Here is a 256,118-nt window from a genome sequence, read left to right as displayed (position 1 = left end):
TGCACAAAGCAGGATACTTCACCACAACAAATGATTATCTCATGCTGATGTTCAACTTGTAGTTATTAAATTACCGTACACTATGATTATTATATAAATGTACGTAGGTATTTTAAACAATAACAAAATACATTTGTCCTATAGAGGTTATAGGGGCTAATATATCTTATGTCACAGAAAGAAAAGCAGCTCCGATGACACAAGCTGTCTCAGGTGTCGCTAGGATAGCTTTCAGGGTGGGGTCCTCTCCTTCCTCTGAGAAACACTGAAATACTGACCTGGAAAATTAAAGAGTAGGTTCATTATGACCACTGTACTGTACAATGAATGACACAGTGGGACTGCTGGCTATTCATATGCATGTGCAGCATATTTGATCCAAACCTATACCATGAGGATGGATGATGCATGTATTTTACAGGCTTATTTACAATATATTATACCTCAAAACTTGGCAGTGTAGTTTGGTATGGTCTAGTTTGGCATACAGTGCATGACCTGGTTCAGTGTATTTATTGGAAACTATTCATTGTATATTCACCGTATAACACTTAACACACTTGCACAATCTTAGTGCAATAAATTGCAACACCTTGCAGTAATTACAGAAGACAATTCTATAATATGAACACCAGCCTATGAGATAACATATTTAGCTTTGTGCAAGACATCTGCATGTTCTGTTTCAAGGTTAAACAGGAACAACTGAGCCTTCAGACTATTTTACACTGTTCTTGGCTTATCACTAGTCACTACTAGCAGATTAATAGCCATAGCATACCCTGGTGATCACACTAGTCACCTGAAAACCCCACTAGGCCTTCTTTGACCCCAGGACCGACCTTTGGTGCCACGCTCGGTGAAATATTAACAAAATGTAAAAACTGATCACATCATGATTGTGCAGAAGTGAGGGTCTGTCCTCACAGTGGTGAAAAGAGCCACTCCTGTCACACGCGCTTAGTGTCACGCCCCAGCATTCAGCGTCTGTCATTAGAGTGGTTTTCTAAGAGATAACACTGCTGGAGCTTCTGTCCGTCTTGTGCGAGGTAGCAGAGAGGCAGGTGTGGGTGAGAGGCACTTTTCACCCCCGGTCTCTTTTAGCCTCTTTAACTGTGGCCCAGGGAGAGAGAGAAACAGAGAGAGAAACTGCCCCCAGCACATCTCCACTGACCTACATTTCATCTGTCGCTTTTTTCCACTCTTCCTCTTTTTTTCCCCGTCTCTTATTTCTCCTGTACCAACAGCTCCATAATTGTGATGTAATGACCAAAGCAAGCGTGATAAAATCCCAGACTGGTCAGGATGAAATGCTCTTGAAGACAGGCAGACAGAAGAAAGAGATGAAGAAAAGAAGAGACAGTGAAAGACAGACAGGGAGGGGGCTGAAATGAAAGAGGGGGGTAGTTAGCTCTTCAAAGTACAATGAAGGTTTCATCCCGTTTTGTCAGAGTAATAAAATGTGTCTTTATATGATTTGTGTGCTGCTTGGACTTCAATCCATCTGAGGGCTGGGGACTCCATTAAGAAGGATTACCCCTCATTGCCAACTATTCACTGTTCTCCCAAAGCCACAGAGATAGCAGAGTAGTGACTTTAAACATGACCAAATATGTACATTGTCTGTGGAGCGAGGATGGGGGGGGGGGAAGACCATAGAGGTTGTGTTTGATGAGATATACTGGAGTGTAGGCTGCTCTGTCCATATGGTGGTAAGAGGGAGGAAGGGAGCGAGAGAAGCAGACCGGGCCTTGCCTAAGGGCTGAACTTGGAGAAGGAGAAAGCAGCACTCTGCGCCATGATTGGATCTTCGGTCCTTCTGCCTTTATATTTCTTTGTCTGTTTCTATTGGCTGCCTGATCACCTGCTACGTCTCTGTCTGTCTACCTGTCTGACTGACAGTCCTCCTGCCAAGTTATACAAACAGATTGTCAGTGAATCTGTGTCCATCATTTTTTACTGTTTATTTCAGTTTGTCTCTACCTTCCTTCCCTTCTTCCCTTCCTTTTTCAGCCACGCTAGTGGCATGGCTCTAGGGATGGCATAGTTGATCTGTCGGTCTGTCGACCGCTTTGGTCCAGTCACAGAGCCATTAGCCATGGCTGTGGATTCACACAGGCTGTGTAGCAAAACAGTTCAAGGCATTTGCAGATACTGAGTCTGTTCCGAAAAGTGATACTTATAATTACATAAATGTTGATTAAATATGTATCTTGACACATTAAAATAACAGCTGTAGACTGCACAATCTGACACGTTGCTTGATCCAATGCTGGAGATCCTGGTTCAAAAATATTTAGTTAATGAGCTTATAATTGTTAATATTGTATGAATGAAAGATTAACTGGGAAAATGCCCCTCCTGAAACTGATGTGAATCAGAGACGTAATTAGAATGATGCTTCTTTTATGTCATAAACGATCTTTGTACAGACCCCAGTTTGCAAAGGGCACTTTGACCAGACAACAGCCAAGTTTTATTTTGGCCATCAAGTTACTCACGGAATATTAAATAACGACAGCTGATATGACCTGCTGCCGTCATTTTATCCGGGGAGAGCGATGGCCTGCACTGGCTAAACATGACAAGCTGCCACCTAAATGTTTTGTATACTGCTCTTTCCAGATGATAATTACCGTTGAAACTTATCGAACCTGTGCATTTTGCCAAACTCAGTCACTCACTGATGCGTCCAAATAATTTTTCACGTTCACACAGGGTAGGTTCCAATACACATAATACGGTACTATTTAGTATACCAGAAAAATATTTAATATGTCCCAATACATAGTATGCCAAAACTATGAGGATGTCCTACTGCATCCGGTCGCATTTTGCATTATGCAAGCCAGCATGCTTTTCTGGCATGAGTATGAGCCAGAGGGTCAAAGTTCAAGGTGCGAAGTTATGAAGTTATTCACCCAGCACCCAGGACTCAGCACAATTTATGCATACTGCATGCAACAGTACAGCTGCAGTATTTACTAAAAAGAAAACGTATGTGATTTGGAACTAATTTTCCACATATGCAGCAAAATGCTCGCAGTTTATCCCGACTGTATCCTTTAGCATCAAGTTCACATTTCTAGAGTCAAATCTTATTAAACATTGCAATGTCTCGCTGTCATTAATGTATGATTTTAACACTACCTGCTACACAGAGATGTTTTGGAGGAGGAGCAGACAGGAAACCATATTCATCGATATGCGCAAATTTAATGTTGCCAGACAGAACACTGCAAATATGTGTTTTACCCCCTATAGGGTAGACGATCTGATTGGAGTTTAAAGCACCTTGCTGAATTAATCATACAAGAAAAAATGTCAGGACATACAGTACAAACTTTTGCTCTTTTTAAGACATGATGAGGATTGAGTTTGAGTATATGTATGCAAGCAAGCAAGATAATTTGGATTTGTTTATCTTTGAGTTTGGATGTAATGCAATGTAAACACAATGTGAGTGCAGCTCAACCACAGTACACCCTCACACACATGCACAAACATGCACATCACTCACATGGCCACAGTATTTAACAAAACAACATTATGGACAACCCACCACTGTGTGTGAGCAGTACATCAGTGGAGAGATATGGTTGTGTGTCTAAAGACAAGAGAAAACAACTCGCCTGAGGAGAGCAGGATGTGATAGCCTTGTTTCTTTCAAGGCTGTTCATTCGTACCAGTCAGCGCTGCCCTTGAATCGACCACTAGGAAGTTAACTTATATATAATTAGATAAGTTTCCTCTTGAAAATAAGAAATTAGGCCACAGGTCTCTGAGGAATCTCCCTCTCCGATCTGATGACATGTTCCACGCTGCCTCTTATTTTCCCCTGAAACAAGCAGGTGATTTTTCACTGAAACTATATGTGTGTGTTTGGGGGTATGAGCACATGTTGTCTGACTTTGAGTGTATTTGTGTATCTGTGCACATGTCTTTATATGCATTTATATATACATATATATATATGTGTGTGTGTGTGTGTGTGTGTGTGTGTGAGCATGACCGTATACCTCAAAGACAGGCTGTTTTGCTCGTGCGTAATAAAGAGGTTGCTCACTTTTTCTATCATGCGACAAATTGTTTCATGTATATTGCCGCCGCGTAATATGACATTGACACATTGACATGTCAAGTGAGAGCTCAGAGAAAGAGAAAGAAAACCAAATAGGGAGAGATGAGAGATGGAGAGAAGAGGACAGAGACAGAGAGAGAGAGAGAGAGAGAGAAAGAGAGAGGGGAAGAGATTGAAAATACACTTGAGAAATTTGCAGAGAGATACCACAAGTGACATAGGCAATTTCTGTAGAAAAATTACTTCATCATAATTTCAATCCCAAAAAGAATTGAAAGGAAAGCCCTGAAGGAGGAAGGCCAAGTCACCTTGAGAGGCATTAGGGAAAACGCTTACCACACCACACACACACACACACACACACGCTCTCTGAATATGGCTCAGTACAATTTTATGTGTTCATGCGAATAAAAAATTGTATCCTCATGCCTTCCTGTAATGAGTTACTCCATTATTTGTATTCAGCCACTTTGTCAGGTCCCTTTTTGATGCTACAGTGTTAACATCTGTGTTAAGTGCTTAGAGCCTGTGGTATATCAGTATCAGAGTTAAAAATATACAACCTATTAGTCTGGCTGGTACTATTACTAGCATCATCTAATCAAAGCTTTATATAGAGCCAGTGGTTCAGACAAACAGTTTCATGTCTCTACCTCACAGTGCCAATCATCAGATTTTAATTGGATTTCTCTATTATCTGTTTTTTTCTCACACAAAGCCATTAAGATATTAAATCTAGTTTTACTTTGAGTCAGTCATTTTCCCCTTCTCTCCTCTCTTCTTGTTCCTTAATATATATATATATATATATATATATATATATATATATATATGTAGGCATATCGAATATGCCTCTGTAGCCTGAGGCTCTCTCTCAAAATAATTTAGTCGTCGTTGATTTCTTTGGGAGAGCTTAATAAATGTTGGCATTGAAATGGGGAGGAAATTGCAGACTGGGACTGTGTGAGGCTTTCATGTTCAGGGCTACTTGATAGTTATGTTGATTTTCTGAAGTGGTTCATAATGATATAAACCAATGGAGGATACGGCAACAGCTTTGCAAATCAGCGTCTTCATTTAATATTCACTGATGGTTCGTGAAAGACGGGTCGGCCTGAGGAAAGACACTTCCTGACATTAGTCTTTATTGAAGAGGACCACTGAAACTGTTTGTTTGATTCTTAGCATTTCAAGAATAATTAGAAATCATTTTATGTCACACCTTGGACTGTTGTTTGGTGCAATGTGTAGAGAGTCAGATTTTCTCTCCATTTTCATGCTTTTTGTCATTTTTAAGCTTTTTCTCCCTCCTTATTCTCTTGAGGCATCACTGGCTGATTTGCAGTAATCCCTCTCATCAAAACAAACAGATGTATATTTTATAACCATCTCATCTCATACCCTTCCTTCCCCCAACCCTTGACCTCTGGCCCCCACCCTATCTGTAGGTGTCCAATTCTGGGGGGGCTTTTCTAGAAGACCAATAACGGAGCCCTGGGGGACGCCACCCAGAGATCCTCTTACTGTCTGTCGCACAGGGGCAGCACTAAGCACTATAATCTGAAGGGAGGGGGAGTGATCGTGTGTGTGTGTGTATGTGTGATGTGTGATGATGGGGTGGGGGTGGGTCTGTGCGGCATGTTTTTAACCCCTCCCTCGCCCACATCCCCATCCCCTCTTGTTAATCTGGAGTCTAGCATGTGGATTAGTGGACACTCTGCAGCACCACTGTTTGACAGAACGCTGCGCTTACTGCAGAGCATATAAGATTACTTCTTTAAGCAGGTTACACTCACAGTTCTGTGAGAATATTGGAGTTAGCAGACTAGCTAATGACATCCTATGCAATCAGAGTGCTGGTGAACACTTGCATGCTAAAGGTCTGATGTATATGAATGTAAGATGACATTGTTCAGTTGTGGAGTGTGTATCTTTGAGCAAGATTGTGTATGTCTTTCCCAACAGGTGTTGTTAATTTCAATGTTTTCCTTTTTTTCCCCTTCATGCAGTGGGTGCCAGATAACTCCCCACCAACACACTCTAGCCCCTACAAACATGTTCACACACACGAACCCATACAGCTTCAGCATGTTAATACGATCATCACCTTTAGCGTTCGGTGAATGATTTGACATCCTTCTTTGTTTGGGCTGAGGTAAAATGAGTCTGTTAGTCTGTTAATCCACCAGGATTAAGAAACAACAACAATCCCCCATGGAGTGTTTCAGTGTGTGTGTGTGTGTGTGTGTGTGTGTGTGAGTGTGTGTGTGTGTGAGTTTGAGAGAGAGAGTGCAGTACAGTATATGTGTGATTGCATGTCTGAATTTTGATTTTCCTTAAAATTATGTCAGATTTAGAAATCTAGTCAATAGTCAAAAAAAAAGGGTTTAATGTAACAACATGGTGGTGGGATGATGATGCTGCTGATGATGATGATGATGGTGGTGATGATGAGTAGGAGGAGAAGAAGAATGGATGTTGAGGGAGGTGTATAGGGTAGAAGAGTGTAGGGATTAGTTGATATTTCCCTGGCATTACGTACGCTTTGGCGAACATCTACTTAAGTCCTGCCTTATGCGCTGCTGTCTGGAACACACATACAAAAAGCCCTCTGTCCCATTCACACACACAAAGACTATTAGTACAGTCCAGCTCATCCTCTCAATACGCAGAAGAAAAGAGAGAAAAACATGTTAAGTCTTTGTCCTCTTCTGTCTGGGCCTATTCATTCTCCCATACATGGGAGGAAGAGTAATGTGGAAAAGAGAAAGAAAAAATTGGAAAGACATAGATGATGATTTGTCCATTGAGGTTTATGGTTGAGATGGTAAAGTTACTTCAGTGTCTGGCTCTGTACAAGCTTTAACAAAAGGATTTCTGTTGTGCCTAAAATAATGGGATCATGTATTTACAATAACACTCATCATGCATTCACAATAACATAGTGCTACTGGAGACACTGAAACTTAAAGAATGTGGTCAGAAACCTCACTGATTTCAGCATGTTTTTGGCATAATAACACATCGCAGAAGTGAGCAAACAATGTCAACAGGCAGAAATTGAGAAAATGTACAGTAGCATTAACATGTATGATATGAAGTTTTATGTTCTATTTTGTATTAATGTATCAACTTTAATGTTACAACTGTGTTTTCCTGACAAAACCCAAGGCAAGAAAATCACTGTAAGTGCATCACATGTCAACACTGGAGTTTTGGACACATATAGTGTCTGATTCATAGTCAACCTGTTAATGGTTATGAGTGGTTCTGCAGCTTCCCAAATGCTAATCAACAACAGATGACTCTTGCACAATTCAATGACTGCTAAACAATAGTATAGTAGGTTATACACTGACACTGCTGAGTTTAAAAGTTCATAAATGGTTAATTAATAACTGCCTGTCTTCCTAGCAAGTGAAACCAACTGAGAATTGTATCTCAAATTCCAAACAAAATTGTTATTTACACAAAAAAAGAAACATCTTGCAATACTGGCGATCATATTAAAGACGGTAGGATGATAATCCTGACGCAAATTTTGATGCAAATTCTCAGTGCTATTCTATGATAGTAAAGTGATAATTTAATGTGTCTGTCGTCCTCCTGGGATTTTTTCAGTGCTCTCTTCTCTGTTTCTTTTGCTTTACATACTGTACTTAGCCATCGCTCTCTTTGCTCTAGTGGCTGCCACTTCCCATCGCTCCTCTCCTCCAATCCCTTCCCCCTTTTAACTCATTCTGAATTATCCATAGCCGCATCGCTCCCTTACTTTCTCTCTTTTCCCCTCTCCATCCCCCTCTTTCCTGTCTGCATTTGCGCTCACTCTCTGTCTCTCGTTCCCGTCTCTTCCCCCTTCTCTCAATTTGCTGTCTTACTTTATGGCAGCCTTTCACTTTCTGCATCCTCTCTTTGTGCCCCCCCCCCCCCCCCTCCCCATCCTTCTCTCTATTCCCTTGCTCTTCCCCTCTCTCTCTGTTTCTCTATGTCTCTCACTTAGTGTAACTGTAGGATATAGGTCAGCAGGGCGGCTTGGCTGACTCGTGTCTAGACTCAGCCTCAGTCTTGGGGGCATGCAGTCACACAGCGGAGCACATTGACCAGCACAATCAGCGCACCACACATGGAGCTCTATTGACTGCCTGACTGTGTTTATGTGTGTGTATGTGTGTGTGTGTGTCTGTGCAAAACACACTCAAGCACACACACGGAGGCAAAAAGCTGAGGGGCGAAGTTCTTATAAGGAGGCCTCGCAGCACGCTGAGCATTACCAAAAACATTAACGCCATCTGTGAAGAAAAACAGAGTGGTAGAAATGTCAGTGTAAATGCCATTAGTTGGGAGTTGATATTTACAACGGGGCAAACATGACCACAGGGCACTCCTTTAAATTGATCTGAAAGCGTGCATAAATGCAAATTCAGTGCTGAATGTTAATGTGGCATTCTATAAAGCTTCCTTTGTTGAGTTGGATGGATGTTATAACTCAAAAATATGAAATGGAAATGAAATTGGATTCAGCACGTGTGTGGTTGTCTGAGCTTCTATGTGAGTTGAATGCACTGTAACTACGTCTGTGTTGGAGTGGTTTAAAAGGGGGGTCGGCAGCTGTATGGCAGTGGGTGCTGCAGGGTGCAACATGCTGTGGGGAAGGGTAGATGGGGTGACAGTGTGTGTGTATGTGTGTTAGCGCAATGATTCATTCAACTGAGTCTATGTTCCACCCCTCCTCCTCCTCATCATCCTCCTGCTCTTCCTCTCTCGCTCAGTCTGTGGTCCAGATGTGATCCCCCCTCTTTCTCCCTGGATACTGTTTTAGTCCCTCCACCCAGCCTGCCAGCCCCTCTGTCTCTGCAGCCAGACCAATGAGGTGATTGGTGCAGGAGGGGAATAATAATAATAATCTAATAATCACGAGCCTCTAAATATTGCAACACTAGCACTGGCCTGCGTTTAGTGTACATGGTGTTTCAGAGGACTCAAAGCTCTCTCTGTAAGACTATCTATCTATCTATCTATCTATCTATCTATCTATCTATCATTTTTTTGACTCCTCAGTCTTTTTAAGTGGGCGTTGTGTAATTTGTTGATGAGGATGATTATTATTTGTAATCATTTCTTAGTCTGCCTGGTGACAGTTGTGCTCCCTCTCTTACACACTAAAATATTGATAGATGAATGGGATTATAGGTGTGTGTGTGTTGTCAGCATGTATGAGTGTGTGTGAGATGTAGAGAGGGAGAAAAGTGAGTCTTCTTGTGGCTTTTGAAGACAAATCCTACCTTGATGTAGCTTCACGTTACGTTACTCCCAGCCCTTAAATTATGTCTGCTGTCTGCCCTGTACACCTCCTTCTGCCTCGATCTCAATCGTTTAGTTTCTTATTTCCTCTGCTTTCACCACAGTTTTATTTTTTTTCCTCATTTAAAAACATATTATGTCAGTTAGTAAATCAAAAAGTGTCTTTCTTTATATCCCCCCTCCCAGCCCCTATCTGTCATCCTGTCTTTCTCCCTTTATCTTTAGTCTCATGGGTTAAAAGCATGAAAGAGCTTTCTATTTTCGCTAATGAGAAAACCTGCTGGCAACTTTAACTCTCACCTAAGATGACAAACACACATGTCCACACACTAAAAAAGGGTCATGTACGACAAAATCACAAACACATTGGTTTCTATCCTGACTGTCATAATGATAGTGATTCATTGTATTAGCTAATTACAGGTCTGTAGATCAAGTAGACTAACATCCTCTCTCAAACAATTAGAAATCATTCAACTATGGATTTACACACATTTGGTCACATAATGTAAACTCATGCAAGCCTGCGCAGGCATACACACATGCATCGATGGGCGCATTTACTCTCCATGCATATGCAAATATTAAACATGGTTTTGCAAACACAAACATTTTCTCAGTGCACACCTCACACAGACCTCGTTATATCATCCCACAATGATCCTCCATCACCTTGATGTGAAAAAACATCTCAGAAAATGTTTTTAGAACAACAGTCGGGCATCTTTGCTTTCTCTTTTTCAGTACCTCTTGGTGCCAGAACCAATTTCAGCCTCTTTCAGTGTGAGAGGCTGCAGACAGGCTGAAATCAATGGGTGTGTGGCTGGAAATCTCATTATAGGGCATTATGAGTCTGAGATGTTGTTATGATTACTCTGCAATGTTACCTTTGCCAGCACATGTAATAATGGTGGGGCTGAAGGACACCATGTTAGATCCTTCTCAGCACGATGTAATAATTCACACGGATCCTCTTGATACTAGAACAAACAACTTGACTTTCACAGGATAATATAGGACGGTTGTTGCTTTTGTTTGTGCTGGAGTGTTAATGTGTGTGTAATGAGAGACAAGGTCGTAAGGTCTGTGATTTCTGACTTATGTGTGCTGTAAGTACATCTTGGTCTCCTCACTGTGACCTTGTTTTGTAAGTATTGAGTATTTTACATAAACAGATACAACAAAATATTTGAAAATAATTGAATTGTTTTACTTGTTTATTAGGCAAATATTTGCTGACGCTAGTTTTTCATATGTGAGGATTTTCAGCTTTTTATGATTTTCATTTTAAATTCAATATCTTTAGATTTTGGCCTGTTGTTTTCATACAGTATTAAATTGAACTGAAACTGCAGGCTGACAATTTAAAGGACTAATTTGTAGAAATTGGCTTATTTTCTTTCTTGCCAAGAGATAGATGAGAACACTCTTGTGTCTGATGGGTAAATATGTGGTTGGAGGCAGCTGCTGGTTATTTTAGCTTCACACAAACACTGGAAACGGGGAATCAGCTAGCCTGGCTCTGTCCGACATTCACAAAATTAACACTGTTTACTGTTGTATGTTGATTTATATGTGTTATATGTGTGTGCATTGCTATATAGACTGATGTAACAGTACAGATCACCCCATCCTCTGCTTACCATCCCCTTTTCTATCTCTGTCTCCTCTCTTTCACCCCTGTTGCCCCGGGCACCACTGTCACTTCCCATCATGCTTTGCTCTAGCAGTAAAAGTGACTGTGAAGTGTGTTTCTACGTACGTTTTTCCTGCCTGGACAACACTGCAAAATTGCTCATAATAACAGTTTAGCAGAATTCTGTATTGTATTTTAATTGTGAAGTGAAGCGCAGAGTGCATTATTATGACTTTACTATACAAAAACAAACACACAAACACACACACTTGTTTTTTTTCCAGTGATCTGCATCATGTAGGAAGCAAACTGCTGTTGCATGTGAACTGATCTGTATGTAATACACATTACAGTATACAGGGGCGGCTTTATGTTTTACCATTTACCAAAGCGCATTGATCCCTTCATGTAGTTGCCTCATGGGAAAACCACAGCTGCAGACAATCAATTATGGTCAATTTACAAGCCAACCATACATCCCAGCTATGCATCCACACAGTGGAGTAGATATACTGTGAATAGCATTAAAATAACTCATAAGCAGTCTGAGTGCAAGCATGCACTCAAATACAATTTCACCTTTCATGCAGTGCCATCATCAAAAGCGTGTCCAGTGGAGTATTTGCCTTTTTTTAGTAAATTTTTAAAGTTCTGTATAAATTTCAATAAGAATGAAGAAACAATCCCTTCACTTTTACTTTCTGGAAAATTTGTTATATTTTTTTTCTGACAGGACAGGACAACAGAGAGAATGACAATGGTTATGGTAAGGGTTAAGGTTGTGGTTGTTACTGAGCTAGACCAAATTAGTTGTGGATAAAGTAAGGCTGCTTGAATAAGGGATGTAATCATGCCAAGCAGTGTTAGGTCATTATATGTCATTGTATGTGTTATGTGATCTCCTGTTTTAATAAAACATACATCAAATTATGGTGGTTAAAATACTGTTTCATGAGTCCTTTTACTTTGACCCGTGGACACCAGAATTTCCCATGAAGGCTTCAAGCAAGTTTGTTTAGGAATTTTTGTGCAATTTAGCGCCCCTACCATTTCAGAGTGTAATTCACTGCTGTCGTAAATAAGGACAGCTGTGCATGTGCATTTGTTATGATTACATTACGATCAAAAACTAGCAAGTCAACAACTTTGCTAATACAGCCAAACATCACACAAGTGCGATAACACAAGACATTTGTTCACAGAAAGAATGCCTGCTCGGCATCTGCCTTGCAGCCTTTAATTTCACAAACTCTCGCCGCCACTGGGTTTTTCTCTTCTTTGCTTCCTCTGTCAACGTCCTCTTTGGTCTCTTCGCCTCTGCCATTAGATCAAAAGAAGAAGTTTCCGCATGTTAATACAATATTCAAGGTGGATCCACATCGTGTCCTGGGAACAATATTTGTGTTTCTGCTATTCTGTTTCTGGCGTTCAACAGTCCTTAAACCTTTTAAGGTCTCCAACAAAAAAAGTCACAGACCAGTTTTGTTTTGCTACTGCCATATTTCTGTCCCACCCTGAAACCTGTTCACGTCACTCGATGTTACCCCCCATGTGCGGCAAACATGCTCAGGAATAATATATTTATACCAACCAGAGAGGAATGATCAGATTACAGGCTTACATAGTTATTTTGCACTAATATTTTCCTATTCCTTTCCATGTAAATGCAGCTAATGTTTGCACATGGTCCTTATAAAAACCATTTCAATATTTTTTGGCTGCTGCTGAGCAGATGAATCGTCACACACAAGATGTCCATACCAGCAATACATTTTGTGTTTTTTGTCCTCCTTTATACCTGACACATACTGCTAATTTGTTAACTTTTTAATATGATTTCGTTCTGATTTTTTCAAATCTGTCTTAAACCTGGAGTTTTAGCTGCAACGTTTGGCAGTGAAAGTAATTACACAAACATTGTCTACGTGTGCTTATGATGTTTGCCTACAGTTGAGCTCGCCCCAGGCTCGTGTTCAGAACTAGTTACAGAAATAGAGAGAAATTTCCACAGTTCCAGGAGACAATAATCCATTAATTAAGTAGAGTAGATGTAATTGCATTGTTTGTCCTCGCTGTCTATCACTTTACATTTTCTGACTGTAATCCTTCCTCTGAAGTTCTAAGTTCTGAAGTTCTTGGACGCTTCTTAGATTTTTCCACCATTGGAGCTGCCATACTGCTAATTGTTGTAGCTACTTCGTTGCTACAGTTGAGCAGTGTGGATTTTGACCCCCCTTTCTTAGTGTAGTCGATCTACGAAAGCATTGCGTCATGACTAACATGGAGAGGAGGAAAGATTACAGTGACCACTTTCAAGACGTTAGATAGTCTTGAAAAATCCTAACCTATTATTTAACTTGAATTCTTTGTCATGCATTGTTTCTATTATTTTGTCTACAAAATTGACAATAAACATCTATGCTAACCATCTGTTCATCCTATACACGCACCACAAGGTACAAGGTATATTTATTCATCATTTTACAACACTAGGTTGTTTCATGAGATTAAGTTGTAGTTGCTTTTATGCTAGTCACAAAAAGCAAACATTCTATATAACAATTATATACACTAGATGGGTGAATAAATAACAAGTCATGTAAATAAAACAATTTTACATAGTGGAGGGCTGAGGATGAATTGAGGAGTCTTACAGTCTGAGGGAGGAAGCTGCTCTTAAGGCTGTTGGAGGAAGCTGCTGGCCGCCACATCTGCATACGCCACCATTGCCATGACCATATACACTATGTATATATTCAACTAGATACACATATAGTAAACAGACACAATGCTAAAATAAAAACGACATAATGTTCCACCTTCTGCAACCTGTTTCCATCCATCCGTCCATCCATTAATCCATTAATCCATCCATCCATCCATCCATCCATCGGTCCAGTGTGAGTGTGTGGCCGAGGCCATGTTTCCTAGCCTTCCTGCTCCCACAATCATGGTCATATGAAACATTAAAGCCAAGCTCAGACCATCTATATTTCATACATCATTTTGCAAACAACAGATGAATAAATTATACCACGAAAGTGGGCATAACCTCTGCATCAGCATATCACCATGGCCTATTTCTCTGCTTTTCTGAATGGTGAGTGCCTGATGTGTGTGTGAACCCTGGCATATATGTGTATGCGAGTATATTCGTGTCCTGCATGTGTGTGTGTGTGTTACTTTGCCCCTTGTGTCCAGCTGTTCACATGTGTGTTCAGCTGGGTTAGGTGTGTACTCTTCAAGGATTAATGAAAGCTCCACCATGCCCCTTCTCTGAAAAAGAGCAACACAGATACACTTGCCAGCTCACCATTTCCTCTGTCCCCAACCATTATCACTCCCATAAAGACTCTCTTATATAATATGTCTAACCATTAATGGAAAATAACACTCGTTTCCAACAAAGGACAGAAATGTAATTACCGGTCTGAATAGCACTGCTGCTCCTTATTCTTACTCAGAGAGACGAGGGAGAGAGACAGACAGAGTGAGAGGGACAGAAAAGTACGTGACAAGGAGGGTCAGGGTAACAAGAACAAAGGCGGGAGGAAAGGTTAGAGTGGTCAGAGGGTCATTATTAGTTCATTTATTGTCCCTTTCTCCATGCAGGTTTCTTTGTATTTGATCTGCTTTCAATCTGCAATCACCACAGTTACAGTTTGGTTACCTTCAGGAAAATACAAATACTTTTGACAAATAAAATCTGTGCTCAAGGTCCACTTATTGCCATTTTCTAGAGCTTTCAACCACATCACCTGGGTCTTCCATATATGACCGCCTGTTTTCATGGTCAATAATGAAGTTTAGGGGACAATCGTGGTCCTGATTGAAAGAAACCAACCCTGGCTGGAAAATTGGATGCAAAAAGCAATTGTGGTCATTTTGGGTTGTTGCATTTTCCTGTTTTACTTTGAAAGTGTTCTTCCTTGTGTGCCAGTTTTTCCCTGATTCCCTGATTGTGTCCACCTGTGCTTCGTTTTGTCATCTACGTCTTGGCTACCTTCAGATTGCAGGCCAATGTGACCCAAATCCAACCCAAATTTTTATGCTCATATGTGACTCAGATCAGATTTTTTCATGACAGTGTGAACAGGTCAAGTCACCTGGAATCTGATATTTTCCAGTTTGGATTTGGGCTACTTTCATATGTGGTCCAAATACAGATCGGATCTTTTTAAATGTGACCTGAGTCTGGACACTCAGGTCGGTGTTGATGTGATTTTGATGTCACTCTAGAGCAGCTGTTGTCACACATCTGCGGAAGACAGAGCCATGGTGAACGAAAAAGCTCCACAAAAAGCCATAATTAAACATGTGGATCTGTTTTTTCTCTCCCTTGCTATCATCTGCCCACAAATTCCCTTTCTTACACCTGAAATCCAGCGGACCACGAGCTGTCTTCTGAGTTATGTACATCCTACTTGTCTGAGCGGATGCAGTAGAGCGAGAGAGAGATAGAGAGAGGGGGGAGTGAATTGTGGGGCAGATGCCTTGTACAGCACGAGAAACCGTAATGAAAAGAACAGAAAGTTGTGAACACTTGTAATAATTCGGGAGAAATGTGACCCTAAAAAACGTGAGTCTCCCGTGACAGTTGTGAGTGTTGGCAAGTAAGAGGGAACCGGAGCTAACCTCTGTGACTCTGTTTACTTCTGTACGACAGCGTGTGACTTCGTGTTATTCTTCTGCGCATACGGGTCACTTTCAGACCACGGACAGTAGGCTACACACTGGAGTCTGAGGGCCACATTTAAGCAATAATGTGAACTGTCAAAAAAATAAATCAATTAAGTATTAGGGCCTGCAGTCTGAACATAGCCCTTGTGTTCAAAGCCGTGCAGAAACCTTTGGAAGGGCAGGTGCTCCAAGAAAAAAAGGGCACATGGAAAATTTAAATAGGGCTGTTCTCAAAATTTCAATACACAAATATATTGGTATGTATTCCTTGTTCATATGCATATACAGATGCTTCTGTATTGATACATCAGCAAATACTGTGAAAAGAAACACAGGGAATACTGCTAGCTTTAAAACACTGACTAACGTACAGGGAACAGAATGCTGCTGAGGGGTTGCTGGGGATGTTGCTGCCCCTGCTGTTGTTGTTGCTGCTGATACTACTGGAGGTGATCTGTGACTAGATATATTAAAACAAACATAGGATATTTATTAGCTGATCCTACAATTATGTGACCATGAAAAGATGCAAAGACTGTTGAGTGTTTGGGAATCACAGAGATTGACCTGCTGTAGTGCTGCAGCTGCTGCAAAGGCCATCCTGCTACAATAAAATAAGAGGGAGATGCTCACAGAGACTGCTGCACACCAAGAGCTACAGGTAGAGGAAATAAGATGCCAGATTTAAAAAAGTGTGGGAAATAATCTGAGAAGGAAACATTAATGGGGGATGGATGAGGGTGGCCATGGCAGGGGTAAGAGTGAGACAGACAGATCAGCAAGCCCGTTTTACCAATGTTGTTATAATTATTTTAAGGCACAAGGCTTTTATTAAGTTACTGTAATAATCCTAGTTCATGTGAAAAGTTTTTAGTCAAATTACATAAAAAGACCACACCTCTCGATGCCCGTGAAACTTTTCCCCCTCAAACAGCACAAAGATTTGTTTATCTGTGTGTAGAAGTAACGTTAGCTGTCGGCATAGTCCAACAACCCACAACAAGCACATTGCGGTAAACCCCACTTACCGGATGAATCGAAGGTGTCCTGTAGGCAGAGCTGCTGAATCACAAAGGGTTTTAAGGGGAGGGCTCGTCAGGGGTCATCAGGTGAAAGGTCATCATGTGGGTCATTTTATTTACTGCGAAATTATTATTCATTCATTTTACTAAAAGTTTGATTGGGCAGGCCTTCACAAAAGGGCCTTTACTTTTTTAATATACAGTCTATGGCCTTTCCAAATGTATAAATAAATTAATTAAGGACATTTTGCATTGATAAAAGGGCACTTCAAAGGGCAAAGCGCACCCCCCTATACACGTGTCTGCTTATGTTCTTAAGTCTCTGTCTTTACTTCATTGTTTCCGGTTCATTGATTTACCCATGTCTCAAGTATCCCTGTCTGTTTCCATTAATTATTCTAGCTTGTCTTGGATAACTTTTTGGATTTCATGTTTTTGGATTTTTGTTTTTTCTTGTTCCATGGATTTGCTTATTCTGAGGACTGCCTGCTTCATCACTTCTGGAAGTTACTCTCACTTTGTAAGTCAACAATGAAACTGAACCTGCTCAGCTTTTGATGTCTGTATTCTGGGTCTGAGGCCTCTTTACCTGTGTCTACACTTGGCAACCATCACAGCGATAGGTTTGGGTTCTAGTAGCTGGTTCCATTTTGGATTCGGTTCCTGGTTGGCAGTGCAAATACATCTACTGATGCTGCTGGACACATCTTCAGTGATGTTACTGTAATCATTGGGTGTTTCGGATCTTTCAACATCATACACCCTCATCCAGGCAACCCAGCTGCGGCTGATCAGACCCCAGCTTGTGTCCCGTTGCCGAATCTAGCTACTTTGCTCCCATGGATCTCCTCTCTTGTGCCATAGCCATCTTGAGGCTTTCTCTACCGTTTTGGTGGTATCGTGGATGGCTCTTCTCCTCCTCACTCCATCGATGCCTAACAGACTGAAGGCTCTGACCAAGGATCGGGTTGCAAAGCCCCTGCATCCGACCTCTATTGGGAGACACCTTGCTCTCCATCCAGCTTGTCGATACTCGCTGACCAGTACTTGGCGAGTTTCCTTTCAAAGGCCTCTTCCAGGCGGTCTTCCCAAGGGACTGTTAGCTCCAACAGACGAGAGAATAACATCTGGTCTTAAGGTGGTGGTCACAATGTGGTTGAGGAACTTGAGTTGCTGCTCCAGGTCCACAAACAGCTGCTAGTCCCTCACAGTGGCCAGGATGCCTGCAGATGTTTTTGCAGCTGGTCTTGGCTGCTCTCCAGCTTTGATGAAGGTGATGGCTTGTTTGGAGGGGCGGGAGCGCTTGGCCCACTCGACTCCTGCTGCAATGGCTTCAGCGATGGCCTTCAGCACCTGTTCATGTCTCCACCTGTACCTTCTCCCAGCTCAGAATGTGCTCTAGGGTTCCACACTTGGAGCACAGTGGACATGCTGGTGACTCCACTTTTCCCCATATGTGAAGGTTTGATGGGCTGGGAAGCACATTATATATCGCCTGGATGAGAAACTTGATATGCTGTGGCTCTGCCTTCCACAGCTCCGCCCATGTCACCTTCCTCTCAATCTCATTCTCCCATCATATCCAGGCACCCTGATGCCTCATTCCCACTGTTCTGCAGGTTCTCTCCTCCTCAACCACTGCTCTCACCTCCTCCTGGACTAGGCGGCACCTTTCCTTCCCTTTGGTGGTGTCAATGTGGGGAGTTGAAAAGGAACCCAGTCCAGCCCTGCCTGTTGTTACCACTCCCACCAACCTGTTGTGATGTAATCTTGCCTCTGCTTATCGAACAGACCCCTCAGCCTTGCACTTCCGACCAGTCCTCACTTCAGTCCCAGCCTTTGCCACCTTTGGATTGATTGAGTCTCTATATTGCAACACTTCCCTGGCTCTTGTTACTTTGAACTCCTCTTCCAAGGACTTGAGTGGCAGTTACAGTTTGTTGGGTGTCCATAGAGTGTGATGCTACTTAGACTTTTTGGAAGCCCCAGCCATTTTCTGAGGTGGCTGCTGACCTTCCTCTCTAAGGTTTTCACAGTAGAGATTGGCACTTCATAGATGAGGAGTGGCCACAGGATCCTGGGAACAATGCTATGGTGGTATAGCCAAGCTTTGAACTTCCCTGTCAATCTAGACCGGTCCACGGATTTTAGCCATCTGTCCAGCTCAGTGCAGGTTGATTGGATGGATGCTGCATCCCTCAGGGTGCTGTCAAACACCTTGCCTAAGCTCTTGACAGGCTTTTCATTGACAGTCGGGATTGTTGCCCCTGCGACGCTGAACCTGGACTTGTCATCCACCTTTCCTCCTCTCAGCACCATTGATCTTGACTTGGCTGGTTTAAAATGCATCCGTGCCCACTCCATTAGCTTTAGAATCCACTGGCAGCCTGTGACTGACTCTGTGGTGACTGTGAGGTCATCCATAAATGCTCTTACCGGTGGCTGGCGTTTAGCTGATTTCGTCTGGTTCAGCAGACTTTGTGAGCATATTCATGGGCAGGGAGAACAGAATTACGGGGAAGGATACAGCCCGTGATGATTCCGATCTCGATCTTGTGCCAGCCCGATGTCACTGCTCCTGAAAAGGTTTTCATCCTGAAGTTGCTGTAATAGTCAGCGATGAGGTCTCTGACTCTGCTGGGGACATGATGTTTTGTCGGAGTGAGCTGCACGAGCTACATATTGAGCCATATGCATTTGCCAGATAGAGCCACAGCACTGACAGATTGCCCTTGTTCTCTCTGGCCACTCTGATGAGCTGCGTCACCACACCTGTGTGCTCCAAGCATCCATGCATTGCTACAATTCCCCCCTTCTGAACTGATGTGTCAATAAACCTGTTCTTTGAGAGGAAGGTGCACAGCCGGCTGGAGACAGCACTGAAGAAGATCTAGATTCGACACACAACAGGGAGATGATGTGGAACTGGTCTATCTTCTTGAAGTTCTCCTCCTTTGGAATCCAGACCCCCTTAGCAACTCTCCACTGTTCAGGAATCTTGCCCCTCCTCCAGATAACAGGCAGGATCTTCCACAGGCGCAGCAGGAGTTTAGGACAGTTCTTAGACACTTTGTACGAAGTGCCGCTTGGTCCTGGAGCAGAGCTTGCTCGCGCTTTCCTGACAACTTCCCGAACCTCCTTCAGCTGCAGCTCTGCCATGTTGAACTGCACACTTGGCCCAGGAGGGTCTATCAGCATGCTGCACTCCCCCAACTCTGACATGTATAGCAATTGTAAGTTGCTTTGGATAAAAGTGTCAGATAAATGTAACTTTGTTTTACATAACAACAAACTAGACAACGCTAAGGTCAGTTACGGTGTGGCACAAGTATCTATGCTTGGTTCTTTCCTTTGCTCTATTTATATGTTGCCCCTTGGTACATTAATCAGTTGTTACAAACTCGGTTTCCACTGCTATGCAGGTGATACTCAGATATTCAGAAATCAAACAATGGATGTCATCTAACTGTTTTAAATACTGAGAAAACTGAAATGCTAGTTCTTGGTCAAAAATTGTTCATATACAAATTCAGTGATCTCATTCTGAACTTAGCTGGTTCTACAATTTCACAAACCCTAATATTAGAAATCTTTGTGTCCTATTTAATTTAGATCTCTCTTTCTATCAATGATATTACAATGACTGTCTTTCCATTTACAAATATTGCCAAGGTCTTTCCCATTCTTTCCATGGCTAATGATGAAACACTTTTTTAACAAAAAAAAACTAGGATATTAACTTTTTAGCTAGAATTTTAAAGGGGCATTATGGAGTTTGCAGTGGCCACTAGCTGTGCGGTTCTAAGATTGCAACCACGTGTGTGCTCATACGTGTGCTCGCTTGAACTCATGAGCGAGCATAATCCGAATGTATCGGATGCTAATGAAACGGTTAGTGACCTGAAATGAATATTATAACGAGATTGTGTCACACTTTATAACAATTAGACCGCTGCAACTTTACTGTAACTAGTGATAGTGGATGGCTCTTCCTCTGTGTTGTTGCGACTGTTTTGTTGCAGTGTTTTATGTTACATGGGTCACATTAGCTACAGCAACTGAGAGGTGGAGAAGCTGTGTATCTGAACGTTACGAAGCAAACAGCGGCAGGTCCGAGCTACTGTAGCATTAGCTGGCTGCCCTGGCTGCATCACTATAGGATAACATTAGTAAACAAATCGCTCCACATTTGCTTTTTACCGTTACATCCTTTCTTACAGGCTAAATCAACAGTGGTACACAGGATAGTAACATGGGTCGTGTTAGCTGGTGACCTGGAGACCTCACATTAAAAGTAGAATAGTGGCTGATGTAAGCAACAGATAAAACAGGCGTGTGCTTCATTTCTAAGTGAGTTTTGAGCCCACTGACAATAAGGCAATGAAAATTTGATTAATTTCATTGAAAAACTTACATATAGCCCCTTTAACTAAGACTAGCAAATTTTCAGTTTGTGGCTAAAAGTTGTGTTTTTAGAAATATTAATTTGAATTTGCATTCGATAAAATGCTATCAAAACCCCACCCTATAGTCTCCAGCCTCAAAGTCAGACACTTCATTGACAGTTGGTAGAAAACGTGTGTCAAAATTAGACTATTTGTATGCCCACCCATCCACCCTGACCACCTCCTTAAGACGTTTTAATGGGTGCTGTAACCTTGTCACTCTGTTTTCCTTTACTAATTTGAAAGGAAAATGAGAGATGTAATTAAAAGACATAATTTCAGACATATGAGCTTTTGTTTATCTTTTAGTGAGTCTACAAAACAGACATACTTATTGTACGTAATATTTCACTTATTATTCAGGATAAATCTATTTGTTTTAGATAAATTTATGTCATCCAACAGCTATCCTTCTTGTGCTTGTGACAGACACACAAGGACTGCAAATGTGCGTCCGGGAGCAACATTTCTGCGCACATTTGTGTCTGAGCATTTTATTGTGTAAGTAAACATGCCTGTGGCAAAAACAAAGGCATTAAAAAACACACAGTTAACATCTGGAAGAAAGATGGACTGACAGAACATTTTCGCTGCGACTCCCTGCGAGGGGGTAGATGTGTTTTTGTATGTGTGTGTGTATTTGCCTTTGTATATTTATATTTCCATGTGTATAGAAATGGACATATGTGTTTGCATATGTGTGTCTTATTGGTACTATCTGCCTGCCTGTATTTATTTATTTTTAACCATGCATCTGAATGCTTATTATGTTGAACAGCAATTTGGATGGCTGCATGATGACTCATCTGTGTGTTACAAATCACCTCCTGAACACGTCTAACCTTCATGGTTCAACTTCTGGGTGAGTTCACGTATTAGTCAACACTCGGATGTGGGTTACTGACTCGGACCGACCCCCACGTGTGTTTGTATAAGGGGGAGATCTTTTGCAATAGCCTGTGTACTAAATGTACATTTATGGAGTAAAATGAGTTGCTGCAACATTTGCTCTACTGTATCTTTATGTTTACAGTACTGTGATGATTTTCTGCAACATCAGTAGACGCTTCGGAGAGTGAGAGAGAGACGGAAGAGGGGCCAAAATGTGGAGAAATAAGTGAAGCTGTCGAGATTCATTAGCTATAGAGACAGAAAAAATTACAGCAAATTTTATGGACACACTGCTCTGTGCACATTACATTAAAATTACAATTACATTCAATTAATGTCAACAAAATATTTTCATTTCCCTCTTCGGACCCATTGTCCTCCTATTTCCTCATTACTTATTGGAAAGATGAAACATTGATGATTAAAAATGTAAGCCCCTTCTCTTGAATAATTTATCAGTTAGTGGCATATGTTAAATACGTGTTGAAAGCATACATTAGATTTGTTTTGTATACAAATCAGCTCCAGGCATGCACCCTTCGGGGAGAGATTGTGGCCTGGGAGATTTGGCGTATACTGATGGTTGTATTATTTAGATGTGCATAGATTTCAATCCTTATTCTTGCTGTTGCGTTTGTGAAGTACGTCTGATCATACCACACATTATTTCACGGAGGGAAAAGATTATTATGGGAGGGGTGAAGCTTATTGAGATGGACACTCATGTTGATAAAACATATTTATTTGTTATGTATTAGTGTTTTTTATTTGTTATATATTATGTGTTTGGTGAGAGCACATTTTCGTACAGCATAAAATATAGTTTTACTTGAGCTATCATTTATTACTTTCAGTAATTTTAAGAACTCATGTATTTGGATTTTCTTTTTTATAGTATACATTCAAATTTATTGACAGGCACATCACAGAACAAGGCACATATGCTGCATGCCAGGTGTCAGGGTCATGTAAGTATTCATCTCTTCCTTAGGGCAGTCATTGTGTTTAAACTGAATATAGGGTGACTGAATATAGGCCGCAGCTCATGAACTGAATGTCAGAGGTCAGAGAGCTCAATCACATAGAGAACTGAACTACAGTATCAATGTTCTTTTTTCCTTTTTATTATGAGAAGGACAGAGGTCTAATGTTAAGTGTTCACATTTTCCCAGATGTATGAGGGGAGAGGTCAGCCGAGGCCAGGGAGACGACTACAAACAACATGATAAAAATGTTTTTTAATGGGAAATGTATGATTAGATTAGTAGATTGGTTGTCTTATGGGTTAAAAAAAAGAGCTAAACATATGTTTATATTGCCAGCTTTGACAAATGCAACCACAACACCTTTTCATATTATCTCTGGCCACATATTCCCAGTGTTATCAGGTTTGGTAGGAGTGATGTACTGCAGTAAGATATTATAGTCAATCAAGACATTTCGTGATTTCTCTTGAATAATGTGAGTGAAAGTGGAGGCAAGGGGGGGTGACAGAAACAAGAGTTGTGTGTGTGTGTGTGTGGGGGGGGGGGGGGGGGTGCGGGGGGCTGAAGCATCTCACGCTAACACAGATCATGATCATCATGTTGGCAGGATCTGAAAGATTAGACACATCAATAGTTTATGAATCTCCACAGAGTTGCGCTCAATTCCCTCTTCTATAAATTACTAAATAAGGGCATTTACATCACAGCACCACTGCAAACTTTTTCCTTTTCTCAACTGTTTCCTTTCATCTTTTTCTAGTTGAAACTTGGACACAGTCCATTTGACCCTTGTGAACTGAGAAATAAGAAAGAGGAACAGAGGGGAAAATACTGCAAAGGATGTCTTTATTACTGTTGTGATTCAGTACAGAAGATGAAGAGAGAGAAAGAGAGAGTGAGGGAGAATAAAAGGAAAAGAAGACGTTGTAAAGATGCGAGCACCTAAAAGACTGACATAATTAATAGATGTGGCCCGCCGATACACATGAATTATGCAACTTTTATATTCAAGAAAATTACAAACACAACCCATTGGGAGAGAATGGAGAGGAGTCATTATCTGCAGCCTTGAACCTTTGTAAAATGCACCAAATTTTTAATAATTAATCCACATAAACAAATAACACATGAATAAAGAACACTTAAAAAGCCACCCAAGCCACAGGAGTTGTGCGAACTTCCTCTGTAACTTTCCTTGTGTATAGAGAGGAAGATAGCAGGGAGGGGAAGTAGAGAGGAGAATTAGAAGGAAAGAGACGGAAATAATATTGAATATAATAATGAAAAAGTATCATTTTCAGATTGACAAATTAATTCAGATTTTTTCCCCCTAATTCAGATTGCTCATCTTATTTGTATAAACCAACTCTTGTTCAAATGGTATAAAGTTGAAATTGTTATGGGTCATGCGTGTGTGTGTGTGTGTGTGTGTGTGTGTGTTAGGAGTTTGCAACCTTGAAGCCTGTCCTGACAGCTGAGATGGTCATTGATTAACCATATTAGAAGAACAATCTCGTTCTCTCTTCTCTCTCTTTGCAAAGACATACGGAAAAATTAAAAAGAGTTGCAAATTAGCATGATGGTCATATCACATTCAGGATGGTGCTGGTTCATCTGCTGTGTTACCAATAAACTGCAGGTGCTAACTTTTCCCTTAACAGATATTTTCAGCTTTGCCACTTATTCAAAATAAACCTGTAGCCACTAAATACTGTATGTACAGTAAACGTTGCTACCTAAAGATAATTTTGTGGGGGCCTGCGGCTGATTGTTTGGGCCATAAAATGTCATAAAATGGTGGAAAACACTCATCCCACCCATTTAACAAATTCCTCAGGATGCTTGTTTTGTGTGACCAACAGTAAAAAATCAATATATATTGAGTTTACTATCAAATACAAAAGAAAGCAACAAATCTGCACATTCGAGAAGCTGGAATCAGACAACGTTTGACATTTCAGCTTGGAAAATGACTTACTCGTTTAATGATTATCAAAACAGTTGCAGATTAATTTTCTGACGATTAACTCAAAGTTGCAGCTATTCTCAGAAGCTTGTTCGCACCATAGACTGTATGAACAAACACAAACTTCTGTTAGAGACACACAGTTCACTGCCTTTAATCAAGTAATTACAGACCTACATTTGATGGATCCCCAGTGCATCTAATTTGGCATTTTTTAAAATAAAATATGGCTCATACAGACCCATACAGTACAAAGGTACAAAGGTACAAAAGGTACAAAGTTGTTTATAAGTCATTCTACAGCACAAGGCTGAATAACGAAACAAAATTTGTAGTTCCTTCGTGCTACACATATAGCATGCCTATATTAAAATATGGCAACATATAAAATGAAATAAAACAATACAGTTATTTATTTAAGCAATAACTCACGACAGGCTGTGGTATACGCTTATTATATCACAGTTAAGGGCCGTTACAGACACGTAAACACGCCGAACATTACACAGTGCATTTATTGAATATGCATCTGGGGTGAATGTAAACAGCAGCAACCAGATGATAATATGAAAGTTTCATCTTCACAATAAACAGTCTGACATTTGGGATACAGTCCATCCTGACTGTGTTTGAGCACCAAACATCATCGATGTAAAACACAGTCCACTTCCTCTTGCCAGAGTCTCGCACTGACAGCTCGGAACATGGGCCGCCTGTCGAATGCTTGATCCGGGATGTTGACGGGGCAGGTCTCTGTAACGATGTGGCCACAACAGTCTCTGAATTCTGTTGCTTGGTCGACATGAGCCCCACGACCCTGTACGCAGGAGAGGCGGTTGACGATGGATGGATGGATGATGGATGGTCAACATGAGTCCCATTTTCTCCAGACCAGATCTTTAGGAGCAGATTTAAATCCAAGCTGGGCCTGCATGGCTCCTGTCCTGGCTCTCTTTCCTCTTCTCTTCTCTGATCACTGCAACCGCCGTGGTCCTGGTCCTGGTGCACTTGTTTTGGCAATAAAGCTGGAAGAAAACAGATGAAAAACAAAAGTGTAGCAAAGTTAACTACCGGCTGCTGCTTCTACAAGTGCTGCTGGTTGCCATAGCACACACACACACACACACACACACACACACACACACACACACACACACACACACACAGTCACATATATCCATGAGAGCGGTGAATATGTCAGATTGGGTTAGGATGGTGTGGCTGAAGAAAGGGGAGGACAGAAGGACACCCTGCAGTGGCCACACAGTGATGCCCTACGGGTGCTCTGACTGGAAATGAGCAAGAGCTGTGACACACACACACACACACACACACACACACACACACACACACACACACACACATACACGTGCGTGTAGGCCATAGTCACCTTCAACACAACAGACTACAGCATATGTTTCACACTGAAAATAGAAAAGCTAGAAAAGTCAGAAAAGCTCACACCAGCCGCTGTTCAACTACAGTGGCTAAAATCTCAAGTGTGTTTCATTGACTCCTCACTCCTCTGAAGCCGCTGTACTCCTCTTTCCACTTACTCTCTTCTCTTTTAATCTGTATTTGCAATTCAGCTTAATTTTCTTTCTAAATGTCTGAAATGTGGTCATCCTGACCGCTCTAAAGGTACAGTTTTTATTATTTAAAAATATAAAAGAGTCACATAACTATCATATCATAAAATCCACATATCTGTCCTGTAAATCTCCACAATCCACACCTGACTTTATGTATTTATAAAATCACCACGTGGAAACAATGCGTCGAACGATGCACTGAAACAAGGGAAAGTGTGGGAAAGTTTAAATGATTCATTACTTTTGGAATATGAAGTTATGCCCCTTCCATTTTTCCATGTGACCACTCACAGCATTATGTAGACTAGCATTTTAGCATCAGAATTATTTTTTCTCTGAGACTTTTCATTTGGTAATTTTGTGTCCTCCGTGGCAAGTATGGCATTCATAAATGTGGGAGGACACTTGTGACACGAGAGTGCCATGTTTCCAACAATTCTCACTCTTGTCTTCATCCAATAACACCGGCTAACCAGAGGCTGCAGTTGTGTGAGTCTTTGCCTTGCTATTTCAACCTGCCTGGCAAAAGTAACATGTTTGATTCTTACAGTTTTTCTCAGTCTCACTGGTATATGTTTCAAATGCTCCTTAACATTACAAAACAGTAAGTACATTTCTCGAAACAGGTTGTACAAACAGCACAAGCCTGTAACTTGTGTATTTCTCAAAAGTAAATATTTAGATCAGTGGACATGCCACTGCCATCAGAATGACAAGTCCTTGTGTCAATATTTACGAACAAGATAGTCAAAATGTTTAGCCATGTTGTCGATACAACAGTGTACTCTGTAAGTATTTTCTGATGTACACTTTGGCTAAGATTTTGATGACAATGATTGAAAATGCTCGAGGCCACACAAAATTATACATGGCAAGAGATTGGACAGGATTCACAGTTGAGCTGATACTGTTCCTACTGTAACAGTTGGAACAGAACATGTTGACAGACCATGTCATTGTGATACAGAAAGGAAAAAGACAACTATTTTACATTAGTGCATAGCACAACTGTAAAAATTAGGAAATTAGAAATGCAAGCATGGGAAACACCCATGCACATCTATGTACATATATATACATCTACTGGCGAAATGCACTATTTACTGTTTACTGTGTATAGTTACTGTTTACTGTGTGTGGTATTGTGTGTATGAGGTGAATAGTCTGAGGGCTGTGTTGCAATTGTAGTGTGTTGTGACTTATTGTTGTCTATACTCTGTTCAGCTTATTTAACTTTTTGATTTTGACAACGTGAAAAACTATTTTGCATGTAGTGACTTATGCAATGAACTTATGCCTAGATGTTTTTGGGGGTAAGAATATGCAACACAGACCTGGTATAATACATTGTGATCAGCAAGACATAACCAATTGATAATGTAGGAAACAGCAGACAATTGTACATAGTCATTTACATCAGTGTGTCAAAGCGTTTGCAATTTCTTCCAAATAATGAGAAATTGACTTAATGATGTGCACAAGTGAATAGATGATGTGGAGGTTGAACAATTAGTTTTGAGAATTTCAATTGATGTTGAACTCCTTGATTTAATAAACTTTTATGATCAAGAACAGTGTCAAGCGGGTTTCCTCTCAACACATCATCGCACACCACATATACAATTTGGACTGTAATTGAGACAGACAAACGGTTTTGGTGAAATTTCATAATGTTTGGGCAGAAAAGACAGTGTGCTTGATATCTGGTGATTGTAAGGTTACAATAATTAGGTTTTTCAGACAATAGGTAAAAATTATCACACAATCAGGTAAAGGAAGCAGTTAGCAGTAATTTTAAAAGCCAGTGTCTTTCCACACCCAAGTAACTGAGCTCTTGTCTCCAGAGTTGAAAATGCCAGAATCGCAGTTTAGTATGGAAAACAGTATGTTTAGAAGAAACTGATGTAAGCCTGCTCAGGTGCTGTGTGGCAGTAAAGTCCAGATGCCAACTTTCTGTTGCCTCTGACTTAATATGTTGTCAGTGTGTGTCACTAAAACCAATTGCACAATACAGACGTTGTCATTAACCCAATCCTGTCTCTTAGTAATTATTGTTTTTCCAACTATTGTTTTCACATATCTTCTTCAGCGTTGTTGTCCTTGTTTTTAGCTGCTACATGTCTAGTTTTATCTTTCTTTCTTTCTGAGCAACAAAAACCGAAGGACACGGTCTACCAGGGACACGCGATTTTATTTTTGTTTTCAGAATCCCCACCATTTATCATCCAAGTAGGCCAACAGGACCAACCCAATGCAAAGTATTTCTTCCAACCCTGTGTTAGCAGGGATTCTCCTTGTGTTCTTGCCATTGGTTTCTAGCTACAAAACATGAGAAAGTGTATATTTATTGTCTCTGTCTCCATCCTCATTCCTCTACATTTCCCGTCACCAGAAGCCAGCCAGGGTTCAGTCGGCATGGCAGAGCAGGAGCGGCGTCTCCAGCTTTTGTCTCTGTGGAAAGCAGGGGTTGTGTGGTTCCTAATTGCTGTGTGCCAAAGAGACCCGAGAAGCCAATCAAAAAAGTCAATCTCCAAAGACGATCCAAAACTAATTTGTTAGCAATATAACATCGTACACCTCACTCTCACTCTCTCTCTCTTGCTCAGTCTCCTGGTGGCAGTCAAGGGTTCATTTCTGTGCCACTGTGGTCACGACCTCTCCCTCTCTCTCTCTCTCTCTCTTACTCCGTGGCTTCACCGGGAGTTCATCTCTGATGCCTCTCTGGTCGTGACCTGGCTCTAGATGGTACGATGATGAGAGCGTTGTTGAGGCTGGCAGAGGAAATCAAATCCTCTCCCTGTGTTTATTAAATTCTGTGTGTTTCTGTATCTTCAGTCACTATCTTGTCCCTGTAGTGTGTGTTTGAATATGTGTGTGTGAGTGAGGGACACACCTCAGGGAGCGTGAGAGCGGAGCAGCTGTGGTCAGAGAGAGAACACACACGTTAGCTTTGGGTTTCATCCTTGGCTTGTTCAGCAGGGAATCTGGCAGCCTGCTGAGAGACCGAGAGTGTGTGTGTGTGTGTATCAGTGATCACATGTCCGTGTGTGTGTGTGTGTTTGAGTGTCCTGTCCTGCTACACACCTCATACCTTTTGCTTTGTCACTATCACCAAGCTCTCTCTTTCTCTCTCACATTGCTGTTCTCTCTCTGAGGATCAACAACTTCAAAAGGCAACTTTAAAAAGTGTGTATTTCACACAGTCAACAAAAGCATCGCTGAGAAAACACACGCACACACATAGGGACACAGCTTTCTCTGAGAACACACCTAGCACTCTATCTCTGCAGGACACAAAGCCTTCAGAGAATAAAAAAAAAACAATCACTCTTTTATATTGCAGTGATACTGGCGATTATGTCTGCCAAAGCACTGAGCAGCTTCCTTGAGGCGAAGTGGAGAGGAGGAAGTAAGGGGAAAAAAATAACTTATTTTCTTTACAAGCCCCCCATCATGTGTTTGGTGTCTGTACATGGAGAGACAGATAAGATTGAAGGCGCACTCGATTGTTTTATTTAATTCACACATGAGCGAGCTGCAGAACGACCATGTTTCTCTGGCTGCGTCTTTGATAGTTGCATTAGCTCGAAGTGAGGAAGCAACGCAAACACAGTTGCAGGTCTGAGTGATGCAACCTTGAAGCAACTCTTCTCCAGACTCCTTGTAAGCAGGTCACAGTCACACGTAGATAGCAACTAACAAAGGTGATCTGTGGCATGAAACCTCTCCTGATCATGGTGTTTTAAGGTGCTGGACTTACTGTCTGGAGCAGAAGGAGTTTTTAATAAACAACCCTCCCAAAATACTTACTCAGAAGTCTACAATAATTAATATCACAGATTATCCGTGAGCATTTTTTTCATCAGTGATTTTATCACATGAAGTTCTCTAAATAATAAAACACATAACACAACATAGAGAGAACACAAGATTTACTGCTCCTCATGTATTAAAAAATATTTTTTTAACCAATTTTAAGATAAGTCTGTTTTCCCTGCTTAAATTGTACAACGTGAACCAACATGTAAAAATTCTATCATCAGTTTTATTGGTGTGTATTTATGTTACTTTCCAATATTTTATATTATCATACAAAATAACACGTTTTATTTAATCATCAGGCATTTTGTTTAGAGAATGGAGGCCTTTTTATCCAATTTTACCTGACAAAATAATAAAAGGAATGACAGTGGAAACTTCCCTTTTCCGGCAGCTAATGTAAAACAGAATATTGAGTCTCAGTCAAGTTGCAAGTATTTGTGGGCAAGTATTTGTGATCTTCAATTGCAAAGTCTTAAAAAGTGGAGCTGCTAATAAAAGTGACAATGACCCACTGATTAACACAAACTGATGTGATAATGCATTGCTTGAATGGTCGTTCTTGGCAACACTACTGATTGCAGATGCTACATTAAATCCACATAATAAAAAATAAAAAAAGTTTATACAGCACTTTTATAAAACAAAGTTACGAAGTGTTTTACTTTACTGGTTGAACCATTTCAAGACTGCAATGATGCAAATAGAAAAAAAATACAAAATAAAATAGAATAAAATACCAAAAAGTATTATAAGATAAGAAGAACAACAAAATAATAATAAAGCAGGTAAGACAATTGGGAATAAAACTGTGTGCAGTAATAAAAAGATTTAATAGATTTCACTGGTCCTGCAAAGGCCTTGGTTTTGTTGGTAGAGATTTTGTGCCTTTTGGAGTTTTTAGAAATTTCCGAAGTTTAGATTTAATTTTGCCAAAAATACTGAAACAGTTATCAAAATAGGAAGTAGATAACTGGGACTCGTTATTGATGGTGGTGATAGTGATTAACATGCTTGACTTGACAGCAATGGAGTAATGAGAAAAAAAAGTAAGATGAAGCATCTTTTAAAGGATCAGTTAAAATTGCCAATCTATTTTAATCTATTGTCACCTTGGGAGACTAATGTTCCTTTTTTTGTGGACTAATTGGATTTTAAAATGTATATTGAAAAAAGTCTAATTAGATATTCATCACATGGGGAAGTGCAATGTGATCACATGCTAAAGAGCACTTTCTTTAAAGCAGGTGCCATTCCTTCACACTCCTATCTGCACCTCTCTTTTCTCCATTTCCTCGTTTCACATCACCTCCAAAAACAACAAAAACAGAGTGGAGATGTTTGAAAACACACTGGATTAATTCTACCATTTTGTCATGTTCAAATAACCTCAGCGGTTTGAAAAATGTACAACCATCACTAGGGATGGGTATCGTTACTCGATACCTTCAAGGTATCGACCGAAATAGCCCAGTATCGAGGAGTATCGAAATGTCCCCAGTCAAACCAATACTTCATTTGATGCTTTTTGTAACCAGATCGTGGCAAAAAATTACCTTTTGTAATGGTTTTAGTGTTGCTTGCAGCCAAACACGCAAGCAACACAAGCAACATTACAAGCGCATGTACCAGCTTGTAAGTCCATGTGTGATTGTAACAGTCCCTCACCTTCGGCGGCGGTCTCAGGCATGTTCCTCGCTGCAAGTTTATCACCACAAGCTTAGCTTTCGTATGGTATCATTTAGCACTACTCTAAACATTTTTATTTGCTATTCACATCACTTGTCACTGATCGATCACTGATCACTGTGTTCCATCATATCAATTAATCTTTTGTGGCACAGCAGCGATCAGCTGAGTTTCTCATGGAGCCTTGGGCTGCAGCTGCAGCTGCTTCAGATGTAGATGTCTTTTCCTCTGTTTGCTTCTTTTGACTCTTAAGTGTAGTTTAGTGACTTATTTAGCCGACTCCTTACTCATTTTCTACTTCTTACTGTCGTCTACCACTAAAGGAAAAAGCACTCGCGGAGATCTTTCAATTTCATTGAGTCATTGGGAGTTCAATGATCGAAAGTTAACAAAATAATTCTCAGTTGTTACTTTCAACAAATGTATCAAAAATGTAACTTAAATTTGTTTCCCACAAAAATGTATTTGGTCACTAAACTATTTCACTCCTTCTCTCTCATTCAAATTCAAAAAAAACTCCCAAGCTGTAATCTTTCCCCTTATGATACTACCCATGAGGATGACCTATAGGATGAGGAGAATCCAATGTTTTATTTTTATTATTTTAAAGACTACCAATCAACTACTATGGCTTCAACAGGTGGCATTTTATGCAAGGTATTGAATGAAGTACTCACTTTGTATTGGTTTCACTTTAAGGGTACTGGTTTTGGTACTGGTATTGTAAAATTTACCCAAGATACCCAACACTAATGGCAGCAGAAAAAAAGGGCTCCACTCTAAGTGTTTTACTCCTCGTCACTGTCACTTGTTCTCTTCTTTCTGATCTCTGAGGGAGGCGCTCCATTGTTTGAACTCTCAGTGGTCAAGGGTCCTCGCAGGGGTCACCACAGGTCAAGACTGACATCATTGACCTTTTGTCAGGTCAGCTCCTGTGGAGATCACCCGAGGGGACAAATAAGTGGGGTTTAACGCACATGCCTATCTATCTATCTATCTATCTATCGATCTATCTATCTATCTATCTATCTATCTATCTATCTATCTATCTATCTATCTATCTATCTATCTATCTATCTATCTATCTATCTATCTATCTATCTATCTATCTATCTATCTATCTATCTATCGATCTATCTATCTATCGATCTATCTATCTATCTTGTTGAGTAATGTGGAGTACGTATCCGCTGCCCGTCACCCTCTCTGCCCTGCAGAATGGCTGTTTAAATTAGATTAGTCTTGACAAGTGAACTTCAGCTGGTAATAAAAACCCCTTTTTATCTGCAACTCAAACCCGACTGAATACCCAACTCTTGAATTACCATAAGAATAGCTCAGCTGAGTACACTCATAATGCTTAAACTAACAGTGCAGAACACACACACACATGCGCGCACACACATACATGCACACCAGCCACGCTAATGAGAAGTTTCGCTGTTTGAGATTGCTGCCCTGTTAGGGGTGGCGGCCGCTGTGGCAGCGTCGCCGTGACGATGAGCAGGAGGAATGTCGAGAAGCAGACAATATTGTTCTGCAGCGTCCATCCAACACTCCCACCACCCTTAACCCCCAAAATGTTTTCACTCACAGTGTAAGATTCTGGCAAGACCTCCTCAATCAGGGACAATTGGACGTCTGTGGCTCAGATTCTAGTTATCTTGACAGGATCTGATCGAGCTCTCAACTGCATCTTGTCTCTTTAATCACTACACTGAACTTTTCTGCTCACCTTTTTACAGATCCTCCTAATGTTCCATCTGACAAAACCCACAGACTCCCCCTCCCAGTTACCCTGCAAACTTCCCTCTTATGCCACCCACTCCCATGGGTCTCGTACCTCCAGACCCCTAGGCCCACGGGGGACCCCTGAACCATCCAATGCCAGAAACCCTTTGTCTCCCTAATAGTCCCCCCCTCAAACTCACAGGACCATGGTCCTGGGTTGACCAGAGCTGCGGCAGGGTGCAGAAAGCAGGCCGTTGGTTCCCAGGACCGCAGTGCACTTGTCATGTAAATGAAGAAGTCACAACCAATTAGAGTAATTGCAGCACATCGGCCCGTCTTCGCCACAACTACTGAGCTGAGGAGGGGCATGGTAGAGTGAGAGAGGGAGGGAGGGAGGGAGGGAGGGAAGGAGGGAGGGATGGGATGCAGAAAAATCGAAATGTGGGAAGGATGAGGAGCAGAGCAGTGAGGAAGAAATGGAGTAAGAGAAGGTGGAATGAAGAAGGAGGGAGGAAAGGCGAAGGAAAGAATGACAAAGGAGGGGGAGATGTAGTTTATAATAATATAATTTGTTATAGAAAGATGAGGATGAGTAAAAAATAATCGTCACGTCTTTTTCTTTATACAGTTCTGAGATATTCATACTGATATTGTTATTGATACAAAGCATTCAATAAGATCACATACAGTGTTAGAATTCAAACTAACAGTATGTGCAGTAGTGAGACCAGCTACAATATTAAAATATAACTTGCAGGTTAATGCATCAATGATTTAAAACTGAAAGGAACCTTCAGAGAAAGCTCATTTGATACATTTTACTGCTAATGCTTTTATAGTTTTACTTTTATAACATTATTAAAAGCTGCACTTTTACCCTGATGTTGTTTTAATTTTTTTCTTGTGCTGCATAAATAATTGGTGTACTTTTTTAAGCACCGCTGTTACACGTACAATAATTGTTGTTTGTTTGTTTGTAATTGAACAAACAGACACAGAGACCAAGTACGGCAAATGCACAGCCATTTTTTTTGTTGTTGTTTGTTTTATGAACATAAAAAAGAGAGTAATAGTGAGTCTGGAAGGGCAGTATGTTTCTGCACAAGTGCTTGTGAGTGAGGGTTTGTGTGTGTGTGTGTGTGTGTGTGTGTGTGTGTGTGTGTGTGTGCGTGTAGGGAGAGAGGATGAGTGGGTGTATCACAGCAGGTGGTAGGGGCTAATGGAACCCCCTCTGGCCTATCAAGAGTAGGGGGTGATGGTGCGAGGGAGAATGTGTGTTATCATGGTAGCGATGTATCTTTGCAGACCGAGCAGCAGAACAGAACAGAAAAGTAGTGAGGAATTGTTGGCAAAGGAAACGAAAAAGAGAAAACTCTGGTTGGTTTTCTGCTCAGACAAATCAAAGACCGTAGGAATTCAAATGAGTGTTAGTGAAGGAGTGAAAGTGGCTCATCAGATTGAAAAGAAAAGGAAACTGTGTGGAAAGGAGGGAGAAAATGGATAGAGAGACAGAGAGAAAGAGAAAAAGAGAGATGGACAAAGAGAGAGACAGCCGTGGGCCTGAGGCTTCGGTCTCCACCTCTGTGGTCAGTCGGCATGTAATGTAATGCCTCCCATCCATCCATCCATCCATCCATCCATCCATCCACCCATCCATCCATCCATCTATCCATCCATCCATCCATCCATCTGGGCTTCAGCATAAAGCCTCAGTGCCCGCGGCAACCTATACAGCTAACACAAACACAGCATGGGTAATAAAGTCAGGGAGTGAGTGTGTGTCTGTCTGAATAAAAGCCTCTTGTAATGTTCATTGAGATCCCAAGAGGACTAGACAGCTCCGCTATGAATCTATACTTTACTTTAAGATACACACTTACTGTCAGTACTTGTGCAAAACACATTTACACAAAGCAGATAACCTAGGCTTTACTAGATGCAGACCGAACCAAGGATGTAGCTGCTGCTTCTGGAAGCGTTGCCCCCAGATCCATGACCAGATTCCAGATAATGTAACAATACTATAGATTTTTGCTGTGACCACCAGTTTTAATTATGATCATTTTATGTTTGTCATGTTTTGTCCAGCATTTTGCCAATGTTGTTTTTGCCAGTCAGAGTTGCCAATAAGAACGGTAGTGAATTTGAAAAACACTTCATTGTTGAATTTGTGAACAAAAAACTGTGGCAAAGTTGCTGACCATCACCCAACAGTATCAATAAGTGAACTGTTCTAAGCGGCAGAATGTGTTTCTCAACACCATCATCTTTAGCTTTGGGGCGCACATTTTAAGTGATCCAGTGTTTCTTACCAAGATACAACATGGGAGTCGTAGTTAACTCCTCACTTTGAGATTTTATGTGCAGAGGATTGTACCTTAAAGTTTTTATCAAAGAATCACCAAGTTTTCTAACGCTGTTGTTCATCTGGGGAGCACTGATCCAAGCTAGCAGAAGCTCTGAGTCATGTAATATTGGAGAAAATGAACATAACTTAACACCTCTACGAAAGCGTGTCAGTAGAGATATAAGTACAAAACAGGCTTATCTTTCATTACAACAAGGCAATTAAAAAAAGATTCTTATGCCTTAAGAAGTCATAGTTGGTTTTATTTTGAAATACGTAAAGCTACACAAACACACATACACACACACACACACACACACACACACACACACACAACCAAGGTTAGGAAGTGCTGTGTGGGAATATTCACACAGCATTAAAAAATAATGGATTGAGAAATACCAAATATGGCATGTGTGCACGTGTGTGTGTGTGTAGCGCCAGAGGCCTCTCCCAAGGAGAAGTGAAGATTCAATATGTCTGCCTCCATTTAAGCACTGAAACATTCATGCCAGCCAGCACAGATGGGGACACACACACACACGCGCGCGCGCACACACACACCTGTGAGCTTTGATTGGTAGAAAGCTGCTCTAATTTTTGAGTCTGTATTACAAAAATCTTAAAAGCTGCACACTAACCACTTTGAGGACAGTTTTTCATTGCAGAGATTTACACATTTTTGCAGAATAATATTGATGAATTTCTTTTAAAACTTAGGTTCTAGTTTACTTTTGAATCTGAAAGATGTCTTGCTGATGCTACCTCAATTAGGACTCTATCTTAGCGTCTTCTGTTAGCCCAGCAAGCCACAGCAATGACTGGAGTGTATATGTTTCTCCTCTTATGAATTATGAACACAGTTAGCTCTTTTGTTTATGAATTATTACTGATCTGCCTCCACAGGATAGTTGCTGGAACAACTGCATTTACACTGTAACCAATCACATTACTGCCTTTTTATTTTCATAAATATTTGTTTTATCGGGAGCAAGTTATTTAGGGTCGAGCCTGAAACAAAACAACTCATTTCAGAAACATGCTTTTCATTAGGAGGAAACAAATGTTTATTTTTCCAGCACTTTGTGAGGAGTCATGAATAAATATGGTGTTTGTCTCTGAGGTAAATAAAACAACAATGTAGAAGCAGAACAGAAAAGATGGAGATGCAACGGAGATGTGGTTTAGTTCTCTGTGGACTCACGGTCACGGCTGAGGAGGAGAGCGCAGGCATAAAACTACGGATCTGTTTTATTCTGCAACAATGGTCTCCAGTATCGAAAATCAGATTCACAGAAAATGAGACGGAGATAGTAACTATTCTATAATTACAGTCTAAAATGTGTGTGATGGGGGGTGACTCCAGACGGGTGAAAAAATAAAAAAGCAAAACAAAAACACAGAGGTCATGAATATGGAATGTGTGTTCCTTGTGATTTAAATATTCATGGCATGACGATTAGTATGTCATAACGGCATTATCAGCTTCAGCAGCCAAAAGACGAGAAAACTCTGGCTTGATTGATCTCATCAGGACATCATCAATAATGGATAACTCCAATCATAGTACCGGGAGCGCACACTTGCACACTCACACACTCCGACATGCACAAACAATTATGACACCATCTGTAATTTAAACCTGCAGTTAAATCAGCCTTTCTCCCAATGCAAACACATCATCACACCATGATTCACCTCCTTTGGTTGCTAAGTGAGAAAATATTTATAAAAGAAATAATTCTTTTTAAATGTATTAATTGAGCTCAATTGTAAATTCTCAAATAAAGGCCAGTGCTCAGATAATGGCTTATGTAATACTTAATTAGTTATTATCCACAAAATACAGACTGGTCTCTATAGGCCAGGTAGGAAAGATTTTAAAGAGGGCTGGTATTATTTACACAGAGATATACCTGGCAGTGATAGGCCTAATCAGCACTGTGTGATTACATTTATATGTAAAAGGCTTTAAGTAAATGCAGCATAATGTACATTTCCATCAGTAATGTCATGTAATACTCACCAATCTGCTGTTCTGAGTTTCTCTTTTAAACAGAGATCCTGTTCTCATTCATTTATTAAACTATTAATTAACTGCAATATCTTCTACACTCCCCCGCGACCCTGTACACAGGATAAGCGGTTGACGATGGATGGATGGATGGATCTACTACACTGACTTTATCAAATACACCTTTCTAATCCTGCATAGAACCCCCATTTTCACCCTGAACAGCCTGAAGAAGGTGCTTGAGCCATTCCTCAATGATTGTGGTCCGTGTTGACTTGACAGCATCACGCAGTTGCCAGTTGTTACAAGACAGAAATGATTCATGTTGTTTTTACACCAGATTCTTACACTTTCACTTGCATGTCGCAGCAGAAATCAAGATTCGTCCAACCGAGGCATCAGCAGTTTCTGATTTGTTCTTGAGTCAAAAAAACTAATTTCTTCCCTACGATTATTAGGACGCACCGTGCGATCAGAGCTGATAGGGATATTATTTTGACCCATCCCAACATGGGATGGCAATTATTCCCTTTCAGCCACAAATATGCTTTTCATGTTAAACACTAGAGCAGGAAGTGTTGGGTTTCATTAACAGCAGCTTTACGCCAAAAAAAAAGAAACCCAGCAAAGTAGAACCAATAAGTGAGAACATATTCATACCACCTCAGTGGTGAGTATGGCATGACTCAAGACAACTGGTACACATAGGACAAGGGTTCAGTTTGTATTAAGAGCAACCACCAACCAGAAAATTAAAATGGAAGCAGATCAGAAAACAGGGAGATCCATCGTCAACCGCTTATCCTGCGTACAGGGCCGCGGCGGGCTGGAGCCAATCCCAGCTGACATCAGGCAAAAGGCAGAGTACACCCTGGACAATTCGCCACACATAGACAAACAACCACTCACATTCACACCCAAGGACAATTGCATGTCTTTAGATGGTAGGAGGAAGCCGGAGCACCTGGAGGGAACCCACACAGTCAGAACATGCAAACTTCACACAGAAAGGACTGGAACAAGCAAGGTTAGAACCCACAACCTTCTTGCCGTGCCGCCCAAAAACAGGGAGATGTCTTACTAAAATATGATAAATTCTGTTTGATAAAACATGGTGGGAAATAATGCCCTGTCTCTATTATAAAGGCCAGTTTCACTCTGCAGTTGAGATGAATAATGGGCCACTTTTGAGAATCAACTGTATTGTAGTTAATCCTCTTTGCTGTGATCTGATTTTTATATACTTGGTATCTTGCTTCATGCTGAAGCTGAAAAGCCACCAAGAAGTAAAGGAATGTTTGCTGCTGCTGTTCTCCTCTCCCTTCCCTCCCTTCCCCCCATTGCCCAAGGAGACAATCTAAAACACACAGATCATCCTGATGAAGATGTGTGTTTTGTTAAGAGAAATGTGTGTGTGTGTGTGTGTGTGTGTGTGTGTGTGTGTGTGGATGGAGGGGAGTTTCAGAAGATGAGACTCGTGGGTGGGTCTTTCCTGTAAAGTGCTCCATTTGTGCACAGAGATGTCCTGAGTGTCTAGACAAACCTACATGTAAAGCTCATTCATATACTCTTATGTGAACTTTCTCTCCCTGACGGTCTGAGTTGCTCTCCCACTCCCCCTCCATTTCTCTCCATCTCTCTCAGCTCTCAAACGGTAGGTCCTACTGTACTTAGGCGTCATAAAATTTAAATGAAGCTTCTTTTCAAACCACAGCAAGTATCGCTGCATGGTGTTGAAAGTTAAGGGAAAATACGATAAAATTTAAGTGAACTGAGCTTGCTCATTTGAAAAGTGTAAAATACAAAAAATTTAAGATGGTTTCTCTTCCTCCTTCTTTCCTTACCTCCTGCTTTAGTCTGCTCATTTTAGACTTCGCACTGTAGCCTCAGGGCTGAAGGCAGCGATCACAGTGTCTAGCCTCAGTACAGATGGGCTTCTCTGCCAGACAGACCGCTCACACTCAGAAACTGCTGGATTCAAACATGAAGTATACATTTGAATCAAACTCTAAAAACTATTCCACTCTTGGCTGAGTTGTTCTTGTGGTTGATTTACTCATCTACAGTAAAACCACCTTTCTGGGAAAAGATTACAAAGGAGTAGTTTTCCATCCAAATGGACAAACATAAAAAGTACCTTTTCTTGTATACTTCCACAGGTTCCACAGGCAGGTTTTTCATTTTTTTTAGAAGTTGTGGAAACTAGAAGTGATTTTGCTCCCTTACACCTCAGCCACAAAAGGGCAGGTGTCTTGTTTTAGATTACAGTGAGATTATCTTTGGACCTGCTGCTGCTGCTGCCAAATATTGAGAAAAATGGTGTCCATATACACGCAACCACACTGGCATAGCTGTTACACACACTGTATTCACAAGGACAAAAACAAGGAAAAAGTGGTGTTTGTCATCTCTCTTCACTAATGCTGCTTTTGTTCGTGTTTAGGAAGCAACATCAGACCTGTGCTCATATTTCCTATTCAGACACATTCTATGATCCCACTGTTCAGCCCATGGCTCCTAAAAACTTATATTTATGTACAAAAGTCATGCAGAAAACATAATGCCTCCCATTAACATTTTTATCAAGCTATCAAGGAAATGTTTATATTGAACATATCTACCAACACTGCCAATGCAAAATGTTCATAACAAATGTAACTACAGTGTTCACTGTCAAGGATGTCATTTGTTTTAACAAATTCCTGGCTACTGAAGCATGATTAAAGGAATAGTTTGACATTTGGGAAATATGTTTTTTTGTTTTCCTGCCAAGACTTAGATGAAGAGATACTGCCCACTAAATACGAAGCGACAGCCAGGAGACAGCTTAGCTTAGAAGAAAGACTGGAAACAGTTAGCCTGACTAGCTTGTTGTGGTATTTATGTGCCTTGCAGACTATTTTGGGTACAGAGACTTCCTGTCCTTACTATCTCCAACCCCATAATAATGTTTCGTTTTAGGGTTGGGGTTAGGCCTTTGGCATGCCACGTTATTGTATTTTTTATGCACAAAAGTTCACAAAATGTTTGCATTTTGTCAAATTCCTAGTTTAAAATAATATCAAATATAAAGTTATGCCAAATTATTGATAATATTTTGAAATATATCACAGCCTTAGCATAGCCTGTACAGCTCACAGTGTTAGATAAATGACAGCGGTTATTATTACTGTTATTATTTTAAAGAAAAACAGTTATATGGAAAGTAATTAATGCTTTCAGAGTATATATATGTGTGTAGGTGTGTGAAGAGGCAAGTGCACGTGTGTGCAGTTGTGTGTATCTTCAGGGTGTTAAGTCAAGCTATGAATTATTTGATGGACTATAAGATGCAGTTGCTTTGGTGATATGTGATTGGGCCCCTGTCTGCTCCGCCCTGTGAAGCCACGTGGTGCCTCCCATTGTCATCTGTTCATGACTCGTCTTCTGTAATCTTTACAGGCTGATACAGGTTAAAACAACTGACTGTTGATTATATTATAGCAGTAAGTCATGTTGTGTATGTATGGATATATGTATGTATTACAGTAGGAAATGAGGCTGAAACCACTAGGTCTATTATTTGTTATTGTTACCTGTTTGTGTGTCCAACATATCCACCTTTGTAAGTTGTTTATAATGCTGTGCATCTTATAATGTGCATGTGTGTTATTGTGCATATGCCACACTGTTGTTTTTGTTTGTGTTGTCCGGTGTGATCATGTCTCGCAGGCAGTGCCTCACTGACTCAGTTGTGTGTGTGTGTGTGTGTGTGTGTGTGTGTGTGTGCTGGCAGTCTATTTGTTGTATTTCCATGTGTCACATTGACTCATCAGTGCACTTGTCATTGCCATAGCGACTATGCGCTGACATATGCCCGCTTCTTGGCTCCCTGACTGACAGCACCGTTACTGTGGTGAAATCCGAAGGATGTTAGAACAAATCACACCTCGTCCTCTTCCTTCCTCTGAGTGACAGTCGGCCTGTCGCTCATCTTCCCTTGTTCTGTTTATGTACTACAAGCTTTTGTAAAATATAAAAAGGGCGTTTCCTACATAAGACAAAACCAAACGATCCCCAAAATGATTTTTTGTTCAAACTGACCAAGAAAAGAGGATAAAAATTGTTCAAATGAGATCATTTTCTATGATTTCCATGATTAGTTTCCCTTGTTACTACTACGAGTGGCTGTTTGTCTGTACTGTGTGTTCTCACTGTGCCTGTAAGCTGCAGAGCAGTCTCCATACATCCCGAGACTTGTTCACAATTGATTTCACACTGAGTCAATTTCTTCATTTCAAAACACACCTCCTGTAGAACAAAACAACAAACTTGTTTCTGCTCATGAGACAACATGATCGTGTGGACAGAGCTGAACTCTGGGAAATATAAAGACGTGTATGTGTGAGGTTTTGTTGATAATAGAGGACCATTCCTGCTTCTCTAGATCTGATGTTAACTCTGAGCGCCGATGCAGATATGAGCTGTAACCTTGAAGATGAGGGCATCCTTTCATCTAACTGAGCTGAGATGGACATGTCCCTGCTTGGTATCTTTCACAACTTTACAGATACAGTATGTTTCAAGTCTGTATTCTACCAGGAAACATGCTACATTCATTGGCTGAGTGTGGAATTGAAAAAGGAAGGAAACTGCTGTTGTATTAGTGTTGTCTAAGTGTATTAGCGAAGCTTCACTACAGGTGTCGAAGGCACTGGGGTCCTGTATTAAAAAGTTTGGTCAAGACAGTCTGTGAACAAGAGCGTGGAGTGAAATCAGGCAGAAACAAAGGAAAGAATATCCTTTGGGGGAGTTAAATGTTTGTTTGGCCTTTAATTTTCACTGCACTCATGTTCTTTTATCTGCACACAGAGCTCACACGTGTTTCTACACTGGCCATGTGCACATGCACGCTTCAGCTGATAAAGGCGAGATATTTTAGAACCGGTGTTTTAAAAGCTTGTGGGTTGCTAGCTATGACATTATGAACGCCAGCAATACCGTTTGATGAGAAACTAATATTTAAGTGTTACATTACATGGTTTATCCAGTATGCTACTATAGTGTAGCACTTATAGTTACTTCATTCTTTGAGCAAACCTCCTGTGCTAGTGGTGTAAAACACCAACAGCTCCCAGTCCGGCTACAGTCAGCTAATTGGACAGTTAGCAGTAGTGCCATGGATGTATAGTAATACATCTCTATTCTTAATACATTTTTATACATCCATGAATGCACACGAGCAGTGTGTATCGGTAAGTAACTTCAGCATTACAAGAGGACATGTTGCAACAATACCTTTGTTTACCTTTGGAGCAGCTCCTGAATGGAGTTTGAGGTTGTTGGTTTATTTTCTGCGACCAATGAACATTTGGTCGACTGACGATGTACTCACACTTGGCAATCCGTACCGTGCATGTTTAACCCCCAAAGTCCGGTTCGTTTGACCAGTGTGATCGCCCGGGCATGGTACGCTCAAAGAGCCACTTTTAAAGGTGGGCCGAACATGGTTAAACTGGACTCCTGCACGATATGCATCCAGTGTGATTGCTAACCGTGCTCGAACACTGAACCCCGACACAAACTCTACTGTGCCGTGCGAGAGAGCACTTTTTTTCACAGAATGACAGTCGATATTGACTTCCAGTAATGTACAGTGTGCTTAGCTCAACAACCCGGCTGTGATCTAACGTTAACATAGCTCTCCTTATTATCTAGTCTCCTTACATGCTTGCTAATAACTTTTTTGAGGTGAGTCTCAGACCTTGACAGTTGTGTTGGACAGATTTGTGCTGCAGTGTTCATGAGAGAGAGGGAGAGAGAGAGAGAGACAAGGTGCTGCGCGAGTAGCATGCGCAGCACTCTGCAATCAACTACGATATCAATATATGCCGGTTGGCAGTGATAGGCTACTGCGGTGGGCCGCCACAAACAAATCAATATATGGGAAACACTGACTGAGTGATGACGTAAACGTGCTCGGCTCGGATCGTTAGGCGCAGTGTGAGCACAGGCCAGCGGGGGAGTGGGGAGGGGGGACAATCGTGCTCGAGCAAGGTACAAGCCAAACGGGCCTAGTTTACAGTTTAGTTGAGGAAGCCCTAGTAATTACAGTATATGCAACTATCCTATTATAAGTTAGAACATATACCAATAAAGGTGACAAACTCCCCTAAACACATGGAAAAAAGTTATTTAACATTGTCATATAAACCACACAGTATGAAAGTCAAAAATGTGACACAATAAATATTAATTACTACTACTACTAAATACTAATAGATTCTCTCATAGGCCGCTATTGTTCATTTGGAGGTTACTAAATGCTTCTTTGTTTGGTGTAAAAATTCTTCTTGTTTGAATTAGTTTGGATTGTTAGTTACATGTTAAAGCCTAATAGCTTCATGAAATATTTTTATTATTAGAGAAATGTGCTATTAACTGGGGACAAAAACTATTAGAGAGAGGCGCCTGCACACAGAACTAATGCTCAGAAAAAGAAGCACAGCGTGCCGATATTACATCTTTATTAGTATTAGTATACTCAACATCTGACCAAGACGGTCAAGAGAAAGATTTCATCTGTTCCAAGAAAGACACATCTGACCTTAATTCATTCAACCAACCATGTCCATCCATCGTCAACCACTTTTCCTGCATACAGAGTCGCGGGGGGCTGGAGCCAATCCATCGCAAGGCCACACACAGACAAACAACCAGTCACACTAACACCTAAGGACAATTTAGAGTCACCAATTAACTTAAGGCTGCATGTCTTTGGATGGTGGGATTAAGAGAGAACCCACGCAGACACGGGGAGAACATGCAAACTCCACACAGAAAGGCAAGGCAACCAGGGTTTGAACCCGCGACTTTCTTGCTGTGAGGCCACAGCGCAATCCACCGGAACACCGTGCCGCCCATATTTATCATGTACAAATTTTAAAATCAATTTATACAATCAATTTATCTTGCTCAGGATAAAATACAAATTGATTATGACACATAGTTCAAATTTAATACAATACACGAGTATCCAAATGTACTTAAACTGCCATCTACTGCAAGTAATACATTCAAACAGCCCCGCTTCGAAAACCAAACTATCCTTTTAATGATAAGCAACCAATAATGTAAAAAGCTAAACAAACTAAATGAGAGATATTGATGTTTCAAGCCCAAAAGATTACACTGAGGTAGATAAATGCAAAAAACCCCAAAAACAAATATTTTATAAAAAAAAACTAACAAATATTAAGTAAGGTAAATATTTCACCTTTGCCCTTATGGATTTAAACATGGAGACACATTGGCTACATCATGTATATCCAGATTATTTTACGTAACAAGGGGCTTTATTCATTAGCTGCCGCATTCATGTGAATCAATGTCATGGAATGTGTTAGTATCTATAATTTACATTTTTGTGTTTGCATCCCATTGTCTTTTGAGAACCACAATCGAGTGCGTCCTCACCGACACAAAGACTGTCTCTGCAACTCTGTAATAGGAGAACAAGCTGTGTGAAAAGACAAAATGTCACCAGGCGGTCCCCACTCAGCCACCTCCCCACTCAGGGCATACTTAGCATTTAAAGCCCCCCCACCCCATCCTGAAAAAGGCGTGCTAACATTTAGCGGCAGGGGAAAAAGATGCACAGACGGGCTTCAGCCAGGGAGGCAGGCAGATTCCTCCAGCCCTGTAGTGGAGCCGTGGGGAAGTTTTTAATTCCTCCATCCTTATGGTTCATTTGTCCTCCAGATCCTGTGTGAAGCTCCGCGATGACCACTCATGTGTGCACTGCTGTTGAATTATTAACAAGGGAGATAAGGGAAGGAGGAGCCGATGGGAAGATAGAGAGGAGGGGAAGGGGAGAGGGAAGTGAAAGGAGGAGGAGGAGGTGGAGGTGGGTGGCAGAGGAGACGTGTGAGGGGAGATCGGAGTGTGTCATTGAGGAGGAGAGGTGTGGAGATGTAGTGGATAGGTGAGAGGTGAGGTGAGGAAGAAGGCAGGGGGATCGGAAAAATAAGGTGAGAAGAGCGAGGAGAGGTGGGAGAAGATGGAGGAAGGGTGAGAGAAGGCAGATGATGAAGAGTGGACAGTGAAAATGTTTTACAATAGTTGTATAGCTGTATTAATACAAACTGTGGTGGATTCACTGTTGTTTTGTCATGGTTGGTAGCTCAGAAACTAGAAAAACATCACTTCTACTACACCAGAGGACACTGTTTTTTAATAGAAATAACAATCCAATTGGTGAGCTCAAATTCTGTTACACAGTTGGCAAATCAAAGAAACAAAAACATATTTTTTGTTCATGTTTTTGATCATGTCATGTGCATGCCTTTCAGTATGATAATGTACAACACAATATTCAGCCACATCATTTTAGCCGTCACTTGTGTAACACCACCAATTCAGCAGTTATGAGCAATACTTGAAATAAAATGAATGAAATGTTTATAACACACTATAATGCAACTGTAAGCTTAGTAAGTTTTTTGTGTCCATTAATATATTTGTCAACAACTATAATATCTCCCATGTAGCATCCATAACTGGTGTCTAAACATCATGATTAAATCAATGTAACATAAATTATTTAATTACACACAATCAAATTTTAACATTCAAAGGCAGCATAAAACTGTTGATAAATGAGTTCAAAAGTCCTGAAGACAGGTTGAGCTTGAAAATTCTTGACCTTGGATATAGTAGTTTGACTAAAACAAAATCTATAAATAAAAACAACAATTACCTCAAGGTCCTCTTGCAGGATTTCTGTCTGCTGTCATGGCCATCATCAGTGATTGTACTTGCTCAGATGCCATGGAGACTGGAACAGTATTTAGAAATGAATACATATATATAATGAATATATATATATATATATATATAGTTAATATCAAAATCATATTTTTGTAATCATGATGAATGCAATTATGTTATCATCAACATTCATTACTGTTTATGCACCTGCTTGAGATGTTCAGTAATAAGAGCTGTTAAAACATATATTGTAATAAACACTTGTGAAAATGTCTTTTGATATGCTTACTACAGCAATACAGTTGTTTCAACTGCTTGTAAAAGCTAAATTGGAGGTGTTTATATACTTATATTGTGGTTTAAAATAGCAATTATCTTTGTGATGTTTGGTAAAAAGAGACATTTAGTTAAAACCAGCAGCAGTTTATCTCAGTCCCCAGAGCCACAGGAAGACATTATACAGCTGTTTTCACAGCTTGGATAATAGGCCTACTCCTCATGACGAGTAAACTGACCTTCATGTGTAAAATCACTGTAGTGCTCTTTTAAAAGCAATTTTAAAAATCTGTGATGTACGCTCACTTAAAAGGTTAGATTTTTCAGTGTTTGAAAATTCCAGGTGTTTAGAAAATTATTAGCATGAATTGTCAAATATGTTGTAGTTAGTTTGTGTACATGCGTGTCAGTGTTTAGCTCTTTTCCACATTGCGGTACAGTGGTGGCGTAGATGATGTTGAAAGGTGATGCTCTTCAGTGGCCCACTGCTTTTCACTGTACAGTCTCAGAGTGATCACATCTCTGTTGTTACTGTGGGAGACTGGCAGGACTCGGTGCCACGTTACATACTAACCACAATGTTACTCTCTCCTGGCATGCTGCGGTAAGGACATAATTGGGTTAGCGTGACGTAACACACGCTGCCAGTGTCTGCGACATCATCATACAGTGACAGTTACCTGAGTATGTACAGCGCAGACACACACATACACCCTGATACTTGCCCAATTGATATAAAGCAATGGTGTATGAGTATGTACAAAACCATACTGTAAATGCACATCAGAATCAGAATCAGGTTTATTGCCAAATACATTTTGACAAATACAAGGAATTTGCCTTGATATAAACTGGTGCTTACAGTACACATGAACATAAACAGAAATATAAATTTATAAAAAGTAAGGAGATCAAATTACTTCTACTTTTTACAAAAAAAATACACAACATACACTCACATACACTGCATATAGATAAATACAAGACAGAGTAAGACCGAAGGGAATGCGCTGATTAGTCTGGAAAAGTGTGTGTGTGTGTGTATGTGTGTGTGTGTGTGTGTGTCCTCCTAAGGGAGAAGCCAACTCAACCCCCCCCCTTCTTACCACCACACACACGCATACACGCACAGTGTCTGGGGGTTACAGTAAACCCCGGCGGATTTGTAGAAAGGCCTGGATTGTTCATTAATAAAGAAAGGATGAAAACAGGGGAGAGAGGTGGAGGGGTGTGTGTGGGTGGGGGTGGGGTGCAAGGAGAGTGGGAGAGAAAGAGAAGGGAAAGAGAGAGGGAGGGGAGGGGAGGAGGGGGTGCACGGTATTAGACAGTAATTAAATAATCATCTGTGTTGCTCTCGTTTACTCCCTCCCCTCTTCCTCCTCCGCCTTCTCCTACAGCACTAGCGGCCACAACACCTGTCACAACTCATCACCCTCACACACGCACACACTAACACAGCGAGAGAGAGAGAGAGAAAGGCTACAGAATAAATCACATCAAAGCCACACACATTATGGACGCGTACAGAGGCTTGTAAAATATATGCACTCATACATAACAGAGACACTCATACATTCTCATTCATGGTATGTTGATAAAACACATAGGGGAGAGGGTATGAGTGTGAGTACGGGGCTCTAGGCAGAGTGGTTGTCAAATTAATTTCCACAACCCAGTCATCTTCCTTGGCTCCTCTCTCACCTCTTTAGCCACTGTCCTTCCTGTCATGTGAGGTAGCTGCTGTCCAGCCCAGGTAAACCCTGGATGACATGGACTGTCAGCAGTAATTATAAAAACGGTCTGAGATGGAGCTGATTACTGCTGTCAGGGAAATCAATCCACAAGCTGTCTCGTGACAATCGACAAGAATCAAGGATAATTACAGTTTTTTAATAACTGTTCTTGTAGTTTTGGGCATCACTACTATAACATTGTGCACACCAAAGTAAAATGTGAGATTTGTCCAGTGGAACATAACCTGTCAGATATTCATATGGGTTTTATCAAAGCTCTAGGTTAGCCAAATTTATTACCCAAACTGCCAACTGTAAACATCCGTCACAGTTTACAGACTGATTTTCTGGTTCAACTTTGACCTACTAAATTGTAGTTACTCATACATTTCCTGCGCAATGGAGACTGACATTTCGAGTTTACCTTCAAATAAAGTGGTTTAAATAATCTGGCTAATCTGTTGTCTTGTATGATTGTTTCTTTCCCCATTAGACTTTGTTGAACAAATGTCATTCCTCAGTCTCAGGAATTACTTTGGTGAGTATCGAACAATAATAATTGATAGAAATAATGGTCGACACTACAAAAATAAGACCCAAGTTTTTACATACATGGGTTTTACACACACACACACACACACACGCACACACACACACACACAAAAAGATTAGTAAAACTGTGATGGGGAAAATTTTCAAGTTGAGTTTTACTCCAGATTCTCATTTCACAAAAGCAACATGCTTACACACCAGATCGCAAATAGTGGCAGCTTCCTGTTTCACAAATGATAGTCACTTGAAATTGTAGATAAATTTGTGATTGAGTATGGGGTTTGTTGGAATTAGTGAAACTTGTTCAAATTAATGTGAGAAGAAAGGATCTTATGTTGCAAATCACCGGTTGCATGTTGTAAATTTGGTAAAACTCACCAATGGGCAAACAAAACACACAGTCTGGCTTTCAGCTGAGGGTTAATGAGCATCTTTTCAATTGTTTGTAAACAAGTAAAACTGACACTAAAGGTGAACTTGGAAAAAAAGATCTATTTGTTACTTTTTGAAATAAAAAATCCTTCAGTTTTATTGTCCTTCAATGTGATTTTCTGAGCACAATCTCAAAGAGCTGTTACATTATGTTCAGACAACTGACAAAAAAAGAAATGGATTGCCTTGAGATTTGTACTGAAGTGGGTTATACAAAACTTCTTTAATATAATACATTTAATAATACACATTCTGTTTCCTAACTAGTTTAACAAAGCAGTATGTAACTAATGATTTTACAATGAAATGTCTCAAACACATACACACAGCACACAGATGAAAGATAGCAGCGGTTTTAGGATGTTTGTGACAGCAGTTAAAGCAAAGATACATCTGCAACTTTAATACTTAACTATAAACTAAAAAATATTTTAATATATACATGGCATCAAAAGCAAATATACCAGCACACAGCTGACTTCATATACTGTGCTGTAATTCTGTTAACACTATAATGTTCATCTGTCTATAAATTAACCACAGGCATGATACTGTACATGCATGCTCACACATACACGTATACACATAGAGGGAAAACATATGAACAGACACACTGATAGTTTCAGACACACACCGAACGGGCACACACTCTTATACAGTCTCCAAACGAACCCTAACCTGACAGAGACGTACATTATGTATAATTATAGTCAGCCATATGGCCATGGGGACTGTTGCCCAGGCCGACAGGGTTCAGCTCTCAAGAGAACACACACACACTGCAGAATAAACATTCAATGGTGTTGCTGTGGATTCATTCTCTCATTCATTGATTCATATTCCTGTGTGCAGCCACAGGGCCTCACAGTGAACTCGGGCGTACAGGCCAGTATGGCTGGATAATATGGCCTTTGTTAATGACGTTCAGAAAACTGTGCCTCAGCCTATACAGCAGGAGGTAAACAGGATTTGGATTAACATCTGCCGGGAATTACTCATTGATTTTGTCTCCTGTTTTTGTTGTGATTTTAATGTCGCTGGAAACAATCAATCCATCCTGCACTGATGTAAAAAGTCAGACAGATTTGTGGACCTGGTATCCCACTGAAAACTGTAGAGTATGGGATTTGGTGAGATACAAGGGTACACGTTATTCTAAGGAAATTAACTTAAAGGAACACGCAAGTGTTTTTGCATGTTTAGTTGCTCAACTACAAGTCACATACTTCATATGCCTGCTGACCATTTTCTGAAGCATGCTGTCGAATTTCAGACTTTTCTTACTTTTCACGAAGCTGTTTACGTGCCGTATATTGTACAACTCTGCTCGTGGATTCGTGCTTTAGTTGGGTTTGAGCAAATTATGTAAATTTGCTTATTTACAAATAAAGTAACCTGAGCTAAATGCTAACTATATACGTACCATTATATGTGAATGGGAATGTGGGATGGGAATATTAAGTATTAAAGTCATAAACCAAAGTACTGGACAAATAAAATTTTGACCTGATGATGAATGATTGTACAAAACTGTATGTCAGTCCCTGTAGTGTAATGGTGCGTTCCATTTACCTCAGAAGTCAGAGGTTGGAGCTAAGAATGACGTCACACTCAAGTTGATGCTGTTCCAGTTAAGTCAGTAAACCTCGCTCCCCCAGCTGTTGTTTACAACTAGTCAGGTTAGCTATTGTTACGTCGGTTGATTAAAAAAACGTATTGTGCGTTACTCATACTAAACACTGTAGCAACACATCCACAACAGGAGTTGGACAACACTTTGATTAAAAAAATTTAAATGAGACACAAGTAGACAGAAGTGCTAATAAACAGTATAAACTACAGCTTTCACTAACTTTTGATACTCAGAGCAGCCGTCTTGGATCACAAAGTTGGGGCAGTGCAGTTCTCAGAAGTCATAAATCCAATTTATGGGGTCGTTACCTTTAAAATTTCTGACTTTGAACTCAGAAATTCCGACTTCCTATGTCAAATGAAACGCACCATAAATATTTCTGCTGTTTACTGAGTTAATTTGTTTAACCCCCCCCCCCCCTCTTTAGACATGAGACTTTTCGGTTCCCTCGAACTCTGCCACAATCTTGCAGAAGCTAATTTTACTGTTACACACATCCAACATCACCCTACATTAAATCACAAAAGCAAGATGTCTGTGAGACCATCACACCGCAGGTCGATGACACTTCAGAAGTTGCATTTGTTTTGGGTTGGAATGTTTAAACAAATGGAGGAAACAAGAAGCTGTCGTGCTGTATGGACACACGTAAACTCTTAGAAGTTCATCAGCAGAAAACAAACATTAACAGCTACAGTATCTGCAGAAACAGAAAAGCCAGGATGTGATTATTGGAAAGAATGAGATTCTACATCTATGTAACATAATGAAAAGGAAATATTCATATTAGGCAAAAACAAACTATTGAAAAGCTGCTCATTAAACCTCATAAATAAATGCAAATCATCTTAATTAGTTCGAGGACCTTGGGTGCCTCTGAGCTTCTTCTGCTCCTCTCTCTTTTCTCTCACTTGTTTTTTTCCCTGTTGTTTGTTTTCGTGCTGTTATTGTTGTTGTTTTTGAAGTCCTTTTCCATTTCCCCCCTTTCTCCTCCTCCTCTCCATTGCTGCCATTCGTCTCTCTCCTCTCTCCTCCCCTCTGGTCTGGTTGTTGGACTCCGGGTTCTTTCATCGCCGCGTCGACGACCCGGCCTAACCCTCTGCGGATGCCCGATACAGAGGAGGGTGACTGGGAGGTTTGGGCGGAGCTGATGGGTGGGGGTGGGAGATCTGTGGTTCTGGTGCCACTTTTTGGCATCTCAGATAGGATTGAGCCGGAGCCAAGCTCTCTCAGTGATGTCAGGAGTGCTCAAGAATAAACAAAAATCACTCACAGCGGGCTCTGGGAATGCGATGGATTTGATGTGCTGCATCTGAATTACACTACAAAGTATAGCGTCATCACCAAGACGAAATTTCATCTAGATATTTTTAGACAAAATTCTGAGAAAACATTAGTAACCTTTTCATATTTTAAATACTTCTAAAGAATTCTTCGATTGCTATTAAATGTGCAGAAACTTTCCACTGTATCAGTCAGGGTGTCTGTAGAGACGATTTGTTGTCTACAGTTTTGTTAAGTGCAACAGTGCAGACTGGGCCTAGGGGCTTTGTTAGGCACAGCTTACTACTGTGACACATGCTGCTGTGAGATGTAGATTGGACGGCTGTGTTTTCACTAGGTCTACCTGCTGTTATTAGTTCAGGGACACCTAATTGGTCTCTGGTCTATCTGTGATATCTTTATGGACCTCTAATGGGGTCTTTTGCTTAGAGAGGAGGATGAGGGTAACAGATAATTGGTCCTGAGGTGCTACACAGGCTCAGGCCCGCTGCTATGCTCGATTTGCAATTTACCAGTAGATCTCACACCTATTCACTTTAACAAGGTGCTGTAAATCACAGTACTCTGTGCTCCAGAGGGAGAACACTGGTCATAGTAATAGATGCAAAACATAGTAGACTTGTTGTTTTCATTCACTGTTAAATGACAATGTGTTGTGGTAACAAACACCAGCTCGTCATGCCATTTATCTTGCTGGAATTGGAAACATAATAGACTGTAGTGTTGCCACCAATGGCTTCCTCAAGTTGTGAGTGCGGAGCTTCACACCTGAGAATGAACAACAGCACCTGAGTGTGAAAATAAGCAGCCCAGTATCCCAAGGAATTACATCTTTGTTGAACAGTTTCGTACCACATGACTTACGGCAAATACCAACTTTTAGTGCCAAAGCAGAGAGTAGAGGTAGATTATGAATGACTTTTTTTCCATGCTATTCAATAGTATCTCCATTCAACTGCACTTCAATATGTACTGTACAACAGTAACTGAATGCATCACCGCACTTGACACATTTTTGTCTGACTGTCTTTCAGAAACAAGTTCAGTCTGTTGCTGCTGCTCAAATAGCTCACAGCTTACAAAATTATGACTTCCTGATCTTCCCTGTATCTTTTTGCTGTCTTTTAATAAGCCTTTGACCAGACAGCTGCATACTGTGATCACAGCTGAGCTGACAGTGCTTTCAATCACCAGTGAGTGGAGCTCCACAGCTAAAACACACTAATTTGATACGTGACAATGGTGATTCCATATAGTCAGTTCAGCTTGAAGGTTCGTATGTACATTTACTGAACACCTCAAGTAGAAAATACTGTGGCCTTCACAGTACGTAGTGAGAAGGTCGAGAAAGTGTACAGGTGTTTAGTATGTCCTTAACGCTGGAGATCTTGTCCCGGCACAAAACTGCAACTAATGTTGCCGTTCTATGAACCAGAACCATAACCAAGTGTTTTAGTTGGCTAATCTTTACCATACATTTACACACCACAACCATAAACTCATCTGCCATTACCCCAATCTTATGCTAACTTCAACCACACTGTAGTTGCCTTTTGCAGGTAGAGAGTGTCATTTCAGCAATTGCACCAACACATTGTGTTAACGTTAAGCAGGGTTGTAAACTAATTTTGGGGTGAAAACCAAAAGGCAGGTCGAATTTTTTCAAAAATTTTCTGAGCAATGACGTCATTACGTAGAATAGGCTACATAATCTGCTCTCTTGGCAACATTTATTATTTGAAATTTCTTAGGGCTGTCCCCGACTAGGGATTTACATAGTCGAATCAGAATCGTCAAGTCCTGCCTATAGTCGACTGATTTTTGAACAGTGCGATTCCGAGCCGAAACTAAACTGAGGCTTTTCTCTCTCTCTATCTCTCTGTCTCTCTCTCGCCTGCCATTCACCGGTCTTGTGAGAGACTGAGAGTTTTTGCCGTGCTGCCGACAACTGCATGCATGTCGCAGTTCCTCACGAGTCTAATTCAAGAAGCCGGCTATTTAAAAACAATAAAATATTCTTTGGGTGGTTCATCAACGGTGGTAAATTATCCGAAAGTCCCGCGAGGTGCGGACTAGGGGCCAGCCCTAACTTTTTTGTTTATTATCACATACTATTATTCATAAAAGCAAAATTAACACTTTTTATTATCAGATATTTTTACAAAGAACACATCCCACAAATGAACAATTGTCGCTGTCTGTTTTATGTGCTTGCTAGCTAGCTATATAACACAGTGCTGCCTGTGGCTGGTGATTGAGCTGAGCCCTCGCTACTGCTGACGTGTCACTCACAATGCACTTTTGCAGCGAGGCAGACAGGCTGTAAATATGTGCGTGTCTTTTAGCATTTGAGTCACTTTTCAAAAGTTGTTAAAAGTTACCAAATACATTTTAAAAGTAGCTAAATCTGTTGCTATAAAAAGAAAGCAAAACTTTTAAAAACTCCTCCATTGGATGCAAAAAATGTCACTGAACATAAACCAGGGTTTTGCTGAATCAATGTACGACATGACATCTCCTCAAAAGTAACAGCTGACTTCGCGATTGTCTGCTGGATGTATGGGTGGGACCTCCACACTGCTCTTCCAACCCTGATCACTATGCTGCGCAGGCTAAAAATGACGTCACCATCAGTCCAAGATGGCAACGCCCGCATCTGGTATATTTTACCTTAATTTTTGTACAGTGGGAGGAAGTGGAGATGTGTCTGCCATTTTTTAATACAGTTTATGGGCAGAAATATCAACATTTTTAAAGGAATCCCAGACATAGCAGGTGGACTGATAGGGCGGAGAGAAGAGTGCTGGGATCTGTGGAAGTCAGAGACATATAATGACTTACAGTGTGTTACATTTCAGGCAATATAGCAACACATATATAAAATAAAGTTAATATTCTGAAATCACAGATCAAAAATGAATTGTTGATCACCTCGTAAATTAGTGCAGTTGCTGGTCACAGATCAGCTGCATCAGTTCTCTTCAAGCAGTTATGATTATTTCAATGTTACAAAACACCCAATGGAGGTCTAATTACATTAAATGACCAATAAGTCACACTTATTAGGAGCGCCACACTCCTCATAGACAGACCTCTTTCCCTCCATTGGCACCAAGTGCCTGTGATTTCTCATGTTGTTATTCCCGCTACTATAAATTATTCAATATTTGTTTGAATAAATGAAGTTGAAAAATAATCTCCAATGGTTACAGAAGGCAATAGTTAATTGGAATTAAAGAAAAAAGTTTGAGTCTTCTTTTTAGTTGTTGTTGTGCTTCTTTCTTTTGCACTCTTGCCTTTTATACTTTCTTGCATTGTACCATTGGACTTTTTTCTTCTTTCATGTCAGTTCATTACATTTAATTTATTAATGTCCAATATTTAATGTGCCAAAAATGTCAGATTCAAACAGATGAAAATGGGGCATTTTCTCCTGGTACGAGGGATGCACAAGCTGTTTGCTGCTTCTTGTTGTGACTCTGGGGGCCGAACGAGGGGTGGGAGGGGAAGAAACAGAGAGAGAGACAGAGGGAGGGGAAGAGAGCGAGGAAGACTGAACTCTTCAGTCAGACCTGAAGTTTATCTTTAACCAAGCTTCGAGCTCCCAAACCACAATGCTGCTTGGTGCCAAAAGGCACAACTTTACAGAAACTAACCTCAAAACGGGGCTGGAGTCTGCGGGAGGAAGACAGCTTTACAGAAACAAACAAACAAACCTCGCAACCTTACTGTAACTCCAAAAAACAGCAACTTTCTATGGACTAAACTTAGTGCTGCTCAGAAGTACAAATAAACTCGACTTCAACTTCTGTATTGCAGAGAAATCTATATTTGATAGATAAAGTGATGTCTTATGCAGCTTCGGTTTAAATATGAAATGTTTTCTTCCAAAGCAGGGAAGCAATACAAGCTTTAGACACACCAGCACACACGCACACAGAGTGCAGCCATGCAGCTATTGATCTACAAGCAGTTTGTCCTTGATGTCTGTCCCACTGTCACTGTGATCGATGTCTCATTGACTCACAGGGAGGAGAGTCAGCTGACAGACACGCAAACACACACATACACACCAACAAACTGTCAGATGTGTGAGGCCATGAGTGTGACTGTTATCACCTTTCTCTGTGATCACTTTTACCTCAGAGAGGAAACAGACATGAGCTCACCGCACCAACCCTTTTTCCTTTTGGTGTTGGATTTAATGTTGTTTTGAATGTTGTAGATAAATTAGTGTACTGAGAGTCTTTATAAACATAGCTATCTGCCTAATCTCAAACAGGGATCACAAAGTGAAATGATCTTGCCCTGTTGCATATTTGGATGACTGAGTGAGTGAGTGAGTGAGTGAAGGATGACACAGCTAGAGAAAAACCGGAACAGAAAACCCCAGAATTAATCTGTTTAAAAGACGTGTAAGCGTGTGACAATCACGCAACTGATAATCATTTATGACTTTTAATATGGACATCGGACACACACACACACACACACACACAAATATAGACACAAATTTAGAGTTGCTATAGCAACCAAAGGCTAGCACACAATGTTCAAGAGGCGGTTTCTCAAACCATTTGCCAATTTGGTTAATTATGTCTTTGTGCCGGTGAATAGGCCTTGACTCCCCCTCTCTCTTCCCCACTGCCCCCCATGCCTCTCCTGGCTCAGGCCTGAGTGCAGCCAGCTGACACACACACACACACACACACACACACACACACACTCACACACACACATATTGTTTTGGGAGGCTGAGTCCAGGAAACTGGGAGCGAGTGGATAGAGGTAGGAACATAGAACAGCAGCTCTAATGAGCCACTGGCTGTCAGGAACAGTTAGGCTGCTGCGCATGGAGAGGCGGGGCCAGTAGAGGGGCGGGGGTCTTCAAGCACACACACACACACACACACACAGTGATAAAGAGCGAGTTGGTCAACCACGAGTCTCCAACTCTCATAATGGCTTGTCTGTTCAGTTCCGCTCATGGTTTTTATGTTTTACACAGTTCTGTCCTCAAATCTGCCTCCTTCTGTTGCCTTTAGACATTTACTCGTCTTTTCCTGATGCCATCTTCAATCCCCGTCTCTGACGCTGAACCTCCCTCACTGTCTGTTTGCTCCTATCCTGTGCTGAAATGATGAAAATTGATTAAAAAAAATTTAAAATGCATTTCACAACATGCAGGAATCAGAGAACACTGACATGCTGCTAATATATTATCGAGCATGCATGTCATTGATGCAGTCAAAGTGTGTTTGCCGTGTGCACCTTTACTTCCAGTCAGTGAGTCCTGCTGTCCACTACATATGTTTACTGTGTTTCTCTGCTTCCATTACATGAATGTGCAAACCAGCTCTCATACAATGACAACCATCTGTCAATACACACACACATGCACAACACGAAACGCTGCGAGCTCCGCCTCCTAATAATATTCCAAGCTGTCTATAAAGTCAGCAGAAAAATCAATGGAGTTCTGACAGAGACAAAAGGCCGGGGAGGAGGAACAGCTGAACTTTTTTCTGTTTGTTTCCACACTTTCCTCTCAGGCAGATGTCACAGAAAAAGTTGATGAGCTTCTCGCCCTGCACGTCTGTCGAGATGAGATACCTGGAGCGCTGGCTGAGGTTAAAGCGATGTGAAACCACACCTGAGACTTGAGGACTGCACTGTCGATTTCATTCAGATGCTTCTTCTCCTTGCCGTGCTGTGCGATATAGCACTTTGATTTGGGAGTCTTGACAGTTCAAAAGCCCAGGCAGAAAACGACTGGGTAGTGACTTTCGCTGAGTCCTCATAGAAAACACAGTACGGTGGTATACTCCATTGTACTGTAGCGAGTGTGTCTTAAATAAGTACTGCAGACAGTGGAGGATGTTTGCCCACAGCAGGACAGACCTCAGAGCAGACTTGCCCCACAGTGAAATAAAAACACAGATGTTATCAATTATCAAGGGCCTTGGAGTCATTTGCTGTACTCATCACGTCTTCCCTTTGTATAATTACAATCCTGCCCAGTCTGCAGTCGCTCTGTCTTGTTAAAGGAATGGTTCAACATTTTCGGAAATGCAATGCCACTGTCATTGGTACCACAGTACAGTACCGGTGTGTAAGATATGACGGTACTGCCAGTAGATGGTTAGCTTAGCTTAGCATAAAGACTGGAAACAAGGGGCAACAACTAGCCACTGTCCAAAGGTAAAAAATCCTACCTACCAGCACCTCAAAAGCTAACTGATTAATACATTATATCTTGTTTGTTTAATATGTACAAAGTAAAAATGACAGGTTGCAGTGTTTCGAAGGGTTATGTGTGGGACTATTTCTTGGCCAGATGCAGTAACTTCCTGAAGAGATTAAGTAGTCATTCTAGTTCTCTTTTTGTGCCTGTCTGGAGATTTCATGGTGCAAATTTTGTTACCTTTAGAGAGAGCCAAGCTAGCTGTTTCCCCTTGTTTCAAGTCTATATGCTAAGTTAAGCTAACCAGCCAACCATCTCTGGGCAAGTAAATGAATACATGTATTTCTGAAAACTATTCCTTGAACAACTGGTATATATACCTGGCTATATCTCCTCGCCTTACATTGTCATTTTCTTGTGCCCCTCAGCATCTTCCTCTGTTTCTCTTTTTCTGCCTGTCTCTGCTAGTTCCAGTGACATGAGCAACATGATTCAGTGATGGATGTGTCAAGGTTTATTCTGTCTGTCTGTTCCCTTCTTTTTCAATTGTCAGTTATGTAAAAAGATCAACATTTCGCTGGATATTCAAGCCATTGCTCAAGTGTCCTTGAGCTAGACAACGAACCCCTGTTCAGCCCTGGGCGGCACAGCTGTATTGGAGTTCTGTAGCTGACCCTGACCTTTGACCTTTGCTGTAAAAAATCATTTCTCTACAGAAATCAAAGCATTTTTTGCTAAAGTGTGTGTAGGAGGAAGAGGAACAGAAGCAGTATTAGAGACAATGTCCAATGACATAATAGAAATAAGATATTAATAATGAGGGACTGATGGCGCCAGCTGATAATGACATCCCTGGAAGACATCGAAACAGCGTCACTTCAGCGTGATTTTCAAATTCTCTCTGTCATTGGGTTTGGGTTTTGCCAATGTGACGCACATCTAGACTGACACACTGAATAATGGAGAGAGAAGACAGAAAGGAAGAGGAGACTGAATGACAGTGGTACAGGATGAGATGGATAAACACGGATGCAGACAAAGATGGATGAAAGGGCAGAAGGATGCAGGGATGGAGGAAGTTGATGAGGAGAGGGCTGTCACTGAGACTGTGTTAATGATGTACAGATGGCCTGTGAGTAACCCCTCCCCACACCAGTAATCTAATGAGGAGACGTGGATTACCGTTAACTCAGATTAATTTTTAACATGGTGGAGGAGACGGTGATGACAGGCATGATTATTATCATTACCATAATCATTCCCACTTTGTCTGCCACTCTATGTGTATGTGTGTGTGTGTGTGTGTGTGTGTGTGTGTTGTCACGTGGCTTTGAAAATACTGTATGCATGCTTGCGAGAGGTTTTTATGAACCTTGTTAATTTGCATGGAGTCTAGACATGACATCACGTCATCATCCTTTTGTTTTTCATAAACAATATGTATTGACCCTCAGTCATGTCAGGGCAACATCTCTACATGTAAGACCAGCAGATAAAAACAACAACAAAACATAGAAGGCCTTTTGTCTTAGGATGAGCGAACGTGGAGCGGACGCAGGAATCAGAAAACTGAATGGGTGTGATGTGAGTTTCATGAAGTTAAGAATGCATGGATAATGGGAGGAGAGAAAGGGAGGGAGGAAACCGGAAGGAATTTAAGAGTTAAATGTGGGGACATAAATTAAAAAGTGTTTTTCCTTTTTCTTTTTTAATTTCAGTAATGTTGGTAATCTTTCAGGTTTCAGAAGGTTGTGCATTCAGGTGATGCATTGAATATGCAAAAACAATGCAGACGCATCATAATCATATTATGGTGTGATTAATTCTGTATCTGATACCTGTTGGCAGGTCAGACAGAAGCAGGTCAGACAAAAGATTTATTCATATTACAGCAACAAATTACAGGGGGAAAATATATATGAGGGGAAAGTTTGCTTGTGTTCTGTGAATGTGTGTGTGTGTGTGTGTGTGTGTGTGTGTGCGTGTGTGCGTGTGTGCGTGTGTGCGTGTGTGCGTGTGTGTGTGTGTGTGCGTGTGTGCGTGTGTGCGTGTGCGTGTGCGTGTGCGTGTGTGAGTGTGTGTGTGTGTGTGTGTGCAGTTGGGGGTTAGGCAGTCAGACAGTGTCTAATCCTCACATCCCTCTCTGTTACAACAACAATAACTCAGGATGAGACAAGATAAAACAATCTCAGTCATTGTTGCCACAGACAATGAATTAACTGTTTGTTGTTCTTAACGAGCTTGGATCACATGGAACATGCTCAGTGAGCATTTTTTAAGTAATACTACACTGTAATAAATGAAAGTAATATAATAAGATTATAAAATGCCTTACTTAGTTATTTACCGTAACATGTTTTATAACTTTTACAGAGGTTAACGGGTAGGTTACATATGATCATATGGTCTGTTTCTGAAAGAATATCTGATGTTAACTAGAGATGCATGGTAAAATGTTTTTATTCTTATTTATTCATTTTCAAATGTCCAAATTTGTAAAAAATATCCAGAGCTCAGCGTTTCTCACCACCACCACCACACCTTTTACACCGTTTTTATCTCGAGGCAAAGGCACTGTATCACTGAGACATTTAGGTATTGTTATACATTGTTAGTGTTACTGAGATGTGATTGCTATACACACTCATGGGCACACACATTCATCATTGTACTGCATCCCTGCCTCCTGATTTGGGGTCTTTGACACAGGGATGTGGGTGAAGGCATTGATTGGCGAGAAGCAGAGCTGTCACTTTGCCTGTCTGTCTATTGGTGGTGAGGCGAGGATGTTTGAGGGGTTTCTCTTAATAAGCAGGTCCCTAAAAGCGCGCCGATTACCCCAATTAAACAGTGTTCCCATCACAGTCTTTGGGTCCTGGGGCCCCGAGAGCCTGTTAGCCTGTCTGAAAGAGTCGACAATAGGCCAGCCTGACACACCCAGTCAACTACACGCCACACACACGCACACACACACACCCACAGAGCCATAAAAGCATAGTATGTATGCATGCCCTGGAGAAGATCTTCAACTTCTTACACTGGAAACATAGAAAGTGAATATATACCACTCTCTATATTCACTTTTTATGTCTTAGCTTATTTGTACAGTTTTACACAGTTATGTATTCTAAAATTACAAAATTATGTGGTAAGATGCATATTAACAGATGCATAAAAAATGGTAAAATGACATTTCAAGCATGCAGCTGAGTCTCTTGTGTGACATATCAATGTTCTGTAAAATATATGTATGTGAAAGGAGAATGCATGTATGTGAGAGTGCTTGTACAGCCCCTCATACTTTAACCACATAAACAAAAACAGTATCACACCCAAACAGCCTCACTTAAAACAAAGCAGCCACCTCCAGGGCTGAAAAATGAAGTGCCAAAAGCTGCAGTTCCTTGAAAGGCCACTTGAGGCTGGCTCTAAAATGAGTCAATCTCCATGTTAAATTGCCCAACTTTACAGCAGAAATAATGTTTACAGCCTGGTTTAAAATTCACCCTTCATGAGAACTCTGTGGGGGGGATTTTTATAAAACACACCCATTTCAATTATATTACAGCTTAAAATTCTGCATAGTCAAGGGCATGGAGTGACAGGTGAGTGCCGTCACAGGTAGCTAGCTGCAGTGACCAGACTTCCTTTGGCCCACCTTGGCTCCACCAATACTTCAACTCTGCCCATTTTTGGATTAGCCGGGAGATAGGAGAGTGAGGCCTGGATAGCAACAGCTACATCCATGTTTTATCCATGTCTATAAAGCACCCCCAAAACAATCTCATTACCTGCATTGATTATGCTCATGAAACAAATCAATAAGTGTGTTTCCATCCACCTGTTTTTAAGTGCATTTTCAATTTGTGCATAAAAAAGCCTGAGTGAATATGCAGAAAACAATGGCACCGGTCTGGAGAGTTAGCGCCACTATCTCAATGCTCTCAACTCCTAATATTCACAAAATGGTAGTGGATGAAAACAAGCTGTCATTTGCATTTTCTTTGCAGATTTTCTGGAATTTCAGTGAAAATATGCGTTCCATTTGGATGGAAACAAGACTGTTGTGTCCGAGTTACATCACAGCTGTCACCTGAATGTAGTCCGTCCACAACAAAATGCATCACAACTAGAGTTTGGCAGTAGATGGAAATCTGACACGAAAACTACAAACTTTATCTGACACTTCTGTCGGCAAGACTTGCAGACATTTTGACTGCCTGTCTTATTGTTACATTCTCTCCCTCTTCCTCTTCACACAGATGCATGCACTATTGCTCTCTTTCACACACACAGACAGCAGTGGTGTCATCTCTGAGTGCTGGTCCCATGCTGTCGTCTGGCTGTCACAACCCCAGTGTTAGGCCTGTTGTTTGGGAGAAAAGTCTGCATAGGGCAGATCCTATTTGGACAGATTAAAAAATCCATGTCCAGCTGTCCACATCAACACACCACTTCTACTGTATCTCTTCCTCTATCTTTTTCTCTATCCCATATCCGTCCCTTTTTATCTAGATGCATTGCCCTCTCTGTCTCCACTCTGCTCAATCTCCCTCTCATCTTTATTTTTGTTACCGTTTCTCCATAAGACCATGATTTAGTGCTTGAAGCAAACGAGCTGCTGTCACTGGGGTTTTAGCAGTTGAATTAGATTAAGCAGAGCACAACAAATGCTGGTGGGGATGAGTTGGCTTTTCTCGGCAGCGTGGCGCTGTAAGCCTTTTTTCCCTCAAAGACTGCAGAGATGCACAAGTGGTGTGGCTTTCAAGGTATAGTGTGAGATAAAGGGGCTAGACTGTTCCCCTTTTGTCTCACAGATGACACAAACACTTACATGAACGATAATCCAAGATTAGTTTACCCGTGAAGCAACAGGAAAATAGAATGTATAGGACCATGTTGTACATATTATTGAGGCAATTTCAATGAAACAAAACAATATGTACAGTACAGCTTTGCACCTAAATTAAGATGGAAACATTCTGAGGTACCAAAAGGAAGCATAGATTCAGCAATTTTTTATTTTAAACTCTGCATGGAAACCTTATTGGATTGGACATGGCGGCTCAGCTGTGTGTGCATCTGTGTGCATAGTTGTGCATGTGTATTCACATGTGTCTGCTTGTATAGCTCTAAGCACTGAAGCGTGCATAAATTCCTATCTGTACATGTAGTGTGCATTTTGAATGTGATTGTTGTGTGTGAGAGATAGGGGAAGAGAGAGAGAGGCAGGCAGAGAGACCCCCATTAGTCGCTCTGGCCCTAGGCTGAATCCCTGATGATGTCAAACAGTGTAGTAATGGTCCTGTATCTCCCCCTCTGTCCTTTGGTCCTTCCATCCTCTCCCCCCTTCCTCCACAGCTCTCCACCCTTCCTCTTCTCTTCGCTCCATCACCTCGTCGCTTCATGTTTTCTCCACGTCAACACACCCTTCATATATACGCTCATTTTTGGAAAGTGCCAGGAAGTCGTGATATTGTCAAAAATATTCCCACACAAACCAAGCCTGCGCTCTTATTTTATCACTAAAAACTGAAAATAGTTGAACGCTCTACCTGCCTTTTGTGACCACGCAGGTTTTAATGTCTTGTATGGTTATAGCTAAAAGGGCATTTTGAAAGAAAGTAAATCAACCTCCCCTCCTTGTTTTAAAAAGTGGTTCAATGATATGGTTTCTTGTGCTAATTTAAGGGAGATTAGGGCCTGAATCCTATTTAAATTTTTTGGGTTACTAATTATATCAGAAAGTAAATGGACTCAACTGCTATTTAGTGGAGTGTGTTCATTTTTGTGTCCCTCTGGACCGTTTTATGTGAATTGCTTGAGTTACCTATTCAAGTCATTGGACATCAAAGCATCACATCTTTGCATGGATATTTTAATCTTGTATGCATGTTTACATTATTGTAGCTTAGGATCTCAGCATGTGTGTACATGCTTTTTCAAAAACTTAATACTAAACTGTGGGTGCGTCCCGATCACCTAGTAGGTCCCTGCGAAGTGGACGGCACAGGGTATTCATTCATGTTAAGATTCCAAACTGTAGGGAACAAAACATGCTCAGTTCAAAGGGAACTGTGAACTGGCACATCAGTTCGCCAGACGTTGACAAGCAAGATCATCAGTCATTGTGCCTCCAGGAGAGCTAAAAATAAACAAATCAGCTCACAAAGGGGTTTACAAATGTCTACATTGTTGTTGTAACTGACGTTATCGTTATTGATGATACCATTTAAGTTACCTAAAAACAACAATGCTCAAATAATCTATAAATCAAATACTCCAATATGTCTATGGAAACAAGCTGTTGTTGACCTTAGAACTACTACCAAGCTAAACTTACATTGGTTTGGCTGGCATAGCCCCGTTACTTCAATATCACAACAAAGGTTCAGTGCTGATGTTAACCTTACAACAGTTGACTACAGCACTAAATATGCATACTGCAGCCGGCGTTGTGCTTTGGAGACATTGCTGTTTGATTGGTGGACAAGAACTGGCATTCATTTTGTTCACCATTCACAATTATCAAGGATATATATGTATATGATTATGTGTTCTGGAAATAATCTACATATAATATATCATAATAATCTAATCTAATTTGCATAATATTAATCTCTTTAGGAATGACCCGTGCGTTTTGTAAATTAATCATATCACAAGTTACATACATTTTATTAGAATAGGATTTGTAATGGTGTCAGTTTTTCTGTCAATATATATTCAGTATTTTATTTCAGTAGCGTAAAATTTTCACTGGAGCAGCAACAGGTATCTGAGGTGTTTACGTTACCTGAGGAAGTGATGTCTGCTTTACATGGAGGAATGGAGGAATTTTGTTTCCTTAACCAACATTCCCTGAACAGGGAGTACTATTTATGTGCACTGTAGAAGGGAATGAAGCTAATGTTTAATTGGTACACTCACAATCAAAGAATTCCAGAGAATTGCTGATGTAAATGTGTGAGTCTTTTTGGCAGTGCTGAACAAGCATACAATTTAACAGATCTGGAGAATGTGGTTCCCATTAATGAATGTTTGGGTTCAAATGAAATAGTTCTTCCAAAATCCTAAATTCTACTCTAACTAAAATAGTTTTAGAACTTTGTTTAAATGCTCTGTAAAGATAGTATCAAAAGTTTTATTCGGGACACTTTGTTGGAAATGATAAGAAAATAACCCATAGCATAAAACAAAAGTTAATGCTCTTCTACAACACCTGGTAACACCTACGTGTCTGTGTTCGTTGTAGCATGATATGACCAACCTTTGTAAGTGATATCAGCTTGACAAATTTGACATTTCCCTTTTATTCATATCCTCAATTTCATACCACAGATATTCTGATATCGGATTAGGAGAAATCTGAGTCTTTCTTGTGTGACTGCACTCTAAAAAACAATAGTTTGTTCTCAGCAAAAGAATGATTTCCCTGAGAGATACTGAATATAATATAGGCCTGGAATATGATAGGATTGAGTCTGCCAACAACAACTCCTCAATGAGCAGTTAAGAGTTTTTTCACTTGAATGAGCAACGAGACAGACGATCAGCAAAATATAGATAGAGAGAGAGAGATGGATAGATGGATGGATGGATGGTTAAAATGACCTACAAAGGCTCCATCACCAGGAGGCAGTTAGACAGACTGCCATATAGAGCTGGGACACTTTAAACACCATAGCAATGCACTGTTAACTCCCCCGTCAACAACTAGTCCCGACGGGTTGTCCGCATGTGAGGGCAGCGAGATGGAGGAATGAAGGGAAGGCGTCAGAAAATACGTGACAGAAAATGAAAGAGAGGAAGTGGGGTGTGTGCACAAGAACGAGGCTTCTCCTGTCTTGGCCCTAATGGTCCAAATGAGGCTGGGGGTGTGTGCGGTGGGACTGAGACAGAGGGTGGGGATGCAGGAGGGTTGGGCTGAAGGGGTCTGAGCCCGAAGACTGAGGCAGACCAGAGCTAAGTGACTCAGGCTCAACACCATATGAGCTGGCAGCTTGTCACATCCCAGGCCATCACTGAGGGACCGGATAGGAGAGCCTGTTCCACCACAGAGCAGCTCCCATCACTTCAAATGCACACACATTTGGATTAGATAAATTCATTGTTTCTTTATAAATGTGTATAAAAGCATGTACACAGCAGCTTTTCAAACTTTTATGTTCAGTTAAACTTTGGGGAAGTTCGACATGTGAATTTGCACCATTTACCAATAGCAAGTCACCTTGACAGTGCTGATCTGGAGGGAATGGAGAGCCGGAGAGTCAAAAATGGAAGAAACCATACAGGCTTATTAGCTGTTTCACACCATCCACTTTTATTTAACCCTCCACTGCAAGTGTATGGACTGCTGCTGGAAAAAAAGATTTGTTTTTTAGACAGTTATGAGAGCCAAGTTGATGGTATAGGCTACATCTTCTGAATAAATTGTGAAATTATTTTCCTGTAAGCAAACAAGCTAATGAGCTGACAATTGGCAAGCAAGCTAGCTCAGACAACCTTTTTCTCTTCAATAACTTTTTATTAAAGCGAAATGATACAACCCTGAGAACAAAATGCAAGGGGGGTAGCCTACAGAGAAAACAGAAGGAACATCAGAAAGCTAGCATGTTCCCAACTTGCCAGCCATTAGATGCGACCTCACCAGCTACAGTATTTCACCATCTAGCTCTGTGAGTAGTCACGTACGTCCCCAAGCCTGTGGCGGCACGGTCACAAAGAAGCACAGATTAATTTAGCTTAATTAATTCATGTTATAGCCTATTGGATTTTCTTTTAGTACACAAATCCAACTAGGAAAGCTATACACAACCTGTGAGCTGTAATTAGAAATAGAATATATGGCTGTAAACAGGCTGTAAACATGGATTTCTCTGATCTCAGCAGTGGACGGTATGAAAAAATGAATTCACACAGTCAAATATACTCAAACAAAATAAAATAAAAATATCTGTTAGATGTGGATGTGTTAGATGTTAGATGGTGGATTTTAAATGTTAACATACATACAAAGCTGCAATTATTACCCATAATAAACAAAAGACAAGAAAACACATCCCAGGTTTATGAGTTGACGTAACCCTAAAATAATTAAAAATGTAAGTTGTAATCTTAAAATAACTGTGCAGATGTCAGCACCAGGATAATTACCTCATGTTTCTATCTTTCCACTGAAAGAAACCAAAAAAGTGATAATTTCTATACACAACACACACAGGTACATTATGTCTCTCTCTCTCTAAGAGAACCACACACTGTTTACGCTGCCATCTTCAACACACGCTTCTTTGTCTCTCATTAGAATATTCATGCCAATTAAAAGCCTGTACCTAAAAATAGATACCTATGATTGTGTTGGCAGGGTGCAGAGATCCTGTATAAAAATTAGTTGTGTATTATTAATGAAATGAGTACAGAACATACAATTTATTCTTACGTTAAGTTATTCAGTGGGGCTGGGCTTGCAGTTATTGCTCTGGGGCTGTTAAGGTGAACTCATGGTGTTTCAGTGGAAACTAATTGAAAATTCTACTCAGGCTCTCATCAAAATGGAAAATGGTTGTTTCTAAATTAAGTGCAGAGGATTATGTGTGTGATTTTTCTTTTTCTCAAATTAACTGTATTCAAATACTGGTAATTCGCAAAAAGGAAATTCTCAAAAAACAAGAATATCAGACACCCTGAAATAACAGAACAGGATAAATGGTCATGTGTTGCATTCATTTTGCAGATTGTGTGTGTGTGTGTCTGTGCCACACAAACCAGGAAAATACTACCTCAATGACTGAATGTGTAATTCTGCCTTTAATAACTTTAATGAATTCAGCTCAGTTGGCTGCCCAACAACTTTACCCCCATGAGATCTTCCTCTGCTGTCCGTCCTCCCTTTAGATCCTTACTTCTCCATAAATGTTGACTGAGTATGCTACATCGCACTGCCGGTTCCCACAGAGGCCATCAGGTCATGTGATCTACACACAGGTGTGTGCTGTCACCAAGTAAAGATATCTGCCTGTCTGCAATGGAAGAAAATACACCAGCACTCGTCTCTCCTCAGGCTAGAGTTACGACTCAGTCGTTGTGTCTTAGCTAACAGCAAACTGAACCCTCACTGCTCCTCTGTCTGTCATGCATTAAGGCTGCCTCTCTCCTATAGTTCCTGCATAGATCCTGCTCAGCCACGTCTCCGGTTCTCTTTTCTTTCGTTGTTTTCTTTTCCTCTTCCTCTTTGAGCCCTCACTGCTGTAGTGGTGTGTAAAATATTAGGTGGCTTAAATTTTAAGTTTGGAGTTTGTCGCGATGAGGGAACACAAACACACGTCGCTCAGATCATGAATTAGCACACAAATATGATTGTTACCATTCTTCACAGTTTCTGTGGCCCATCTGTGCCAGCAGCTGCACATTTGAAGGCACAGTAGAAGACATGATGTGTGTGCAACAACAAAACAGAACAGCTCAGTTCTTTTGACAGATTAAAGGCAAAGATAAGCGGTGATCATTTGTCATTTCATAGTAAAAGTATGTACTGTATGCGTTTAACATAATACTGAGATCTTTCCAACATTATCAGAGACAATCCATTTCAATTGCTCTCTCTCTCTCTGTCCATTCTATTTTTGGCCTTTTGCTTTTCACCTGTCTGTTTAACTGTGAATAATATTACTATGGTTAGACCATTGTAATGGACTTATATAATTATAAGGCCAGTAATCTTGTCTGTATTTTCTCATTATATTTTATGAAACAGTTTGAACAGAGATGTTTTGTGTGAATAAGTTGTTCTTTAAAGGTGTATCCCAGAGTTTTCCTACAGCTGAATAGAAGATTCATCAATCCAGGTTTCCATAAAGAGTTTTAGTGCTGTATCACTATATTTTCCGCAAAGAACAGATATTTTATTCTTAACATCTTAAACAGTAACAGCCATCAGGGGGCCATATCATTGTCACTCTACTCTTTATCTCCCATTTGCTGACAAAGACTGTAAGATGCAATTTTAAGATCTGGAAAAATCTAGTGGAGTGTTTATTGAGCATTCATTTTAAAGCTGCTGGGATGTTTTTGGTGACACTGACTGTAGCATTTAGATGATTAATACTCATAAAATATAAAGGTGACAGAATAAACCACAGTCTGGAAGAGTGTAAACCTTTTCCAGAATCTTGCAACTGAAATAAAAGCTTGATATAAATTTGTATTTAAATTGCAGGTTTAACAGATTAATCAAAATTAACTCAAATATGGATTGTATAGATTGTTATTTACTGCCCATAGCTTTTTTTAATCTCATCAGATTACAGGAATGTTATGTTATTACACCCATAGACAAATGACAATGAAGTCTCAAATCTTTGTGTTTTTAAGATAACAAAAAGTGTTCAAGAGCATATATGAAACAAAAACAAACTTGTGAAGCTGATGATGTTAGAAAGCAAAGGAGGAAGACAAAGACAAAGGACAAAGTGGTGGGAAGAACGAGAGGAGACGAGCTTGGGAGAGAGGCGATTCTCTTTCTGCAAAATGAATAAAAAGTAAACACCAGTGGAGGAAATACCGTGACAATTGACGCTGTAGATCACTCCTCCACCTGCCCACTCAGGTTTCCCAGAAGGCCATCCTGCCGGCCACAGGACAAAGGGAGCGCAAAAAGCCAACACCTCTCTCCCCCTGGGGCGCTCAGAGACAATAAAGGGGGAAAAAGCGATACAACACCTTTGTTTGCTGAGATTAAAACATGTTGCATTCTCTGCCTATCTCCCTCTCTCCCCAGAGGAAACTCTACCGGGCGAGAGATGTAACTGTCAGTGAACTCTCTCTCCATTCTTGGTGGCTCATAAAGTCTGCCTTATTATTTCTGTTTCCTATTGTTTGGGTGTCATTGTGGTGCGTCTTGTGACGCCGTGATTAGCGGATCAGCCATAGCACAGAGTGAATGAGCCTCCTGTGTGATACGGGTATAAAGTTGGTGGTGTGACCAGACTTGTGCCCCAGCCTGATTGTTAATGACTGAAACTGAATCGCTGTTGACATAAAAGAATACCCAGTCTCACCCTCCGATATAGGGAATCTGACTCTGTTGATAACAGTTTAGGGAATTACACATGAACAAACACGTGCACGGCTATTTCAAAGTAAAGTATTCACAGAATAATTGTCTGATCTGTGTGCAGTGATAACAACAACAGATTTTAGGAGTAAGGTACACTTTGTTGAAAGCGCATGCCTGGCAAATTGAGCCAGCTTCTCACACACACAAATCTCATGAAATTCTCACAACAGTCATTATTGCACAAAGTCAACAGACAACATGTAAGGCAACACAAATCCACATCAAATTCACCAATCGATCACTACAATGGTAACCGTGGCGGCGAGGGTGGCCCCGGGACATGCACTCTCTCCACAGGGGGTTTCTGTCAATCTGGCAACCGCAGTGGGAGGTCTCACTCTCATCAGCGCTGTAGGATCCAGACCACTTGTCTACCTTCCCTCGCTCTCGTCTGCACACAGGCTTTAAAATGGAGCTGGCAAATGATGTGCCTGCAGGTAACACATTTCTCCTTTTATTTTGCTGTGTTTTATTCTAACTTTCCCCAGAAGAAATAGTCCCAGTGAAAACGGTTTACAGTGAACTCTGTGGATGATCCAGAGTAATCAGGAGATTGTTTATGCAGAGATGCGCTGCAGTTTTTCCAGATGTCATTTTTCAGCACAAATTTTAAAAAATGATCTCCATTGTATTTTGAGTGGCAGCAGACGTTTCAAAGGTAGAGATCTCAAAACCACAGGTAAAAAAAAGAAACTGCATTGTTATTGCTTGCTCTCTCTCTCTCTATTTATACATATATTTATAATCCAATTCAGGTAAACTGGCACTTTTCTTTTTAACCATTTAAATTAATTTCCTAAACACAGTGGGAATGAAATCCAACACTAGATTATTGAGAATGAAAGTTCATATTTGCCCTTTGAAACAGTAGTCGACAAACAATCTCACCATAAGGCACCTTTACTATAGCTGTTCTGGAGCTTTTGACTGTATCACATGATCTTCACTGGCACAGTTGAGAGATTAATTTAAACCTTCAGTCTCAGCTTTTAAGCTAACATGGGCAAGAAGTCCTAAAAATGATCCAAAAAATAAATAAATCTATAATTCCACAATCAAAAACTTTTCCCTTTTTCTTTAGCTTACTCCTAACAAACTGTTTTAGTCTCCAGCATTTCAAAGCATGAATGCAAACACCATTTTCAAACTCAAGATGGCATCTGCGTGAATAAAACCCAAAGTAATAGAAGCACTCCTTCCTTATTTACACTATACATCTAAACCAGTTTGGATGACACAACAAGCAGCGGGCTTGTGTTGGACACCTAACTTAAGAGGCCTATCTCTCTCGATGCTCGCTCTTTTTGGGGAATGGCGAGAAGATAAAACATAGGCTTCTCTCCTCAAACCCTCCCTGTCTCTCCCCGCTACACAAACAATGTGCCCAGATAATGAGGCCGGGTGAAAAAGTGTGAAGTGGAGGTGTGCTGAGGGACTGTGTAAACTGGCCTAATCCTCCTTCACAGCATTGTGTCATTAGAGCCGTATAGGTTGTGGATCCTGTAACACGGGCCCTATTCACTCCCGTAGCCCTCAGCCAGAACACTTCAGAGAGCCAGTGTTGTGTTTGAAGCAGCTATAAGCCACAGTGGATTTTCAAAAGTGAGAGCGTCCTCAAGACCACACAGGACCTCACCCCTGGGGATATAAAATGTGGTGTAATCTGGTGACAGGAGGTAAATACCAAAGGTCACACACAAAAACAACCAGCAAGATTCACTCAGCAGCTTTATTTTTTGTGCAAATCTCTGGCTACGTGGATGAACCAGTAATGATGTGGTATGGCATCCCTTTATTTATTATGTGGGTGAAAGCAGCTGTTTTTAAAAAAAAAATTATTTTGGGTTAATTTGCTTAGACCGCTGCCTTCTGACTTATCTGTCTCCCTTATCAATTTAAGACTTAATTTCTAGCAATACATTTTCCCACATAGCAGCTGTTTCGTTTATATTTTGAGCCTAGAGAAAATTAGTATACAGTACCACAGAGAGTTACAGCATATTTTGTTGACATTTTTCAAACATAAAACACAAAAGTAAAAGAAACAACTTTATCAAAAACTGCAATTTGCCATTGGTATTGGTCTAAGTCGTCTAGTCTGATTCTTGATTGAAAAACTGAGACAGTGTGTAAGGCTGGGGTTTCCTACAAGAAGTAAGCTGTCAAGGTTCTTTTCCAAAGGGAAAGGGATTTTACTCTGAAAATCTGTGGTTAATTAAACTGAATAAATGCTCCTCATTCAACAGCTGAACTGCATGTTTATTCACCTTTCTAAAAAGAAACAGTCGCAGTAACTACAAACCTACTTTGGTTAACTGTTGTTGCTCAGGTAACATAGCGTATAAGTTGCAACTATTTATTGTGAATGAGTGACTCTACTTGGTGCAGCTCCTGTACATTCACCTCCTGTGTATCATACCATACAGTGCTGATACGAGGTAGTAGAGATTAATTCATTTATAAGTGTAAACAATCCAACTCAAGAGACCGACGAACATGTACAGCACAATGTGATCAAACAAGCATCACAAAGTAGTGATATTGCTTTTGGCTACAGCTCTTATTGCTGGCTTATTATCACATTAAAATGGCTCAGATGATTTAAAAAACAGCTTTGATTATTTTTCCAGAAGTACTTCTCAACTCTTAATACAGTCTGACTGTACATCACTGCCTGACAAGCTAAACCACATCAATTCATCACACTGACTGGATGCACCAGTCCCATCCGGTCCAAAAAACTCAACACAGCAAACTCAAATTGCTCGTCCTTACTTACACACTATCTGCAAGTTTCATCACGTTACTGTAAATATTAAGACTTTCCGGATATTTCAAATGCAAAATAAATCAAATGTAAGGCCAGTTTTGCCAGTGAAATGACAAAAAACACTCTGGAACAGAGTACTTAACCGCATGGCTGATTTCTCCTTAAAAAAATGGCGGAAGAAGAGGAAAGTCAACTTATTCAAGATCTCCTATACTGAAATGATGTGTTGAAGTCATGAGTGTAGTATATTTAATTCAAAGACTTTTGAGGTGTCTGAATACTGGTGGTCAAACTCAAGTTATTCCAACACATTTTCAGCACCAGCAGATGCCCCAAATCAGGACTTGTCACCCTCATCCTGATCTCACTTGGGCTGTTCTTTGAGCTGGTGTTCCCTGAGAGCACCAGTGAAGGTAGCCGTCCACACATGCAATGCTGTCCCGGCGGAGAGGGTGAGGAAGAAGAGGAAGGCCACTTGGAAACCAAACCAATCCACCATGCCTCCGGCCAGAGCGCTGAACATCAGCTTCCCCAGCACCTCCAGAGTTGCCAGGAAACTGTAGTGGGTCGCCTAAAGGAGAGAGGAAGAATGGAGAGGTAGGGTGAGGGGAAATGAAGGGAGGAATGATGAGAAAAGGGAATAAGAGGAGGAAGTAAAGGAGAAGGAAGTGAGAGGCGAAAAAGGACATGGGGGAAGGAGAGGGTTTGGAAAATAAAGGAACATTGTAAGTAAAAGGAGGGAGTGGTAGATGGGAAAGTAGAGAGGGTAACATGGGTAGAAAAGGTGACACTTCATCCTTTCCTGTAGCACAATTCATCAGTTTATTTTTTAAACCCTGAATTACAAAATAATTTGCAACAACAGACTAGAGAAATGGTGTGATTTTCGGGGAAAAGCCCCAAAGCGCAAGAGGAAACGACAGAAAAGAAAGACTGGAAGCCTGAAAGAGAAAGCGTGAGATCATGGCCTGAGACGATGGATGGAGGCCAAACGAAGAAGAGTATCTGATCCCAGCCTTAAGGCTTTCAAGATGGAGGGAGACAACGAGAGAAAGAGAGGAACAGACATGACCTAATCTCCCCAAACCTCCTCCCTCTACAGCATTCAGGTGAGGCAGGCACAGAAGGACTCTAGTGACACCTCGACCATTGACTGAACAAATGAATTCATTAGGTTTAGGATTATTTTCTTCATTATAATAAATGTCTTTTATCCCTCCGTCAAATAATCATAGATTTAATTCGTGAGAAGTTTGCATTGACGAATTCTTCTGCATTTCACAATAATACAGTTACAAATCAGGCTCGTCCTGATTATGTGCACACACACGCACCGTGCCTTCAACTGGCTCAAGCCGACACTTTTACTAGCAACGTATTTTAAGAGCTCTGATTAATATATGATTGAAGAAAATTATCACGTTAAAGCATGTTTTGTTAAAAAAATTAAAGGTGCCCTGTTAAACATTATATCAAATATAACATACTGAAGATGCTAAAGTGTTAACATAGTTAACAAACAGCAAGTTGCTTAAAATCAAATCAAATATAACATCAGCTCTTGATTTCATTTGTAGTTGACAGCGGTTTTTCTCGCAGTGTAGTTTTTGTGAAAATTTTAATCTGCAATTCTCTGTAGTGGTCCCACTAATATTTATTCTTAGTGAAGCATGTCGCATGACATGTTAAGTTCTGTTTGATACTGAGAACATGACGACACATATATACTGAATATTTTGAAAAACCATTTGATTCTGCTGGCAAAATATTATTTACACAAAGGTAGATCTCCTGTTTTTGAAGCATTAAAGTAAAATGATTATATTTTAAGTAATCCCCTAGTGTTGTAGTACTCAAGACCAGTCTTGGTCTTAAGACCGGTCTTAAGACCACTTTTTGATGGTCTTGGTCTCGTCTTGGACTCAACCGCCTTTGTACTCGATCTCAATCCCGAGTCCTCAATCTCGGTCTTGGAGATTGAGGACTCGGGATTTTATTTCAAGACCATACCTTTGGGAATAGCAATAATAGGTCTTATTGTTTGTATTCGGGTGTTTTAATGGGAAAGTGTATCTTTCAGATCACTTTGAGAAGCACCTATGGAGGGAACTGGTCTTGGTCTTGACTCGGTCTCGCCCTCCCTCGGTCTTGGTCTCGACTGCTCTTAGCCCCTAAAAGTCTTGGTCTTGACTACAACAATATAATCCCCTCTCACACGCTTCCTAATTTAAATAATTTGCTTTTATTAGGATATGTGGCATTCATGTTTTGTAATGAACTAATACAATATGTTCTACAGAACTTTTTCATTTAATAGAGTAGGGAAAAAAGTGGTTTAAAAAGATTTTAAAACTACTTTATTTCCTTACATTTCACTAGTGTAAACAAACGCACACTGGCTTTGTAGTCACTGTACAGGACTGTCTTCAATCACACTTGCAGAGGCGCAGAGAGCAGTTACAGCCTGCTGGTAAATAGAACTATATTAAAACATCAACAGCATGGGAAAAACAGCTCTGTTGTCTCTAGTGATTATTTCTGCTGTGACGTTACCAGCGTCTTAGGAAATAAAAGTCCTGTAAACAGTTCCTCTATGTACACAACCAGGGTTGGGAGGGTAACTTTAAAGATGTAATCCAGTACAATTACTAATTACTTGTTAAAAAATTTAATCAGTAGTTTAATTCCAGTACCACAAAATAAAAGTATTGTAATCTGATTTCTTTTAGTTACTTTTGGATTACTTCAATACCAAATATGCTAATTGTTATGGACCTCAGTGGGTTTTTCAGTGCTTTGTGACCCCTAGTGATTGTTGGGTGAACTGTCTCTTTAACTGTGGAAACAGGAAGTGCTTCACTTCCTCTCCAGACCTTGCCGGCTACAATCTAATGCCATCCTCACCTTCACAGTTTATTCATGGCATCATCTGTAACTTACATTGTATATTAGTATAAAAGAGACGCGACGACTTCATTGTTTGTTAAAAATATATTGTGTTTAGAGAGTCATGTGTTTTCTAAGTTAGTTAACATGGTTGACTTTATTCTTTATCATTATTAGTAGTAGTAGTAAAATCAGATGTGTTTGTTATGCTGGCATATGGCAAGTGGTTTTGCTTTATTACACTGACTTTGTACTACATAACTAAATAACTAATAATGTGACTTATTGGTCCTCTATTATATATGGTGGTCATGTAGCTCTTAAGCTAGGCTTTGTGTGATTTCATTTGTGTATCCTTTTTGCTCTTTTCTACAGTTTAACACTAAAACCTGATTAAACTGCCAAAACCAACATATCGGCCTGTTCCCTGGAGTTTGTGATTAGGAGAGTGTTTAGCTGTCTGTGTAGCTGAGTATACGTTTATGGGGACAACACTTAGCGAGAACAGAACACTAATAAAGATGCGTTGTCTGCTCAGTGTATGTTTAGAGAAACATACAATTATAAATATATAATTACAAATATCACATTCCCATGAAATCAAAATTGTTTTGTTTTTTTACATGATAGGCCTTGCACTAGGTCTATACGTCATATGTTAATAAATCATCATGAAGTTGTGGGCCTGTATTAATTTAGTGTCCAATGAGAAGATTTCTTAATTTTTATGATTATGATTATCTAATTAGCTCAGTTAGCCTGCAGCTACTGGTCAAATTAGCTCACTCTGCCCGTACTGGGAGTTCGAAGCACCGGAGTGCATGTATAAGCACTGGAGGTTTTCAGGCAAGTGGCGAGGGGACCTGGCAGGAAATGATGGCGGGGAGCAGCGCCAGGTGAGCGGCAACGAAACAGCGCTCAGCAGCCTCCCAGTGAACCCGACATGAACAGGACTGAACACAGTCTCATTAGTTAACTCAGCCCTGGGATGTCAAGAGCCAAACCGGCAAGAAAACCACCTTGGTACTGTATTCCTAGCCTATAAGGGGAAAGACTACTGCTTGGGAAATATTTTATATTTAAATGAGAGAGGAGGAGTGAAATAGTTTAGTGACCAAATAAGTTGTGGGAAACGAAGTTAAGGTATTTTTTCCGATGCGTGTGTTGAAAGTAAACAACGGAAGATTATTTTATTAACTTTCGATCAATAAACTGAAGATTTTAAAGATCTACTCAAGTGGAGAGTCGTAAACCTCTGAAAAGACGACAGTCACAAGTAGAAAACGAGAAAGGAGTCTGTTTAAACAAGTCAGTAAACTACACTAAAGACTCACAAACAGAGGAAAAGAGAGGCTGCACGTTCAGCCGATCATACGAGCAACACCTGAAGCAACCGCAGCTTCACCCAGAGGCTCCGTCAGTAAGATCAGCTGATTGTTGCTGCGCCACAAAAGTGTTTAATTGATGTGATGGAACGCAGCGATCGATAAGTGACAGGTGATGTGAATAGCAAATAAAAATGTACAGAGTAGTGTTAAATGATACCAGAAGATGAAACCAACGGAAAGCCAAGCTTGTGGTGATAAACCTGCAACAGTGACGAACGTGCCTGAGACGCAGCCGAAGGTGAGCGGCTGTTAAAATCACGCTTGGACTCCGCGTGTGCAGCCATTTTATTACAAAAACCATACAATTTATGGTGCAGGCACATCAGGGGAAAAAAAGGCATACTCTTTCTTTCTTTCGGTGTGTTGCTTGAGTGTTTGGCTGCCAGCAAAACCATACAAATGGTCATTTTTTGCCGCAATCTGGTTACAAAAAGTAGGCCTAGGTATCGATTGAAGTAGCCTACTGGTTTGACTGGAGACGATTTGGTTCTACTCGATACCGGGCTATTTTGGTCAATACCATAAAGGTACCAAGTAGCGATACCCATCCCTAGCTGGAACTAGTTCGCACAGAGTGTTTGACGGGGTGGGGGCGTAACCACATTCAACTACTGGCTACATGCCATTCAATATCTGGGACAAATGCTTCCCTAGCTTTGTGTTTTTACCAAACAGCAAATAGCACTCTGCTTTCCGTTTCATGGAAAATTTGCACTTAATTCCCAGTAATCCCTATGTGTAGCCTAATCCTTATTTGTACAAAATGTACCTGTAGTCTGATTAGGTCTTTACTTTCTGTACTGTAACAGATTACAGTTACTCTTTTTTTGTATCCTGATGTAATCCGTTACTCCCCAACCCTGTACACAATAAACCCCTCTCCCCAAGTCTGACTCGCGCTTCCACCGGAGTCTTGCTGCAACAACTCGCCTCTCACGAGATTTCAGATCAAGAATTGTCCTTGAGCAAGACTTCTTTTCTTTTCTGGTTAAAACAAAGGGTGTTACTCATATGGATCATTTACATGCTGTCAGAAACCTGGTGTAACAACCTGAGCCTGTCGGTGGCAAAACGAAGGAGGACATAATTTTGACAGGCGCAGTTGCCCCAAAGGAATATGTTGCAGCTAACGGCTGAAGCCATCTACTGCACGGATTCCAAAGCTTGTGGTTTAAAAATACTGAAATTATCCTTTAAGGAACTGGTGGTGAGTTTAGACTATCTGACAGGAGTGGGAAGTAAAGTAACGCAAATGAGAATAGTTTTTTATTTATTTTTTTTTTTTAGGAACTAATTTTTCACATTCCTTTTTAAAACTGCACCTCTACTAGTATTTTAGGGGGTAAATAATCTACTTTTTAATTCGCTACATTTGCCATTTATACTTTTGTTACAACTAGTATGTTATCTACAAAGCATTTTGCCACATAAACAAAAACTAAGCTGTCATCCGAGCTGTGCACAAGGTTACACAGGAGAGCTCCGGTCTCCCTTGAGGTACAAAGAGACGTGCGCTTGTGCCAGATATTAATGAACCAGGCAGATGTAAAAATTTTGAATATCAGGCTAAAACTTTTTAAACGTAAGGCTTTGTTGGTCTGTTGATTTAACACAAATCCAGTAACTGCACACTATGCTACTGGTGGCCGTGTTGGAAAGCGGCCTGCATCGCTCTTTTACAAGCCGGCACTTTTGATTAATGGTGCATTAAAAGCTTATTTAGTCTATGCATTGGTTGCTGGTTGTTTTACATTATATATATATATATGTTATATATTAGATGTTATATACGCCCTATGGTGAGTTAATTAAATAGAATGTCGGTGAACCTTGGCTTTAACTCAGTTATTTATTCAGGAAACAATAACTTTTGAGAAGTAGGGAGAAAGCACATTTGGGTGGATAAAACTGTCCTGTTGGGCTTTACACATGATGTACAGGTCTCCCTCTATATATAGGCTTACCCTCCTTTATTCGACAATGGGCTGCTTTTTATGGGAGCAACTGTACTTTTACTAGAGTAAAGCTTTTCAGTACCCACCACTGCTATATGAGCTGTAACTATGGTCTGTACACTGAGGTAGAGAGCTCTGAGAGCCTGTGTGACCACAGCTAAGTGGAGTGCCTTTATTCTGCGCAACTTGTTTAACAGATTCGGTTTCTTTCTCCTGGGGATCGTTAACAAGCACTCACCCTATCAACTTTCTGTCACTGGATAGCACCACCTTCAATAACACACACATGCACACAACGAGCACAGACGAGCTAATGCTTTCCCCTCCTGTGTGCGTGTGCACACACACACATTGATTCACACACCGACACAGTGAAAAGCAAACAGTTTATGTGTCATGAGAACCTCTCAAATTAACCATGGTTCTCGTCATCACACGTTGTGACTGATTCTCTTTTGTTATTTATTTTATTAGTAACCAGATCCTGATATCTGTGCTACAGTCCGTGATTTGTTTCCACTTGACTTGAGAGTGACAGCAATTTAAATGTAATTTGTCTGACTGGGTCTGACATCTTCCAGGTGGAAAACAGCTGATGAGAACAGGTGACAGGTGTAGGTGATAATAGGTGTGGTACTGTATGCTGTAGATGTTCCTCCTCTCCCCCCTTTGACGACTAAAGGAAATGACCTAAAATTACATAATAGCACAATTAAACAATGACAGATGAGAGGAAAGAAGGGACGGAAGGAAGGAGAAAAGAAAAGAAAGATTGTGTTGTCCGTTAAGCCACAGGAGATGACCTAACACCTAAGAATGAGACAATTAATACCAAAACCACAGTAGCGGGGGGGGGGAGATTGTTGGCAGGTATGAGAAAAATCTGTTTTACCTGAATGCTTTCCTCGGCCCTCTGAGTGCAATACATCATGGTAGTGAAGGTGAGCGTGGTGATGAGACCGCCCAGGAAGTGCTGAACACTCATGCTCAGGACGGCCATGCCTGAGGGAGCAAACACACGCGAAATCAAGCAAAAAACAGGCACAACACATCTTAGAGCAACGACACTACAAGTTTTTCTCAAAAAGGCGGAAAACTATCAATTTTACACTCTTGTCTGCTCTGCTGCACTTCTCACTATACTATTCTATGTGGAAGTCAAAGTAGGGAGACAAAGCAGTGAGAAACGGTAAGCTGCTGAAGTGTCTCCTCTCCTTTTTCCCACCACCACAACCCCCCCACCCCCACCCCCCTCGTCCCCAAAACACATGTAGTGTATCCTCTGAGGGGAAGTGGCAGAGCAGTGTTAGTGGGGAAACAGAGGAACCACAGAGCCTATCTGTCTCTGCTCCCGCTAACACTGAATTATTCACTCAAGCCGCCAGAGTTTTTCCTGAATAAGATTCTTCAGTCAGCGACACAAGACTGTTGGAGTCACACAGATACACCGACTGATCAGACCGGGAGAGAGGGAAGCGGAGGGTTATCATGTAATATTGAAAAATCTGAAACTGAATGTTTTTCAGTTTGTTTTTTTTTTCCGATTTTGGTTCAGTTTTCCTGAAATCTTTGTTCTGGGTTTAAAGCAAAGGGGGGGAGAGGCCTCAACTTTCCGTCTGAGAGGCTTGATAGGGGAACAGACAATTCCAACAGAGATGAAATGCACAGATCTGAATCCCAAAAGCCTTTGACTGGCTGTGTAACAGAATCAGATGTTTCATTCAGACATTAATAACTGAAGGGGGCTCTCTGGAGAGAGAGACAGAGAGAGAGAGAAAGAGCAAATGTCTATCACTGTCCTCTGCATCATCCACTGTGCTGTATTAATACTGAACACCTGGCTCAAAGGCTTGTTCTGTAGACCATTGGTTCCCAAACTATTTTTGCACTGTGTCCGACAATGCCTGTAACTCTCTGAAACCAACAATACAACATCCACTTCATGTAGCGATTGGCCAGGTGTGCGCAGGTGAGAAAGTAAGCAGAGTTTGAACTTCTCTCTCTCTAGCTCTTTTTTCATTGTTTGCACATATATTTGTCACTTTTTGTTTGTGCAAATGAGTACAAAAGTATGAACTAGGAAAGACTGTCTTAAAGTGTCACCGTTACCCCCACAGCTAAACAATTATTGTGTCTTTTACCTTCTGACATGGTTGAACTTTGTACAAACTAGTTAATTCCCCCCCCAAAAAACGCCGCCTTTAAGATGATGCAATCCGTACTTGCGTCCTCTCATCAAAGTTGACAATGCCTATTTACTGTGAGTTCAACCAAAGAGAGATTTCTGCTTTTAAAATTGTTGAATTTGACATATTTTAGAGGCATGAAGAGGTCAAACTTTTTAAAAGGAAAAAAAATGGCCTAATTGTGACCCACCAAGGGACTGCAGATGAAAATTTGCTTTCTGTTTACTCTGGTACAATACATCAAATAGTAACATTTATGTTTAATATTGTTTGTGGCCCCTTTTTCAAATAAAATAAATAAATAATTTTGTCTAGTAGAAATATGTTCTTTTATTCTTTTTGCTATCCCATTACTACGGAAGCCCTGAGAGATAAGTCTGATCTGAACCTTGCCAGTCAGTTTGACTGAAGGTGTTCACCCCCATAAACTCAGTGTACATTCGTGATCTTAAGCTGTGCAATTACATGTACCCGCGTGTTAATCACTGTGGGTTTGGTGTGTTATTCAAGAAAGTAGCAGGTAAAATGAGGACGGTACGTGAAAGTGATCAGGATCTGGAAAGTTTAAATATGTAAATCTACAGAATTCAATAAACAACATGTGGTGTGCTTATACACTATTCATGGAGAAGAATAAAAGACTAACAACAACAACTTAGTTTTAAGAGTGTTTAAACACTTAGACAGAGGTTTTATTTTTTCTTGTCCTTTTACAACCTGCTTATGTACTATATAGGATCATGGCAATTGGTAATATGTGTTGAAACTGGGTTCCAGTTAAACTGGTGCCTGCCAGCATATCTGCGACTGTATTTCAGTCTGTCTCTCACCTTTCATGAGTGGTGATGGTTCCAGTACAGTGAGCAGAGAACTCTGGAAGACCATGCTGATGGTTCGCAATACAAACACGCGTCGCATCAGAGCCCCGATGCTGAGGAGAGACCAGCAAACAAGCCAAGTATCAGACAGACGTTCGCCAACCTTTAGGTACTTATGTTATTGATGAGCAGTGTGATCTACAGTGACAGTGGCTCAAGGCTATATCATTACATTTGGAGATATTCTGAGTTTCTTTTCATGTCACACACAATTACACACACACGCATGTGCACACACAGTACACACATGCTAAGTAAACAAGTCCCCAGACACTAATTGATTCCCTGTTAGTGCAAGAAAATCATCCCCCTGTGGGTTTGGTTTGTGACGTAATCAATAACCTAAGGAGATCCCCAGCATGAGGAAAATAATTAATCACTGTTAACACACACACACACACATACTCACACTGTTGTGTGACATCAGGGATTAACAATGCCAATCACTCAGAGGATGCCTGCCACTCAAAGGACTGTGTGTGTGTTTGTTTATGTTATTTTTGCATGTAATTATTTATGTGTAAAAAAGGCTTTGAGGAAGAAGGGGCCTGTCACACAATGCAGGATATGTGATTTAGTTGGATAAATTGGCTGAGTGAAACCATCAACAGTTTCAGTCCATGAGCGAAATATAAAGTTTCACATTCTTCCCAGCAAAGTTTACCAATTTCATTATCCTGCATCATGAGGCAAGCCCCTGGCCAGTATTTAACAGAGCAGCAACAAAACATTGACAAACACAGACTTGTTTTGTCTAGTAAGTGTAAACCTGATGACACCCAGGCTGCCCTGGTTGACCCTGCTCACGGTTTACTTCTTGATTCCCTGTTGATTTATGTTAACGCTCTTTTACACAACAGGTTTTTACTACATTAAGGAAAACTGAAATTTTCTTTGATATCCCTAAAGTGTCTGTCCATATTCTTGCTATTTGAATACACTTTAGTGGACTAAACCATTAGCGGATGAGAAGAGTTGACCAAGCTTTCATTGGTCAGTTAGTCGCAGACAAAAACAACAAACTCAAACTCCAGTAGCTGAGCCTTGCCTTAGGGCTGGGACAAATGTATTCCAACATAGACCTTTTCTCTTGTAACACGTAAGTCACTTGACAGTTCTTATATGTTCATGGGACTGCTGCTAACTGTAGGCTTTGCCAGGAGCTAGTTAGCGGTCAGATCAGCTGACTCTGCCCAGACTGGGAGCTCGGAGTATAGGGGCAGTGTTGGTGTTTGTTTACATCACTAGCACAGGGGTTTTCGACCGCCAGAAGAACAGTAAAAAAATGCCCACCTCAATTTCCTAGAGCTCAAGGTGTTGTCTTCAAATGTCTTGATTTGTCCGACTAATAGTCTGAAACCTAACCTATAAGCTATTCAGTTTACAATAATGTTCAGACAAAAAAAAAAAGCAGCAAATGCTCACATTTGAGAAACGGGAACCATCAAATATTTGGCCATTTTGGCCATTTGGTTGAAGTTAACAAATTGTCAATCCACTAATGGATTCATCTCCTAATAGTTGCAGCTCTAATATGATCAGTGTCTTAGAAATCTCTATATTTTCTCCAGCGACTACAGAACAAAAATTATTTAAGCCTTTTTGTCCCCTTGAAAAACCTCGATAAAATAAACTCACCTGTGTGTGCGAGAGATTAAGAGTTTACAGATTATTACAGAGAAAAGAAAAGACAAGACCATGGGCAATGAACGCTTTCTTTGACTTAAAGTAATTCTAAGAGATAAAAAATTTTGCACATCCTACAAACCATACAAAGCTCAAATTAACTGAATTCTATTTATTTCACTTTTTTAAAATGTTCTCACTTGCTCTCCCCTCCCTCCCTTCTCCCGACTCTGTATCTTCTCCCCTCACCATCTCTCCCCTCTCCGCCCGGCCTTTCCTACCCTCTCTACTGGAAAACCAATCCTGCATCATTCACATGCTAAAGACATTTCTTCTCTCTGCTGCTCCTTTACCTCCCGTCTCAATGACAGCCTTTCATATCACGCACTCTCAAGAGATGCTGAGGTGTGTGTGTGTGTGTGTGTGTGCGCGTGTGTGTGAGAAAGAGAACCTGCCTGGCTGCCACCTCACATGGGCCGGGCCCAGATAAGAATAGCCATGTTCTCAGGTTGCCAGTGGCGGTTGTAAAGGGGGTCATTCACTGACCACTCAGCCGTTTCTGATGGTGGGGAGGATAAACCTTGCAACTGAGCTTTTAGAGGTGAGACCACAGCCTGCTGGACAGCACTTTCTCTGTGTGTATGTGTGTGTAAGTGTGTGATAGGAAGAAGAAGTGTTCATCTGACACTGGAAGGTACACACAACCAAAATTATAAATTTTTAGCACGTAAGCTAATCTAGAACTGAGTGCTTGTCCTTTGCATCATTGTGCTAATTAAGTGAGGATTAATTAAATATAATACGGTACTGCCTGTTTCTGTGCAACCAACTTAGATTACTTTTTTTTAAAGAAAGGGAAATATTCACTAAATATGTCAAACATCACACAATAACCCAGACACTGATTTTAACCAAGGCTGGGGGAATGATTCAATTGGTATCTTCTCATTCTGATTAATCAGCTGCAACATCACACATGCTGGCCTTACAGAGGTAATAACAGGTCAAATAAGGTGACTTGCTGTATAATTTCTCTGTTCTGTGTTACTGCATCACTTGTGGGTTCAAATAGTTGACTGCAGGCTTGTATAAAATGGTTTCAAGGGAATAAATATTGGGAAAGAGCAGTTTCCACACATTATTTCCCAATACACAAAGATACCTAATGGTGAAACTAATGGCGCTGTAAGAGACTGAAAACAATTAAGTGTGATGAACTGATTCTTAACACTCTTAAGACTAATGAGTCGGCTGTCATGGCACATCTAACCCCCAGATAAATTTAATCTACACCAGAAGAAGTCACTGAGATGAGTGTTTTCTGTCTTTATCAGTGTGTGAACAGTTTACTGCCTTTATAAGTTACCGACTCCTTTACAAGTGAGATGAAGAGAAAGAGTGAAAGATAAAAGGCATAAGTATGACAATGGCATCTATTGAAAGATTTCCCCTCCACCAAAAATTCTGCCCTTGGAGGTTTGCTCTGTGTTTGCTAGTGTCACTTTACAAGAGGAGAAAACCTGTGAGCGAGTTGAAAACACAACACGGGGGGGCGGGTGACTGGCATCAGACAAAGCACAGGGCAACTGATACATGTCAACGAATGGGCAAGCACACTAACACATACAGCACAAACAAAGACACCAACAAATGACCTGTCCATTGACCGACAAACTACATCCCTAAACATCCTAATCCCTCGATGTAAGTAGGCATAAAGTTGGCTAAAAAGCTAAACATTTTCTAAATGTGGATGGAAGGATGGAGGTGTTGTGAGAACTAATCATACTTTCCTCTATAAAGGCATTGTTGTGTATTAGGCAGGGTGCTATGAGGCAACTTAGAATAAGCAGAATGCAACAATGATCAGGCATAAATGGTATAGTGTCAATATGCTGAAGGGGAAAGCATGTAAATGTTACATATACTGCACATAACTGTGCTACAACAACTTGACATACAGATTTCTTTAAATGCATTATCATCAATATTTAAATTTTGTGAATTAAAATAGACTGGTTACTTAACGTTGTATAACTGTACAAAAATATCACATAAGGAGCATACCGGAGCATCTGCATGGTCATAATCAGCCATTTTGATATATTAATCAGAAAGTCTAAGATCTTAGTATCTGTCTGTAAATCTGAGAATTAAATTCAACTGGAGCTGCATGTTGTCTCTGCGATCAAACCCTGAGGGGTGTGTGTATGTGTGTGTATATATGTGTGTGTGTGATTTGCTGCTCATGTTGTCACACCACACACCAGACACAGGGGGTCCCCGAGCTCTCAAACAACGCTATGTTTACTTTAATTACTGTACACACACAGTAAGACAGAAAGACACACACAAGCGCAAGAACCTATGAAGAGTAACGGGCACAGAGTAAGGTGGAACAGGTAAAGGGGGTGGAAGAAAGCTGCAGGAAAGAAGGAGTCAGTGTACACAAAACCTTGTAGGAAGAAGAGGAGCAGGATGAGGAGGAAGATGGTGATGGTACTGCAATATCTGATGGGATAGTGTGAGGCAGTATGACACATGTTCATGTGGTGCAGTGGACTGGATCTTATCAACCTTCACTTACTTCCCACTGCTGTAAGCTGATTTTCACCCTTGATTCTTTCAAGTTTTTTTCAGTTGTGTAAGTGCAGTTTGTGCAGCACTGAAATTGTATTCTTCTGCTGGTAGCATGGTGCAAACATTTTTCTTCTGCTTCAGACTGGCTTGTTTGTAATCAAAAACTGTGATGTTTTCCCACACTGTCAATTATTCTGTCAAGGAATTATTCTATCGAGAGATCCCACAAATCACCTGTGAACATGGGGCTGAGGGCCAATCAATGGTCACATTCATGTGTGAATATTACAGCTGAAATGATTAGTCTACTAATCAACAATTTTGACAATCAGTCATTAAGAAATGTTTTGTTGACATGCAAAAATGTGTACTTTTACAGTGTGTAGTCTTTGAGTTTCACAGGCATTTTATGCATTGTTAAAGGGGATTTTCCTATGAGTGCCCTTTCATTTTGTAATCCTGCAAAAGTCTTCGGAATCACAAAACACTGCTGCTATACAAAAACTATCACGGTGAAGCCAGTGATAGCCAAAATGATGGTAAGAATGACATTGTTGATGAAGGCTACCTGAACTGAGCGAGCAGCAGGCCTCCCAGGGACGACCCACAGATGGAGAAGCCCATGGCGATAACGCCATTCCAGAAGCCGAGCTCCCTGGCGGTCATGTGATGATCCAACAGGAAAAGAGGAAACATGGTCACGGCACCCTGCTCACCTGTGTACACAGTGACAGGAAAGAGAGAGAGAGAGGGGTAGACAAAGGAGATCAGATGAAAGACAGAAGGAGAAGAAGAGGGAAGAAAAGGGAAGCAGAATTAGGTGCTGCAGAGTAAAATATACAATCAATACACCATGTGTTATGTACTGTACGTCTCTGACTAAGCATTGCTATTTTTCACCTACAGTAAATATGTGAGACATCTCCTGAATACACACGCCTATTCCAATCACAGTCACATACGATGAGGATGTTGTACCAAACTGTTTAGCCTGCAAGACTGAACAACACAGTTTTCCTGAGATGACAACTGCAGAATCAAATACAGCACACCAACATGCGGCGCACCTAGGCCTATTCCTGGAAAGTGTCAATAATAGATGCCTGACAAGAAAAAGAATACCCTCAGTCACTTTATCAAACGGGGGCCTAGCACTTTTCCTAAAGCACAAAAAGGAAAACACAACAAAAACACAAAAACTTCCACAGATGAAACAGACCTCACAAAGACCTTTCAGTCAAAATAAAAAGTTTCTGTCAGACAGTCAGACTTTCTCTGTGTGGCGTTGAGAGTGGGGGTAATGTTCTGCTGAACATTACAGTAAAATATTCAGTGGCGCCGACTATACGCCATTATTATATTAATGGAGACTGACTTCAGAAAGACAGTGGGACCAAGGAGCTGCGTGAGTGACAGCTTGGCTCCCACTGCTGTCAAAGACGACGCAACACAACCGACGACTCACTCACTCAGTCAGCCAGGAGACAAACAAAAATAGAGAAAGAGGAAAAAAGACAGATGAAAGAGACTGAAATAAAAAAAAAATAATAAGAGAAAGCTGAGAAGCTCCCAGTGATAGGGAGTGCAGCAGCAGAACGAGGGTGTCACCGCTGTAGCAGTGGTGTGACAACCCAGCAGAAAGGTAGGGTAGGAAATATGGATTCTCTGTGTAGAAAACACGTGTCTCTTACTTCTGTCACTCATGTTTCACTGCTGGCAATTTACACGTAGTTAACACAAACCGTAACGACGACTAATCTACGACTGATGAAAATCTAATTAGCCAATAAGAAAGTGACTCTTTCAAAATGTATATACCTGTCAGACAGACAAAGAGTTACAAGTAAAAGAGAAATGAGGAGACAAATAACTACAATTACTGCAAGTCCACAGTAGTCTTCAAATCACAGGAGACATACTGAACAGTAGGTAGTTTGCACTTGGGCTGGGCAATAAAATGAATTTGTTTACTGAAATGTAATTTTACAAACAAGTCACATGACAGCAACATATGCAAATTTTACTCTAGTAAGTCAAACCCACTTAAAGTAGCTCTTCATAACATATCACATTACATTACTACCACTCCACACCTACAACCAGCGGGGGCTGCACTGATACACTTACACCTCTCTGTGTATTACACACATTTTTAATATCTGTCACCCTCTGTGCTGAACTGTTTTGAGCTGCATCAACTGTGCAGTAACCATATTAGTCATTATAAAGTAAACATTGGCAGCAGCGGTACCCATGATGCCTGGCTTGTTTACCCATGGTTCTGTGCTCCCGATCCTGTCTGTCTGTTGTTTAGCTCAAAGCTCAGAGCTTTCACAGTCCTGCCTTCAACTAATTATTTCTTTAAAGAGGGGGGTTGCAGGGGAGGCGTGCAGACAAACACAACCAGGCTGATTATTCCTTTCTATAAATATTCTCAAAGCAACAATTGTCCATTTCAGCAGGGATTTCATTAGACATCCGCAAAGATTAAACACGCAGAGTGAAGGGGAATGAGAAAAGGGTGTAACAAGAGCGAAGGGGGGAGATGATGAGAGAGAGGGAGCACAGTGGGGAGAAAGGAGTGGAGGATGAGGAGAGTCACTGAGAAAAAACAAAAGAAAGAACGAAAAAAGGGAGAGAGAGAAACAGCAGAAGGTTAAAGAGGACAAGAGAAGTACATACGAAAATGTTTTAGATGTAGTGCAGGAAATGATAATCATAATGAATGTATTTAAAAAATAAAGAGATGGGAGTTAAACATGATTGGAGAGAAAGGAGAGCAGCCAGGGATGGAGGCAGCTAAAGACGGGGGAGGGGGGGCAGATGAACAGAGACATTGTTAGGAGGTTAGTGAAGAGGAAACAGAGCAGGGATGGAAGGCTCAAAGACAACTCTGTGTTTATGTTTACATTAGAGACAGACAGCACAGAAAGACAAAACAATTTAACATTAAGAGGGAAAGTGACGGAAAGACGGGAGGTGGGGTTATTTTATTTATCTAAGTTATTTAAAGGTGCTTCATGACAATATCAATCAATTTAGTAGACATGCAAACAAAAATAGCTGGGCGTAAGCTAAGTGTAATTTCTTCAGTGTTGTCACATGAAAAGATATAATCATATATTACAAATATGTGAGGGGTGTACTCATTTTTGTGAGATACTGTAGATAAATACTCAAGTTTCAGACGCTTTAAGAGGATGGAAGAAAGAAGGTTATTAGCCATCATTGGTTATCTTTCATTTTAGTATAGGTTTAGTGGATATTGGCTGATAGCTTTACTGCACATAAGGTTTGATGGTACCAAACTGAAAGAGGTCACTGTTCTAGTATTGCAAACAGAGCTGAAGCTTGAGTGTTTCCTTAAAGCCGGTGGCTTAGTAAGTAAAACACTGATTCGACATGTTTGTCATTTACAGCAAAACTAAAGACACACAGATGTAGCTACATCTTCACAAGAAAACTGTGGGGGGGGGGGGTATTTCGATTGACACTACCACGAACAGTACTCACATGTTTTAGGAGACTTATTCCAAGTTATCGTTATTAGTTTTGCAATAATACGTCGACGATTAAAAATTCTCCACAGCAATCAGAAGAGAGAGACGGACTGTGTGTATGTGTGAATGTACTGTATTTATGTGGTAGAAGGGGGTTGTGTGGTAGCACAGAGCGAGGTCAGAGAAGGACGAGGGTGAGATGAGGGTGAGAGGTCAATGAGGATAGTGGGGTCAAATCCTGAGGTCCATGCTACAGTTTAGACAAAAGAGGTGGCAGAGCAAGAGAGATCACTGAGGACACTCAGTCCCCTTGCTGAACATCATCGCTCTCTGCCGAGAGCACAGTAAACAAAGACAGGTTCATCCATACTACATGTTTGAGCACAGCATGCACACGCACACACGAACAAATGTCTATGTGCATATACATGCACACACATCCTTCGGCTCCCTGAGGACAAACTAAACAAAGCCCCGTCTATGCACACTTTTACAATATCCTATACATTAGTCTTGATTATTGACACACACACACACACACACACACACACACACACACACACACACACACACACACACACACTCTAGCACTGCCTACAGATCAATGAAGATGTCAAGGAATTTTTTGTGGCCTGCAGGGCTCATGGACATGGGAAAATACACTCCAACTACATAGAAGCAGGACAACCACTATCTCTCCACCCAACCTAAACCTGTTAAGGTTACTGGGCAGATTTTGTTTGTTCTCTGCATTTATATTCTGAGAACTTATGTAATATTATGCTTTTTTATATACATATATATATATGTGTATAATGTCACAATGTTGGATGTTTACATTAAACGTGGTCAAGTTTTAAAGAATGAGGTAAACGTAATCTCTAGGTGTTTTCTACTTGCCTAGCTAACGTCAGATTGGTAGGGATCAGGGAGAGTAGCATGTAGCTCCAGTCCCGAAAGTATTGGAACGGTAAGGCAAATTCCTTTGTTTTTGTTGTTCACTAAAGACATTTGGGTTTAAGATCAAAAGATGAGTATGAGACAAGAGTTCAGAATTTCAGCTCTCATTTCCTGGTATTCACATCTAGATGTGTTAAACAACTCAGGACAAACCACCGTTTGTTTGAATCCACCCATTTTTCAAGTGAGCAAAACTATTGGAACATGTGACTGACAGATGTTTCTTCTTGCCCAGGTGTTGCCTTTTTTTCTTGCTGGTGGCAAGCCAAACTACAGTGGCATGCTCTAAAAGTTGCTCTGTGTATCATCAGCTTTAGTTTTCAATGACAACACTGATATTGTTTTGAAATAGGCTACTAGAGGTAATATTAATGGCGTTCAGATTATCAACACTAGTGTGTTTCATAGCTAACTTGGCGCACCCCGTTCAGCCTGACTCAATATTTGACCGTTCTATTCATAGCACTTTCTCCAGCGCTGGCACGGAGATATAACTAAGTGTCGATATAGGTCTGGCTATGCGTAATCTCTATAAACAGATATCTGCATATGAATCTGAGGTGATGATGATGATTTTGGCATCTGAAGCGTTCTGGTTTTCCATTTGTAGATGGTTTGTAGTCCAAGTAGTTTTGACCAATCATGTTTGAGCAGGCTTCGTTTGTGGTCCAAAGCTCCTCTGCTAGCAGGAGAAAACCAACACTCTCCAGTGCTCAACCTCCCAGTCCAGGCACAAGGGTTAAATTTGCAGTATCTCAATCTATCAACATTCTCAGTTTTATTAAAGGCATAATCTCAATCTGTAATCCAAACATGAACAAAACAGTTGGCACACTACCAAATTGAAAGGATCGGGACCTACTATAAGTCTGAAATTGATAAAGATGGTGTTGAAACCAAGCGGGAAGCTTCCGGTCTACAATATGAAGCAAATGCGGAAGTCCCTGAAACCTGCATTCTATTGAAAATCCAGCAGGGGGCGACTCTTCTGTTGCAAAAAGAAGTCCGGCTCCATTAGAAATAATGTGAAAATGACCCTTCTCAGCTGAATAATTAACCCAGTAAACACTTTCCTGATGAGTTTATTGTCTCAGTCGCTAATTTCAAGTCTTCTTCAATACAAAATTATGTTGATTTAGTAAATTATGGTCCCATTTATTTTAAAATAGACCACAAAGCAGAGTATGTTTCAGATTATCTATGATTGACAAGTCGTAATCATGGCGATTAGGAGTCGGCTGTTCACTTTCTCTGGTGAGTACATTTAGTTTTAAGGCTGTTGTTCGCCAGACAAAGTTATCAGCCGTTAAAATGTGAGTTACAGTTGCACCTAGCTAAGCAAGCTAGCTAGCTCCGCACACAGCCGTGTACACACAGTACTCAATTGCTTTTAAAGGTTTCTTTTCATCAGTTATTTAAGCACAGCTACAAAACTGGCTGTTATTATTGTTATTATGTTGACAAAACGTTGTATCTTGATTTAGCTCATTATGTGAGATTTATGTGATCTAAAAGATCTTGCACTTATTTGTCTCTGCATGGACATAGTGTGTTTATTTCCTTTTTGCTCTTTTTCTCTCTCAGGGCACCATGTGTTGGTTGTTCATTAATTCATCCGCTCCTTCAGCGCCCCTCCCTGCAGTCCTTCTTTTTCCCTCTGGAAAATGCCCCCCACTCTCGCTCATGTTTCTCCCTTCTCTCATTCCCACCTCCTTTCATCTCTCACAACTCCTTCACCTCCCCTTAACCCACTGTCATCCATTTCTTCTGGCATCCATGTCTCTGAACTGAACTGTTCTGCGGACTAAATTTCAGGTTTGAGTATGTATGCGTGAGTATTTGAGATATACCGGGCAACACTTTTTGAAAAAGCTTTTTAACTAATTAATGACACTATATATTTTACTTTACCCTCTCGATCACAACCCTCACACCTTCAGACTGTGTGTGCATGTGAAGGGTAGTGGTGGTTAAAAATAAACAATAATCAAGAGATTATTCTCCTTTCGCCATTTAACAATGCAAGAAGAAGAAAGACCCTTGTCCATCGTTTTTATAAGTGGTTCCCATCCCACTGTTTTCATGAACATGTGTGGTCAGCATTATTATACTGGCCAGTTTATTAGGAACACCAAGCTAATGCAAATGGTCTCTAACAGCCCTGCAATTGGAGGAAAGGGTAGTATTGGGACAAAGCCTTCCTTTTTTTGTGTTTATCCATCCATTCCTCCATCCACCTGGCCAATTCCCAGAGAAAAGCAGCAACAGGGTCCACCTCTTTTCAGCATCATTCACATCTCTTGTCAAACATACAGGTGCTGGTCATATAATTAGAATATCATCAAAAAGTTGATTTATTTCAGTAATTCCATTCAAAAAGTGAAACTTGTATAATGTATACATTCATTCCACACAGACTGATATATTTAAAGTGTTCATTCCTTTTAATTTTGATGATTATAACTGACAACTAATCCAAACCCCAAAATCAGTATCTCTGAAAATTAGAATATTGTGAAAAGGTTCAATATTGAAGACACCTGGTGCCACACTCTAATCAGCTAATTAACTCAAAACACCTGCAAAGGCCTTTAAATGGTCTCTCAGTCTAGTTCTGTAGGCTACACAATCATGGGGAAGACTGCTGACTTGACAGCTGTCCAAAAGACGACCATTGACACCTTGCACAAGGAGGGCAAGACACAAAAGGTCATTGCTAAAGAGGCTGGCTGTTCACAGAGCTCTGTGTCCAAGCACATTAATAGAGAGGCGAAGGGCAGGAAATGATGTGGTCGAAAAAAAGTGTACAAGCAATAGGGATAACCGCACCCTGGAGAGGATTGTGAAACAAAACCCATTCGAAAATGTGGGGGAGATTCACAAAGAGTGGACTTCAGCTGGAGTCAGTGCTTCAAGAACCACCACGCACAGACGTATGCAAGACATGGGTTTCAGCATTCCTTGTGTCAAGCCACTCTTGAACAAGACACAGCGTGAGAAGCGTCTCGCCTGGGCTGAAGACAAAAAGGACTGGACTGCTGCTGAGTGGTCCAAAGTTATGTTCTCTGATGAAAGTAAATTTTTCTTTTTTTCCTCTAGAAATCAAGGTCGGCAGAGTCTGGAGGAAGAGAGGAGAGGCACAGAATCCACGTTGCTTTAAGTCCAGTCCAAAGTTTCCACAGTCAGTGATGGTTTGGGGCGCCATGTCATCTGCTGGTGTTGGTCCACTGTGTTTTCTGAGGTCCAAGGTCAACGCAGCCGTCTACCAGGAAGTTTTAAAGCACTTCATGCTTCCTGCTGCTGACCAACTTTATGGAGATGCAGATTTCATTTTCCAACAGGACTTGGCACCTGCACACAGTGCCAAAGCTACCAGTACCTGGTTTAAGGACCATGGTATCCCTGTTCTTAATTGGCCAGCAAACTCGCCTGACCTTAACCCTATAGAAAATCTATGGGGTATTGTGAAGAGGAAGATGCGATACGCCAGACCCAACAATGCAGAAGAGCTGAAGGCTACTATCAGAGCAACCTGGGCTCTCATAACACCTGAGCAGTGCCACAAACTGATGGACTCCATGCCATGCCGCATTGCTGCAGTAATTCAGGCAAAAGGAGCCCCAACTAAGTATTGAGTGCTGTACATGCTCATACTTTTCATGTTCATACTTTTCAGTTGGCCAACATTTCTAAAAATCCTTTTTTTGTATTGGTCTTAAGTAATATTCTAATTTTCGTAGATACTGATTTTGGGATTTTCATTAGTTGTCAGTTTTAATCATCACAGTTAAATGAAATAAATATTTGAAATATATCAGTCTGTGTGTAATGAATGAATATAATATCCAAGTTCCACTTTTTGAATGGAATTACTAAATAAATCAACTTTTTGATGATATTCTAATTATATGTCCAGCACCTGTACAGGACTACTGACTCCCAGCCGTTAGAAAGAACCAGCTCCGATGTGTTGCACACAGTATCAGTTAAATACAGTTTTGCAGTTAATTACAAAAAATATTATGAGAATAAATGAGGACTAGCAATACAAAGCATTTCAATTCAAAGCATTTCAGGTGTTGGATGTAAATGACAAAGGTAAATATAATGATGTTCCTCAGTTTATAATATCTAAAAAGATAATAAGGCTTGCCATTTTTAGCTGCTTAGTGGTTTAGCATCTTCACATGCAAGCACAGAAGTGAACAGGTCTCGTTTCCCCATGTATGACAACATACACTGAACAAAATTATAAACACAACACTTTTGTTTTTGCCCCCATTCATCATAAGCTGAACTCAAATATCTAAGACTTTCTCTATGCACACAAAAGGCCTATTTCTCTCAAATATTGTTCACACATCTGCCAAAATCTGTTAGTGAGCACTTCTCCTTTGCAGAGATAATCCATCCACCTCACAGATGTGGCATATCAAGCTACTGATCAGACAGCATGGGTATTGCACAGGTTTGCCTTAGGCTGGCCACAATAAAAGGCCTCCCTCCGTCCCTACAAGTCCACCCAGACTATTCTCCCATCATGTCCGTGGCTTCAGATGGCAGAGGTGTCACAGTTCGAACACAAGGCTCTGTGTCTAGGGGAGGCACTGTGTTGGACTAACTAGTTCATTAGGGTAAGATGGGGGAGAGGGGGCCGGGTTCAGACAGGCAGCTCACCGGTCTCACACAAAAATACCCCACACACCCCTTGAACAAAAACAATACTGTCTCACATAGGCAATTATGCTGGCACATCCGGGCCCAATATAAAATATTACACAATCCTCTTTTTTCCTGCAAAGGTAGGAAAGGTTTAGACTACTACAACAACAAAGGCTAACAAGGGACAATGCTGTTAATGAATCTACAGAGCTCAATCACGACACTGAAAACACTTAAAGCAATTCTTGTCGTAATCATGAGCATCAGCCGATAGTGTGATTGCGTGTTCATGTCACAGAGAGAGTGTTGGGGAGGGGGTGTTGCTCCCTAGACAGATTAGGGGGTCGGGCCAGCGTTCATATTTTGTCTAGTAGTGTTGTCTGCTGGGGCTCATCCGATTACTGAGCCACTCTTAACACTCTCTAACACACACAATTTCTAAACAAAGGCATATACATTCAAGCACATACACAAGTAAACACTATGCAAATGTGAGGAGACAATTATATTCCCACCACCCACACACAGAAACACACACACATAAACACACATAAGCATGATGCACTGTCTTTCATTTCAGTTTCTGAACGCAACAGACACAAAGACACTCTAATCCTTACATAATCCCCTTCTGCTACCAAACACCAAACTCTGGTCATATCAACTCTCTCTCTCCCACACTTGACTGATCCAAACCTACTTTAAATTGTTTCTTTCTTATTGGACCTAACTCATTCACATACAAAAACCTTGTGCAAGAACGTAACGTGCATTCAAACTAATATTGCATTCTCATTTGAAGTGCCTTAGGTTTGTATTTGTATAATTGTAATCTGCTTTATTTTAGCAGAGCCTGTATTTTTCAATGTACATACAGGACCTGCTAAGACTCAATAAATTTTAAAAACTTCTTCAATACGCCCATTTCTGAGTTAAGTCATTATCAACGCACCAACAGAGACATCTAGTGGTGAGCTCTGGGCCCTACAAGAAGGCAGGAGCACAAATAAAAAAAGACTCACAGGAAATATATATAATAATATAACTTTTCATTGCATGAGGGGAAGTCTTTTTTTTCCTGTTTCATAAGCCCAGTTATAGGCAGATGGGCTGGGAGAGCTGTATTTGCTTATTTCTGTGCTTCTTCTTTCTTCCTTTACCTGTGTCGATCAAATGAACTGCATGAAATAAGAGCTGGAATTATTAGTCGGTTAATCAATTAGTCGATTGAAAAAAAAAATCAATTCAATCAAAAACACCTACCATCCTCTGGTTCCAGCCTCTCCAATGTGAGGATTTGCTGCTTTTCTCTGTTTTATATCATAGTAAACTGAATAACGTTGGGTTTTGAAGACATTGAAGACGTCACCTTAAAAAATGTGATGGACATTTGTCACTCTATTGTGATATTTTATAGATCACACAATTAATACAGAACATAACTGACAGATTAATCATTACTGAAAATAATCAGCCATCAATGCAAAGTACAGTTTCAGGATTCATATTAGGCCTCAATAGAAAAGATTAAGATTAAAAATTAACAGGATCGTGGTCTCCGGTATTTAAATCTTTTCTTTTCAATGTAAACAAGTGTTTGCTATTAATCTGACTCACCTAGTTTGTATGTCAGCACATACAGGATTGTCCAAGGGGTGCCAGGCACTGCCAGCAGCTTCCTCCACACCCTCCATGGCCTCATGGCGTCTGCTCCCTGCCCTCCCCTCCTGCTGCCATCTGCTTGCTGGCCCCTCAAACTCTCATCATCCAGCACAGGGGCCCCCCACACAAACAGAGCCACGCCCGCGTACACAAACGTCAGCAGCATAAACATCCAGCTCCATCCAGCCACGTCAATCACAGCCAGCAGCCCCCCTCCAGCAAACACAGATCCAGCTTTATAGCCCACGACCTGGGCTGTATTGCCAAGCCCCAGCTCCCCGCGACCTTTCAACAACCCCACCGCGGCCCCATCTACAGCAATATCTTGTACGGAGGCCAAGGTGTTCATGGCCAGCAGGGTTCCTGCTACTCCCCAGATATGTGCTTCCGGGGCCAAGGCAGCACTGGAGAGGCATGTCAGAGCCAGGCCAGAAACTGTGCCCACCAGCCAGCGACGCTTGGTGCCGACCCGGTCCACCAAAGGGGCCCAGAACACCTTGAGGACCCAGGGGAAGTAGAGGATCTTGGTGAAACCGATGCGGGTGAGGGAGTGACCAGCTCCACGCAGGAAGACAGGAAGCAAGGAAGACTGGAGACCATAGGGGATGCCCTGGACAAAGTAAAGCAGGCCAAGGAAGACCAGTTTATCATTCATGATCCAACCTCCAAAAGTGATCCTCAGACACTGCAGCGGTGCATCGGTGAGGTCATTGTCATTATCTTTGGTTGTGTTGGGATCACTTCAAATGGACTGACAGACCCAGATGAACTGACTGACCTGAAATGAAAAGACAGAGTGTGAGGTTCAGTTTAATTGGTGTTGAACGTATAATGTTGTTGTGAAAGACATGGGGAGGCTAAAGTCTTCCACAGCTCCTGCAAGCAGCCTTAAAAGGACGTGTCTCTACTGCTGTTTTACTGCCAGCTCAGTTATCAGTAACATTAATCTGGCTATGGTTAGCTCCTCAATGTCAAATGACTTAACACATAAACATGTTCAATATCACGCTGACCACATGTGTTTTCATCATTTAACTTGTATCAAAACACAGACGTGACTTTGGACTTATGGTATTTTGTTAACAGGTAAAGTTACAATAGTTAAGTTTGCTGCCAAACTGAATGACTAGCTACCGTTAGCTTGCTAACTTGCTGTCATGCTAATAAGCTTCTTTGTAAACGAACAGCTTTACAACACATTTGTATCGCATGTCAGTTTTGCTGCGATCAGAAAAACTGTTCCCAATCTATTATGAAGTAAATCTTAACACATACTGGGAAAGAAAGTTGGTTATCCTAGCCTTAGCCAACCGAAGAAGATGCTCCGCTTGTTTTATAGTTGGGGTACGTATGAGCAGTGAGGTTGCCAGGTTCTGTGAAAGCAATCCCCCTTTTGCGGATGGCAAATCGAGACGGGGTCGTGTCTGTTTCGTTCTGTAAAAGCCACAGTGCCAGCTTTCTATCTACGCTCTTTAACTCTTTGATACATTTCCACGCAGGAAAAATATATTTATGACCCAGCTGGCAACACTACATCCCCTAATCTCACTACAATAGCTGCATTTGAGGGGGCAGATCCTTTACTTCAGTAAAAGTACTGATACCACACTGTAAAAATACAACTTTACAAGTAAAAGTCCTGCTTTGAAAATATTACTTACATGAAATAATTTAAATATAATTAGGGAAAGATTATTGTAAAAACAAAAGTAAAAGTACTCACTTCACGAAAGTGGCCCATGTGACTTTGCTATACGTGTGTGTGTGAGTGTGTGTGTGTGTGTGTGTGTATAATATATCCATGCATCGTCAACCGCTTATTCTGCGTACAGGGTACAGAGCCAATCCCAGATGACATCGGGCGAAAGGCGGGGTACACCCTAGACACGTCACCAGTCCATCGCAGGGCCACACATAGACAAACAACCACTACACTCACATCCACACCTAAGGACAATTTTATCAAGGACTGCAACTAATGATTGTTTTCATTATAATCTGCTGATTGTTGACTTGATTTAATCAATTCATTGTTTGGCTTGTAAAAAATGATTAAACTGTGAGAATTACCTTCACAGTCACCCAGAGCCTAAAGAGACACATTCAAAATGCTTGTTTTGTCAAACCAACAATACAAAGCTCAATATCATTAATACATATATTGAAATTAATACAGTATAAAAAAGGTAAAGCAGCAAAATCCTCACATTTGTGAAGCTAGAACCATGAGTTGGTGAAAAATTACCTTATCAGTTTGCAATCATTGAGGACACTGATTAATCGACTAATCATTTCAGCTGTACATAAACGTGCATAAACGTTTTGACAGTTCAATTCAAAACATCACATTTTTTAAGCTTGTATGGTTTGTATGCAAAAATCTGAATTTGTAAAGTAACTAAAGCTATCAAATAATAGTGTAAAGAACAGACTCAAGTAAAGTACCTAAAAGTGTGTACTGGAGTAATGTACTTAGTAACTGTCCACTAATGTCTATCACCCATTCTGTTTGTGAGTCATCATTCGCTCTTTATTAATGTTTGCACATTAATGTGCCACTGCTGTGTTAATTGTCTTACATGATTTCTACATTATGGATCTGCCCAGGGCCAAAACGTGTGCATGTGCAAAGAACCAAAACCACTCAGATGGGCCTTCATACAATAAGCTTTTATTTGTAGGATGTCCAAGCTCTTCAAGGGTAGGCCTACTGCTGCCTGAATATGATTGTTAAATTGTGTTCTGTATACATCTGTTAGCAGCTGCACTGACTTTAGCTTCTCTTTGAGCACCAGATATGAGAATCTATTGAGTGCAAAGCTAAGTCTGTCCCAGAGCATCAGGTCCACTAGCATACTGCTGCCAGATCTATACTGAAATAAGAGTTTTGGAATGTGTAGGAACAACTAAAACATCTGCTGAAGCAGTGCTGAGTCCATGTTATTTTCTAGATGTCATGAAAGTCACAAAGAAGCACAGTCTCCACAAAAGCATAGGGCACAATATGTGTCATGAGATTATAGGTGATTTTCCACAGCTGGATCTTCAGTTGTATGAGCCTTGGTCCCACTGATTGGCTATTAGTTTTCACCCCCACAGAGAGCGAGCAGAATCTTCTCATAGTCTCCTTCAGTGTCATCCTGAAAGAAAGAAAAAACATATGTATACCACAAAAAATCTGACATCTAGCATGGGTCTATTGTCATTATCAGTGATCAGATGTTTGCTCACCAGAATATCCTGGTAGAGTGTTTTGCCGTAGGTTTTCTTGTACTCATCCTTGATCCGTTTCATGTCAATTTCAGAGCGGCTCACCATGATGCGGGTCAGGATACTTTTGCGGGTACCTTTACCCTGATAGGCAGAAAAGAGGCAGTCAGGTAAGGCCATAGGCAGCAGGTATTGTATCTTGTATATGTTTGTTCTTTTTAATGCGTAGTAGCCTATACATACTGTACCTTCATTGCCAAGTAGAGCTTCTCAGCAAAGAACGCAGGCCTGCTTCCAGCACACTTCACTATAGTTATTTAAAGAAAAATCTCATGGTTAAATCAAGTCTGTGCATAAATCACTGGATGAATGAGCAGGTAATAAAGTTAGATTAGAGGTTTGCGCCTTTACCTACTGCTGTGAGACAATTTTCAATATCTCCCTTCATCTCCAGGTCGATAGCTTTAGCCATGTCCACTTTGCTGTACTTTGAGTACCTGTCAAATACTGAAAGGAGAAGAAGTAGTGTCAGAGCTGACAAGATGGGGGGAAAAAACAGATTTTACTGAACAGGACGGCGAGCCAACTAACCTTTACGGAGATGAGGGGCACTCCTGGAGGTGAGGATCTCAATGAAGGCGGAGGCATCTGTCCCCTTCCTCCCCTCACCAGCCTCGTACAGAGCCCTGGCATCGCTGTCAACCAGCTGCTCAGAAACTCCTTCAGTCCGACTGGCCTGTGAAAAAGACAAACAGAACAACAGAGCTGAACACAACTAGTCCTTAAAATGAGCAAGTAATTATTATACTGAATATTAATTTAGTCTGTACACAATTAGCAGTAGAAGGTGACCACGTACAATGTTATAAGACAGGAAGGGAGGACCTAGGTATTATACTTCAGTTTGATGTGTCACACTGTAGTGGAGTGTACTGCTGTGCAAGCCTGATTAATTGTGGAACTGAGAACTATACAACTAACTGTCATAGCCAGCATATCATACTGTGAATGGAGCAAAACAGAAAGGATATGATTAGAATCTTTGTTACTTATTTCTACATTGTGATTGTGAAACTTGAAATGTGATGTTATTGCTCTATTTCTATTTTAATGCAGTCCTCATTTATAGTTGACTGTAGTGCTTGTACCATAAACATATGCCGGTGCATGAAAACTAAAAAAGTGGTAAAGGCAGAACAGAAATATTATATGAGTAAAATATAAGGTGAATGTGCTTTATATGTGCTTATCTGTCTTACAGATAGTGAAGCCAAGTATTATGCTTTAAAAGCAGAATAAGCACAAAGAAATGGTTGTATATTGGATTAATTTACTTGCCAGACTGTTTGACAATATGCAACTTATTTTCAGGAAACCCAAATATAAAGCTATCAAAAGGTTCAATTGTTAACTTGTATTGTGTTAGCATGTGTGTATCAAGGGAGTTAGTTTGTTTTTTATAAATCACTGTCACTGTAGCAGCTACAGCACAACAGGGAGTTTTGTGTTGCCTCAGAACTTAGTGCATCCTCGTGACTGAATAAGTGTCTGTGAAGGTGTCTTCAAAATCCTGTAACTAGTACACAATGAAACACACACATACCTTGCACAGTGCAAGGAGGGCAGCCCTGAAATCTCCTCCAGTGTCAGATTTGATGTCGTCCTCCAGCTCCTTCTTGTAGTCTTGGCAACAAAAATAAATAAATCACAACATAAACATCAAGGATATACAATGATGTTCTTCTCCCATATCCCAGACACTGTTGTTTTCCAGTGTCACATGCTGTATCACTTCTATTTCCAAACACTAGCTTGCGGAAACTAAAGATTTTTTCTTAAAATGTGTTGGCACGCACCTTCCTTGTAAGCTTTCTTTATTTCCAGGATCTGTCTGTTGTTTCTGGAAGCCAGAATCTCTATCAGGGTGTCCTCGTCTGTGCCCAGACCCTAAGAAGAAGGATGGATACAATGATACAGAGAAAAGAAAAAAAACACTCCTTTTATCCCGCTGTTAAGAAAACAATACATGAATATGTGGAAGTGGGTGGATATCATTATGCACCAAAAGTAACATTTGCCTCGAATGTGTTCAAATGTGCTTGGTTTCTCATCATCAGAGTAATTTATACATTTATATTAGTGTTTCTTATTAAGGGAGACTGTTTGTATTTGGGTGGGGGAGGGGGCTATACTTGTGGGGTCCAACAGCTTTGTGGGGACCAAAATGCTGGATCCCACAAGTTTAAAGTTAAGATTTAGGTTAGGGTTATGGTAAGGGTTAAGGTTAGGCATCTAGTTGTGAATGTTAAGGTTAGGGTGAGGGGAGAGGGAATGCATTTTGTCAATGACCGCCCCCCACAAAGATAGTGACACGAGGGTGTGTCTGTGTGTTGTGTGTGTGTGTGTGTGTGTGTGTGTGTGTGTGTGTGTGTGTGTGTGTGTGTCTACCTTCATAGCCTTTTTCAGCTGCTGGGCATCGTATTGGGCTGGTGTTTTAAGCAGAGCCAAAACCACATCCTCCAGATCTCCCTTCAGAGCGCTCTTCAGCGCTGGTTCCAGAGGCTACAAGTGAACAACTGATGAGTAAATATAGCATTTGAGAGCATGTCATTGCGGTGTGTAACTCTGCATGTAGAACAAAAACTTTCTAACTCTTACCTTGCCACTGGCCTGCTGGTACGCCGCTTTGATCTGCTGTCTTTGCTCGTTACTCCTTTTCACCAGAATTTCAATAATGGTGTTCTCATCCACACCTGTACAAAGAAAGTGTTAATTAAAATCATCATTTACATTATTCTGCATCTCTATAACAGAGACAAATGTATACTTAAATGTAGATTTCAGTTCTTATAGTATTGGTAACTTTGTATTTCAGTGTGAGGGTCCATACAAGGACAAGAGTGAGACCACGAGTAATTACACTGTTAGTAGTAGGCCTAATTGTGCATGATGGACAGCAGAGGGTGTTATAACAGCAAAAGCCAGCGTGTCAAGGTTCTAACAGAGCCACATTGCAAAGCCAAAACATGTTCACACACGCTCCAAAGTTACCCTGTGCGCATTTCAAGTTCACCTTTTGCCTTGATGGCCTTGTCCAAGACTGCTGCATCTCCACTGGGGCTGAAATTGAGCGCTGCGGTCACTGTCCCCTCGTTCTTTAGGAGCTGAGAGACACAACACAGATTATTGTGTGTTTGGTTATTATTAAAAACTATATAATAGTTCTGCTTAGTGATGTGCACAAGTTGGGCTGCAAAAGGGTTAAATAAAATCACAGTTTTTTCTCACCCTTACACATCCCCTGCATCTATCCGCCAGACATAAAAGAATATAATTGAGACATATGGTATTCGCCCTGCCCTCACAGTCTCTGCCCCTACTCCCCAATGCCTGCAAAGACCACAACAGTGGCTTTTAAAATGCCTGTTCACGCCTCAGATGGACTGAATTGAAGAATAATGGGAGAGTGGGCCAGCACAGACTGAAATCATGCAAGATTACCTTTTGCAACTTTCACTTTAAGAAACCAGTCTGGAGAGATTCTAAAGGGAGGGGTGCAAATTATTGCTTCTATGAGTCACACACACTCACAAGACTTATGGTCATCTTCCTCATTGCATATCATCTTTATAGTGCAGGTTCCCTTTCACTGTAAAACTTTTCTCATCTGTCTGCTCTGCCCACTCCTTATTCCTTCCTTCCCTCCTTCCACCTTTAAATTTCCCACTGGATCATTCTTTTACCTCACTACACTTCTCTCTCTCCCTTGCTCTGAACTCTGCCTGATAAAATTTTCCACCCTAGCATACCACAGGAAGCAAAAAAAAGAAAAAGGAAAAAACAGTGGTTGGCCTTAGCAACTGGAACAGAAACAGTTACATACTGAGTCATCGGGCATGCCCATATACACAGTCTGCTGCAAGAAGGCTTGGATGAAAGACATGGTGGGACTGCCGGAGTCTGTCTGTAGGGGGAGAGGACAGCGGGAGAGAAGCACTGATGTGATCCATGTATAGAAAGTAGTTTGCAAGTTGATGATCTTAAGATTAACTAAAACAAAGTCCACTAAACACAATGTAGATAGTATTCAAAGAAGAAATTATCACTCTTTTATTGATTCTACTAGAGTAAAGTTCGTAAAAAGTTCGTCTGGTAAACTTGTTAAGAAAGAAAGAAAAAAAAACATCATCCACTCCTGGAGAGGACATGCATGTGCATATTTACAGTAGGTTTATGAAGTAGTTTTCAACAATGACAAGCATGTGGAGACTGCCTGGCCACACCCACGCTCAACTCAGGCTCTTTCAATGTGCTTTAATATTGATACTGAGTGACAACTTTGCTGCGTAATTACACCAGCACACACTTTACTTCACTTTGCGTGAAATGAGTAGGCCTATATCCCAAAATTTGTCGCGACTGTTTTCCCAACCACATCCGCATAGATTGCATCAATACCTTAAAGTAGAATGGACTTAAAACCTTCGCATCTCGTACCAAACTTCACCAAACACTCAAACCAAAAGTTGGAGAAGAGATCTGAGAATCTTCATCGAACGAAAATTACTTACCGTGCGGCCTTAGATGAAAGAAGTTTGTCTCTCTGGGGTTCCAGGGGCGTTGTAGCGACAGAGAGAATATATTTATACCCATGACAAACCCCACCTAGTAACTGGCCCTGCCCATGCTCCCCTCCACAGCTGCAATTGGACTGAACCGCTGTCTGCCTCAGCAGAGCGCAACGGAGCTCCATCCGAAACGCCTCGCCGTGCGTCATGCTGCTTACTTGAAAACATATGCTGCTTTCAGGTCGTAAGCTTTCATAAAAAGCGGATCTCTTGGAAAATCACTAACACATAGAATAGGCTAAATCTGGGTCTTACGGAGTAATGTGATGTCCCAATACATTTACATTTACTCATTTAGCTGACGTTTTTATCCAAAGTAACTTACAATTGCTGTTATGTCCAAGGTCGCAATGCAATATTTCTAACATATTCCAACAGAGGAATTTATTGTAATGTTTACTGTTTGCTGTCTGTTATTAACTTTTGAGATGAACTTGAGATTGTGTTGTTTCTTCAAATTTTAGATGTGAATTTTGCATTTAAAAGTTTCCTGCAAATGAATATTCATAATTTTGTGAACACTTTTAGTGCTAGTATTGCTCGATCACTCGGTATCTGTGGCCCATTTGCTTCTATTGATGTGTTTGGTAGAAGCTCAGTGCAAGTAAGCATAACTCTTATATAATGTAACAATTAATTTGTGTTCTGTTTAGGGCTCTGCATTGAAACATATACATGTTTTTTTTTCATGTGTTTCCACAGCTCCACAGATAATGTATTCACTGCTCGAATCCGGAGTGTCCCCAGCATAGGGAATAAATACATGTTATTGCTGTTTGCTAGAATAAAGAATGAAGTAGGAATCTCTCCATTTGACATTCCTGCTGTTATCTCTCCTCTTGCAGAAATGTTATCAGGAGGTTACATAATAGAAAACAAATGAATCCATGGCCCACTGCATATCGGTGCACCTCAGCATAACAATACCTGAAGGAATGACTGAGCACAGACAACCTTAACATTCCTCAAAGGAGTCTGCCTTTGGTCTGATGAGGCAATGAGTTTCTTCAAGGTGTGGCATGTTGTCATGACATCACGGCCAGGACCTGACGCTACCTGCTGTCTACGTGCCTCAGCCAGGATAATGACTGATGACAGCATCATTCGAGCCTAGTCATACTTTTTCATCACACTAAACAATCATGTAAACATTTCCTTCACAGAAGAAATTTTGTCCAGACCTTTTCCTGTTGTGACCAGTGCATTTGTGTTGGATAGATGGAATCTTATTTGCCAAATTGGACCGAAGTCTCTAATCTTTAATTTGACATAGTAACACCGTGTACATCCATAGTGAAATATGGTGAGCACAGGGTTTGAATTGTGAAAAAGGAAGGAGGGGCTAAAGCTGTATTTTCATTAAAGTGGCATCATGGGTGGATTTATCTCTAAGCAAGGTGTGTTAAACAGATGGTCAAGCTGTGATCCAAATGTTCCAAATGAGTCTCTTGATCTAAAAAAGAAAAGAAAAGCCTCATAGAAGAGCATGACCATAAGATTATATTCCACATTTACTTCTTTCAGAGGTAAATGGACACAGTACTTTAGCAAATATATAAAAACTGAAACATCTGATGTTTTGTCTTCATCACAACAAATCTGCATAAACATATGCTAAATTTCTGATAGTCCTCTGTGGAGTTCACCTGGATGTAGGTGTCTTATTTATTCCCTTGACCCTAACAATTGAGGAAAGTGTGGGGTCTCCGGGAAAACAAACAGAAACAGTGAAGTGAGTAAAGTGTGTATGAACTGTGTGTCTCTCTGTGTGTGAGAGAGCATCCAGTTACAATCTCTATCTTACACACAGGAAACCTGAGGACTGTTTCAGGCATCTTTTTATCTGCAGGCTCTGTGGGGTTTAAGCCAGTACCTGGTGAAACTCCATATCTGCAGGTTTAATATTTAAAGACTGTTGAGAGTTTGGTTCCCCTAAGAGATCCTGCATAGCAGCACACAGACACTAACTTCACTGAATCAAACTGAAGGGATCTGATCTGCTCCCAGACCAGGTACTGCTTTTATCACCAAGCCTTTTTCATTATTTTTTTCAGTTTGTCATGTTTTCTACTCTCTTGAAAGTTAATGTGTTTTCTGATTAATTCATGTGAATATTTTGGATTGTATACATCAGTTTCATGCTAGTGTAGCTCATTTTGCTATTCATAAATTTCAATTTTGGTCAATTCAAATCACTTTATTTAGTAAAAATGACTGGCATTGTGCCAATTCCTGCTGAGTGAGGTGTAAGATTTGTTCCTATATCACTGTGAAATTGAAAAAGAAATAGCCACAAACTTTGGGATTTTCAGTTTTTCCTGTTGAGAAGCTTGTAGCTCATAGTAGCTCAGAGAGGCTGACAAACGGATTACATCCCTGAGTGAACCTGCTGCGTCAGCTTTTTGACATCTGCTAATAGTTGAGGGTTGAACAAGAGTTTATAATGAGGATTAAAATATTTTGGGATTGTGAGTTGCATTTGAATTCAGACTTTTCATCTTTATAGGATCTTTGTGGTTTTAAAATGACTTAAATTTACCCTTTTCTCTGCAGAGCTTGGACTGAACCAGTTGCATCTGCTCACCTGTAAAAACCAAACACAAGCCAACACCCAGTTATATATAAAATGTATGTGAATTCTTCTGGAGCTGAACATGGATCTTATTCTCTGACCTTCCTGGGAAAGAAAGTAGGGAGACACCACTCTGTGGCCCCTGCAGGCAAGCAACGTGAGTGTAAAATACATCAACCGCTAATAAGCACCTGTACAGTTGCTGTGGGTTATGTTCATCTGCACAGTGATTATGGCATCCTCCTGAAGCTGTTCTGAGTGATAAGTGTGTTAAAGGCAGACTGGGGGAGTTAGACGAGGTATGAATATTTCAACTGCTTCACTGCCTCCATTGTGAATACGTGGGCAGTCAGCTTATCAAAACAAAAATGGCACCTTGTTCGTGCCGGGGTCTGGCTGGAGATCTGGATGGACCACTAGAACCAGACCTGCAAGCCCACATAGACCAGCTTATCTTTACTGTCAGTAGAGCAACACAGCTCGTGTCACAAGCTGCTGCAGAAATGGATGCCAAAACATTTTGTGTGTTATGTGCGCGTGTGTGTGTGTGTGTGTGTGCATGCGTGTGTGTGTGTGTGGTTTAACATATGTGCATGTGTATCCACATGGCCTGCATAAGAGATGTAAAGCTCCACCATCTTGTGTCCAGATGTTTTCATTACCTGAAAGCTATCTGCTATCCTGCTGCAGCTTCTGTTTTAGCATTTCGTCTTAACTGTACTCCATGCATCTTTATGTTTGGAATCCGAGAGTAAACCCTGTCCTTCATTTCCTTGTATGTCTGTACGGTGGATCTGAATTTGCTTGTCCCATGATGCACCATGTAAAATCTTTCTTAGGCGCATGGGAGACAACTAACAGGTCTACCTGCCCTGAGGACCCCACGGGGTCCTTCAGACCTGGACAGGTCCCAGTGGCAGCGCAGGTGCTGGAGGATTTACCAGGCAGCGTACCAGAGCTGACGGAAGAGAGGCCAATAATTCACAACACACAGTTTGACCAGTACAATGAAAGCACAGCAGGTAAGACCAGTAGACCCCCCACACATGCACATGCAATCACGGAAGTGTTTTACTTTACACATTTCTTGCACAAGATATGTAATAAAACAATTCTTAGAATTCGATCCATCAAAACTTGCATGTGATGCCCTAACCAAATGGAAACCAAACACTCTTACACTGATAATAGTTTAAAGTCTGCTTTGTTTTGAGTCATCTGACTTTGTGTTCTCACTCAGTAGATAAACCGAGGGTTTTTCTCTGTTTTTTCTGACATAATTTCTGTTTCTCTACAAAAAGGTGTGTCTGGGAGGAAAGTAACCGCATGACGACACACCCACATTCCTGTATGAGGAAACAAAGAGGGGAGAGGGTGGGAAGGGAATGAACGAGATAGAGAGTGATGAAATATTCCACACTGATGGATTAACTTGAAAATGAAAATAAATAGGAACTAACTGCCTAATTAATTAGCACATTAATACAATTATTGAAATAATCAACATTTTGAGTGTAATATCCATAAATGTAAAGAGACAATAAACTGCATGCTAAGCACTCATCCTAAATATGTAAAACGTGTTCTAAATCTAATCAATAAAATGTAAATGGTTCCACTGAGATTTATGTGTTTCATTTTATTTTAAGACTGCATCCACAGTAATGAAATGATAATTGTACATAAACAAGTACACCACACAGATAATTATTTTGATTGGAAAAACTGGCAAAGGGTTGAATGACAATATTTTGACTTTATTGTATGATTGTTTCATTTGGTATATCCAGTTTTGAGAGTGAGCGGTTAAAATCAGGATTTGAGCACAGTAAAACCCAATAAATGAGTTTGCCGTCCATCAGTACAGTATTATGATTGTGTAATTGCAGTTCTGTTACTGTAAATGACTGAAACAGTTTTTCTCAGAGGAGTTTTTTAAACTGAAGATGAATCATGAAAGATGAACATAACTAAATAATTGGGCGATAGAAGAATATGTATTACAAGACTTGTTGCTGCACTTACTCTTCTCCTCTTTCCCATACCTGTTACTCCACTCCCCGAGCTGTTTCCAAATGTTCCCCAACATTTGTTCCGTTGTTCAAGCTGTCATTCATCACAAAACTCTGTGGATGAAGAGGTGGGCTGCTTTCAGACGCTGGATCGGTGCGGATCGCAGAAAGAACCCTGGACAAGAGGTCAACCAAGGTGCTGTACAGTGATGAAGAAACATGTGGAGGAGGAGGGGTGATAGTGTGTGTGTGTGTGTGCGTGTGTGTCTGAATTGAACGGTGGATTACAGCATGTTATATATGCAGGCTCATCAGAATCTCAGCTGTCAGGTAGCAGCGATGCAGATCAGGCGTCAGAAGCTGAGAGGTCACAAGATGTCAAGATCTATATCCCCTACGAGTCAGCTGAACTCTGCATCACTCAGGTAAAATAATGAGCATCATCATAGGAAAGCAGCACAAAACACGTACTGCTGTCTCCCACAGCAAAGCGTTTATATTTATAACAGACATGAATATTGAAAGAAACATGTCTGACTTCAAACTCATTTCATATAAAACAGTGATGTTTTTTAAGCATGTGACTTAAAGCTGTGTCCAGTTGTTCAGTGAGAGCGTCTGCAGACACACAATGAAGACACTGTCAGACTCTGTGTTGTGTTCTTCCTCATCCTCACATGGCTGCCCTGATGCTGCTAGTGTGACCCTGGAATGCATTTGATCAGTATAAGCTCCTAGGATGCTGTTTTGTGTTTGTGAGTTTTATGTGTTTGTGTGTTGTACACGGCCCACAACAGATAGCCGAGGACATGGAAGCAATGAAGAGACGGCACCTGGAAATGGTGCAGGAGCTGGAGGCGAACTTTCAGATCACAGCACGAGAGAACCAGGTGAGGAGGCATGTATGCATGTCTGTGTATGAGAGAGAGACCTAACACATAACAGTGATGCAGATCTCATTGTATGGTCAGGAGTGGACTGTGCAGAGAATCAGATCTCATTACCAGAACAAGTTGAACACTCTGAGGAGAATCCTGGACCTCTACCAGGAGACGGTGGAGAAGAAGAACGCTGACTGGCAGAGGACAGTCGCGGTCAGTGATGTTCATCATTTCCTGCGGCTCTCATGAGTTTGTTCTCACTGGTGGTAAAGTTCAACAACACAGTGAAACTCTTCAAACATTGGGATTCACTCATCAGTCATTGTTGGTGCACACTACAGACCACAGTTGAAACACTAAAACACTTGTATTTACGGTGCTGTTTCCTGCAGGTCTTAACTGCACAGAACGAGCAGCTGCTGGAGGAGCAGAGAGCTGAGAAGAGGAGGAGTAAAGAGGAGGCGTGCAGTGGCAAAGAGAAAAGGTTGGATAGGAATCTGGCAGGCCCATAAACACTTACGCTGTCCTCTGAACTGGAACACCCCCTTGTGGCCACATTTCAGCATAACAGGAATGTTTTTTACGTCATTATGTAATGATTGGTTCAGCTTTTGTTTCTTTTAGAGCAAAATGCTGGAACTGTTCTCCAACAGGTTGGATGTCCTGCACAGCCACCAGGCCTCCAGTGAGTGTGCATTCATTCATTGATGTCTGCCTGCAAAATTACTGACCCTTGCATGTCACACCTTTGTTAATGCCCTGTGACACTGAACAGCAATACAGGAGCTGCAAATGGCCAGACAGGAAGTAGGGAAAGTCCAAGAAATGTTAATGGTATCATCCCGGGAGCATCAGGATGCCACTGAGGAAAGTGAAAGTTCAGAGAACAAAGGGCTTTCAGCACAACAACAGACTATGGTGGGTTGAAATTAGTTTCTACGGCAGCCTGCTGCTCATTTAAGTACATGATCTAAGATTATAAACACATCAACAAAGCAATCAACACCTGAGGTTAATATTGCCTATTACCAAGACAGAGACAGACAGCAATCTGATATTAAACATACTATTAAACATGTTTGAATTACATATTTGGGCAGTATCAGAAATTTCAGAGTTTTCTCAAACATCAGCAGATAGAAATAAAGTTATCTTCATGCTTCATGGGTACATGACAAAATTGATTTGGGTGTACTGACCTTTAAGGTGGTTTCATGCGCAGGGCTGCAATGAGTCAGATCAGCCACTGGAGGGGGCTAAGGCCTGCCTGGAGGAGCTGAAAGAGTGCCTGTACCAGAGGGAGAGAGAGATTACTGAGCTGCTGGAGGCAGAGAGGAGCCCTGTCCCCCCTGTCCCTCTGCCTCCCTGCAGCGTTCTGCTTCCCACTGTCATACACAAGGTGCTGTTCAACTATTAAACTATGTATCTACTTATTTTAAATATGGCATTCTCTGCTTTGCTGGTGGCAGGAGATACTTCACTCTGTTTTCTTAGACATCACCCTGCTTTTATGACTTTGTTCTATAGATAGCACATGACTGCTTTGTTTTGTTTTCTAGGCTCATGCTATTTGCATTGCAGTGGCTGAGACCAGAGCTCCTTTGAACCAGATGATTGAGGAGAACCGGGTCGCTCTGGTCGAAGCCAGAGACAAACTGCACCGCCTACAGAGGGCCATAGACAGTAATGACAAAGAGGACAAGACCACTGACCAAGAGGGGTTAGAGATCATGGAAACAGCCTGGACATATAAACAATGGAATAGCCAAAGCCAGTCTCAATGCCTTTATTCAAGACTTTTATTCAACTGCTATTCTACTTTTCAGGTTAGATGAATATGAGTCACGTTTGTCTGTACTACAAGGAACAGTGAGGAGGTATGAGGTATCTCAACTGGCTTTGGACTGCATCAAAACTGGAGAAAGCCCTGTCATAAATGGTAAATAAATTTCTTAAATCTCCTATATTCACATCACCTGCATTCATACAGCTACTGTAATACTTGCATCTTAAAAACTTTCATTTACATCAGTCTGGCAACAACTGTGTGTCTGTGCTATGTTTAGTGTACGGTGGTGCATCACTTATATAAGTGGTTTTAATTCCTGTTTTTCTCAGACTGCGATGCAGTCTCAGAACTGGAAGACATCTTGGGACGAGGGACAATCCAAACCACAGAGGGAGTGAAGAGTGTTGGTCAGCAGCTTCTCTTGCTGCAGGATCAGGTTGGTCAAAATCTCAGGTCAGGTCAGGCCTCAGGGGTAAAATAGAGATGGTAACCTCCCAGCTGCCCCTCTATATTATATATTGAATTTGATGAATCTCAGGTAAAACGGTATCGTTACAATGGTAGACTGAGGGTGTGACTTAAATTACATGGGCTGATGAAGCATCACACATATTATTTCTGTAACTGTTATATAATGGTTTGGGTGCGTTCAGTTGTCATATTTATTAGTGTGTGTGAATCGACACCTGGTATAATTTGTAGGTTTTTAAGTTTCCTGATACATAGAGTAAAATGTTTTAGATTATTAAGGGATTGTAGTAAGCTATCTAGTTCAAGTAGCTAAAAAAAAACATCTATTATTCAGTGTCATATTTGTGTTATCATGCTCTTTTCTCAAGTTAAAGCAGGTTAAAGAAGAGAAAAAGAAAACAATTGAGAACTACACTTTAGAACGGACAATGAGGAAGAAGTACTACAATATGGTGGAAGACATGAAAGGTAAACATTAGCCAGCATTAAATGTTTTTGTATGAAATGAAACACCACAAATTGAGGCCTTCACAGTTTAACACTTTTTTTTTTGAGGTTACTAAGGTTTCACACCTTGAAATTTTCACAGGTAAAATCAGAGTGTTTTGTCGGATTCGACCAGTGAGCCGAACCGAGGTTATGCAGGGTGGAGCCATCGTTGTGGAGAAAATAGATGATTTCTCTGTCACTGTGGAAACCCCTCGTGGGCAGAGGGAGTTTCAGTTCGACAAGGTGTTCAACGCTGAAGCCTCTCAGGAAGACCTGTTTCATGACACCAACAGGTTGGATTATGCTTCTTAATCAATATACAAATACAGTATATTCACAAATGTACCATAAGACACATGTAATGTGTTTAATCCACCACAGATTTACAAAGTAGTTTCTGATTTTAGTAGTTGATAGTACAAATTTGTGCCAATTCAGAAGTAGAAGCACATAGTTCTATAATAAGTACAGTCCAGCTGGATATATATCCCCCACAGGCTGATCCAGTCGGCTATTGATGGATACAACGTCTGCATCTTTGCATATGGCCAGACGGGCTCAGGGAAGACCTTCACCATGGTGGGGGACAAGGAACAGAAGAACCCTGGGATCATGCCGAGATCTTTTAATGCTATATTTGATATGATTCAGGAGAACAGCAATAAATTCGACTTCAAGGTAACATACACTATATTACTAATGCAATTATTATTTTTAAATTATTTGGGAGATGGCAAAGATCTTAGATTTAACTTTCTTGTCTCCCTCAACTTCCTCCATCTCTGTCCCTGTCCTTCTCCTCCTTCCTGAGCTTTTTCATCCTCTTGCCTCAGGTTTCAGCCTATATGCTGGAGCTGTACAATGACAAGCTGCAGGACCTCTTTGTGAGCCTGGCTGGTGAGGCCCATGGACAGCCCCAGTCCCATGGCCAGGCCAGGCGGGTGGAGATCAAGAGGAACAGAAAGGGGGTTGTGTTCGCCCAAGGAGCAGAGACAAAGGAGGCTTCCAGTGCCCAGGAGCTATACGCTCTGTTCCAGCAGGCCTGCACCAACCGACACATCTCTGCCACCAGTGAGTTCTCTATACCGTGCCATGCCGCCCAGTTCAAACAGGGCCCTGCTAAATGGTTTGGATTAATCATGTTAGTTACAGTCAGTGTGAGGGGGTGGCAGCTCAGTACATCATTATTGGACTGGGCAGTGCGTGGCACTACAGCCAATCTGTAAGAAGAGGAGCAACATTGTTTTATAGACGCACACAGGTCATCAGAGTCCTTACAGAATTTTCCAAATATTTTAAAGATACTGAGACCATTTTACATGCCTTTATTTCTGTACGTTTGGACTATTGAAACAGTCTCTTTACCTGCCTGAATCAAAAATCTATTGATCGTCTCGGTCTGTTCAGAACTCAGCTGCCAGGCTTTTAACTAGAACCAAGAAATGTGATCATATCACTCCTGATTATATTTGTTCCAGAGACCCGGCTGAAATTGAGAGGAGACAGAGCCTTTGCAATTAGGGATCTGTGGCTCTGGAGCAATCTACGAGGAAATTCTTTTAAATCCCTTGTTAAAACATACTTTTATCGAAGAGCATTCCCTGATTTTACATGATTTTATTTGAAGTATTATTTTGAAATGATTTTTATTGGGGTTTTTTATTGTTGTTATGTTTTAACTGCTTCATGTTAAGCACTTTGTAAGGTTTGTTTTAAAAGTGCTCTATAAATAAAGATTATTATTATTATTTAGTAGTATGGAGCTAGATCTACTAGCTGGAACTACAAAATAATTTTAATCAACTACAAATACAGCCTTTGGACTGTAGATACTGACAAATATATAAAAAGCAGACACACTTAGATTATTTCAAGGACTATGGATGGCACAAAATAATAAAGAACAGTAGTGGCATCACATTTTATATTTATGTTTTTATTGTGTTTTTTTTCCCACCTTAATCACAAACATTCGAAAAACAGTTTTGACAATCATTTATGTCATTTATCAAGAAAAATATGCCAAATATTTGAAAATCACATCTTGCACTCAGGGAAATTGTGATCCGCATTTTACACCAAACAACCGATCAATTACTCTAAATGATCATCTGAAGATTAATTAGTAATGAAAATATGTATTAGTTTCAGCTCTAATCTTGACTACAAGTGACTAGCTGAACATCAAGAAGCCACGGCGTATGACAATCCGTTCCAGGCCTTTTTTGTGGATCATGTGTCCCCAGAGATGAATGTGGAGAGTTCCCGCTCACATCTCATCGTTGGCATCATGGTGGAAAGCAGGAATCTGACCAACGGAAGTGTGAGCTCTGGGAAGCTGAGCCTTGTGGACCTGGCAGGCAGTGAGAGAGCAGCAAAGGCTGGTGCCAAGGACGACCAGCTAAAGGTTTGCTCAAATGTTATATTGTCATTAGTCCATCAAGTGATTGAAAGGATGATTGAAAGAATTAGATATTTCTCATGCTCTCTTTAAAGCCCCCCCGTTCATCCTCTACTTCCGTATGCAGGAGGCTAACTCCATTAACAAGTCTCTGAGTGCCCTGGGTGATGTGATCTCAGCCCTGTCTGCGGAACTGCCCCACGTACCATACAGGAATAGCAAGCTGACACAGGTGATGATAAAAAGCATTGTACTTTGAATTTTGAGAGAGAGAGAGAGAGAGAGCAATAAACAAAAAGCTGCTTGTGATTTTTTATGTGTGGTCATGAACTGCAATGTAGGTCAGCCAAATGTGACCGGTGCATTTCAGGTGATGCAAGACTCCCTGGGTGGAAATGCCAAAACCCTCATGATCGTCAACATCTCTCCTTCCGAATACAACCTTGATGAGACGCTCACATCTCTCATGTAAGAAACAAAGAGAGAGATTCATCATTTCATTTTTAGTTGAATGCTAGTAAACTCCCAAATAACACAGAACTCCCTAAACTTAAACTTTAAATTATTAAATTGTTTATATTATTTTATTTTGCTGATTTTATCACATGCATTCTGTATTTTGTGGCTTATTTTATTTAACTTCAATGCATTTTGTAAAGTGTAAAGGTTTTTTTTGGTGATTTTGCACTTTAAATAAAACTTGATTGATTGATTGATTGATTGATTGATTGATTGATTGATTGAACTCCCTAAACCTTCCAGTTATGCAACAAGAGTGAAGGCCATAACCAACCATGCTCAGAGAAATGTGGACAGCAAAGAGATTGCCCAGCTCAAAGAGGTGTGTGTCACTGTAATTTTCTACGGCTAGTAGTGATGCCAAAACGTGATATGTAGAATAAAACAAAAAGAATTAGTTTAAACAGACACGCTAACTTTAATCCTGTTTTCTTTTTCAGGTGATCATGAAGCTAAGGTCAGGACAGACAGTGGAAGAGGAGGATGTTTGAATGGTACTGTATTGACTGAATTGAATTGTGTACAATGGTGGAGTAAAGTGTTGAACTGGGATTGTTTAGACTATTTCTTGTGGCCTATCTTGTGTGCATTGTTTAAGCTGTACATGCATATGAATTAGCATATATTTTAAATAATTTAAATATTTAATTTAGCCACAATGCTGATTAAGCCTTTCACCGCCGGATAAATCTCTCTGTATGTGCATGATATCAGAGTTTTTAAATCCTGCATATGTGCCGACATTCCCATGATGGCAACCAGCCATAAGCACGTGTCGACAGTGTAATTACTGTAATTACCTTTCTTAAGTATCAAAAGTAAAAGCACTAGTAAAATGCTCCATGTCACTGTTTTACGATTGAATATGATATTTCTGGATGAATATTACTACTGCATTTAGGTGTATGTTGCATTTTACTGCTGTAGATCTTTAAGCTAATTTTAACTGCTTTATATACTGTTGGGTAGTTTAATCTACAACAATGCATCATATTCTCTACAATCATCATATGTTTTTAGCATCATTGTCCTGTGAGGACCACATACTGTATCTCTAAAACAAATCTACTTTTCATGAGCTCAGACAGGCCTGTTTTCAGCTTTGTGACAATGCAGTTTCCACCTGATCCAGCAGGGTTTAAATAGTTTATTTAGCTTAAGAAGCAGAATAATCTCAACCCATAAAGGAATTTAATACTTAAGTTTATCCAAAAAATTCACATTCATAATCTTATGAGATACATGGTTTTTACTTGACAGAAGGGTTATGAAAAGTATAATCTAAAAATAGTAACTAAAGCTGTCAGACAAATGTAGTGGAGTAAAAAGTATTTGTCTCAGAGATGTGGTGGAGTAGAAGTATAAAGTAGCATAAAATGGAAATACTCACATAAAGTGCAAGTACCTAGAATTTGTACTTAATTACAGTACAATGGGAATAGGTGGCATCACTATGGGGCACAGTTGCACAGTAGCATTCAAAGGACTGTGTGCAGCTTGTTAATGGGTGCTGCCTGCCAGTGTCTATAGAATAAGGCCACCACAATACAGAGCCCCACGTGTAACTGAAGAGGCAAATAGGAGTCAATTGGTCTTTCATTTTTCACTCCTTTTGTATGTGGGAGAAGGCAATGAGCCCATTAGTGCTTGCGGAACCATGACGTGTTGCTGTACTGTTACGGGGTCATATCCCATAGCTGAGAAAGGGCACTCTCCAACACACGAAGGTCCTAACCTGTTGTTGTAGGTTTTGTTTTGCAAAAATTAGAGCGTTATGACGTTTGACGAAGTTAAAAGCAACTTTAACAAGGGAAAGTGTCTTTAAAAGTACCAGAATGAGAAGAAGAAAATAACAAATTTTTGTCATTTAGAATTTTCAGATTCAAATGAAGTAGGCCTCCAAGATTTTCTTCCCCTTTAAATGTTTGGTGCCGTCTCATACAGGTTACGAGATTGATTCTAGTGTTTATTAACAGTGGTGAAAGAAGTATTCAGATAATTTACTAAAAGTAGCAATGCCACAGTGTAAAAATTCTTTGTTACAAGTTAAAGAAAGGCATTGAAAATGTTACTTTAGTGAAAGTACTAGCATCAAAATATACTTAAAGTACCACTAATAAAAGTACCCATTGTGCAGAATGGTCCACTTCAGAATAATATTATATTATATTACTGGATTATAATCAGTGATGCATTAATGTGTTCATTACTTAATTACTGTACTTAAGTACAGTATTTTGAGTAAATGTAATTCTACCACTGTTTATTGGCTTGGTTTGTGTCTCACTCTAGGCCTTGGCTCACACTTAAACTGCGGAGTTGAGACTTCAAACTGAAATTGTTTGAGCGAGGGTGGCATGTCAGCGCTGATGGGGATAGCAGTTTCTATAAGTAGACTGTCTTTTGTCTGCAATTGGGTCCAATCTTAATTGTTCAGCATTATTAATCTACACTGCGGGCCCCACAAGTGCTTCTCTTTGTTACGCCACATTAGAGCCATGATTCCTAGCTTTGCGTGCTGTGCTTTATTGACTGGTTTGGATCAGAGGCCACTAAGCAAATGTTCCCTGTGATTTGTTATTCTTTGAGGCCATAGTTTAAATCATACTGTGAGCTCAGTGGACTGGAACAAAGTGAGAATCAAAACCACACAGAGCACACAGAGAGGGAACAGGGTTGATGAGGGGGCTGTGGTCTCATCCTCTGGGTGTGTTTTGTTTATTAGTCAACTCAAAACAATTCACCACTGTAGATGATTTGTATACATGACCACACACAGGCAAACTAAGAATGATGCCTTTAATACAGAACCTGGCTGTCATGACACATTGTCGGTAGTTTTAGATGTCATTGAGGACAATCTGATTGTTATAATACTTTTACAAGACATTTTTAAATGACACATTTGGCTTGAACATATTGCAAGTGCAACACAGAAGTTAAGCATTTTCCTTTTTATTGTTATTCACCGTACTAAGATATTGTTAGAAGTTGACATTCATTCATTACTTGATAGTACTATAATATTTTAGTCATTTTATTATTATTTTCCTTATCACAAAAATCCAAATGAAAGGAAAAACTATGAATAACTGACAGCATCCAATCACATATGTATAGCACACAATAAATGCCAGGGATTTCAAAGTTATTTCCAAGAAATGTGTGTAACACAACTGTGTACAGCTGTGCTAGCGTTACTATGAGGCTGCGCTTTGAGCTAAATACTAATGTCAGCATGCTAAAATGTTCACATTGACAATGCCAACAGGCTAATGTTAAGCGGATATAGCGTAAATCTTCAATTATTTGGCCTGGGTTTTTATTTGCTTCAGTCACTGAACTCACCCTGACTATATTTGGGACAGGCGTCTATACAAGTCTAAAAATTAAGCAATTGGAAAACATATCAATTAGCAATCATTCATTTGATCTAGCCCCAATAGACAGTCCATCAGGGCCAACCTCAAGAACACACAGGTGCAAGGTGTAAAACTAACCGAATGATTATATTGTGGAGAATATAACCGGTGTGTGATGTGCAGCATGTCTATATAGACAAAGGTTTAAACATATATATATATATATATATACACCTGTGTTTATTTGTCAAAAGTTGTGGTCACACCAGGCTTGTAAAAGGGACAGGAGTCTAATTGCGACTTGGCTTTTAATTGAAGTTTTGACGTAATGTTTATACCATGTTCTTCATCTTAGCTTAGCATTTTAGCATGCTAACATTTTCTGATTAGCAGTAAACAAAAAATACAGTTAAATGGCCAAGAAATTTTGAGTTTTTTCAGTCTGGACAAAAGACTTGGACCGACCTACACCCCACATTTCCGTGGCATGGCTAAAAATTTATCCATTCTACTAAAGTAAATTATTATTTACTTTATATAATATTACTTTAACCAATGCAGGAACTAATGATCCGGTATTCTCTGCAGAGGCGTAAACACAGAAATAATTACTGCTTTTACTCACAGATCGTTTCATTTATCAAATTCAGACATCAAAAATGTTTAAAGAACCCCTTCAGGTAGGTTTTAAAATGACATCTACACCTTTTTCATCACTGAAAAATCCAGAATATTCAAAAAGTGTTCATTTCAAAATAACTGCTGGACCCAAGAAGTCTCCTGCTTTCTTGTAAAGTCCATTCTCAAAATTGTATAAGTTGCATATTGGACCAAGATTTGTTCCAAAATAGTTGTGATTTCACAAATCCTGCTTGTTTGTACAGTTCAGAGACACTTCTAGTGTCTGCACATTCATCATTCTGCACAGTGAAGCTTAAACATCAAACTGAAGTGACAAATATTAGTTATTCTTATATTAGTGACTCTTATATTTTTCCTGGGTGTCAGTGAAATGCTATGGACACAAGGTTGACAGTTTGAATCCCTGTGACAGACTTCACCTCCTGTTTTAACAACTCACTGGCCAACACTTGAAGGCTATGTCTGTAAAATGCAGTTTAGAGGTAGAACACTTCTAACTATTCAATAGAATACATAGAGGTTTAAAAGAGATAATGCTGTCATGAAGATAATTTTCAAACGTTCCATTTAAGGATGAAGTTCTCTTTTTGTTCTTAAGACATACTGCTGTGCTTCTTTACATTTAGCTTATAAAATTAGAAATGCCTGATTTCACACTTCACTTTACGTCCCTCAAAGATGTCTGGGACTGTATCTAATCTGAGTTTCACAGTACTGATGTGTGAGGAAGCGGATGTTCGAAAAGACTGGGAACTTGCATGTCTTAATATATATTTTTCCTCACAGAGGCACTGGGGAGTGTTTGCCTCGAAGCTACAATAAAAGAGGAGGAGGAGCTAGGGAAGGGGGACAAGGACAGGAAGAAGGCATGTACATGAGGGGGGTGAGAAGATGAAAGGAATCTAACTGATGGGGAGGAGATAGAAGAAAAGTTGAAGCGAGGAAAGGGAAGAGGGCCGTCGAGAGTGAGGATGAACCCTGCATGAACACAGTTTGAGGCCTGAAGCGCTGATCACCCTCTCTCTCCCTCCCTGTCCCAGTGTTTAACTGTAACTAATAACTTAAGATAAAGGCTTTTAATGAGGGGCTGTTCAAGCTTGTTTCATTTTTAATGTGTTGGGACAGGAAGGCAGAGGGACTTTACCCTTTCGAAGTACACTTGAAGCACTGTGAATGACCCTCGATTGTCATAAAAACTGTGTTCAGTACAAACATAAAGTTAGTTCATATTCATTGCTATTTCTAAAATCTAAAGAAACAAATCTTAGGAACACATACAGTATATTTCCCTTTTGTTTTCCATTTGTGTACTTGACCACATTTGCCAAAACAGAAACTCCAGTCTGTTGACAATAATGAGAGGCACTGTATCTCTGTGGCAATATTAAAGAGGTGGTATTATGCTCATTTTCAGGTTCAAAATCCTAATTAGGAGTTGTAACAGAACAGGTTTACATGGTTTTATTTTGCTTTATTTGCTTTTTTTTTCATACTGCCCATTGCTGCAGCTCTTCTTTACACCCTGTGTTGAAGGCTTCGTTTTAGTTGTGTTGGGAGTTGCACATGCACCTAGTTAAAGACTACTAGCCAATCAGAAGCAGGGAAGGGCGGGATGCGTGAAGCCCGTAAATAGCTTAGTTTCAGCTGTAGGCTACATGTTGCGGACCAGCTTGACAACATGGAGCAAGAGTTTCAGAGCAGTGAGGTATTAATCTGTATCAAATGTATCTTTCATCTATAATGTTTTAACTGAGCTCTGTCTCTACATCACAGTAACAACTTTATGTCCATTGACTGCCTGGAGGGTAGCTAGTGTTTGGAAGGAAGAGGAGGTGTGTGCTGCAGCTCAGGGTTTTTCCACCGGTGTTTTTGAGGGCGTGTCGGAGAAGCTGCTTGTCAAGCGTTATATGAGGCGCATTTAGCTTTCATCCCAGTGTCATCACAGGGATGAAAGGAAAACGGTTGGACTACAAACGAGCTGTTTTCATGCAGTTCAGAGCAGAGTTTTCTGTGGGATACGGGAACTCCCTTTGGGCTGGACTGGCTTTTTCACTTTGCAAACCTATTACATGCACAAAAAAGGTACATAACTCAATAAAGGAGTGGGAAAAAGATAAAAAGCATAATACCAGCTCTTTAAGGTTAGCCAAATATGGGGGCTAATGATAATAATAACTTGAATTTGTGTTGTGGTGCATCATTTGGGTTTTGTGATGGTCTAAAACCTCAAGGATATGGTAATCTTGTATGGACGTGGTTTCATAGTCAGACCAAAATCAGTGCTGAGATCCAGCACCTGCCCTGGAACATTTTCAATCCGCAGCCCGTGGAGCAGCGTGGTGAGAAAGACAAACATCTCCAAACGAGCAAAACCATCACCAAGACAGCGCCTCTTCCCCATGCCAAAGATGAGAACCTTCTCCGTCAGATCCTTGTTAAGGAGTCCCGAGAAACCAAGGAAGCGTTCTGGGCGAAATGTGTTCGGGTCACCCCAAAGATCACTGGGACATAGTGAAAAACAGTAAGTAAGTAAATAATAATAAAACAGAAAAACACATTCTTCTCAACTGAAAAGAAGATTGATGCAGTAGCATGTCTTGCTAGTGACTACTCACACATCATGATTGACTTGATACTGGTTAATGAAGACGCATGTATCTTTGGGAATGAAATATCCATTCAGGGTGATGTTTCTCGTGGTACTGAGGGGGAGAAAGTGAAAGTTTTCATAACAATCATAAACATGAATGGAGTGTAAACTAAACGACTGCCTTACCAGTGAGGAATAGTAAAAGGGACATATGAAGCATGACGAAACACTTCATATATGAATGCCTCCGTGAAAGGCATCTTGGGCTTATCTGCAAACCTGGGCAGTCTGGCTGTGCCAATGTGTTCATCTACAAAAGAAAAGAAAACACCAAACCCCATTAGAAATGTATGGAAAACTGGGGAGCTGTTTTAAAATTACAAACACCCCTGAGACTCAATCTGCATCTCAATTTTTTGCGCTGGAGAATGCAGCCCAAGAGAGTTATGTCATTTGACGGACCTGCAATTTGTTAATTCGTAAAGGCAAACATTTCAATGTTTTTCATGGAAATTAAGTTCCCCAAATGACTGACAAAAGGGCAAAAGTAAACTAGGTCTCCATGTTCCATACTAGCTGATAGCTTTTAGCTAAGTTACGAGGAATATGATTAACATGCCCAGGATATATTTCCAGATATCTTTCCAGACTTTATAAGTTCACTAGGATAACAGGGTCTCAGACTTTGAAGGACACGACCTCTAAACTGGGATGTAAGTTAAGTCATTTTAAGATTTTGGCTAGTAGAGCCTTTGAAGTTGCAGTCTGCAATGATATCAAATCACCCTTTAGCAAATAGTAGGTTTATGAAGTAATTGCATTATGATTACTTTTTATTCTAAACTTCATAACAACTCGAAAGTTACCTGTCAAAATGTAGCTATACATTTGAGTACACAGGTTGTATCTTTTGAGTTTGTAATATTACATGTACTTGTACTATACAACCACAATGACAAGATAAGTAACTTAAAAATGTTGCTCTCACTCATTAATAAACTTTCCAGTAAATTGTGAGTCCATTGTAAGCAGTAAAATAAAAGCTTCTCAGTCAATTAATGGTGTACAATTCATTTAAGTAAAGAATGTCAAACTATGTGTGTTCAGCGCCTTGCGTGTTACCGCTTTTGTGTCGGTCTGGAACAACTTTCAAACCTTTCTTTTTTTCTCTGGCTGTTTGAACCTCCCTCTCTCGTTCTGATTCATCCTGTCTCATCTTAGTGTCTCCCTCTCACTCTCTCTCTCTCTCTGTGAAAATGCAACGTGCCTCAGAACAGGCAGCACCAGTTCTGTCAACCCACAAAAGTAGCTCTGGCGTCAGCAAATTGGACTGATCTTTTGTGAGTTTCTCTGGTGGCTGTTGGACTCTGTCTGTCTGGAAAGGGCACTGGGGTTGCCTTTTGTTGGGTTTTTGTTATGTAGATTCTGCCTGAAGTTTTGATACAACCTAATATACGTACATCACATATGCCTGGATACAGCTGTTTCTGGCACAAATGTTAACAAATAATTTATCTATGTAATACTAATAAAAATACTGTAAGGGTGGTTTTTGTTAACTTCAACTCTGATGGTTGCTTATTTAGTCATGAATATCCAGCGTAATACAGTATCTCACAAAAGTGAGTACACCCCTAACATTTTGTAAATATGTGATTATATCTTTTCATGTGATAACACTGCAGAAATGACACTTTGCTACAAGGTAAAGTAGTGAGTGTACAGCTTGTATAACAGTGTAAATCTGCTGTCCCCTCAAAATAACACATCACATAGCCATTAATGTCTAAACCGCTGGCAACAAAAGTGAGTACACCCCTAAGTGAAAATGTCCAAATTGGACCCAATTAGCCATTTTCCCTCTTTTCCCATTTTCCCACTTTTGAGAGATACTGTATGTCATATCTCAAATGTTAAGACCTACAACAGCCACAATATTTGCTCATTAGTGAAGTGTTAATCATAATGAGCAACCTCACTACGAGTCATTCATTAAAACCGATACTGGACAGGCCCTCGCAATTTAGCCTTGCATGAATTCTTTCTCTTAAGATAGGATGCATGCAGTAACACTCTGTAAGCACTGAATTTGCCTGTTAGAGTTAGAGTTATTTTCTAGCAAAGATGTATGCATACAAATAAAAAGGATAAGTGTACATTTTGTTGTACACTTGTGTACATTTTGTTCAATATGGAAAGCAGAGACTGGTCATATTTAAACCAAAGACAACACCTATCTCCTGGTGTATTCTGTCCTGGATGTCAGGGAACTTGATCAGGTACAACAGGCTCCACTGTAAACCAGCAATGATGGTGTCAAACCCTTAAAAAATCACAAACAACACAACTGTAGTGAAAAGAGAGTCATGATCTTCATATGATCAATTTAATCTCATTATCAGCAGTATCAATGATAATATAAGTGACATTTCCAGTGTGTCTAACCTGCTCCAAAGATGTCTATGACACTGTGAATGATCTGAGAGTTGGAGAGAGTAGACGTATCCTTATTTTCTTCTCTGTCCTCGCAAAGTGCAATCAGAGCATCTGTAATGTCCCGGATATAGTTCTGCAGTCACACACATACACACATACAATATGACAGGATATTTAATAGTGATTGTGTTGTTGTCCTTCTTAAACAATTAACATCACTGAAACATCAAGCAATCTTCAGGATAACTATAGGGTGATTAATTATTATGCTGAAATAGAGGTTCAAGTTAAATAACAATAATTATGAAACAGAAAGTCATCAGTTATGGTACGACGCGTGTCTTCCAGTGAGATTCTAATTCCTAATTAGAGTGTGTGCGAACATTTTAGCCACTCTGCACAAGAACAAAGGTCCCTCCCTGGGAACTTGTTTGTTATTTTTTTGGCTTCAGTTGCACTTACAGCTACTACTGCATGAGTGCAATTTGAGATTAAATAGTGGACAGCAAATTAGTGGGACAGATTTGAAGAAATCAACAACTTAAAGACACATCCACCACTTTAGGCTGTAGTGAAAACACTCTGTTTGGATTTTGTGTTCACTGTGCAATACATGGGATAAGGTTATTCATCAAACCAGTGATCAGTTAGTCAATATCAATACATTCTTATAATATTCAGCAAATTATTGTGGTGGCTTGGTCTTGAGAGGCATGTGATCTTTTTGTCCCTTTCTTTGAAATGTCTATTTTGCATTGTATATGATTAAGAACTCTTAAATTGTGAATTAGGGGAGACCAGGGATCGTAAATAAATAATATTAAACACTAGAATCAATCTTACCATAACTCTTCAGCTAAATTATTGTTTCTCCACCATAGACCGTATATAAAAAGTTCTCCACATGGTAGCCTATGTGAAGCAGGAGGGGAGACCGAGGATGGTTGTAACACGGGTCAGTTGAAACACATCCAATTTCTCCAATCAGGAACAAGTTACAAATCAAGTTACAAATCAAGTTTAGAAGGAAACAATTTATTTTACTTAATTTATTTTTGTTATTGCATTGCCTCTTTGTAGTTAAACTCAAAAACACAATAAAAAAATGTTTATTGTGTGTCTATGTAGATATCTTTCGTGGAAATTCTTAGTGCTAATGTTTTAGCTGTAAGGTAAGCTAGTTCGTGGCTACAGGAGTCTGGGTTAGTTGTAAAAGAAAGTGTAAGAAAATGTTGAGTTGTATTTATTTGTTCATTTTTTGAACTTCAGTATGTGACACAAACACATTAATGGTTCATTGTTTTCATATTATGTTAAAATGTAAAGGCCTACACTCCAGGATCTCATATGTCTGTCACCACTGTGACAAACAAACACATACACTAATATCACACACGCACACGCACACACACACACACACACCAGTTATGTTAAAAATGAATTGAAGTGTTGAAAAAAGAGCTTACAATATGATGTTTTTCTCATGTACCTTATTTTATAATGTTACATTTCACCCCAGTGTATGTTACAGCTGACCCAGACAATGGGGGGGAATTGTAACGTTTTACTCCTTGTTTGAGACTAAACCTTGCATTTCTGTCTGTGTTGCAGACATAACAGTTACACTATTTAACTGCAGACACATGTAACTAGTTTGTTTCACATTTTGAACGTACTGACTTAAAAGATCTCTGAGATACAGACAGAAATGTCAAAAAGGTTACAACCATAACCAATCTCCCGCTACTTTACTAAAGTAGTAAAGTAGAAGACTTTAGTAAAGTAGTAAATTAAAAAGACAGCCTTCGATGTTGTGGGTCTGATTAAAATAGTTAACATAGAGAGCTCCAAAATGCTGAGATGTTGTACATCATCAAATAACATCTCAGCCTCCAAAACAGCAATCGTTGATTATACTGCAGTGTCTCACCGTGTAATTATACAACTTTTGCAATTTATTTTCATTTAAGCAAAAGTCTACAAGTGTATCTGCCAGCCTCCTTACCTTGTCAAATGTGTTGATGTGTTCCTCAATGCTCTGCTCCATGAATCCGTTCATCCTGCGGATGTGCTGGACCATCTTCCTCAGAGATGGACTTGGAAAGTAGCGGAACACAGGGAAAAAATCTGCCAGGTTCCCGGCTGCAAAGATCCTCAGGACCTCATTGTTGATGTGAACAATCGTGAGGAATTCTTTGTCATTGTAGTCATACCTTTTCCCAAAACAGAGGGCACAGACAACATTTGCCACAGAGGTTACTAGGGGCATCACTGGATCGATACCTGTCATGTCCCCTTTAGCAGCAGCCTGTTCCCGAATCATCTCCACCATCTCAGCTGCCTCAGCACAGACATGCTCCTCCAGCAGGCAGGTGGCACCAGATCCTCTGGGCTCAGCCTGGGAGAATGACCTCAGGGCATTCTTACACAGCTTCTTATGATGCATCCAGGCCGGTCCATACTTCTCACTGAAGGTCATACTGGTCCCATTGGCTATAGCAGAAAAGGTGAATAGGTCAGGTCGCCCAGCAAAAGCTTCTCCCTGACGAACCAGCGCCTGTCTGATGGTGGTGTATCCACTCAGGACGACGACAGTTAAAGAGCCCAGACGCACCTGGAAGAATGAACAAATGACTGAATGAATAAGCCAAAACTAAATCCTCAGTCCATCTAAACATTTTCAACACATACAGTATATACCTTGAAAACGTCGCCATACTGGAGCCTCAAGCGAGTTAAAGAAAGGTGAATCTGGTCCCCGATCTGGAAAAGATTGCCGACAAGAGGCCACGGCGCAGGCCCAGGAGGTGGGGAAAAATTTGTGTGGTCCAATTGGGAGTAGTGGTGGTGGCTCTTTCGGCCCCTGAGGGCCATCAGGAGGAGGGAGAGGAGACACAGAGCAACAGTGACACTAGACAGAGAGGCACAAGGATTCTCCTTGATGGGCAGAGTCTCAAACTTCAGTTTCATATTGGCAGGTAAACTGCAAATCTAGAAGCCATAAAAAGTGAAAGTTAAAACTTGTCTGTAAGATGGAAACATTACATTACTATAAATCGAGACATTGATGCTCATAATTTAGAGGATTCAAGTAAGTAGTAGGCTACTAAAAGAAAAGAGAAAGGCAAAAAAGACAGAAAGGAATATGGCAAACAATGGTGATAGAAAACTCACCACGCAGTATACTCTGTAACTTTATAAAAAACAAAGTAGAGAGCTGGACCCGGATAACAGAGAGCAGAGCGGACACCACAATACTCAGCACACGGTCTGATGAGAGTAGCTCACAGTCCGGGATGTCCCTTTCAGCAGCAGCCAGGCCCCCTGCAGCAGAGGGAGCTGCTGCCCACTCACAATAGAGAGGCGCGCATGGCGAGAAACTTGGCTCACAGTGAAGTATGAGTTTGGTCCGGCCAACCAGTGACTGCATCGGCCCATTTAACCGCAGACCGGAACCAAGGGCCCCTCCTCTCCTTGTCCCTCGCAGAGTGTTTTAAAGGGCTCATATGTCATGGAATCTGTTTCAAAATATACAGGGATAGGAAAATACCAAGATAACCAACACTGTCCATGAGCACCCTGAAAATGTACCATGACCATCCAATTCATGTACAAAACAGTGTGGTACTTGTACTTTTGTTTAACAATGTCATTTCTTTAATGAGTCACAAGGGTGCGCTCTCTGTCTGCTCAAATTGACCTAATGTCACTTAGAGTTTGGACTGAGGTCATGCTCTCAGGCTGCTGTGGTTTGTCACTGATTTGCATCACCCAAATCGTCATACATGACATCACAAACACAATGCTTCAGGAAGAGTGGACAAAATAACAGGAACACCTTACAGTGTATTGCAATACAATACAATCTCGCATACAGGTTTACAGAAGTAAAAGCTGAATCCACACCTCTCTGACATGCACCATCAACAATAAATTATTAGGAAAAGCATGTGGATTTGCCCACTATTAAAATAACTGGAAAATCATCAACTAATAGTTTTATATCTGGCCGATTTTACTGTCCTTTCATTCTAGCAGATTTCATTTTTTATCTTTTGTAATACTTATCTTTTGGCCTAATTTACCAAAGCTCTTTAAGTTCTGTCCTTTTATTCTCTCCTCACTCTTTTTTCCCACCTTCTCCCTTGTGGCTTCATCCCACATTTTTTCTTCTTTTCGTCCATTTCCTCCTCTCCAATTCTCTCACTCTACATCTTTCATTCCTTTTTATTCTCTTTTCTTTCTCACTCTCCACCGAACCGTCAATTTAGCTCAAGCTCAACTGTGGGACACCCGGTGCTGTCAGGCCGAGCGACAGCTCCTTTGACCCGGTGGCCCATGTCCTCTCCAGGCCAAGGCGGTCCAGTCTTGTCATTAGCTCTGGCAGACAGAGCCGAGACACACACTGACTCTGTGGAGCCAGACTAGAAGGTGAAGTGTCTACATGAACATGTTACTTATTCAAGCATTAAAGCAAGACCAGGGTAATAGACCTAACACCCACACACACAATGCCACAAACATGAAATGAGCATGTTAGCATGCTCAACATGTGGCTAAACTAGCCAGACTGATGCTACTTCTGTAACACTGATACTGTATGTTTTGATCAAAAATGAATACCAGCTATAATTCCTCACAGAGGCACAACTTGTTTGCACAATACTGTTTTTTGAAGAATAATTTCTTAATGCTCCACTCACAATAGACTGTATGACTAAACCAGACCCACTGCCTTCAAGCTTCAAGTTAATAGAAATGAGCTATATACACATAAGTCTGAGAAGATGGTTTCCACAGTGTTTTGCAACTCTCTCCAACAGCAGTTCTGTTGCTCTTTCCATTGTTTAACAGTGGTTAATTACAGAGGTTGTGTTTCCAGACAGCCAAGACCAAAATAGGCGCACCAGACAAAGTTATGTGATCGCATTGTTCCTGGGAGACAGCAAAGCAGCAGGAGGCCCCTTATCAAAGCAAACATCTTCCCAATTATGTTTGTGGCCTTGTAGATGGGCCCTATCCTCTGCTGCATGTGGACAGGGCACAGTTGAGCCAAAGTGATGCATTTGTCACTACTACACCACTACTTCAAAGACTGAGAAGTCCAAATGTTTGGCCTTGCTCACAGCAGATTTCTGTATGCTTCAGCTGATATTAAAACGTTAATTTGGAATTTGTGTTTCATGGGGATAAAAGCAATTAATGAAGAGTAGGCCTATTTCAGAAACTTGAATAGCCTACATCAACCGAACGATGCAGGTACTAAGTTATTTTTTACTTATCTGACATCAACCAAACGATGCAGGTACTAAGTTATTTTTGACTTATCTGTATGTGTTTATAATATATTAAATGTATATAAAATATCAACGAAAACACTTCACCATTCTCTATAATGTAGGCTACTGTGCTTCATGGTCAAAGAAACTGAGAGGTGCGCGCGCCGGCCACGTGGGGTAATCTAGGATTGGTTCCGTATGAACGGTGATTAGCGCATGCAGCGGGACCCTCAGAGGACCAAGGAGAACTCCTGGTGAGAATACGTGATGCTGCTGATTTCTGTTTTGTAGCGCTGAGTGCGGCAGGTATATAAAGCTGCTCGACGGGTCTCCTGTCCACTGACGGGGAGAGGAGACAGGCGGCTGCAACATGCCAGTGACCGGAGAGCGAATCCACCAGACTGCAGGCACCTCATCGGTATCTTCAACAGGTAACACAACTTTTGGAGACTTCTGAATTTGACAAACATGTTCACATTATGTTTTTGTAGTGAAAATAGCAGACTAGATCATGTAAGATATTGGACCAAACTAAACATGGAGAAGCTGCATTGTGCATTACAGAGCTGGAACAAACTCCCAGAGGACAGTTAACCACCTTTAAATCCAGGTTTAAAAAGGTTAAAAACGTGTATGCTCTGCACAGCATTTTACTTCAATTCTCACCATGAATTACCCTTTAAAGGGCTTCTATTATTTTAATTAACGTTTTAATGGGTTTGTTTTCCTTCTATTATTCTTGTGTTTTTAATGCATTATAAGCATTTTGAATTACCTTTGTGTGTGAAATGTGCCATAACAATGAACTTGTTTTAAATCTCATTGATTTTGTTATTTGTTGCAGGTCTATGTGTAGTTAATTCAGTTATTTATACTGTCTTTATGTATTTTTCATTTTTTTCATATGTTTCATTTTAACAAAAAATATTAAAATATCAATTATGCTGCAGAAGTACCACAAAGAAAAGAAAGTGACTACAGCTAATTAAGCTTAAAGCTAAATATTTTGAATGGACCAGATGACAGGAAAACAAAACACGGCAAGTTAGTACATACTGTGATGTATTAATATTTACAATGTAGTGGTCTGTTCCTCCTTACATGCCCCTGCATGCAAGGTAGAATATTCTTAATCACCTCTTTTTCATCATGCAATCATTCATGTGTTCGCACAATAGAGCTCCTTTAAAATTAAATCTTTCTTGCAAATATGATGAAGCACACCTCTGGTAGTATTTTGCCTGCACCCTGCTGTTCTCCAGCTCTCTGTCCAAATGAGGTCAGTCCAGTCCACAGCTCAGAGCCAGCCCGACTTTATGGTGCCAGTCGTAACCCTTCACCCTGTGGTGTTACCCCGCTGGCAATGCCAGTACCTCATTTGGCACAGTTTCTCTCTGGCGGGTTAGGGTGGCAACTTATGCACAGGGTTTTGATTACACTTGAAAGGAGCTATTCTCACTCAGGGATCCAGATATTAACTTTCACAATCAAATATTCACACACACACACACATGCAGTAAAGTGTATGTGTAAGCACAATCCGCATGCACAAAAACAAGCTTGAGTGGGCATTTATCTTTTTCAGACGGAAAGCATACCCACATGAACTCCCAGCCCGACAACAGCCACCAGCAGCAGTCTGGTAACGGGTGCAACTACCGGGGTCCAAACCAGAGCCAAAAACCAAAGCATGTAGACGGACCTGAGACGCAGGCCCTGCCCATGCCAATTACAGACCCCCCAATTCAGTACACTAAGGTAGGCTGCACCCAACAGTCAAGAGTCAAAACAATCAGGTCAGAACCGAACATGAGGAATGATACACCACTGAGCTCCAGTTTGGTTCAGATTCCTTTGTTCCTAGAGGGCATTTTACAGAATGTCACATCATTTACTACTCATACACTCAGGATTTAGGGATTTTAGTAGAACATGCAACTCAACCGCGGTTGGCATTTTTGGTTTGGCTATCTCAGTTATTAGTATGGTACTGTTGCAGAAAAATCCACTGCAGAGAGATCATTGTTGGTGTTTACATCAGGAAGTCAAATTCAGATTGAACTTTGAGTCACAGATGGTTCGGATGGTTTTGATATTTTGCTTTCATCCTCATGTATTGTGTATCATGGGGGGCAATTTTCTAACTGTGTTGCTTTCTTTCAAGCAACACATCTGGTCTCTATTTCGGGCGTCTCAACCTGTTAAGAAGAGGTTCAGTTGCCCTTTAATATGGTATTGTGTATCAGTGATGTAGAAATTTAATATTTATGGATAATGTCTACAATGAAAATGAAAAACTTGGCTTGTAATTAGAGGAGAATGGAGGGTTTTTTATAAGATGAAACCAAATAATTCCTTGTCCTTTATCAGTGAGGGTACTGAAGAATGTAATTACCTGAAAATAAGCTTTAAAGCATTCAGATGCATCTCATAAAAAATATCAGAGCAGGAAAAATGACTCCCACTAAATACAGGACGCCTGTTTTATCAGGCTGAGAAGAGCTGATACACTGCGTCATGTGTTTAGGATGGTCTTTAAGGCAAAGAGCGGGGGAGATACCACTTTAAGAAAATAAATAACTTGAAGAATCTGTTGCGTTGAATCTTTTCTAATTCTCCTCTGGTATCTCAGTTGTTCATCAATAACGAGTGGTGTGAGTCCCGCAGCGGAAGAAAGATTCCCGTGCATGATCCCGCCACAGGGAAGCTGCTGTGTGAAGTGGAAGAGGCTGACTCCGTGAGTATATTATACATTACCAATAAATCACATGCTTTTTAGCTCTGCATTAGCAGGGATTCGAACATAGAGGTGGAGGAGTTATTTTGTGAGTATGTTTTTTATACAGAGTCTGTAGAGCTGTATCACCTGTGTTGCTCTTCCTGAAGTTTCTTCCACTTTCTTGAGGGGGGATTGTGGTTTCTTATCCAATTTGAGGGTCAAAGCAAAGGGGGCATCGATAAGTCCTTTGAGGCAGTTTTGTGATTTTTGATAACACGATAAATAAAATTTCTTTTGTTTTCTTTTGGACTTTTGTGACCATTTCCTCCACTTGACCTCCTTTAGGAAGATGTGGACAAAGCAGTGAGGAGTGCCAGAGCCGCCTTCCAGATTGGGTCACCATGGCGATCCATGGATGCTTCAGACCGAGGTCAACTACTCAATAAACTTGCAGACTTAGTGGAGAGAGACCGGCTACTACTGGCAGTGAGAAAAACATGCCCACACACACACAATAAATCCTCAGTTTGAATATTGCTTCACAAAATGTGGGTGTGCAGTAAAAGATCAGCTGATTTATTACCACGATGCAATGACACTTAGATACTAATTACTGTGTTTTTGTATTTCTAGACACTAGAAGCTCTGGACTCTGGCAAAGTGTTCCTTATGGCATATTTTGTAGATCTCATGGCCACAATCAAAACCTTGAGATATTATGGAGGCTGGGCAGACAAGATTCAAGGCAAAACCATCCCTGTAGGTGAGTGACCCTCTTGTCACTAACATTCTGATACCTCACAATTTTAAATCATAGATTTAGATTCTAGTTATAGCCATGATTTAAAATTGTGTTTTAACATAAACACTTAAAGCCAAAGTGTGTACAAAGCTATCACGAATGAACTATATATATTTTTTAGATGGAGACTATTTCACTTACACACGACATGAGCCCATCGGAGTGTGCGGCCAGATCATTCCTGTAAGTAGAAAAAAATGATTCTGTAGAAACACTAGCCAGACTGAATACACAACACCAACAAATGTTTACCTAATTCATTTATTTCTAAAGCGACTGTAGACACTGTAATGAGCAAGGCGGTAGTTTATGTGAGCATATCATTAAAACATTTACATATCTATCTAGAATATTTTCTTGTTTTAGGAAAAAAACTAAACTATTTCATTGAGTTTCATATACTGTATGTATGCATTAATCCAATGAGATTAAATCTGTAAAAATACTGTATTCTGTATATATGTGTCAATTTAACAACAGAGAAAAAAAAAAATATTGCTAAATATTTGAATTCAAGATATTCAATGACGTGTCCAGCTGTGTCACATCCTTGTCTTAGTAAATTTATCATCATATATGACTTCAAAGTGTAAAGCGTAACCAGAATATTTTGTGCACCTGTATGGTCCTGCTGTAAAGGAAAGACAGCAGATAGATATTCGTTATACTTACAGGAAACTTGGTAATTCTACAAAGTCCTCATGTTCTTGAATCTTTAACATGTTTATGCGTTTTGGTCCACAGTGGAACTTCCCTGTAATGATGTTTGCATGGAAAATTGCTCCTGCTCTCTGCTGTGGGAACACTGTAGTCATCAAACCTGCTGAACAGACCCCATTATCAGCCCTGCACATGGCTGCGCTCATCAAAGAGGTACTTGGATTATTACTGTTTCCCCCCAACAATGATATAAGAACAAAGAACACTTGGACAAAAGCCAAAAACACAGTTTTTACAACATAGAAAGACTGCTCTAAGATTATGTGTCAGTTAAAGATGAGCATGTGTAGGCCTACAGGCTGTTATTATATCTCTCCCTTGTCTCTCTGTGTTCAGGCTGGTTTTCCTCCAGGAGTGGTGAACGTAGTGCCAGGTTATGGTCAGACAGCAGGCTGTGCCATTTCCCACCACATGGACATCGACAAAGTAGCCTTCACCGGATCTACTGCGGTTAGTGGTATATTATTGAAAGGAAAAGAAAATTGAGCGTCTTGTTCCTTTTCTTCTCATCAAGTATTTTAATGCCCTTTGCTCCTATTTGTATCAACTCTTTCACTGTAATGTAACTGTGTTACTGGCTTACATTGTTGTCATTGGTTGCCAGGTTGGGAAACTCATCCAGAAGGCTGCAGGTGACAGCAATCTGAAAAGAGTTACACTAGAACTCGGTGGAAAAAACCCAAATATTGTCTTTGCTGACTGTGACTGTGAGTAGGCTTTATAGTTACTTTTTAATGGAAGGGTTCTTTTTGTATTCTTTGCACTGTTGATTAGGGCATGATGGGTGTGTAAAATTTAGTGGCATCTAGTGGTGAGGTTGCAAATTGCAACCAACAGTCTAGTCTACCAGTAACCCCTACCCTTTCAAATAGTGTAGATTAGCTACGGTGGCTGACACAGGAAAAAAGGTGTCGTCTTCTGAGACAGTACAGAGTAGCCAGTCAAGATATGAGGTTTCTTTAGGTAGATTAGAAAATAAAACCCCGTTTAATAGCTTCGCGTCTGGCCGAACAAAGCCCCTTAACTGTGATGTAAGCATGGAAAATGTAAGTCAAGAGTGTGCAACATGTCACTGTTTCTGCACCACAGTCCAATGTAAACCACATAATAGATAAAGTTTATACAAACATTGACAATGGAAACACATTACTTCTCTCTGTGATTATGGACCCTCAACAAAACTGCCCGCCAGGCACCTGCAATAATATCTGGTACTTTGATAGCAGTTGCTAAAATAGATCTTGGTCATGACAGCAACATTTAATCACTTCCTCTTTTGTGGTTTTGCCTGCAAAATATTTTTTTGCAGAAATGCTTTATTTGGAGTTGAATTGAAAGATTTTACTTTGAAAAATTCTGAACTACATTTAAAGAGTGTTGCCTGCTTTATACACCTCTGAAAGAGCTGTCAGAAAACGTAATTCCCCTAAATGTCCCTCTGCCTGGAGACACTAGGGAAATGAAAAAGCATCTGAAGGTTGATGCGGATCAAACACTGGAACACAGCACAGGTGACCATGTGACAGTTTCTGCATGATCAATTTGTTGAAGAGAGAAAAAAAAGACGTGGAATTGAACTCACAACCTTCTCAGTAAGAGTCCTGCACTTCAACAACTGAGCTAACTGAAGACCATGATAATCACTTTAAACATTATGCCTTAGATTCTCACCCAGGATCTTATGGATAAAAAATTTGCTCTGATGCAAAACTTATTTGCCGACCCCTGCTTTATATTACTACTACTTCTTCTTCTTCTTCTTCTTCAAACATATATATTGAGGATTCTGATGAGTGTCTACATTGCCAGAGTTCTACAAGAAGAAGAAGAAGAACGTAGTGACGAAACGCACTCTGTAGCGCTGTTTGTCCGTTTTGGATTACTGTAGAAACATGGCGGCCCAACATGGCTTATGCCTTATGTACTTTCTTTATACCCCACTGAAAACATAGTTAGATATTGTATTGTATGGATATTATACTGCATTTCTGTCAACAGATCCTCAGAAATATTACGCACTGGACCTTTAAAGGTGCAATGTGTAAGACATGGCCAAATTTTTAGTTTGCATTAAAAAAAAACATTCAAAAAGTGTACAAAATTATCAACAGAATGTGAAGAAGTAACACATTTGTCATTATGTCAAATACTTATGTGTGCTGTGTTGCAGAGATATCTAATGAAGTTAGCATGCTAACCAGCTAGCCCCAGTCCATCCCCTCTAGTAATGCCACTGTGTACCTCAAGAGGTGAAAGTCAATTAGTGTAGCTCAGGCTCTTCCCCACGTAGTTTCATCTGGGAGACTTGCTTGGATGTATAAAACCTCTTAAACCCTGCGGGGTCGCCCGCTTTAGCTGCTTCTAAGCTGCTTAGATCGTTAATCCAAATAAAAGTTTAAACATAATAATATCAGTATGGACATGCTACACATCGCTAGATCGGTTAGATTCTCCACAATTCAATAATTCAGTTCATTTAAGGGGAACAACAAGCCCCAAAGTCTAATTCTTTTAGCAAATAAAAGCCCAGGCTACTATTCAAAGTTTTACGGTAGCTATATGAATTCTGTAACTGTAAACTGTTTTTCACTTACAGAGCACAACCATGGCAGTTAGCAGCAGTTGTGATATAATGTGCTGTAGTTTGAATTCAACAGAGAGTACACATCATACCTTTAACATGATTAAAAAGGAAAATTTGAAAAATCAATTTACATAAAATACACAGAATAAAATTTACATAAAACAAACCTACAAGACTGTGGAGCGACCACCACGGCTCAAATATTATCAGCCAACAGTCATAAATGGAGTTATATAACTAAAGTTCAGGAACAGGACCACGCCTCTCTCTCACTAATTCGACCACCTGCGCCTCATTCAATTCCTCCAGTCAACCACCCGTGCATCATTCTTTTCATCCACCTGTGCCTCTCTAATCCAATCACATGCACTCACATATATAAGCCTGTCTAACCCCTTTTCACTCCCTTTCTCAGTTCTCACATCCCTCCCACCCAAACCCTGTTTTTTTCACCTCTTTTAACGCACGGTGGCTCAGTGGACAGCACTGCGACCTCACAACAAGAAGGGTCTAGGTTTAGACCTCGCTCAGCCCAGGCCTTTCCATGAGTGTTTGCGTGGGTTTCCCCGGGTGCTCCGGTTTCCTCCCACCATCAAACACATGCACACTAAAATCCATAATTCTGCCAAGTAATCATTTTGTCTTTTTCTACAACAGGAACCACGGGGGGGGTGTTCATAAGCAAGCTGCTTATCAAGACGAGCCCTCACCCTGAGTCTCGACCCCCCAGATTCCCAGCCGCTCCGGCCACCAAATCCTAAACAACCTCCTTCATCCCCCCATTCTCGACCCCTTCATCCCTCTCCCCTCGACCCTGCCATCATAAATACTCCTCATTATCCAAATAAACTACCCTTTTTATACCTCATATTTACGTGGACCTTGTTAGTGAAATTGCAGTGGTAGTGATGGAGCTCAAACAGGGACCACACTGTATCCCTCCTCTTACTTTCTGTCAGCAGTCTAGCTGCAGCACTTTAGACTTAAATGTGTGTGTGTGTGTGTGTGTGTGTGTGTGTGTGCAGTAGAGTATGCAGTGGAGCAGGCCCACAGTGGTCTGTTCTTTAACCAGGGCCAGTGCTGCCTGGCTGGATCCAGGGTGTTTGTAGAGGAACCGATATACGAGGAGTTTGTCCACCGCAGTGTAGAGAAGGCCAGATCCAGTGTCCTGGGAAACCCGTTGCTGCCGGGGGTAGACCAAGGACCACAGGTACAGAATACAGTTAGGCTACTTTCCATATTTGACAGTGGTTGTATTGTCTGATAGGTCGACAGAACACAAACTTACCTACAGAATCAAACCAAAAGAATCTCCACTTCCACTTTCTGCAGATTGACCAAAAGCAGTTTGATAAGATCATGGATCTGATAGAGAGCGGAAAGAGAGAGGGAGCCACACTGGAGTGTGGGGGATCCGTGTGGGGTCAGCAGGGACTTTTCATCCAACCCACTGTCTTCTCAAATGTCACAGACGATATGCGCATCGCCAAAGAAGAGGTGCTGTGTACACATGACAAATACATGGATCATCTGTCTCCTCATTTTACTACCTGTGTTATGAGTTTCCTCCTCATGTAACCTTTTCATCATTGTCTCCACATTTACCTCCTTCTCAGATTTTTGGTCCAGTGCAGCAGATCATGCGTTTCAGTAGCATCCATGAAGTCATCCAGAGAGCCAACGCCACACACTACGGCCTGGCAGCGGGAGTGTTTACTAATGACATCGACAAAGCCCTAACAGTCTCTTCTGCTCTGCAGGCTGGAATGGTCTGGTAGGGATCACACCCTCTAATATTCATCTTTCAGTCCAGGGTTGAGCAGTAAATCTGAAGTGTCTGCTGTGCAAATTCTCACAGAAACTTTCCTCCTTTAGTAATTTTTACATTGCCACATAGTAATGTCTTTTGTAAAATGACTGGTGAACAACCTGTGATTTTATGTAACAAGGTTAGATTCCCTAATTTGTCTTTTTTTTAGGGTGAACTGCTACAATGCCATGAGTGCTCAGTGTCCCTTTGGTGGTTTCAAGATGTCTGGGAATGGGAGGGAACTGTGAGTGATACTATCGCATATTATCTCAGGTTTAGCATGGTGGTTACTCAGAGGTGTAGGTTTGGTTTCAGAGGTGACATGGGCCCAATAAAAATGTTTTTGACATAACATTTCCATTGTCAACAATGGACCTCTAAACTCAATAAATAATGTTTTATTTCTATCTTTACTATAAACAGCTCTGTCCAGTTCTAGCATTTTAGGAGAATTAGTTGTAAATTACATTTTTTACCTGCAAACTCAGAGGAGTTGGAGAGACTTTTTTAAGTCCTGAGTAGTGTCTGCAGGCTTCCTCACAAGCTGCATATAGCCTCCACCAAGAAAGAAGGGCAGCTTGATTGTTGCTTAACAGACAAAATCTGTGGCAAAAAGTCCTTAAGAACTCTCTTCCGCTTGTAAAGCTTAGTGCCATGAGCACACGGTTAATCACTGTAGCCACATTTTGATCAACTCAGAGCTTCTTACATTTTGGATTTTGGTGGGTTGACATTCAGAGGAAATTTTTTAGAGGCGTTTAAGTGAATGAACCAAACAGAAACTATAAAAGTAGGATTTTGAGAATCCACACTCCCCATTCCACAATGGAAATTACACCTTTGCTGCTACTACATGCATTTATTCAGGTCCACCACACAGCTATATATGGGTTGGTACTTTTAACATTGCAACTTGACTGGTAAATGTTGCTCATTTAATGTGAGGAAACTTCTATCCTTATATAATCAGTGGTGTTTTTTTATTTCAGGGGGGAATATGCTCTCCAGGAGTACACTGAGGTCAAGGCAGTCACCATCAAACTGTCACGGAAGAACTCATAATACCGTCATATCCCAGGACCCTCCCACTGTTCATGCCTTCAGATCCTTGCCTCTACATTTTACAACAATCAGATGTATGTTTTGAATGCATTGTCGATTCTGTGTCACTACAGGAACATTCATTTCTGACAAGATAATTCTAAAATATTTCTATTTTATTGACTTAAATGTTGTGTCTCTTTCTGCAACAATGCAGACTTTCATTTATCTATGTTCTTCCGGTGTACTATCTCAGATGTGTATAACATTTTAGTGGATGTTCTCGATAGTAGTGTCTGTTATGTGTTAGTTTAAGAGAACCTGTTTTTGCTCAGATGTACCTACTTAAATAGCACTTTGCCAGAAAACAATTATTTCAATAGGTGTCAAAAGATGAAACTAAAATTAGAAAGTCATTTTACATACTATATACAGGGATTTCCGAATGAAATCAATAAAAGTCTTGACCAACATTGATAACCAGTAAACTTTTCACTGATTGCAATGTAGATAACATGATCACACCCACTCCATCTGTATTACAAGAAGTTACAGCAATGTGTTGTTGTTTTTTACATTTTTTGTAGTAATACTAGTAATACAGATACAACTGTCATGTCTGTGTCCATTTACTTTACACAAAGTCCCAATTTATTTTCACCTTCAAACTAAGTGAGCACATTATGGGATTTGACTGTGGAGGCTTTAGTGTACCATTGCAATAATTATAGACTTTCCGTGGTTATTTATACTTGATCAATTAATTGGCATGTTTTAAAGACCGGTAATAATGCTTTTCATTGAGGCAAGAAATAACTTGATAAATTCATTTAAAATTATCATTTTTTTTATTCTAATTATTCTTATTTTCATAAAAGGGCAGAATAAGTCAATCAATTACATCTAAAGAATTAAAACAAATGTATTATTATAGTGGCACCCTCCATGTACAGTATGACTATGACTGCAATGGTCACTGGTTGTTTGTGGTGAATTGTAATTAGGTCCTTGAATCATGACTCTTTATTGCCTTGGAGGCCCACCCCGACCTCTTCCTCTTCCAGGCCCAGGGTGAGGCCCCCTGGCATTTCCAGGAGGCCCTCTTCGTGGCCCTGGGGCATGGGTGACTGGCGCTCTGGGGTTTGGGGCAGCCAGGGACACATCTTTTTGCAGATTAACCCCTTTTGCTGCTGCACCTGGCTTCGTTTTGGGAGACTTCTCAATTACGACATCTGAGAATGCAGATGGAGAGCAAAAGCAGGGGTAAACTCAGCTGGGTGCAAATTGGCTGACAGCATGTACAATAAAGGAATGTGTATGTGTGTGTGTGTGTGCGTGTGTGTGTGCGTGTGTGTGTGTACCGGGCGGGGGCTCTTCCTCGGAGGGAGGCGGTATTAGAGACTTGTTTGGCAGCAGGTCCTCCAAGTCTTTCATCACTTGATTAGTGCTGTCCTTGTTGTTCCTGCGGTTCTTCTCCTCGTCTCGAGCCTAAAGTTTCCACCAAAAAACCAGACAGTCATTTGTATGATTGGATCTTGAACAAAGAAGATTTTGACAATAAGAGGGAAACAAGGGGAAGAAAACTTACACATCACAAGAAAACACTCATACTGACCATTTGCATCTTCTTTTTAAGGCCATTATTTGCTTCTTGGTATCCTTTTGACACTGCATTCAGGTAGTAGATGGCCAACCTGTTATAAAGTATAAGTCTACTAGGTGAAAGCCAACCAGTACAAGAGCATAAACCACATCCAGAGTTTGGACACAAGGCAGTAGACACTAAGGTCAGGCCCTCCAAGTTGTATGACTTTACTTTTTTAATTGCACACTGCTTCACAGATGGCTTTATTAACATTATTATAAATATGCAGTTAAAAAAATACACACATGTGAAAGTGTCTAAACAACCACAAAACTGTCCAGATTTTCTTGTGTAGTCAAATTTTTCAGGGACATTGTGAAAGTAGAAATAAGGTTATTTCAACACCTGTTTACGTTTCCCTTCCTCTCCAGTACATAGTTTGGCATTTCACCTCTGCATTTGCGAACTTTTAGCAGATAATACACTGTATTTTAACTGACGTTTAAATGATACGTACACCATGAGGAGGACAGCAGGCATGATGACTCCAGGGTTGGTGGCATATGAAAAAATATTCCCTATGAAGGCTGGTAGATCCTGGTCTATAGTCTCCATGACCACATCGTATATCTTCTCCTGGCCACTAGGGGAAAAACATGGACTGAATACAGTAAACTGTTTGTTGTCCCTAATCTTTGGATAAAAAGTGACCACCAAATTGAAAATGTAAGTTTTAATATTAGTTTAAGCATAAATGTTGAAAATTAGCTCTACAGTAACTTTTTAAAGCTATTCCTAAAATTACAGTTTACTATTGTAAGTGGTCTCTTAAAAATGTATTGGAATAAAATTTAACTGCCTGTGAGTAAAATGAATTTGACACCTTACAATGACCCAGTAGCCTAGTAATTCATGAAATGTTTGTCCTGTTGAAGTTTTAGTGAACAAGTCCATAACAGATAAACTGATGGCTTACTGGAGATGTCTGGATCTGTGCAAATGTGTTGTTAACAAGACTAAGATCCTGCTGTTTATGGTAAGCGGTACCATGAATGTCTGTACAAAGTTTCATGACAATCCGTCCAATAGTTGTTAACAACGACTGACTGACAGCCATAAAGCTGTGCTAAAAACAACTCTAAAAACAACTATTGCATTTAGATATATTGCCTCTATCTGGTTTTCTTAAGATCCATTGAGTTTATTATATGACTAAAATAGTTTTAACCTGCCAAAGAACTCATCATTAACTGTCACAACAATCTAACTTTGTCCAATTAATTTATATTTAACCACCAAATAGTAAACAATCTCTTACTGGTGGTGTTGGAGAGAAGTCTCCCCCTGTTCACTCTGAAGTGCTTTGGGTGTCCAATAATGAAGGGCTATATAAATGTAATCCATCATCTTTATTATTATTATTACTAACCTGAATGGCCCACAGTCAAACGACGGGGACATGGTCATGATGGTGTAAACAACAGGCAGCAAGCTGAGGAACAGCACAAGCAGCAACAGGCCCATGTAGAAGTTGTTAGACCGTGAGGCCTTGAAAACTCGCTCGTGAGGAACGTTGCAGCACATCACTGCCCAGCACTGGAAGTACATCGAGACCAGGAGACGCAAAACGTTCACACCCACCAGACCTGGAGCATAAAAGGCTCCCATCCTGAGGAAAACAGCAAGCAGCATCATTATTTAATTACATGCGACATCATTTCAAAAGTACTGTACCAACAGCCAGCTTTGAATCAATCTAATTAAATTTAATAGTATTTCTAATTAGTCACACAATGTAACTACTGGGTGGGTTACTTTTGCAACAATTCTGCTCCAAACAAATATCTAATTTGAAAAGGCTGGCATCCCACACTCACTATTCTGATAATTATAGGGACATTGGAGACTGACAACAAAGAAATGAGCTGTTTCTTTGCAGCATTAGTCCCATCATGGAGCCCTACATGACACAGAAGGAGACAGAGAATAAAATCAACCATGCAGGAGTATGTGGAGTAATTCACCATATCATTCCTTGATTGAAGATAAGCCCCAGCACGTTTTCACTGATTTCAAATTCTGCATAAGAAGGCTGGAATCAACACAACAACATGATTAGGATGCTCACCCGGATGCTCACCCGAATGAATACAAAACAAGTCAATACACTTTGCACTTGCTCCTCTCTCTCTCTCTCTCTCTCTGTTTCTCCCTCTCTCTATATACATATCTCTATATCTATCTATCTCCCTCTCTTTCTCTGTAATTAAGTTCTCTTTGCAGACTCCTGTTTCACTGAAGTTAAGAAGTTAAGGGATCGGCTGTCTTACCATATGTCATTGTATGGTGTCAAGTTGACTCGGATCCAATACGAACTGTGCTGTACTCACACAGTGTTAAATATAAGCTGAATGACATAGTAGCTACTGCGTACTATGCTGACATCACTCATTACACAAGAGGCACAAATGTCATGCTTTATATTTGTATAATGTTTTCCTTGATATGGAAAAACAAAATACAATCAATTACTTAATTTTACAAAAAAACATAATGAACGCACACACAAACACTGTGACCCACTGACACACAGCACTCACAAATCCAGCTTCCAGGTCCCAACACCAGCAGTAGTTTAGGAAGCGGACAACAAAAGCTCGCATAAAGTCACCAAGCAGGATGGTCAAATAGGTCACCTGCGTGTCCGACACGGTCAGCTTCACAAATTCCTACACAGCGAAAGAAGCCAACAAGGGAAGAATCAGAAGAAATAAGAAAAAATACAAACCAAACCAACAAAATCAGAGATTTGGTTACTTCAAGTTGATTAAGTTGAGTAAGCAGGGTAAAGCAGAGGAATGATGCAAACAGAGTTACACCACTCTAGCTGTGATTACTGTAGCTACCACTGAATGCATCTGTATCTGCACCAACAATTTATCATCCACCACTGGACAACAGTAAACAGTATAATGCCACAACTGACTATTCCCACTCCCGTCTCCCAGCAGGGTCCTCTGATGACGTCGGCTGGGTGGATTTCCAGAGGAGGCACGTTCGTCGTGTTGTAGTGGGAGCTGTAGTTGGCATAGTACTGATTCAAAGTCCATTCAGTTTCATTCTTGATTACCTTCTCGGTGTCCAGCTAAAAAAATGAAAATACATCAAAGCATACAAGCAAGTCAAACTTTAGTTATGTAAACCAATTAACACACAGGGAAATGTCCAGTAGTTTGTAGCCTGGATTTTAAGGAATTGTTCTACGTAGGGAAATGCTATTCACTTTCTGGTTTCAGAATTGGATGAGAAGATCGATACCATATCTGTCCTTTAAATATGCTTAACTTAGCCCAAAGACTGGAAACAGAGAGAAACAGCCAGCCTGGCTCTGTCCAAAGGTTAAAAAAACCTACCAATCAGCAAGAAATAGTCAGGCACACAACAATTCGTAAAACAGCAAAAATAATACATGTTATTTATTTAACTCCTCCTGATTTTGCTTCAGAAGCTTAGCTAACCAGCTGCTGGCTATAATGTTGAAACAGAAGGAAACAGCTACTGACTATAGCCTTATATGTATCAGACATATATGAGAGTGGTATTGATCTTCTCATCTAATACTCCACCTGCAAGCAAATAAGCTTATTTCCCAATATGACAAACTTTCGCTTTAAAAGTTATGTACATTTAGACAATGTCCTCAGACCTTCTGAAAGCTGAAAGTGTAGATGCTGTCACACAATATTTAGTTTAACTGAAGGTTAATACAGTATTTTAAAAGCATAATAGAGATGTACTTTTATATCAAGGAGAATTATTTCTATACCATACGAGAAGTCATAGCAAATGCAGCAAAGGTCTTGCAACTCTCAGTGAATGTCCTTACCATGGAAATATAATATGGAGATAGTATAAAAACTTAAATCTATGTCATAAAATATCTGTCATACCTGGGCAGTAACCTCATCAAACAAGGCAAAGAGGAAGGTGTAAAGGTTTCCCAGGAAGAGGGCAAAGATACGTCCCAGCTGCCACTTGAGGGCAATCCGAGGGTGATAATCTTCCAATTCTGCGATTGCTTCAAACAGAGGAGGACACACCAGCCCCAGCAGAGACATCACAAACTCCACCTGATACATCAGACGAGAGAGGGGGGCTTACTAATCTCATTTGTAACTCTCATTTTCAAGCCTCAGCTCTCACAGATTTACATAGCTGTGTTCTGTGTATAAACTGATAATCCATAAAAGCATTGATTAAATGTACAAAAAAAGCCAAATGTTTAATGTCAACCTGCCTCATTCTTGTCAAACCATGAGAGATTGTCCGGATTCGTCTTAGCAAGGTCCTGAGACCGTTTCACCACAAAGTAGATGAGGTATCCGCTGCCTCCAAGGCAGCATGTGATCAGAACGTTTGCCAGAACTCTGAGGAACCGTCTGAGATGTATGTTCTCATCTTTCTGGTTCTCCTGTTCATCCACAATGGATTCCTACCGAAGAGCAATTTAAGTCAGTTTAATGGAGCAAATTTGGAAAAAACATTTTAATTGCCATTTGCACGTTCAGTTTTCACATTTATAAATTTAAAATCCCAGTTAACACTGCAAACTCTTAAAATAAACTCAAAATACTTGTGGCTACATCGTATTATGGTCTTTTAAGACTGCTTTTGGAGTAAATTTGGAATCTCGGATTCATGCCTGATGGATTTTTCAATGTAATGGGTAAATCTAGAGGGAAAATTCATTTCATTTAATTTCACAAACCCAGTTTTCATGCCTCAGGCCTACTGTTGATGTTACAATGTTAAACACAATTACACGCATGCTAACCTTGAAGCTGGTGGTAATGGAGGCGTACTTATTGTCTGCAGTCTCTGGGTTTCCTATCAGGTAGTCCCAGCTGGTGAACATCTTCCAGCTGAAGGTGAAATCTCCTTCCTCTGCCCCATCCCCTCCTTCATTTGCGTTACGAGCCATCCTGAGATGTGAAAAACACCAGAAAGGACAGAACAACCAAACACCTCAGTCTGCATAAAGTATATCTGATTGCCTGCCCACATTTGTGCGTCTTGCCTTACGTTCTTATGACAACCATCAGGCTGTATCCATAGATGCCAACACACACCAGCAGATATGACAGAGGTAGTCTAAACTGCAGCACCCCGATCTTTCGCACATTGTTGTAGTACCCGTAGAACAGAAAGGAGTACTTGCAGTATCCCTGTTTGATGAGATATACAAAGATGTATTCATGCATACAGACACATTACATTCTGACCTGATGATGGTGCTAGATAAATATCACCAAAGTCATTAGGATTCATCCTCTGGGAACCCTGAATGTCTGCAGAAAATGTCTATCTAATAGTTGTTGAGACATTTCATTCTGGACCAAAGTGGTTTACCAACCGACCAACTGACATTGGAGCCATGCCACTAACATGGCTAAAAATAAAAATATTAGCATTCAAAATACAGCTTATCTATGGAACACCATGTCTTTTTTGTAAATATTTGTTTTAGCCACCCATTGTAAATATCATCTACCAATCCTATTCACATATGTTTAGCCCAATATGATAAATAAATTGACAAACAAAGTGTGGATCCTCACTCCAAAGTCAAGGAGCACAGAGTAGTCCATGGCTGTGGCCTGTTCATCCCGAGGCACCGTTTTCCTGGGTATGGACCCATAGGGAAGACCCATAAGAATCTAAACACAGAGGAGAGGGATGGAGGTGAGAAAGAAAGGAGAGAGCTGTACAATGTCTGCTACATCAGGTACCACCAGCTAACATGTATCATGAGAAAGGCTGTACCTCTGGCACCACCACCAAGCCAAACATGAGCCCAAACAGGACCAGATTGAGCCCATACATCCACCTCAGAAAAATAAAGTAGGATGCTACAGATGATCCAAAGTGACCTATGATTAGGAAAACAAACTTGACTTAGAAATGTAGTGAGAGCTTATTGGAAACAGTAAGTTTATAGCCATATAATGCAATAGTGGTACCAACTTTCTACTTCCTTTATCTTCATCTCCCATGGTATACAGGCTGTTTTAAAGTTCTCAAAGTCACGTTTAAACTTCAGTAGTTTCTGAAATTTAAGAGAAGGTTGAAATTGGTTATTTCCACAATATCATCCTCATTATAAAGGCTGCGTTAAGTGTTGCAAAAAGAGCAGATTACCTTGGTCATCATGACTTTGAATACATAAAGCCTCCTGCCTTTTCCTTTCCCTAGAGCTCCTTCAAATTTTTCAACAAACTCCTGGGCCTCCCTGTTTGACCAATCGGAGAAGGCACAAACATCCATCAGTGAAACAAAGTGAGCGACACCCAACTGAAAACCAAGATCTACCTAACCAATGAATGAATAAGTCAGTGGCAACAGGATGTAAAAACGACAGGTCTGGGATGAGCTAACTGATTGATGGTGCATTATGCTGAGAGCATCAGGTGGAAGACTTGGCAAGCAGGTCTGTCAGCCACAAAAACATGCATTAAACAGTGTCAAGCTCATGAAAAAGTTAAGGCAGCTCACCTATCGGGTTTCCTTGCTTACACTGTACAAAGAGAAACATACACACCAAGTACACACGCACTAACCTACACAATTTGCAGCCTTGTCCCTGGCAAGGCTGCCTGTAGTGTTTACAGCCTTTAGACAGAGAGGAAGATGTCTGACAGGCTGAATCACAGCCACCCTCGAGTGTGATACTGTGTGTTTTCCTGAGCTTTAGACAAATATGTATCTACAGCCCATCTCACAGAGAAAAGAATTATCACAGCTGAATAAATTGCGAATGTGGGTGAACAAATATCTGCCCGGATGCAATCAGTTTCAGGGGGTTCCAACGGCTGTGATTTTTGTGTTTGTGTGTGCTTTTATATCTGTGCAGAATTACGTTTATCTGAGACAATGTGATAAATCAGGAAACCCTGTCACACTTCAACAAAAAAGTTTTATATCAAACCTTAGCTCTGCCAGTTCCCATTTCCTGAAAGCATGATAGCTTTGATCTACAACAGCGGTTCTTTCGCATCAAGGACCCCTAAACTGACACAAATTAGACCACGGACCCCAGTTGCGATAGAATTTTTGCTTTTAGAGCTTTAATTACAGAAAATGAATGAAACCTGTGAGTCAAGTAGTCAAACATTCTGTCATTGTGTTACTTAGGGTCACTTTTTGCTGGGGACCCCCTAGAACTTTGAGAGACACTGATCAACAATTTGACAAAACATAGGCTCCTAGGTTCAAAGTATTTTTGACTTTCCATAGCTCACAGCAAGAAGAGAAGTACCAAACAGCTAAAGTAGCGAATGAATGAGTTTTAATAATGGATGATCAACATCACATGTACAGGACATGAGTGATGGTAGGCATTAACGAAAGGGCTCATAAGAAATAGTCAGTGAACAAAAAAACAAACAAAAAAACAAGCGTAAAGACCAAAATGCAGCAGCAGCAACCAGAAATGACAGTAACAACAAGCAAGCAACAAAGGATGTGAGTCAAAGTTGGCCACTGTTTAGTTGTGTTTTTACTTGTGCAGTACAAGTTTCCTCTTCATGCGCCAGGGTTTGTTCCTTAACGTAGCGATCAGTTTCTTCTTTTCCTCTACCTGTTCCTTCAGGGCTTCGATCTCTCCCTCCGACAGCGACTCTTCATCGTCATCAGAGGACGAATGATGAGAGCTGATAAAGGGAAAGAGCTTTCACGTGGCATGGCATATGACATCAGAAAATTGAAAACAAATAAAAAAATGCAGGGAGAGCAGCAATTTAGTGAATCTCAACGCCTAAAAATGTAGGACCCACATTATATGTGTAAGAAAGTTAGTTTTTTTTATGTTGGTCTTATGTTTCTTGCTATTTAAAATCCTTTTTGGGGCTCCATCTTTTCTGACTACAGTATGAAATCAATATTTAGATTTGCATTAATTGTCATCTAAATCATGTTTGTAAGAGCATACTGAGCTATGATCATTTAAATAAGGCAGGCTCTTCTGAAAAACATTCGTAGTGTTGCACTTGTGCATATGAAAAGTGGAATAAATTGTTGTGTAAGAAAGAAAGTTACAAAAATACACAGAGAGGGTTTCTGAAACTGTTCAAACATCCGACAAGCAGTAAACAGGAAGCTTAATCTTCAGCTTCTTGTATTTTGCTGTACAGTGTGTCTCTTATTGTATATCCCTTTCATTTACATCTGAAATATGCATTGTCCTCTGCAATAATTTTTAATACTACCAGAAGGAGGTACAAAAGTGGTACATTTTGTAATCAAACATGGTGGCTTTAAATCCAGTTCTAAAACTTACGGGGAGCCAAGGTAAAACGCCCTGCCTCTGTAAATGAGGGCGCTTCTTAAATGTTTTTTTTACCCTATATGCAGACCTTTCTCAAATAGTTTTTGAAAAGTTCTATAAAAAAAGTTATTATATTAAATTATTTTTAATGAGCAGGTTAAAGAGTCATGGTGTGGATATGAATTATTCCACTGCAAAAAGTTAAAACCTTCTTTCCTGACACTGGATAGTCAGCTTCTTTTTAAAATGCAGCCAACTACCAAGCACTGCCAGTAAGATGTGGTGTCTCAGGATGCTTTGTCCGGTTGGCTTTGTTTTAAGGGAGCAGTAAATAATGGATGAACTAATGAGATAACACCAACAGCAGCTTTTCTGTCACTTGGAAAGGATCGTCATGCACACACACAAAAAACACGTGGTCCAATAAATTATTGACTGAATGCTACACATGTTTTACAGTGTGCCTCATGAACCTTTCCCAGAACAGTATCTGACTGCTGAAGTGATACATTAAAATGTAAATCGTAAAACTCTAAATGCCGTATATTTAGGGAAACAAATGTGTATTTCTGCGTAGTAATAATATTAATGTTTTTATCTCCCTGAATATATGCCACATAGCTTCCTATCACCAAAGTCTGCTATTCGTCTGCAAGGCCATATGGGTGTGTGGAGCATGCAGGTAGGTGAGAGACAACTCTCAGAGAATACTGCACCTGCTCATCTTCCTATTCTTGTTTTTCTTGTCCTTCTCGCCACCTTTATCCTTCCCTTCTTTTTCTTTAACATTTCCCTTCTTCCCCTTATTCTGCTCCTCTTTCTCCTTTTTGGACCCTTGTTTTTTCTTTTTTCTTCTGTCGTCTTCGCTCTCTTCATCGCTTTCCTCCTTAGCAGCTTTCTTCCTGGAGGCTTTTGAACTTTTGCTTTTGACACTCCGGATTTCTTCCTCACCGTCTTCATCGCTGTCCCGGGGCTTGGCCTTCTTCTTTCGTCCTCTTTTCCTTGGTGCCTCATCCTCATCCTCTTCATCCTCCTCATCATCGCTAACCTGTTTAGCTTTACGTTGTGGTTTGGCTCTTCTGTTTTTAGTTCTCCTCCTGGCCTCATCTAAGACAAGCATATATATATATATATATATATATATAGATAGATAGATAGATATAGATAGAGAGATAGATACCGAAAATTCATCCATCAAGTGTGTTGAACAATGATATCACTCACAAGTACAAAAAACAATAATAAAGAATCCCCTGAAATTATTCTGGTAAGCCTCTATGAAAGAGGAGATTTGGTAGAAGGTTTTAAATAATGTTAAAGAAAAATAACAGAGGAGGGAAAAACAAGCAGTAATTTATAGTAATTTGTTTAGCACACCATCATATTGTGGCAAATCTTCAAGACATAGCCATATCCTTCTCAATTGGACTATTTCTCTGATGAAAAGCAAAAATTATTCCTTGTGACTCACCTTCACTTCCACTGTCTAACACAGCATCTACCTCCATCCCAACTGTGAACATGTTAAAAAAAAACACATACACAAAGTAAGGGGAAATATCTCTACACAAATATAAATATATTTATCCAGGTCAATATAATCAAAAAGTTGTAAATTGATTAAACAAAGAAAGACAGTTCTTTTCAGCATAATAGCGTATTTTAAAAATCTCACCATCTTCAACCTTAATGGCCGTATCATTTTTCCTCTTTGGAGGCATTATGCTGCGTTCACTTTCTTTTAGTTGTTTATATCCTCTTTTGCTTCAGTTAGTCCTCCTCTTCTCACTTCAGACTCTGTCTCCTCTCCATCCATGAGTTACTCAGTGTAAGCAGCTGCTACTCTCGTGAAGATACTGTGTCAAAAAGCCAGGATACACACACACACACACACACACACAGTAACAGGTGTGCCTTTGTTTAGGCTGTTCAAAGATCGCGCTCCTTGACGACCGCCAAAGTCACAGTGTTAGATGATAATCAGGAGGCTACTGAGAAAACAAAATCTATCAGACAATGGACTTGTCAATCAAAATGCTGACTGATAGTTGCCCACCAACAGTCCTCACAAAAATTAAGTGGGTAACACAAGTTTTAGCCTTTTTAGTATGAAATTCTGTTTTTGTGTTACTATTTTTCCACTGTGACAAGGAAACACACTTGTACAAAAAGTCTGTGACCTGTTTGATTTGGCTATCTGACACTGCTGAGGCCTCATATCAGCCTTTAGGTGAACTTTGGAATAAATTGTTGCCATTGTTTTAGGACAAATTAAAAAAATGTCAACCTATTTATAATAAGAGGTAAAAAAGGTGGGGGGGGGATGATGAATGTGGTGAGGGACTAAGGGTTGAACAATGTTGTCTAATGCACTGCAGGATATGAGGTCATTAGCAGTCACATGACGAAACAATCAGATGTTTTTAATGTAGCTGTTTCCTGGAAATCAGCATCATGGAGCACCTGACATGGTCATCTCACATCTCCATGCTGGTAAAGAAAACTCAGAATCGGCTTTATTTCTTAAAGGAAACACAAGGAGACTAAATTCCCGTGCCAAGTTCTTATTAACTTTTACAGAGGAGCACTATAGCTCATCCTGACTGTAAACCTGTGTATGGCCCAGGACTGATAAAAACGACTCAGACCGTCATTGGTACCCATCTACCAAGCATCAGTGATATCAGTGAGGTGCCTGCGCAGAGACCAAAAATGACCCACCCAGCTTCACCCTGCTGCCATCTGGCAAGAGATACAGTATCTGCTGTCGTACCACCACTACAGAGCAGATTCTTTCCCCAGGTTGTGAAACTCCTAAATACATCCTCAGCACTCCAGCATGTAAAAAAAAAGTTGTTGTTTTTGTGAGTAGCATAAAGGAAACTACAACTTATACAACGCTGTGTTGTAAAATGATAAAAACATCTTCCTTCTACCTTCTACCTTCTTCTAAAGTTCATGTCCACATTATGTTTTTCAACCACTAAGATGCAGCTACTACTGTACCTGTGTGGTTATGTTCAAATGCCAGATCTGACCTTTTGAATAATGCACAAGGAAACAGGAGATGCCAGGCTGCTATGCAGTTAACTATGCTATCTTGAAGGCTTGTTCCTAAACTTGCCCTCAGGGATGGGGCTTTTCATGTCCTCCTTATACTCCTCTCGATCCTCCTCCTGATTGTCCCATCCACTCCCTGCAACCATTCAGTACTCCTCTCCCCCGGCCTCCATCTCACTATACTGTACTTAAGCTTAGAGAAGCCATAGATGCTTTTAAGATCCATTAACTAAAAAGCATCTAACAAGTTCATACTGAGCCTCAGTGCCACCCTTTGCTCTCCAAAGCAAAACTGGACACCATAGGAGTAGTCAAATCAGTGCTCGTAGTGCCACAATGTCTCACTTCTCCCTTCATTACTGTTAGTGAATAAGAGATGCCCATCGTGGTACCGCAGACATTGAGATATCCGGTACCTGTCACGGCTCAGTTTTCTGCCACATTGTACCACCATGGAGAGAGACTGGGACGGAGCCAAACGCAACCCCAGTAGGAGGGTGAAACAGCGGGCATCGGGGGGTTGGTGTTACCTGGCTAAATAATAGTGAGTCAGATTATGTCAGTCTCCTGTATACAGAGATGACAGAGGCTTTACTTGTCTCCTCTACAATCTCCTCAGTCTTCATTAAATCATGTGATTGACAATTCTTGGCCAACAATATAAAGCATAGGGACATACTTCATTGTCTAGTTCTCAAATAACTACAGAATTAATACTTAATGCTTACTTGCCATGAATTGATCATGAGCATCAATGGAAGTGGATTTGATTGGCACTGTAATTTAACGTCAGAAGCATTATATGTCATGGTCTGGCTGTGCTACCTCCTCATTCCTTGTGTTTTCAGCTGCTTTCCCCTCCCACATGTTTTTTTGTCGTCAGCCTATCTTCTTTGCCTGTGTGTGTGTGTGTGTGTGTGTGTGTGTGTGTGTGTGTGTGTGTGCGCGCGCGCTTGTCTGGGCACGACGTTCCAGTCTCTCTCCTCCAGCTAATCACATGCACATGTGCGTCACATCCATTAATCAATCAACCTTGCAGTGTATCTACCTCAACCTTGCAGTGTATCTACCTCAGCTCTCCACGGTAGTCTTTGTCCGGATCATTCAGTTCACCAATGTGGTCCTTACTGCCTCTAGATTAGGCCAATCTCTAGTTCTGGTCTTGTGCGGGGGGGGGTTGTTTTGTTTTTTTTGCCCAAGCTTCCAATTCATTTCCTCCCGGGAAGGTGAGGTGAGAGCAGACAAACTATCTGCTCTCACCTCACCTTGCTCACCATGAAACTCTGAACAATATTCCTCATTCAAGTTGAGAATAAACCTGACTGTTGAAACTTTTCCATATCTCTTGTCTGTGGTCTCTAGGATCTCAAACCTTAACAATATGAGCTTGTTGACTTGTTGTCTTAAATGGTTTAGACACAAATTTTTATTTCTCAGTGACAACCCTTACATTGCACACATCTTAAATTTCAGTTAAACAAGATTTTGAATCACAATCAAGTTTAACTAATGAGACAACAGCATTACTTTTACATTTGACTGACAGGTCAACTAAATGGCAGGTTAATGATGACAGGACCACTCAGTGTCCAGTGCAGAGCAGATTCAGCTACTGGGACACTGGATATGGCCATGCAGGTATCAGATGATCAGAAGTCAGACATCCATGCTAAGTGATAAAGGTTGGGAGACAAAAATGTTTGGCACAGATTAGATTTTTTCATTCACTGACACTCTTTATGTGTGTTTTCCAAGTTCAGATCTCTCTCAGTTTATCATTTTGATGTTGCAGGTGAAAAACGGATTAAATTTAAGTATTTAAGTCCAGCCAGAGAATAATTTAAGCCTACCTAGCTAGGTTAAATGGCCTCCGTGTCTAATGAATTGTTTAATACTTTGGCCCTGTCACAAGTCCAGGGGCTGCTGTGCTCAGTGTCTGAGAGAACAAGAGAAATATATATATATATATATATCAGTGTGCTTAATTTGTCAGGAAACTGAAAGATCAACTGAGGTTGACAACCAAAGTTAAAGCATGGTTATTGCATGTGATGTAAACAACATATGTATAGAATTAATCACAAATATATGAATGCAATTTTTTTTAAACAACACCTCCATGTTTACTTCACCTATTTCAAAAACATATGTACAAATAATAATAATAATAATACAAATAATTTGTTTGGACTGATGAGTTGCTGTGATATGAAAGATCAGGCCAGGCAGAGCTAATAAGGAGACCTCTGTATATAATGTAAAGATGGAAAGCAAGCTGCACATCTGTCTACAAACAATGTAATATACAGATACACTAATGTTTCCCTGTTTTGTACAGAAGGAGAATTGTCAGCTTTATTTAAATCAATTTACTGCAGATTTAGCATACTGTAATGCAACATTTAAATAAAATTATATTGTGCTCTTGTTATGTATTTAGTAAAAAAAAAAAAAACTACTAATTTGAGATGCTTACAACTTCTTTTTATCACAAAGCCGTTTGATTAAGATGAAAATTTGCACTAACTGCCATCAAGTAAGCATTAATGTCAGTATGTTGATTTTAGGACAGTGTACATCTGAGCATGAATTTCTCAATGAAGTGCTGGGTTATAGGTGACATTTGCAAACATGTTGTTTCTCACTCCCTCAGTGTCTCTGCAGGCTTGGCACCCTGTGCATCCTAAGTTCACTTTGCCGAGGGAAACCGGGCAGGTACCCAGGAGCTCCGTGGTCTCCATGGTGATAAGTCCTGGGGACAGGGACTCTGGTGGCTGGAAGACGGCGCTCTTGGTCTCTAAGCTGAGTAGCAGGGTTGCGTCCATTCTTACCATAATACACCCGCTGACTACTGCCCTGGTTTTTTTCCTCATCTGTGAAAGAAGGATAAGAGAAATATATTGTCAAATGTGGATGGGCAAGACTGTTGCATTACTGTATCAACTCTTGTAACAGTAGCTAAAGCATTTTAATAAAGCTTTATAATTCTTTTTACCCTGCATTTTAAGTATTTAACTTTATATTTTTGACTTGCCTTTTATTACATTTTATTAGTTTCAGGGCTCCATAGTAGTAGAAGTAACTGATTTTCTTTTTTGTTTGATTGTTTTTGTTTACAGTGGATCTGTTTTATTTTTATTTAAAATTCAAAAGTCTCACCCTCTTGGTCTTGTCGTGAAGCGTTGTTGTTCTTTTGTTGCTGTTCAGCCTGTGATGATGTAGCTTGTCTGGCCTCCTCTAGATCCATTTGTGCCTTCAGTGCTGCTTGTTTGTTCTTCTTCTTGTTCTCCTCATTTTGCTTGAAAGGGACAGACAAGAAATTAGAACAAGACAAGACTGACTGCAGAAAAATTAATTCATTCCATTCGGAGAACAATGCACACCTACAGAACATTTTAAAGTTTAGAAACATACAATAACGCTTACAGAAATGCACATCAATTGTTATATTATAGTGATGAGCCTTTGCTGCCCAAGCCACTGTTTTTTGGACAGTTGTGAGCTGTTAATCTGCTGCTCTCTGCTGGATTGATGATACCAATACACACCACAGTGGCCTCAAGCTGTCACACACTGTGGGGAAGTTTCAAAGCTTCTAACAATAATTGGAAAAGCAAATCTGAAATCAAAATTAAATTTTTTCTCTATATTTACAATGTTAGAGATTAACATTGTGACATACTGTTTGTCACACCATGCTTGAACAACATTTCCTGCACCCTCATCACTTGACTATGAGTGTCATAAAATTTCAAATTCAAAGTGCAAACTTTATTTGCTTGTGTTCAAAAGCAGATACAAGCTGGAGTACAAGTGCTAGATGAGAAAATCTAATTTTGGGTTACCGTTTGTAGTTTTTTCTTAAGATCCACATTGGCTTCTTTGTAGCTTTTGGATGTGGATTGCAAGTAATAAATGGCCAGTCTGTAAGATAAAACAACGGATTATTCAAAGTAACAAATAACCTTACACTTTATAACTGAATAGAAATGATGACGATATAGTCATGTAAATTATCTGAAGCTGTACAAAACATCTCTATTCATGCAGGCTGCTGCTGAGTGTTTGCTGACTCACACCATAAGCAATATGAAGGGTAGCACCAGTCCAGGGTTAGAGGCATAGCTGAACACTTTACCAAACCAGGCAGGGAAGTCCGACTCAAGAGTCTCTTGGATCACATCAAACATACGTTTTTTCCCACTAAGGAGAAGAGAATGGTTGTGACAGAAAATAAAGTTTATCAAATTGTAAATGCCAGATCTCTTGAACAAGTGACATTACCTGAAGGGTCCGCAGTCAAAGGAAGGGGGGATAGTGACGATAGTGTAGATGGCAGGAAGAGTGGAAAGGAAAAGGATGACCAGCAGCATGGCCATGTAGAAGTTATTGGAGCCAGAGGCCTTGAAGACTCTTTCCTGAGGCACATTACAGCACATCACAGCCCAGCACTGCAGGTACATGGACACATGGAGCCGGAGGACGTTCAAGGCAGGCAGGCAGGGAGCATAGAAAGCACCCATCCTGGAGGAAAAGGTTATGCAAAACACTGAGTGGAGAACAGACTGAACAATGCTATTCATCATCTCCATAATACCATTGCTGCTGGTTATAAACAAAATGAACAATGAAAAGTGACAGCGTGCTTAATATGTTAATATGTTTAAATAAAAGCAATGTCTTTTCTGACCATATCATTCCTTGATTGAAAATCAGACCCAGGACGTTGCCACTGACATCAAATTCAGAGTAGGACGGCTTTAACATGTGACACAAAATAGACAAAATTAATTCTGCTGTGATTCATATTTTTATAGCCAACATTTAAATCCACCTCTAGAAAAAGGTGCACATTTTGACCAGCGGCACAGTCATTGTGACTCACAAATCCGGCCTCAAGGTCCCAACACCAGCAGTAGTTGAGAAAGCGAACAAGCACAGCTCTCAGGAAATCACCAATTAGCAGTGTGATGTAGGTTGTCATAGTATCAGATATGATCAGCCGGACAAACTCCTGCAAAGAATCATCAGGATCACTTTAGAGAGGTTATATTTTTTTTATTTAACACTGTATGTGTCAAAAACATGCATGTGTAGTTTATTAAAAGTACAAAATATAACTACATGTCCTACCCAACATAAAATACACGTTATTTCATTTTTAATGAAGACCTTAAATTACCTGATCTGAACACATTTCTATTTCCATTAGAAATCAATCATTGCTGAATACAATGACAATTGTGTGTCAAGCAAATGTAATCAACATATGGTGACCTAAAGTTGTCAATATTAAACAAAATAAATTGTGACATAATCCAAAACATCCACTTGATGCCTCTCTTGTCCCCGCCTGAACCTGCTGTGTTTTTGTTGGAATACGAATTCGACAGATGTAGAGTAAAAAAAATGAAAAGTGACAATTAATGCACATTGTAGGGTAACTTCGGTATTTTTCAACACATTTTCCCATGTTTTTGTGTTTATGTGACTAATTGGAACCACATTTTTTGAAATTGGTCCAGTATTAATCGAGCGTGCTGCATTCGCCAGCAGCAAAACAGGGCTGCAATGTTATCATTGCAGGCAATTGCTCCCCATCAAAGGACATCTACTAAAGTGCTTGTTTTTGCCACTGACTGGCTAGACTTAATGCATTTCTCCCTCTTACTGAGGAAGATGTCTCAAGACTTCTGCTCTCGAGTTGCCCTGAAGAATGGGCCGACTGGTTCGTGATGACTGAAAGACAGCAGTAACTCAAATAAACACTCGTTACAACCAAGGTATGCAGAATACCAACTCTGAACACGTAACATGTCAAACTTTGAAGCAGATGGGCTACAGCAGCAGAAGACAACACCGGGTGCCACTCTCAGCAAAGAACAGGAAACTGAGGCTACAGTTTTCACAGGTTCACCAAAACTGGACAATAGAAGATTGGAAAAACGTTGCCTGGTGTGATGAGTCGTGACATTCAGACAGTAGGGTCTGAATTTGGTGTAAACAACATGAAAGCATGGATCCATCCTGCCTTGTATCACAGTTCAGGCTGGTGGTGGTGGTGTAATGATGTTAGGAATATTCTTCTTGGCCCCTTAGTACCAATTGAGCATCATTTAAATGCGACCTACCTGAGTATTGTTGCTGACCATGTCCATCCCTTTATGACCACAGTGTACCCATCTTCTGATGGCTACTTCCAGCAGGATAATGCACCACAAAGCTCAAAACATCTCAAACTGGTTTCTTGAACATGACAATGATTTCACTATACTCCATTGACCTCCACAGTCACCAGATCTCAATCCAAAAGAGCACCTTTGGGATGTGGTGGAACGGGAGATTCACATAATGGATGTACAGCTGACAAATCTGCAGAAACTGCGTGATGCTATCATGTCAATATGGACCAAAGTCTCTGAGGAATGCTTCCAACACGTTGTTGAAAGTATGCCACAAAGAATTATATATTATATATAATAGTATTGTTGGAAGCACTTTTAATTTCAAATTGATGTATATAAGAAATAAAGGGGACCTAGTATGGAACCTTGAACCTTAATAAAAATAAAAATTTGTTTTTAATATTGGTCATTTTGAGTACCCATAACTTTATGTTGTAAAAACAATCATCATATAATATATTTATAGTTTACACACAACCACACACACATGCACACTAACCTGCCCCACCATGGTCTCCCAGCAGGGCCCTCTGGGCATATCAGCAGGGTGGATAGTGTTGGGTGGAGCAGTGCTGTTTTCGGATATTGTACCATTGTAAAGACTGGCTTCCCACGTGGTTATATTAAACTTTACTATCTTTTCCTCTTCCCTCTGCGGCACATATACACACCTCAGGTTAATTTCGTGTGAATTTTGTAAAAAAAAAAATAAAGCACCTCACACATCTACATGATCTTGTTCTCACTTTGAGGTTGATCTCATCCATGAGTGCAATGATGAAGGTGTAGAGATTTCCAAGGAAGAGGGCAAAGATGCGACCCAGCTGCCACTGCAGGGCAACACGAGGGTGGTAGTTCTCCAGGGTGCTGATGACGTCAAACAACATGGGGCAGAACATCCCCAGCAATGACATGACCATGTTCACCTGAGAAACACAACAGCCTACACTAATGAAAGCTCATATGACATACAAGATGGAATGTAGCCTTTTTGTCACTTACACATACCCAGTATGTTATGACAGGACTGGCAGTAAACTTTTCTCTGCCTCTCTGGACAGTCCTGTTTAGTCTCCATACCAACACTTTAGCAAACAGTAACCCCAAGGTGACAAGCATTATATTGCACAGTGAAGGTCAAACAAAGGAAAGTAACAGTAAGCAAAACATATTTTTGAGCAGAGAGAGAATTTAACACTACCTGTTTAACAAATCCACACTAAATTCTAATTATACGCCCATTTTTAGGTATGTAGTGTATTAATACTAAAAAGTGACAATTAAACCTAATTGTGGATGGTGATGAAACTTCCGAAAGACCTCCGGAAACAAAAACACTATTACATTTTGTTGTGTGTTTGTTAAGTTTAAATTGGCAGTGGCATTCTAAAGTCACAGTTTAACTGATGTCCAGTGTATATCATTTCTTGTTTGTATAAAGTCAAGTATGTTGGTTTCTTGTACAGTAACTTCCACCATAGTATACTACATAAGATTCATATTTAATACATGATAGGGGCACAGCTACTAACTGCTAAAGTTTTAGTATGCACACTCGACAGAGCCACAATTATAACTAGTAAGCTTCCTACTAAGTTGATCAGTAATCCTTTTTCACAACAGATGTTTTGGCTTGTTATAGCAGGAAAAGCCATGTTGTAACTAATAACATTAACTATATTCCAATTAGTTATCCCAATAAGCCAAACCAGTGATTGAGCATACAATACACAGCTGTAATTAATGTTATGAGTTACAAGTGTGCTTTTCCTGCAATGACTATGACTATAACTTTAACAGGGCAAATCCTTAAATAAAAGTGTCATGCTCATGCTTTAAAACCATGTATCACACCACTCTGCGTAATAAACTCGCTCAGCAAGTCTTGCCTGCTACGAAAATAACTGATACATTTCTTCCTCTATGTTCGCTCTCATTCCTCATTGCTACCTCATTCCTTTCCCACCAGCTGTGACTATCCAGTCCATCAAGGGCAAACTTCTGAGAGCGACGCACTACAAAGTAGATGAGGTATCCACTTCCTGCTAAGCAGCATAAGACCAGGAAGTTGGCCAGCACACGGAGAAAACGAGTCAGATGGATGTTGTCATCCTTGTGGCTCTCTTGCTCCTCCAAGATTGCCTCCTGGAGAGGTAGAAGGAGGGATATACAGGATATAGATGCATGTAAGATAAATGTCATCAATCACTATACTTGAACAGCAGCTGCACTGACCTTGAAACTGGTGGTTATGGAGGCAAACTTATTGTCTGCTGTTTCAGTGTTTCCTATCAGGTAGTCCCAGCTCGTGAACATTTTCCAACTGAAATTAAAGCTGTTATCATCTCCAACTCCCGACTCATTTGCATTACGGGCCATCCTTTAATCAGAAATACAGATTCAGTATAACATTGTGCATAGAGGAAATTAATGAATTATATGTAGTCATAATAAACTTACGTTCTTATGACCACCATATAGCTATAGGCCACTGTTCCCACACCAACCAGGAAGTATGACAGAGGCATACGAAACTTGAGCCAGCCAATGGCACGCTGGCTGTTGTAGTACCCGTAGAAGAGGACTGAATACTGAGCGTAACCCTGTGGATAGAAATTGAGGTTGAGGTGATCTGCAATAAAGAATGCATCATTATATTTCAAATGTGAACTGACTCACATGCATTATGTAACAAAACAACAACATGCTATTTCAAGTGCTTCAAGTGAGTGTGATGTTGCACGCGTGTAATTAACTGACTCCAAAGTCCCAAAGGACAGCAAAGTCCATGGCACTGGCCTCCTCAGCCCTGGGGACAGTCTTTCTTGGGATGCTGCCATAGGGCCGCCCCATTAATGCCTGTTAGCAAGGAGGTTCATTAGAAAAACCTCAAGGCATGCAAACAAACAGAATGAACAAAGAAATATACATGAGAGCAAATCTACAGATAGAATACAAGAAAATGATTACTTGTTTGTCATGAAAAAAGCTATGGACAGTACCTCTGGCACCATAACCAAGCCAAAGGTCAGACCAAACAAGATCATGTTGATTCCATACATCCACCTCAGGAAGATAAAGTAAGAGGCAACTGAGGAGCCAAAATGACCTGAGAGGCAGAGGGAATAAATATGAGCAACAGTACATCAGTTATGATTTGATCCAGAAGCAGGGAAGCTGGGGAACTGTTGAAGCCTGCAAGACATACAGTATGAGCTATATGATTAATCTTGCATTGATATACAGTAATAAGAATACAACAGTATATATGAAGTTTGACACTATGAGGAAAAACTATTTAAACCAAACTTACTTTCAATGTCCTTGATTTTCATTTCCCATGGAATGCAGGCAGTTTTAAAGTTTTCAAAGTCCCGTTGAAACTTCATCCATTTCTTAAAAAAAAAAAAGAAATGCATCTTGTATTTAATATAATTATTAATTATATAAATAAATACTGATATCAAATCAGTCTGTGATTCCTTACCTTGGTCATCATGACCTTGTATGCATAGAGCTTCCTACCTTTCCCTTTCCCCAAAGCTCCCTCATACTTCTCCACAAACTCCTGAGACTCTCTACAAGGAAGAAGATGATTTGATTCAGAATAAATTGCAGCTCATGAGTTGTATTATAGCTGATCCGGAGAACTTGTTGTTTCAGGATCCTAATTCAAAGTGATCTTCAATAGTACAGTGAGTAAATTTACCGTAAAGTTACAAGTTTCTTTTTCATTGGCCAAGGTTTCCCCCTCAGTCCTTGGATCAGTTTCTTCCTCTCCTCAACTGCCTCCTTCAGCTTCTCCAGCTCCTCTGGTGACAGAGACTCTGGCCTCAACTCTTTCTCCTCATTGTCCTCTTCTTCTTTGTCATCTTCCTCACTTGTCTCCTGCTCTGAACTGAGGCATAGAGTACTGTGTTGAAAAAGGCCCATTTCAGAATGGGAGGATAATAATAGTTTCTTCCGCAGGAAACTGCAGATAAGTGAATTTAATATATTTTTTAAGATTAAGCTTTACCTTGTTTCAACTACTTTGTTGTGTTTTTTCTTCTTCACTTTCTGTGCTTCCTTCTTTACTGTACGTTTACCTCCTTCCTCTTCTTTCTCTTCATTTTTGGCACTTCTGTGTTTCTTTTTTCCCTTGGCATTTCTTTCTTCAGGTTCTCCCTCCTCCTGCTCCATTTTTCTTGTTTCTTCATTTCTGATATTCTTCCGCGTTTTTGCCACCTTACCACTTTTTATTTTGGCCTGCCCCTCTTCGTCCCTCACTGTTCCTTCTGCTTCTTGATCATTCCTTGCTCTCCTTCTCCTACCCCTCTCTGTTTTCTCAGGCCTGGCCTGTAATTCATCTTCCCCTTCTCCTGCTCTAGATGCTCCCTTTCTCCTCCCATTTCCCCTCTTTTTCTTTTCCCTGTCACCATCCCTTCTTTTTCTTCTGCGTTCTTCTCTCTCAAGTTCGTCTTGAACAGTGAAAACATCATCCTCGTCCCCTGGTGTGAAAACATAGATGCTGTGTTTGTTCAGTGATGCAATATGCATTAAGATGCTGCACAGATTATTTATTTGTCACTCTCTGTTTCTCTGTGATGCTATAAACTAATAATCATCCAGTTATCTCACAGTATCGTGAAGTTTTTCATTGTTCTCTACTCAATTAAGCCATCTCCTTTTCTCCATCACTGCTATACAGGTATGATAATCCTGTGATAACTGGGGACACAGGGTCATGATAGAGACACAAAAGGAAGTTTACAGGACTGAGAATGGGGGAGGAACTTCAATAGATGTACTCGGGAGCAGCAACCCCAGTTGGGTAAATGGTGGCAGCAGAGTTTAGCGCCACAGTGGAGCTTCTGACAGAAGTGAAGAAACAAAAACAAACAGCTCCTACATAATCCCAACACCAGGAACAGGAGGAAATGAGAAAATATATACTACAGACTATTAAGAGGTCAAAATTCCTCCTCCTCTCTAGCCAGAAACATAGGAACCTTTAGTGATTCATGAAATGACATTTAATAACCCACTCACCTGTAAATTCCAGTCCAATTTCAACTGTGGGAGAGAGATAATTTCATTATGAAAATTAACAAGGTAAGAAAACTCTTGTACTCTTTTACTTCTGTTAACTTGTGTCAGGTTTTATTATTTATTTTTTACTTTACATTGTTACTGTTATGTCTGTCTCATGGAAGCAGGGGTTTTGGGCCACGATGCAGACACAACAAGCCAGAGATTAGTTTGTGAGATTTATTAACAAAAACTGTGACACTTACTGCAGGGATAAGGCAGTACAAAGAAAAACTAAGCAAGCCCGTACATGAACGTGTGAAATAGTAGTAAATGCTCTACTTGTTTTTTTCTGAGCCTGTCACTCCAGCCTCCTCTGATTCCCAGTCAGCTAACCTGCAGCATGCTAACCACCAGCCTTCACTCTGGCCTGCTAGCCTCCTGCCTACTACCCACCAGCCTTCTAGCAACCTCAGTCTGCCTTTATCCAATCAATTAGGCTTGGGTTCGTAAGCCTGCAACCTGCCTGTCCTGACTGTAATGATCCTGCCCTGGAACCACCTTCTTGGAAGCCCTCCAGTAGGATGTGTGGCTCCCACCATTGTCACGCCTCCCCAGCTCCTCGTCCTAGCCACTGAGACTGAGCTGCCCATCGCCACAGAGATTCAGCTGTCCAGCTCACTGACTGTTCTCGTAGTCTTCTCGTTCTCATATTACTGAACCTAGTGTGGAATTCCCACCTGAAGAATGCTACCAGTTTGGCAAACTCAGATACAAGCCTCCAGTAGACAGGGAGGGAAGGGAAGTGAATTGATATACATGGTGAGTGGCTGATAAGGGAATTAGAATCTGGTGGACAGCTTGAGGATGGCAGGTCTGGGGAGAAACAGGGACAGAGAGCAATACAGATGCCTGGGAAGAATGTTATGTGACGGAGGCCGGTATGTGTAGTGTTATGTGTCGCAGATCATTCACACGGGCTTCTGGGTGTTTTAATTCAGCCTGGTATCACCATATGGCGTATGAACAAAAGTGGTGTGCTATTTATACACCATCCCATGATATCACGTTGTTTACCTGTGTGCACGTTGTCAACAAACAGATTTTTAAAACATATTTATGCTAGGTACTGATGTGAGTTATTATAACTTGGTGTAGACTGACAGAAGCAGAAATTAGAAGGTGTGATTGATTCGGGTGTGGTGGGTGTTTGTTGTCAGTGTTTGTTGTTTGAGTTTGTAGAGTCATGTCCCTCGTCTTTTGTTGCTCAATTACTCCCCATGTTTCCTCTGTTTTTGTGGAGTAATTCCTATTGTCGCTAGTCGCTAGTAAATGAAATGTATTCAATATAAGTGGTGATGAGATTTCAGAGTGAACATGGAGTAAAGTGCAACAGAAACAAAACATTCTCACTTTATCGGGGCTCACACTTTTGTTGATGCTAGATACTGGCTTGGTTTTCTGGAGATTTTTCTTTAAATACTGAAAATTTCATATTTCAAAGTCTGACCAACTTGTAATCATTATTTATGCCAAAGAATATCAATTGGCATTTTTACAGTGTTATAGCGGAATGAACAACATTATTTAAATGTCTTTCTAAAAAGGCACTATGATATCAAACATTTGTGTAACTTTTTCTTTTCTTGTATTAAATCCTACTTATTGTTCTTTTCTCCTGAGATCTCATGTTTATCATGTTTTTTCAGGTCAAGTATATACAGTAAAGCCCCTAAGACATAACCAACTCCTTCGCCCTCTGATAACCTCAGCTTTATAAATCCTGTCCTTTCCCTTTTATATCTTCAATACAACACCGATCCCTAGTAGAGCTTAGCCTTATTGTATACCTGACACTATTGTCCTGCAGTAAAGGGGCATTAAGAGGAAAACAAAGAGAACCACTGACAAATAGGATACAAAATTATGTAGTCGGCCCTTGATGTGTGTCCTTAGTGTAACCGGAGTGGCCTGCACATGGGTCATTACGGCTGTGAGCAGCAGAGAGGCACAAAAGAGACAAACAATAGCCTAATGAAGGGAGACGGGGTGGCTAAGCCCACAGGGTGGGGAGACATCCGAGGGCCAGAGGCCAGCACCCAAATATGCAGCTGAGTGAGGAATGCAAGAAAGTGGTACTTAAATATGTTTGAGGTGGTTGATGGGTGGCCTTTAATTGATTGTTAAGACCAGACATTCATTATTAATACTACTGTACTGTCTTAACTTGTCTTTTCTATTCATATTACTGAACTTAATGCTCTTTTAAACTCGAATATGGATGTTTTTGTCCAAAATTAAGTTCAAATCAGTTAGCAGAACTATATCATGAAGGCACCACAAACACATGAACCAAAAGCCTTGCTTTATTTAAATAATCAGTAATATTTTCTCTTAATTAAGATTTGACATAATCTAAAAATGTATATGATAACAGAGTAGGTAAATCTATCAGGCCTTTGTCTCCACAGGCACAAAGAATGAGTGTCCCCTATTAACAAAACTCCTGCATCATAAAATGAAAAACCAGAATAGCAATTTGGTCATGAAAATATAAAGACGGTCATACTCTTACTGTCATTCTCAGAGGTGATCAGACTGTCTCGAGGCATCTTCCTCTCATGGTCCTGTACCCACTATAACAGTCGCCCCAGCATCCAGTGTGAGGTGGAAATGAAGACACGGGGTTTCAGTGGTCTCGCTCCTTCTGAATCTTTACAGGGAAGCCCACACACTGCTATGGAGAATGAAGTGTGTGTGTGTGTGTGTGTGTGTGTGTGTGTGTGTGTGTGTGCGCGTGTGTGTGTGGGGGGTGGGGTGCGTGTTGAGGGACTAGAACATGATGAGCAACTCGCATGAGAAGTTTACTTTTTCCTCGCCACCCATCGACCCGAAACAGGGACAATGACAGCATGGAAACCCTAGAGCCACGCAATTTCACTAGCTATCAATTATTCAAAAGTTATGACTGCCTTTATGCAGCTGTGTGTGTGTGTTTGCCAATGTTTATGCGTGTGTGTGTGTGTGAGTGTGAGTGTGTGTACTTAAAAGATCCTGTAAAAGACAAAAACTCGAGGGTTTTGAGAGCAGCTAGATGATGGTCATTGCTCTTTGAGAGACTGTTTTCACTGTATTATAACAGATGACTCAGCTGTTAGGGTTCACTGAGAAGTGACACTCAAAATTGGCATCCACCTCATGTAGCTGAATGTCCTCTTATGTTTTATCAGTGTACAGATGGCTTCCTGATTTTGTTTATTCACATACCAATCACTTAGTTCTAGCTTGTTCCCTTCTGTTCTTACACACTGAACCTTGGCACACATACTCCTTATTTATGAAAATGCTTCATCTATGTAAAGCACTGGTAAAGAAGTAACTAAAATGGTACCCTGGCCAACTATTTATTTAAACACAGTTTTAATTTATCTTATTGGCTTTGAATATGTTGTCTCAGCAGTCATTTTGTTAACAGGGATCTTATTCTCAAAGCATGGTAATTATATACCGATATGTGAGCTGTGCAGATGTTTCTGGTTACAAAACTGTTTTTCTCTCTTAAAACCAAAATAAAAACCAAAGCTGACATTTCACACTGTGTTAGGTTTGGATTCTGGCTGGTGAAGAATATGTAATTGTTCACAGATATTGTCTCTGTCTTGTGTGCCTGTAGGTTTCTAAACTAATATAGCCTTCTGTGGATGCCATCAATGTGTGTGTGTGTGTGTGTGTGTGTGTGTGTGTGTGTGTGTGTGTGTGTGTGTGTGTGTGTGTGTGTGTGTGTGTGTGTGTGTCATATTAGGGAGACTCACCTTCCATTAAGGGAAGACGAGTTGGTCCAGACAAAGTAAACTATTACATTATAAGGTTAGGAACCATGTGACCATGTGAAGCATCAGAGTTAAATGTAGAATGAAAAATCTGGAAATGTTCATTATAAACAAAATCCCGTTAAGCATGAAACACGAGAAAATAATTAAGCAAATGTACTGTAGAGGGCGGTGTTGCTCTGTACTGGAATACTACTTCTGACTTGGTAAATATTATTTTTATTTTTATTATTGTTTTCGGCACGGCTGTCAGTGAGTCTATGCACGTGCACGTGTGGAGAAAACCCAGACATGTACGTTTGTATACATGTTCATGAACCCGTGGGTGATATGGGGGCAAAGAGAGTAGGAGAGGTATCCGTTTTCTCTTGCTAAAGTTAGATGCAGCTACGAGGGAATCACTGAACAAAGAGGCAGAGGGAGGTCATCTAAGCCACAAAGTGCAAGATGCATCTGACTGTAAATAGATAAATCACTGCAGTACAGCTTAGATGGTTACCCAGCGAATTAATTCAGACTACCAAACCCTATACACGTTTCCACAGTGGATGAGGATACATTGAATAAAAAGAAACAAATGGAGTTTATTCCTGTCATAAAACTGATGCTGATAAAACTGGGTAGCACGCATAATATTTGATATTAAAGGGATCATTCATGCAAATACTAAGAACAATACAAATTTACCTCCTGTGGTGTCTAGCCATGCAGATTGTTTTGGTTTATTTTGTCCAAGTCTCTGAGATTTCTGCATCCTCACCCAATTTTGTTGCACAAAGTGTACTAAGCCTATAATTCAGATTTAATGAACAGTTTTAATTGGAACTACTTTCCACCAAAGAAAAAGCCACAGGACAAATGAATCCAAAACTATCTGCTTGGTGAGGTATCACTAGAGGTAAATGAGAAAATAGTTTTATTCTTTTTAAATTTGGACAAACAGACCCTTTAAGGAAGATTAAGGTCAAGATTTGTATGGGTGATCTGGCGTTACGTTATAATCCTTTAATACAGACCTTTCTGTCAAACTATGTGAAGCCGAGTGTGTGCACTTATGTGATATATATATATATGTATTAGCAACATGTGTACTGCCTTTATAGTAATGCATCTTTAAGGTTTATATACAGAACAGGGAATCAGGATTAGGCACATTCATAGGAAAAAGAGGATGGTAGCAATCACACAGTATATGGAATACAATGTGCAAAAAATTATATGTGCAAAATGGTTTAAAATAACTTTCTTTATGTAGAGTAAAAAAGAGATCATAAAATCATATCAAAGTTTATATGTGTCTGAATGTGTTTTGTTTCAGTCTGCTCTGATGAGTGTACATCTTTTGGTGAGATGAAAATGTACATACACAGCACCGTTTGTCTGTGCAGTTTTTTTGCTTTTGTTTGGTGAAACACTAAAATCACCTAACTTCACACATCAGTGTGCAGACATTAGACAGTGATTCATCTCACAGTTGGTGTGGTAAAAGGTTAGTGAGCCCTGCAAAGTGACTGCATGTACTGTACACTGAGTCAGGCAGCACCCCCCCCCCCCCCCCCCAATGCAGTTAGCTTAGAGAGGCAGGAAAAACAACACAGCCTCAGACGCAGCCAGAGGTCTAAGGCATTGTACAGTACCTTTCTAAAAATAAATGTGGAGTTAATACAGAAAATATCCTTTGTGAGAATAGTTTGCGTTTATCACAAGCAAACTACAAAGTTGAGAAATTTTGTTTAAAACAAAGTTAGCAGTTCTTCATATTTGGTGGGATAAAAGTATGTTTCCTTTGGTACACTGTAGCAGTCAAAAACAAATATTAAACACTGTCGGTATGATTGATTCCTCCTTTCTTTCTCAGCCGATAATGATCAACCCGTGAACTTTGTAGCCATAAAGTCTCTTCAGCCCCACAACTGTTGACACTAAATGAAAAGCAGCAGGGAGGGTTTTTGTCAGAGAGGGAATGGAGCTGAGAGGGGGGTGCAGGTTAATTTGGTGTGACTCAGACTTTAAACACATTTTTTGCCAAAGGGATTCAAAATTTGATAATCGTTGCAGATAGAGACTTGTCATTAGGGAAGTCCAAAGCACACAGTATCATGTGTAGTTTCAAAGTGATATAGATTGTTTACCTGGAAGACTGTCTGGGATGATTGAGCAGTTAGACTTGTTCTTGACTTTAAGAGAGCGTATAGAAAAACAGACAGCTTTGTATTGTATTACTTTGTACAATGGGTGTTACAATGCCTTCCGAGTTTAATGCCAAGTCATTACAAAATCCATAGAGGGGCAATAAGAAAGAAATAGTCACAAATTGAAACGTTATACCATGATATACCCACTTCATAACTTAGCCTTTGCCCAGTTGTTTCCCCTTCACTAAATTCCTTCTTCCTGTTCTGCTGAGAAGAACTGACTGTTGTCCCAGTATGGAAATAGAGGAAGAAAGAAAAGTTTTCAGGAAGGAAATTTCAGCCCTCAAAGTATCAACAGCGAGAGAGAAGATTAGATAAAGAGATGGTTTATATGGATGTAAGAGAGGAAGTATATTGCTGAATTTTGTAGACCGTGTTCATGGCACAGCCACAGTGTGAGTGAGAGAGAAGGGAGTATGGTTAGCATGCGTGAGTAAAACAGCGTCATCAAGCACGGAGGCGGACCCTGTCAGACTATGGGTGTTGTTGGGGCGGGACTTGGCCGCTGCAATTGACAGATTAAAGCAGTGGAGGCATGGCTTGTCTTTGCAGACAGAGAAGCACGTGGCCAAGACCGTCTGCACGAGGGAGCAGCAACAAAGACCAGCCAGTCTGGGGAACAGAAAAGAGCACAGGACATCTGCTGCACACACATGTACACACACACACGCTCTCTCTTTCACACACTCACATGTTCACATTTGTTCACCTCTCGCAGGCATGCGGTTGAACATAGTCTCCTATATATCAGCTGAAAAGGACAAACCCACGCAGAGCAGCATGTAAATTGCAAAATCTTTCTACAATTACATGAACACATTGTTATATGCACCCCCTTTCCACAAGAACCACACGCAATCACACATATACATACAATCTACTAGATACCCATGTACTGTGAGGTTTGTGTGTGCAAAGAAGGGAGGAGAAAGGAATAAGAAGTTTTGACAGGGAGATAGAGTTTGTGCTGGGAAAGTTTGGGGGGATCCTCCCTGGTCAGAAATAACAAGAAACACATTCATGAGAGATGCAGAGGATTTGTGTAGTAGCACAAGTGAGGGACTAAATGGTCAGTAGGTGCTGAATCAGCAGATCACATTCATTTGATCTTGATTTTGCCTGTTCTTTCTCTCTCTCTTTATTTGTCTCTCTATGCCGCTTACATTTATTTCAGAATACCTAATGTAATGCTTCTTGACACTTATGTGACCCCAGTGTATTCTACCTCACATGTTTCCTCAGTGTTTCCCTGTGTGTTTCTTCAACAATCACACGAACAACAATGTGTAAATAGAAAGTAGAGGATTTGCAACAAAGCTGTCCCTAATCTACCCAGAATCATACAGACAGGCACCCTCTGTTCATGAAAAGTTTCTCTTATGTTGACACACACACATACACATACCCTTTATGAGGGGCTGCAGATGCAGATGAATGTGGACAGAGCAGGGTAGGGGATCAAGTTTTGAAGCAATGGTTGTAGTCGTCCTCAGTGCAGAGCTTATCAAGCCCCGCACACAGCTTATGTAAATGGATAAGCTGCCATTTCCACCACTAGCTCTTTATCAACAGTGTCTCACCACACCGACGCCAGACACATGCAAGCTGTGCCTCTGTTTGTGTGTGTGTGTGTGTGTGTTGTCAGGCGGGCCAGTATCTGCCTAGTAACTACAGACAGGCTGTTCCAGATCCACATAAGTAATCCTCACACTATCATACACACACACACACACACACAGACTTAAACACATATAAACTCAGTGGTGGCAAAATCTACAAACACACACATAGAAGCCAAGCTATGACAGCGAGGGGGATGGGTAATGATACTCGACACCTCCCACTCTCTCCTCAGCTGAAACCCATGAACCTTCACATACTAACAGACATACATTTCATACACATGCTCCTTCTTTCCTGCTCCGTGCAGGGCTGCATTAACACAACACTCACACACAAAGGCCTCAGTGTGAAACACAAACCAGATTTCCCCCCCTGCCTTCCCCTTACCTCTCTGTGCCTTCTTTACTCACATATGAAGCTTATGTCTGTACAATAAGGGAACCATACTACTACTGTGTCTGATACGACTTGCCACATGATGAGTTTTCACAAGCGCTATTCATGTTTGACTCACTATTCTGAGAGCCAGAAATCTAAGCCGTGACTGCCTTTCAGTACTTGTTAATATTTCACCCCTTTGCCAAATACATTATTTGATTACACTGTCATTTTAATCAGTGAATGATGGTCCTGATTTTTGAGGACCCTCCCCTGATACACTGTGTGTAAACTGTATGTAAACAAACTCACTGTTAACAAAGACAAAGCAATTAAGTCATGTGATAGCGAATGAATTACTGAAACTGTGAATGTGCTGCTTAAGCCCTCAAGTTAATGATGACTCCTCTTCTTTTTCTTTTTTCATTGCACATGGTAACAAAGAACTACTGTAGAGCTTGTAAATTACTCAGAGAACCACTGGCACATCCTACAGTTATAATGACTCAGATAAAATACCAACTGACTTTTGGATATCAGAGATTATCAGAGCTTGTTGTCGTCAGCTCTCTTACTTCAAAATTTGTCTTTATTTAAATGTTGTATTCATGTGGGAATCAGGTCACATGTACATGTCTTTCTTAAAAACAAAGAAATATATAAATAGAAACAAATTTGTGAGACTTAATGAACACAGCACAGTATGCTAGGGCTAATAGAAGACACATTTGTCAGATTATAATTAAAGGAGACAGATGGACATAAAGCACTGTAAAAATATATATATATATTATGTGATTTATTTATCTTGTGTGGAAGACATCTTACACTTAATATAATTCAGTTTCAGTCAGCCCTCTTTTTTGGCAAATTGGTTAGGAAATATTGTTTAAAAAAACAATGTTTTTCCGTGTTTCAGGCTATAGAAATAAGACATAAACAACATTTCTCCTGTTTATGTGTATATATGGTTTGTTACCAGAATAACATAAGGCCAAACAATGATGAAACCAATGTAAACAGCGTGTGTGTGTGTGTGTGGGGGGGGTGCTTAAGAAAGCTAGGGGAAGATCAGCAACAGCACCTACTTTTGCTTTCAGTTGGCTACACCTTTTTCCAGTGAATACTGGTTTGAACTGGAGCAAACAGACTGTACTAGCCGTCCAACTTTCCATGAATCCACTCACTGATAGATGACAGCATGTTCCCTAAAGCTCACAAACACACACACCACAAGACCCTACGTCAAGTGTTTGTTTTCTGCTCATCGTGACCTGTATTGCCTGGGGATGTGTGTGATGCTATACTGACAAGGTGGCGGAATGTGTTGGGACTTGTTAGACCTGCAAGGCAAACTATATGATATACAGCACATGTGACACACTGCAAGTGAGTAAAAGGAATGTGTTTCCAAATTTCACAAAAACATGGCCAGCAGGTGATATGCTCTGGTGGTGTTCAAAACAGCAGGCTAAAGTAAATAGAACAAAATAACCCACATGATTAATGTTAGAAGTGACTGTTCAGCCAGATCATGATACTGTATCATCAGTATCATTATCTGGCTTGAACTACAAATATGTTTACCGCCAGGGCTGTAGCCAAGATTATGGAAATACTGAGGCCAAGAGTCCAAAGTTCCCCAGTTTAATCCTATTTTTCTCCCAATCTAAGAAATGTTCTTTTCCCACTTTTTGTATATTCTCTCAACTGTTTTAGATTCTCCTAAATGTGTCTCTTTACACATTTTGATACCACACAAATCCTGTTTTTTAACAGATGTTTTTGGCCTAAAAAACGCATATGTTAGAATTTAGACCATGTGTCATTTAAGATAAGATAAGATAAGATCAGCCTTAATTTGTCTCACAGGTGAGAAATTTCAGCATTACAGCAGCAAGTGGATAGCATGGAATAAAGTACAGTGATAAGTGATATTAAACATGATAACAACATAAAATATAAAAAAATTAAATTTAAAAAACTTTTTTTTACAACCATAATATAAATTACCAAAAATAAAACAGTGCAAGAGACAATATGCATGTTGGCGTGCTTAACCTGGAGACTTTAAAACAGATAAAGACAAATTTCAATATTAAGTGACAATGTGCATATTTGTGTGTAACTGTAAAACTCTAACTATAAACTCCCTCTCAGAGTGTTTAAACCTGCCAGATTCATTTGTTTTAGGGGCTACAACCTTGTTTACTAACTGAAACTAAATGATTTTTACAACTATTTTCTAACGTACATCCTGAAAATGTCCTGATCGCTTGGTGCTGCTCAGCTCTTATCTTTTGTAACCTCCCACAAGACATGTTTACACTTAGAGTCAACACAAATGTGTATGTGTGTGCTCGCATTTATCTTTGAGAGGACCAATATGAGTTATATAGACCTTATGATTGGGGACATTTTACCAAAGTGAAGATATGGCATTTCTCCGAATCTTTAAAGAGCTGTTTAAGTGCTAATATTTTGTTGTAGAGTTATGGGGCTAAAATTATGTTTAATTTCAGTTTAGGGTTAGGGTTGAGGTTGGGCGCGGTTAAGATTTGGGTATTGGGGCTTATGTAAATTGTGTCCCTTACTATAGGGTGGGTGAGAACACCTGAACTAGGCTGTTGAGAGCAAATTATGCCCTTTCGCCCACCCCTACTGAGTGTCTCTTGTCTGTACCGCCCAGAAACCCTGTTAAGTGTGTTGGGTAGTTGAAAGGGTGGCAACCTAATGTGCTCTCCCATAACAAACAGGCTTGTATATCTTTCTAATTATAAATCTGCACTTGTTTTGTTCCTCTAGTCATACTAGATGGCAGAAGGGGGGTTGTTTACCAACAAAATAGTGTCCTCAAATATGAAATTGTGCAGGGATTCCCAGGAGATGACCCTTTTAATCATACGTTCATATTTTTCAATTCAGTCACGTCAGAAACCACTATTCTTTACCCATTCATTTAGGTGGATTACTCAATAAAAAGATTCGTGGCCTTGTAAGAGGATGACGAATAGATGTGTAATAACGCACCACGCGCCTGCGCACACCCGGATAACCCCCGCCCCCCCACAGTCTGGCAGAGCTCGGGGGCTCCGCGGGCAGCCAATGGCGACGCGTTGTTTTACCCGTGACATCATCCGCCACTCCTCTTACTAAAGAAGGAAACAAACATCCATCCAGAAGAAACGGGAGACGGAGAGAGAAAGAAAGAGAGGTAGGAGGGCGAGGAAGGGAGAGTAAAACGCACCTAAACCTGTCTGACACGGAGGACAACGCCACAGAAACACAGCTAGACAGAGACAAGGACGTTACCACCGGGAACCCCTCGACATTTTTTTTTCTTCTGCCAAGACAAACGGCCACTTTCCTTGTCGTCTCGCGAGAAACTTCATCGATTTTTAGCAGGTGATGATCTTGGATTATTGTTTTTTTTTTTTTCTTAACAAGGATGAATTTTGAAGTGAGCTCAGCTTGTCGAGGTAAACAACGAAAAGAGGGGTGTTTTAACTAAGCTGACGGTCGGTCATGGCGACCTTTAACGGTGGATTGAAAGGTCAGGTGGTGTATGCGTGATGGTATTGTGTGGTAAACAAGCTTCTGCTTTTTTTTTTCTTCTGTCCTGCTCGTTGAAGTTGTTACCACCAATACCACCACCATCTCCTCCTCCTCCTAACTGGAAATATCACAAGCCCTCAAACGTGACTCCGTCTGGTTCAGGAGAAAAACAAGGGAGGGAGCTAGCTAGTGCTGGTTGCTGTCTCTGTTTTTCTGTTTGCCCCGAGCTGGGGGATGGGGGAACCAAAGCTCAGCTAATTCCTGTCTAGAAATAGAAAATTCATAAGCCGAATGGGCAAGTAGAGCGAGACTTGCTCTGAAATTACCAGAGCATTTGGTTAAATATGAAATGAACTGCCAGTAACGGCTTGTCCAGTAGTTTCACCTTTGTAGAAAACGAGATCTGGTCGGTGTTAATGGCTATGTGGCAAACATCAATCCGTTTCTAAGTACTTAAGAGTGATTATATATAATCGAGGTTATTCGCATTGCTTCGTTGAAGACACGTAAAAAATGGTTATTAGTAGAAATGCTGCGAGGAAGGGTTGAGCTACAAAACGATGTCTAAACAGGAAGCAGAGAGATTGTAGACAAAGGAAGATTGAAGAAACAAAGGGAGCAGAGACCACACTGTCTAGACTTGTGGGTTATTTCAGAAACCATCAGGGCTGTTGTCTTCCTGTCGGGCCTCTGGTGATTCTTTGCAACGCTGTGTTTTTTTTAGACAAAGACTAATGCTTGTAACAGTGGGCTTTTTCTGTTCTGTCCTTCAGTGTGACTCAGTAGTTTTCAGTCCACCGGGGCCTGAAATGTGAGCTGAACGACTGCGGCTGATACAGGAGTGAAGTCTTCCTCCTTTTGTTTGCTAGAGATTTCCATGCTTATGTTCTCCCAACAGTTGTCCATAGCTTAGAAACGAAACAGCACCATGTCGAGTCAGACCAGTTTTTTGAGTGCTCTAAGTGTTTGGGTTTTTGTAAAAGGAAGTTGGTGATGAATGATTGTGGCTGCTAAACTGCCCGGTGCTGGAAACCCCCTGACTTGCCCTGTCAGATGTACAGGTTTTTGTTTTGTTTTTAACCATACAAAACATGTTGTAAATGGTATATGTTGGATGTTTCAGCCAATTTGAAGAATAATAGTCAGGTTTGTTTTGCCCATGGGCTGTAATGTGGCTCTTAATTAGTTAATTAAGGTAGGTGTGTGAATAATTACCTCTAGTCCAACAGTAACAAGAATCAGTTATATTTAAGGAATAATCTGTGTGTTTTTCTCTCTAAATGACCTCCCTTTTGATCATAAAACATTTCAAACGCTGTGCAACCTCAGTGATTTTGCCCCCTACCATATCCCTGTTCGTGAGAGGTCATGGTAAAGGTAAGGTTAACATGCCTGCTGTTTGTCTGACAGCTAGGCCAAAATGTGACAGCTGAGCCACACTGCCCATTGTTCCTTTGTCTCAGAAAGTGAACAGTCGCGGTTAATCTGAAAGCAACATTCTTTGTTGTATCTTTCATGTTGTTTTTGTTGTCAGATGAGACGTAGTCTCAGTTTAAATCGAGGAAGGCTATCAAGGTCAAAGATCCTGTCCAAGAACAAGGGTCTAGATGTGTAGCTCAGGCTACATAACAAACTGGTGTTGTTTAAATAGAATGATACTGATGATCATGTGTTAGGACAAATTCCTTTCAAGCCACATGGTAGTTCCCGACCTCTTTCTCAGCCTTGTATTTTCCAGCAGTCAGCAGCTGAACATGTGACGCAAAAGGAGAGAAGGTCTTTGTGGGTCTTTCCAAGGAAAGCCTTTGTTGACATGGCAGTGATAGCATGAAGGAGTGAGGGAATGAGAGGACGAGGGAGGGGTTTACGGGGGTAGCTCAGGTTTAATAGCACTTGTTAGTCTGTGGGTGAGGTCAGGACACCTCGAGTGAACTGACAGGACGTTCTGAAACAACTGCCAGCCTTTCCTGGAACATTAAGGTCGCCTTCCCTGTTTGTTTCCATGACCAAAGTATAGACGAGCTTCACACCAACGCGAGCAAGCAGCTGCCACGTTATAGCACAAAAGGGCGAAGGGTTGTTTACAAGGGAAATATGGCACGGTTAGCGTATACCCTGGTTTTTGCTGGCTATGTGTTTTTCAGGAGGTGGGGGAGGCTGGTATCAGTTGATCTGCTGACTTCTAAAACAGTTGGGGCACGACTGGCAGACAGGATCCCTAGCACCTAAGTAATCTAGGCCTTCCTGCCTGTCCATTCATCAAGGTGTTTTTGATCTGTTGCCTCAAAGGTAGCACCTCCCATTACACAATTCCTGCTGTATTGCAGCAGAGCGGGGCGGCAACGTCATAGGGTTACACATTTTGTTACGCACATGCATGCTTGTTTATGGGCATATGTGTGGGGTTGGGAAATGACTATGTTTTGAAATGCCTTGTGTGGCAAGAAACACCAGGAGGAGGGAGGGGAATACTTTCTGAAACTGTTGACCTACTTTGGTCCTCTTTCATTCATTATCTTGTGTATTTTGGTAAGAACGTTGTATTATTTTACCTTCTGTGTTTTTGTCCTTTTGGTGGCCGAGATGAGTCAGAGCTTTGTTTTTGTGTCTCTTTTGGAGGAAGTGAATAGACTGATAGTGTTATTATGTCATCTGTAGTCCTTTAGAAAACCCTGATGCACAGTGATGATGCTTAGTTGCCGTGAGCTTATGTTCTTTCACACAAAACACAATTGGTTTTAAAGCTGTTTTTCCCCGAAGCAGTGTACGGACATGAAAATGAGAGATGGTGGGTCAAATGTTCAGAAGAGCTGCACCAACTGTTCTCTGAACTGAGAACGGGTCTGAAAGGGGGGTGGAGGGAGGAAAGGGGAACACGACAGTGAACAAAGCTGTGGGGCAGAACAGACAGGACAGGATCTTCTGCCAAGGTGCTTAACAGAACACAGCGAGTGTTGTTTGTTCTCTAGACTTCCTGTGGATAAGCATTCATTACTGTATTCAGGCTAAAGGGCAAGTCAAAACAGACATGTTGTTCTTGAATTTTCATAATGACTCCTGTTATCTGTCGGCTCAGCAAGTTTCTTTGGAACCAGATCGGCAGGGCAGCGACGTATTCACTGGGAAATGTGTCATGTGATGGAAAACACTTTGTATTTAACATTGAAAATGGAAAAATGCTCTCTCCTTGTGTGTCTTGTCAGTCTAATGAGTATTCTCACTCTGTCTCTCTCTCTCTCGTTCTGTTAGCAATGGCCCAAGAGACAAACCAGAGCCCGGTGCCCATGCTTTGTGCCACAGGCTGCGGTTTTTATGGCAATCCAAGAACCAATGGTATGTGCTCCGTATGCTATAAGGACCACCTGACACGGCAGCAGAGCAGCGACCGCATGAGCCCCCTCAGTCCTATGGGTAAGTCAGTTCACAAAAGTACAAAAATAAAGAGATGGAGAATTCTGCCTGTTTCTCAGAAAAAGTAAACATTGCTGCAGTCCAAATGGATTTTAGGAGTTTATGACGTAAACAAATAAATGTACCTGAAACTAGATATTTATAGATGGAGATAAGAAGGGACTCAAGGAAGTGTAGACATTGTTTTGAATTACAACCACTTCTGTGCCGTATTTTCCCAGCTCTACCTCGCCGCCCTCCCTCTTTGTTTTTCCACTCTGTGTAATGAAAGACAGCTGTTTTCTTCATTACAGTGTTCAAGGTTATGTGGGTGTTAACTCCTTTAGACACTTCTAAGGTCAACTAAGATTGAAGTTTCTCTCATAACCTACAAACACATTACAGAAAAGAGGAAAGATAATCTTGAATACAGCTTTGAGAAGGGAAGATGGCCGGATGTTTCTGTTTGTGCTGAAGAGATTTTAAATGATTAATCTTGGGTCGACGAGATGAATTTGTCATACTTTCAGTGCTTGCCAAAGTATATTTTTGGAAACAGTATTTCTCTGAATTCATATATGATTTTACATTTTTTGTACTTTGTATTGATTTCAAATTGTCTTCTGTTTTTAAGTTTTTTTTGTCTAATGGATTTCAGTCTGTTCTCATCCAGGCTCAGCTGCTAGTCCTACCTCAGAGGCCTCAGCCATCCAGAGACTAGAAGCCAGTCTAGCCAAGGTTGATGCCTCCCCTGTTTCTTCACCAGACATGTCTAGGTCAGTATTGGTTATGTTTGACTGTCTGAGGTAGTTGGTGAGTTTTCTTTAAAATACACAGTATGTGAACTCCTGCTCATCCCTGTTTCTCCCTTTCTTTTTGTGTTTTAACCTTCAGAACTGTTCAAGGATCTCTTCCTGTGACTCAACAAATGACAGAGATGAGCATCTCGAGAGAGGACAAGCCGGAACCCCTAGAGCCTGGTAAAACATACAGACGTGTTTAAACACATTTGTAGTAACAGAAAGGCTAGCAGACATAAGCAAGTGGACATTTGGCACACACGCAGGTGACTTCTTAAGGCAAACATCGCCTTGTAGGACCCACTGTAGTTTATTTTTGTTGCTTCACTGCATACCTTTAAACCCCAACTGTTGGTTTTACTTACAGCCTCCAAGAAAGAGGGAAGGCCTAAAAATAAACCTGTTTAAAAATACCTCTACACCAGAGGCCATTCTCAGATTTGACACTGCCACATTCTCAGAGTAGTGCAAGAGGGGTAATTTAGAGATAAGGAACGCACAAATTGCTATCATTGTGGACTAAAGTGCACAATTTCAGTTGCTAGCATGTTTGCATGCCTTTTATAGAACCATGAACAAATTTTATTAACCTGCTGCAAATGAAAGGCATCAGATAAAATATTTTCTTTGTTGTCTTTCTTTATATGTAGTTGTAAGCCAGCCTGCTGCTTCTAGTCCTACTCCTATAGCTTCTGCCAGCAGTGAAGAAAGCAAGGGGGACACCCCCAAACCCAAGAAGAACAGGTGCTTCATGTGCCGCAAAAGAGTGGGCCTTACAGGTGAGCAGGGGGGACATGAAGGGGCAACTGATTCAGTTTGTGATAATTGTTTTACTGGTCATAGATGGAAAGAGTTTTCCTTCCTGGTGTAGTCGTTCCCTTCTCCTGTTCTAGTTTTGACCTCCCACCTTTGTGCTTACAGGGTTTGACTGTCGCTGTGGCAATCTGTTTTGTGGCATCCACCGGTACTCTGACAAGCACAACTGTCCCTATGATTACAAGGCTGAGGCTGCCGCCAAGATCCGCAAAGAGAACCCTGTGGTGGTGGCTGACAAGATCCAGAGAATATAGATTTGACAAAACAGCAGTGGCGGCAATGATGACAAACACCTTTTGTGGAGGACTGGAGTATGAGTGTGAACGTTTCGAAATGAGCACTGGCAACAGTGACTAAGTGAGGATTTAAAGGACTTGATTTACAAAATTACAACCTCAAGAAAATGACGGGGGGGGAGAAAGAAGAAAAAACGAAAAGATCCTGTCTTAGGGAGATGCATGAATGATCACTTTTGTCCTTTTTTGATTAATTCATTAGTTTGTTTTATCCTATTTTCTGTGGTGTGACTTTGCCGCTGTTCAGTCCTTTTTATTTTATTTTTTTAAAAATATGTATTGTCTTATTAAGAGCAGCCCAGGCTAACTGTCCAGGATATATGCTGTGCTCCTCTCACCATAAAACCAGGCGCCCTTTTGTGCCAAACCGTAGGCAACCATTTTACTTGTCATGTGTCAGACACTGGCAGGTCTTTTAAAACATTCAGACCACACAGTAACAGTCCACACAAGTTTCGTCCCTCAACCTTTGAACTTCTTGTTCTGTGCTCCATTGGTACTGGAGTCAGTCAACGTTTTGGAGAACCGTACAACTGTCCCCCACCATGCACAAGGGGCTTTGTTACATGTCTCTGTCTTTCCTAGCTTTACCTACCTCACAGCTGCTTGTTGTCTTCCCTTTTACATTTTGTTTTCATCAGCTTTGGCCCCAGCAGAACAATGGATCATCTTGATAGTCGGCCTCAGTGACCCTCTGATCAGCATGTCTTGTGTTGACTTTGATCGGTTTGATTGTGATGAGGCTGTTCCATTATGGCTGGAGGTATCACGCTAGACAGGGACAAACAAATTACTCCACGTTTCACTGAATCTAAACATTTTCAATGGACATAATGGGTAAAGGGGTTCCCCAGCTGGTCTGCGCTCATATTGTAATCACAGACGCCTGGTGCAGGGCTGTGTTGCCGATGTGTCGCCCTAGAAGGAAGGATGGCACCCTTCTCTGACAGGCCTGGTAGGTGAATTTAAACAACAATATTGTAGGGGCATGAATGAATGAATGGGATAAATGCATGAGTTACTCTTCATCTGCATTAGTGTTTCAGAAATATTTTGCATCACTCGTAGGAGTTCAAACATTTTATTTGCAGAGACAATTATGTTATATTTTATTAGCTTTTTTTTTTCTTTTCCATCAATGTTGTACTGATGTTGGCGCATGATTTCAGTTCATTTGTGGAATTAGGGTATGTGAACCATGATTTTCTTTGTTTGTTTTTTAATGCGCTAACAGAACGTTCATGTGAGCACAGTGAGTTTGTGTGTGTGTGTGTGTGTGTGTGTGTGTGTGTGTGGTGTTCACCCAACCCTTCTTGTCTGTGGAGCTACCCGGTTTATCAGCACATGTTTACAGAACTACAGGAGCATGCCAGAGCTAGGTTTACGAAAAAATAATAGATACCAAGATTAGATGTATCTTCTCATCTGTCTAACAGCTATTGGTCTGTGTGTCTGTTTTTAGAGCACCGTAGAATAGTGTGCGTGTGTGTATTTGTGCGCGTGCATGTGCATATTCCTGTGCAAAAGTGGGTTTTCATTGGCTGCCTGACACATTGAAACCATGTATGTTTGTGACTTGTGTTAATCCCCTTTTTTGTTTTCTCCTCCACCTGTAAGAATGTGTTTTTCATTTAAAAGACAACTGTATGTATCCGTTTGAGTTTTTCCTTTATGATTCTTAGTTATATGCAAATTTGTACAAAAAATGGAAAACAACAAACTGTGTTGATATTTATGTATTACATATAATCTTGCTATCCAGCATTACGACAGAATAGTATCATGTAAATAAAACTGTACAGAGAGACATTACCAAGCTTTGTTGTGTGTTGACTTTCACTGCTCAAAGTATTAGAATTTCTTAATGCTGTTAAAGATTTTTAATGGAGTATGTTTAGCCATTTCTATACTGTCTTTTCAACAGTATTGTATATTTTTTCACTTTCTTATGCAGTTAAATCTGCCAGGCAAGAAGGACAACTTCTAATAGAGTCAACATGTTCATTTTAACTTGGCATAGTAAATAAGATTTTAAAATGAGGCTGTTTTGGGAAGATGAAGTTGGATGATTCACCACAAGATGGTTGTGTGTAAACATCGTGGAGCTAATTTCAGTCAGGACAAGAATAGTGTAGGGAGCACATGTCAGGAGCTCCAGCATTACCCTGTAATTCCTTACCCAGCCTCTTTAGCATCCTCATGTTAATACAGAGCTCTGGCAGCACAGACTGTAAACCTCAAGAGACTCTTGTCCGAACACTGTCTGGGTCACACAGGAAGTATTATCCCTGGACCCTGGAAGAAAGCGATCTTGTTCCACTTTATCTAGGCTAACGGTGTACACACAAGACTCAAGTGTTTTTCAGAGACCTTTTTTTTTTTTTTTTTGGTTGTTTCTCACGCTCCTTTTGGGAGTTCCTGGGCAGAGAGTGTTCACAGACGGCGTCACGACCACAGCTGCTCAAACAGCTGAGGTGTGCTCATTTGGTGTTCCTCTGACAGAAAGCTACAGAGATCACATTGTCTGGACACAAGTGTGTAAAGTACAATGGAGGATTTACACAAAGGCGTGTTCGGTGAGAAAACATCAGATCCTCCGAAGTATATATTTTAATCACTAACCATGCCATCCTCCTTACAAGCCTGCATGTCTTTTGAACCAGAGAGGAGGATCAGCACACTCAAAATATGACCTTGAACAACTGCAGGCAACCTGAAATGCACTATTATGTGTGTGTAAGCACATGTGCAAAAGAGTTGGACACACACAGTCCAATGTCAGTAATCCTTCACCCCCACATGCACTTTAACCTATAATTTGTTTCACTGATGTGTGCATCCCATTTATCTGTGTCGCCCTTTCTCTCTGTCAATGGGTGTGACTGATGTTAAAAAGCTGGCTCAGTAGACGCAAAACATCACAGATTCTGACTGGCGGAAAATGGCAGATGTTGCTGCCAGATGTGCAAAGGGGTTGGGAGATATATGAGGCCACAGACAGTAAATACAAACAAGAACACACTCTTCTCTTTTAAGAAAACAGCCACACCCACATTAACTGCATATTCTTCCTCTCCATGTCTTTATGTGCTTCTGTCTCAGCTTCATATTACTGTCGCTGCATTCTGTCTGCTGTGTTCAGTGCATTTCACACCACATCAGTTTCACATATGAAGATAATGCACACATATACATATGTGAAATACTTAATCACTTTCACACTATGCATAATGAATATACACAGGAAGCATTTGAACATACATGGGGAAAACTTTGACTCGGGAGGTAGAGTAGAGGTTGTTGGTTTGATCACTGGCTCCTGTACACAGGAAGAAGTGTCTCTGAGAAAGAAAGATAACTCCAAATTGCCCTCTATGCTGCCATCTGGGTGTGAATGCTGTACAAGTGCAGTCCATTTATCATACATATACAAAGCACCCATATGTATTCACACAGAAATGGAGCGAGACATCTAATTCACTTTTGGAGCAACCAGATAACTTGGATAAGTGTCTTATTAGCTATATTATTACTATTATTACTTCACAAATATCACTATTTTAAAACTGCTCTGATAAATCGGTTATAACTGATCATGTAATCCTTTAATTCTGAAATATTTTAAGAAAGATAGCAGGGAGTTAACATTTGCCAGGGGGAAAAAAAAGACTGATTAAGGCACTTAGAAATGTGTAGGTGTACTATGTAAAGTATGGTTAAAATCACATGTTGCTATTCAAAAACTTGAGTTGATTATTATGGGGGGGTGATGACCCTTATCTTTCTTATATATAAAACTGGATTTAGAAGAATGAGGGATTTTTCTCACTAGATAAAACCTATTAGTAACATTATCACAGGATTCAGGGACTACAGGCATGGGGGCCTGACGTCTGTGGTCATTAAATCGTTGAAGAGACTGGTGTTGGCCCACCTGAGGGACATCACAGGCCACATGCTGGACTCCCTGCAGTTTTTCCTACCAGGCAACACCTCGACTACCCAGAGACATCCTGTTTGTGGCTTTCAGCACCATCATCACAGAAGTCCTCCACTCCAAACTCACCCAGGTCACAGTCACATAGTGTCAGAAACAATTCCTGTGTAATAACCCTGTAACACTAAACATCCACTTTATATACAAATTATATATTTTATAGTTTAAATGAACACGGTCTTATTAACATGTACATAATATCATTGACACAATATAAATCAAAGCACGCTGTATATACTGTATGTACTGTCATATGTACCAACGCATGTATATAAAATAACTTGTAATATTCTAATTCAAATCACTTTGTTTTTGAGAGGGTCCTAACATATAGCACAATCACAATAAACAAAACAAAATACTACATTAACTATTCCATATTTATTCCAGCACTCTGCATCATTGTGTTCTTGTCTTACTGTTTACAAATGTTATTGTTTTATATTGTATGAATAAAAAACATATGCTTTTTATATACATACTGTACACTTTTTCACCCTGATTTTTAGCTGTATATTAAATGTATATCCATTTCTCTGTAAGTACATAATAGAAATGAAAAAAGGTTTATTCTCATTCTGAATGTTAGCACTAAATCAATGCTTTCATTGTATGTACATAATGAATAGGCTGTGGGAGCGTGCTAATTTGTATCCTGAAGGCAATTGAAAAAGCTTAAAGCACGGTGTAATACAAACACACAACCTGTAGGGGGCGCTACTTCTACTTATCTGCGTTAACCTCTGACACCGGAAACGGAAACTAGCGGCGGCTTGATGTTGTGCGCTCGTGTTAGCGCTGCCTTTGTAACGTATGGGAGACGCACTTTCTTGAATGAAACTCGGACGTTTTGAAAACAATCTCATGCTACAAATCTAAACGCTGCACCGATGTTCTCAGCTTCTCCATAAAAAGGCAGAGTGAAGTCAACTCTGTGGATGATTTGAGTCAGCGGGCTGGTTCACATTGATTTAAAAGTGCGGTGAAAGCTAACGCTAAAGCAGGAACCTCGCACCATGGCGGATGTTACTGCCCGTAGCCTGCAGTACGAGTACAAAGCGGTGAGTGTTACTGAGTAATTATATAAGCAGATACATCTATGAACACCAAACAAAGTGGTGTATCTTAATATACTGTTACGCTATCAAGCTAACTAACGCTAGCTACAGGTTTTAATTCATGCTAGCCGTTCCGCTAACTAGCAGTTAGCCTAACGTTAGCTGGAGCAGACTGCTGTGTAACCTTACTGACCGATCACCGTGTCTTTGTGTTTGAATTGACAGAACTCAAACTTGGTGTTACAAGCTGATCGCTCTCTGATCGACCGCACACGCAGAGATGAACCCACGGGAGAGGTCCTGTCCCTGGTGGGAAAGCTGGAGGGGACCAAGATGGGTGACAAGTCTCAGAGGACCAAACCGCAGAAGCTGGAGGAAAGACGAGACAAGTCAGTACTGTCAACATAACACAACATTTATTTGTCAATTTTAAGCAAGCTTTGCAACGACGTGTACGTGTTTTTCTAAATTTTCACATGTGCATCGTTTTCATTTCATGCCTGTTAGGTATCAAAATCAACTTGAAGAGTAGCAGTTTATTGGAGATCATATTTGGCAATCTGCCACAGTGAATAATGAGCCTTGTTGATATTTAGTTCTTTTACACCAAAGCTTGTTAGTGCAGCTGAAGGTTAAGTTTGTTTTTAAAAATCTGTTATTTGTGTTCAAAGTATTTTGGGAAGCTGACATTTGTAATTTTTCTTTGGCGCAATGGAAAAGTCACTTGCGTTTGGTGTGTGAGACCCGGGTTCAATTTGCCACTGTGACACATCCACCAATGTGTTCCTGAGCAAGACACTTAACCCCTAGTTGCTCCAGAGGCGTGCGACCTCTGACATAAATAGCAGCTGTAAGTCACTTTAGATAAAAGCATCAGCTAAATGGAAAAAATAATACCTTGAATGCTAGGGGTGGGAATCAGTCCCCACAATACGATATTATCACGATACTTATGTCACGATACGATATTATTGCGATTTTAAACCTATTGCAATTTATTGCAATATTTTACCCTTTTCCCAACTTCAAATTGTGTCCCCAAAGGAAAACTGGGCTGGACTGAAAAGGCAATTTTATTAGTGCCAAAAACCAAACTTCTCATGTACAATTTATATAATAAAAGATCGATACTTGATGTTCGTGTTACGATACGATATTGCCTTGATTTTTTTTTTACCCACCCCTATTGAATGCTAAGCACAGGCCTTGTAGTGAAAAATTCAAATCCAGAAGATATATGTTAAGTTTTTGTTGAAAAGAGAATAATTGAAATAATGAATTGCAAAATAATGATTGACATTGGCCAACCAATATCAAATAAATAAATGATAACCAAATTATGATTTCTTCAAACCCAGCATACATTTCAAAACAATATGCAGTCTCATTTGCAGTATCACTGATACTGATTCCCATTCTGTAGAGAAATTAATGGCTGCCTGGAAGGTAGGAAAAGGAAAAATCTGTGCTGTGGAAAATACTGAAATGGGGAAAGCATTTAGAGTATGATCCTTTCAATACACTTCTACCCTTAATTCTTTTTATTTTCGCACGTTCTGTCTATGCAGGAGGCGAAAAAGAGACGAGGACAGGCACGATATCAACAAAATGAAAGGCTTCACCCTTCTCTCTGAAGGCATTGATGAAATGGTGGGCATCGTGTACAAGCCTAAAACCAAAGAAACCAGAGAGACCTATGAAGTGTTGCTTAGCTTCATCCACGCTGCTTTGGGAGATCAGGTCAGAAAACTCTTAACACCTGCTTTTGTTGTGTCAGCATGTGTTTTTTATCAGTGACCAGGAACTGACCTGGTTATTACATCTTCCCGTAGCCACGTGATATTTTTGTGTGGAGCTGCAGATGAAGTGTTAGCAGTGCTGAAGAATGATAAAATGAGGGATAAGGAAAGGCGGCGTGAAGTAGAGCAGCTTCTTGGACCCGCTGATGACACTCGCTACCACGTGTTGGTTAATTTGGGCAAAAAGATCACAGACTACGGAGGAGACAAGGACTTACAGAATATGGGTAAGTGACAATGTAGCATTTATTAGTAATGAGTTATTTATTTACAGTAGACTCCACTGTTTGCTAATCTCTCACCTGTCAGTTATCAATGAAAATATTCTTGTGATTGCGGACTTTATCTTTCCTTTACAGATGACAACATTGATGAAACGTACGGTGTGAATGTCCAGTTTGAATCTGATGAGGAGGTAAGGGCTTTTTGCTTATTCTGTAAGGAAATGCAGCTCTTAAGTTATTCCCTGATTTGTAGCCCCAAGTAGATTGTGTCACATATGTCTTTTTTCCCTTGTTGTTTAGGAGGGGGATGAAGACCAGTTTGGAGAGGTACGAGACGAACACTCGGATGAAGACAGTGAAGGAGAGGAGGCAGGTGTGGGCTGCGCTCTCTCAGCCAATGTAAGTGCAACACCTGAATTAAACTGGTATATCTGCAAAGATAATTGTATCTTTTTGTACAAAACGCTACGCGAAATGCTAATAAATGACTCTTCATTTAGCTCGGTGCCACAGGCGATGTGATGACAGTGAAGAAAAAAGATCTACATCCTCGAGACATTGATGCCTTCTGGCTTCAGCGTCAGCTCAGCCGTTTCTATGATGATGCTATTGTTTCCCAAAAGAAAGCCGATGAGGTCTTAGAAATCCTCAAGGTATGTCTGACATCTTGTCTGTCGTGATCTTTTTATTGGGTTTTTTTTACCACATACACACATATATTTTTCAGACTAGTTCATCCATTGTCTGTCTGTATTCCACAGACTGCGAGCGATGATAGAGAATGTGAGAACCAGCTGGTGTTGCTGCTGGGCTTCAACACTTTTGACTTCATCAAAATCCTCCGTCAGCATCGTCGCATGAGTAAGTCCGTAGTGTAGAATGATTAAGATTACTGGCTCTTGTGCCATTTGATGTTGTGAATCACTTTCTTTCTTCTGACATACAGTTCAGTATTGTACCATGCTGGCAAGCGCTCAGAGTGAGGCGGAAAAGGAACGGATCATTGGAAAGATGGAGTCTGATCAGGAACTCTCAAAGATTCTTTACCAGCTGCAGGAGACGGAGAAGGAGGATATTATTCGGGTAAGACCTTCTGCTTATAAAATTATGCAAGAAATTCCATCAAAGGATCTTTTTGTATTGTCCATTGCATCTGTTATTCATGAGTGTTTATATTTTTAGGAGGAGCGATCTCGCAGGGAGAGGGTGAGGAAGTCTCGTGTTGATGACATGGAAGCGATGGACATTGACCATGGAGAGGTAAATAATGTTAGCTACCTATGGTATTTTTTTAATAAAAGCTAACTATAGATTTCTACATTGGGTTAGTAAGATGGCATCAGTGACACTTGCCATGGGTATGTAAATGTCTAAAGTTGACATGTTGTTTAGATCAAACATTCTTCTTATCCCTACAGTCAATGGCCCCGCGACAGTTGCTAGACCTTGAGGACCTAACCTTCACACAGGGGAGCCACTTCATGGCCAACAAGCGTTGCCAGCTACCTGACGGCTCATTTCGCAAACAGCGCAAAGGCTATGAAGAAGTCCACGTGCCCGCCCTCAAACCCAAGCCCTTTGCTGACGATGAGGTTTGTTGGTCGTATGCCTCATTACGGAAAAAATTGCCCAACTACGCAGCAACTAATGCAAAAGTCTCAGTGAAGAGCAGTGTATAGATGTGTTTGTCATACATTCAACATACTATTATGTCATCAGGTGCTTGTTGCTATTGAGAAGCTGCCTAAGTATGCACAGGCTGGATTTGAAGGCTTCAAAACCCTGAACCGCATCCAGAGCAAGTTGTTCAAGACTGCAATGGAGACGGATGAGAACCTGCTAGTGTGTGCACCTACCGTAAGCAAACTTTGTTAAAGCCAAAAGCATTGTGACATTTTTTCCCATGTGTACTTTCACCTGTAATTTGAGTTATTTTTTGTGCACACAGGGAGCTGGTAAGACCAATGTTGCTTTGATGGCAATGCTGAGAGAAATTGGAAAGCACATCAACCTGGATGGAACCATCAATGTGGATGACTTCAAAATCATCTACATTGCACCCATGCGCTCACTAGTACAGGAGATGGTGGGGAGCTTTAGTAAGGTGAGCTCAGAAATTTGTATTTATACAGCTCTACATAGAACAGTTTTAATTTAAATCAAATCATCAATTCACTTCAGGGGCTGCGTGATTTTAATGATTTACTTACTTCCTCCCCTTTCCAAGCGCTTGGCAAGTTACGGCATCACAGTGTCGGAGCTGACAGGAGATCACCAGCTCTGTAAAGAGGAGATTAACGCCACTCAAATCATCGTCTGCACCCCTGAGAAGTGGGACATCATCACCCGTAAAGGTGGAGAGCGTACCTACACCCAGCTAGTGCGACTCATTATCATTGTAAGTGCTCTGAATGTGTTGACGAAGTGATTCTGTCATAAAACAAAACTGAAAAAAAATACCAGTCTAATTTTATGTGCGGATGATTGGCCTTTAAACGCTCGTGATAACAAAATGAATGTGTTTTGCAGGATGAAATCCACCTGCTGCATGATGACCGTGGACCCGTGTTGGAATCTCTGGTGGCAAGGACCATCCGTAATGTGGAGCTGACCCAGGAGGATGTGCGTCTGCTGGGCCTCAGTGCCACACTGCCCAACTACGAGGATGTGGCTACCTGTCTGCGTGTAGATCCTGCAAAGGGACTCTTCTACTTCGACAACAGGTACGCCATTTGGCGAATGACCAAAACGTTAGCACACAATTAACTGTGTTTTGTTTGCTTGTTTCTCTACATGTATTTTGTTTGCACTTTTTCATTTTATTCATCTCGGATAACCATGTTCTTTTTCTCTGTAGTTTCCGCCCTGTGCCCCTAGAGCAGACTTATGTTGGCATCACAGAGAAGAAGGCTATCAAGCGCTTCCAGATCATGAATGAGATTGTCTATGAAAAGATTATGGAGCATGCTGGAAAGAACCAGGTGAGTCCGACTTGTTCTTCCCAAGTGACCTAATTCCTACGAGGAAGAAACTTCTATCCCCAATGACTTAGAGTCCTGTAACTGCATGTGCAGCTGGCCCACACTACCTGCTGAATTAGCACTGAACTACAACAATGTGTAACCAGGTTTGAGAGACTCCTGATGTTCACTTGTCTCCATCAGGTGCTGGTGTTTGTCCACTCCAGGAAGGAGACAGGAAAGACTGCCAGGGCCATACGAGACATGTGTTTGGAGAAGGACACACTGGGTCTTTTCCTCAGAGAGGGTTCAGCATCCACCGAAGTGTTGAGAACTGAGGCAGAGCAGTGCAAGGTGAGCCAACACCACTAACCTGAAACTTCACTGAAACAAAGATAGATGACCAAAGTCAAAGTTTCTTTAGTATTTTATGAGTCCTGTTAGAATTATATCGAAACTTTCTTGTCCAGAACCTCGAGCTGAAGGATTTGCTGCCTTACGGCTTCGCGATCCACCATGCTGGTATGACCAGAGTGGACCGTACACTGGTAGAGGATCTGTTTGCTGATCGACACATCCAGGTTCTGGTGTCCACAGCCACTCTGGCTTGGGGTGTCAACTTGCCGGCACACACTGTTATCATCAAAGGTACTCAGGTGTACAGCCCAGAGAAAGGCAGATGGACGGAGCTTGGAGCCCTGGACATTTTACAGGTCAGTCTGTGGTGGCTGGATCCTAAACTGCAGGAAAGTGTGCCTTCGTATTTTTACTAACCGTAATAACTCGATTAATTATGTCCTTTTTTCAGATGCTTGGTCGAGCCGGCCGTCCTCAGTACGACACCAAGGGAGAGGGAATCCTGATCACGTCCCACGGAGAGCTGCAGTACTATCTGTCCCTGCTCAACCAGCAGCTGCCCATAGAGAGTCAGATGGTGGGCAAGCTGCCGGACATGCTCAATGCTGAGATAGTACTGGGCAATGTGCAGACCGTAAAGGTTAGTGGGATGTTACGACATGCCATTATATGTATAAGAAGCTGATCAAATATTCTATTTATTTCTCTAAATTTCATTTGTTTGTTTTGTCAGGACGCAGTGAACTGGCTCGGCTACACCTACCTGTATGTGCGCATGCTCCGCAACCCCACCCTGTATGGTGTGTCCCATGATGACCGTAGTTCAGACCCCCTGCTGGAGAGACGCAGGACAGACCTTGTGCACACAGCAGCCAGTGTCCTGGACAAGAACAGCCTCGTCAAATACGACAAGAGAACTGGGAGCTTCCAGGTGTGCACAGCTATCAGTTATAATCTCTTGTTTATCTGTTTTTATGCTAACTCTGTTAAATTATTGATGAGACGGACTTAAGGCATTTAATTGTTGACTTTTTTTCCCCTTCACCTAAAGGTTACAGACCTGGGACGCATTGCCAGTCACTTCTACATCACTCATGACTCCATTCAAACTTACAACCAGCTACTGAAGCCCACTCTCAGTGAGATTGAGCTCTTCAGAGTCTTTTCACTTTCCTCGGAGTTCAGGAACATCACTGTGAGAGAGGTACAGTTGTCTCCAGTCAGTCATGGTTGTTCAGCTGTAAGCCCCAACGAAACTTCGTGGAACACGCTGAATTTAAATACTGACATATGGTTATGTCTTTTAGGAGGAGAAGCTGGAGCTGCAGAAGCTGCTGGAAAGAGTTCCTATACCTGTGAAGGAAAGCATTGAGGAGCCCAGTGCTAAGGTAGCATTTATAACCAGTGATAATTTTACCAAAAATACAGCTATTATGTAAGATCAGCTCAAGATTATGTTCGTGACTTGGTGTTTGTTTTTCTGGTGTGCAGATTAGGTGTCGCTTTATCTGTTTTATATAGTAGCATTAATTAAATCCCAATAAAACCTGCTTCCTGTGTTCTGTAATCATTTCAGATTAATGTGCTGCTCCAGGCGTTCATCTCTCAACTCAAACTGGAGGGCTTTGCTCTCATGGCCGACATGGTCTATGTTACACAGGTACGCCAGAGCCCACTTTCTTTATTGTTTTGTTCAACTTTTTTATTTTTCTTCTCATTGCAGTTTTCACTCATTTGGTCCCAAATTCTTGAATTTTTCAGGCCTGTGACAACATTATGATTAAGTTTATTTGTTTGATGTTGACTTTAAGTTGGTCTTCCAGTCTTGTTTTTGTTCTTGAAATTAAGTTGTCATGAAATTAATTTTCTTTCTTTCTTTTCTGTCAGAGTGCTGGAAGGTTAATGCGGGCCATATTTGAGATTGTACTCAACAGAGGCTGGGCTCAACTGACAGACAAGACCATGAATCTTTGCAAGATGATTGACAAGAGAATGTAAGTCTGTAACTCTTTCCCCTCCACAAAGGCAATGCTGTGTTTTCCCACAGCAGGCTGCTGATATTCTGTATCCCTGTTCTCCACAGGTGGCAGTCAATGTCTCCACTGCGACAGTTCAAGAAGCTGCCAGAGGAAGTGATCAAGAAGATCGAGAAGAAAAACTTCCCCTTTGAGCGTCTCTATGACCTCAACCACAATGAAATTGGTGAGTTTTATATACCCACAACATGTTCGCTGAATTCCCCCCTCAGCCTGGAGAACAATTAGAATTCATGCGTTTCATTTTTCAGGTGAGCTGATCCGAATGCCAAAAATGGGGAAGACCATCCACAAATACGTCCACCAGTTTCCCAAACTGGACCTGGCAGTCCATCTGCAGCCTATCACCCGCTCTACTCTGAAAGTGGAGCTCACCATCACGCCCGACTTCCAGTGGGATGACAAGGTCAGTAATTAGACCCATGATGTGCTGCACCTAATATGTGTCTGTTTCTGAGCCTGTTAACACTTTAATTTTCCCACTCAGATTCATGCATCTTCTGAGGCTTTCTGGATCCTCGTTGAGGATGTAGACAGTGAGGTCATACTCCACCACGAGTACTTCCTGCTCAAAGCCAAGTACGCCCAGGACGAGCACCTTGTGACTTTCTTTGTCCCAGTGTTCGAGCCTCTGCCGCCACAGTACTTCATCCGAGTGGTCTCGGACCGATGGCTTTGTAAGTAATTTCATTGTTGTCTTAAAGAATTCCCATGTTTATGTAAGAATTGCAACTAACTGCTTTACTTTTTCTGTTTCTTTTCAGCCTGCGAGACTCAGCTTCCAGTATCCTTCCGCCATCTGATCCTACCAGAGAAGTACCCCCCACCTACTGAGCTGCTGGACCTGCAGCCGCTGCCTGTCACTGCTCTCAGGAACTCTGCCTTTGAGGCTCTGTACCAGAACAAGTTCCCCTTCTTCAACCCCATTCAGACACAAGGTACAGAATGAGAAAATCTCCATAGTACATTTCCATTAAATCAAAAGATAAAAAGATAGCATAACGCATAACGTTTCCACTTTTGGTTCATGTGATAAAAGAGGCTCACTGTTCATTTCACATTGTTTTCTTGACTTGTCTGTATTCTTTCTGTCCCTGCAGTGTTCAATGCGGTGTACAACAGTGATGACAATGTGTTTGTGGGCGCTCCCACCGGCAGTGGAAAGACAATCTGTGCTGAGTTTGCCATTCTGAGGATGCTGCTGCACAACGCAGAAGGTCGCTGTGTCTACATCACCCCAATGGAAGCACTGGCTGAACAGGTATGAAGTCATTCTTATGGTGGAAGTGTGCTTATAAACTAGCATTGCTTTCTTTTCCCATCTAACACAATTAATAATTACGTAAATCTTTGTCTTTCAGGTGTTTGTCGACTGGCACCAGAAGTTCCAGGACATCCTGAACAAAAAGGTGGTGCTGCTGACGGGAGAAACTAGCACAGATCTGAAGCTCTTGGGAAAAGGTGACATCATTGTCAGTACCCCCGACAAATGGGACATCCTGTCTCGCCGCTGGAAACAGAGGAAGAACGTCCAGAATGTTAGCCTCTTCGTTGTGGATGAGACACACCTCATTGGAGGAGAAAACGGAGTAAGTAACAGTTATTGCTTTTCAGCAATTTCATGTCATACACATTGGGTGTGTCATAGTCATTTGTAGGCTGTGCATCATGTTGATGCCCCTCGTTTCTCCTCATTAGCCGGTGTTGGAGGTCATCTGCTCCAGGATGAGGTACATCTCCTCTCAGATTGAGCGTCCCATCCGCATCGTGGCCCTTAGCTCATCTTTGTCCAACGCCAAAGACGTGGCCCACTGGCTGGGCTGCAGCACCACTGCCACATTCAACTTCCACCCCAACGTCAGACCTGTTCCTCTGGAGCTACACATCCAGGTATGAAAACAGTCAACAAAAATAGGTATTCATCCTTTCTAAAAATGTCAGGTACACAAAACGTACAGACAGCCAAGAGGACATAATTTCCTGTCAGGTTCCTGATTTGCTGTTCTTGTCTGGATAGGGCTTCAACGTGAGTCACACTCAGACTCGCCTGCTGTCCATGGCTAAGCCAGTATATCACGCCATCATGAAGCACTCCCCCTCCAAGCCAGCCGTCGTGTTCGTCCCGTCCCGCAGACAGACTCGCCTCACAGCCATCGACATCCTCACTTTCTGCGCTGCCGATGTGGTCCCTCAGAGGTCAGTCGCTACAGTGAGATCATGCCTGTAGATGAGGAGTAGACTGCGATAGTGCCAACGTTCCCGTTATGTCTTGACACTGTGGATGAAGAATAAGTTTTTGTTTCTCTGTAGGTTCTTGCACTGCACCGAGAAAGATCTAGCTCCATTCCTGAACAAAATAAATGATTCAACTCTGAAAGAGACTCTGGCCAATGGCGTGGGCTACCTGCACGAGGGCCTGTCTGCAACTGAACGCAAAATAGTGGAGCAGCTCTTCAACTCGGGTATGACTCACTCCGGCTCTGCACCTTCAGCTTTCTATGTAGGTGTAGGGCTGAATAATTATTTTTGGCATCCTTGCTTGTTCTACTTTTACAGGTGCTGTTCAGGTGGTGGTGTCCTCTCGTTCACTCTGCTGGGGCATCAACATCTCCGCGCACCTCGTCATTGTCATGGACACCCAGTACTACAATGGCAAAATCCATGCGTAAGGCCCTCACTAATCTCTTGATGTGGGTTCTGTAAATAATATGTATTGTGTTTGACTGTTTTTCCCTCTTTTCTCTCAGATATGTGGACTATCCCATCTATGACGTCCTGCAGATGGTGGGCAAGGCGAACAGACCCATGCTAGATGATGAGGGACGCTGTGTCATCATGTGTCAGGGCTCCAAGAAGGTAGAAAGACCTCGGTTGTTTTTGTCTTGTTAAACTTTGGAAATAGTTACGTGGGCTAAAGCGACGACAGTGCGGCAGTAAGAATCAACCAAACTGTTTCTTTTTCTTTTCTTGATAGGACTTCTTCAAGAAGTTCCTGTACGAGCCGCTGCCGGTGGAGTCTCACTTGGACCACTGCCTCCACGACCACTTCAACGCTGAGATCGTCACCAAGACTGTGGAGAACAAGCAGGACGCCGTGGACTACCTGACGTGGACATTCCTCTACCGCCGTATGACCCAGAACCCTAACTACTACAACCTGCAAGGTCAGTTTCACCCTGTTTGTTTTAGAATAAATATGTGTTCACTTACACTGGATCAGATGTTGAGAGCAACTTACAAATGTCGCATTCTGTGTTTACCTCTTAAGGCATGTCCCATCGTCACCTGTCAGACCACCTGTCTGAGCTGGTGGAACACACGTTACATGACCTGGAGCAGTCCAAGTGCATCAGCATAGAGGATGAGATGGATGTTGCACCGCTCAATTTGGGCATGATCGCTGCCTACTACTACATCAACTACACCACCATCGGTTCGTGCCAATACAACTGTCCGATCACACTCTCTGAAAATCCATTTGCATTGCCTGATTATAAAGCCTGTTGTAAATCCTTTATGACAAAAATGTGTTGAATTTGCACATAACTGACTTGCTGTCTGTTTGTGTTTGGCAGAGTTGTTCAGCATGTCCCTAAATGCCAAGACAAAGATCCGTGGGTTAATTGAGATCATCTCCAATGCTGCCGAATACAAGAACATTCCCATTCGACATCATGAGGATACACTTCTCCGTCAGGTAAACAAACAGCGTTGACCATTTTTGCACGTTACTGTAACATTAACACTTCTGTACCAAGTCATTATGTTGAAACTGATTGTGTTGTCGCTTACTTTTGTATTTCAGTTGGCACAGAAAGTGCCCCACAAACTGAACAACCCGAAGTTCAACGATCCCCATGTGAAGACGAACCTGATGCTGCAAGCCCATCTCTCCAGGATGCAGCTGAGTGCTGAGCTGCAGTCGGACACAGAGGAGATCCTGAGCAAGGTACACATTACTGGTAATTTTGGCACTGAAGGGGAATGAACTGTCGGTTCCTGTGTGTATATTTACCCCATGGGTTGTGTTTGTAGGCGGTTCGTCTGATCCAGGCCTGCGTTGATGTGCTGTCCAGTAACGGCTGGCTGAGTCCTGCTCTGGCAGCTATGGAGCTCGCCCAGATGGTCACGCAGGCCATGTGGTCCAAGGACTCGTACCTCAAACAGCTGCCCTACTTCACCTCAGAGCACATCAAGCGCTGCACAGATAAGGTACATTTCTCGTTACACTAAATGCGCTTCCTAAAATCTAACTCTTGCTTCAGTACATGGATCATCTTTTCCCTGCTCTTTTCATCAGGGTGTGGAGAGTATCTTTGACATTATGGAGATGGAGGATGAAGACAGAACTGCTCTGCTGCAGCTCTCAGACGTCCAGATGGCCGATGTGGCTCGTTTCTGTAACCGCTACCCCAACATTGAGTTGTCGTACGAAGTGGCAGAAAAAGACAACATCAAGAGGTATGTGGGACTTCAGTCAGCAGCAGTGAGAGAAACAATGAAGTTAAACAGATGCTTGACAAGGATAATATGTTATTTTCATGACACTTTGTTGTTTTTGGCAAATGATGATGTTATGTTTCCATGATTCTTCACAGCGGCAGTCCAGTTCTGGTTCAGGTTCAGCTGGAGAGAGAGGAGGAGGTGACTGGGCCCGTCATCGCACCACTCTTCCCCCAGGTACACACCATTATTATGAAGACCCAGAGACTTCATAATAATTATTCTTTCATTAACATGTAATGATTCTTGTAATTATTTTTCATTGTTACAGAAACGTGAGGAGGGCTGGTGGGTGGTGATTGGTGACCCCAAGTCTAACAGCCTTATCTCCATCAAGAGACTGACTCTTCAGCAGAAAGCAAAGGTTAGAGAGTAATACACCGCATATATTCAATGACAAAAACATGCTCTTTAAACCAACAGAGGCCTCATTTTGTGCATCCTTTATGTCCACCCTGTGCAGGTCAAGCTGGACTTTGTTGCGCCAGCAATGGGCGTTCATAACTACACCCTGTACTTCATGAGTGACGCATACATGGGATGTGACCAGGAGTACAAGTTCAGTGTGGATGTGAAGGAAGCAGACAGCGACGGAGACAGTGACTCAGACTAATCAGTAACATGATTATTGCGGTCTCCAGCATTTTGTTTTATATGGAGAGGGATCAGTGGGTGTTTTTTTTTTGGTTTGTTTTTTTACTGTAGATACTCAACCTGATTGATGTCCCTTGACTTATCTGTAAGCACGTCATTGTCATCCCTTGTGAAAATAATTCATTAATTTTATTCAGTATACAGTAATTTCTCAGTTTAAATCACTTAATGATGTAAGCCAGTTCAGAATTATAGTGTATAGGATCTGTTTACAGTATAATCAGTACATGACAAACTCTGCTCATTGTTGTAATTAACAATTAGCACTGAAGCCCCATCTGGGTTCTGAGGGTATTAAGTATACAACTTTGTCAGTTTAAGTCTGACTAAAATTTGATAACCATTAAAAGGTTTTTGGATGGTCTGCCCTATAAAGTTAGCTACGGGATACTCTTATTCCAGATTGTTGTTTTTTTTAATACAAAAGAAAACTGTCTGGTTCTATTTTTGGACTTGAAAGTATTTGTTCTGAAATCTAATTCTTGGACTGGTCTAAATGTTTTTAGTATGATGTGCTGTCCGGAATATGTTTTGCAATAAAGAGAAGCCACATAATTGTTTTTAGATATATTTATTCATTTATATAAAAATCATAAAATGTGAATAGTTATTTGAGCTGTTATAATGAAATATATGAAGACTCAAAGCACAAGAGGCGCTGAAGCATTAATGGTTTAGAAACTGACACGAAAAATGACAGGTGACACATTATAGAGCGTAACATCAAGCTGAATCCTGCTGAGCTATCAGATAAGCTGTAAAGGCTGAACGACATTATGTGCGGTGACCTCACGACCACACAGTTTCCAGTGTAGCTTGCAATAACTGTTTTTGTTCAGTAGAGGACGGTTATTAGTATTCAGTCTTCCTCTTGGAACCTCCAGATGGCGATATCTCCATCATCGCTGCAGGAGGCCAGGAGCCCCACCTCTTTTGGGTTCCAGGCGACACAGTTGACGTCCTGGCTGTGAGCCTTGGCCACCTGGGCGGCCAGTGAAAACACTGGCTGGTCTGGATCGGCCGTCTCATCCTCTTTAAACACTCTCACTGCATCGTCGCCGCAGGCGGTTGCCATGGCACCCGTCTGCCGACACCTGAACAAAGAGATAAACATTAATGGCCTCAGTTTGTTCTAACAAGATGACTAATTCAGGTGCACACAGACCTGTGAGATCAGGTGGCCAATTAACCTGAGTGGATGTTTCAGTTAATTCTTGCACACAGTGTGCAGCTTATGAGGGGTCACAGGCAAGATGACTGAAATGCTTTTACCTACTGGTCAATTTACCAATACCAAGGGGTGGCTGTGTATGTTTACCCTCAAATGCCAGATTTGCCTTGAGTTTCACCAGATTCTATGTATAACATTGAAAAAAATATATATATCTGCTATAAAATGTTTTTTTTCCTTTTTAAATATAGCACAGTGATGAGATGATCTTAAGAGCAGACCGAGGATACAAACAGGGCTGAGAGGGCACTGTATTTGTATGTACAAAATATGAAAATAATGGGTCTTACCAGGCGACATCATACACTGTTCGCCCATGGTACCCAGACAGAGTGCAAACACACTTCCACGACAAGTCTGTTAAATAATCAGGGGAGGAAAAAAGTTTGAGACTCAATAGTCCAACAGCATCTGTCCTTCTTGTCCACACTATTGTCATTTTTATCTACTTTACACTGACAAAAACATGCATTAAATTCAGGTTTGTATGAACTTTTTAATTAGCAACAAATGATTTTAGTCATCAAAAGTAACAGCTCTGTTGCACTATGTAGACATTTCCCAATGCTTTCGTAGGTCACATTTTCATAAATATTAAAATTCACATAAAAATAACAACTAGTTAAGTCATGGATTGGATAAAACATTTAGTTAATGCCTTGATTAATGGCAAAACTAATGCTGTCGACCAACAACTCACCCTGTCCACATTCATTTGGATACTCTTTCCAAATCTTCACGGTGCGGTCGTCGCTGCATGAGGCCAGCCTCTGTCCAGCTGCATCAAAAGACAAACCCCAGACCGTGGATGTGTGTCCTTGCAAGGTGGCCCGGCACTCCCAGTCATCATCCTCTTCCTTGTAAATGCAAATGTTGTTGTCGTAGCTGGCTGAAGCCAGGAGCTGTGTAAACATGTAGTAATTAAGTATGCAATGGTGCGACAAATTGAGAAATAATTTAGGTGCATAGAGCAGAGTGTGACCCACCTCCTGGGTCGGGTGCCACACAACATGCTTGACATCTTGTGTGTGAGAGTTTACGACGGTAACACACTCATACTCGTCTTCTTCATCCACTGTGAAACACAAAAGGAAAGAGGTCGTTTCCACGGATACATAGAGAGGCAGAGATGAATTGGATTCACACCATGCATCTGGGGAGCTGACGCACTGTAGGTTAACACAAACCTTCCCAGACCCAGACACTCTTGTCTCGGCTACATGTTGCCAGCAGATTCCCTGAAGGTGCCCACGCCACGCATTTTACCTCATTTTCGTGTCCTTCCAACACAGTCATACTCTAGAAGACAAGGTGGAACTCTTGGTAAAATCTACAACAACAACAACAACAACAAGTACAGCATACACAAAGTGAAGATTAAACATTTCTGCTAACCTCAAAATCATCGTTTTTCTTTTTCCAGATGCATGTGGTTGCATCAAAGCTGGCAGAGGCAAGATAATTCCCACAGGGAGACCACGCCACTTTCCTCACAGTGCGCTGATGTCCGTCCTGGAGTACACTCTTACAAATCCAAGAGTCACCTAAAACAAAAGAAGTTCAGGAATATATATACACACACAAAATTACACACCTAACCTGTACCAATGACAAGTAATTTACTATTTTAACTTACAGAAGAACTAGATCCTTTTCAACTTAGCATGCGTTACTCATAATCACATTTTAATTAACTCACATACTAGATATCACACATGGGGAAATGGAAGTGAGGATTATTTACTCTGATTGAAAGTGTTTTCACTAATGTGATTTAGTCAAAAGGATGACAGGGGCATTAAACATCATCTTCACTGGACATCTTTGATCAGACACAAGAGAGTGATGGTAAACTAATAAGAAGTCGTGTAACTCTATAACTGAAGAATGACATTAACATTACTACCTAATACTTACTAACAAGGTTAAGGAAGTATCCTTTAGAATTATTCATAGATAAAAATGACATTGATCCAAACCGTACCTTCTGTGACACTTAAACAGAAACGGCATTACATTTGTTTTGGCACCACACTTACGTAAAACAATGTTGGCAGGATGTATATATTCAGGTTTCTGCTTGTTCTGCGATTTATCCTTTTTGGGGTTTTCAGTAATGAAAAGCAACACTGCGACTATTATTTAAGAATCAATTTAATGTTGTTTCTGGCTAAATTCATAAACACAAATGCAAATTTACAAACCAATAAAACTTTATTTTTATCTTTATTTTTTTTGAGAAAGAATTTTTATTTTATTTTTACCTGCTTGAAGGTCTTTCTGTGATATCCCTATTTTTATTTTTGGCTGTATTGTGCTGTATTGTGCTGTGCAATTGTACCCCCTAACTATATCTGTATCCCTTATGTGTTGTATTTATCCTTTGCAATGTTATGATTCTTGTTATATGTTGCTTTGATATCACTTTTCTAATAAAGAGAAGGGAAAAAATAAATTAACTTTACATCCTAGAAGTTGTAATGCTTATCAGCGTCCAATAAGACAACACATCCTGTCAATATACCTCGTTTTTCTAAGGACTGATCTATTATTATATCATAATGTTATCTGGACCATTCTTCTGTCTTGTATTAAAGTAAACTGCCGTTCAGTTCATTTTGTTGACAGCTCACCTTCTCGTCCCCATATCCGGACGGCCTTGTCGCCCCCGCATGAGGCCAGCAGGGTCCCAGTCGGGCTCCAGCTGACGAACCAGCACCGGGAGTCCGGATGTGCGCTCAGTCTCTGAACGAGGGTCAAGGCCTCCTTCATATCTGTGAAATATTATAAGTCTGGAGCCGCTGACTGTGTGAACTCCTGTCCGGTAACGGTTAACGGACGGCAGATAAATCCGTTAACAAACACCACGGCGCACTAAAACAAGCAGTGATATTGTCCTAAACAACAGTAATGTGTCTGCTTGAAGGGGAATTGAGAAAAAAGGAATGAATTTGCACCAAAGAACACAAGCACGAAAGTTCACAAACACAGCCGTATCGGAAGCGCCGCCATCTTTACTTATCAGGTGGTACACGCGATGCATTGTGGGGTTTCTTTTATTTTTTCTTTCTTTCCTTTTTTCAGGTTATGTGAAAACGTCACAGACACCAACACAACTAGAGAACTTTAATTTAAAATTAAGATAAGGACTTAAATACCATTGTGAATCTCTTTATTTTGTTGGGGAAGTTTCATTATTTTGTTGGGGAAGTTTCATATTCACAAAGCTGAATACTCTATGTCTACCCCATGTTTTAATGTACTTCTTAATCAAAATAGTTCTTAATCGAAACTGATATGTACTTGGAGTCTTTTAAATAAGAAAAGCATTTCAATAAGTAATATCTACTCAGAACTGTTCACCTAAAAAATATCTTATGTCACCACCTGTTAAGATGTAAGAAGAAGATAAGTCTGTCACCTACTCACTTACTCATCTCTCTTAGTTTGTCTTGGGATTTTTTGTTTGTTTGTTTTTTCCTTTCTTGTTTGTTAATTACTCTGTAATTTAATTTGATTATTTTTAAATATATGTTCTACTATTATATTATTTTAAGCATCAATATTGTGTTTATAAGCTGGAATGTTGGACTGTTTGTAAATTGATTCCCAAAAAATGTATTTTTAAAAAAAAGTTTCATTTAAAATGATAGATTTAATTTATCCTGTTATTTTGGATTTTGAATATTTCTTTAAGACACTGACTGGTTCAACTATTACTTTGCAGAATAGAAACATTATATTTTTTTATGACGAGATTGATATTGATTGTAAAAGAATTTTGAACCTTTTTATTTTATATGGAAAATTTTACAATCACATATGCAAATGGTCTAAAGAAGAAACCACATGACCACATTTTAAGATACATTGAAACTTTATTTGGTTTAAAGAATAGTAAAGCAATCAAAACAGTTGTAAATATGTAAAGATTTAGATATTTTTCTTTAGTGCCTTTGTTGTTTTTTACATGATACCCCTTTATTTTTTTGTTTATAGTTGTGGTGGCAAAAAATTGTCAAGAATACAGGAATAAAGGTCTCTAAAGACCCAGAGCCCCAACAAATGTTTTGTCTCGAGAGTGGGCAGACCAGGGACAGACTCCTGACTCCTCACGTAGTAAAAATACTTTGTTAGACCAATAGCATGTCATCAGAGTTTGCATTGAAGACAATTATGTGTTCACAAACATTTGTTGCAGGGAGAGTCAGGGCCAAGTGAGACACAGGAAATATCACAGACAGCTCACAAGTGTAACGTTAGGATTACTAAATACATTTGTACTGTGGCTAAATTAACTAGCAGCTGTAATGTAATCTGTTTTGTTCTAGTTATATTATACTCCCTCTCTCTGACCCTCTCCCTCTCCAAGTTTTTCTCCATCTTCTGTCACTACAAAGACCCTCTTTCAGCTGCACTTATAAGTACATTCTGTTTTCAAAAGTCAGAAATGAGCATTTAAGTGCTATTAGTTATTTTTTTTAAAAACACGGGGAGGCATGCCCCCAAACCCCCTTAGCATTTCAGCGTCCCCCCCAAGTTCAAAGTCGCTCCTACGCCCCTGATTGTACTCATAGATTGAACTGCTGTGTCTTTTCAGGTGTCACCAGTTGGTGGGAACAGCGGTCGCCACTCGCGTTTAGACTGCAGCCTATTGAAGCCACGAAGAAGAACACTGTGAACAAGGAAGTCGAATTTTACAGGAAGCCTTCGTAAGCTGCTTTTTGTTTTGTTTTGTCTTTGTTTTTCTGTACCACATTGATGGTCATTTTTTATCAGGGTAGGTAGCTAGATTAGGCAATAGGTTATAGTTTATCTAAATTGTTCTGTTTAGTTTATTTTTTATGACAGTTGGCGACATTTGGCGTTAGCTGTGAGCTAGCTTCACACGCTAATAACAGAGCTAACAGGCCGGAAAGCCATCTGTCCATTGTCTGCCTCTGAGCCAGATACTTATCCTTATCAAACAGTTAGTTTTAAGGCCAAACGTCGTTTGGAAACATTAGTTACCACAGGCAACAACGCGCCAGGGCCGTTGTCATCCGTTTCTCACACAGGTAACGTTAGCTGTACCGGCTAAGTTAACGTTTCTTACTTTGGCCAGTCAGTTGGCTGACCTTAGTGCAGTCACACATACCAACACTGCAACAGACGATCAGGAGATTGGATGACCATGTATGCCCCGCCGGGTTCTGCTATCCCTGGAGGTCGGAGGAGGAGAGGGGGCACGTCCCTGCCCAAGCAGCCGGAGCGGAGCCTGGTGTCGGCTCTGCCAGGAGCTCTGTCCATCACAGCGCTGTGCACGGCTCTGGCGGAACCGGCCTGGCTCCGGGTTCATGGAGGCACCTGTCCGAGACAAGAGCTGGGGGTGGCAGATGTCCTGGGGTACATTGACCCTAAGCTTCTGGACGGTGAGGACCAGCACAAGCGCATAAAACCCCGCAGCAGAGATTAATCTGGCATCTCACTTGTAATGCTTTGTGATGTCTCTGTGTCTTCCAGATTACTGTGTGAACCCGCAGACCATCCTGCTGCTGAGGGTGATCGCTGCCTTCTGTTTCCTGGGCATCCTGTGCAGTCTGACCGCTTTCCTCTTGGATGTGTTTGGACCTAAGCACCCTGCGCTAAAGATCACACGCAGATATGCATTTGCACATATTCTCACAGGTATAATTCTGTCCTACTGAAGGTCTATGTATTTATTTATTTTCAGACAGTTTTGGTTACTTAATTGTTTGCTCTTTCTCTCATCAGTGTTGCAGTGTGCCACCGTCATAGGCTTCTGCTACTGGGCCTCGGAGCTCATCTTGTCCCTACAGCAGCAACACAAAAAGTACCATGGCTCTCTCATATACGTCACTTTCGCCATCAGCTTCTACCTGGTGGCAGGGGCTGGCGGTGCCTCCATCCTCGCCACAGCTGCGAACCTACTGCGCCACTACCCCACCGAGGAGGAGGAGCAGGCTTTAGAGCTGCTCTCAGAGATGGAGGACAGCAGTGAAACTTTTCCTGCTGATTATGACCTTGCCAATCAGTTTCAGCCACCGCCTGCCTACACGCCCTAATGCAGCCATACTGGCTTTGTTAACACACGCTTCTCTCTCAGCACGGCTATTGGCTTGATGAGCAAACCCCACTCTTTATCAAATGGATATCTTCTGAAATACTCTCCATAATGAACACAGTGTGCATAGTTAGTGCACAAACTCCTTTGCTGACAGTGCGTGGGTGCATGAAAGCTTTCTTTAGTGGTGGTGGAAATTTAGGTGATGATTCTTACTTTCACCACTGAAGTTGTTAGTGATTTGCATGTAAATGGCTTTTTAGGATTTGGTTCTTACATGTGAAGCAAACTAAACTGCAAGGAGTACTCAACAGGGCTCATCAATAATTGATGAAACAGCCAAAGCCAGACTATTGAAGCTGGGCTGTCGGCAGATTGTCAGTGGCTGTCTTGCTCTTGATTGGACGTGGATCGGGCTTTGTTAAGCATCATTTTGATGTAATTTTTGGTAAGCTTGCTGTGGGTATGATTTTATTTCACCGATACATCAAAAACATTGTAGACATTTCTTTCATATAAAATATCAAATGGACCTTTTATTATTTATTATTTAGCTGTCTGTGCTGTGTCTTACTTTCTTTCTTTTGCTTTGTAGACATCTGTCACTGGTTTAGTCTTATTTAATCACATCTGTACTTGGAAATCACACAAGAAAAAAATGTGAGACCAGTATTTGTGGGGTTGTTTTTTTTTTTCAAAATGATTATGGCATGTGTTGCGTCCACAGAGAAATTGAGGAACATGTCTGTATGTTTTACAGTAAGTGACATTTAGTAACAGGGAACCTCGCCGCATAAGTTGGTCATGTCATGTTTCTCATATATGATTTTTTAAAAAAACAAAAAAACATATTTGTACTTTGTGATTACCAAACGTGGCAGTTTGACTATATGTTTTCTATGCATGAGTTCTTTTGTGTGCTAATTTTAAACCTTCACGGAGAATCTTATGAGAACATCCCACATAAGGTGCCAGCTGAGGCTTAAAATTGTGATTGATGTGGTGACCCTAGTTGGTGTATTGTTCTGTTTACTCCGTTTCTGCTTTTTGTTCCTTAAATTGTTGCTATACTTTCATCACCAGTATGTAAATAATGATTGTTTATACATAAAAAGTGGTCATAATAAAATAAATGCCATATTTTGCCTCATGTTTGTCATCTGTAACTTGACACTGAGTCTTGGGTTCTTCACTACTGTAATTACAACTGTCTTCTACCAAATGCAGCCTATAGGTAGGCGGTGTAGTACTCAGTATATTCACTTTGACATTTCAGTCTGACCGGGGGTATTTCTGGGTTTACTGTCTAGACGTATACGCAACATGGCATTACAGTGAGTAAGAGCCTTACAACCTAATAGACTTTAAAGGGCATAGAGTATGTCTTGCACTGTATAAAGCCATCACATCCACTGCTAAAATGCAGTAATTACTTCTTTAGAAGCATTATCAAAGACTGCACCCAGATGCATGAGCGTTGGGTAAAAATAATAATTTTGAGTTTTTTCTGCAAGTTTTTCCATCTAGATGCCATGCTAAGAGTTAAAATCTAAATGGGCTAAGATTTTTCGTGGGTTAAAGCACTACACGTTAAGATTACTCTCCAAAGCTGAAGTGTCACTGGCCAAATGACTTAAGGTAATCAGATGAATAAACAAGGTATTAATAGGGAAGGGTGTTCAGGAGGGGAATAGGTCAGTCAAGGCAAAGAAGCAATGGCTCTTCTCAGAAAATAGAGCTTACGTGGTAACGTCACAACAACACACTCTGATGGTATATATACAGAGTAACAGCAAGATCGATATTACGACTATCGAAGGTCTTAACTGACTCAGTGGCAAACTGTTAAGCCATATTTTCCTCCTAAAACAGTGAGATTGAAGCTAAACCATGCTGGCAACCAGGACTTTGCTGTCAAAACAAACACTGGCTGTGCTTTCTCGCCAGCCTGCCTGCTTTGTTCACCACGGTGACTATGGCAACTGGGGAAACACCAATATTGCAGTGGTAAGTGAAACATATCAAAAAGGCAGCAGTGGGGAAAAAAGTAGACAAATATTAGTGTGGGCATTATTGTGATTTGCGAATCACATTTGGTTTGTGAATCACAATATATTCCAGGTTTTCTCAGGATGTGGCTGGTGGGATGGGACTGATGTCCATGAGGGAGTATAGTGAGTATCACTCATGCTGAGCTCAGGACAGGAATTTCACACCATTGCATGCAACATATCACCATGCAGAGATAGTAATTCACAACTTTGTCTTCAGCACCATGTACCACCTGAGCCGTAACGGTGCTCGCTTCCAGATGTTTGCTCCAAATCAGCAGCAGATGCATGTGATGGACCACATGAAAAAGCAGCCTGCCAGTAGCGAGAACCGGTAGGCTTGTTTGGAAACACTCGTACACGGGGTCAGAGAGGGACCAGTGACTTTGTGTGTTTACACACCTGACTTGACTAATTCCATTAGGTAGTATTTATGATTATTTCTGGCCGTTACATAGAAACATGATGATGGAGTCGGCTCGCTTCAGTCATGGTCAAGGAATGGCGCAAATGCAAGACCTGTCCAAGCTGGATGTCAACAGCTTTGATGCTGTCATCTTTCCTGGAGGCCACGGTGTCACCAAGAATCTGTGAGGAACAATGAAATATGTAACTTTGAGACTGTGTACTGTTTATTTGAGTAAAATGAGGCACAATACAATCATGCATGATAAAGATGGAGCTCCAATATTAATATATAATGTCTCAATTCTTTAGCTCCTCTTTTGTGAAGGATGGCAAAGACTGCAAGCTGCACAGTGATGTGGAAAGGGTGCTTAAAGATTTCCACCGTTCACGCAAGCCTATTGGGTATGTATAATTTGGTCACTGTTCATTCTATCGGCCCTGAAGGAACAAACTTGTGTGGCTCTTATAACTTATTTACAATAAATAGCTAAGGATTTGGGCAGCCGTGTGTGACATTGTGGATTTGTTTTTCTTTTGTTTGTTCACTATACAATCACTTAAAAATTACATTTTGAATCCAAACGTGAGGCAAAATTGCAGACTGCTACTGATTTGCCCCACACTTTAAATCAGATTACATTAGATTACATTAGACTAGATAAAAACACCAGATTTAAACGATCCCTGTAATGGAATTAGGACATTGGAGCAGCTGTGGAAAGGAAGTTAGACAATGAGTGCTGAGCTCTTTATAGATTTAGATAAATGAATGAATAGAAATAAAGGTAGAACATCTTGATTGACAAGTTTTGCAAAAAACTATTGCAGACCATGTTATAAAGTTTAGATATTACTAAGTTGTTTCTATTATTATTATTGTTATCATATACAAAATAAAATCTTCACAAACATATACACAAAAAAAGAAATCTGAACATGTAATAAAAATCTGTGTAGCATTATATTACTGAAGTAAAACTAGGAAAGAAATAAAGTTAAGAAAAAAACACTTTACAGCCTATGTTAGAAAGTTTGTAAAGATGTGCTGATGTACTTTCTTGTGCAAGTTGATGCACCATTCAAGAGGCTTTCTGGAGAAAGTCTCCACTTGGGCTCTCACTGATCACAGCAGACACAGTAGGAGGCGCAGGTGTGGTAAAACCTTAGTCTTTACTCGCCAAAGAGGAACGCTTACAATGGGCAAATCCTAAAGCGTTAAAGCAAGCAGGACAGAGTGAGGGCTCAGGCATAATACAGTATGTGTTCCTGCTGGTAGGGAGTGACTGATCCTTTGGTTACTTTGTTGGCACATATGGACTGATGGGGTGATGAGAGCGCAGACAGGTGAAAGGGTCCGGTGAGAGGACACCTGCTGGCCGGGTGCAGAATGGCAGGTCTAAGGTGACAGGAGATGCAGGATTAAAGGGCAAAAGAGTGGAGTTGGAAGCAGAGGAGGATGAAGCAGCTGTCACAATGACAACACAGGGTTAAAAGGTATTTGACCTAAAGCCAGCCTTCATTTAAAAGATAATACCAGTATAATCCTTTCCCATTGCCATTAAGGCATATAAAGAGTTTGAGCCATAAAAGATAATTTAATCAAAAATGAAAATAAAGGAAATAATTGAGAACACTGGCACTTATTTTTACTTATTCTCTACAAGTGATAAGGGCCATAAAGAGATGTGCAAAGTGGGCATTGCTGTGTACGGTTAGAGTCAGTATCACTGTGATTCACATGTTGCTGTTGCAGACAAGGCACACACCCCTCCATTGTTCCGTTTTGTCGAAGCTGTAATTGGCGTCTTGAAAATATCTGATTTGTTGACAAAACAAGCAGTGTATAAATTTAGAATCAGACCATCTTTCTCAAAGCAATAATTTAGACCCTGGTGGCAAACTCAGACTCTTCTCTGCAGCTCCTCCACAGTGCAACCCCTCCAGCTGCTGCTATCAAGCTGTATTCAGCAAACATTTGACTTTTAAATGCTGTCTTCTAGCTCCACATAACCTTTGTTTTGAATATTTTTGGTGAGTTTTAATTTGCTTTGTAACACAGAGGCATGTTGGCTCACAGGGTCAGAGGCAGATTTCACTGTATGGCATTGGAAAGGTGCGTTTTTGTTGATAGATTGAGTCCAGTGGGAAGAGATGCTCAGTGCCTGTGAAATGCTTCAGGCAGACAATTAAAACGGCTCATCTTCTGCAGACCTTTGCATACACTGTCAGCAGAACAGTCAGTTTGTTTTTTTTTAAGATTTCCATTTCCTAAAAATGCTCAGTGCATCAGAAATTGCTTGATCTTATTAAAAAAAGCAGTATGCATTTCTCATGAGAAACCGTAGATAATAGAAATAGTTTAGCTTAGCTTAGTTAGCTTTGCTTGATACATTAGCTTCAACTGTGTCAGTATCTTTTAAAGAGCAACCTTTACTACCCATATTTGTAAAATACATGGAATACACAGATGACTAATTGATGTTTGACACTTCACATTAGGAAGAGGCACAGGTGTAAATAAGCACATTAATGATGGCTGAATTCCATTTAGCTGCTTCAGTTTCAGCATCCTGGTATACACTGTTGTGACTCACTGGGTCACTGGAACAGAATAGAGTCATTGTTAATGTTAGTAGTAACAAATATGCTTTTCCTACTATGACAAATCAAAATGTTGATGTGCAACCAAACAGACAGCTCACCTGCAAGTTGTGACTGGGCTGTACTGTTGTATGCGTGATAGCTTCACTATATTTAGTTTAAACATAAGATAGCGCCTGTATTTCTTTAAAGGCACAGCACTCCCACACAGGTGTTTTCACTTTGGCTGATCAGACCTCAGGTTCACATTGGGAGGAGCTCTGCAAGGATGATGCAGGTGAAAGTTGTCCCACATCTCTCAGTCCCCTCATTCTCTCCACATGTTTTCCTGTCTGCTGCTTCTGTTGACTATCAAACAGGACAATGAGAGAGATTTCAGTCAAGTCTGATGTGAACACACCGACAGTCTTATCTCTCAGTCTTGACTTAATATAATAACATTAAACCTCAACTGACTGTCTGCTCCTGTTTCAGACTGGCCAGCATGGCTCCTGTGCTGGCCTGCCGTGTGCTGCCCGGCATTGAGGTGACCATGGGGTATGAACGGGATGACAGCACTCGCTGGGGGAACTGGCCTTACACAAACATGGTCCAGGCTGTGAAGAACATGGGCGCTCGCCACAATGGCCGTGAGCCATATATATCCTTTCAGAGATCTCTTATTTCCTGTTAATGTTAGTTAAATACACACAGTCAATCTACACAGATTTATGTTCATTTTTGTTGTTGATTTTGTTCTGAAATAACTCCTGCTTTGGCCTTAACCCTTTCGTTTACGAAGCCTATGTGGATGAGAAGAACAAAGTGGTCAGCACCCCTTCCTTCATGTGGGAAACAGAGTATCACTACCACTATATATTTGATGGTATTGGAAATATGGTGAAACATGTCATGCGTATGTCAACCAAGTGATGTGACATTTTAAGCCTTGAAAAGAAATAGAAGAAGTTGGTGTTGATGTACAACATACACCTCTGTATTGTGATGAATTCTTATCTGAAACAATATAAATGCTTTAGCTAAAGAGCAACTGGCTTATCGTGTATAATTGATGGTATTAGTTAATATGGGCAAACGTGGTATGTATAGTAGGTGAACCATTATCTGTATGAGTCCAGATAACATCTGAGCACATCTGCACATCTGAGTGGGTTATGGGTCACAATCTTATTACCTTGACATATGTTTTGAACTGGTGGCATAATATCTTACTCATGACAGGCATGGAGGAATTCATTGTCCTCACAGTGATGCATCTGTGCAACAGTCAACATAAACAGCCCACCTCTGCATATGAACGAACACTGACCACGTGCACTATAGGGCCAGCAGTTTAATGACGGTTGCTTCTGAATTTTTTGTCAGTTTTGCAGCTATTACAACTTTGGGATCATGAAAAACACTAAAACAGACACACTGCACCACATAATCGACAAACATATGATGAACAAAACAATAAATGCTTCTCTGGTCTCATGAGGATCTACACCCTGTGTGTACTGTAGACATACTGTACACCCCATTATTATTCTCTTAACATCAATTACTAACACTCCATGTATAACATGTTAAATCTCTCCCCAAAATCCTTGAAAGAAACAGTAATAGTGTGGACAAATACTGGCAATGTTTGTTGCACCTGCTGGTAAGACAACTGAGCCATCTCCAGAGAGATTACTTACAGTATGTCAAAATACAGGAAGAGATTTAAGGATAGGGAGAAAGAGAGCCATGCCAGAGGTGTGAAGAGGATGGCTTAACTAGATTTAAGTAGGCATGACAGGTGATTACAGGTGTGGTTGAGGTGTGGCCCTCACTTTTAAATAGCTGATTTAATTAAATTAAAGAGCAATTAAATCAACACATTCTCTCATCCTGGCACATTCAGAATAAAACAATTTATTCAATACAAACATATAAAAAAGACAAATACAACCAGGTTGCAAGATATAAAAATTTCCAGTTTGTACAAAACTTCCAAAACCACCATCAGAAATGCATACTCACTCCATATGAAGACTTTCATCTGGGTTATTTAAGTAAATATAGTACAAATCTTGGATCTTCCCAAAGTATAGCTACAAAGATATTCTTTAAATCTGTTGGTCAGGTGATATATAAAAAAAAAATCCTTTGTCATTTTTCAGTAACAAAACAAAAAGAAAAAAAAAGTAGACTAATGGGCAGGAAATTCATAAGACTTTCAATTCAAATACAGAATGAGAAGTCGAAGAAATATTCACAGTGTTGCCTTCACATCAATGATGTGAATTGTAAACATTGTTGCATATCATAACTCACCTTAATAAATATACAGAAATACTCATGTGAGCAGAAAAAAAGTACAGCTTTTCAATAATTTTTAATCCTCTGATCAGTTTTGTTTGATTAAAGCTTGTCAGCTCAAACCTTCTATGGTAAAAAAAAAAAAAAAAGTAAGGCAAAAGTAATTTTCCCTGTGTTTCTTATTAAGTTTTACTGTATCTGTCATCTAATCACAGAGGCAAAATTTGACCGATTCAGGTGGAGTAAAGTAGCATTTTCTCATCTGATGAAATGATGATGTGGAACATACAATACAACAGCAGGGTTCATTCACATTAAGGTACATATGAACATTTGTACATTTTGAACAAATACTGGGAGGCTATTTGAAGTGATTTGATGTATAAAGTCTCAAGAGGGGAATGTTATTGTGACAGATCATACGTATAAAACAGGAAATGAGTTCAGGGAACCAGCGAGAATATCACAGTGGCAAATACCAAACAAATTCTTCTTTTAAATACAGGACATTCTTGTTTGGAGTAACAAAGTTAGATACTGTGAACTGCACCGAGATGTTGTACCAAGGTACAGAAATCAGAGTTGATTAATCATGTGATCTTTAAGTACTATTATTTACGTATTTTTGTCATGTTCAGAGGGAGATGGTGGTGAAAATGCTTCATGCACTGTTTGATTGGCAACAAAGGCAACATTACAGATACAGACATTTCCAAAAATAAATGTAATCTGGGACACAGAACAACATAACTTTCATTAGTATCCCTTAGTTATCAAAGGGAAGTCTTTGATGTGACAGACATCAACTTGAAATACAACCTTCATTATGTAGCATGCTGCTACTTTTATAAAGCAGGTCTTTTTCAACTTTCAACTGTAAACCAGTTTTAGTCAAGAGTGAACAATTCATTTCTCAAAGGGGCCTTGTGTGCCTGATTGTCAAGGTCTTTAAAAAATCCCAAAATACAGTTGCACGAGCTTCTTGAAAAAAATAAATAATCCCTTCTCAGCTTCATTATGCAAAGCACAACGGAAAAAGAACAAGAAAAAGAACATGTCATCTGATAACAACTGAGGAGTTGCGGTCTGTCACATTTGATGGCATACAGCATTTAGGACTCTTTAAATTGCTTAATTTTAGTCTGCTGTTACAGAGGATAAAAACTTTAAACAAGGAGTTCCTTGACATGACGAAACTCTAGTGAGGTGCGACATTGTCGAGGACCACAGTGCTGTCATCTGTTCTGCTATTTGGGATCTGTCTTAGATATACCTGTGAAAGACAAGCAAAGAGCAGTACAGCGTTAGAGAAGAGTTCTTAAAAGGACTAGGTTCAGACATTTTAACTGTAAATTGAGCACCACATAGCGTGCACAAATTCACTGCACATGGATGATAGTTGCAGGCAAGAAAAGGAAGCTGGCAGGCGAGCAGTGAGAGGTGGAAAAAACAGGAAAGAGGTGCGAGGGCAGGAAGAATAACGGACCGAGTTAAACTGCTAGAGCAGTGCTGAGTTGGAGTCAGAGTCTGAATCGTGGCCAGAGGTGAGGCAGGGCTCACGGGAACAGATGGATTCCTGAGCCCGCCTGTACTCGTGGTACTCCTGGCGGAGAGCGTTGAACCGCGCCTCGCTTAGCGAGTGGCTGTACTGGCAGCGAGGTGGGTTGGAAACTGGTGGGCTGACTGAGGGAGATGGGCCTGGGGAGGGCATCAGGGAGAGGAAATGCATGGATGGGCACGTCATGGGACAAGCACACAATAATCACAGCACAAAGGGCACAGGAGGAACACATGCGGCGTCATCAGATCAAGCATTACACTCACAATGACACATGCACCATCAAAAACATCACACACACACACACACACAATGAGAATGTGAAAGAAAATTATATTACCTTTCTGTCGCCGGTCCTGGAGGCCACCAGCTTGATCATATCTGGGCTCCCCCCCGCCTCTCCGAAAACCTGTTTGTGAATGATCAAACCTCATGGCCTCCAGGACCTCCGAGTCCACACACGCATCAGCAGAGTCCCACTCATAACTCTCATCTACTGATGTGTTCCTTCTATTGAGATACACAAAACAAGTGGTCAGGTAACAGAAATCACAAACAAGAAACAAAAACAAAATTGAAGTTATTTTGGCAACATAAATAAATCCCTCTGTCCAGAATACACTCCAGTGTGTTTGTTCTTATTGTCCAGGTATGGTTTCACCTTTTCGCTCTCCTCTCAGGCAGCTCCATCTCAGCTCTGTGCCGCTCGCTTTCCTCTGTGGTTTCGGGGGAGCTGAGCAGTGTGGGAGTGATGGACAGGGACTGTCGGAAGAGACCGGCGCTACCTCTACCGCTGCTCTGACTGGCATAACTGGCCCGCCCTGCCTCCCTTATCTCTCTGCCCTCCCGGATCTCCGTCTCCCCTGCCCTCCCCATCATCCTGTCTGGCTGCCTGTAACTCTCTCCCTCCCTTGGTGGGTAGGAGACGTAGTAAGGTGAGGGCCAGCTGATGCCCCTGGGCAAGTAGGACCTCGGAGGGCCCCTCCTGGGGTCCATGGGTCTCATGCTTTCCCCTCTGGATCCTTGCCAGGGTTGGTACTGGGGGACGGGGATGGAGGAGGGCATGGGGACATATTTATGCTGGGCAGACCTCAAGTTATCTTGATAAGAGGGAGACCACCTGGAGGACTCGGGGAAAACAGCGGCTTGTCGTCGTGGATCGGAGGGTTCCAGCATCGGGGAGACTGAGGTTTGTCTGGGTGGGTACATCGAAGGAGTGAGGTAGGAAGGACTAGCTAAAGATCTTTGTGTGGGGTGAGGCCTCTCTAAGCTCCCCATGCTGGGTCGTCTGAATGGAACATATTCCCTCCAGGAGGGGCCTGGTCTTGGAAGGGAAGATGGACTGTGACCCAAACTATAGGACTTCACCCTGACATCTGGGTTTGGGAACTCATCCCAGTAGCATCTTTCAGAAATATATGTCCTTGGGCTTTCAAAGTGCTCCCACCTCTGTGAGCCTAAACTGATGGATTTCTTTAGGAAAGGACCAGGCTGCCCCATACCTGAGAGTGTCCTACACGGGCCCATGCTTAAGGATTTCTTTAGAAATGGCACAGGGGCTTGACATATTCGTGATGCAATGTTATTAGTCCTGCTGCCCTGAGAAGCTTGTCTTTGGGATTGCTCTGATAAAGACTCACTACTGTCTACAAATCTCTGTGAGTGTTTTGATACTATATCTGCCATGCCTTTAGCTGCACTGAACAACGTATGAGCTGACCTGGATCCAAGTCTGGATTCAGGTCTGTCTGTGCTTCTGTTCCCTACTCGAATTTGTGTTTTCTCATCATAGAGCTGCCTGCTAGTTTTTTCTGGAACAGGTGATGATGGTCTTATCTCATCTGGAAATCTTACTCTAAGTGCAGAATCTCTACCTTCCACCTTGAGGGAGCGTTTATGTTGTTTTTTACTACCATCAGAGCTGGTCTCTGCAGCCCCCTCAGAATGAGTTTGCTCAAACCAAACCTCCTTTTGGTTTGAGTGTGTTTTCCGGTTTTCCTGAACGTGAACCTCCCAGTTTCTAGGAACTACATCAGGCTTATGCCCTGGGGATTTTTCTGGATTTAGTTCTGAACTTTGTCCAGCAGTGTCTGTGAGTTTAGCGTCTTCCGAAGGTTCATCCACGCTCATTTCAATGAAACCCGGAAGGCTCAGGTATTCAAGAATCGCACTTGTCTGTGGGGACATTTTTGGAGATGCAGCTGCAGGCTTGGCCTTGAAGGACCCTGACATTCCGGGGACAGAAAATTGGGACTGGTCACTGTCAACCTCTTCTACAAGAGTCAGTGTTGAAATAGGGCTTGGACTATCAGGGAAGAGACATTTGTCACTCCTCCTGGAGCGTGTTCGCACACCCTCTCTCTCCAACTCAGAGTAAAACCCTGAACCCCGCCGGTCATCCCTGGCCTGAGTCTCTTTTTCTTTGGCCTTTGCCCTTGCTTCATGATGTTCGTAGGGTAAGGTAGAATAACTTGATGGACTGGGATCCCTTGTGGCGGTGTAGTCTACTTCTTCAGTTATCTCAGGCTGATTATATGGTGCAGAGGCTGAACTTTCAAGCCTCTCACTATCAACCAAAGAACTTCTGGCAGCCGAATCCCACAGTTGAGTGCCTGCATAAGCAAATGAATGTCTGGACCTTGAAGCAACATCTCCTTCTTGTGTCTTTTCCCCTAACCCCTGCTCAGTCATGGCCTTCCTGCACATATCTGGCTGTCTCTGAGGACTCAATGACCTGGCTCTATCTGGTGTTGGTAGATCTTCTGAGGTGACATCAGGGGAGAGCGTGGGGAGGGAGGTGTTCTGGGTAACCGGAGAGCGCGATGAATCCACAGCAAGAGAGTCATCTGTGGTTTCCCTACATGTGCGAGGATGCTGTGACATGGGCGAAGTGGTCTCCCGGGGGGTCCGTACAGGAATGAGGCTGGTGATCGATGTAACAGGGCTAATGTCCCACTGTATGCGAGACGTAGGGAGGCAGTTCATGGGACTGCTAGTATTCCCAAAGTAGCATGCCCTCCGATACTCAGATACCCGACTTGTCTGACCTGAGGGCCTGTGTTTCTGTCTGATGGCAACATCTTGTGGTTTCCATACAGGCTCTTCCACTGTCTTGGGTGTGCCCCTTGAAGGGCTTTCTGTCTTATTAGACTGACGTTCATCTCTCCCACGACCTTGACTTTTTTGATCGGTTCTGTAGCTCTCCAGCTCCTTCTCCATTTCTTCTCTCTCCTTTGCCAACTGGACACACTTATTAATGCTATCCCTCTCCAGCTCACTGTCAAGTTGTGAGACAAGGGTGCTGTTATTAGTCAATTGACTCTCAATAGGCTGGTAGCCTATTTGCTGTGCTCTATCTCTATCCAGAAGCTTAGTTCTCCTCCCCAAACTCGGAAAAAGATCTTCAGTGTGGCCCGGCATGCGATATCTCCTAAGACAATCACTGGGTTTTTTCTCACTGTTGTCTGAATAGAAGCTGGCTCTTTCCAATAGGGCCTCTGAGCCTTGTTCATCATCAGAGTAAAAGCAGCCGTGACGGGAGAAGTTTCTGGCCATGGCCCGAACTCTTCCAGGGGAGGAAGGAGGTCTGCTCAGCTCTGGGACGTCAACAGTGAGAGGAGAATTCTTCCTCTCGTCCTTCTCTGAGCTCAAAATGCTTGACTTTGGGGAGTCCCTTAATGACGTCCTGTTGCTCCCTGAGCCACTTGCCCCACCATTACTTTGCAGGACGTCCTTCTTCAAGATCTTCCTATTGGAGGGACTGGAACCCTCAGGCAGTGGTTGGACAATGAAGCGTCCATCTGGGCCTCTGGAGATGGACTCCAGAGCAGATGGGGAGGTGGCCTGAGAACCCAGATGACTTTCAAAGAGTGTGTAATGTGGTGGTGGAGACGAGTTGGACAGGAGTTGTTTCCGCTGGTCATGGTATTCTCCACGGCTGCCTTTATCAAAGGAGGACCGATCGGACTGTGAGGAGGAGGAGTTGGGGAAGAAGGGAATCGGTGGACACAGCTTCAGCTTTAGGACACTGTCTGGGCTGCGAGGAGGTGAGCGAGCTCTGAGAAAGAGACAAAAAAAAAGTAAGAAAAGCTTTTAACATCCTTACAGTACTGCAGATTCTGACACAAAAAGGTGCAATTTGTCAGAGATTGCAGCGACATGTTTGATTTTGTTTGTTGGTATGTGGTCAAAATGTCGTCACTACATAATGTAAATATATAATTTACTAAAGTTATGAAGTTAGACAGCTGGTAGCACAGTATGAAGAAAGGTTGCTTTTAATTCAGTCTACCCATGGCTATAATAATGATACACTAATTAAAAACATTCAAGTTTAACAAAAATAGAGATGAAAAGTAGGCAAGAAATACATTAGTTTGGAATATTAAAAGCAAAATGTAAATGAAGGAACAGAAATGTTTGATTACAAATATCCAGGTGGTCAGGACACTTACTCTGGAGATGAGTTCTTCTGAAGGGCAGATGGGAGATCTAAGAAAAGTGAATTTTAAATGTCAAAAAACAGCAGAGTTGAAGTTGTCCAAACTTGTCTCTAGCGAGAGTTTTTCACAAAATTTGGAAATCAACACTTGCACTTTCCCCCCAACCAACAGAGTTTAACCAACTACATTTTTTAGAGAAAGCAACTGTGTCTTTAAATCCGATGTTTTACCCTGTCTTCTCTTTACGCGCCGACGGCGTCTCCTGTGACTCATATAGCATGCTGTCACCAGCGAGAGGATGATGGCCACAAACAGGAAGCACACTCCTCCTAACACACCAGCCAACAGGGGCTGAGGAATGACCTCCAGGAAACTTGGGCGCAAGGGGTAAATCTCCATCCCTGTAATCAGATGCAAATTCTTTTACTAAAACCCAATGCTAATTTTGTAAATATCTAGAAATAAACACATGCCGGAACTTGACACAATATCCATGTAATGCTCATGGTAATCTACACACAGCAACTTACCTGTGGTGGATACACTGATAGACTCACTCGGTTCACTGAGCACTTTGTTGCTGCGAGACATCAGCCTCAGATCATAACTGGAGTCCTGAGAGACAGACAGATTGGGTTTGATTAAATATAAATTAGTGTTTGTGATGAGCTACTTCATAAAAAATGTTTTGTTCTAATTCATGACATCAGTTGATATAACACAATTTTTGGCACAATGGCTATTTAATCTACATGCAACCTGTTTGTGAAAACAAGAAATACATAGCCCGCACTTGTTGATCTTTTCAAAAGTACAGTTGCTAAATAATAAATAAACTTATTACCCTCAGCAGTCCTTGAACAAGTAGTTCACTCTGATTGGCACTGATGTTGCTGCTGAGGATGACCCACTGGCTCTGATCCATGCGGACCTGCAGCACATAGCCCGTTAGTGGAGACGATGGCGCATCAGGGGGCGACCATTGGAGGAGAACACCTCGCTTAGTCCGGTTGACTGACAAGAGTATGGGAGGATCCAGGATCGGGAGAGTGGTGACGGCTATAGGTGCCTCTGTTGGCACAGCTGATAAGAAGACCCAATATAACTTAGAGAGTGTTAACGTTAAATAGAGAGAGTGAGGGAAACCCAAAACAAAACATAAGTTCACTTTTACAAACCTTGTGTTCGCACAGAAACAATTTCACTGAAAGGTCCAGAGCCCAGTTTATTCTGAGGAAGGACACTGAACTGATAGCCAGTGCCAGCAAGTAGCCCAGTCACCAACAGGTAGTTTTTAGATGTCGGCACAGGCAAAGACGCCCATTCATGTTTCCCTCTGGATGCTTGCTTGACCCTGGTAAAAAGAAAACAAAACAGTCACAATAAAGACCAAAACATGATCATACCACAGTCAGTCCTTTTGGTGATACTTGATAACTGCGTTGTTTTATGTATCATATGTTACTGACCATACAGTGAACTTCTGGGTGTATCCACCATCAAATCCAGGTACCCATGACACATTGGCCTGGTTCATCTCTGTGTCAACAGATACTGAGGACACAACATGAGGACTGGTGCCTGGGGAGCATAAAAACACTATAAATTTGAACTGTCTACAATACACGTCAATACATTCAGGTTAAGTGTCAGATATCTACATAGTAGTTTGCAGAAATAAGGTCGGCCCACTCACCCAGCACCATGACCACAGTGCCTGCACTGACAGTCGCAACACGATTAGTAGCCAAGCACTCCCAGCCCCCATGGTGATCTTTACTAAGTGGCTGCAGCAGGAGGGAGCCGTTAGCCAACACAGTGTACTGGGAGCGAGGAGTAGGGCCAATCTGTGAGGAAGGACAGCAACAACTTAAAATAAGGTATTAAAAGACATACTTTGCAGTGACTCTATCTATCAAGAGTGGAAAATCTCCTGTACCTTACTCCACGTTATGTTTGGAGTGGGGTCTCCGCTGGCTTCACAAGGGATGATCAACTGTCTGCCCACCTCCTGGAGATACTCAGCCAGGGGAGGCACTCGGAATGATGGTGGGTCCTGGAGGACGGAGGGAGTCTTTTTACTTCTACCCATGTATAACTGTGTACACTCATAGGAAAATGTTTCTCTGTAACTGAAGTCGAGAGTCTAGTGAACGCCTTACCTGCAAAATGACCTTGGTGGGTTCAGACTGGCCCATGGTGCCATAACTGTTATAGGCTGTACATGTGTACATGCCCACAGCATTGTCATTGGCTTTTGCAATAAAAACGGAGCCCTCAGAGTTCACCATCCAACCTGGGAACTGGACAGGTCAAGGGGGGACAGAATTAGGCACATTGAAATACTGTATGAAGTGTGTGTGCACTTTGGGATAATTTCCCTGAGTGACACATTGTATTTCTGCTACATAGCTTACATTGTCAAGATTCAAGTGGTTCCCATCTTTGGTCCAGTTGACATATAGCACAGGGGGATCAGCCTGGACAGGGCAGACAATGACCCCCTCCATGCCCGCAGGCAAGTATGTTTCTCGGGACATTCGGCCTACACGTGCAGGGTCTGAGATGGAGGAAGAGCAACTGATTACAAAAAGTAACTAAAGAGGTTCTCGCCCAGGGCAAGCCTGACAACAGTTAGAGTTATAACAAAGAAATGGCTGTACTGAACCACAGAGATGCTGCCTGTCACAGCAGGCCAAAACCTTACGTTTCACTTTCAGATGTGCAGAGGCTGAGGGAGGGCTCAGTATCCCATTTGTTGGGATACAGGTGTAGTTACCAGCATCTTCCGGGATAAGATTAGGGATAAGAAGTGTTCCGTCCACCAAAACCTTCACTCTGGACTTTAGAGACCTAAAGCCAAAGGATACAAAACATGGTGCAATTTAAGAAGTGATCAAAATGACATTCAACTACTATATTACTGTAATGACAATAAAAACTGGTTGCTTGAGAAGTTTATTTAAGTAATCTCCTTTGTTCAGGGTTTATAGGGTGCTCATGACTACATGATACCATAGTCTTATACATAATCTAATTAGAATTGATTGTATTAGCAGCATGCTTTGGAAAAATGCCTAATTGATCCATTGTGTATATAAAGGCTTACTTTTTCTCCCAGTAATCTACTAAAGTAAATCTATTGCAATTGATAATGTCTGGAAATCAGGAGGCCATATTGACTATGTTTTACATTTAACAAGGAAATACATCATGTATCTTGGGAAGGGATGGGGATCGAGACCCGGTTCCAAAAGGACCCGGTTCCAAAATTTCTCAAATCTTAGCTTATCAATACTGCTATCGAGATTATGATGTAACGTTATGTCTCGAGCGTCAAATGTGATTTAATTTGAAACGCAATGGATAAGAAAATCATCAGGCTGCAGTCTCTGCCTGCACTCTGTCTGCTCCTACACACACACACACACACACACACACACACACAGCGGCAGCAGAGCGAGAGGCTGCGCCGTTGCGGTGGAATAACGTTACAGTGAGGGTTAAGTTAGCTCCAAACTACTGTAACATTAGTTGATGACAGCTACGCTCGTTACTGTAAGTACGTGCAATAAAACCTTCGCAAGTAAAAATGCACCTGTCTGTAAGGTAACGTTAAACATGTAGAAATGGTTAATTAAATCATCTCTGTCCTCAGTATCTCATCCTCTATGTTTTATACAAGCACAGCTAACGCTAGCTTGGCATTAGCCAAATGTTAAAAACAAGCTAAATAGAAAGCTGTCTGTCTGGAGAACAGACTGGTCTGTAGTCTTAAAAACTCTGATGCTGGCTGAGACAAACCAGACGCTCCTCCTTCTACCTGGTAAGGTTACTTGCAGCCAGCGAGAGAGGAAGAGGGACTGATACAGACTGATGTTGTTCTTTCTCAACTACTTGTGATGTCAGATAAAGTTATTGAGTTACTTTGCTGTTGTCTAGAAACAACATTTAGCTGTATTTAAAATATTAAATTAAAAACAACCAGGCAGTTAATATGTACACTTCAATATATGTTTATTTATCGCAAGTGATATGTCATCTCAATATATAACATTATGGCACATTGTGTCACGCTCTGCCGGTTGGCCATCCTTTGTGTTTACTTTTGAGTTTGGTATCTGCCTTGGTATGTTGAGTTTTGGGTTCTGTCCTGTCTAGTGTCCAGTATCTGTTATATAGTCTGCTTGTCATGTCTAGTCTCTCTGTTTTCCTCTGCTCTCTCTCTCTGCCTCGTTAGTCTCATGTCTGTCACCTGTGTTGCTCCCGCCCTGCTCGTTAGTCCTGTGTATATATACCTGGTGTTTCTGTCTTGTCCTTGTCCGGTCATTGTTCATGTTACCCCCCAGTCTGTCGTGTGTGTACTCTCTGCCTGTAACCAGCCTTGCTTGTCTCGTCTCCCGGTACTTTTGGATTTTGGATTTCAGTTATTCAGCCACTCACCTGTAAGTGTGCTCGCTTTTGTTTGTTTATTAAAACCCTTCGTTGTACCATACCTGCCCCGCTCTGTGTCCTGCGTTTGGGTTCTCCAACCTGCCTCCACACCACGATCGTGACACATTGAATATTTTCCTCATACCGTGCAGGCCTACCTCATGCCTGTTAGGTCTGGTCTTACCAAATAACCATCACTAAATAATAGTAAAGTATCGATAGTGGTATCGATAAAGAATCGGATCATTAAGCAGTCTCAATAAGGGTATCAATATCAATAAACATTATCTCCATCCCTAATCTTGGGTTCATGGATACTTTAAAGACCTGTACTCACTCAATATGGTAAACATTCTGTCCTTGTTTCACCCACTCATACGTGAGGTTAGAAGGGTAGGCATCGGCCTGACACTGCAGAACTGCATCCTGGGACATGTTGAGGGTGGTGTCTTCTGGGGAGATTATGATGATTGGAGGACCTTTTGGGAAGTGGAAACAAAAACATTAGCCATTCTGATGTAAACAATCTGCCTGTCTGATCAGGATTAATGGAAAGATCAATGTTGACTGGCGGTAAATCTCAAATCATTGCAATGGCAGGGAATGGACTATAGGTGGCAGTATAGACTATGTAACTGTTCACTGGGTTTTCAGTTGCATGGCAAGATCAGGACAGGGCTTTAAGCAGGACAGGGATGAGAAGACAATTTCATATATCTGAAAACATGTGATATTAAAGCTGTGCATTGTTACCTGCACATCACAGCATGTGCTTAAACATGAGATAAGCAGAGACTCCTTTCTAGAAATTGTGTTATATCAAGCAGGTGCTCTTCTTTGATGACTGACAGTTCAATCATCAGGTCAGACAACACTGACCTTTGACCTGCAGCTGTGTATAGTGGGTCAGGTTCCCCTCTGAGTTGGACACGTGACATTTGTACACTCCTGAAATATTTCTTGTGACGGAGGCCAAAGACAAGGTACCATTGAGCACCTAAAAGGGGGTAAATGTAAAGAGTGAGAGGATCAAAGAGAAAAGTCGTAGGAAGATATTAGGCTGTCATGGAGAGGACAACAAAGCAGTTTGCTTCAAAGGAACATCAAAGCTACAACTCCTACAGAAAATGCTAATTGTAAACTATTTAATTAAAATACTGCAAATGCCATCTGTTAATCCAACTCACTTTTATTTTTTCATGTTTCTCAATTTGGCTCTCATCTTTATGCCAAACAACAGTTGGCCGAGGATTGCCATGGGCTCCACAGCTGAGAGTCAGTGAGTCTCCGAGCAGAACCTCCACAAAAGTTGGTGGGGTCTTGATAAACACAGGTGGAGCTAGAACAAAGTCAGCACAGATGAAATATTTATCTTTATTCACATATTATAATGGGAAACAGAAGACGATCAGAGCACTAGCAACTTTGAGCACTAAATGCGGAAGTCAACAGTCAACCAGAGCAACTTTAATGTGGCCAATTTTTCAGTGCTTAAGAGATAGTTAATCCACAACAACAACCAGACTAAAACTGTTGGTGTGATTTGCTGTGGCTTAGATGTACTATCTCTAGGTCACCCCAATCCAGTTTTCTTGCCTGTGTTGTTGAGGGAATAACATAGACATGAACCATGAACACTGCCAAATTCTTGTTTTTTTCCCCCCCATGTGACCATCCATGCCAAAATATTTATGTGCTCATTGAACTGGATAAAATATGTCATTATTGTCTATGTACAAGGCTTTGTGTCAAGTTTGGTTTTGGGATTACTACACATATTCTTAGGTAGATGGAACTCCTAACTGTGGCATAACTGGTATGTGTGTGTGACAGCAAGTGGGAAGTAGGTGGGTTAAAAAAGACTCAGATTTAAGCATTTAACCTTAATCTTTAGCCCACACAAACCATACATATACACTGTCCTGCTTCTGTTATTCTTTAAACCAACTCCTACGTTGACATCAGCTCACAGCAGGCTAGGCATAGACAAAGACAAGATGTGATCACCGTGTGCACAGAACGTTACACAGAACGCCCTGATATGCTGCTATACGGAAAATTCAGCTTGCCAGGGCCTTCAGAGTCCCAGCCAGGCTTCATGCTGTGGCTGTTCTAAACAAGTACAGTGCCAGTGATGAGCAACGAAAGGAGCCGCTCCCGAGTCCCCCAAACCCCGCAGTGTTGCACCTGTGATGGAGAGGAAGGTCCATGTGCCGTTTCGAAAGTCATCTTTTTTGCTGTCAAGGAGCAGGATGCGACATTCGAACCAGCCCTCGTCCTCCAGGGTCAGCCGTTCCACCAGCAGAGAGGCACCCCGGGTCAGAGACACACGGCCTGTGGATGGAAGGGTGAGGGCAAAGAGGAAAGGGTGAGAGACACAGAGAGAGAGAGAGTCAGCACACACACATATACACACACACACACACACACACACAGCCAGACAGGCAGAGTCAGCACATGCAGGAAGAGGGCTTACCATGCAGAGGACACAGGCATCCAGTGTCACAAAGGCCACAGTCAAAGTCACAGACTTCATGCTAGCAGACAAATCCACACAACTGTAGCTCTGATGTTTGTAGAAAATAACCAACCGTATAATAAACATTTATGAAAAAGAGGAGGTGGCAGACAAAATATACAGCACAGGGAATGAGAAAGAAGTCAGTGGCCCTAAGCTGGAGTGCATACACATAAATCACTCAAGTGATGACTGTAATGACATGCAAGATTACAGATAAAGATGGCGTCCTCTCATTTAGGGTTTGAGTGGTGGCAGAATAGAGAGCTATACTTGAAGGCAGCTTTGTTAAATAAAAAAAATATTCTCATTCTTTTCATTTTGGTAGTTTTACGCTTAAAAGGAATTTCTACAACAGATGTGCAGTGAAATGAGTCACCTGTTTTTTTTTCATCAATGAGGGACACGAGTCAGAAATAAATAATGTGTAGCATGGCAGACACACGCTCTGAACACCCTCAAAGACACAGATGGATCCATGCACACACACACACACACACACACACACACATACTCCGCGCTCCCTCTCCTCCTCTCTGTACTTCTTACAACTCCTTGTCAGGCTTTGAAACTTGATCTGTTGGTTGCCTGGTGACTACAGCCTGGTTTTCAGGGTACTGAAGTTACCCTTCCCCACCCGCCCCCCTTCCTTTTATTCTGTCTCTCAATGAACTCTTTTTTTCCCCCTTCAATCTCAGGGCTTTAAACGACAGGGGGAAACACACACGTCGCTCATCCCAGGCCATGGCCAAAGGAGTTTAAAAGTAAACAGGGGAATGTGGAGAAGTTTCCGGCATTACGTCACACACGTTTGCAGCTAATTAACGTTAGTTGCTTAGATGATATAAGCAATGTCTGTCTCATACCATCCTTTATGAGAAGTATTGAACTACAAAGTGGGAAAAAAATGCAGTCTCTTCTTCATTTGCTCTTTAGGTTCTCCCCCAGTAGACCTACTGTATAAGAGCAGAGAATTCTTGAATGTCCTGCAACCCTGAAGCAACAATATCACAAGAAACACAATATCTTCACCATTCATACTGCTTTCCCTCCAGACAGCAGTGTCTGGGAAGGTATGAAATTCATTTAACTCTTTACATGGCCTTGACAGGGTGAAAACACACACTGAGAGTAAAGACAGGCAACAATGGCTAACAATTAACCCTGCATTCTTGGCAGGGGCTGTTGCTGTGCTTAATAGTTAGGTTTAATGTTTGACTGACCTCCTAAAACACAGACTAGCGTTTGATGGGCGGTGCTCACTTAGAGGCACCATAAAATGAATGCCTCTCATTTCAGTTAGCATCTTTCAAACAACTGGGCAAGGCTAGGAGAGGGGAAATGTGCAGGCAGATGATAACAGGTGTGGGGATAACTTTAGGCATTTTCCTTTTTATCTCTCTATGAGGGATCCTCCCTGAGCTTCCCATTTCCTATGCAACCTTTTCCCAATTGGACATGGAATTAACAGCCCACTGCAGGCTAAGAGGAAAAACACTTTCACGTGCAAAATCACACAAACCCTCTTTAACATAGGCTACACCTAATCCTCATGTGGCAAAATATTATGGGATACTTAAAGATCACTGCACCTCTTGTTATTTCTGTAACATGACTAAAATGCAGACCTCTGACTGACCATGACCACTGCCCTGATCTCGTGGGTTCAGAAGCACGTGGGTGTATACATGTTGATTTTCAAAATTTGGTGAGCGCCCTGCCCCCTGGGTCTCCACAGGGGAATTCTGGTTTTGCTCTCGAACAGTTAACCCTTTCCCGTAGCCTCCCTCTTGTCCATCACTACAAAGAGACGGCAGCCCCCCCCCCCCCCCCCCTTCATTCACTCAGGTTACCATAGTGATGAGACGAAGAAAAGCCGGGGCTATAAGTTTAGATTTGAATTCAGTTCCTGTAAAAACCTTGAGGAGCCAAACACACAGAGGGGTCGGTTTCTACTGTCAGAGATTTGAAAAATCACAAATGTAGGAAAAACATGTTCAGATAACAGCCTTGTATCGCTGAGGCAGAAAAGGACGAGCGAGAGGAATAAACGAAAAAGAAAGGGCTGTTTTCCTTTCACTCTGTGGACAGACAAAAGGCTGACGCTGTGTGACAAATGTTGCATTATTTAAATTTGAATGTTGCATCTTTGGGCTCAAATCAAATCTCAAATGGCACTTAGCAGGTGCTCTGCCCAAAGCATGTTAACAAAAAAGGTTCCTTTTCTCTCTGATGGCCTCTGATGCACAGATACAGTGCAAAAATGTTGAAAAATTACCAACCATATCAGTAAAAACCCACTTTGGTTTTCAATCCATGAGGAATTGAGCCAGAGGTTACGGAGAGGTTACTCGAATTGTGTGCATCTATAAACCACTGACAACCAATGAGAGGCTGACCTTTCTGACCTCTGTGCTCCGTAACTCCCCAGCAGACACATCTATCACTACCCCTAGTTCTACATTAGCACAATATCCACAAGTCATCCTCAAGAGACAAACATCATTAGACTCTACAGTGGACAGCAAGAATGGCTGAAACAATAGCTGCTGCTCCTTTCTCGTGTCCTTCACCCCCTCTTCCTCCTGCTCACAGTTTTTCCTCCGGCAGCTATCACATGACAGCTCCAGTCCACCTTAAAATAAGCCCTTGTTTTCAACAGGTCGAGCAGCAGAGCAGCCAAGGGTAGAAAATGGAAACGCTAATCCACCGCTGCTGTGTGGACCTCTAAAACGCACCACCCTCTTCTCATTGGCGAGAGTCAGGTTCTCGCCCAGTGGGTGGCAGGTTAGGAATAACTCAGCTTTCAGAGCCGTGCCACTGGCCAGGAGTTGGCCGTGTCTCAAGGTTTCTGATATCCTTTTTTTTTTTTCAAGTCAAGATTGATGAGGCTTTTTCAGCAAGTGAAACTGCAATGCAACTGAGCTGAGGACAGTTTACACCCCATACCTTTTACACACATAATTCTTGTTCATTTTAAGTTATATTTAAGATTACTTTCTTTGCGTGCAATGTCTTTTTTAGTTTAGTGCCAACTGAAGCTCCGGGACAAGCCTTTTATTGTCCAAAAGGAACTGATGTATCAACATGTTATTTTTGCACTGGGGGTTCCCACTGCTACTTACTGACATAGTAATACATGGTGTATAGTGAATTACATGTGATACAATAGCAGGGGTAACTATGGAGGAAGACAGATTATTCTGTTTGGAGAAGAATCAGCACTGCTTTTCTTTGTCCATCCGTATGTGCATAAGAGAGTCGGGCAGAGGTGCATTGTGGGATGTGTTTTGATTTGAATACAATCATAAGTCTGGGACCGGCCCCCTGCCTCTGACAGCTCAGCCCTCCCACCCCCCCAAATTTCTCTCTTCAATCCTCCTGTCTCCCTAATCAGTTTAACCCTCTTATGAATAGCTCTTTGTCGTGAGATAGATTACAGTTAACTCTGTCCCTCTCGCCCAGCAAGCACACACAGCTCACGTTCCAAATTTCACTACAGCGGCCATTCACCTTACCGTGGGCATTAGCCTTCGTACACGACCACAGAGCAAAGTATTTTAAAATATGGAATTCGGTCCAGTGAGATTACGAGAGGTGTTTGAACTGTTTTCCTGAGCTTGAGCTTTGTTTTCTGGTCAGGAAGCGATAACGCCAATGTTAATGATTGCTAGTTGCCTAAAATTTGCTTTAGTTACTCAGTTGGAGCGTGCTTTGTGCCTTCAATAATAATACGCTTGTTATATTTTTAAAAAATATTGTAAGCAATGTTGATGAAACGTTAAACCCAACTTGGACAACATTTCCACTACACAACACTCTTGTAAAGAACTTTGTGACTTTTCTCTGTAAATGTTGGTCGACTAAATAAACTTTAATTATTTACACTGACTCTAATTTCATGCTCTTCATATGAATGTGGCCAGTGACACCACCTAAGGCATGAGGAAACAGGGCTTTTGTAATGGCCTGCTGCTCTAAGCTGGCGAACATGAAATTCCCAAGTGGCAGCCATCTATTCGGCTTTAATTGTGTCATTGTTTTCCACACATCATCCTGGTCTAGTTATGGTGGAAAAACTGGTTCGTGATGGATAAGGGTGATCAGGGTTTATGTGTGTGTATCGGTAGATTTAAGCGTGTGTGTGTATGTGACTTGTGCTTGTGTGTGACAAATGCTTCCAGTGTTCAGAGGTCACACTGAGAGCGTGATAGAGGCCTGCTGAGATCTAGGGGTTTGCCCATTGTCGTTCTAACCTCAGGTCGGAGTCCCCTGCACACAGTCTCTACTGATTTACTTCAGCACACAGGAGACATTTGATCTCGCCAAGCAACAGTAAACCATCCTGACAGTGTAAGACTCGAGCATATTGTCTCAACAAATACAGTTCAAACAGACTATAGTAGTGTGTCAGTCAGAGTTTATCCGTCTGTTTCCTCTTTGTTGTGAGTTGACTAATGTTCAGCCCTGCAGGGCATGCTGGGTGTGAGATAGAGAGGAAGAGGGATGAGGGGTACTAATACCTTCCTGAGTCACTCTAAGCAGACAAGAGACGATCTCTGAGACCTAGACAGACTGGTGTCTGAGGGGGTCGACAGAAAAACGTCACTCTGTAGCTGTGACACTCCTCAAATACAGAGCAGCATCTCAAATGCACCTGATATCGTATCAAAAAATGTTGGTTTAATGGACGACTGAAATAGTCATCCAAGATATGCGTTGATTCTTTCATCTCAGTTTCTAAAAATTACCAATAGCGTCAGTGAGCTTGAGACGAAGCAGCAGACCAAGGACAGACTTGAGTGTTTGGAATGCTTTTTATGTTTTATTTTAGCCTACTTAAATGTGCAGCATTTGCAAGGCAAAGAGTCCATCAAAGGAAGGACAGAAAAACAGTTATATGCTAGATCAGATTTAGTAATAAATATTCAAGTCTGACGCCTTACTTAGGTTCCTTAAACAGCCATTATGTTGCGAATCCACCTTAGCTTTGAACAACAGTACAGGTCTCATCCCTGCTGTCTTGTTCCTGATCTCAAACAAGCCAAGACAAAGATCAGGAAATGGCCGCCTACTTGACTGTCTTGTAGTTAAATCTGAAATCCCCCAACATTTTAATTTGAGGGTAGAATACATTAGACCCACAGCGCTGACACGCTTCACATGCTGCCATCTGCCTCCAGTGGGAGGGGAGATATGAGGATCTGAGGCAGACAGAGGGAAAAGCCCACACCAGACAACTACACATAGATGTGGCAAAATATTGGGACACCCATCTTTTACTCTGAGCTACATCTCTGCAATGCTGCTTACTTCATTATGGTTGCTTGTGCATCAGATGACTGCCCCTAAACAATGACATGGTTAATGGCGTAACATGCCAAATACACACAGCCCAACTGCCCACTGGAGGCAGCCTGTTGGTGGTTCAGCCCCTGTGGACCTTAAATACGGTTCCCGAGCCGTCACAATGCCTGTTTCTGAACCAGAGGCTGTGATTCTCTTCAGAACCTCCTCTTAAAATAAGTTCTAATACGACAAATGAAAACGGCAAATGCAAGCTAGGTTCCCTGTACATTTCAGTGACCTAGTTGGGACAGTATGGGATTTTGGGTGTCCTAGTAGTCCTGTTGGCTTTGGCAAAGCAAGGGGAGGTTGTGATACCCCTCTTTGTCTTTTGTCCTCTGGTAGACAATGACGGGATTATAGGGCTCCAGCAAGAAAACTCCCATTATTCCCAATGCTTCATCCATCCTTCTTCCAGCACAACAATCTCCCTTTACTGGGTCACCCCTCAGCATACTAATAAAACACTGTCATCTGACCACCAAGCCCCACCTACACTCTTAATCCCCCCCATGCACAGCGTTACTGGTACCCCCCTTCTTCTTGCTACCCCACCCCCTTTTAACTGCCTCCATTAAAACACATCCATTCTCGCCCTTCCCCTTTTCTCTGCACTACAACAGCAGTATCGAAACACACATACTGAACACCAGCAGTAATTACAGGGATTGTGGTTTTGAAGGACTACCCATTTATTGTTTCGTCCAATCTTCCCCTCCCCAAATCTTCAAAAATACTAATGTAACCTCCTCCTGGCTATTTTCCCACACAGGACAAATGTAACTTGAGGTCAAAGAGAAATGTTGCCACAGGGAAACCTCCCCTCCCCTCACTAAAATCTACTGAACCATAATTAGAGAAATCTGTCAATTGCAGGTCAGTCTCTTAAATCCTTTTAGAAACAAACTGCTATGAAAGTAGCCCTGGAGTCTACTGAGAAATGGTTTCAAAGCACACATTAGGGTCTCTGTGCAGCCAAATGGCTAAAGCAATAGGAAAAAGATTAATTCAAAGTAAGGTCCAGCAGGTCCACTCCAAGAGAATGGACCTCCATGTTATTGCAGATAAAAAAAGGAGTATGTAACTGTACACTTCCAAATATATCTTACCCTTGTAGTTTGGATGAACACGAGGAGCATACACTCCAAATTTGATGAGGACGGGAACGTTGAAACCGAGGCGCACCCACTCCACCACATGCAGAGGAAAGAGGTTTGGGGTGGTGGCTTCTTTGGATGTAGGAGTGAGACTGCAGCTCAGCTCTGCAGAGCCCCCCTCTCTGGCACGAACCAAAGATGCCGCACCTTGAGACACACCTGTAAAGACAACAGCACATCACCAGGTTAAAGCACGGAACTGGTTGTGGACATTTGACACTGAAGGCAATAAACAGTAAAAAATGTAAATAAACACATACATCATGCTCTATAAGGGCCTGAAAAATATTGGCCTTTTAAAGAGAGTTATAGCTGCCAGAGAGGCTGGATTAACCTCTCTGGAATTTTTTTCGTGATTTATTCCTGTGAAAATTGCTAGCTATGCTGAGAGCAGTTCATAAAACATTGCCAGCAATATTTTGGTTGGGAGGGGAGAGAGCAGAAACATTGGTGGGAAATAGATTGAAAGAAGTTAACAACTGATCCATTAATGCTTATGCTGAACAGTGACTATGACATCCCCTGGGTGTTCCCTGAGCCATCAGAGGGCATGTAAAACAATCGTGTGCCATTTGGTCATAAGTTGGTATAGCCGCAAAGCCTGCAAACACACACAGCAATCCCATTAGTGACACCTGGAGCAGTCTCTCCTCTCTCTGTCTCCCTCACTGCCATGTGCTCTCGTGGGTGTGTGCGCAACTGGGTGCCAGTGTTTGCTCTGCTACTCATCTGGCCTGGTGATTACTTTAATCTCAGAGGGGGGGGGGGTACTCTGATGCAGGACAGCAGGACCCTCTGTGCTCTCTCCAGCCGACCTCCCACCACCCCCTGGGGTACACACATGGTCTGCGGACCAGCACAATCAATCCCCCTGCCCCCCCCCTTACAAACACATGCACGCACACACAGAAGCGTGCCTAGGGTTGGGGGTAGCTGAAATCCCAGATTGATCTAAATCCACACCCGCCACAGATATTATTTAAGTTGGATTTTGGCCCCATTCTCTCTCGTCCACTCATGCCTATGCTGTAACCCCTCCTCTTTACTTTCTCCAATGTAAGGCAATGGGAGCTGTGCCAGATTCATCACGGTGTCACCCAAACTGTATGTTGGCAGCCAAACGGCAACATATGCCAACTGCTTTGCGATGCTTTACCAAAACAAGGGACGTACTGTAGGACTAGTGCAACTTTTGGTGACGCTATGCAAACAGACGGCAGAGACAAATGGAAGAAAACAACGGGCTGACTTAAAAACTAAAAAAGTCCAATCAGATTCATTATTTGAATATATGACACGATATGACTGGACAAAGAATTTTATATAATTTGCGTGATTTCACTTTTCAACAACACTTCATGATGCAGCCTGCTTTACGCGTCTACTGTGAATGGTTTTCAATTGTTTTTAAACAAAATGAGTTAAATGTCGTCACCCACCACTATAGCACAAAACCCTGGTTGCCCCGGCTTCCTCCCACCATCCAAAGACATGCAGGCTAGGTTAATTGGTGTCTCCAAAATCCTTAGGTGTAGATGTGAGTGTGAGTGGTTGTTTGTCTATGAGTGGTCCTGCGATGGACTGGTGCCCAGTTGGCTCCAGCCCCCCGCAACCCTGTACACAGAATAAGCGGTTGACGATGGATGGATGGATAATCCAAACCTGACTTGCAAAATTAAAAGTGAAAGTAGTTCTATAATAATAATAATGTGGAGAAAGTGGTTCAAAATAAGTCTTCAAAGAATAAAGATAAATGACATATTGTGAAGCAACACCATCATCGTGATCACGTAAAATGTGATCAAACAAAACATATTTTCAATATTTTCAGTGCAGTTAATCTGTGCTGTACATATGCAAGCCATATTTACACATGTTGAGTGAATGTTCACATAATTGTTGCTGTTTCTTTTCATGTTTTTATGTGTTTTAACAAGTTCTTTGTTTTGTTGTCTGTGTCACATTTCAATACGCGACTAAATGCTCAGCCAAAAAAGATGACAGTTCCAGCTGCTTTGGATGACTTATTCAATTAAAAAAACATCTTTAATGTTTTGATATGTTTGTTACAGTAACTGTTGTTGCTGAGAGTAGTATTACTGTAAAAGATTTGACGAAGACAACTCAGTACTGAGAAATGCCTGTAACCATTTGAGAAAAACTCTAAAAAAGAAACAAATTATGGAAATGCATCGTAAATGTATGCGGGTCCATATTTGCATTAGCATACTTACTTAGCAGACAGATGGCTACAGCAGTGGTGACAGCCTGAAGCCACCGTCTCTCCAGTCCCATGGCCGTCCGTCACACTCCTTCACACATCTTCCAACCTGAAAGTGAAGACCACACATCCCATTTACTCTCCTCTTTACCATCCACAGTTTCACCGCAGAACAAGGACATCCCTCACATCCCCCCTGGCAGACAAATGTAATCCCTCAAGTTAACATCGCCTCATAATCCAACAACTACACTACTTTCCAGATGCTTCTTGGTTAATAAATAACTGTATTCTTTGAAAACACTTAATCCTCTGGAAAATTGCATGTCTGAGCTCTGGTTGGATTAAGGCAAATAAGCTATTTCAACAAGCCACAAATAGAGAGTAAAGCAAGAGATTGCTTAAACTATGCATCATGTGAGGGTTCGCCTGCATAGGCCAAAGTGTGTATGTGTGCGTGTGCAAGTGTGTGTCCACAGAGAAGACCTGTACAAGGGTTTAAGTGTATGTACAGATTAACCTGACACTTGTGATTGGTCCAGCTCATCCAGAAGGTCTCGTCTCACTCTAAATAGGCCAACAGCAATTGACAGGTGACACGAGCAATATTGAACGGTGTGTCTCTCCAACTCCAGATGTTATCCTATTACCAGTGCTTAAAAATGGAACTTAACTGAACAGCACTCTTCAATGAAACTGAATTCAAGACTCCATCAAGTACAGGAGATGTCAAGCAGCCAACTGCAGCAAGTGCAGTTCACCTGACTATTTTATGCACAAACAGCACATGCAAGAGCACCAGCAAAATCCACTGGTTTTAATCTAATAATGAGCCCCACAAATGAAACTCCACTTACACAAATTGGGGGCCTACTTTTTAGTCTGAACAATGAGAACAGCTGCAGCAACTCATGAGGCCCTCTACCTCAAATTGGATTGGAGGCACAACTTTAAGTTGGTGCCCTTCAACATAATGAAAGACTGTGCCCCCTCCCCTTAAGTCACTCCATTCAGTACCCCTAATACCAGCTTATTACTTTAAGTTAATTTAAGTAATACAAGAAGGAGGCTATTCTTGGAAAGGAGGTAGGTGTTGGTTATTAGCTGCTGATACAACCATAGATGCACTGCAGAAACGCTGGACAATTGAATCACACAGCGGACTCGTTTAGTCTGTCTTGGCAGTCATGTTTGCACCTGAGTAAACAAACAGCCCGGGACAGAGCAGCCGAAAGATGCATTTATCTCCTTGCACTTGACAGACACAGTCTTGAGACGGCTGGGGCTGGCCATGAAGCACTGTAATAACTTTTGTTTAGCGCCGTTCCAAAACAAGCAGACAGAGAAAAACAATGTTACACCAGCAGTGAAGAGGAGTGGGACGAGAACACGTTAGAGTGGGTTTGTCTTTATGATGAAGAGGGGAGCGTGGTGGGGCATGAATAATGGCTCAGGTTGGCAGTTTTTGCATGACAGAATCAATGTAATGTAATGAGGAAAGGATTACTCCTACTGAGCACACTTTATACGCTCAGTATGGGTGTCAGAATAAATAGGACTCTTATAATGGATTCAAAACAACTTTTCAGTCTAATCATTTGTGTGTCAAAGTGGAAAAAAAATGATGGAGGTGATTGCACATCACCGCATCATCTTGGCTGTCGTCATTTTAACGACACAAGAACAAAACTAATGAACAAATCCTAGCATATATCTGAAATTCTAGCTCATATCTAGACCTCAATTAACCTTTTGACAACTTCAAGAAATATCATCTTGTCTTCGCTCCTGCCTGCTCTTGTGCATCCACACCACATTATGTGACTGGACGACAGACAAACTGATCCGACATATTACAGAGGAAGCCTGGAGGGGGGCTTTGTCTGCAGGTGCAGGAGTAGACGGAAGACAACCAGGTTATTTCCGCAGGCAGCAGAGCAGAGCAAGGGGCCATTTAATTGAACATGTACACAAAGAGGGCCTCAAAAGGAGCCCAGCACTAGGTTGCACCAGCTATGTGTAAGTTCTCTCCTAAATAAGGGCGTAAAGTCGTTGCTAGAGGTTTAGTAACTACTAGTTAGTTTATAACTTAATCAGCTACAAAAATTGTTTGCACAACGATTACTTGGCGGCCAATAAACAATCAAAGATAAGAGTTCCACTGTCATGGCATTTGCTTTCCGGCTAGCATGGGCCACTTGGCATTATAGCACACTGTAGTAAGCTAGATCGATATTAAAATATATCATTAAACATCATCAGTTTTACCATTAGTGAGACATTTTCTGATTTACACCAACCCTGGGGCATGAGTAACTATTTAGTTATTACTTCTGAGTTATGCTGTAACTTACATTTACATTTTATCCAAAGTGACTTACAATTGCTATTTATGACAGAGGTCTTGCTCAGGGACACAATGGATGGGTCACAGTGGGGGATTGAATCCAGGTCTTTCACACCAAAGGCATGTGTCTTATCCATTGCGCCATCACCACCCTTAAGGTGCAACTGCTTTTATTTTAGTAATACATAAATCACAACTCAGCAATAATTTACGTTATAACTAGGCAACATTTAAACGTACACACAGCTAGTGCAACAGGCTGCAGTTGTTGTCAGAACATGGACTGTGCCATACATACTTTTGCATGTGAGAGGTGAGAGGGGTGTAATACTCACAAGGGTATCTGAAGGAAGGTGGACATTATTAACAACAGTTTGCAAGGCGCACACTGAGTCGCATATCGAGACACAATGACATTACAGAATCAATGACAATATCACAGTGCTTCCCTCCTTCACTTGAAATGAACTTGTGAAAAGGCGGACGGACATCCCCAGTGAAATAGACAGAACTTTGCCGCTCTAATAACGAGGTAACTGGGGTGTGGTTTTCAAATGTAAAAAGTAACGACATCATTGGTTCAGAAAAAGTTATCAATGTATACCGGGGGGGGGGGGAAACCCACAGTCGATTCCTGCCTCATCACTATGTAACATGTGCGGACAGCACGTCCAACTGGTCCGATGTTTCGCTGGATTTCAATGACACAAATTGATTTAGATCTAGTCATGACTTAGCCTTCTGGACCGTACAGTTGTAACAGCCAGACTAATCCTACCCTTCTGCTCCGAGTGTTAATAGTGTAATTAAATCAAGAGATCAAACAGGTGAGACAAATCAAGGACACTCTGTCATCTGGCTGTGCAGTGATCAATCACTGGTAAATAAAAGTCCCTAAACACTAGATCATTCTGCTTTCTGGGAGTCCATCAACGTCGGTTTATTTGCTGTAGAGCTAGCAGGTTGTGCTGTCCACACTTATGGAGAACCCAGGCCACAAAATGTGGACTATGACTCAGTATAATGCAGCTAGTAGTGTATCAGTGATCACAGATACACCTCTGTTTGCTTTTCTCATCTCCACTGCCTGGCAATAACTTTACAAAGGCAGACTATTTCAGTACCAATTTAATCAGAAAATCTGAGACTCAAACCATCATTTAAACCAATGTGGAATTATGTAATACCCTTCAGAGGTGTTTCCAGAATCAGCATTTAGATGGATGGATGTGTTCTTGTGTTGAATGCAGGTAAGAAGCTGACTCCAAGCTGTCAGCGACAACAGCTGGCAAGCCTGACCTCTTCATACGCATCTCCTCCGAATCCCACTACAATTAACTGATCTGAATAATGCAAAAGTCAGGATGCACAGTGTAATGGTTTACAAAGCGCAGGAGTTAACACAAGCAGCACAGTAATCTTTTTAGCTATCTTGTGCACTTGGCAAGTCTCTCTTTTGAGTCTAATGGCTTCTCTAACACTCACAGAAAACCCAACACAAAAATTTAACTTTTGACCTTGTGTCTGTGGGTGTGTGTTATGCCTTAGTACCAGAGCCATCATGTTAGCAGCAGATACAGGCCCAATGAGAAGTAGCATTACTCTCTTAGTAATCCTTGCTAATCCTGACAGAGGCCGTAGCCTCAGTGCAAACCAGCCTGTCGCAGGAACTCTAAGTGTTACACGAGCAGAAACTTTCACAGATGAACAAAGCAGTATCACACAGAGGCACAAACAAATCTGCACAAATAGTACATGTGAACCAGTTATAAACACAGGGCCTGGTTGTAAACCAACTCAATACAACCTTGACTGGTTGGACCAGCCTACACAGCAATCAATTTGTGGATGTTGTCCCTGGCACTGCAACCCAATTTAGTATCTGTATTGACATTTACTCTAACCAAAGGAAATGAGCTGGGCACACAATGGGCACAGGGGGGAAGCCCTAGTCTCGTGATGGGTAAAGCCTAGTAGTATATGGATTAACATAGTTATGGTTGGTAATACATGGTGCTACAAGCTATAACAATATTGAGTAAAGAGCAATGGTTGAATGTGTTAAATTTGCTCAGAGGAACGTGGACAGTGCTACCTTTACTACACAGTGCAATTTTGCAGCAGTTAAACAATGCAGCAAATTACAAAGATAAATCACCCATATGCACCACGCATGAGTGGACCTATTTTATGCCCGGGGTCACGGAAGAGTGGGGAATGACATGAGTGAAAGCAAAGCAACTAACATCCGTCTTGTAAATCCCAAGTCTTTGTCCTTCCCTGTCCCTGACTCTCAAGGCCAGTCCCATAAAGCTACTTTGAAGACACGACAGTGAGAGGAGTTGGGGGTCAAGAAACCCAAGAGCTGCAGTCCACTGTTGAAGCATGACACTGGGTGTATTTTAAAGATCAATAAGATGTGTTATTGTAGATCCTAAACAAACCTTAAATATTTAACACAAAAAATGTTCACTGACATGGTTCTTCACTTAGGAACCGGCTGTTACTGTCCAGATGTAAAAGGCTCTTTCAGACAGGCCACTTACACAAATGAGACATAAAACATACAGTGGTGATTTATGGTTCACTGCATGGCCCTTCAACATCATTAGGCACTTTCTCTAATCTCCCTTAGCAGTGGTTTATGACATTTATTCACTTACATGCAGGGCTCAACGTTAATGTTTTTTTCTTCAATTGCCTGGTAAAGCTCCGGATTTAGCTGAGTTTAATTATTTTTTACCACTTGTCCAAACGGGCTGGTGACTTGCTAGATTTAACTGCCCCGGGCAATTGGGTAAATAATTGTTGATTATTGCCTTTTTTTTTTTTTTTTTTGCGTTTTTGTATATTCTTTGGTACCCCATGATCATCAACATAGTGTGACTGACATGCATTCATTGTATGAGTGTATCACTAATAGCACAGCACTTTGGGGTAACCACTTTCAACTCATTAATAATTTGTTTCTCAATACAATCAATTTCCTCCAGTTTGACTATCTGCCTGCAGGGCACAGTTGGCCACACAGTGTTTGGAATAATGTACGTAATAATAACTAAATGTTCAAATATGTTGGATTTTACTGTGTTAAATGACACCTGAGCTGGTATCTGACATAAACTTTGATGAATGGATGGATGATATGCTCAACATTTTCTTTAAAGGTCTCTGGAATAAAAAATGCAAAACTGCTTCTTAAACGTAGCTGTAACCCTGTAAATAATGCAAAAGCAATCATATTGTAATTTAGTGCTTGCCATAAGGACCAGACTGGAAATATATTTTTAATGTAAAAGGTGACTAAAACCTTTGACAACCTACAAGCTGATTAATGAACAAAGCTTAGGCTATGTTTATGATAGCAAACACTGTGGGATGTGTGCCTCTGTTCTCACCAATCAGTATCAACAAGCACAACAAAAACAAAGGAAAGGGAGCACTAGAGCAGGGAGTATATATATCTCATGTAAAAGCACAGGCTCCTCTGTACAAAACAGCTCAAATTGGATTCTGTCCAGCACTTTGCACCATGTGGAGCAGCAGGCAAATGAACTGTCTGGTCCATATAAAACAGACACCAAACCACAAGCTCTTTATTTCTGCACCCCTACAGCGAGCTCAATCCTCCATGTCACCATACAGACCTCCTCTAAAATATCACAGGTGCATCTTTTGTCTGCCTCAGTGGGTCCGACGCCAGCTGAGAGGAGGGAGCCCTGAATAATAATAATAATAAACACAATTTTTGTGACTGACTATTATTCTCACTATTTTAATCCTGGGAGCAGGCTTTTGGGCCATTAGAGCGTGTTAAACATATTGTACCCTGCTATTAGAAAAAACGAACACACTCATTCAGGGATTACAAGCGGTGCATGTGATGCCCTAAACATAAACAAAGGCGCGATTCCGCAGTGTACCACAGAGTTACTACAGTACATTTTGCAGTTATAGTGAAACATAGGAGCTGTTTCGCTCTGCCTGCACAGCTCCTTCCTTACCTTGCTTGAGGCACTTTTTCACTTGAAGCTCAAAGTACAATCTTTCAATCCATTGATGCTCTTCTTTTAGACTCGTCATGCAGACCACTTTTAACCGTTCATTCCTTTCTCTTCAAAGATGAGTCAGATTTAAAAAATAAAAATAAATAAAAGAAACATGACTTTAAAAATAAAAATTACAACGAGTTGGATAAAACGCAGGTGGTCACATTTTTGTTTTCAGTCCGTGCGTGGATCAAAAGAAATTTAAATTAATCCTCTACGTCCATGGTTATCAGACTTCCTAAAAAGTACTTTTCAGTTTCAATAAAATCCATTAACCTTCATGAGTCCGACAACAGCACGCGTAAAGTCCATTTAAACTTTCCACCCCTTGGCTTTTAAGTCCACAATCGCCTTAGTCCGAACTTGCTGAAAGTACCTTTAACTTTAAATACCTTTAAAAGTGAGAGTTCATAATTAACTTCACAAATGACGTTATGTAGAAACGGCTCTGATAGTGCACATTTATCATCAAACAGGCGCAAGTTTCATCAGAAAGAGAGCACACACTGCACGTTTAGTTCGAGCCCTGCTGTTGATACTCTCTCCGTGTCTCTCCTCCCATTATTATCATTCCCTCCTCCTACTGCAGGCGCTGTTTGAACCACTGTCAAGCCACACAGAATACAACCTCAACACTTCCTGTTACACCTTTCAAAAAGTCCCCGCTGGCCAACAAGCCCAATAAGCCAGCTAAAAGAGGAAACATATCTAGTGTTAAAGGTGTAAATGTGTGCTAAAACGATTAGTCAATTAATGGTTCAGTGTGTCGTATTTATGACTGCAATACAATATCCATAGTTATGCTTTCACTGGTGTATAAAGATCTTACATAACGAACCATTAGGTTTTTATCTCATTTAGAATGAGCCATTTCTATCTACAAACACTGGGGCCCAAACGGACAAATGGCGCGACTATGTCACTATGTTGAAAACTTACAAAGAAGAAGAAGTAACGTTAGTAGTGGTATTAACTGTCCGGCTTATTAGAAGTAAGAAGAGAAATTTGGACTAATAGAGGACCACACGTATTTAGCACAAGAGATTGGAAAGTGAGGGGGTGTTATGCCGAATTTTGCATGCCTGCGAGAATTGCATGCACCTCCAAACTGCTTTTGGTGATAAATGATTTGAAGTACATATTTTATGAACATTTACAGTCATTTAGAGTTGTTAATATTTTATTACACTAATTAGAAGTAGCATTCCTTGAGATTAAGCAAAAAATATGTGGTGATATCCATGTTTGATCAGTGAGCACAGCAAAGTGTCTGAAAAGGACCTTAAGAGGTGGATGCATAATACTGCAGAACAGATGTTATAAGCTACCTGCCGAGATTTGCATCCACCTCTTTTCTCAGCATAAAAGAGTGTTACCACCGGCAAGGTGCATGCAATTCTCGGCAGGCATGCAGAATTCGGCATAACAGGGGCCAGCGGGATAATCAGAATCTTGTTTTTCCTCCTTAAATTTTTATTGCAAAAAGAGAAATAAAGTGTAAATGGGAGATAAAGAAGTATACAGAACTTTGATTTGTGCAAAATAACGTACAGCATATACATATTTTGCTAACATGTAATTTATAATATGGTTATGATAGTTAGTTTGTAGTCCATGTAGAGTGAATTACTGGCCAAAAATGTTACCAGGATAAAACATTTCATATCTTTGGATGTGGATAATTATCTCGATAAGCATCAAATCGTTAGCCTTTGAGTTTAAGGCTGATTTTTGTCAACACTTGATGCCAAACAGTGGATCCCTTCACAAATTCTAAGGTAAAACATTCAAAACAATTATGATCAAATCTTTGTCAGCAAATATGCATGAGTAAAATTAAGTAAAAGCTTTATTTCAGTCCTTTTTCCTCTAGAAAATCCTTAAAAGTCCTAATTTGTGTATGCTTCAAGAGAATAAAATCAAACATTTATTTAATATTTATTGAACACTTGTTATATTGCTATTGAAAAAAAATATAACGCAATAATTATTGTTATTGTTTTATAGTCCAGCCCTATTCGCCATGTTGTTTATGTGCTCTGATAATGCTACTCCAACACATCTTTGTAGTAGCTTTATTCCACATTCCAACTTAAGAGATATGAACACACACTGAAGTTGGAAGAAGAACTTCACGACTCAGGAAATGGGACCATCCGAGGAGCGCCATGAACCGCTGGTTGCAATTCGCACACCTCACCAGTAGATGCCACTAAAAATGACATACTGAACCTTTGAGAGATTTGTATTTTAGTTATGCGTCGATAGTTTGAGTGATTTATCAAGGAAAAATACCAATATTTGCTCTTCTCCTGCTTGTCATTGGTGAGAATTTGTAGTCATATCATTGTTCATTGAATATATTTACATTTCAACTGTCGGGTTTGATAAAACAATCAATTTAAATATGTCACCCATGGCAGTTTCAGTATTTCCCATCATTTTATTGACTACATGGATCATCGATGATTGTGAAAAAAGAATCAATAGATGCGTAACTATGATTATGGCTGAATTCCATTTAGCTGCTTCAGATTCAGGGTCTTGTCTTCAGTATTGCTCATGCTGGTTCACTGTCATGTCTTAAGAAAATATTCTGAAGTGAATTGCTTTATGTGTAACATACTACTAATCTTCTCATTTCATATCTAGAGCCAGGTAGGCTTTTTAGCCATCAGATCAGTAACTGACAAAAATAATAACTCAAGATAACATTTAAACCAGAATTGTCTGAAAACCAAATTTCTAAAAAGTTATATTTGTAAAGGATGTTAATAGTGTACCGAGTAAGGCTGTGGTCACAGCACATACAGTCAGAGAATCAATTTCTTGACAAAAAGGATTTTATGTTGAAGATCCAGTAATCGACTTCCGTTACTTTGCCGCCTGTCGCTGTGGGACTTGATGCTGCTGCTACTTCGGGGCCACAGACAAAAGCGTCTTTCCGTGGGAAAGACTTGAGAATCTAACAAAAGGCAAACGCACACCTACAGAAACACGTTTGATCGAGAGCCCTTTGATACAGCGTCCAAAATAGTATGCAATAACAACACATGACTTTGTCCACGGGTTAGATATATTCAAAATATATATAAAATATATCATTTCTGTCATTTCATATGCAAGTAACTTAGTTGGGGGTTAACGTTACCACCCACAAGCACACCACCTTTCCACTAGTAAACATAATCAATACAGTGATCTTATCATACCTTGCTGTAATATTCATGGTAACGTTAAGTTAACCATATGAATAATAGCCGCTAACGTTAAACCTTTTTGTAGGAAATCAGAGGCCTTCTTAAGAACAAAGTCTATTTTCTCTTAAAATATTTGACAAAAAATATATAACAACCTGCATGCCAATGAAATTTGTATGTTAGAAGAGAAGCTAAGTTAAATTAGTATTTAACTAGCATTAAATTAGTTATGTCATAACGGTTTATATAAAGTCTACGGTCATAACTAACCCGCCTTTACAAAACACACTAACATTACAAGCTATTGAGCTAATGCTAGTTAGCTTTCCGTTAGCTAACTAACGGCTGACAGGAGCCAGCTACTATTCTCTTCTTAAACCCTAACGTTATATTAGTCATACATTTATTACCATATACCTACATCATTAAGTTGGCGATGTTATTTTGTGAACTTAGACGTACCAAATATTGAGTTTGACTGACGTTAACTAAGTTAGAAGACTCATTCATAATGTTAGCATAAACTTACCCATTGATTTCTGTGTTCTTGGAGAAACTTCTGTCAAATATTTTTAATTCTTTCTTTTCAAGGTTACCCTGTCAGATATAACAGAAAACAAGTATTTGTCATATATTAGTTTAAACTAAGTTGGGTGACCCCCTAACGTTATATAATAATGATGACTGGTCAGCCTTGTCAGAAGAGAGATAGGGAGTTTTGTAACATTAACTTTACAGTCAAAGATTTTCATGATCTTACCACTTCTTTTGACGTCCTCCTAAAAATGGGCTGGAAGTTATTCAAAGATGAATAACTACTGTCTAATTTCTACTGTCACATATGAGCTGATGGGGATGCAGGTCGGTTAGGGGGACACATGGCTGTCTTGTTTACCCCTACAGTTTAAAATCCAGCCAATCCAGAGCCCAAAAGTCTGCATCACCACAAGGGGGTGACGCTCTGAGTTTTGTATTGATGCAGAGTGCATGCAGTGACAGAAACACACACAAAATAGCCTATAGTTCAGACATTATGCAGCACTATGCACACTGATTTTACCTTGATGATTTGTGTTAGGTTAGAAACTGCACATACAGTGTTAAATTACTGTAATATCCCTAAAATATTACCATATACTTCTTGTACTGTTTGTTAATCTCACATGTCACTATATTACCAGCCTGTTTAGTAATAATTAACATTAGAAAGGGTTATTAGAAAGCACACATTACCAAGTGGACTGCTCAATGGTAAATTGCTGAGGTAATAAAAGTGTAGATACCAGGAATAGTACAGTCAATCAAGTGTGAGTTGCTTCCTGAAAAGGTAAGCAGCCTTCACAAAGTTTATGAGCTGATGTATTAAAGTGTTTGATCTGATCTGAGTAATACCAGGTAGCAGGTAGCAGGTGGCTGACCGAGTGGACACATTTGGTAGCTAGAGAAACAAAGAAAACACAAGCAGTTGTCCTTAAAAATAGCCACTTAAATAGCTCGTTGCCAAGCATCTGAATCGACCATACTAAGTACAAGAGCAACCTTTACTGGCAGCGTGTTCTACGTTTGACATTATCCTGCAAAGGGAAATGAAAGCAGGGGCCTTGCCTTCCAAATTATGTTGAAGTCAATCGAAGATAAAAGGGAAAAGGTGACGCTTGTTAACAGGACGTCGGATCTTAATTGTGTGAACTTCCCTGTTTGACAATGTTTATTCTCGCAGGCCAGGTGCACCATATGGAGATCAAAGGATTGGAATTAATCACATGAAATCCTCCAAGAAAGAAGGACTCTGAACAGTAAGGAAGAATTATCTGGGGGATAAGGCAAACTGTGTGATACAGCATACTGATCATATTGTGGACAAACCCGATGCCAGACAAGATATACAATATATAATGACAAGTATCCTGGTCTTACACCCTGAAATCTTTGCACATTTTTATCTTAATCGCACTATAAATTCACTCATTGTAATCCAGTTTTTATAAGCTTTCTCTACCATTAAACAGGTGGGTGGATTTTGTGGCCATCAGTTGAAATCTGATATTTTACATTAATGAGTATGACATGAGTAAAGTAATGACAATGTCACTCTGCATATAGATTATCTAAATATCAAAAAAAGGACATCATACTAGTAAGAGACAATCATGAAATTACAGTTTTATTAACTTATCAAGCAAATAAAAACAAATATAAATCCAACAATGTCTAATACTGATTTAGCTTCATAACAGCAGGCTGACATCAGCTAGCTAGAATATTTTACCCTATGACAACAAAATCCTTCAGATTTGGATGCAGGTAATTTCTAACTAATTTTCTTTCAAGATATCTGCGCATTTAAATGAGCCCAAGCTGAATATTATGAGTATACGTGAGTACAGGAATAAACTGAGGTTTTTGTCAGTCATCAAAGTCTGGGATATCGTCATAGGAGTAGCCATGGTAGCCCTTCGATGCATAGTAAGCTATTCGTAGGTGGTAAATTCCAGGCAGGAAGACAAGAATCCCAATGATGAGGACAGGCACAGTTCGGTCTGAGTGCTGAAAGAGATAAAACATCTCAGTAAGACATTTATTTTAACAGGAGGAAAATATATTGTTCGTGCTGTGGAATACTGTAAAAACTCACAGTGACTCCGAAGTATCCAGCCAGGAGAAGGGCGCCAATGATGATTAACAGAGAGCCGATTAAGAAGAGGACTGTGGCCAGTGCTATGGCTTTGTATGGGACTTTGGGTGGGCTCCTTTTGAACTGCATAGGAGGAGAAATACTTAATTAAAAACACTTTTCTCTGAAACAGCAGGTTTTCTGTGGCAGTGCCTGTTTTCCCCACTCATGTACTGAACTGGACAGGCAAAATTAGTCCATAACTGGCTGACAAGCCACTTTATATCAAAGGACGGTGACTACATGAGCTATGAAACTGTCATGTTACATGGGTAACTGGAAATTATTATGAATGCCTGTTATTTCATGCATAAAAAATGGCCTGTCTGACGATACTCCGTCATCTTTATCGTTGTGATAGAGGCAGAAAGCTTCTCTTAGAGATTGATACAACTATGAATGAACAATTGTGCAGCTGAACAACTGTGTATCAATTAAAGGTCAAGTATTAGTCTGCGAGAGAGACTTATGTCCTGTGACGCATGAGACTATATGAAATACGAGCGGCACTCTCTTGGCGGCACGCAAGAGAATGACGGAATATTGCAATGAAACGCTGAAAGAAACGTTCGATTAAATTCACTTTATTTTTCCTCAACATTACATTACGTTGCAAATGTGTTGATTATGCATCACAGTCCTTGTGACTAAATGCTGATCATTGACTAAACTGTTATGAGAAAGTACTTTTTGTTGTCATGCGAGTATCATTCAGCCTGTTAAAAACACTTGCATATTTTTTTTGTTATAACAGTGGACAAACATTCAGTCATGCCAGTTAATTTAATGAAAAAGAAAAATAATAGCTGCATCATTTTGGTGACACACTTCTTCAGACAAACTGACATGAATTTCTAATTTGTTACATATTTATGAGACTCTATGAAACATTTTATTTCAATTAGAAACAATCAAAAAGATGGGGTTCAATAAAGAAATTGAATGCTTTATGAATATGAAATCCCCCACATAAAATAAAAAAGTTAAGAGTGCATACATTGTTATTACATTCAAAATAAGCAACAATATTTTTCCACTCAGTGATAATCGCATTGGTTTTGCACAATATACAATTCTCAAAGTCTTTTGGAAATTTAATAACAATACTTTCTTGCTCTGTCTTGCAGAAGCTGCATTTACCATCAGCATACAGACATCCTAAAATATACATGTTGGATGTATTTTGTGTAAAATTTTTCACATGTAGTTAATTAATTTAGTTTGTGATGCAGAAAGTAGAAGGAACAGACCACCTTTTTCTAGTATTGTAGAGATATTTTCTAATATATAGGTTGGTCTGTTGCTCAAAATATAGACTCAGTTTACGTAAAGAGTGCATTCAAATCTAAGAACCTCTTGTTGCTATTTATTGCTTTTCAATAATTCATATAATATCAAGTTGTATTGTGGGAAATGTAGTGTAGTTTTTGGAGCTTGACCCATACTAGGTAGTAAAAGTCAGGTAATCCTCCAGTGTTATGGAAGTGCAATACCAAAGTCATAAATTTGCTCTGATCCTAGTAATTCAGGGAGACATGGGCGTCAGTACAGAGAAAATGTGAAATGATACGACTGTGGAACTGTCTAATAAAAATGACAGAGAACAGTGTAAATAAGAGAGCATGTTGGGGGAGTAAAGCTCACCGGTCTCCATGGGCAAAAGAGATTTATTCTATCTTCGAGGATGTGGATATGTTGTATATCTACAGGAATTATTTAAGTTGTGATATTAACTCTCTGAAAATATCTTGCTAAAGCCAAAGATAAGGACATATATGCATATCAAACAGAACTTTATTCCCGAATTATACGTTACATCTCATTTATCTAGAAGCCAGAGAACCTTGATTGCACAGCTGAGAGCTGGGATTCTGCCTCTGGACATTGAGGTTGGCCGATTCAAAAATATTCCAGAGGAAAACAGAGTGTGTGAGCTATGAATTAACTATGTGAATCCCATTTCTTTTTGTACTGTACACATCACATAAGTGAATCGATTTTTTTTTCTGGAAGTTATGGGACAAATCCCTGAAATATTTTGGTTTTCACCATTTATCTATGATGTATTTAAGTTTGAAAACTTTGTTTTAAAGAGTTGGAAAAGAAGGCAAGTTTGTTTGTTTAATTAGATTTCATTGTGTTTTGTGTAGGTGTATTTAAGTATCTATATGTATACATATATATACACATATATATACATATATGTGTATATATGTGTGTGTGTGTGTGTGTGTGTGTGTGTGTGTGTGTATGTATGTATGTGTTATTATTATTATTCCTCTTCTTGTTCTCATTTCTTTATTGTTTGCCAATGTATATGATGAACCAGAGTTGCTGTCATTAAATTAACTTTTAGAAGTGGGTGAACTATTTGCTTCAGTCTGAAATCACAGAATAAGGCTATTGTTGTTGATCCAGATCAATGATATCATAATGCCTAAGAACAACTGATTGAGTTTGCTTTCCTCCCCTCCCCTAAACATTAAGACCCGATCTTCATCCAACATAGCTCACTTAGATAAAATCAAACAAGCTGTGTAGGTAAACTGGGCTTATAGGGGGTTACCTTTGCATTATGCAATACGTCTCACCTGTAAATCAATGTAGCCGTCATCATCAGTGGCTAACCGGGAGTACCTGACTTTGTTGTTCCCGTCGGAAAGGGCGTTACGAGCGGGCATCTTCTTCAGCTGCCCAGGAGCTAGCTAAAGGTTTGTTTTCAGCGTTTCAATGAGGCAGAAGCAGCTCGGCTACAGAAGCGACACGGCAGCCATCACCCGGATCACTCACAAGCTGTCGGTGCCAAAGTCCGGTCCGATATTACACCAGATCGGATGTAAGACCGTTACTATTTCCTAAAAGCGAGTTTTGAGAAGAGATCAGAGCGAGTTGTTGTGGTTTTAGTATCCTCTTCCGGGTTCTCGCCTCGGTCTGCAATGGTGCATTCACGTGCTCCTCGGATGGTCGTTCTTCTGACTTCAGTGACTTCAGCGTGTTCATGTGTTTTTAAGTCCGAATTTGGAAACAACATAGATGGTAGGCTACAAAAGATGTGTTACATTCGCTGAAACCATTAAACTATTGCTTGTACTGCAATTAAAATAACTTTACAAACGGATCTAGGTGCTGGATCAGCAAACTAACAAACAGTTATAAACTAATACATATTACAAATTATAAAAATATGCAATACATTATTCCACAACATTAATCAAATCTTTCTACCCATCAACCATGTTTGTCCGCCATGTTTCTACGTGTATGAAGTCAACCACTGGGCAACTTGTGTAGCCTACCAAGTTTTCCGAGTTTTCCGACTTCACGTTCACCTGAATTTCCCCAGTCGGGAAATCATTTTTCCGATTATTCCAACAACACATGAATGCACAGTAATACCGTAGCTCACGCCGAAGCGTCTTTGGACGCTGTAGAAAGCTCAAACACATGTCATTTCAACTGCTATGAAAGATCAATATCCTGTTAAAGGAATACATAAAATCAACCTTGTCGAAGCGACTTTATTCTGATTAATTGTTTTCCTTATGGTGATCTGCACCGCCCCATGTAGACCACAAGAGGGCGCTGTCGGGTCTTATTAAAATGTGCAGGTGACAGTGCGCTAGCTGCGGTCTCAGGCTCTCGTGGCAAGAATCATCTCTTTTTGTGTGAATGTTCATTTCCTGAGGTGTTCTCTCAGCTCAGCTTTACAATCACACTTTGTTCCCAGAAGATAAAGTTTCTGTCTAGGCTGCAGATTTAGAAAAAAAAAAAAAAAAATCAATTTCGTGTAATAGAAGCTGAGACACAGTATTCCAGTGCAGGCTGTTTTTAGCCAAAGATGCAGTCTTGCGTATCACACGCAATATTTATTTCACATCCCAGCATGTATATTTCAGAAAACAGAAAATTTTGGCATTGACAGAGTTCACAGGATGAGAATCATTCAGGATTATTTCTAAACAATGTAACTTACTAAATCAGCTGAATTTCTCCAAAAACGACACCTTAACAATTCACCATTATTCATCACTTCATTTGTCTGTGTCTACCATGTTATCTCTGCAAGATATTGTCATCTCTCTGGTCATGCATAGCAGTAACCTGGCTTGTGAATGACTGACCGTGAAATGGACAAAACACATCAAAATAACATTTTCAGTTCCCCTGAAATTAATAATTAAAGCTGTTGTAGGTAGGCATACTGTCTTTTTTCTCGCTTTTCCCCCCAAAATTGTATTTTTCACATTCCCCTGCAGGTCTGTGGAGAATTGGACTGTCACATAGACAAATATAGACTCTCCTATAGGCAGACTTCAGATAGCTGCCTGACCCTGAAGCTACGCAACAGTGGATTATTGTGATTCCAGGTTTCTGGTAGAGCTGTGCGTGGTATGGTCAAAGATAAATGTCCACAGGTTGTAAATAATACAACATAACACAGCTCTTTTCAGGAGCAGTAATAATAAAGTAAAGGCATATTCTTATTAGATGTGCTGGCAGCATCAATAATGTGCTCATGTGGCCTTTAAAGTACATGTTCGCAGAGACCGAGTCTCGAGTGATCATTAGTAAGCAAAGTGACCTTGACTGCATGTCCCGTTGTTGTAGTTTAAGGCCATACTGTTGCTCTCTGGAGGGATATAAACCCTAACATCATTCATTGTGTGTTTCATATTCCTTTTGTGTTTCACCACATCTGATGTGGATAACATGCATTATGCTGCACTGTATGTTCTCTCGTCTTGTTCAATTTTCTGATTCATATTTACAAATATACCCAAGCCTCTACAAGACGTAATCTTTATAAATTTATCCTGGATACAATTGGATTTCATCTTTGTTTTAGGGGGATTAAAAATTCTGGACTCTTTTAAAGACATTAGTATTACAAATTTCAGTGCACAGATGCATTTATCTCCCACATATGTCCTCTTCTCCTCTCTATTCCAGAAGAAAACCATCACATAAGCCACCTCAAAGAACTGACTGTGCAGACATTTTGCATGTGCATGTTGCCATCTTCACTGCACCTGTTAGTGACAATAAGAGAGGTAAGTGTTGCACTTTGCTTCATTGATGATGCCAGTTCCCTTACTCGTGTCTCACTGTGCTGTGTGACTGCATATTGGCTGCACTCATTAGCCAACACCAATTCTGCGTCACCATATTCCTTTGTACGCCAAATACGTGCCTGTTATCTAGCCGCTTTCCTCACTAGGATGTTCAATACCTACAATCAAGGTCACTGCACAAGCAGCTTACTCTTCGTCAGTCCGAATTTAGAAACATGACGTTTAATTTATCTGCGCCTCACCGCTGACACAATCTACAAGAGAGGATAAATCTGCAATTATTTTACATTCATGAATTCAAAATGAGTTTGCTCAGAATGGGACCACTGATGGAATAATCTGTTCGTAAACGGCCCTGCTGCCCTTTTTGTTGGTTACAACATTATTTCATGATTGTCTTTTTGGGTTTTTTTGCTGAGATACATGTGGTTTTTAGGATTTCAGTGGGATTTCCCTGTAAAATATCGGTGCAATGTTCTTCCTAATACAAATCACAATGCTGCTCAAGTGACATCTGGAGTTGTGATTAATTAATCAGATGATAGGCAAGGCTTTCACCGGTCAGAGGGGGGCAGACTATGTTGTCATGTTATAATCCCTGCCACTAGACCATAATGCCTGCACAGAAGAGCATCAGAACAGCTGGGCACACTGAGGCCTCAGGATGTGTGTGTGTGTGTATTTGTAAGTATGCATGGACAGCAGCAGCCCCCCCCACCCCTCAAATAACTCCTGGGTGTGACACTGGACTGTAAGAGAGCAGCATTTAGGCCATAATTAGAGTCCTGTTTAGAGTGGAGTTCTGTCTGCTGAGATAATTAGGTCTGTCTTCATTACAGCAATTGCAGATAGCAACACGACATGAGCCCAATAAAAGGCAGAACCATTATACCACTTGAACATCATGCAGTCTCCCTGTGGCTCACCCTTTTTACTTTTAAACCCAACAGGTTTCAGAAATGATCAAATGTGCCATGTGGGTGGAGCACAGGTGCTACAGAGCAACAAGCTTTCAAAATTTGAAATAAGCTTGCATCAACTAATGTAATTCCTTTAATCTTGGGCTCTCTGAGCCACATGCAGAGGAGATAAATGGTTGAGGTGATTTGTGGCATTGTGCCTTGCTTGCGTTTGTTCTCACATATTGAATATGTTATGAATATGCGGGTGGAATGTGGGTATGGATACGTCAAGGGGTTTTTATTTTATTAGTTGCCATGATATTTGGTCCAGACATTCATGTTCTCCTCAGGATAAAGTGTAACAATTATAGTGATCATGTGACTTTTTATCTAGCTCCGTCATCAAGTAAAAGTTTAAATTTGTCCAATATGTGGTAATGTTACTAGACATAATTTATAAAAAGTTAATATATATACGTTTGAAACTAAATAGTTATCTATACTGCATGTCATACAGGATTGTTTGCAGTTTTCTCTATAATCTGCACAAGGCCCAGGTTAGCTGCGTTTGTGTGTGGGTGGACAGCTGACTGCTGCAGGACACACTAGTCGAGGAGCTTCATCAACGATGACGAAGTCTCTCACCTTTATTTCACAATGTCAACTTTTTCCTTCAGTATATGAAAAACAGCCCAGATGCAGTGGTTCGGCGGCTTCAAGAATATGACTACAACATGACACATAGAGTAGCTGTCTCCATTTTGAATTTGCCCGTGAAATGGCAAGCATTTTATATTCGTTTTCTTCACCACAGTTCAGAGTGACACAAACAAATCAGTGCCCTGCAGCATGATGTTAGACTTTTTACTTGCTCTGCTGATTGAAATCTGTGCCTGTAACTCTCTCTTTATTTGTTTAGAGGGTTTTGTCAAAGTCAGGACCAGGAGGGGGGAGAAGACATCTCTTCATGTGCAATAGAGTTGAATGTCACTGTAAATGCCAACATTAGTGCAAATGCTTGGCTCAGATTTGTTGCCTCCATGACAGGAAATGTTTCTTCCAGTGCAAAGATATTGATTTCAGTCTCTTTCAAACTCAGCAGCCCGCCTCACTGCATGACAGATAATTGGTTTTCCAACAGGTCTTAGGTAGCATGATAAACCCTACAACATGTAAACATGCATATGCGCATCATTTCATGGCTTCATTATTTGTATTTTTTTAAGAATGGGATTGTTTCACTGGCTTGTTTTTTTTAATACAAAAATAATTACAACAATTGATCTGTTGTTGCGGTAAATACATATGGTCTCTCTGTGTGTTTGTGCAGTCATGCACGCAAATGTTAGGATGATTGTAGCTATGAAAAAAAGATGCTCCATTTGTGATATTTACGCTATCATTAAATAATCATTTTATTGCACACAAAATAGAAATGTCTTTTTTGTTGTTGTTACTCAGTGCCTTTTGCTGATGTGTACATGTATAGAGTTGAGTGAGAGCTTCAGTATCTCCAGGTAAAGCATTCATATGTGGACCCGACTAGAAAACAACAAATAAACCAACTGGCTAAACTGAGGATTAGTCCACCGTGGGAAGAAAGGGATCAGTCCAAAAAATTAAAAATCAATGTACTGTTTCTATTCCTGGTGTGTTGGTGTACATGTTTCTGCTTCATCTCTTCATCATAGCTTAGCTAAAAAAAAAAGAAGTGCAAGCACAGGCGATGAATAATACAGTCCCTGGTGAAACT

General features: G+C 40.9%; 14 protein-coding genes, 3 long non-coding RNA genes and 1 pseudogene across 24 annotated transcripts; 7 read left to right on the top strand and 11 right to left on the bottom strand.

The window, feature by feature from the left end:
• Positions 1 to 17,542: 17,542 nt before the first annotated feature.
• On the bottom strand, positions 17,543 to 19,942 carry LOC119892324 (annotated as a pseudogene).
• A 52,929-nt stretch (positions 19,943 to 72,871) lies between these two features.
• On the bottom strand, positions 72,872 to 99,590 carry mfsd3 (major facilitator superfamily domain containing 3). Of its 2 annotated transcripts, XM_038704096.1 has the most exons (6): positions 99,489 to 99,590; positions 98,169 to 98,991; positions 87,998 to 88,145; positions 83,176 to 83,276; positions 81,052 to 81,161; positions 74,295 to 74,501 (listed from the first exon to the last, which is right to left on the bottom strand). In XM_038704096.1, exons 2-6 carry the CDS (start codon positions 98,866 to 98,868, stop codon positions 74,295 to 74,297), a joined length of 1,266 nt encoding a protein of 421 aa, XP_038560024.1. In that variant the 5' UTR covers positions 98,869 to 98,991; positions 99,489 to 99,590. The 2 variants fall into 2 exon arrangements, with proteins under 2 accessions (XP_038560025.1, XP_038560024.1); XM_038704097.1 differs by lacking the exon at positions 99,489 to 99,590 and having other exon boundaries at positions 72,872 to 74,501; positions 98,169 to 98,868.
• Positions 97,042 to 97,912, bottom strand: LOC119892027. The gene is made up of 2 exons (XR_005442501.1): positions 97,815 to 97,912; positions 97,042 to 97,729 (listed from the first exon to the last, which is right to left on the bottom strand). It is a non-coding gene; the product is annotated as an uncharacterized LOC119892027 (long non-coding RNA).
• A 1,343-nt stretch (positions 99,591 to 100,933) lies between the features above and the next one.
• On the bottom strand, positions 100,934 to 106,135 carry anxa1a (annexin A1a). Its single transcript, XM_038704237.1, has 12 exons — positions 105,995 to 106,135; positions 105,307 to 105,387; positions 104,497 to 104,587; positions 104,082 to 104,176; positions 103,872 to 103,985; positions 103,280 to 103,370; positions 103,027 to 103,106; positions 102,015 to 102,159; positions 101,835 to 101,930; positions 101,672 to 101,730; positions 101,445 to 101,567; positions 100,934 to 101,353 (listed from the first exon to the last, which is right to left on the bottom strand). Exons 2-12 carry the CDS (start codon positions 105,364 to 105,366, stop codon positions 101,294 to 101,296), a joined length of 1,014 nt encoding a protein of 337 aa, XP_038560165.1. The 5' UTR covers positions 105,367 to 105,387; positions 105,995 to 106,135; the 3' UTR covers positions 100,934 to 101,293.
• Positions 106,136 to 114,204: 8,069 nt separating this feature from the next.
• On the top strand, positions 114,205 to 117,138 carry si:dkey-96l17.6 (kinesin-like protein KIN-14E). Its single transcript, XM_038704524.1, has 7 exons — positions 114,205 to 114,244; positions 114,366 to 114,558; positions 114,763 to 114,943; positions 115,099 to 115,336; positions 116,512 to 116,672; positions 116,794 to 116,898; positions 117,037 to 117,138. The coding sequence occupies exons 1-7, from the start codon at positions 114,205 to 114,207 to the stop codon at positions 117,136 to 117,138; spliced, it is 1,020 nt and encodes a 339-aa protein (XP_038560452.1).
• A 6,078-nt stretch (positions 117,139 to 123,216) lies between these two features.
• Positions 123,217 to 129,552, bottom strand: LOC119891986 (cytochrome P450 1A1). The gene is made up of 8 exons (XM_038704025.1): positions 129,390 to 129,552; positions 128,916 to 129,206; positions 128,221 to 128,829; positions 126,225 to 126,348; positions 126,013 to 126,102; positions 123,966 to 124,089; positions 123,805 to 123,891; positions 123,217 to 123,690 (listed from the first exon to the last, which is right to left on the bottom strand). Exons 2-8 carry the CDS (start codon positions 129,183 to 129,185, stop codon positions 123,408 to 123,410), a joined length of 1,587 nt encoding a protein of 528 aa, XP_038559953.1. The 5' UTR covers positions 129,186 to 129,206; positions 129,390 to 129,552; the 3' UTR covers positions 123,217 to 123,407.
• A 2,179-nt stretch (positions 129,553 to 131,731) lies between these two features.
• Positions 131,732 to 141,647, top strand: LOC119892392 (retinal dehydrogenase 1-like). Of its 2 annotated transcripts, XM_038704598.1 has the most exons (14): positions 131,733 to 131,925; positions 133,080 to 133,252; positions 134,127 to 134,231; positions 134,559 to 134,699; positions 134,847 to 134,976; positions 135,137 to 135,198; positions 135,760 to 135,888; positions 136,072 to 136,185; positions 136,340 to 136,442; positions 139,345 to 139,529; positions 139,652 to 139,816; positions 139,936 to 140,093; positions 140,299 to 140,373; positions 141,119 to 141,647. In XM_038704598.1, the coding sequence occupies exons 1-14, from the start codon at positions 131,865 to 131,867 to the stop codon at positions 141,189 to 141,191; spliced, it is 1,674 nt and encodes a 557-aa protein (XP_038560526.1). In that variant the 5' UTR covers positions 131,733 to 131,864; the 3' UTR covers positions 141,192 to 141,647. The 2 variants fall into 2 exon arrangements, with proteins under 2 accessions (XP_038560527.1, XP_038560526.1); XM_038704599.1 differs by lacking the exon at positions 140,299 to 140,373 and having other exon boundaries at positions 131,732 to 131,925.
• A 34-nt stretch (positions 141,648 to 141,681) lies between these two features.
• tmc2b (transmembrane channel-like 2b) lies at positions 141,682 to 152,799 on the bottom strand. Its single transcript, XM_038704597.1, has 20 exons — positions 152,754 to 152,799; positions 152,550 to 152,591; positions 151,795 to 152,185; positions 150,315 to 150,464; positions 148,954 to 149,044; positions 148,780 to 148,861; positions 148,579 to 148,685; positions 148,374 to 148,472; positions 147,838 to 147,980; positions 147,590 to 147,737; positions 147,053 to 147,247; positions 146,706 to 146,885; positions 145,742 to 145,900; positions 145,356 to 145,484; positions 144,780 to 144,847; positions 144,185 to 144,424; positions 143,273 to 143,398; positions 142,786 to 142,864; positions 142,532 to 142,658; positions 141,682 to 142,402 (listed from the first exon to the last, which is right to left on the bottom strand). The coding sequence occupies exons 1-20, from the start codon at positions 152,797 to 152,799 to the stop codon at positions 142,194 to 142,196; spliced, it is 2,811 nt and encodes a 936-aa protein (XP_038560525.1). The 3' UTR covers positions 141,682 to 142,193.
• Positions 152,800 to 156,391: 3,592 nt separating this feature from the next.
• Positions 156,392 to 167,945, bottom strand: tmc1 (transmembrane channel-like 1). Its single transcript, XM_038704230.1, has 20 exons — positions 167,909 to 167,945; positions 165,355 to 165,378; positions 164,342 to 164,813; positions 164,033 to 164,221; positions 163,811 to 163,901; positions 163,637 to 163,718; positions 163,326 to 163,432; positions 163,084 to 163,182; positions 162,784 to 162,926; positions 162,559 to 162,703; positions 162,274 to 162,468; positions 161,070 to 161,249; positions 160,823 to 160,975; positions 159,024 to 159,152; positions 158,829 to 158,896; positions 158,423 to 158,662; positions 158,216 to 158,341; positions 157,984 to 158,062; positions 157,298 to 157,436; positions 156,392 to 157,011 (listed from the first exon to the last, which is right to left on the bottom strand). The coding sequence occupies exons 1-20, from the start codon at positions 167,943 to 167,945 to the stop codon at positions 156,788 to 156,790; spliced, it is 2,922 nt and encodes a 973-aa protein (XP_038560158.1). The 3' UTR covers positions 156,392 to 156,787.
• An 8,589-nt stretch (positions 167,946 to 176,534) lies between these two features.
• On the top strand, positions 176,535 to 184,028 carry zfand5a (zinc finger, AN1-type domain 5a). 4 transcript variants are annotated; one of them, XR_005442439.1, is made up of 7 exons: positions 176,535 to 176,838; positions 180,164 to 180,325; positions 180,963 to 181,080; positions 181,199 to 181,284; positions 181,755 to 181,883; positions 182,026 to 183,511; positions 183,694 to 184,028. XR_005442439.1 is itself a non-coding variant. In XM_038703079.1 (6 exons), exons 1-6 carry the CDS (start codon positions 176,808 to 176,810, stop codon positions 182,172 to 182,174), a joined length of 675 nt encoding a protein of 224 aa, XP_038559007.1. In that variant the 5' UTR covers positions 176,535 to 176,807; the 3' UTR covers positions 182,175 to 184,028. The 4 variants fall into 4 exon arrangements, 3 of the variants coding, with proteins under 3 accessions (XP_038559007.1, XP_038559009.1, XP_038559008.1); XM_038703079.1 differs by having other exon boundaries at positions 182,026 to 184,028; XM_038703081.1 differs by having other exon boundaries at positions 176,536 to 176,764; positions 182,026 to 184,028.
• A 3,201-nt stretch (positions 184,029 to 187,229) lies between these two features.
• On the top strand, positions 187,230 to 200,365 carry snrnp200 (small nuclear ribonucleoprotein 200 (U5)). Its single transcript, XM_038704019.1, is given in 45 exon segments — positions 187,230 to 187,274; positions 187,497 to 187,660; positions 188,840 to 189,011; positions 189,104 to 189,115; positions 189,117 to 189,297; positions 189,430 to 189,485; positions 189,595 to 189,693; positions 189,795 to 189,947; positions 190,056 to 190,155; positions 190,241 to 190,377; positions 190,477 to 190,554; positions 190,713 to 190,886; positions 191,014 to 191,151; positions 191,243 to 191,398; positions 191,522 to 191,692; positions 191,824 to 192,017; positions 192,152 to 192,275; positions 192,459 to 192,608; positions 192,725 to 192,967; positions 193,063 to 193,251; positions 193,345 to 193,542; positions 193,663 to 193,815; positions 193,919 to 193,999; positions 194,188 to 194,271; positions 194,499 to 194,605; positions 194,695 to 194,813; positions 194,899 to 195,053; positions 195,135 to 195,324; positions 195,412 to 195,585; positions 195,748 to 195,908; positions 196,009 to 196,236; positions 196,346 to 196,537; positions 196,665 to 196,843; positions 196,958 to 197,109; positions 197,204 to 197,312; positions 197,395 to 197,503; positions 197,622 to 197,811; positions 197,916 to 198,080; positions 198,223 to 198,344; positions 198,453 to 198,596; positions 198,683 to 198,859; positions 198,948 to 199,108; positions 199,246 to 199,327; positions 199,422 to 199,514; positions 199,614 to 200,365. Coding segments are annotated over 45 exon segments (6,411 nt in total). The 3' UTR covers positions 199,764 to 200,365.
• Positions 200,360 to 204,061, bottom strand: ciao1 (cytosolic iron-sulfur assembly component 1). Its single transcript, XM_038704020.1, has 7 exons — positions 203,669 to 204,061; positions 202,431 to 202,579; positions 202,223 to 202,334; positions 202,022 to 202,110; positions 201,736 to 201,937; positions 201,326 to 201,392; positions 200,360 to 200,898 (listed from the first exon to the last, which is right to left on the bottom strand). The coding sequence occupies exons 1-7, from the start codon at positions 203,805 to 203,807 to the stop codon at positions 200,664 to 200,666; spliced, it is 993 nt and encodes a 330-aa protein (XP_038559948.1). The 5' UTR covers positions 203,808 to 204,061; the 3' UTR covers positions 200,360 to 200,663.
• Positions 204,062 to 205,696: 1,635 nt separating this feature from the next.
• tmem127 (transmembrane protein 127) lies at positions 205,697 to 208,239 on the top strand. Its single transcript, XM_038704016.1, has 3 exons — positions 205,697 to 206,446; positions 206,538 to 206,702; positions 206,790 to 208,239. Exons 1-3 carry the CDS (start codon positions 206,203 to 206,205, stop codon positions 207,098 to 207,100), a joined length of 720 nt encoding a protein of 239 aa, XP_038559944.1. The 5' UTR covers positions 205,697 to 206,202; the 3' UTR covers positions 207,101 to 208,239.
• An 87-nt stretch (positions 208,240 to 208,326) lies between these two features.
• Positions 208,327 to 213,189, top strand: es1 (ES1 protein, mitochondrial). Its single transcript, XM_038704017.1, has 7 exons — positions 208,327 to 209,106; positions 209,221 to 209,273; positions 209,371 to 209,484; positions 209,609 to 209,740; positions 209,868 to 209,960; positions 212,634 to 212,799; positions 212,937 to 213,189. Exons 1-7 carry the CDS (start codon positions 208,990 to 208,992, stop codon positions 213,069 to 213,071), a joined length of 810 nt encoding a protein of 269 aa, XP_038559945.1. The 5' UTR covers positions 208,327 to 208,989; the 3' UTR covers positions 213,072 to 213,189.
• Positions 211,582 to 212,430, bottom strand: LOC119891981. Its single transcript, XR_005442495.1, has 2 exons — positions 212,261 to 212,430; positions 211,582 to 212,159 (listed from the first exon to the last, which is right to left on the bottom strand). It is a non-coding gene; the product is annotated as an uncharacterized LOC119891981 (long non-coding RNA).
• Positions 213,190 to 214,037: 848 nt separating the features above from the next.
• Positions 214,038 to 246,637, bottom strand: igsf9b (immunoglobulin superfamily, member 9b). Of its 3 annotated transcripts, XM_038704014.1 has the most exons (23): positions 246,478 to 246,637; positions 246,247 to 246,314; positions 236,135 to 236,230; positions 233,853 to 234,059; positions 227,067 to 227,213; positions 226,067 to 226,218; positions 225,759 to 225,876; positions 225,217 to 225,358; positions 223,153 to 223,298; positions 222,863 to 223,005; positions 222,608 to 222,748; positions 222,385 to 222,501; positions 222,142 to 222,292; positions 221,915 to 222,026; positions 221,624 to 221,799; positions 221,290 to 221,528; positions 220,976 to 221,060; positions 220,676 to 220,846; positions 220,458 to 220,494; positions 216,665 to 220,060; positions 216,344 to 216,513; positions 215,932 to 216,143; positions 214,038 to 215,718 (listed from the first exon to the last, which is right to left on the bottom strand). In XM_038704014.1, the coding sequence occupies exons 3-22, from the start codon at positions 236,193 to 236,195 to the stop codon at positions 215,944 to 215,946; spliced, it is 6,111 nt and encodes a 2,036-aa protein (XP_038559942.1). In that variant the 5' UTR covers positions 236,196 to 236,230; positions 246,247 to 246,314; positions 246,478 to 246,637; the 3' UTR covers positions 214,038 to 215,718; positions 215,932 to 215,943. The 3 variants fall into 3 exon arrangements, with proteins under 3 accessions (XP_038559942.1, XP_038559941.1, XP_038559943.1); XM_038704013.1 differs by lacking the exons at positions 246,247 to 246,314; positions 246,478 to 246,637 and adding an exon at positions 242,473 to 243,062; XM_038704015.1 differs by lacking the exons at positions 215,932 to 216,143; positions 246,247 to 246,314; positions 246,478 to 246,637 and adding an exon at positions 242,473 to 243,062.
• Positions 246,638 to 247,859: 1,222 nt separating this feature from the next.
• On the bottom strand, positions 247,860 to 251,335 carry tmem230b (transmembrane protein 230b). Its single transcript, XM_038704611.1, has 3 exons — positions 250,983 to 251,335; positions 248,353 to 248,475; positions 247,860 to 248,264 (listed from the first exon to the last, which is right to left on the bottom strand). Exons 1-3 carry the CDS (start codon positions 251,070 to 251,072, stop codon positions 248,124 to 248,126), a joined length of 354 nt encoding a protein of 117 aa, XP_038560539.1. The 5' UTR covers positions 251,073 to 251,335; the 3' UTR covers positions 247,860 to 248,123.
• Positions 251,336 to 253,077: 1,742 nt separating this feature from the next.
• Positions 253,078 to 255,795, top strand: LOC119892192. The gene is made up of 2 exons (XR_005442521.1): positions 253,078 to 253,442; positions 255,285 to 255,795. It is a non-coding gene; the product is annotated as an uncharacterized LOC119892192 (long non-coding RNA).
• Positions 255,796 to 256,118: the final 323 nt, after the last annotated feature.

Source organism: Micropterus salmoides, unplaced genomic scaffold (assembly GCF_014851395.1).
Source record: "Micropterus salmoides isolate LMB-PRFRI ecotype aquatic unplaced genomic scaffold, ASM1485139v1 Ms_hic_scaffold_7, whole genome shotgun sequence".
Classification (NCBI taxonomy): Eukaryota; Metazoa; Chordata; class Actinopteri; order Centrarchiformes; family Centrarchidae; genus Micropterus; species Micropterus salmoides.
Note: the sequence above shows the minus strand (reverse complement) of the source record. Positions and strands in the feature narration are given on the sequence as shown.

Excerpts from the sequence above, each read along its gene's own strand:
- mfsd3 (XM_038704096.1), bottom strand. The coding sequence starts at position 98,868 with ATGAATGATAAACTGGTCTTCCTTGGCCTGCTTTACTTTGTCCAGGGC. Across the intron at positions 83,277-87,997 it reads CTGCTGCTCGCTCAGTTCAG|CATCGGGGCTCTGATGCGAC; the intron begins GTAGCCTTCATC and ends GTCTCTCCTCAG. Across the intron at positions 81,162-83,175 it reads ACCATCACCACTCATGAAAG|GCATGGCCGTCCTGAGCATG; the intron begins GTGAGAGACAGA and ends TTGCTCCCTCAG.
- anxa1a (XM_038704237.1), bottom strand. The coding sequence starts at position 105,366 with ATGTCTTTCATCCAAGCCTTCTTGCAGCAGACTGTGTATATGGGCATG. Across the intron at positions 104,588-105,306 it reads TGGGCATGCCCGATGACTCA|CTCCTAAAGAACGAGGGGAC; the intron begins GTATGTAACTGT and ends TGTGTCTCTCAG. Across the intron at positions 103,107-103,279 it reads AAAGAAAGCTTACAAGGAAG|ACTACAAGAAGGAGCTGGAG; the intron begins GTGCGTGCCAAC and ends TTTGTTGCCAAG.
- si:dkey-96l17.6 (XM_038704524.1), top strand. The coding sequence starts at position 114,205 with ATGAGGAAGAAGTACTACAATATGGTGGAAGACATGAAAG. Across the intron at positions 115,337-116,511 it reads CCGACACATCTCTGCCACCA|AGATGAATGTGGAGAGTTCC; the intron begins GTGAGTTCTCTA and ends ATGTGTCCCCAG. Across the intron at positions 116,673-116,793 it reads CCAAGGACGACCAGCTAAAG|GAGGCTAACTCCATTAACAA; the intron begins GTTTGCTCAAAT and ends TTCCGTATGCAG.
- LOC119891986 (XM_038704025.1), bottom strand. The coding sequence starts at position 129,185 with ATGAAACTGAAGTTTGAGACTCTGCCCATCAAGGAGAATCCTTGTGCC. Across the intron at positions 126,349-128,220 it reads ACATCAACACATTTGACAAG|AACTATATCCGGGACATTAC; the intron begins GTAAGGAGGCTG and ends GTGTGACTGCAG. Across the intron at positions 123,691-123,804 it reads TATCAAGTCAATCATGATGT|TGATCTTTGGGGTGACCCGA; the intron begins GTGAGTAGTCAC and ends ACTATGTCCCAG.
- LOC119892392 (XM_038704598.1), top strand. The coding sequence starts at position 131,865 with ATGCCAGTGACCGGAGAGCGAATCCACCAGACTGCAGGCACCTCATCG. Across the intron at positions 134,700-134,846 it reads GAGACCGGCTACTACTGGCA|ACACTAGAAGCTCTGGACTC; the intron begins GTGAGAAAAACA and ends TTGTATTTCTAG. Across the intron at positions 140,374-141,118 it reads TCTGGGAATGGGAGGGAACT|GGGGGAATATGCTCTCCAGG; the intron begins GTGAGTGATACT and ends TTTTTATTTCAG.
- tmc2b (XM_038704597.1), bottom strand. The coding sequence starts at position 152,799 with ATGCCTCCAAAGAGGAAAAATGATACGGCCATTAAGGTTGAAGATG. Across the intron at positions 148,473-148,578 it reads GCTTGGTGGTGGTGCCAGAG|ATTCTTATGGGTCTTCCCTA; the intron begins GTACAGCCTTTC and ends CTCTGTGTTTAG. Across the intron at positions 145,901-146,705 it reads TTGATGAGGTTACTGCCCAG|CTGGACACCGAGAAGGTAAT; the intron begins GTATGACAGATA and ends TCATTTTTTTAG.
- tmc1 (XM_038704230.1), bottom strand. The coding sequence starts at position 167,945 with ATGCCTCGAGACAGTCTGATCACCTCTGAGAATGACA. Across the intron at positions 157,437-157,983 it reads TTAAGAAAAAACTACAAACG|CAAAATGAGGAGAACAAGAA; the intron begins GTAACCCAAAAT and ends GTCCCTTTCAAG. Across the intron at positions 157,012-157,297 it reads TTCACGACAAGACCAAGAGG|ATGAGGAAAAAAACCAGGGC; the intron begins GTGAGACTTTTG and ends CTTCTTTCACAG.
- zfand5a (XM_038703079.1), top strand. The coding sequence starts at position 176,808 with ATGAATTTTGAAGTGAGCTCAGCTTGTCGAG. Across the intron at positions 176,839-180,163 it reads AGTGAGCTCAGCTTGTCGAG|CAATGGCCCAAGAGACAAAC; the intron begins GTAAACAACGAA and ends TCGTTCTGTTAG. Across the intron at positions 180,326-180,962 it reads GAGCCCCCTCAGTCCTATGG|TCTGTTCTCATCCAGGCTCA; the intron begins GTAAGTCAGTTC and ends AATGGATTTCAG.
- ciao1 (XM_038704020.1), bottom strand. The coding sequence starts at position 203,807 with ATGAAGGAGGCCTTGACCCTCGTTCAGAGACTGAGCGCACATCCGGAC. Across the intron at positions 201,938-202,021 it reads TGTGGCACCCGACCCAGGAG|CTCCTGGCTTCAGCCAGCTA; the intron begins GTGGGTCACACT and ends ATGTTTACACAG. Across the intron at positions 201,393-201,735 it reads TCCAAATGAATGTGGACAGG|ACTTGTCGTGGAAGTGTGTT; the intron begins GTGAGTTGTTGG and ends ATTATTTAACAG.
- tmem127 (XM_038704016.1), top strand. The coding sequence starts at position 206,203 with ATGACCATGTATGCCCCGCCGGGTTCTGCTATCCCTGGAGGTCGGAGG. Across the intron at positions 206,447-206,537 it reads TGACCCTAAGCTTCTGGACG|ATTACTGTGTGAACCCGCAG; the intron begins GTGAGGACCAGC and ends TGTGTCTTCCAG. Across the intron at positions 206,703-206,789 it reads ATTTGCACATATTCTCACAG|TGTTGCAGTGTGCCACCGTC; the intron begins GTATAATTCTGT and ends TTCTCTCATCAG.
- es1 (XM_038704017.1), top strand. The coding sequence starts at position 208,990 with ATGCTGGCAACCAGGACTTTGCTGTCAAAACAAACACTGGCTGTGCTT. Across the intron at positions 209,274-209,370 it reads GATGTCCATGAGGGAGTATA|CACCATGTACCACCTGAGCC; the intron begins GTGAGTATCACT and ends CTTTGTCTTCAG. Across the intron at positions 209,961-212,633 it reads CGTTCACGCAAGCCTATTGG|ACTGGCCAGCATGGCTCCTG; the intron begins GTATGTATAATT and ends CTCCTGTTTCAG.
- igsf9b (XM_038704014.1), bottom strand. The coding sequence starts at position 236,195 with ATGGGACTGGAGAGACGGTGGCTTCAGGCTGTCACCACTGCTGTAGCC. Across the intron at positions 226,219-227,066 it reads GACCTTCCTCTCCATCACAG|CTCCACCTGTGTTTATCAAG; the intron begins GTGCAACACTGC and ends ACTTTGTTCTAG. Across the intron at positions 220,061-220,457 it reads CAGAAGAACTCATCTCCAGA|AGCTCGCTCACCTCCTCGCA; the intron begins GTAAGTGTCCTG and ends TCTCTTTCTCAG.
- tmem230b (XM_038704611.1), bottom strand. The coding sequence starts at position 251,072 with ATGCCCGCTCGTAACGCCCTTTCCGACGGGAACAACAAAGTCAGGTAC. Across the intron at positions 248,476-250,982 it reads ACGGCTACATTGATTTACAG|TTCAAAAGGAGCCCACCCAA; the intron begins GTGAGACGTATT and ends CCTCCTATGCAG. Across the intron at positions 248,265-248,352 it reads CTGGATACTTCGGAGTCACT|CACTCAGACCGAACTGTGCC; the intron begins GTGAGTTTTTAC and ends TATCTCTTTCAG.